Below are 288358 nucleotides of genomic sequence, written 5' to 3'. Positions count from 1 at the left end.
AGGAGAACAATATTACTGCAATGACCAGGACCCTGGGGCGCTGCACCAACATATTCCGCAGCACTTTACATTTTAGAGGGGACTTGTACAGACAATAGACATTACAGCGTAAAAATAAACAGATCAACAGATACCAAAAGGAAAGAGGATCATGCTCACAAGCTTACAATCTAAGAGGAAATAGGGGAGACGCGAGAGGTGGATGGTAGCAGTTGCTTTCATTGTTCGGACCAGCCATAATATAAGAAATCGGGTGTTCATGTAATGCTGCATAAATCAGTTATCAGCCAGAATATGTAAAAGCACAGACACAGAGGGTTATTAAATGCATAGAATGTATGAGAACATGATACAAGGAACCTGGTTATGATAAACATTTTGAATGGGCAACTCAGGGATAGTTAGATTAATGTGTTGAGGCCGTAGACCTGTCTGAAGAAAAGCGTTTTTAGTGCATGTTTAAAACTGTGGGTATTGGGGATTAATCGAATTAACCTGGTGTGAGGCAGTGACCCCTGTTACAGCTAAGGGGCGCTGTTTGTGCTCCCCAGAGTGCGCACAGAGCCATATGAAGGCCATAGGTGTGCATAGCAGTCACAGGTGTAGCTGTGATTACAATGTGAGGCAGTGACTCGTGTCACAGGTAGGGATCCCTGTGTGTTCTCCCCAGGTTGTGCATGGAGACAGATGAAGTCCATGTGTGTGCGTAGGATTCACGGATTTCTGGTCCGGGTTTTCCATGTGGCTGAAAATCACAGGTTTGTGTGTTAAAAACCCTGCAGTAAGGGGTATGGGTGTATCAGGTGTGAGGTGCAACGTCAGTGTCAGTCTAGTGTGTGCTGGTGTGCAGAGCAGAGGACTGCAGAGCGCTGGCTGAGTGCATGGAGGCACAGGCCAGCGGAGCCAGCACCCAGGGCAGCTGAATAGCCTGTCACCCGCAGCGTATACAGCGATGCAAGTTGTCCATGGCAACTGGTCTCAGATGTGGACAGTCCTGTGCCCGGAGGTGGATGGCCTGTGCCCTAAAGAGTCGGATGTGGACGCCCCACTTTTCAGTTTTTGAATTTCCACAAAAATTTAAAATAACCAATAAATTTTGTTCAACTTCACAATTGTGTTCCACTTGTTGATTGCATAGGGAGTGGATGTGCAGTACCCGGCCGCGGCCCACTATACAGTTGATGGAGCTGTGCTGTGCACCTCTGTTAGGCCGGTTTCACACGTCAGTGGCTCCGGTACGTGAAGTGACAGCTTCCTCACGTACCGGAGACACTGACTCACGTAGACACATTAAAATTAATGTGTCTCTGCACATGTCAGCGTGTTTTCACGGACCATGTGTCCGTTAGGAAAACACGGAGACATGTCAGTGTTTGTGGGAACGCACGGATCACACAGACCCATTAAAGTCAATGGGTCCGTGTAAAACACGTACCGCACACGGATGCTGTCCGTGTGCCGTGCAGGAGACAGCGCTACTATAAGCGCTGTTCCCCCAGCTTGTGGTGCTAAAGCCCCATTCATTTCTTCTCTCCAGCAGCGTTCGATTTTTCATTCCTTCTCTTCAGAGAAGGAATGAAAAATCATTTTTTTTTTTTTTTAAAGTTCCCGGTAATCTCCCCCCTCCCACCCCCTGTGCGCCAGCCCGCTGGCATTAAATTACTTACCCAGCTCCCTCGGCGTCGCAGCTCTTCCTGTATGAGCGGTCACGTGGTGCCGCACATTACAGTGATGAATATGCGGCTCCACCTCCCAGCGCTTAGTGTAGCGCTGTCTCTCCTGCACGGTCCGTGTGGTCCTCAGGCGTCACACGGGCGGCACACGGATGCCGCACGTGTGCCACACTGATGTGCCACGTGAGCACACGGACACGGATAATTCTTGTACCGATTTTTCCGGTACTGGAATTATCTGGACGTGTGGGACAGGCCTAACAGAGCGCTTCTGGTCAACAATGAGAACTGATTGGTGGGGGAGCACCGGGTGTCACTCCCCAAACTTTCAGACAGAGTATACATTTGGCTGCTGCCTGTGATCGCTTTGATCTAAAGACCTCACGAGTTTAGCTAAAAATAGAAAAAATAATAACTGCAGACATTTTTTGCATTATTTTAACGACTTCCTCTGCCACTTCATATGACTCTTGTTTTTTTACCATCTGTGTATTTTCCTGTTATTTCTAGTACTCACATGCTCAGCTCAGAGGCGCACACTAGAACCTCCTCGTGTTTCGGGGCAGTTTAGGGTATGTTCAGAAGTTGTTACTTTGGTATTTTCCACCATGAAAACAAAATCTCCCAATCAAGTGAATAAGATTTTTTTACTTCTCATTCACGGTTTATCAGATCAAATCCTGCTTATTATTTCTTCTTCATTTTGATGATTTTACTCATTTCAGGGACATGGGGAAATCCAAATATAAATCTGTATGGAAAGACTGACATTTTTCCACAGACACTTGCCACGTGATCACACCATACTGTACAAACATGATCGAAATGGATATCATCACAGATTTATGAATCTAAGGCCAATCTCAGGCATTTGAGACACTGTATTACCGAAACAAGTCCTGGCCTAATTATGGTTATAGCTTTTAGTGGAGCAGCCACACCACGATGTACATCTACTAAAAGAGAATCTGTCACTGGGATTTTGGCATCTGAGAGCAGCGTAAAGTAGGGGCAGTGACCCTGATTACAGTAATGTGTCACTTACTGGGCTGTTCTGATAAAATCAAAGTTTTATCAGCAGGAGATTATCACTAGAGGACTAGTGAACCTGCTGTCATGCAGTCCTCCATATTCATAAGCTCTATATAATCCCGCCCCCAACATTGATTGGCAGCTTTCTGCCTATACATAGTTGTTATGATGCGGTGGTTTAGGAGCAACATGGAACGAGCTCTGAAGGAAGTGGTAACTGTACTGACCGCAGTCGCTAAGCTCAACACAACACTAGAAGTAGCCGTGGGATGCTCCTAACTCTCCCTAGGCACCTCGTCACAGCCTAAGGGTACCGTCACACAGTGCCATTTCGATCGCTACGTCGGTACGATTCGTGACGTTCCAGCGATATCGTTACGATATCGCTGTGTCTGACATGCAGCAGCGATCAGGGATCCTGCTGAGAATCGTACGTCGTAGCAGATCGTTTGGAACTTTCTTTCGTCGCTGGATCTCCCGCTGTCATCGCTAGATCGGTGTGTGTTACACCGATCTAGCGATGCGTTCGCTTGTAACCAGGGTAAACATCGGGTTACTAAGCGCAGGACCGCGCTTAGTAACCCGATGTTTACCCTGGTTACCAGCGTAAATGTAAAAAAAACAAACAGTACATACTTACATTCCGGTGTCCGTCAGGTCCCTTGCCGTCTGCTTCCCGCACTCACTGACTGCCGGCCGTAAAGTGAAAGCAGAGCACAGTGGTGACGTCACCGCTGTGCTGTGCTTTCACTTTACGGCCGGCAGTCAGTGAGTGCGGGAAGCAGACGGCAAGGGACGGACACCGGAATGTAAGTATGTGCTGTTTGTTTTTTTTTACGCTGGTAACCAGGGTAAATATCGGGTTACTAAGCGCGGCCCTGCGCTTAGTAACCCGATGTTTACCCTGGTTACCCGGGGACCTCGGCATCGTTGGTCGCTGGAGAGCTGTCTGTGTGACAGCTCCCCAGCGACCACACTACGATTTACCTACGATCACGGCCAGGTCGTATCGCTGGTCGTGATCGTAGGTAAATCGTATAGTGTGACGGTACCCTAAGAGCTAACTACCCCTAAAGAAAGAAGCAGGTAAGCTATCTTGCCTCAGAGAAAATCCCCAAAGGATAGATTAGCCCCCCACAAATAATGACTGAGTGGAGAGGGAAAAGACATACACAGAATGAAACCAGGATGAGCACAGGAGGCCAGTCTAGCTAGATAGATAGGACAGGATGGAATACTGTGCGGTCAGTATAAAACACTACAAAAATCCACGCAGAGTTTACGAAAAAATCTCCACACCTGACTAAAGGTGTGGAGGGTAAATCTGCTTCCCAGAGCTTCCAGCAAGACAGAATTAATTCATACTGATAACGCTGGACAAACATAGAAGCACAGAACGGATAACTCCACAATCTGTGAACAGAAAAGAGCAAGCAAAAACTTAGCTTTGCTGAACTGGTCAGGATAACAGGGAACTCCAAAGAGATGTGAATCCAACCAGGAACCATTTACAAGTGGCACTGACTGAAGGACAGAGGCAGGCATAAATAGCCGAGCAGAAAAGACGATCAGTGGAAGCAGCTGAAGACAGCTAACTCCAAGGAGCAGCCATACCACTAGAAACCACAAGAGGGAGCCCCAAGAGCAGAACTCACAAAAGTGCCACTTACAACCACCGGAGGGAGCCCAAGAGCGGAATTCACAACACATAGTATACACAGAAAGCTGCCAATCAGTGATGTGGGCGGGGTTTTACAGCACTCAGTATTCAGAGGACTGCTCGATCTGCAGCAGAGACTGAAAACAGTGATTTTATCAAATCTGTAGCAACCAGTAGAGTAAGTGATACATCACCAGAATCAGAGACTCTGCCCCTACATCAGAAGGGGTAGGTAACAATAACCTGGTGACAGATTCCCTTTAAAGAGAATCTGCCATGTCCCCAAATGCTATTACCCTGCAGATATATATGCAGGTTAATAGGTTTACAATTATATCAGGGCCTCCTTACTGAATGCACAGCTACTGGGGAAACTGAAGTTTATCCCTCCCTGGAGGCACCGGTTTTCATGGGGGTGTGCGCAGAGGGACTGCAGTCATGGTTCAGTACACAGTGAGCAGAGGCTGGAAGCACAGCCCACCACTGACAGCTCAGTCTGGAGCACAACTTTTCCATTTCGTTTCTGCCATATTGTTTTTCATGTAACAGTTACAGCTGTTGTTACCCTGTGCTTAAAGGGGTCGTCGAGGCCTCGGGACATCAAAATCACTGTAACTGTTACAGCTTAGGGATACACCTCCTTATTTGCATAATAGAGCCCTCCCCCCGCTTCTGATTGACAGTGCTCGCTTCTCAGCCAGCATTCAGACAGCGCTCATTCTGACTGTCAATCAGAAGAGGGGGGAGGGCTCCATTACGCAAATTAGGAGGTGCAACAAATTCTTGGCCACACCAAGGGTGCACCAAAGCCTCCTCATTTGTATATTTACTAAGTCATTGTCTCAGGCCCCCCCGTACCAGTCACAGGTACTGTGCTAGTACGGTTTTTATAGGGGCCAAGTCCCCTACAGCACTGTAAAGCTTATTTAAAATGCATTTTGGGGGGATGGACTCCTTTTATGATATTATTGTTATTGGCAGCAGGCTTTTTCCTAGATTACCTTTTCTGTAATCAACTCCCAGCTTGCCCCGACAGCTCACACAAGCGAACAACTGTGTGGTTACTGTTCCACAAAAAAAAATAAGGCGCCAATTTATATATCTCAGCAACCAGCCGACATAGGAAGTGAGCACAGTCCTGGGCCGTGTGGTAAAATGGGTATTTTTAACTTAATTCTATAAATGTCCAGCAGGGAGTTTTAGTCGGGGATCTTACAGCAGGGGATCTCCAGATATCACAAATCTGCCAAATTTCTGGGTTATCTCCGGGATTCTTCACAGTGGATCAGTCGTGCTCACATTCCCATGAATCACTAGACAACAAGTAACGTAGCACATCTGAAATGACCAACGCACGCTAGATCCTGCGATGGTCATTATGGCGTCTAACTTACAAATCCTGCCACATTTTGGTTGCTTAGATCAGATTTTAGAATTTTAGGGACAATTTTAGTTCCCCTTGGTCCTTCAGTCTTGTTACTATTTTAGTTTAAACAAATTGTGCAAAAGTAGCACATATCCAAGTATTGTCATTGTAAGGGCAGACAACCATATTTTCAGTCCAAGTGCGATCCGACAAAACATCAGATCGCACTCGGACTAATGATAGTCTATGGGGCACATGTCTGACATTTTCCTTTGACAGCATTTGTCCAAAGGAAAAAATAAAAAATAAATCGCTGCCAAATTTGATCCAATATTCAGATCCTACTTTGCCATGCAAGTCAATAAATCTGTGGAAACCATTGGACTGCAGGCAGATGACATCTGAGTGCAGTCCGATTTCCATGGACTTGCAAATATATGGAAAAGGGGTGCACCCCTATACTGATGATGATACAGGGTGCAAAACCTAGTCTGTAAGGCAAACTAGGTACAGCAAAACAGAGAAAAGACTAGACCAATGATGGCATGCACACCCGAAAATAATAAAAAAATTTGAAAACTTTAATTATTACACTTCAAATAAGGCAGACACAGATAAAACCATTTAAAAGGGACTAAGATAAAGGACCGATAAGCGACACCCCTATATATCACAAATAAAGTATAGTACATCCAAAGAAACGTTGTGATTATAAGCAATTATGCATAATATAATAGGCTGTACAGATATAAATAACAAAATGTCTCTTGCTCATAGGTTGAATAACTAAAGTCTCCTCATATTGAACCAAAACAAAAAGAATGTCATGACACACAATGTGCTGCAAACATAATTGAAACCCTATAAAATAGGCATGATTATAATGAGTAACAGTGTTATCTAAGCATGCTCAGTGCCTGAAAAGCCCAAATACCAATATTCATATCACAATCTTAGGCTTGAATGTAGGCACAGACCCCACAATGATATATACGGCTATACATTAAATAACAGTATTAATAGTTAAAACATTAGTATTGTTGTTTCTAAATGATTATGAACTTGCTTTCTTTGCATTATTTGAGGTCTGAAAGCCCTGTTTGTTTTTTTTAATTTTGACCATTTTTCTTTGTCAGAAAAAAATACAAAATTTATTGCTTGGAAATTCGGATACATGTTGTCAGATGTTTATAGATTAAAAGATTAATTTTACAATTTACATTTTACTCAAAAATATATTTATAAAGAGAAAAATCAGACAAACTGAACATTTTGCAGTGGTCTCTTAATTTTTGCCAGAGCTGTATATATATATATATATATATATATATATATATATATATATATATATATATACATATATATATATATATATATACATATATATATATATATATATATATATATATATTATATATATATATATATATGTATATATATATATATATATACATACACACTGCCCATTGACAGGATTAGAGATGCTATGACTAACATTTTGCATGCAGTTAACATACAAAAGATGCATTCTGAATGAACAGCGCCCCTAGGGTGCAACCTGTCACTATTAAGGCCCCTTCACATTAAGCGACGCTGCAGCGATACCGACAACGATGCCGATCGCTGCAGCGTCGCTGTTTGGTCGCTGGAGAGCTGTCACACAGACCGCTCTCCAGCGACCAACGATGCCGGTAACCAGGGTAAACATCGGGTAACTAAGCGCAGGGCCGCGCTTAGTAACCCGATGTTTACCCTGGTTACCATCCTAAAAGTAAAAAAAAACAAACAGTACATACTTACCTACCGCTGTCTGTCCTCCAGCGCTGTGCTCTGCTCTCCTCCTGCACTGTCTGTGAGCACAGCGGCCGGAAAGCAGAGCGGTGACGTCACCGCTCTGCTTTCCGGCTGACCGACGCTCACAGCCAGTACAGGAGGAGAGCAGAGCACAGCGCTGGAGGACAGACAGCGGTAGGTAAGTATGTACTGTTTGTTTTTTTTACTTTTAGGATGGTAACCAGGGTAAACATCGGGTTACTAAGCGCGGCCCTGCGCTTAGTTACCCGATGTTTACCCTGGTTACCAGTGAAGACATCGCTGGATCGGTGTCACACACGCCGATCCAGCGATGTCAGCAGGAGTTCAGCGACGAAATAAAGTTCTGGACTTTGTTCAGCGACCAACGATCTCCCAGCAGGGGCCTGATCGTTGGTCGCTGTCACACATAACGATTTAATTAACGATATCGTTGCTACGTCACAAAAAGCAACAATATCGTTAACAATATCGTTATGTGTGAAGGTACCTTTAGTGTTGAGTAGGGTTGAGCGACCTTTACTTTTATAGGATCGGGTCGGGTTTCACGAAACCCGACTTTTTCAAAAGTCGGGTCGAGTGAAATCGGCCGATCCTATAAAAAAGTCGGGTTCGGGGTCGGCCGAAACCCGAAACCCAATGCAGTGCGATCCATATTTAAGTGTAAAATAAAGAATAAAAATAAAAAATATCGCAATACTTACCCTCTGACGCGCCCTGGTACTAACCGGGAACCTTCCTTTCTTCGAATCAGCGCTTTCAGGACCTTCGGTGACGTCGCGGTGACGTTGCGGCTTGTGATTGGTCGCGCGACCGCCCATGTGACCGCCGCGCGACTAATCACAAGCCGCGACGTCACCGCGACGTCACCGAAGGTCCTTCCTAAGAATCAGCGCTTCCAGGACCTTCGGTGACGTCACGGCTTGTGATTGGTCGCGCAACCGCCCATGTGACCGCCGCGCGACCAATCACAAGCCGCGACGTCACCGAAGGTCCTGAAAGCGCTGATTCGAAGAAAGGAAGGTTCCCGGTTAGTACCAGGGCGCGTCAGAGGGTAAGTATTGCGATATTTTTTATTTTTATTCTTTATTTTACACTTAAATCTGAATTCCGAAACCAATTCCCGATATCGTAAACATATCGGGAATCGGTATCGGAATTCCGATTCCAGATTCAGAAGATCGCCGACTTCATGGCCGACCCCACACTGGGGTCGGGTCGGGTTTCATGAAACCCGACCTTGTCAAAAGTCGGCGACTTCTGAATATTTCCAACCCGTTTCGCTCAACCCTAGTGTTGAGCATTCTGATACTGCAAGTATCGGGTATCGGCCGATATTTGCTGTATCCGATTTCCGATACCGAGATCCGATATTTTTGTGATATCGGAAATCGGTATCGGAATGTGCGGTGCGTATGGTTCCAAGGGTCTGGAGGAAAGGAAACTCTCCTTCAGACCCTGGGATCCATATTAATGTAAAAAATAAAGAATAAAAATAAAAAATATGGCTATACTCACCCCTCCGACGAACCCTGGCTGTCACCGCTGTGAGCGTCCGCCTCTGTTCCTGAGAATGTGGTAAGTGAAGGACCTTCGATGACGTCGCGGTCAGGTGAGCGGTCAGGTGACCAGTCACCTGACCGCGACGTCATCGAAGGTCCTTCACTCCCTGCAATTCTCAGTAACGGAGGCGGACGCTCGCAGCGGTGACAGCCAGGGTTCGTCGGAGGGGTGAGTATAGCCATATTTTTTATTTTTATTCTTTATTTTTTACATTAATATGGATCCCAGGGCCTGAAGGAGTGTTTCCTCTCCTTCAGACCCTGGGAACCATCGAGGATACATTCCGATATTTGTGTCCCATTGACTTGTATTGGTATTGGAACTCGGTATCGGCGAGATCCGATATTTTGCCTGTATCGGCCGATACCATCCAATACCGATACTTTAAAATATCGGAAGGTATCGCTCAACACTAGTCACTATACTAGACGCTACACCTGCATTTCAAAAATATACATTAAAATATTTCCACAATATGCAAGCCTACAGCATGGCCAACAGTTGAAACACCTTACCATACTGTTGATTTAAAATATTATTAATAGTCATATTATATAGTATCTTGATACACACAGGGAGTTGGGTGCCACTCTCTTCTCTGCTGCAGTCTAAAATGTTTTAAATTCCTAATATTATCACAAATTATGACTACTTTTCTGACACAATCAGATATACCATATTTTTCAGTCTATAAGACGCAGTTTTTTCCCCAAAATGTTTTTGAGGAAAATGGGGGTGCGTCTTATAGTCGGAATACACCTACAAATGCTGCGGCAGAGGTGCTCTGTGCGACGCTCTGTGCTGGGTGTCGGCGGCGGCTCTCTGTGCTGCATGGGGGCTCTGCCGGCATTTTGCAAAGCCCAGAGACCCCCCCGCACCTCTATTGCTGCGATGCGGTGGCCTCTGGGGAAAATGGCCTCCGGGGCAGCGCATGCTCAGGTTCAGATCTCGGCAACGAGATCATGCACCGCACCAGCCTGGACCACCCCCTGTGACCACTCCTGTAAAACCCCCCCCGGTAAGCTGAATTCGGACTGTAGGATGGACCCCCATTTGACACATTATTTTGTGCGTCTAAAGGTACCTTCACACATAACGATATTGTTAACGATATCGTTGCATTTTGTGACGTAGCAACGATATCGTTAATGAAATCGTTATGTGTGACAGCGACCAACGATCAGGCCCCTGCTGGGAGATCGTTGGTCGCTGAACAAAGTCCAGAACTTTATTTCGTCGCTGGATCTCCTGCGGACATCGCTGGATCGGCGTGTATGACACCGATCCAGCGATGTCTTCACTGGTAACCAGGGTAAACATCGGGTAACTAAGCGCAGGGCCGCGCTTAGTAACCCGATGTTTACCCTGGTTACCATCCTAAAAGTAAAAAAACAAACAGTACATACTTACCTACCGCTGTCTGTCCCCGGCGCTGTGCTCTGCACTCCTCCTGTACTGACTGTGAGCGTCGGTCAGCCGGAAAGCAGAGCGGTGACGTCACCGCTCTGCTTTCCGGCCGCTGTGCTCACACAGACAGTACAGGAGGAGTGCAGAGAAGCAGAGCGCCGGGGACAGACAGCGGTAGGTAAGTATGTACTGTTTGTTTTTTTTACTTTTAGGATGGTAACCAGGGTAAACATCGGGTTACTAAGCGTGGCCCTGCGCTTAGTTACTCGATGTTTACCCTGCTTACCGGCATCGTTGGTCGCTGGAGAGCGGTCTGTGTGACAGCTCTCCAGCGACCAAACAGCGACGCTGCAGCGATCCGGATCGTTGTCGGTATCGCTGCAGCGTCGCTTAATGTGAAGGGGCCTTAAGGCTGCCGTCACACTAGCAGTATTTGGTCAGTATTTTACCTCAGTATTTGTAAGCCAAAACCAGGAGTGGGACAATTAGAGGAAAAGGATAATAGAAACATATGCACCACTTCTGCATTTATCACCCACTCCTGGTTTTGACTTACAAATACTGATGTAAAATACTGACCAAATACTGATAGTGTGACGGCAGCCTTATAGTCCGAAAAATGCGGTAATGGAAAAAATGCCCTAGGTATTACCTAAATAAAACATTTGTCTAAACGTGATATTTTTCAATGATAGAAATTGGTGTCTGTGCACAAATAAGAGTACATACTTAGGTTAATTAGATTCCTTTGGCGTCTTATATACATTTTTATTGAAAGACTTTAGAAAAAAAAAGTGCCCTGACATGGGAAACCGATCTGGTTACACTTTTGTTTTTCTGTTTCTGGATGTGGGTTTTGTGGATGGGGAGTTGCTTATCTGTTCTGTTCACACATGCACACAGAAAAAAAAATATTCTCCATTGAACTAGTCTAAAAATTTGGCACCAAAATCCATGTGGCTTTTACAATGATTTTTAGTATGGATTTTAACTGAAAACTACAGTAAAATTCCACAGAACATTATATGACATATTGCATAATCTGTATGTGCCGAATATTCACAAAAACTTTTAAGCTCAGCCAGGGGTGTACACAGACAGAAGAAAGCCCCTGTGTAGTGCCATTACTGGATTCCGATGGGCCCTGGTGTAAAAGTTGGGCTCCCACCTGTATGTTGGTCATATGTATTAGCCCTTCTAAATCCTATAAAGAAATACGTGCTGCCCCCCCTCCCCGATAATGTAATGTACCCCATCCTCTACCAATGTCACCCATCCTAGCCCGTGCCTGGCAAAATGTCCTCCATCCTGGATCCCTTCCAGTAATAATATCCCCCATCTTGTGCCCCTTCCAGTAGTAATATTCCCCATCCTGGACCCCTTCCTGGTATAATGTCCTGTTCTGCAAGTAAAAAGAAAAAAATAAATATGATTCTTCTCCTCTTCACCGATGTGTGTCGCCATCTTCTACAGCTGACAAAGAAGATGGCAGCTGACTTCAGTGTGCCTCTTATGGGCGACGCATTATGTCACTGTTGTGCGCTGCCTATGACATGACGTCAGCTACAGGCCTTTGATTGATCAGCGTCTATAGCTGTGCAGGAACCTGGTTGGTCTCTGCCCCACAATACAGTTCAGCTGAAGGACGCATACCCAGCTGAAATAGACGCTGGCGTCTGTTGTTCCCCCACCCGCACAGGACCGGTCACGCCATCTGCAACCGCAATCGTTATGCTCCTGCCCCATGAGCAAGAATAGTATATGGACTCTTTGCAGTCTGATAGCTCATCATAATACACAATTCCAACTGTGTTGGGTGTGGTAGTGGCCCCCTTACCTCTCAGGCCCCTGTGCAGCCTGAAAGGTAAGGGTCCCACTTCAAAGCCACCTCCCCACTATCCTATACCCTGTTGCAGTCGTCGCCTTTGAGGAACGTGGCAAGTGTGACAGAAGCATTGGAGGACTTTTTAGTTTTTTTCAAATTTGCACCATTTGGTATGGACATTGCCATCATGGATTTTCCTGCAGATTTAGTCTGCACTTTTTTCTTACAGCCTCATGAAGATATGCAGCTGTCACGCTCGGGTAGGGAGAGCCGCCGGCCAGTCCGTGCGCTGCGTTCCGATCTCGCTCCGATTTATACGGCCGTCTGGCTGCGCCCTAACCTGCAGAATACGAAACGCTAAACACAAAGTGCAAAGCATTTCGTCACTTATTTTATTTTTTTGGCAAAAAAATGCAATGAATTTTTTAAATTCTTTGAATACAACCCAAAAGAAAAAAAAAAGAAAAAAGGTACAAAATGTAGCATGCACTAAAAGTACAATAAACAAAAGGTGTAAAAACAAATGAATAAAAAAAAGTGTAATCAAATCCCTTAAAAAATAAAAACAAATCTGCAGTAGATTCTTAGGGATTGTACAGGTTGTTAAAATCACCTTCATAAGAATGCGGTGTTGTGCGTTTGAGAAATAAAGAACATTCCACACAAAAGGGAATTTCTCTTCTCTGTGTAACAGGTCTGGAAGTTTTCTTGTATAACCTTTTTTTTTTTTCTAACCCCAGAACAGGATAAGTCTGGTTCAATGTGTTCTGCACTTGCAGTGTGTGTGACTACTTGGAATTTCCCAGCCCTGTGCACACAGAGCATAGACAGGAGGCAAGCTGAATCCACGCCTACCAAAAATCCCCATATGTGCAATCACTATGTTAAAAAGCTGAGCACACACAGATAGGGCTCACATCTCTCACTGCTCAACACATTGCACTTGGGCGCCAGCTGGATTATTGCTTTTTTTCCTGCAAACCCGAGACATTCCCATTGCTTTTTTTGTAGGTCGATCCATTAGATTGCTTTGGAACCTTTATTTTTAAAGGAAGGTTCCAAAAAAGCGAACTTTTTTTTTTTTTTAAGGTTGTTTTTTTTCCCAACCGTATAGGAAATATATTCAAAATGACTACGAGATACATGGATTATTCTGGAAATATGATGGCGGATGGCGATATCAGGATGCCTGGGAAAGACAAGCTGTTGCAGGCCACTGAAGATAGAACCGACAGTGGACTGGACTCTCTGAGAGAAGAGGACTATAATAATATGCTCAGAGAGACCCAAAATTTGTCCATCCATTCGGAACAAAACATCCAGGACTATGAGCCGGAGCCATGGAAAATGCAAGCAAACGAGGATGGCGATACGTAAGTGATCCTCAAATGCAATTATTATTTTATTTTTTTATGCTAAAAATAGGTTATTTCTATATAAAGAATGTACATTCTTAATATCTATTCTTAAGCCTTTATATTGGCCAGGCCAGCCAACACATCCTATAATAAGGCGCAGGAATATTTTTATTAATTGCAAAAAAAAAAATCTAAATTCAGTTACATACTTTTTTTTTAAGAAACTGCCTGTGACGCAATAAAACTAGGGTGGCACAAGAAAAGCAAAAAAAAATAATATATTATAAAAAGCGCATTGCACAACACGACTTTTTGCAGAATTAAATTAGCAGCCAGCATTTTTATGTTTTTGTTTTATTTTATTCTTTTGCATCGTGGTAAAAAAATATTTCCATCAATGTGCATATTTTGTTACGATAACGTATCAAAGAGGAAGGAAGAATTATTTTGTAACTAAAGCGCTATTTTTTTTTATGGCGTTGCTATATCTTTTTCTGGATTTTCCCTTCCTCTCTTTGTAGGCTTGAGAGGGGTGGAGGAGGGGAGGAAGGACATGGTTGGGGGAGGGTAGAGTAGGCCATCTTGTTCTGTGATCTGACTTGCTTGCTTGGGGAGGTGGAGCACTGAAGCTATTCGGAAAGTCCCTGGCTTGTGGCCAGGAAAGAAAAAAAAAAAAGCAAACTGCTCATATGAGAAAGCGGAAAACAACAGACATATCTAGAGAGGCAACACATAGCAAAAAAAACCCAGCTTACACAATACTGGACTTACTGATGGGGGAGGGGAAATAACTCGGGGTTGACGCAGAGCAATGACTACATGTTACAATCATATGATGAATAGTGACATGATGCTTACCGTATTTCCTTTTATATAACTTTGATCAGTTTTGTTTGATTCCGTGTCATTATTTTTAACAGTTTTTTTTTTTTTTCCCCAGACTTCTTCATTTGGCAATTATTTGTGAAATAAATGAAGTGGCAGTGAGTGCGATCAAAAGATCCTACAGAGATACCTTCTACCTGAACCGACAGAATAATCTTCTCCAGGTAAAGAGACCTTAAACAATCAACTTATTTAAGGAATTTGGTTTAAATCTTTGAAAAAAAATGGAATTTACAGTGTTGCGAAAACTAAGGAAACAACTAAATCTTATTGTTCTTTCTCCCCCTTCTGTTTACAGACTCCTCTTCATCTCGCCATCATAACCGATCAGTATGAAATTGCGGCAAATCTCCTAGAAGCCGGTTGTGATCCAGAAGTTAGGGACCATAATGGAAATACGGCTCTACACATCGCCTGTGAGAAGGGATCTCTGCAAGGGGTTGGCGTTATTGTCCAGAACTGCAAATCCCACCTAAAACCACTCCTACAGTACACCAATTATAATGGTAGGCATCGGTGACATTAGTTTTCATATTAAAAGCGTGAAATGCGAAGTATCCAAAATTGTAGAAATCTCATGGTGCGGTTATTTCTTTCCACAGGTCAATCATGCCTACACTTGGCATCCATTAATGGCTTCCTTGCTATAGTGGAGAACCTGATCATGTTGGGAGCAGATGTTAATGCACAGGTGAGGTTCTCTCTACTAGAACGTTGGCTACACACAGTTTTTGAGCTGTCTTGCATAATTTTCCGAGATTGTGTTTGGCTTAGTAGTTTAACATCCATTTTTAATTATTTTTTTTTTTTTAGGAACCATCCAATGGCCGCACAGCTCTGCACTTGGCCGTGGACAAACAAAATCCAGACCTCATGTTTTTGCTGCTCAAGCATGATGCAGATGTGAATAGAGTCACCTATGAAGGCCACTCGCCGTGCCAACTCACCTGGGGGAGAAATAACCTCCAAATTCAACAGCACCTGCTCAGTGTGACAGAGGAGAACCTGCAGCACCTACCACATGACGACGAAGAAGACGACGACAGCTCAGAGTCCGAGTCGGAACATTCAGACGATGAGGTAAATATTAGGACTTGGATATTTCTTTATCGTTGGACTAAAGTTCAGAAATTCTATGGAGGCAGAACTTGCGAATACTGCGGGTGAGATAGTAAGAGCAGATGGTGCCACCTCCTTCATCGGTGGGCTTTAAGAACCTCTGCAGTCCTCCCTTTTTCCAGATACTTGCAATAGATGAGTCCCAGGCCGTGTACACTTGGTGCAACCCTCCACAAGGTTATAGCAATACAGAGAAATCCTGGAACTAGGGTACCAGATGTCCTTCTTTATTAGTACAGTAAAATTGCAACGTTTCTAACGCACATGGCCTTTATCAAGCCATAAAAAAGAGAGATCTAGCTTGATAAAGGCCCTCTGCGGTCAAAACGTTGTGATTTTACTGTACTAATAAAGTTACCAATGGAGGACGTCTGGAGCCTTGGTTCCTGGATTTCTTTTTTTCTACAGAGACTACAAATAAGGGTCATGAGTCTCATTACTAATTTAGAAGGTGAGAGAGCTCCCAATTCCAGTCATGTATCACAAAAGGGCTACTTGCTGCAGTTTTGATAAAATCCCTGAGTTGCTGAAGAGCTACCAGTTATCTGAATGACCGAATCCACTGACTGACAGCTTTTTGCTTATGCACAGTGGACACTGAAGACAGCCAATCGGTGGTGGGGGCGGGGTTATACAGAGCTCTCGAATATGGAGGACTGCCTGGCAGCAGATCTAGTAGTCCTTCAGTGTTAATCTCCTGCTTATAAAACTGATTTTATCAGAACTACAGCTAGCAGCCCAGTAAGAGACACATCACCCCTACATTATGCTGCTCTCAGATTAGGTTGCAAAAACCTGATGTCAGATTCCCTTTAAAACACATGAGATACATTTGAGGGGGGTGAATGATAGTTCTAGACTTCGGTCCAGTATATAATCAAATATTTGAGATTTTTATGTACTAAATTCCATGTTTTTCTCTTTACAGTGCATGTATGATGACGTTTGCATATCTGCATGCTCAGGGACGCTGTAGACCAGTGCAGCGTTAATCCAGAAGCATAATGTATATGGACAGAATTTTCCACGTACAGGATCTGACAGCACTGGGACCAGTGATGCCTCCCACCGAATCTCAGACACGGACGTGCCTCCAGTCTAGAGGTTGTGAGCCTGAGGTGCTTGTGCTGTTCTGAAGCCTCAGATGTTCTGCGCGAATCATGAAGTGGATGTGTCTAGAAGAGCCCAGATCCAACATATGGTTTCAGAATTCAAGAATCTGACCGGAAAAATAAGGAAAAAAAAAAAAAAAAGACATGGGCCTGACACCGGAATGACTACTTCCCAGAGAGGACAAACATCTTTTTCGATTAACCAGTGGTGAAGAACAGAATATTAACATTTTACCTTGTATGGGTGTAGCTAGTAAATAACAGCTGGTAATACTGCTAAGGGGGAAAAAAAAGACTCGTACAGATAAATGTTAGACCTATAAAATGGTCCGAACAATAAACTACAGAATGTATAAATTGTAAATAATGTACATGATTTATTTTTATATGAAAGAGATATTTATTAAAAAAAACAAATGTAAAATGAACTTTTTTTTTCCTTTTAAACTCACAAAACATCCTTATTTTTCCAAACAAGGTTAGCGCAATATCACCTTGTCAAGGTTATTGAAACCTTTCCAATGTTGGGGTTTTTCCTGCATAATGAAAAATGTAATACTGGTTCCTTGTTAACCTGACATTAAAAAAAAAAAAAAGCAATACAAGTAGTAAATTAAGCCTCACACACGTGGGAAGAACATGGAAATAAGAAAATCAAGCAATTTGCTGCCTCCTATATACATTTTTACATGAGTGTTTTAGCTACAATGGAAGAAGTCATCACTAGTGATAAGCGAGTATACTCGTTACTTGAGATTTCTCGAGCACACTCGGGTGACCTCGGCGTATTTTTTAGTGCTCGGAGATTTAGTTTTCATTGCCGCAGATGAATGATTTACATCTGATAGCCAGCATAAGTACATGTGGAGGTTGCCTGGTTGCTAGGGAATCCCCACATGTACTTATGCTGGCTAACAGATGTAAATCATTCAGCTGCGGCAAGAAAAACTAAATCTCCGAGCACTAAAAAATACTCGGTCACCCGAGCGTGCTCGAGAAATCTCGAGTAACGAGTAAATTCGCTCATCACTAGTCATCACCAGTTAGTCAATTTCTGCCTTAATTCAGCTGGTGAGCATGAGACCCACTTCACGCACAATTTAGGCCACATTCACACATCCTTGTGAAGTTCGATGGGCTGTCCAAATTTTTTTTTTTCTAATCGGACAGTACACAGATCCATTGAACAAATCTTATTCTGATCCTCAAAATGGGATTATAATAGGACATGCTCTGAATCTCACACTCGGATCCGTGATGTTTACAGATGTCAATAGATTATTGAAACGCTATGGGTCTGTGCGCTGTCTGATAATATTTCACGGATGTGTCAGTGTGGCCCTGTACTTTGATATTTTTTCCTTAAACTGTTTCCCATTGAAAAATGAGAATGAACATACTGTACTTAATTTTCATGGAGGTCATAGGTTGCGATGCATAAATATGCTAGTTCATTAGGAGTTGTATAATTGGGAAATCATACATGGACACCTAACCTTTGTACAAGTTGCAGTTACTCTTCACCCCTGAACCTAAAAGTGACTGGTCACAATACGTAGTGCCTTCCATTAGACTGGCGCAGTGTCCCTCAATAAGATCACTCTTCCGTTTTTCTCCAAAATAACCACTGTAGAGGAAATGGAAGTGCTGAACCAAAATGACACTGTAGAGGAAATGGAAGCGCTGAACCAATCTCTCCCAACCCCCTTCCCCCCCCCCTTCCCGTGCCCATGCATTTGTATGTTTTTTAATGGGAAGAATAGTCATTTCCCTGGAGAACTAAAGAATTGGGCATTTCAAGTTAATCTTCCTCCACATCATCTGTTGGGGCAGAGTCAGGAGGCCTCATACACAGGAGATGGTCAGTTGTTTTTTCTAGAATTGGAAAAATTGGACAACTTTAATGCGTACAAGCGCTTTTTCATCCTGCCCTAGATGGATATCTAAATAACCTAACCAATACAGTGGTGCTTGTTGGTGAACCCTGGCACATTTCTGGGCAAACACCCCTACGCCATTTACACTGAAGCCCAGTCAGTGGAGTAATAAATAATAACAATTTTATTTACATAGCGCCAACATATTCCGCAACGCTTTACAAATTATAGAGGGGATTTGTACAGACAATAGACATTACAGCATAACAGAAATACAGTTCAAAATAGATACCAAGAGGAATGAGGGCCCTGCTCGCAAGCTTACAAACTATGAGGAAAAGGGGAGACACGAGAGGTGGATGGTAACAATTGCTAGAACAACTAGCAGTCATGCTCTGCTCCTGGACAGTGGTATTATATCAAAATGGGGGTCACTTGTAAAGTCTAGGGAGGATGACCAATAAGGATACAGCAATTGTTTTTTTTTTCCAATGCTAAAACTGCAGAGGAAAAATGTAGGCAAAAGCGATTTGATCCCTTATGGATCATCCTTATGGCTTTCAATTTTTACTGATACATTGTAAAGCCTCATTCAGACGTCCTTTTTTTTTTGCATACGAGCACTAGTCGCATAGCACTCGTACATGTTATGGTCTATAGGGCCATTCACATGTTCGTGATTTTCCATGGACTGAGTAGTTGGTGCAAAATCGCAGTGACAGGTCAGATTTTGTTCAGAATTGCAATGCAAGTATATGGGTCTATGAAAAAAATTGAACCATACTCGGATGGCATTTGAGTGAGGTCTAATTTTTCCGGACTGTCACATGGGAAAAGGTAGAGAATGTTTTTTTCCCCTCTTCATGTATAAGAAAAACTGATGGCACTCAGATCAAACTCTGATTAAAATAATTAGTCTGTTTTTCTTGTACATGAGAAAAATGGACGTCTGAATGAGGCCTCATTTTTAACATGGTGAGCGGTCTGCAAACCATGTCCTATGAGGAACGTTTACAGGATTTGGGAATGTTTAGTTTGCAAAAAAGAAGACAGAGGAGACTTAATAGCTGTCTATAAATATGTCAAGGGCTGTCACATTGTAGAAGGATCATCTTTATTCTCATTTGCACAAGCAAAGACTAGAAGCAATGGGATGAAACTGAATGGGAGGAGACACAGATTAGATATTAGAAAAAACTTTTTGACAGTGTGGGTGATCAATGAGTGGAACAGGCTGCCATGAGATGTGGCGAGTTCTCCTTCAATGGAAGTCTTCAAACAGAGGCTGGAAAAACATCTGTCTGGGATGATTTAGTGAATCCCGCTTTGAGCAGGGGGTTGGACCAGATGACCCTGGAGATCCCTTCCAACTCTACTATTCTATGATTTTATGAACACTAGATGGTGGCCCGATTCTAACGCATCGGCTATTCTAGAATATGCATGTCCACGTAGTATATTGCCCAGCCACATAGTATATTGCCCAGTCACGTAGTATATTGCCCAGTCACGTAGTATATTGCACAGCCCCATAGTATATTGCCCAGTCACGTAGTATATTGCACAGCCCCGTAGTATATTGCCCAGTCATGTAGTATATTGCCCAGTCACGTAGTATATTGTCCAGCCCACGTAGTATATTGCCCAGTCACGTAGTATATTGCACAGCCCCAAAGTATATTGCCCAGTCATGTAGTATATTGCCCAGTCACGTAGTATATTGCACAGCCCCATAGTATATTGCCCAGTCATGTGGTATATTGCCCAGTCACGTAGTATATTGCACAACCCACGTAGTATATTGCCCAGCCAGCATAGTATATTGCCCAGTCACGTAGTATATTGCACAGCCCCATAGTATATTGCCCGGTCATGTAGTATATAGCCCAGTCACGTAGTATATTGTCCAGCCCACGTAGTATATTGCCCAGTCATGTAGTATATTGCCCAGTCACGTAGTATATTGCACAGCCCCATAGTATATTGCCCAGTCACGTAGTATATTGCACAGCCCCATAGTATATTGCCCAGTCATGTGGTATATTGCCCAGTCACGTAGTATATTGTCCAACCCACGTAGTATATTGCACAGCCCCATAGTATATTGCCCAGTCATGTAGTATATTGCCCAGTCACGTAGTATATTGCCCAGTCACGTAGTATATTGCCCAGTCACGTAGTATATTGCACAGCCCCATAGTATATTGCCCAGTCATGTGGTATATTGCCCAGTCACGTAGTATATTGTCCAGCCCACGTAGTATATTGCACAACCCACGTAGTATATTGCCCAGCCAGCGTAGTATATTGCACAGCCCACGTAGTATATTGCCCAGTCACGTAGTATATTGCACAGCCCCATAGTATATTGCCCAGTCATGTAGAATATTGCCCAGTCACGTAGTATATTGTCCAGCCCACGTAGTATATTGCCCAGTCACGTAGTATATTGCTCAGTCACGTAGTATATTGCACAGCCGCATAGTATATTGCCCAGTCATGTGGTATATTGCCCAGTCACGTAGTATATTGTCCAGCCCACGTAGTATATTGCACAACCCACGTAGTATATTGCACAGCCCCATAGTATATTGCCCAGTCATGTAGTATATTGCCCAGTCACGTAGTATATTGCACAGCCCCATAGTATATTGCCCAGTCACGTAGTATATTGTCCAGTCACGTAGTATATTGCACAGCCCCATAGTATATTGCCCAGTCATGTGGTATATTGCCCAGTCACGTAGTATATTGTCCAGCCCACGTAGTATATTGCACAACCCACGTAGTATATTGCCCAGCCAGTGTAGTATATTGCACAGCCCATGTAGTATATTGCCCAGTCACGTAGTATATTGCACAGCCCCATAGTATATTGCCCAGTCACGTAGTATATTGCCCAGTCACGTAGTATATTGCACAGCCCCATAGTATATTGCCCAGTCATGTGGTATATTGCCCAGTCACGTAGTATATTGTCCAGCCCACGTAGTATATTGCACAACCCACGTAGTATATTGCCCAGCCACATAGTATATTGCCCAGTCACGTAGTATATTGCCCAGTCACGTAGTATATTGCCCAGTCATGTAGTATATTGCCCAGTCACGTAGTATATTGCACAGCCCCGTAGTATATTGCCCAGTCACGTAGTATATTGTCCAGCCCACGTAGTATATTGCACAACCCACGTAGTATATTGCCCAGCCACATAGTATATTGCCCAGTCACGTAGTATATTGCCCAGTCACGTAGTATATTGCCCAGTCATGTAGTATATTGCCCAGTCACGTAGTATATTGCACAGCCCCGTAGTATATTGCCCAGTCACGTAGTATATTGTCCAGCCCACGTAGTATATTGCACAACCCACGTAGTATATTGCCCAGCCAGCGTAGTATATTGCACAGCCCACGTAGTATATAGCAATGTGGGCATCATATCCCTGTTAAAAAAAAAAAGAACTAAAATAAAAAATAGTTATATACTGACCTTCCGTTGGCCCCTGGATCCAGGAAGCGTTTACCAACGCTCCTCGCGCGCTCCGGTCTCAAGAGTGCATTGCGGTCTCGTGAGATGATGACGTAGCTGTCTCGCGAAACCACTACATCATCATCTCGTGAGATGGCAATGCATGGACCGGTCACCGGAGCATCGCGAGGAGCGGGAAAGGCGCCGGAAGGTGAGTATATGATGATTTTTTAAATTATTTTTAACATTAGATCTTTTTACTATTGATGCTGCATAGGCAGCATCAATAGTAAAAAAGTTGGTCACACAGGGTTAATAGCAGCGTTAATGGAGTGCGTTACACCGCGGCATAACGCGGTCCATTAGCGCTGCCATTAACCCTGTGTGAGTGCTGACTGGAGGGGAGTGTTGAGCGGGCAATGACTGCGGGGAGGAAGGAGCGGCCATTTTCCGGCGGACTGTGCCCGTCGCTGTTTGGTCGTGGCAATGGTCATGGGCGTTTTGCCACGACCAATCAGCGACTTGGATTTCCATGACAGACAGAGGCCGCGACCAATGAATATCCGCGACAGAAAGAAGGACAGACGGAAGTGACCCTTAGACAATTATATAGTAGATGGTAAACTAGTTTTGGTCTTGTAAAGTTTATCAACTGTTGACGTATAAAATTGAATGGATGATAGTACAAATTAAAAATTGTCATTTTTTTCTGGGTGAAAATCAGACAAAATTTTTATACGCTCATGTGAGTTTTGCCTTAGAGTTTGTGCATGCAGTTTTTTTCAGGCGGTCAGAAATTACAAGTTTTTGAATGGAATGGCTCCTTATTTTTGGGAACCTTTGGTTTCTGAAGTGGGTTTGTAGATTTTTTTTTCTTGAATCGTTTTTTGCAGCCTTCTGAATTGACAGTACCTAGTTTGGAGCGTCTTCCATCAGGAGCTGCTTCAATGTCGTGACATGTACTTTTTTTCCACCTACCTTTGTAGTTTTTTATACGCTCTAAAATGGAGTGATACCTAGGCGTGATACCAGAAGCAGAAGAGAAATACTCAAAAAAAGCTAAATTGTTTAAAAAAAAAAAAAGCAATGAATAGTAAGAGTCAAGAGCATTTTAACCATTTTTTTTTAATAGACCTGCTCCAAAATTTTGTGTGCACAAGCCCTTAGGCTATGTGCACACGTTGCGGATTGATGTGTGGATTTTTCCACACCATTTTTGCAAAATCCGCAGGTAAACCGCACTGCGGATTACCTGCGGATTTGCCACGGATTTACCGCTGTTTTTCTGTGGATTTCACCTGCGGTTTTACACCTGTGGATACCTATTGAGGAACAGATGTAAACGACTGCGGAATCCGCACAAAGAATTGACATGCTGCGGAAAATACAACGCAGCGTTTCCGCGCATTTTTGTCTGCAGCATGGGCACTGCGGATTTTGTTTTCCATACGTTTACATGGTACTGTACAATGTATGGAAAACTGCTGCAGATCCGCAGCGCCAAATCCGCTGCGGATCTGCAGCAAAATCCACAACGTGTGCACATAGCCTCACACATGGCAGTTTTGTATTGGGCAATAGGCAATGGCTGTTTGATAATTCAGTATGCCTCTCACTTCATACAAATGTGTAAGGCTACTTTCACACTTGCGTCGTTTGGCCTCCATCGCAATGCGTCGTTTTGGGGAAAAAACGGATCTTGCAAATGTGCCTGCAGGATGTTTTTTGCCCATAGACTGGTATTGACGACGGATCGCGACATATGGCCATATGTCGCGTCCATCGTGCACTGGATGCGTCGTGTTTTGGCAGACCGTCGGCACGAAAAAAAAAAATTCAAGGGAACGTTTTTTCGTATGTCGGGTCCGCCATTTCCTACCGCGCATGCGCTGCCAAACTCCGCCCCCTCCTCCCCGGGACTTTACAATAGGCAGCGGATGCGTAGAAAAACTGCATCCGCTGCCCACGTTGAGCCAAATTTTCACAACGTGCGTCGGTACGTCGCGCCGACGCTTAGCGATGGACCCGTACCGACGCAAGTGTGAAAGAAGCCTAAGAGGTTTTGTGGCGTGCAATCTGCAGAGCCCCCTTTGATGCCTGATTTACTGTAGTATGTGGTAAGGAAACATGTTTGTGCTTGCACTTTGGGAGTGAAGTCGGGAAAATCCCTCATCTTTATTTCCTTCTATAGAGCACATAAAGCAGTCCAGAGTACAGTCACACTTCTATATACGCAGCGGGGGAGACATATATAACTAGACCAGCCGCTGGGCAGATGATGGGAAAATGTATCACCGTGGTGCAGATTGTGTGACAAACCTGTGGCATCTCTTTAGATTTGTTAGACTCTTCTTTTCCTTACTTTAAACCAAAATCTGGGCAAATCTAAAGCTACTTTCACACTAAGTTTGTGCCCCTTTAGCGATCTCCATTTTGGGATTCCATTTAAAGCCCAGAAAAATGAGAACCATGCAGAATCCTGGTGGAGCCATTGATTATAACGAAGCAAACACATTCAAAGTCTATAACTTTGGACTCTGAAATTTTTTTTGGGACTGTGTCCTTGTTTTATGCCAGACAAAATAATGCAGCCGAATACATGATGGTGTCCAACATGAAAGATGGACACGACCAAAAAAATGTGAAATAGACTCCAAAGCTGTAGACTTCGGAATCAGTTTGTCTTAGGGCTTGTCCACACTGACAGATTACACAGCCGGCCCAATGTTATACTATGGGGCAGTGTAGATCTGAGATTTTTTTCTCATTCCCATTCGGCATGGGAAAACAATCGCAGGAGTGCACCTGATGATCAGATCACGCTCCGCCATACAAACCTAAGGGTGTGTGAGAAATAAACCCCGATTTCCAGGAACTCAAAGAATGAAGACAAAGGAGAAATTAAGTTCTCCGTCTTCTCCACACCTGTGCTGCGATTCTCATGTGAGAGAATTGGATCACACCAAGATGACACACGGATCATTCTGACAGAGTGTGATCTGAGTGTCATTAGCATAATCGGCCCGGATTCTCTAGGATGAGAGATTTCATGGCCGTGTGACCCCGACTTGATCCCATCATAAGGCCGGGGTCACACTTGCGAATGTAATGCGAGAAACTCGTGTGAGTCTCTCGTATCAATATCCACGGCACTGCCGCCGGCACTCGGGACCGGAGCATGCGGCTGCATAGAAATACATGTGTCACAGCGCAATGATCATTAGCTGCAAACATGGCCAATATATTCTCCTCTAGAGATTACTAATGCAATTAAAGTTTATAAGGATAGCAGGAGCAGCCATGCCCAGCTCATGGCATACACCTTTTCCCCAAAGCATGTCAGTTGTAATTGGTTCTCTCTCCCCAACAGCAGAGACATGTTGCCCAATCTATGAGCACAAGTATCGGGCACTGGCTGTATGAGGTCAGCCCGGTATGTCAGACGCTGTAACACTATGGCATTGTAGAGGACACCCATCCTTTAAAAGTTATTGGGGACCAAGCCGCAAGTAAGACTAGTCGTACAGGAGGGTCCCGAGGTCTGTCCCTACGTGCATGTATAGACAGAGACTGGTCACTCCAGGACAGCGGGCTGGGATGAGCCGCTCGGGACACGCCTGTCCGACTAGTCTCCAGCACTGATCGGGTATTAAAGTCGGACTCTGGTGTTTCAGAGAAAAACAAAACATTTCTGGCCTAGTTCATACAGCCAGTGCCTGATACATGCTGCCCTTGGATTGGATGAATCACTGATGGCAAAAACTGACCAAACGCTGATGAAAATTAGATTAAAAATACGGATGACACTCAGTCCATTTTTTGCATACGCGAAAAATCACAGATGAAGGAATGAGGCCTTAGTCCTCGGACATCCTTATCATTATAAATATATTATTATTATGACATCCTTCTTTTGTCTAGGAGAGAAAAAAAACACACATTTCTTCCCCATCAGTGTGCTGGATCCAGTTTTCATTGATTTTTGGTCCGTGTCTGTTATTTCTAGCATTGTAACATCCTTTTTTTACTTAAAATAAAACAAAAGCCCGGACACCCAAATTTGCCCATAGAATATAATGGCTGCATGTTCTATCCATGAAAAACATGCGTATGAAATATGGATGTCTGAGTGAGGCCTTACATTTATAAAGTTTTTATTTTATTTTAGGGTACTTTTATTTACCACTATTAACGTCCTTCTTGCTCTACTAGACCAGAATTTCCCCAGAATTACCCGAAAAACAGGCCCAGTGCCTCGGCTTTCTGTGCGCCTATTGTACGTGTAGGTCTGGGAATTTCCCTTCCATTTTCTTATCCATTCTGTTTTCATGTACAAGTAAGGATAATATAGGCGCAGCATTGGGTGTTGCCTCCCTGTGTCAGGGCACATTCCCAGGCTTTCTGCATGAATCACAGAACGGGTCAGGCTCATAATCAGACACTCAGAGAAGAAATAGGTATTTTAATGCGGACACGTGAGAGGACACCATATGTGGATTTCTCTTCCATGTGCTTCAGCTGTATTTGTGGTGTTACATGTGTTATGTGTCACAGTGAGGCCGGCGTCACACTCCGCATAGGGAAATTCATATTTCATGTTTTCATGCTATAGTGTTACTTTATTTGTTAGTGTAAGCACTTTAGTCCCAAACGCAGTTCTGATAAGTTCCAGGAAACGCTCTCTGAACGGTTTCTATTGATAACATTAAAAATAGCAAAACTCTTCATCACAATCTTTGCACAAAGGTTTTAATTTGAGGCCAGTGGGACTCAATCAAAAAATTGCAAAACACATACGGCACAATGTAATAAGCAAGTGCTCGCTAACGCACAAATGACATTCATGGAACAGCAGGACAGTGGTTAGGTTGTCAGGGTGAAAAGTCTGACAGCTGCCTGAGGCCGGCCTCACACTAGCGAGTTTTACGGACGTAAGAGCGCAGAAACTACGTCCGTAAAACTCGCATAAAATACGGCACAATTATTCTCTATGCCCCTGCTCCTATCTGCCGTATTTTACTGATCAGTATTATACGGCTTTCTACGGCCGTAGAAAATCGCAGCATGCTGCGTTTGTCACCGTATTACGCAAATAAAACGTCAATGAAAGTCTATGGAAGCCCCAAAAATACGGATTACACACGGACCAGCAGTGTGACTTGCGAGGAATACGCAGCGCTGTTAGAGAGAAAAGCCGGCAATTCAGTGCTGTGTACAGTAAAATCACACTGACAGCTTACAGTAGAATAGGTAGAATAAATGTGTACACATAGAATAGGTGAATAGGTATATATATATATATATATATATATATATATATCAGTGAGACACATATGTATATATATTATTATTTCATCCAGCGCGATATAGCAGAAAGCCGGTAATTCAATTGCCGACTTTTGCTTTCTCCTTCCTAAACCCGACATGATATGAGACCTGGTTTACATACAGTAAACCATCTCATATCCCCATTTTTTTTGCATATTCCACACTACTAATGTCAGTAGTGTGTCTATGAAAAATTTGGCCGTTCTAGCTAGTAAATTAAAGGGTTAAACGGCGGAAAAAATTGGCGTGGGCTCCCGCACAATTTTCTCCGCCAGAGTAGTAAAGCCAGTGACTGAGGGCAGATATTAATAGCCTGGAGAGGGTCCACGGTTATTGCCCCCCCCCGGCTAAAAACACCTGCCCCCAGCCACCCCAGAAAAAGCACATCTGGAAGATGCGCCTATTCTGGCACTTGGCCACTCTCTTCCCATTCCCGTGTAGCGGTGGGATATGGGGTAATGAAGGGTTAATGCCACCTTGCTATTGTAAGGTGACATTAAGCCAAATTAATAATGGAGAGGCGTCAATTATGACACCTATCCATTATTAATCCAATACTAGTAAAGGGTTAAAAAAAAAACACACACATTATTAAAAATTTATTTAATGAAAAAATCACAAAGGTTGTTGTAATTTATTCTACTCTCAATCCACTCACTGAAGACCCTCGATCTGTAAATAAAAAATAAACCAACAATATACATACCTTCCGAGGATCTGTCACGTCCAACGATGTAAATCCATCTGAAGGGGTTAAAATATTTTGCAGCCACGAGCTTTGCTAATGCAACGTTGCTTATGTCTGCAAAACCCCGGGGAATGAAGGTAATGTAGGTCAATGACCTATATTTACCTGCATTTGCGGTGAGGCGCCCTCTGCTGGCTGTTCCTAGAAAGCTCCCTGGCTCAAGTTCATATGAGGACAACCAGCAGAGGGCGCCTCTTATGATCTCGAGCCTGGGAGCTTTCTAGGAAAGTTCCCACGATCTAGGAACAACCAGCAGAGGGCGCCTCACCGCAAATGAAGGTAAATATAGGTCATTGACCTACTTTACCTTCATTCCCAGGGGTTTTGCAGACATGAGCAACGTTGCATTAGCAAAGCTCGTGGCTGCAAAATATTTTAACCCCTTCAGATGGATTTACATCGTTGGACGTGACAGATCCTCGGAAGGTATGTATATTGTTGGTTTATTTTTTTTTTATTTACAGATCGAGGGTCTTCAGTGAGTGGATTGAGAGTAGAATAAATTAATACAACAACCTTTGTGATTTTTTCATTAAATTAATTTTTAATAATGTGTGGTTTTTTTTAACCCTTTACTAGTATTGGATTAATAATGGATAGGTGTCATAATTGACGCCTCTCCATTATTAATTTGGCTTAATGTCACCTTACAATAGCAAGGTGACATTAACCCTTCATTACCCCATATCCCACCGCTACACGGGAATGGGAAGAGAGTGGCCAAGTGCCAGAATAGGCGCATCTTCCAGATGTGCCTTTTCTGGGGTGGCTGGGGGCAGGTGTTTTTAGCCAAGGGGGGGGGGGGGGGGCAATAACCGTGGACCCTCTCCAGGCTATTAATATCTGCCCTCAGTCACTGGCTTTACTACTCTGGCGGAGAAAATTGTGCGGGAGCCCACGTCAATTTTTTCCGCCATTTAACCCTTTAATTTACTAGCTAGAACGGCCAAATTTTGCATAGACACACTACTGACATTAGTAGTGTGGAATATGCAAAAAAATGGTGATATGAGATGGTTTACTGTATGTAAACCATGTCTCATATCATGTCGGGTTTAGGAAGGAGAAAGCAAAAGCCGGTAATTAAATTACCGGCTTTCTGCTATATCGCGCTGGATGAATTATTAATATATATACATATATGTGTCTGCTGACATATATATATATATATATCAGTATATATGTTTGTTTGTTTTTTTAACACATGGATCCCTTGTATAGCCGTATGTCGGTTTTGCAAGCATGCGATAAAAACACGCAGTACGGATGACATACGGATTACATGCGCAAAAAACTCTGAAACACCCTGCCTACGGAGGAGCTACGGACCACTATTTTGGGGACTTTTCAGCGTATTACGGCCGTAAAAAACGGACCGTATTTTCATACGCTGAGTGTGAAGCCGGCCTAATAGTGATGAGTGAGTATACTCATTGCTTGGGTTTTCCAGAGCATGCTCGGGTGGTCTCCGAGTATTTGTTAGTGCTCGGAGATTTAGGCTATGTTCACACTTTGTGGATTTTGCTGCGGATCCGCAGCGGATCTGCAGCAGTTTCCCATGAGTTTACAGTACAATGTAATCCTATGGGAAACAAAAATCGCTGTGCACATGCTGCGGAAAAACTGCACGGAAACGCAGCGGATTACATTCCGCAGCATGTCACTTCTTTTCTGCAGATTTTCACCTGCTCCAATAGGAAACTGCAGATGAAAATCCGCAGAAGAAACCGCAGTAAAAACCGCAATAAATCTGCAGTAAAAACCGCAATGGGTTTTCACTGCAGATTTTGGAATTCTGCTGCGGAAAAATCCGCAGTGAAATCCGCAAAGTGTGATCTTAGCCTTAGTTTTCCTTTCCACAGGTGCATGATTTACGGCTGCTAGCCAGGCTGAATACATGTGAAGAATGCCTGTTTGTTAGGGAATTCCCACATGTATTCAGGCTGTCCAGCAGCCGTAAATCATGCCGCTAAGGTGACGAAAACTAAATCTCCGAGCACTAACAAATACTCAGAGATCACCCGAGCGTGCTCTGGAAAACCAAAATTTCCCTGGAATTCCCCATTTCTAAGAGCATGTCCCTCAGCCGGATTCCTCACCACCCCTGGTGCTCTAGTGTTGTCACATTGCAGCTCAGCACAACATGGCGGCTCCCATCTTAGTTCTCATGCACTTGGCCATACTACTTAGCCATGTTGTATAGATCTGTAAGGGAATATTCACAGCGCAATTCTGTTAAAATTAAACACTGCAATAATGATTAGGCCTCATTCACACCACCTGTAAAATCTCAGCCCGATCGTTTTTTGGGGAGGTTTTTGTTGGGGTGCATTTTTGATGCATGAAAAACGGCTTACAGTCCCATCTATGTGGATGTAATTTATAGAAATCTCCTAATCACAGGCCTTTTTTTACTCAGCGTAAACCAACCTTCACATCCACATGTCAACTTCTCCTGTGGGTACTGTAAGGAGGACAACCGGGCTGTGGGTACCTGTCCTATGCCGGGTCCGGAACTGTCGGGGCTGTCTCCTCTGTTGTCCGTGGGAAGTAGTAAGAGACCGGACAGACATTTGCACTCAAACGGAGTGTGGCTAAGCGGATACAGCCACAGCGTGCGTTGAAGCAGTCAGTCTTGGTGGGAACAGGCAGCGCGCAGCACAGGGAAAGAAGTGCTCCGTCCCTTGAACACCAGGACTGCGCCGGTCCGCATCCGTGTATTCCCGCCGTGACCAGCGGAGGTTGCAGAGAGAGAAGTGCTGGTAGAGAGCGAGGTGCCGTGCGTTTCGTGACAGTGAGTACAGCCACAAAGAAAGAACCGGGTACTGGACAGACGCTTGCAGCCCACCTTACCAGCAAATACCTTCCTAGAGGCTCAGCGGAAGGTGCCAGAGACGGGCCGCTGTTACCAACCGAATCTCCTTGGACAAACTCCGCACAAGCCATTGCCGGCGCCACCAACCCCCAAGTGTTACCTGCCTTCTGAAGAACTCCTGACACGATAAATGCACAACAGAGCTCCTGTTACTTTGTTTAAAGGGACTCTGTCATCTGAATTTGGAGGGAACAATCTTCAGCCATAGAGGCGGGGTTTTCAGGTGTTTGATTCACCCTTTCCTTACCCGCTGGCTGCAATATTGGATTGAAGTTCATTCTCTGTCCTCCGTAGTACATGCCTGCACAAGGCAAGATTGCCTTGCACAGGCGTGTACTATGGAGGACAGAGAATGAACTTCAATCCAATATTGCAGCCAGCATGCAGCCAGTGGGTAAGGAAAGGGTGAATCAAACACCCGAAAACCCCGCCTCCATGGCTGAAGATTGTTCCCTCCAAATTCAGGTGACAGAGTCCCTTTAATAACCCTGCATATCCTTCGCAATTGGACTGCTATTCCTTTGTTTAACACTTCATCTCCCTGCGAGGAGTTAACCCCCTGTTAAATTAAAAACTGTTAAATTTGTTTAACCCTTGCTCTGCCTTCTGTCACTGCATCCCGCAACCTGCTTTGACGAAAACAGTCCAGGATTGGCAACTACGTGCTGTACAATAATTCTGGCGTAGACTGATGATGAACAGGCCCCCATGTGTTTTTGATGCAGCTTTCACCATGCACAAAGCTATAACATGCACCAGTTGGACACGTTTGGAACTTCAAAACGCGTTGACAACCGCATTCCTGGATAACGTTCTTCCCTTCCATCTTTGACTATCGGCAGTGCAGAATTAACCCCATCATTCCTTTTCAGTTACTATGGAGCATTTTAAGATGGCCCAGTATTAAGTTTGCACTAAGGATCTCACAGTATTGATAAATCTGCCCCGATGTGTGTGAAAATACCCTTAGGAATTGTTACACAAGACATTCTTGACCAAAAAAAACACATGCAGTTTTATGATGAATTGGTGTGGCATCATATTGCTTTTGGAGTCTATTTTCTAAATATACCCACATATAATATATTAAAAAAAAAAAAAAAATTATATATATATATATATATATATATATATATATATATATATATATATGTATGTATGTATATATATATATGTATGTATATATATATATATATATATATATATATATATGTATATATATATATATATATATATATATATATATATATATATGTATGTATGTATGTATATATATATATATATATGTGTATGTATATATATATATATATATATGTATATGTATATATATATATATATATATATATATATATATATATATATATATATATATATATATATATATATATATATATATATATATATATATATATATTAGATGGCAGCCCGATTCTAAAGAATCGGGAGTCTAGAATCCATATATACTTTATTTATTCAAATGTAAGAATAATACAATTAATAAATAATAGTAAGAAAGAACAAAAAATGGCTGCACTCACCAGCTCTTGACAATTCTTGTTATTTAGGGTACAGTTACACAGGATCCATGAACATGCTTATGAGGGGAGGGATGAAAGACATCAGACGACAACTTTGCGTGTTTGAATGCAGATATTAATAAATAGGCAGTTTATATTGCAGAGAAATTGCTGGGCAATAATGGACAATGTCCTTATGTGGCAAATAATAGAGCAATATACCCAATGTGGCAAAGAAGAGGTTAATAAACGGCAGTCTCTCAGTATAACAGTCAGTGAATAATAGGCAGTATATGGAGAAAACACCAAACAAAAGTTCAAAATTGGTGTGAAAATGTCACTGAACCACTTCACAACTAAATATATATAGTTTTGGTAAATGGTATTATCATTTTTTTGACGAAATTCGGCAGGAGCTTGAAGAGCAACGTCACTGGGCCCGCCTCCACGCAGTAGAAACTTGCTGTGAGGTAAAAATTCAAAAATCACACCAAAATGGCGGGCGGAGTGTGTCACAGTACGGCACGTTTCTGATTGGTCGCTCGCAGCAGGCGGCAACCAATCAGACACTGAACACTGTTGACGTCACTTATCTCCGGACATTAGCTCCGGACATTAGCTCCGGACAAAGCCACGGAAGTTGGCACAAATTGCAGGAAGTAGTATTCTAGGCAATTATATATTAGATATAGAATTACATAATTCAAAGTAAAAACTGCATAAAAAATCCATGGCAAATCAATGTAAAATAGTTTGTGTATGTGCACACATTGCATTTTTGTCCCTTTATTTTCCCCATGCAGTTTTTTCACAAAAACTGAAAGATTTTCTTTCAGTTGAATGGGATTCCTGAACTGAACACATTGAACATGAACACATTGCTTATTTATTTTTCCTTGCAGATTTGCAGGAAACTTAAATCCCCAATGTGTCAATTCTTACAGCAGATTTCACCCATGCTAAGGCTGCCGTCACACTAGCAGTATTTGGTCAGTATTTTTTATCAGTATTTGTAAGCCAAAACCAGGAGTTGGTGATAAATGCAGAAGTGGCGCATCTGTTTCTATTATACTTTTCCTCTAAGTGTTCCACTCCTGGTTTTGGCTTACAAATACTGAAGTAAAATACTGACCAAATACTGCTAGTGTTACGGCAGCCTAATAGTGGGGAAAAATCCATATGTAAAAAAACTTCGCAAAACTGTGCATATTTTAAGCAGTGTTTTCCCTGCCAAAACATCAAGGTTACTTACAGGTAGCCGTTTTTTCCGGAGCCCATAACAGCACAACTGAGAGAGGGATCCGCCCAGTCAGGACAGGAAACCTACTGAAATAAAAGGGCGGTACCTCTCCCTCGCTTCAGTTGGTTTTCAGAGCATGAGAGGCCCCCCTGGTTAGTTCACATGGCAAACTACCACATTATATTAATAACAAAAAAACACCCAGCTAAAAGTGCGCACCAAAGGGTGAAAAAAGGGGGGAATATACAGGTGCTGTCATGGGCTCCGGAAAAACCGGCTACCGGTAAGTAACCTTGGTGATTTTTCTTCCCCCATGACAGCACACCTGAGAGATTTTTGGAGAAAGAAACACCTTAGGGAGGGACCAACGCTTGCAGCACCCTTCTACCAAAGGTAAGGTCAGTCGAGGATGATAGATTCAGTCGGTAGTGTTTAAAGAAGGTAGACTGTGAGGTCCAGTTAGCGGCCTTACAAATCTGATCAATTGATACCTCTGCTTTTTCTGCCCAGGAAGTAGCCACAGCTCTGGTGGAGTGAGCCTTGATGCCTTCAGGGATCGGGGCACCACATGCAGCATAGGATAAGGTAATAGCCTCCCTAATCCATCTAGCAATAGTACTTTTGGATACCCCATATCCCTTCCTGCTACCCTGGAAAGCTACAAATGGGGACTGATCCTTCCTCCACTGACTGGTCAAGGATATGTACTGTAACATGGACCTTCTTACATCCAGTGTATGAAACTTTTCTTCCCCTGGGTTCCTAGGATTATCACAAAAAGAGAGTAGTACAATTTCCTGACTCCTATGGAATTTAAGCACTACCTTAGGTAGATATGCCTGATCTGGTCTCAGAACCACCCTGTCCTCAAATATGTGTGTAAGGAGGGGAAATAGATAAGGCTTGTAAGTCACTCACCCTACGGGCTGATGTCAAAGCTACCAGAAGCACTGTTTTAAGAGTGAGGAGTTTTACTGATTCTTGTAAAGGCTCAAATGGACTCTTGGTTAGAGCTTCTAAAACCAGATTCAAATCCCAAAGGTTGTCCCAAAAAATCTAGAAACCTCTTCCATGTTCACCATAAATTCTTGACGTGATCGGTTTTCTACTTTTCAACAAGGTGGAGACTAGCCCTGGTGAAAACCCCTGCCGACTCAGTAATGCCCTCTCAAATTCCAGGCTGCAAGATGGAAGCCCTTCACCCGAGTGTGGCATATTGGTCCCTGGGTAAGCAGGTCCGGAATCTCTGGTAGAATCCATGGATCGGTTACTGACATCTGTCTTAGGAGGGAAAAACCAAGGTCTTTTCGGCCAAAATGCAGCAATCAGAATTACCCTCGCCTGCTCCATTCTGATCTTTCTTACTACTACTGGAATCATTGCTATCGGTGGAAATACATAAGCAAGACTGAATTTCCTTGGAATTTGAAGGGCATCTACCGCAAATGGTTTCTCTTGGGTCTAACGAGCAGAAACTTTCCACTTTTCTGTTGTGAAGAGTGGCAAATAAGTCTATTACAGGTATGCCCCAGGCCTGCACTGTCTGTTGAAACACCTGGGGATTCAATGACCATTCTCCCTGTTTTAGCATTTTGCGACTTAGGTAGTCCGCATTCGTATTTTCGACCCCGTTATGTGAAGAGCAGAGAGGGATAGTAGGTGATGCTCTGCTAGCTGTAGGACAGACGCTGACTTCATAAGGGAAAGGAATCTCGTTCCCCCTTGGTGGTTGATATAAGCTACCACTGCATAATTGTCCGACATGATTCTGGTATGGTGACCCTGAAGGATAGGGAGGAAATGTTTTACAGCTCTCTCTACAGCCCAAAATTCCCTTACATTGGACGTCTGATGTGATTCCAGTCGGGACCAGGATCCCTGTATCGAGAGGGTTCCAAAATGAGCACCCCATCCTGTACCGTTTGCGTCTGTCGTGATCACATACTCTTATCGGAGTTATCCACTGGACCCCCGACGCCAAATGATTTGTTACTGCCCACCATTTTAGGGAATCCCTTACACTCACTGAAAGGTGTAGTTTCCTCTCAACGCCCTTTTAACAACTTTTGTGTTGACAGGACCTCCCACTGTAATTTCCTTAGGTGAAATTGCGCCCATTTCACAGCGGGTATACAGGATGTCAGTGAACCTAACAGGAACATCGCCTTCCTTAGTTTCATTACAGGGTGTTGTATTGCTAACTCCACGAGACTGTTGACCAGTTTGTTTTCTGGTAGGAGACAAAGCTGACGCCTGGAGTCCAGAACCAAGCCCAGAAAGGACTGAACCACCTCTGGTGTCAACCTTGATTTGGTGAAATTTATTTTCCAACCCAACACCTCTAGTGTTGCTGTCACCTCTTCTATTTGTGCTAGACAGTGTACTGCCAAATTCCCTATTATAAGGAAGTCGTCTAGGTATGGGACTATAACTACGTCTGGAAGGGCGACCTCTACTAAATTTTCCTCTCCGAATATAAGGTCTTCTAATATCCACCGGAAAGCGAGGAAAACCCTTTTTCCTATCCCCTGCTTTTTCTAAAATGTCCTCCAGCTTCTGACCAAAGAGGAAATGGCCGTCACACGGTATGGAAAAAAGTCTATCTTTTGAAGGCAAGTCGCCCGGGCACCCCTTCAACCATAGAGCGCATCTAGCTGCATTGGATAAGCTTGCTGCCCTAGCTGCTAGCCTTACGGAGTCTGCTGAGGAATCTGCTATAAAGGCTGCCGCTCCTTTAACCATTGTCATATTAGCTAGGATCTCTTCCCTTGGCGCTTTAGATTTCAGCTGATCCTCTATCTGTTGTAGCGAGACTATAAGGGAGCGGGCAATACACGTTCCAGCTATAGCCGGTTTTAAACCCCCTGTGGTTGCCTCCCAGGTGTGTCTTAAGAACCCATCCGGCTTTTTGTCCAAGGGGTCCATTAATATGCCAGAGTCCTCTAAGGGAAGGGATGATTTTTTAGATGACCTAGCTACCGCACCATCAATTTTAGGAACCTTATCCCACATCTCCGAATCTTTCTCGTCGAAGCGGTAATGTCTTTTAGAAGGGGAGACTACCCGATTTCTCAGGCTTCTTCCACTCCTTTTCTATAAGGGCTTTTACTTAATAATAATCTTTATTTTTATATAGCGCTAACATATTCCGCAGCGCTTTACAGGTTGCACACATAGTAACATAGTTAGTAAGTAAGGCCGAAAAAAGACATTTGTCCATCCAGTTCAGCCTATATTCCGTCATAATAAATCCCCAGATCTACGTCCTTATAGTAACATAACACATTATCATCGCTGTCCCCGATGGGGCTCACAATCTAAATTCCCTATCAGTATGTCTTTGGAATGTGGGAGGAAACCGGAGTACCCGGAGAAAACCCACGCAAACACGGAGAGAACATACAAAGTCTTTGCAGATGTTGTCCAAGGTGGGATTAGAACCCAGGACTCCAGCGCTGCAAGGCTGCTGTGCTAACCACTGCGCCACCGTGCTGCCCACTTTAGCGTTAACTGGGAATGTACGCTTCCTTTTCTCCTCCAAACCTCCATACATAACATCTTCTAAGGATTTAGTCCCTTTCTCATCTTTTAGGCCCATTGAGGATCTGACGGCCTTTACTAATTTATCCGTGTTCTCAGTTAGAAAGCATGGACGGCCCGCAACATCGCTATCTGAAGAGGAGGCAGAGGATATGGAAGAGGAGGGGAAGGGAGATAAGGGTTCCTCCTGATATTCCTCGCCAGAATGAGAGACGTCGGAATCTGAAATAGGTTCTGGGTTCTTACTATCCTTTTTAAGGACTGATTTTAAAGAGCCTTCTACCTCTGCTCTAATTATGGCCCTAAGGATAGAGGCAAAGTCAGGGGTTTCTGCCTGGATAGTCTTTTGGATACAATCCACACAGAGATTTTTCTGCCACTGGACTGCTAATGGAGTTCTACAGAGGGCACATTTCTTGTTCTTTGACTTGGTACTAGCCTTCCTCGGCGCCTGCCAAGTAAACAGAAAATGTAGCCCATTACCACCAGGGTGACATTCACGTAGATCACTCACCACCCGCTGACCATGAAGGGTATCGGATTCTGAGGCTAAATAGGAGCACGGAAAACGTCCCTCCCAGAAGCTGAGGAGTCCTGTGACCTCTGGTCAGGGCAACTGCCGCTCCTTCCATTCGAGCGGCTACTCCTCTTCGTATGCTGGTGAGTGGGTACAACACCTTATAAGGGCTCTTGTAGCTGCTGCTGCTGTAATGGCTGCTGCTGCTCCATACAATCCTCCATATTGGAGAGCTCTATAGAAGTAAGCGATATCTCTGTGGATACTTCACCCTTTAAAGAGTGATCCATAATGCTCACCGCCTCTTCCGGTAACTGGTATGCACCTCCCCCCCCCTGCACCCCACCGGGAACTCCTGTATTGCAGCTGGCGTCTGAGCCATGGGCGCTGCCATCTTGGATCCAGCGCGCAGCTCTGACGTCGTGCAGGCATGCCCATTCCCAGCGTGCCTCGCACGCAACGCTAGCCGCGCAGCCTGAAGTCACTGAAGGGCGGCCGGCAGAGGGGGAGAGAGCTGTGTGGCAGCCTCAGAAGAGCCTCAGGACCCGCGGACTGTGCTGGACCGACGCCCGCATGTGCGCAAGAGCCCGCAGGATCTGCGAATGGCGCTTCCACCATCCTGAAGGCCGGCATACAGGCGCCCTGCCTGCTCTTCCAGTGCCGGGACAGGAGTGGGTGAGTGGAAATCTTCCAGCAAAAAACTGCCGTGATTCAGCACTAGGGCTCCCATCAGGACAGGAAACCCAACTGAAGCGAGGGAGAGGTACCACCCTTTTATTTCAGTAGGTTTCCTGTCCTGACTGGGCGGATTCCTCTCTCAGGTGTGCTGTCATGTGGAAAGGGAAAACATTGGGATTTACCGTAGAATTTGTGCCTGTACCATGTGGCCGAATTCAGACATATGAGAAACATGTCTGTGTTCAGACCCACAATTCATAGACTGGCCGTTCAGACCCACATTTTACCATTCTGTAAAACTGGCTGGGCATCGTATAATTCATAGGAAAATGAAATAGAATCCAGATTTCAGTTCATATACGGGCACAGCTTTTCCTGGCGGCATTGCAATAGGTGAAGTCGCCACCATACCTAGAATTTGCTACAAAAATTGTATTTGTAAAAGTCTTTAAAAATTCTGCAAACAAACACATGATGTGTGACTTTGGCCTTATGATTTCCTCTATCTCCTCTAGTGCACAGAGTACTACCTTTACTCTAGATAAAAAGTATACACCCATTTAAGACTCAGGCTTCCGTCCATATGTTTAGTGCCATGATTTGTTCCGGAGAGTCTGACCTAAAAAGATAGAATCTAATCCCAACCTCATCTGCATGAAACCTAAGACCAGGTTCACATGTTCAGTATTTGGTCAGTATTTTCCATCAGTATTTGTAAGCCAAATCCAGGAGTGAGTGATAAATACAGAAGTGGTGATGAGTTTCTATTATACTTTTCCTCCTGGTTTTTCCTTACAAATACTGATGGAAAATACTAACGGTGTGAATGTGGCCTAAAAGCTGGAAGATGCCTAACCTAATATATTAAGGGATTTCCTGTTAAATGTTCAGTTCTTACTGTCTTTTTACACAAGTAGGGTGTAATTTAGTAGGAAGGACACCGTTTTGTGAGAGTCTGTAGCTTGAAATGATAAGTACAATAGCTTGCGTACCTAAAAACAAAGGTACACTTAAAAGCCAAGCCTGCAGAATAAGTACTCTTCTGAAAGTTGCAAGACATGCAAAAGAAGAAAATTTTTTTTTCAAGTTTTGTTAAAATTGTGCTGGATAAATCAACGTCTCCACCTATTATCAGGCATTGCCGATGACCATGCATTAGCATTAAATCAATAATGTCATGTCCCCAGCAAGCCTTTGCTTGGAACAAAATAACATACAAATGATATTCAAAAATCTCTTTATTCTTACAGAGAAAATGATACACAGGAGGACAATAGGCAAAAAGTTTGTGGTCACTTGTCAGATATAGTGACATGCTAGTCGCGCTCTGCTAATGCTACCAGATGAACATCAATCTCTGTTTCTGTGAGAATCCTGAAATACAAAATATATTATACACTGAAATCAGGCAGTGCAGATGTGAACCATGCCCAAAACCTCAGGAAATAGTTGTAATTTGCAGAACTAAAAATTGTCCCAAGATCAAAGTACACTTTAATTAATAGATCATGGAATAAGTATAAGTTCTACAACTGTGCTAAAAAATGTTTTTCCTGTGCTGAGAATCTTATAAATGTGCCCCATCTCGATATAATATGTAAGACTGTGCAAAGCCACTCCAGTTCCTGACCAGGGGAGGAAGCATAAGTCACTTATTATAAAACAGTACACAAACGAAACAGCAGGGGCTGTTGCTTTCTGAGGCAACACATTTCCCTGCCTGTTTCATCACAGGAGTTGTTTTTTCTGCTGCATTCTCAGCATTCTAAACTCCTCATAAATCAAGTCAGAGTGGTAGAAGCTCCAGAAGCCTCTGAGCTTATATGCCACTGACTTGATTTAGGATGAGCTCAAAGGACTGGTGACGCAGCAGAAACATTTCCTCCTGTGATAAAACAGGCAGGGAAATGTGTTACCTCAGAAAGAAGCAGCTGTGAACCCCTGCTGTGTCTATATACTGTATCATAAGTTTCCTTCCCTGGCCAAGACCTCTGGCATGTGCAGACTATGAACTGGAGCAGCTGTGCATGGTAGGAAACAGCCATTACACAGTATATGGCGGAGGTACATTTATAAGATTATCTCAACATAGAAATATTTCCTTTTTAAACACATCCAATTGTGAAACTTATTATCATTCCAAGAACTATTAGTTAAAATGTACTTTGGTGGACAACCCCTTAAAAGAAAAAACTGCAGTCACTGCGCAAATTTACATGATTACTCCCTTCTCCATAGGAGGCATAAGATAATACAATAATATCCAATGCAAGGGAAATATAAAAATTACATATGCTCCCATGTCCCATCATTTCATTTTCATCCTACTTACTTTAGAGTGGGCAAACAGTAGATTTCTCACCATTAGAAAAATAGCATGTTGCCTAGGATGGTTGAGACCCCCACCATTCTTCAAAATAAAGGGTTCCTAACAACTTTTCCTATCGTCGTCAGCCACTTGCTTGATAAGAACACACTGGGATGTACTGAAAGCCACTGCATTTATCTAGCACACTAGACCCTTTATTCTGAGGACTGATTTGGGTCTCTAATCCTAACTACTAAAAGAAAAATTACGGTATAATAAAATATTAAGAGATAAACGTGACAACTCCGCCTGGGTCTTCTCGACCATACAAACCTGAATTTTGGATCCTGAAGGGTCACTACGCCAACCTCAAGCTCAGAGGGTTTGAAATCGATAGACAGAACGGTGGAGAGACAAGAGATGGCAGTCTAAAAAGAAAGAAAACAAAAAGGTGCAATGGTTGATAGAGAACCTTATGTAATATACAAGCAGTCCTGGTTATTCATGAACAATAATAATTCTGCTTGAATTCCTAAGAAACAGATTGTTTAGTGATTAAAACCTCCCAAGAAATGTTAATTGCAGCTGACTGATATCCTGTCCGTGCACGGAGCTAGTCTCAAGAGTGACTGCACATGAGTAAGGCTCACGCCCTATACGTGACTGCTCAGAGCAAAGTATGCTGAAGATATGCGACTGCATACATGTGGCATTACCAGGGACTTGCTAATGATCAGGGCTTTTAGACAGTTAAACAGCCAAAAGTGGTGCAGGCACAAAGAAAAAAAGAATTAACCCGATCGCTAAACGGCGTAACGAGAAAGCAAAAATTGAAAAACGCCAGAATTAAAGTTTTTTTTGGTCGCAGATACATTGCAATAAAATGCAATAACTGGGGATCAAAAGATCGTATTTACACCAAAATGATATCTATAAAAACGTCATCTCGGCGCCCAAAAAATAAGCCCTCGCCCAGCACCAGATCACGAAAAATGGAGACTCTACAGGTCTCAGAAAATGCTGTTTTTTTCTTTAAAACTAATTTTGGATATTTTTTCCACCACTTACCGTATTTTTCGGACTATAAGACGCACCGGACCATAAGACGCACCCCAAATTTGGGGTGAAAATTGCAGAAAAAAAGATTTTTTATAAGATGGGGGTCCGTCTTATTGTCCGAATTTACAGTATCTTACCTGAGGGATGGCGGTGGCAGAGCAGGGTCACAGGAGGCAAGGTGTCGGCAGAGGTGGGGTGATGCTGGGATGAGGAGGTGCTGGGATGAGGAGGTGCTGGGATGAGGAGGTGCTGGGATCAGGAGGTGCTGGGATCAGGAGGTGCAGTGAGAGGTATGGCGTGAGAGGGGTCCCTGGCTTACCATGCAGGCTTACCTAGGTGGCAGAGGTGCGGTGGCAGAGGTGCGGTGGCAGAGGTCCGGTGGCAGAGGTGTGGCGGCAGAGGAGGCGCAGTAAGCGGGGTCCCTTTCCCCGGTATGGTGATGCAGCAGGCCCGGTATGCAGCAGAGCCGGGTGAATCCTCTTGTTATCGGTGGGCGCGGCCATCTTCCTGAGGCCGCGCGTGTGCAGATGAAGCGCTCTGCTCCCGGGGCTTCAGGAAAATGGCCGCGGGAGGCCACGCGTGCGCAGATGGAGATCGCGGCGGCCATTTTCCTGAAGCCCCGGGAAGCAGAGCGCTCCATCTGCGCACGCGCGGCCTCCGGAAAATGGCCGCCACCACCGATAAGAGGATTCACCCGGCTCTGCTGCATACCGGGCCTGCTGCATCACCATACCGGGGAAAGGGACCCCGCTTACTGCGCCTCCTCTGCCGCCACACCCCCGCAACCGCACCTCTGCCACCGGACCTCTGCCACCGCACCTCTGCCACCTAGGTAAGCCTGCATTGCGACTATTAGACGCACCCCCCATTTTCCCCCCTTTTTTGGGGGGGGAAAAAGTGCGTCTTTTAGTCCGAAAAATACGGTAAATAAAAAAATAACTTTATATGTTTGGTGTCAATGAACTCGTAATGACCTGGCTAACCATAATGGCAGGTCAGTTGTAGCAATTAGTGAACATGGTTAAAAAAAAAAAAACCTGTGCAATTTCACCACACTTGGATTTTTTTTCCCATTTTCATGTACATGATATGTTAAAACCAATAGAGTTGTTCAAAAGTACAACTTGTCCCACAAAAAACAACCCATCACACGGCCATATTGATGGAAAAATAAAAAAAGTTATGGCTCTGAGAAGGAGAGCAAAAAACATTCAAATTTACATGGGACTACAGGAATCTGTGCCACACTGCTCCGCAATACAGTGGATTCCTATAAAGCTAAACAGAGCAGGCCGCTCAAATAGGATAGCCCGTGTGCAGACATATACAGTACAGACCAAAAGTTTGGACACACCTTCTCATTTAAAGATTTTTCTGTATTTTAATGACTATGAAAATTGTACATTCACACTGAAGGCATCAAAACTATGAATTAACACATGTGGAATTATATACTTAACAAAAAAGTGTGAAACAACTGAAATTATGTCTTATATTCTAGGTTCTTCAAATTAGCCACCTTTTGCTTTGATGACTGCTGTGCACACTCTTGGCATTCTCTTGATGAGCTTCAAGAGGTAGTCACCGGGAATGGTTTTCACTTCACAGGTGTGCCCTGTCAGGTTTAATAAGTGGGATTTCTTGCCTTATAAATGGTGTTGGGACCATCAGTTGTGTTGTGCAGAATTCTGGTGGATACACAGCTGATAGTCCTACTGAACAGACTGTTAGAATTTGTATTATGGCAAGAAAAAAGCAGCTAAGTAAAGAAAAACGAGTGGCCATCATTACTTTAAGAAATAAAGGTCAGTCAGTATGAAAAATTGGGAAAACTTTGAAAGTGTCCCAAAGTGCAGTGGCAAAACCATCAAGCGCTAAAAAGAAAGTGGCTCACATGAAGACCGCCCCAGGAAAGGAAGACCATGAGTCACCTCTGCTTCTGAGGATAAGTTTATCCGAGTCACCAGCCTCAGAAATCGCAGGTTAACAGCAGCTCAGATTAGAGACCAGGTCAATGCCACACAGAGTTCTAGCAGCAGACACATCTCTACAACAACTGTTAAGAGGAGACTTTGTGCACCAGGCCTCCATGGTAAAATAGCTGCTTAGGAAACCACTGCTAAGGACAGGCAACAAGCAGAAGAGACTTGTTTGGGCTAAAGAACACAAGGAATGGACATTAGACCAGTGGAAATCTGTGCTTTGGTCTGATGAGTCCAAATCTGAGATCTTTGGTTCCAACCACCGTGTCTTTGTGCGACGCAGAAAAGGTGAACGGATGGACTCAACATGCCTGGTTCCCACTGTGAAGCAAGGAGGAGGAGGTGTGATGGTGTGGGTGTGCTTTGCTGGTGACACTGTTGGAGATTTATTCAAAATTGAAGGCATTCTGAACCAGCATGGCTACCACAGCATCTTGCAGCGGCATGCTATTCCATCCGGTTTGCGTTTAGTTGGACCATTTATTTTTCAACAGGACAATGACCCCAAACACACCTCCAGGCTGTGTAAGGGCTATTTGACCAAGAAGGAGAGTGATGGGGTGCTACGCTAGATGACCTGGCCTCCACAGTCACCAGACTATAACCCAATCGAGATGGTTTGGGGTGAGCTGGACTGCAGAGTGAAGGCAAAAGGGTCCACAAGTGCTACGCATCTCTGGGAACGCCTTCAAGATTGTTGGAAGACCATTCCCGGTGACTACCTCTTGAAGCTCATCAAGACAATGCCAAGAGTGTGCAAAGCAGTCATCAAAGCAAAAGGTGGCTACTTTGAAGAACCTAGAATATAAGACAATTTCATTTGTTTCACACTTTTTTGTTAAGTATATAATTCCACATGTGTGAATTCATAGTTTGATGCCTTCAGTGTGAATTTACAATTTTCATAGTCATGAAAATACAGAAAAATCTTTAAATGAGAAGGTGTGTCCAACCCTTTGGTCTGTACTGTATATTATATATATATATATTGGGACAGGGAATAGAAGAGTCACCATATATCAATTCTTCAGATGAAGATGGAGTCCACGCAGGGAGCCGCCCCAGCTCTCGGCCTGCAGAAGCAAACAATGTGAAAAAGGTTCTCCAGCATGGTCAGGAAATAAAACTTCATGATTATTGTTATATAAACATTAAAAGGACATGTCGTGGATACAATTGGAAGCCCAGGATGGCTAATGACCGACGCGTTTCGACTTGTGGTCTTAATAATAGTTGAGACCATGATTAAGTCCTCATGGTCGAAACGCGTTGGTCGCTAGCCATCCTGGGCTTCCAAGTGTATCCACTACATGTCATTTTAATGTTTATATAACAATAAATGTGAAGTTTTATTTCCTCACCACATTGGAGAACCTTTTTCACAGCCCGTGTAGAGAGGCTCATAATTATCGTGTACGTTCCCAATGGGACAGGAGTACAGCTTGAACAAGAAGCGTACACTGAGAAAAACGTGGCACCAACCTCAACGCTCTGCTCAAATGTCCAATCAAACTTCTTCTTCACTTTCTTTTCCAGAAAACTGGTGGCTTCGGTCTGTTTGACACCAGCTGTGGTAGCCTTGAAGCCACAATAATAACCGGCAGGGTCACACTTATAGACCTGAGCTCCATTTTCTTCATCTATTCCAATAAGGATCATACCTAAATAAAAACAGAGAAAAGGTGTAAAAAAAACACATGACATACAGAACGAGCATATAACAGAATAAGTGACAGCATCCTAAATTTATAGATGCAAAGCCACAGTGGTCATATGGGGCAGCAGGGTGGCTCAGTGGTCACAACTGTTGCTTCGCAGAGCTGGGGTCCTGGGTTCAAATCCCACCAAGGACAGCATCTGCAAGGAGTTTGTATATTCTCCCCGTGTTTGTGTGGGTTTCCTCCGGGTTCTTTGGTTTCCTCCCCCATTCCAAAGACAAACTGATAGGGAATCTAGATTGTGAGCCCCAATCGTAACAGTGATGCTGATGAAAGTGGAATTAATGGTGCTATATAAGCAAGTAAAATAACAATAAATATCGTACATGAGATACTTACAGCAGCCCAGTGGCCTCATTTCTGCATTTTGTGTGTACACTTGTGAGATATCAGCAATCCGTTTACAAAGCATATCCACTGGGATGTCGTAACCGTACTTGTACTTCCAGTTGGCAGCTTCATAGCGGGCCCTCTGCACCTGAGACCTGCTGTCCGCTGGAGGCAGAGAAGTCACCACATTAAAAAATAATGTATAATACACACACAATGAGACATCTGACTTCAGCAAAGAATAGAAAAGTAGTCACTCAAATTAAAGGGATAATCTCAAGTTTGGAAGCCAGGGGATAACAAATTAAAGGAGGGGGCAAAACGCTGGGACCCCTCATCAATCCAGAGAACCCAACGTGAATGGAATGGAGGTCGATCATGCACACTGCTACTCCACTCATTCATGGTCTCATGAAGCGGCAGTACACGGGGGGGCTCTTCAGAACCCCTGGTTGTTGGGGATTGGTAGGGGTCACAGTGATCAGGAAATTATCCTTTATCCCTGGATAGCGGATAACTTCCAAACTTAAAAGTATCACTTTTAATAGTAATTCTTCCTTGAATTTGAAGGCAAATTTTTCATACTGGTGCCTGTCTAATAGGGCTGTGGCAGTGGCGCTTTACCCTAATCAATAGTCCCAGCAATCACCTGCATACTGCTTGGTATAGCCTGATATATGTCCAGTGCAGGCAAGAATCTTTCCAGGAGATGAACTCCTTTAAGACTTAAATTAACGCCACTTCAGGTGGGGATTTATGGATAACCTGGGCTTTGCAGGAACATTGGTGATGGAGGGGATTACCGTATATACTCGAGTATAAGCCGACCCGAGTATAAGCCGACCCCCCTAATTTTGCCACAAAAAACTGGGAAAACTTATTGACTCGAGTATAAGCCTAGGGTAGAAAATGCAGCATTTACCGGTGAATTTCAAAAATAAAAATAGATGCTCCATACCGTTCATTATTGCCCCATAGATGCTCCATATACAACTGTGCTATATAGAATGCTCTGCACCTTTGATTATGGCCCCATAAATGCTCCTTATAATGTTGTGCCATATATGCTCTGCACCTTTGATTATGGCCCCATAAATGCTCCTTAGAATGCTGTGCCCCATATATGCTCTGCACCTTTATGGCCCCATAGGTGCTCCTTATAATGCTGTGCCCCATATATGCTCTGCACCTTTATGGCCCCATAGGTGCTCCTTATAATGCTGTGCCCCATATATGCTCTGCACCTTTATGGCCCCATAGGTGCTCCTTATAATGCTGTGCCCCATATATGCTCTGCACCTTTATGGCCCCATAGGTGCTCCTTATAATGCTGTGCCCCTTATATGCTCTGCACCTTTATGGCCCCATAGGTGCTCCTTATAATGCTGTGCCCCTTATATGCTCTGCACCTTTATGGCCCCATAGGTGCTCCTTATAATGCTGTGCCATATATGCTCTGCACCTTTCATTATGGCCCCATAGGTGCTCCTTATAATGCTGTACCCCTTATATGCTCTGCACCTTTATGGCCCCATAGGTGCTCCTTATAATGCTGTGCCATATATGCTCTGCACCTTTATGGCCCCATAGGTGCTCCTTATAATGCTGTGCCATATATGCTCTGCACCTTTATGGCCCCATAGGTGCTCCTTATAATGCTGTACCCCTTATATGCTCTGCACCTTTATGGCCCCATAGGTGCTCCTTAGAATGCTGCTGGTGCTGCCATAAAAAAAAAACATCACATACTCACCTCTCTTCTCAGGACGCCAGCGCTTTCAATAATTACCTGCTCCTCGTGTGGCTCCGTCTCCAGCACTGACGCTCAGCAGAGGGCGCGCACTGACTACGTCACAGCGCCCTCTAACCTGAGCGTCACTGCTAGAGGACGCTGCAGACGGAGCCGGAGCGAGGAGCAGGTAATTATAGCGCTGCGCTCCCCTTACCTGCTGCGGCGCGGTCCCTGCAGTCCCTGGCTTCTCCGGCGCTGCAGATTCTTCCTGTAATTGAGCGGTCACATGGCACCGATCATTACAGAAATGAATATGCGGCTCCTCCCCTATGGGGGTGGAGCTGCCTATTCATTTCTGTAATGAGCGGTGCCATGTGACCGCTCAGTACAGGAAGAATCTGCAGCGCCGGAGAAGCCAGGGACTGCAGGGACCACGCCGCAGCAGGTAAGTATGATTACACAGCCCCCGCTCCCCCTCCCCTGCTGACACCCGGGTATATGACTCGAGTATAAGCCGAGAGGGGGACTTTCAGCCCAAAAAAATGGGCTGAAAATCTCGGCTTATACTCGAGTATATACGGTAATCCATCTAATACTTGCTAACACTGCCTGTGCTCTGGATCTGGATGTAATCCTGCAACGCGTTAGTTAGAGTAATGGAGTGCGACAGCAGAAGTGTAATGTAACCCAGTAGAGGACACATGGTAAAGATGGTCACGTCACCTGTCATGCCGGTCATCACACAGCCGATGCTCTCCGTTATCTGGAACAGATGGGTCACGGTATTGCTATCCAGCAACTTGTCCTGCATCAGTACATTACAAAAGGAAAGAAGAGTTATGTAGAAGTCTATAAATGTAACAATTGCAGAACATGTACATGAAACTGGGATCATTATTCCGCTGAAAAAAAAAAAAAAAAAAACGTAGGCTAAATTCACACGAGCACATAAATCGTTCTGTTTCACCCAGAAAAGTGGGACAATTTTTTTTCTCATTAATTCATCTACAATCCATTTTTTTCCAGCTACTATTAAAGACCGTTTATAGTTTCCTATGTTACAGCATTGCAACGTATCCGTAACAATCAGATGTTATATAGTGGCTCCTTATGGCAACAGATTTTTCTGAGTCCTTGTAGACTTGAATGGATGATTCTCATCTGATAATAGCCAGGTTCTCATAGCTTCCGGCAGTATCATATGTGATAATGGAGCAGGACCTCTACATAGAAATTGATGCCAAGCCAAATACAAATTGGGGAATTTCTTCCTCCCCAAGGCTTAAAAAATTAAGACTGGTGCATCTTCTGTTCACTGGCCGTGACATGATGTTTATTTTAGTTACCGGGACTTTCTTTTGTGTGACCACAACGGCACAATCTTTCCCCCGGACTGCCACCGACGTGAGGCCTCCTTGGTTGATGGCTTTAAACGCATATTCTGGGGGGGAAAAAAGAGGAGAGATATAAGCCATGTTAAGAAATAAATTAATAATAATAATAATAATAATAATAATAATAATAATGAATAGGTAAAAAAATAAAATAAGGTTATTTTTTGTCATTCTTCAAACAAAAATGTGTGTTAAAACCCCCCAAAAACAATTGTACTTATTAAAGTATAATAATCTTTATTAACCTTATATTGTCATCTCCCCTAAATTGTGTACTCCTGGCATGGGCATTGGATATTGCATGTATATAAGTGGAGATGAGTGTTGTTGATTGGATAAGTAAATACGATGCTTTTTTACGTTACATTTTAAACCTTTATAGTTATTTTTAAACTCCCAACACATCAAAAAGAAAACCCTTGCTTCAACACAATTTCTAATTCTTAATTCTTGTAAAAGTCATTTCCTTCACCTGTCAGTCTTTGACTGCAGGCTGTTGCACAGTTTTTTTTTAACCCCCACACACACATTTTTCATCTAGTTCCTGCTTTGAGTGCTGTAAATGAATTAAATAGGCTGCGGTAAGGCCAGGCTCACACAGTGCTCCACTCTGAGCACTACATTTGGGAACCCAGACATAGCCCCGATGGAGTCAATGCGGACCCTGTCTAGACTCTGTCCTGGCAGTTTTGTCTTTTTCAGATATACACAAAAACGTACCATGTTTTTTATACCTATCTGAAAAAGACATACTGGCAGGATGAAGGTCAGGGATGGCAGTGACTGTCAGCTTCACAGAAGTGAACGGCTCAATCGAAAATACAGTTTTTAAGGTATTCCAACAGAAACCTTGATGTAGTGCTCAGTGGAGAGAACTGTGCGTGTGTGATCCAAGATGTTCACGTAAGCAAATCTGCATACCTAGATCTCAATCGGCAAGTGTCCTCATGATTACTGGAATAGCAAGCAAATGGCTAGGATATAAATCTGTGTCTCCAAAAATATGCCCACTAACCATCTGTGTATAATCTGCGCTGCCAGATAAGGCATTGACGGGGCCCTTTCCTCCCTCCCGAATCCGGGCACTATCCTGCAGCCTCCCTCCCGAATCCGTGCACTATCCTGCCGCCTCCCTCCCGAATCCGGGCACTATCCTGCAGCCTCCCTCCCGAATCCGGGCACTATCCTGCCACTTCCCCCTAGAATTAAGTGATCACAGCAATTGTGCCTAATACATACAGTATATAAGCAAGGTGGCCTTCAACATAAGAGTTGTTCACAGATTTTGAGAAGGAAGATTTGAAAATAAACACAAAGTTCACCCATAACTAGGGGAATATGCTGTACTTCCTGAGCTACAGATAATACTTTACTACCAGTGATTGCTGGCACTTTTGCAGGAAATTTTTGTAAACTCTAATAAAGCATTTGCTTTACTACACTTGTAAAATAAAACTGCAGGCCAAAGCCAAAGTGAAAACTCCTTTATGGGTACAAGGAAATCTGTTTATCAGACACATTGCAAAACTTGACCCCTAGTTTCCAAAACAATCTCCCAAAGGTCTTCCAAAATTACTAACTGAGTGAGCGGGTAGCTGACACCTGTGGGGCACTGGTGAGAGCACGTTTTTGTAACCAATCTGACCCCTTGAGAAACATATTTTCTCTGGTGCATAACACCTTTAAGGTGACATAGTGCTCCCAATATGACCAGCGCCCCCTTCCAAAAATAAGCACTCAGTGCCACCAAAATGCCTTAAATGGAGAAACCATTCCACCCCAATAAAGCAATGGGTTTACAAGGTCAGTGTGAAAGCAACGCCTATACATGCTGCCTCTTTCTTTGTGATTTCAGTAGTAACAGCACTGGTAATTACTTTTTTTGGAGCATGCAGCAGAGCTGTGCGCGCCGGCATGCGCATGCAGCAGAGCTGTGCGCGCTGGTATGTGCATGCAGCAGAGCTGTGCGCGCCGGTATGCGCATGCAGCAGAGCTGTGCTATGTGTATAACACTGCAGAGACCCACTAAAAAAAAAGATTTATTACCTCCCTATTCTACCAAATTAGTGATAATGAACCCTTGACTTTACAGCGGCAGAGAAGATTTAATTAATAGAAAAAAATATATATTTTTTTTCCCCTGTCGAAACCTGGGGTGCGTCTAATGGTAAAGGTACCGTCACACTTAGCGACGCTGCAGCGATACCGACAACGATCCGGATCGCTGCAGCGTCGCTGTTTGGTCGCTGGAGAGCTGTCACACAGACCGCTCTCCAGCGACCAACAATGCCGGTAACCAGGGTAAACATCGGGTTACTAAGCGCAGGGCTGCGCTTAGTAACCCGATGTTTACCCTGGTTACCATCCTAAAAGTAAAAAAAACAAACAGTACATACTTACCTACAGCCGTCTGTCCTCCAGCGCTGTGCTCTGCACTCCTCCTGTACTGTCTGTGTGAGCACAGCGGCCGGAAAGCAGAGCGGTGACGTCACCGCTCTGCTTTCCGGCTGACCGACGCTCACAGCCAGTACAGGAGGAGAGCAGAGCACAGCGCTGGAGGACAGACAGCGGTAGGTAAGTATGTACTGTTTGTTCTTTTTTACTTTTAGGATGGTAACCAGGGTAAACATCGAGTTACTAAGCGCGGCCCTGCGCTTAGTTACCCGATGTTTACCCTGGTTACCGGCATCGTTGGTCGCTGGAGAGCGGTCTGTGTGACAGCTCTCCAGCGACCAAACAGCGACGCTGCAGCGATCCGGATCGTTGTCGGTATCGCTGCAGCGTCGCTTAATGTGAAGGGGCCTTTAGGGTATGTGTCCACGTTCAGGATTGCATCAGGATTTGGTCAGGATTTTTCATCAGTATTTGTAAGCCAAAACCAGGAGTGGGTGATAAATGCAAAAGTGGAGCATATGTTTCTATTATACTTTTCCTCTAATTTTTCCACTCCTGGTTTTGGCTTCCAAATACTGATGAAAAATCCTGACCAAATCCTGATGCAATCCTGAACGTGGACACATACCCTAAAAGGTAAAAGTGGCTCCAAAAATGTATAGTATGATTTACCATATAATATACAATGGACACCAGGCAAATAAAATAATGAAGACACACAAGCAGCCTTTCTGCACATCTATGTAGGGTGCAGTCTCGTAGATCTTGTTTCAGTTTCACTTCTGAGCAGTCTAATGTTTTTCTTTCCATTCTCCAATCTTGGGCATTTTTCTAACCCCTGTAGACCTTAATGAAGAGAGTTAAGCACATTCATGACCTCTCCATTCAGTCTGTGGTCACCGTAGACACCTGTCAACCTAGAGCTGGGTCCTCCATCCATCTGACATTTATAGCATATCCCACAGATATGGCCCAATTAGTTAAAATGAGAACGTCCTTTCAGAGAGGTTGTCTAATCAGAGAATCCCTCTTTCAGTGTAGGCCTAGAGGCCCCTCTACACATTAAAGGGAACCTGTCACCCCGTTTTTTCAGATTGAGATAAAAATACTGTTAAATAGGGCCTGCGCTGTGCGTTACAATAGTGTATGTAGTGTACCCCGATTCCCCACCTATGCTGCGAAATACATTACCAAAGTCGCCGTTTTCGCCTGTCAATCAGGCTGGTCTGGTCAGGTGGGCGTGGTGACATCGCTCTTTTCTTCCCCAGCTTTCCGTTGGTGGCGTAGTGGTGTGCGCATGTCCAAGTTCCGAATTCCCTGCGCGCACGTGAAGAAACAGCGCGTGATCTGCGCTGTTATCCCTGTCATCGGTGGGGCCGGCATCTTCCTGGGGCCGCGCGTGCGCAGATGGAGTGTTCTGCTGCACGGGGCTTCAGGAAAATGGCCACGGGATGCCGCGCGTGCGCAGAAGAGATCGCGGCGGCCATTTTCCCAAAGCCGAGTTTGCATCTCGAAAACGAAAACGGCGACTTTGGTAATGTATTTCGCAGCATAGGTGGGGAATCAGGGTACACTACATACACTATTGTAACGCACAGCGCAGGCCCTATTTAACAGTATTTTTATCTCTATCTGAAAAAACGGGGTGACAGGTTCCCTTTAAGGCCATGTGCACATGTTGCGGATTTTACAGCGGATCTGCAGCGTTTTTGTAAACCTATTGAAAACCCAATCGGCTGTGCACATGCTGTGGAAAAAAACGCAGAAACGCAGCATTGTTTTGTTCGCAGCATGTCAATTCTTTGTGCGGATCTGCAGCGTTTCTGCACCCATAGACTTGCATTGAGTCGGGCAGATCCGCAGCAAAACCGCAGATATAAAAAAGATCTGCGGATTAGCTTCGGGTGAACGCTGCAGATCGGGAGGAGGGAAGTGTGTGGGCATTGACTGTGTGCGTGTATGTGTGCGCGGGCGGGGCCTGCGGGGGTCTGTGCGGGGGGGGGGGGGGGGGAGTGTGTGTCTTTGGATTGATTGAATGTAAAAAACAAACAAACCCACATACAGTACATACAACATACAGTACACACAACATATAACATGCAACAGTACATACAACATACGACAGTACATACAACATACAATAGTGCATACAATATACAACAGTCTTCACATACAACATACACCAGTATATACAACATATAACATACAGCACATACAACAGTACATACAACATATGACATACAGAACATACAACAGTACATACAACAGTACATACAACAGACATACAGAACATACAACATATAACAGTACATACATGACATACAGTACATACAACACATACATATAGACATACAGTACATACAACAGAGTACATACTCACTATCACCTTCATCCCCGAAGCCATTGTCACCTGTAAAAAATATTAAAATAAACAATATACTCCCTGTGTCCGCAGATATCCAATAAAATACAAGTGTCCCACGACGATCTCACGTGGAGAGCAGCCATATCAGCTGATATGCCGACCGCTCTCCAGGGGCACCAGGAATACAATGACGGAAGGTATGCTTCCACAATGTATTCCTCCGCCGCTGTGAAAAATAGTCCCTATTCTCACTTGTGGCACTGCTGTGTGGGAAAATTCCCACGCAGCTTTGCCATAAAGTGGGACCCTGAACTCAGGTAACCTCTTCAGTGATGCACTGCAGGAGCCATTGTCTCCTGTCAGTGTGTCACTGAAGGTCTATAGAGCAGTGACATCACCCGATGTCACCGTTCTATAGGGGAGATCGTTGTGGGACACTCGTTATTAAATGGACTGCGTCGGACAGGGAGTATACGGTTGGTTTATTTTTAATTTTTTGCAGGCAATTGAATATGGTAAGTATGGTAAAATTTAGAATATCAAAATACTTTTTTCTGGCTGTGTCGTTTTTTTTTTTAACCCTTTCACTACTATAGGATTAATAATGGATAGGCGTCTTTTAGACGCCTCTCCATTATTAACAGGGCTTAACGTCACCTTACATTAGCAAGGTAACATTAACCCCTTATTACCCCATATCCACCGCTACATCACGGCTTTCTCGGTGACGGCGGCAATCTTCCTGAGGCCGCGCGTGTGCAGATTGAGTTCTCTGCTTCCCGGGGCTTCAGGAAAATAGCCGCGGGAGGCCGTGAGTGCGCAGATTGAGATCGCGGCGGCCATTTTCCTGAAGCGGAGTTCGCAGATTGAGATCTCGGGTTCAGGAAAATGGCCGCCGCGATCTCCATCTGCGCACGTGCAGCCTCCCACGGCCATTTTTCTGAAGCCCTGGGAAGCAGAGCACTCAATCTGCGCACGCTTGGCCTCAGGAAGATGGCGGCTGCCACCGAGAAACCGGTGATTAACAGCTCTGCTGCTCGCCTTGGATACCGGGCCGCGGCGTCACCTCACCTGAGGTGACCACCGCACATCTGCCGCCGCCACAGCACTGCCACAACCCCCCCATGCACCCAGGCCATGGCGTCGCCCACCTAAGCAGGAAGGGACCCTGCTCAGGTGCACGCCGTACCACCCACCGCGCCTCAGCATCACCGCACCTCTGCCGACACCATGCCTCCTGTGACCCTGCTCTGCCGCCACCAGCCCTCAGGTTAAGATACCGTACCTTAAATTCAGACAATAAGTCGGACCCCCATCTTATAAAAAAAAAATTTTTTTCCTGCAATTTCCACCCCAAATTTGGGGTGCGTCTTATGGTCCATTGCGAGTCCGAAAAATACGGTACTTATGCTGGCTAACAGATGTAAATCATTAAGCTGTGGCAAGAAAAACAATCTCCGAGCACTAAAAAATACTTGGAGGACCCCCGAGCATGCTCGAGAAATCTCGAGTAACGAGTATATTCACTCATCACTAATTATAACAATGTCTGGAACATCCCTTTAAAAATGTTTACATCCGGGGGCTGAAAAGTTGCCTGGTCACATCCACTGTATATAGAGTAAATCTGTTAGATTTGGGGTGGGGTGTTTAAGTTCCTGATGAGGGGCAACACTCAAAAAAATACGTGTCTACAAACAGAGATTCTGGTATGGCTTTTTTATTATGATTATCCTTTTTGCTTATCTAACTTTAATCCTAAAGGTACCGTCACACTTAGCGACGCTGCAGCGATACCGACAACGATCCGGATCGCTGCAGCGTCGCTGTTTGGTCGCTGGAGAGCTGTCACACAGACAGCTCTCCAGCGACCAACTATGCCGGTAACCAGGGTAAACATCGGGTAACTAAGCGCAGGGCCGCGCTTAGTAACCCGATGTTTACCCTGGTTACCATCCTAAAAGTAAAAAAAACAAACAGTACATACTTACCTACAGCGGCCGGAAAGCAGAGCGGTGACGTCACCGCTCTGCTTTCCGGCTGACCGACGCTCACAGCCAGTACAGGAGGAGTGCAGAGCACAACGCTGGAGGACAGACGGCTGTAGGTAAGTATGTACTGTTTGTTTTTTTTACTTTTAGGATGGTAACCAGGGTAAACATCGGGTTACTAAGCGTGGCCCTGCGCTTAGTTACCCGATGTTTACCCTGGTTACCAGTGAAGACATCGCTGAATCGGTGTCACACACGCCGATCCAGCGATGTCTGCGGGGAGTCCAGCGACCAAATAAAGTTCTGGACTTTCTTCCCCGACCAGCGACAGCACAGCAGGGGCCTGATCGCTGCTGCCTGTCACACTGGACGATATCGCTAGCGAGGACGCTGCAACGTCACGGATCGCTAGCGATATCGTCTAGTGTGACGGTACCTTAAATCATGTGGAAAGACTCCATAAACGGTCGATATTAACTTTGAAAATTGCACTTTCCAATAGGAGGCGCTAGAGTTCAAGTCCTCTTCCTCTCTGAAGAGGCACTTTGCATGTTTAATGTACCAGATGAGAATTGCATGACCTAGAAGTCTCCTTAAACTGGCATGTCAGGCAAGTAACTCTCCACAAGGAGACGTTACCCCTTCCAAACCCGTAGGACACTGGTCTTTCTGGAAAGCAGGTGCTTTGTTATTTCCAGTTAGCAGTAGAAAAGGGCGTAAAAACTGCCTTCATTATAGCCATTGGTACGGTTTCTGTCTGATTTAGGCTTGCATTAACATAATATATTAAAAATGTAGTGCACTTCTTTATGATTTAGAAAGTCACTAACTTGGCAAAAAAGAAGAAGTAAAAACCATAGAAGTGAACCTATACTTCCCAAATCTATTCTTTTATGGATATACAGTTGTGCTCAAATATTTACATACCACAGCAGAATTTTTGCTTTCTTGGCCTTTTTTCAGAGAATATGAATGATACCACAAACTTTTTGCCCACTCATGGTTAGTTGTTGGGTGAAGCCATTTATTGTCAAACTACTGTGTTTTCTCTTTTTAAATCATAATGACAACCCAAAGCATCCAAATGACCCTGATCATAAGTTCACATACTCTGGTGATTTTGGCCTGATAACACGCACAGAAGTTGACACAAATGGGTTTGAATGGCTACTAAAGGTGACATCCTCACCTGTGACCTGTTTGCTTGTAATCAGTGTGTGTGCATAAAAGCTGAGTTTCTTCAATCCAGACAGACTCTTGCATCTTTCATCCAGCCACTGACGTTTCTGGATTGTGAGTCATGGGGAAAGCAAAAGAATTGTCAACAGATCTATGTGAAAAGGTAGTTGAACTGTATAAAACAGGAAAGGGATACAAAAAGATATCCAAAGAATTGATAATGTCAGTCAGCAGCGTTCAAACTGTGATTAACAAATTGAAAATCAGGGGCTCTGTAAAAACAAAACCACGGTCAGGTAGACCAACAAAAATGTCGTCCACAACTGCCAGGAAAATTGTTCAGGATGCTAAGAAAAACCCACAAATAACATAAGCTGAAATACAGGACTCTCTGAAAATTAGTGGTGTGGCTGTTTCAAGATGCATAATAAGGAGGCACTTGAAGAAAAATGGGCTGCATGGTTGAGTCGCCAGAAGAAAGCCATTATAGCGCAAATGCCACAAAGTATCTTGCCTACAATAAGCAAAACAGCACAGAGACAAGACTCAACATTTCTGGAAAAAGGTAATTTGGAGTGATGAAACGCAAATTGAACTTTTGGCCACAACCATAAACGTTACATTTGGAGAGAGGTCAACAAGACCTATAATGAAAGGAACGCCATTCCTACTGTAAAGCATGGAGGTGGATCTCTGATATTTTGGTGATGGGTGAGCTACAAAGGCACAGGAAACTTAGTCAAAGTTGAAGGAAAGATGAACGCAGCACGTTATCAGCAAATACTGCTGCGCATGGGACGTACTTGAACGTTCCAACATGACAACGATACAAAACACAAGGCCAAGTAGACAGGTCATTGGCTACAGCAGAACAAAGTGAAAGTTCTGGAGGGGCCATGTCAGTCTCCTGACCTCAATATCATTGAGCCACTCTGGGGAGATCTCAAGCACGCAGTTCATGCTTATGCAGCCAAGTAATTTACAGGAACTGGAGGCTTTTTGCCAAGAAGAGTGGGCAGCTTTACAATCTGAGAAAATAAAGAACCTCATCCACAACTACCACAAAAGACTTCAAGCTGTCATTGATGTTAGAGGGGGCAATACATGGTATTAAGAAATGGGGTATGCAAACTTTTGATCAGGGTCATTTGGATGCTTTGGGTTGTCATTATGATTTAAAAAGAGAAAACACCGTAAATGGCTTCACCCAACCACTAACCATGAGTGGAGAAAAAGTTTTGGAGTTATCATTCATGTTCTCTGAAAAAAGGCCAAGAAAGTAAGAATTCTGCCAGGGTATGCAAACTTTTGAGCACAACTGTACATACAGCTGTGGCAAAAATTAAGAGACCACTGCAAAATGTTCAGTTTGTCTGATTTTACTCTTTATAGGTAAACTAGATGGTAGCCCGATTCTAACGCATCCGGTATTCTAAAATATGTATGCGTAGTGTATAGCGCAGCCCACGCAGCGCATTGCACAGCCCACGCAGCGCAGCGCACAGCCCACGCAGCGCACAGCCCACGCAGCGCAGCGCACAGCCCACGCAGCGCACAGCCCACGCAGCGCAGCGCACAGCCCACGCAGCGCAGCGCACAGCCCACGCAGCGCAGCGCACAGCCCACGCAGCGCAGCGCACAGCCCACGCAGCACAAGCACAGCCCACGCAGCACAGTGCACAGCCCACGCAGCACAGTGCACAGCCCACGCAGCACAGTGCACAGCGCACGTAGTATTTTGCCCAGCCCACATAATATATTGCACAGCCCACGCAGTCTATAGCAATGTGGGCACCATATCCCTGTTAAAAAAAAGAATTAAAATCCCATAGAAAGTAAGTCCGCAAGGGCAGGGTTCTCTCCCCTCTGTACCAGTCTGTCAATGTAAACCTGTTTACTGTAAACGATATCTATAACCCTGTATGTAACCCCTTCTCATGTACAGCACCATGGAATTAATGGTGCTATATAAATAAATAATAATAATAATAATAAAAAATCGTGCTATACTCACCCTCCGTTGGCCCCGACGCTCCTCGCGCGCTCCGGTCTGAAGAGTGCATTGCGGTCTCCCGAGATGATGACGTAGCGGTCTCGCGAGACCGCTACGTCATCATCTCGCGAGATCGCAGCATGGACCGGTTACCGGCACGTCGCGAGCAGCGGGAAAGGCCTGTTGTGGATCCGAGGGGCCGACGGACGATGAGTATATAACGATTTTTTATTTTTTTTAATTATTTTTAACAGTAGATCTTTTTACTATTCATGCTGCATAGGCAGCTTGAATAGTAAAAAGTTGGTCACACAGGGTTAATAGCAGCGTTAATGGAGTGCATTACACCACGGTCAACGCTGCCATTAACCCTGTGTGAGCGCTGACCGGAGGGGAGTATGCGGGCGCCGGGCACTGACTGCGGGGACTCGGGGAGGAAGGAGTCCCATTTTCCAAGGCGGCCATTTTCTTCCGGACTGTGCCCGTCGCTGATTGGTCATCAGCTACGTCATCATCTCGCGAGATCGCAGCATGGACCGGTTACCGGCACGTCGCGAGCAGCGGGAAAGGCCTGTTGTGGATCCGAGGGGCCGACGGACGATGAGTATATAACGATTTTTTATTTTTTTTAATTATTTTTAACAGTAGATCTTTTTACTATTCATGCTGCATAGGCAGCTTGAATAGTAAAAAGTTGGTCACACAGGGTTAATAGCAGCGTTAATGGAGTGCATTACACCACGGTCAACGCTGCCATTAACCCTGTGTGAGCGCTGACCGGAGGGGAGTATGCGGGCGCCGGGCACTGACTGCGGGGACTCGGGGAGGAAGGAGTCCCATTTTCCAAGGCGGCCATTTTCTTCCGGACTGTGCCCGTCGCTGATTGGTCGCGGCAAAACAGCCACGAACAATCAGCGACTTGGATTTCCATGGCAGACAGAGGCCGTGACCAATGAATATCTGTGACAGAGACAGACAGACGGAAGTGACCCTTAGACAATTATATAGTAGATGTTTGAGTAAAATGTAAATTGTTCTTTCAGTCTATAAACTTCTGACAACATGTCTCCAAATTTCCAAGCAATACATTTTGTATTTTTTTTTTTCTGAAAAGGAGCAATGGCCCATGACAGGGTTTTGATGTGGTGGTCTCTTAATTGCCAGAGCTTTATTACAAGTCGGCAGGCCACGTGGCTGCTATAAGGCCCATGAGCTGGGAGTGGCAGCGCCGGCACTGGGCCCGTCATTGCATGTAAAACTGTATCGGCATCCTAAAAAGAACATACTGCAATGTAAGGTAGAAAAGACACTTAAGGTACCTTCACACATAACGATTTCGTTAACGATATCGTTGCTTTTTGTGACGTAGCAACGATATCGTTAACGAAATCGTTAAGCGTGATAGCGACCAACGATCAGGCCCCTGCTGGGAGATCGTTGGTCGCTCGGAAATGATCAGGACCTTTTTTTGGTCACTGATCACCCGCTGTCATCGCTGAATTGGCATGTGTGATGCCGATCCAGCGTTGTGTTCACTGGTAACCAGGGTAAATATCGGGTTACTAAGCGCAGGGCCGCGCTTAGTAACCCGATATTTACCCTGGTTACCATTGTAAAAGTTAAAAAAACCAAACAGTACATACTCACATTCCGATGTCTGTCACGTCCCCCGGCGTCCACAGGGTTAAAACTGCTTTCGGCAGGAGCACTGCTAATGCACGCGCTGCTGCCGAGAGCTTTCCCTGCACTGTGTCAGCGCCGGCCGTAAAGCAGCGGTGACGTCACCGCTGTGCTTTGCTTTACTTCTTGCTTGCTTTACCGCTTTGCTTCTCATTGTTTGCCTCACAATGGTTTAAAGGGAACCTGTCACCCCAAAATTCGAGTATGAGCTGCGGCCACCGGCATCAGGGGCTTATCTACAGCATTCTGTAATGCTGTAGATAAGCCCCAGATGAACCCTGAAAGATAAGAAAAACAAGTTAGATTATACTCACCCAGGGGCGGTCCGGTCCGGGGCCTCCCATCTTCATGCGATGACGTCCTCTTCTTTTCTTCCTGCGGCAGCTCCGGCGCAGGTGTACTTTGTCTGTCCTGTTGAGGGCAGAGCAAAGTACTGCAGTGTGCAGGCGCCGGGAAAGGTCAGAGAGGCCCAGCGCCTGCACACTACTGTACTTTGCTCTGCCCTCAACAGGGCAGACAAAGTACGCCTGTGCAGTAGCCGCAGCAGGAGGAAAAGAGGACGCCATCGCATGAAGATGGGAGGCGCCGGACCCGGACCGCGACGCCCATCGGACCAGAACCGGACCGGGACTGCCCCGTGTGAGTATAATATAACCTGTTTTTCTTATCTTTCAGGATACATCGGGGGCTTATCTACAGCATTACAAAATGCTGTAGATAAGCCCCTGATGCCGGTGGCCGCAGCTCATTCTCGAATTTTGGGGTGACAGGTTCCCTTTAATGAGCCATTCTATTGGCTTCAAAGGGTGGAGCAGTGGCCTACATGAGGAATACCAGTTCACTACTACTCTCATCAGAGTTGTACCTGACCTGCACAACTCAACCAGGTGAACAGATTTCATTTACTGTCCCCTGTTTCTTATCACTATGACTTCACCATGGTGTGCTGCTATTTTGTTTTTTAGTTAGCACTGCTATGTAGCGAAGAGGCTGACATTCTGCACGTAACTGGGGCTAATATACCTCCCCAGTGTCAGGGAAAATCAGCAATTTTAAATGTATTATGTTAAAATGTCTCCCCGAGTCTTATGACTTTCTGGGGAGCACTAGTGTGTAATAAATAAAAAATAAACATTTTTTTTTTTAAAGCAGAGGTCATTCCAAATTTGCTGTATTTAGCCTTGCATGTGTGAAAAAATAAATTAAATAATGTTTCCAATACACAAAAGTATTTTTAAGGGCTCTTTCACACATCCGTGTCTCTAGTATGTGTGGTGATAGCTTTCACATGTACCGGAGACATTGACACATGTAGATCCAGTCAAATGAATGGGTTTGTGCACATGTCAGTGTGTTTCCACGGACCGTGGGTTGCGTGCCCAACACGTAGACATGTCCGTTTTTTACCGTCAGCACAGGCGGCAAAACGTCCCGCACACTTGCACACGGAGAACACAAATTGATGTAATCCGTGTGACACGCATCGGCACCGTGGAAGAAGCGCTACAGTAAGCGCTGTTCCCCGGCAGCAGGTGCTGAAGACGGCTGTCATCATTCTCCCCTGTTCTGCCGGCGATCAGAGGAAAATGATGGGAGTTATAATAAAGTCAGAACTATGACAGCACGTGGGGGCTTTTGGGACTATTACTCCCATCATCCGACACCTGCTGTAGCCAATAACATTGACAGCAGGAGCGGATGATCAGGGTATTCCTCAGCCGCCTCCTGCAATCTAATGAAATAAATAAATGAAAAACCTGATGTGGATTCCCCCCTATTTTCTTTAACCAACCAGGCAAAACTCACAGCCGGGGGCTGCAACCCTCAGCTGTCAGCATCATCGAGGCCGGGCTGAATTGCGGTGACCTCAGGACTGTGGGAAAATGCCAGTGATGATGTCACCGCTGGTGAATGATGCTGCGCTCGCAGCAGCTCATTGACCAGTGGTTCTCAGTCTGGACGGTGGCATCTTGGCACCATCCAGGTTGAAAACTATTTAGCCCCCAGACATGGATTACAGAGTGGCACAGAACGACAGACAGATGTGGTATATTGTTGTTTTTTTTATTTTACTTTTACTACAGGAGATCGAGGGCTTCGGTGGAATTAGGTGAGGTCGTAAGTATGGTTTAATTGAGATTATTAACCCCTTTACCCCCAAGGGTGGTTTGCACGTTAATGACCAGGCCAATTTTTACAATTCTGACCACTGTCCCTTTATGAGGTTATAACTCCGAAACGCTTCAACGGATCCTGGTGATTCTGACATTGTTTTCTCGTGACATATTGTACTTCATGATAGTGGTAAAATTTCTTTGATAGTACCTGCGTTTATTTGTGAAAAAAACGGAAATTTGGCGAAAATTTTGAAAATTTCGCAATTTTCAAACTTTGAATTTTTATGCAATTAAATCACAGAGATATGTCACACAAAATACTTAATAAGTAACATTTCCCACATGTCTCCTTTACATCAGCATAATTTTGGAACCAATTTTTTTTTTTGTTAGGGAGTTATAAGGGTTAAAAGTTGACCAGCAATTTCTCATTTTTACAACACCATTTTTTTTTAGGGACCACGTCTCATTTGAAGTCATTTTGAGGGGTCTATATGATAGAAAATGCCCAAGTGTGACACCATTCTAAAAACTGCACCCCTCAAGGTGCTCAAAACCACATTCAAGAAGTTTATTAACCCTTCAGGTGTTTAATAGGAATTTTTGGAATGTTTAAATAAAAATGAACATTTAACTTTTTTACACAAAAAATTTACTTCAGCTCCAATTTGTTTTATTTTACCAAGGGTAACAGGAGAAATTGGACCCAAAAAGTTGTTGTCCAATTTGTCCTGAGTACGCTGATACCCCATATGTGGCAGTAAACCACTGTTTGGGCGCATGGGAGAGCTCGGAAGGGAAGGAGCGCTATTTGACTTTTCAATGCAAAATTGACAGGAATTGAGATGGGACGCCATGTTGCGTTTGGAGAGCCACTGATGTGCCTAAACATTGAAACCCCCCACAAGTGACACCATTTTGGAAAGTAGACCCCCTAAGGAACTTATCTGGATGTGTGGTGAGCACTTTGACCCACCAAGTGCTTCACAGAAGTTTATAATGCAGAACCGTAAAAATAAAAAATCATATTTTTTCACAAAAATTATATTTTTGCCCCCAATTTTTTATTTTTCCAAGGGTAAGAGAAGAAATTGGACCTCAAAAGTTGTTGTCCAATTTGTCCTGAGTACGCTGATACCCCATATGTGGCAGTAAACCACTGTTTGGGCGCATGGGAGAGCTCGGAATGGAAGGAGCGCAGTTTGACTTTTCAATGCAAAATTGACAGAAATTGAGATGGGACGCCATGTTGCGTTTGGAGAGCCACTGATGTGCCTAAACATTGAAACCCCCCACAAGTGACACCATTTTGGAAAGTAGACCCCCTAAGGAACTTATCTGGATGTGTGGTGAGCACTTTGACCCACCAAGGGCTTCACAGAAGTTTATAATGCAGAGCCATAAAAATAAAACAAAATTTTTTTCCCACAAAAATTATTTTTTAGCCCCCAGTTTTGTATTTTCCCTAGGGTAACAGGAGAAATTGGACCCCAAAAGTTGTTGTCCAATTTGTCCTGAGTACGCTGATACCCCATATGTGGGGGGGAACCACCGTTTGGGCGCATGGGAGGGTTCGGAAGGGAAGGAGCGCCATTTGGAATGCAGACTTAGATGGAATGGTCTGCAGGCGTCACATTGCGTTTGCAGAGCCCCTAATGTACCTAAACAGTAGAAACCCCCCACAAGTGACACCATTTTGGAAAGTAGACCCCCTAAGGCAGGGGTCCCCAACTCCAGTCCTCAAGGCCCACCAACATGTCATGTTTTCAGGATTTCCTTAGTCTTGCCCAGGTAATAATTGCATCACCTGTGCAATGCAAAGGAAATCCTGAAAACATGACCTGTTGGTGGGCCTTGAGGACTGGAATTGGGGACCCCTGCCCTAAGGAACTCATCTTGATGTGTTGTGAGAGCTTTGAACCCCCAAGTATTTCACTACAGTTTATAACGCAGAGCCATGCAAATAAAAAATATTTTTTTTTCCACAAAAATTATATTTTAGCCCCCAGTTTTGTATTTTTCCAAGGTTAGCAGGAGAAATTGGACCCTAAATGTTGTTGTCCAATTTGTCCTGAGTACGCTGATACCCGATATGTGGGGGGGAACCACCGTTTGGGCGCATGGGAGGGCTCGGAAGGGAAGGAGCATCATTTGGAATGCAGACTTAGATGGATTGGTCTGCAGGCGTCACATTGCGTTTGCAGAGCCCCTAATGTACCTAAACAGTAGAAACCCCCCACAAGTGACCCCATATTGGAAACTAGACCCCTCAATGAACTTATCTAGATGTGTTGTGAGAACTTTGAACCCCCAAGTGTTTCACTACAGTTTATAACGCAGAGCCGTGAAAATAAAAAATCTTTTTGTTTTCCCACAAAAATTATTTTTTAGCCCCCAGTTTTGTATTTTCCCAAGGGTAACAGGAGAAATTGGTCCACAAAAGTTGTTGTCCAATTTGTCCTGAGTACGCTGATACCCCATATGTTGGGGTAAACCCCTGTTTGGGCACACAGGAGAGCTCGGAAGGGAAGGAGCACTGTTTTACTTTTTCAACGCAGAATTGGCTGGAATTGAGATCGGACGCCATGTCGTGTTTGGAGAGCCCCTGATGTGCCGAAACAGTGGAAACCCCCCAATTATAACTGAAACCCTAATCTAAACACACCCCTAACCCTAATTCCAACGGTAACCCTAACCACACCTCTAACCCTGACACACCCCTAACCCTAATCCCAACCCTATTCCCAACTGTAAATGTAATCTAAACCCTAACCCTAACTTTAGCCCCAACCCTAACTGTAGCCCCAACCCTAACCCTAGCCCTAACCCTAGCCCTAACCCTAGCCCTAACCCTAACCCTAGCCCTAACCCTAGCCCTAGCCCTAACCCTAGCCCTAACCCTAGCCCTAACCCTAGCCCTAACCCTAGCCCTAGCCCTAACCCTAGCCCTAACCCTAACCCTAGCCCTAGCCCTAACCCTAGCCCTAATGGGAAAATGGAAATAAATACATTTTTTTTAATTTTTCCCTAACTAAGGGGGTGATGAAGGGGGGTTTGATTTACTTTTATAGCGAGTTTTTTAGCGGATTTTTATGATTGGCAGCCGTCACACACTGAAAGACCCTTTTTATTGCAAAAAATATTTTTTGCAATACCACATTTTGAGAGCTATAATTTTTCCATATTTTGGTCCACAGAGTCATGTGAGGTCTTGTTTTTTGCGGGACGAGTTGACGTTTTTATTGAAAACATTTTTGGGCACGTGACATTTTTTTATCGCTTTTTATTCCGATTTTTGTGAGGAAGAATGACCAAAAGCCAGCTATTCATGAATTTCTATTGGGGGAGGCGTTTATACCGTTCCGCGTTTGGTAAAATTGATAAATCAGTTTTATTCTTCGGGTCAGTACGATTACAGCGATACCTCATTTATATCATTTTTTTATGGTTTGGTGCTTTTATACGGTAAAAACTATTTTACAGAAAAAATAATTATTTTTGCATCGCTTTATTCTCAGGACTATAACTTTTTTATTTTTTTGCTGATGATGCTGTATGGCGGCTCTTTTTTTGCGGGACAATATGACGCTTTCAGCGGTACCATGGTTATTTATATCTGTCCTTTTGATCGCGTGTTATTCCACTTTTTGTTCGGCGGTATGATAATAAAGCGTTGTTTTTTGCCTCGTTTTTTTTTTTTTTTTCTTACGGTGTTTACTGAAGGGGTTAACTAGTGGGACAGTTTTATAGGTCGGGTCGTTACGGACGCGGCGATACTAAATATGTGTACTTTTATTGGTTTTTTTTTTTTATTTAGATGAAGAAATGTATTTATGGGAATAATATTTTTTTTTTTTTTTTTTCATTATTTTGGAATATTTTTTTTTATTTTTTTTACACATTTGGAAAATTTTTTTTTTACTTTTTTACTTTGTCCCAGGGGGGGACATCACAGATCAGTGATCTGACAGTTTGCACAGCACTCTGTCAGATCACTGATCTGACATGCAGCGCTGCAGCCTTCACAGTGCCTGCTCTAAGCAGGCTCTGTGAAGCCACCTCCCTCCCTGCAGGACCCGGATCCGCGGCCATCTTGGATCCGGGGCTCGAGCAGGGAGGGAGGTGAGGAGACCCTCGCAGCAACGCGATCACATCGCGTTGCTGCGGGGGGCTCAGGGAAGCCCGCAGGGAGCCCCCTCCCTGCGCGGTGCTTCCCTGCACCGCCGGCACATCGCGATCATCTTTGATCGCGGTGTGCCAGGGGTTAATGTGCCGGGGGCGGTCCGTGACCGCTCCTTGCACATAGTGCCGGATGTCAGCTGCGATAAGCAGCTGACACCCGGCCGCGATCGGCCGCGCTCCCCCCGTGAGCGCGGCCGATCGGCTATGACGTACTATCCCGTCCAGGGTCAGATAAGCCCAGGGCACCTCGACGGGATAGTACGTCTAAGGTCACAGAGGGGTTAAAGGAATCTGTGGCATTTTTTAAATTAAAGGACTTTATTCTGGCTGTGTGTTTATTTACAATATAACTATAGGATTAGTAATGGAGAGGTGTCTTATAGACACCTCTCCATTACTAAGCTGTGGGCTTGATGTCACCCGACAGTACAAAGGTGACATCAACCCCACAAATATGAACCCCACTTGCCACCGCTACAGGGCAATTGGGAAGATCCGAGCAAAGCGCCAGAATTGGCATATCTAATAGATGCAGCATTTCAGGGCAGCTGCGGGCTGCTGTTTTTAGGCTGAGGGGGGCCTATATCAATGGCCCCTTACCAGCCTGAGAATACCAGCCCCCTGCTGTGAGCTTTAGCAAGGCTCGTTGTCAAAATTGGGGTGACCCCACGCCATTTTTAAAAATTATTTACATAATTAAAAAAACAGCGTGGGGACACCTCTATTCTTGATAACCAACCTTGAGGAAAATAGGGGGGAACCCACGCCGGGTTTTTCATTAAGTTATTTCGTTATATTGCAGGCGGCGGCTGAGGAATACTCTGATCATCCGCTCCTACTGTCACTGTTATTAGGGGCAGCAGGTGACTGATGATGGGAGTAATAGTCCCAAAACCACGACCTGCTGTCATCATTCTCCTCTGCTCGTGCCGATCGACGGTAGAGCAGGGGAGAATGAGGAGAGCCATCTTCAGCACCTGCCACCGGGGAACAGCGCTTACTGTAGCTCTTCTTCCTCGTCGGCAGTCCGTGTGGTTCTGATGTGGCACACGGTTGCCACATGTGTGCCGCAAGTATTACATACACTGACATCTCCGGTACCAGTGATGATCCCTATGCCTCCTGGCCCCTTCTGGGAGATGACCCCCTATGGCTGCTGGCCCCTCTGGGTGATGACTCCCTATGGCTGATGGCCCCCTCTGGGTGACGACTCTTTACGGCTGCTGGCCCCCTCTGGGTGATGACCCCCTCTGGCTGCTGGCCCCCTCTGGGTGATGACTCCTTACGGCTGCTGTCCCCCCTGTATGTGATATCCCCTTCTGGCTGCTGGCCCTCTCTGGGTGATGACTCCTTACATCTGCTGGCCCCCTTTTGGTGATGACTCCTTACATCTGCTGGCCCCCTTTTGGTGATGACTCCTTACATCTGCTGGCCCCCTTTGGGTGATGACTCCTTATGGATGCTGGCCCCCTTTGGGTGATTACCCCCTCTGGCTGCTGGCCTCCTGTGCGTGATGACCCCCCTACGGCTGCTGGCCCCCTCTGGGTGATGACTCCCTACGGCTGCTGGCCCACTCTAGGTGATGACCCCCATAGGTGATGATCCCTATGGCCGACGGCCCCCATGAGTGATGATCCTTATGGCTGCTGACCCTCAGTTTTCCTATGGACAATGTATTAGGAAAGAGGCTTTCCTTTCAGGGTTTAGCAAAGCTGGGTGACATTGCTGTGGGGTGTTGTCCTGGTGCAGCCATAGGTATAAGTAAGGAATGACCAGTGAGACACATCCAGTCATGGTCCACAGGCCCAGCGTGACACAGCAGCTGCAGAGCTTTCACAGCAGAAACAAAGAAGCAGCCAGCGGTTACTCACCGACTTGATAGAGTCTCCCTTCGGGGGAGAAAATCGTGATGTGCCGGTCAAACCCCGCGCTGGACCCCCGAGACATGACTAGACAAAGATGCAGCAACTTCCCGGTGCCTCAATGGATCGTGCGGCGCTGGAAATTTGGCGTCATCATTCCCCGCTGACTATCGCACCAATCACAAGCTGGAACCCCTAGCACGTGACCTAAGAAACGTCACATCGCCGCCATCTTTTAATAGGGAAAGGTGCCCAAGGGTAAAATCGAAAGTGCAAAGAGAATGTTGTGTATAAAGAGCGTTATGTGTGATAAGACGTGTGACGGGGCTGCCATCATTACCAGAATATTGGCACGTGGTTAAAATGAGATGACAGGTGATGTTTTCACCATCTTTAGCATTAATAGACGACTTTTGGGGTTTCCCATCACAGACAGTAATGGCATATCACAAATAAAATAAAATGGTCAGCTCACCCCAATGAACTGCGGCTCATGGATACAAGGATTAAAATTGAGAATGAAGGCATGCATGGAGAAGATCCCAGCTGATTCCTGGGTGGAGGAGTAACACTAGAAAGAGAGATGTGTGTTCCACCAATCCCAATGAGATTTAAAAAAAAATCTACTTTATTCCCAACGTATTAAAAACATGACAAAAAAGAGAACAAAGAAAAAATTAATATAAAATCATATGAAAAGCAAAGACACGTTTTGAACCATTGTGGTTATTAATCATAACATGCTTCTAGGTAAAGCAGCCAAGATTATACAATACACAGAGCAGAAGAGGACTGGCAATCAACAGAAATGTCCAAAAACAAAAATATATACAAATGTGACACTCGGGAAGGGAAGTGAGATGACCGGACTGAAGGCCAGCAACAGTATGCGAGACACACTTGGAGCAAGCAGTCACTTTTATGCACACCCTTGAGTGCCAGGGTTCTCTTCACTCGCTCCCACTAAAGACGGGGACTTTTGCAGAGCCATTCCCAGGTGCCAACAGACAAGCTGGGTGGGCACACTTGCCACATATGGGTCAAACACACCAATAAACTATACCGGTAAGGCAGAAACGAACATAACAAACAAACTTGGAAAGTCAGGAAGCATAAAACAGAGACTTAGGAACCAGAGGACACCAGAGCCAGAGACAAACCAAAGAACTACCAAGCGTACCACTGGAGCGCAACTGAATAACCAGTGGTGACGTAAAGGATATGGCGGGTTAAAACATCATTCACATGGATCACCTGACACCGCTGAAGTAACGGCCAATCTCCACCCTCTGCCCAGCTAGACAGAGGAAGGGGTGAGGAGGGCAGATAAGAAGGAACCTCCTACTACATACCTGAACCAGGAGACGTAGCGTCCCATGTCTTCTGGCAACAGCGGACACTGGGAAATCCAGCATCCTGGGACCTTTAAATAGCGTCAGTGCTGGGACCGACAGTGTCCTGTCTCCCATCCACACCACGCCATGAGACCGGTTCCCTGGAATGGAGTACACAGACAAGGCAGGGTCTAGTAACTGCCTCACCACCCTGTAGGAAACCACTCACCCTTCGCAACTAGAGAGTGATGAGAGGCAACCCACCGGGGAGCTGGAGTACGTCCAAAAGCACAAGGGGCACAGTTGCACACAGACACAAGAGAGCGCAGCCCCCTCTGTCCACAAGAGATCCGCCCTGACGCCCACTGATATTCTAGATGCCAAAACCCTACCGGTAAGACCACCACCAGACATATTGTCTTTTGCAGGCAGTACAATTAATAGCATGAATTACATGGTTAGTTTCACAATTTATGAAAGGTTTTAAGTGTTGTCAGTAGTATATGAGGTAAATTGTTTAATTTTGAATATGTATTTACATATATCGCACAGTGCTGTTGCACATGGGAATGATCCCTTGATTGATAGCCAGGATCTACTATATAAACACACATATTGATTTTTAGTTTTGTATATGATATCATGGATCTCAATTTGGTATTTCAAACATCTATTGCTAATGAAGAAAGACTAATTAAATCAGCCAAGCTTTTTGCTAGTCACTACTCGCAGACAAGCCGTGAGGCGGGGTAGTCAAACTTTCCAGGGTCAGATACCAAGAGAGCTCATAGTAAACTAAAGGGAAACGACAAAGGCATAGTCAGGTCACAGTTCGAGGTCAGAAAACCAGGAAGATAGTGGATCAGAGCAAAGGGACTAGGCAAACGGATGGTCAGAATGAGGTCCAAGGTCAGACAGCAAATCATCAACAAACAGAGCACAGGAATACAAGCAAATGCTACGATTGGCAGATATCTGGGGCTGACAGCTAAGCTAAGTAAACACTTAGAAGAGGGATCACCTGAAGAAAGATCAGCACCTCCCAGTTTCAGATTGGACAGCTAAGCTGTCTATCAAAATACCGACAGCTCAGAATGTGCCTGCACTAGATTGGAAACTGAGCTGCCACTCACTGCTCCCACGACACACTGGAGGAATCGTGACAACATTCCATTTCTGATTAATCTCATTCATCTTTCCTCAGTTATATGAGAGATTTAGAAAAACATTTGAGTCAACATTTAAAAATATGATGGGATGCCATTACACTACAAAATATCTTGAACAAAATGATACTATGAGGTCTGAGGATTAAATGTAATACATTTAAAAACTATTGTTGAAAAGATAAGCAAGTTGCTAATATTCTGTGGATCAATGCTTCAAAGTGTTTTACATCTCTGCCTTTTATCAGTGAATATAAACCTAAAACATATTTACATTCAAACGACACATAAAATCTCAGATGATGTGTTGGTCAACGTCTCCTACTGATTACAGTAGCGTTACTAACAACAATGTGCAATACATAGATGTTCAAAAGGTTCATTGAAACCAACCTGTCAGCAATAGGAGGCTTTTGTAATCGTGCGCAGCACAAGTGTGCCCTTATTAACCTAGGTTTTACACTAAAGACCTAAAAACAGTTTGCACGCGGACGTCAATTGTCACATACGTTGCTCATCTTGATTGCCAAGTCTCTATCAGGAGAGATACACCAATCGTATTAAGCTGGGTGTTTTTCTAATACTCATAGTTGGCAATACACATACCTCCCTACTTTGAAAGATAATAAAGGACAACACATTTTGCACTAAGCCTTTAACCTAACCTCACCCAGGCCTTTACAGTGGGGAAATAAAGTATTTAGTCAGCCACCAATTGTGCAAGTTCTCCCACTTAAAAAGATGAGAGAGGCCTGTAATTGACATCATACGTAGACCACAACTATGAGAGTCAAAATGAGAAAACAAATCCAGAAAATCTCCTCATCTGATTTGTCAAGATTTATTTTGCAAATTATGGTGGAAAATAAGTATTTGGTCATTATTATTATTATTTGGTCATCTCAATATTTTGTTATATATCCTTTGTTGGCAATGACAGAGGTCAGACGTTTTCTGTATGTCTTCACAAGGTTGGCACACACTGTTGGTATGTTGGCCCATTCCTCCATGCAGATCTCCTCTAAAGCAGTGATGTTTTGGGCCTGTCGCTGGGCAACACGGACTTTCAACTCCCTCCAAAGGTTTTCTATGGTGTTTCATCAGACCATATGACATTCTCCCAATACTCTTCTGGATAATCCAAATGCTCTCTAGCAAACTTCAGAGGGGCCCGAACGTGTAGCGGCTTAAGCAGGGGGACACGTCTGACACTGCAGGATCTGAGTCCCTGATGTGTGTTACTGATGGTAGCCTTTGTTACTGTGGTCCCAGCTCTCTGCAGTTCATTCACTAGGTCCCCCCGCGTGGTTCTATGATTTTTGCTCACCGTTCTTATGATCATTTTGACCCCACGATGTGAGATCTTGCGTGGAGCCCCAGATTGAGGGTGATTATCAGTGGTCTTGTATGTCTTCCATTTTCTTATTATCGCTCCCACAGTTGATTTAATCACACCAAGCTGTTTGCCTGTTGCAGATTTAGTCTTCCCAGCCCAGTGCAGGGCTACAATTTTGCTTCTGGCGTCCTTCGACAGCTCTTTGATCTTCACCATAGTGGAGTTGGAGTGTGACTGTTTGAGGGTGTGCACAGGTGTCTTTTATACTGATAACAAGTTCAAACAGGTGCCATTACTACAGGTAATGAGTGGAGGACAGAGGAGCCTCTTAAGTTACAGGTCTATGAGAGTCAGAAATCTTGCATGTTTTAGGTGCCAAATATTTATTTTCCACCATAATTTGCAAAATAAATCTTACCAAATCAGACAAGGTGATTTTTCTGGATTTGTTTTCTTATTTTGACTCTCATAGCTGTGGTCTACCGATGATGTCAATTACACGCCTCTCTTATCTTTTTAAGTGGGAGAACTTGCACAATTGGTGCTGACTAAATATTTTTCCCCACTGTATATGTATTCACACAAAAATAGTGGTCCTAGTGAAGCCCATTAGTGTTACCAAAAAGTAAGGTGTTCGTTTTATTTCCCCCCACAGTGCCCACTACACTCAGTGGGATGCCCTTTCACAGTGAGCCCCATACATCATGATGACCCAAACCACCTCCAATACATTGTATGATGGCCCCACAACTCCCTACACAGTAATATTCCCCCACATTGTATGATGGCCCACAACTCCTCACACATAGTATGATGTCCCCAGTGTACACATACCTTGCCTGTATGCATTGCTTGTCATTCCGCTGCCTAGTCACATAACTTAAGAATGTCATGTGACCTAAGGGTCCTGGCAAGACGTCATGTCTCTACATAGGTTCCTTTCTCCACGTTGTTCTGAGGACAGAGATTTATTTTATCCACATATTCAGCGCCATTAATTCCACAACACTTTACAGACATTATCATCACTGTCCTCATTCGGGCACACAATCTACATTCACTGTCAGTAAATCTTTGGAGTGTGGGAGGAAACCGTTACTCCTGGAGGAAACTTACACAAACACAGGGAAAACTTCTGTTATTGGCATCACTCTGATCGTCTACAACAGGGGTTGTGAGCTGCCGGATCGCTCCAGTGTTTGTTGGGAAACTCAAAAGTCACAACTCAATGTAAGTCTATAAGAGACAGAATGAGGGCAGAACGAGGATCTCATAGATTTAGACAAAGAGCTTGTTAACATTACCTCTTACTTCTGGTGAATCAGAAGTGCAGTCACAAGATGGTGGCGTGAGACTTGTAGAGTATCTGGGACTCAGTGATGGACAGCTCTGTCATCCTATCCTGGGGCGTGCTGAGCTGTCGGTGCTTTGATTGAGAGCTCAGTTGACCTATCTGAGACTGGTTGGTGCAGAGATTTCTACAGGTGCTCCCTGTTCTTGGTAATTGCCCTGCTATTTAGGTTAGCTGTCTTGCCCAGATCACTGCCAATCAAAAGCTTGAGCTCTCTGGTGTGTGTTTGACTGATCTCTGTGCTGTAAGTTCTGATCTTCTGCTGCTGACATTTGGACCATGTTCAAACTACGCATTTATTATTGCCCCTTTGCATCTGATATTCTGCTGCTGACCTTTGGACTGTGTTCAGACTACCCGTTTGTTATTGCCCCTTTGCATCTGATATTCTGCTGATGAGCTTTGGACCGTGTTCTGACTGTTTGTTATTGTCCCTTTGTTTATCCGCTATTTCTCTGGTATTCTGACGCTGGCATGTGACCTAACTTACAACGTAATATTTTTCCTTGGTTTACTACGTGCTCTTTTGGTATTGACCCTGGAACGTCTGACTTCACTAACTCACGGCCTGTCTGTGGGTTGTGGTGACTAGTGTGATATATACAATACAATATGTGTTACCTGCGCTATCTGCTAGAATACATAAATCAAACAATCACGATGGGGGGTATGTTTACTACTCGGACCAAAACAAATGATATTAGAAGCTATGATTAAAAGAAAGAGAAAGAAATAGTCTTAATTAATGCTTTCCTTAAAAATAGCCAGGATACTGTACTGACACTTGGTTATACTACAAGGAGTGCCTAAGTGCTCCTAGTTAAAAAAGACTCTAAAATGTGTAAAAAAGTGTATAATACCACACTCCTGTGGTTAATCTCGGCTAATGAAACACCCGTGATGTACCCAAAACAAGGTCCAGTATTATAGCCACAGGTAAGTATATATACGTAGGTGCGAAAGGTGTTGCAGATATCTTCCCGGCTGCTTATGTGAGCGCTGCTTCGGCCGGTGACAAGCGCTCGCGCGGCCTTTGCTTGAATTCCTTAATGCGGTGCTGTGCAGGAACTGCGGTGACGTTCGGGTCACGTGATCATGAGTCACGTGGTGCCCCTGAAGATACTACGGATCGCAGTGGGAGCCAAAAAACCAATGCGTTTCGGAATGACGTGGATTCCTTCATCAGGGTTGGCTCCCCCTGCGCTGGATGGCTCTTATATACCTGCGGTTTGTCTCCCATAGGGTGAATCGAATGCAAACAATTCCACCTCATTATTCAGGCCCTTTGGTCTCAAAGTGTCCATTTCAAAGATGTATTTGGTTTCCTCACGGGACATCTGTCTTATGAAATCCCCGTTACGCCAATCATGGTGCACTATCTTCATGCCCACCACTTTTGTTCCTTGCGGATGTCCTTCGTGGTGAATTAAAAAAATGTTTAGATAGTGGGTGTTCAGTGTATTTATTTCGTATGTTTCGGAGATGCTCATTAATTCTTTTACATAAAGAGCGTTTAGTGCGTCCCACGTATTGTTTCCCACATGGACATTGGATAGCGTATATCACCCCTTTCGTCGTGCAAGTAATAAAGTCAGTAATGGGGATTTCTATACCATTCCATGATGTCACTTGTTTCTGTTTAGTCAATTTTAATGATTTACACATTTTACATTTTTGGCACGGAAAGAAACCCTGAATTGTTAGTTTAAAAGGGCCCTTTGTTTTGCTTGGGGGGTTTGGATTACGCACAGTAGGGGCAATAAGTAAGCCCAAATTGCGTGCTTTTCTAAAAACGAACCGTGGGCGTTCAGATAGTATATCCCCTATTATTTTGTCCTCTTTCAAAAGGTCCCAGTGTTTATTTACAATTTTTCTCAATATTTGTGTGTTTGAATTATATTGAGTGATAATGGGTATCAATATCTGAGATTGCTGATTAAAGGGATCCTGTTCCTCCTTATTGCTATCCGCAAGGAGTTTTGTTCGAGGAATTTCCTTTACCATGTTTTTTGTTAATGTCAAAGATTTTTTATCGTAACCTTTATTAATAAATTTATTAATGAGCATATCTGCCTCCCTATCAAAGTCGGATGTATTTGTACAGTTACAATTAGATCTAATAAATTGGCTGCGGGGAACATTCAACAACCACCGTGGTAAATGGCAGCTGTTTATAGAAATAAAACTATTTGAGTCAGTTGGTTTGGTATATGTGCAGGTTTGTAGCCTTCCCTCGCTAACTGAAATGCTAAGGTCCAAAAAATGTACACTCTACTTGCTAATACTCGCCTAAAATTCATTTTTATTTATGTCTATTAAAAATTGTTCCAGAGCTTGTTCACCCCCATCCCAAATAAAAAAGATATCATCTATAAAACGAAGCCAGAGGACCAGACCCGCGCGCAGCACGCCCCCGTGGCTGATGTGGAGACCTTCCCACGTAGAGGTTTGCGTAGCTGGGCGCGAATCTGGTCCCCATAGCTGTACCCCATTGCTGGGTGTAGTAGTTCTTCCCATATCTGAAAAAGTTATGGGTCAAAATAAAATGTGACTAGGGTCCCATTTTTGACTAGCCTCACAAGAAGAAGATGTGGCTGATAATTATAAATACTAAGTTCAGGGAACATAGATTAGTGTCATCACTCCAGGACTGAAATGAAAAAAAAAATGGAGTGGTGCTTTAATTTTTTTTTTACTTTATATATTTTTATAACAGCATTTTTTTTCTTTTATTTTGTACCCGATTAGTACTAAAGTACCTAAATACATCTCTTTGTGATTAGGTAATCCTGCTTGTTCTTTATTAGGAAATCTGACAAAATTGCATTAGATCAGAATGTTCTTCAGAAAGTTCCTAATAGTTACAGGATGTAATTACTTAGTAGAATGTCCGGCTAAGCACAATTTACAGGAAAGAACAATGTACTAGCAATGACTGTGGTGTGGCATGATAAGTGAAGATAAGTCATTTCTCTACCTCTTTGGGTGAAAATGTCCTGTATGTATTTTCATGAACAATAACAAAAGCAAAAATCTTACTATAAAGGATAAAGATAACAAAAAAAGGCACAAAGAATAAACAAAAATGAAGTTTTCTCATTTATACAAGATATAAGAAACCAGAGTGATTGTTCTGAGTAATGAATGAGGAAACCACACTCCCCTAAAAGAAAACCCCAAACTTCTCTCCTTGGACAATAAGTTTTTTTTTAATGAATAAGTAAAGGAAAATATGTATAAAGTAAAATAACCAGCACTTCTCATGGTGTAACTATTTAGGAGCACCGTAAAGATTTAATTTAAGAGGCCTCACTCATAAAAACATATAAGGTTTTGTTTATACACTGCCTCGCGCAAGTATTCGGCTCCCTGGAACTTTTCAACCTTTTCCCATATATAATGCTTCAAACAAAGATACCAAATGTAAATTTTTGGTATAGAATCAACAACAAGTGGAACACAATTGTGAAGTTGAATGAAATTTATTGGTTATTTTAAATTTTTGTGGAAATTCAAAAACTGAAAAGTGGCGCGTGCAATATTATTCGGCCCCTTTACTTTCAGTGCAGCAAACTCACTCCAGAATTTCATTGTGGATCTCTGAATGATCCAATGTTGTCCTATATACCTAATGATGATAAATATAATCCACCTGTGTGTAATCAAGTCTCCGTATAAATGCACCTGCTCTGTGATAGTCTCAGGGTTCTGTTTGAAGCACAGAAAGCATCATGAAGACCAAGGAACACAACAAGAAGGTCCGTGATACTGTTGTGGAGAAGTTTAAAGCTGGATTTGGATACAAAATGATTTTCCAAAACTTTAAACATCCCAAGGAGCACTGTGCAAGTGATCATATTGAAATGGAAGGAGTATCATACCATTGCAAATCTACCAAGACCCGGCCGTCGCTCTAAACTTTCATCTCAAACAAGGAGAAGACAAATCAGAGACGCAGCCAAGAGGCCCATGATCACTCTGGATGAACTGCAGAGATCTACAGCTGAGGTGGGACAGTCTGTATATAGGACAACAATCATTTGTACACTGCACAAATCTGGCCTTTATGGAAGAGTGGCAAGAATAAAGCCATTTCTCAAAGATATCCATAGAAAATTTGCAACAAGCCACCTGGGAGACACACCAACCATGTGGAAGAAGGTGCTTTGGTCAGATGAAACCAAAAATCGAACTTTTTGGCAACAATGCCAAACGATATGTTTTGCGTAAAAGCAACACAGCTTATCACCATGAACATACCATCCCCACTGTCAAACATGGTGGTGGCAGCATCATGGTTTGAGTTTGCTTTTCTTCATCAGGGACAGGGAAGATGGATGAAGCCAAATACAGGACCATTCTTGAAAAAAAGGTGTTGGAGTCTGCAAAAGACCTGAGACTAGGACTGAGATTTGTCTTCCAACAAGACAATGATCCCTGTTATGACCTGGTGGTTAGGAGCACCAGGAATAACCTGATGGTTAAACTCACAGGACAAGCTCTGGGAAGTGGGAACTTTGCTGACCGCAATCCCTAATCCTATCACACACACTAGAAATAGCCGTGGAGCGTACCTAACAGGCCTAGACGCCTCGGACACAGCCTAAGAACTAGCTAGCCCTAGAGATAGAAAATAAAGCCTACCTTGCCTCAGAGAAATTTCCCCAAAGGAAAAGGCAGCCCCCCACAAATATTAACTGTGAGTTAAGATGAAAGTCACAAACACAGAAATTAAACAGGTTTAGCAAAGGGAGGCCAGACTAACTAAATAGACAGAGGATAGGAAAGGTATCTTTGCGGTCAGCACAAAACTACAAAAGACCACGCAGAGTGTGCAAAAAGACCCCCGCACCGACTCACGGTGCCGAGGCGCCACCCTGCATCCCAGAGCTTCCAGCTAGCAAGACAAAATCATGAAAGCAAGCTGGACTAGAAAACCATGAACAGAAAATAAACGGGGACTTAGCTTCTTGCAGGAAGAGACAGGTCTCCAGAAGATCCAAGAGCGAACTGAACCAGCACAGGAACATTGACAGCTGGCCTGGAGTAACGATCTGAGTGGAGTTAGAGCAGCGAACCAAAGGATAAATCACGTCACCTGTGTAAGGAACCTCAGAAGCAGCAGCTTCACTCACAGCCACCAGAGGGAGTCCATGGACAGAACTCGCCGAAGTACCATTCACGACCACAGGAGGGAGTTCAACAACAGAATTCACAACAGATCCCAAACATAAAGCAAAATCTACAATGGAATGGTTCACAAATAAAGGTATCCAGATGTTAGAATGGCCAAGGCCAGACCTCCATCCAATCGAGAATCTGTGGAAAGAGCTAAAAACTGCTGTTCACAAACGATCTCCATCAAACCTCACTGAGATCGAGCTGTTTGCCAAGGAAGAATGGGCAAGAATTTCAGTCTCTCGATGTACAAAACTGATAGAAATACCCCAAGCGACTTGAAGCTGTAATCGTAGCAAAAAGTGGCTCAACAAAGTATTAAGCTATAGAGGCCGAATAATATTGCAAGCCCCACTTTTCAGTTTTTGAATTTCCACAAAAATTTAAAATAACCAATAAATTTTGTTCAACTTCACAATTGTGTTCCACTTGTTGTTGATTCTTCACCAAAAATGTACATGTGGTATCTTTATGTTTGAAGCATGATATGTGGGAAAAGGTTGAAAAGTTCCAGGGGGCCGAATACTTACGCAAGGCACTGTACATAAAGTACAGACCCAAAGTTTGGACACACCTTCTCATTTAAATATTTTTCTGTATTTTCTGGACTATGAAAATTGTACATTCACACTGAAGGCATCAAAACTATGAATTGACACATGTGGAATTATATGGTTAACAAAAAAGTGTGAAACAACTGAAATTATGTCTTATATTCTAGGTTCTTCAAAGTAGCCACCTTTTGCTTTGATGACTGCTTTGCACACTCTTGGCATTCTCTTGTTGAGCTTCAAGAGGTAGTCACCGGAAATGGTTTTCAATTCACAGGTGTGCCCTGTCAGGTTTAACCCCTTTACCCCCAAGGGTGGTTTGCACGTTAATGATCGGGCCAATTTTTACAATACTGACCACTATCCCTTTAGGAGGTTATAACTCTGGAACGCTTCAACGGATTCCATTGATTTTGACATTGTTTTCTTGAGATATATTGTACTTCATGTTAGTGGTAAAATTTATTTGATATTACCTGCGTTTATTTGTGATAAAAATGGAAATTTGGCGAAAATTGTGAAAATTTTGCAATTTTTCAACTTTGAATTTTTATTCCCTTAAATCACAGACATATGTCATACAAAATACTTAATAAGTAACATTTCCCACATGTCTACTTTACATCAGCACAATTTTGGAACCAACATTTTTTTGGTACGGAGTTATAAGGGTTAAAAGTTGACCAGCAATTTCTCATTATTACAACACCATTTTTTTAGGGACTACATCACATTTGAAGTCACTTTGAGGGATCTATATGATAGAAAATACCCAAGTGTGACACCATTCTAAAAACTGCACCCCTCAAGGTGCTAAAAACCACATTCAAGAAGTTTATTAACTCTTCAGGTGTTTCACAGGAATTTTTGGAATGTTTAAAAAAAAAAAAAAAATGAACATTTAACTTTTTTTCACAAAATATTTACTTCAGCTCCAATTTGTTTTATTTTACCAAGAGTAGCAGGAGAAATTGGACCCCAAAAGTTGTTGTACAATTTGTTCTTAGTATGCTGATACCCCGTATGTGGGGGTAAACCACTGTTTGGGCGCATGGCAGAGCTCTGAAGGGAAGGAGCGCCATTTGACTTTTCAATGCAAAATTGACTGGAATCGAGATAAGACGCCATGTCAGGTTTGGAGAGCCCCTGATGTGCCTAAACATTGAAACCCCCCACAAGTGACACTGTTTTGGAAAGTAGACCCCCTAAGGAACTTATCTAGATGTGTGGTGAGCACTTTGACCAACCAAGTGCTTCACAGAAGTTTATAATGTAGAGCCGTAAAAATTAAAAAAATCATATTTTTTCACAAAAATGATATTTTCTCCCCCAATTTTGTATTTTCCCAAGGGTAACAGAAGAAATTGGACCCCAACAGATGTTGTGCAATTTGTCCTGAGTACGCTGATACCCCATATGTGGGTGTAAACCCCTGTTTTGGTGCACGGGAGAGCTCGGAAGGGAAGGAGCACTGTTTTACTTTTTCAACGAGGAATTGGCTGTAATTGAGATCGGACGCTATGTCACGTTTGGAGAGCCCCTGATGTGCCTAGACAGTGGAAACCCTCCAATTCTAAGTGAAACCCTAACCCAAACACACCCCTAATCCCAACCCTAACCACACCCTTAACCCAAACATGGCCCTAACCCTAACCCCAACACACCCCTAACCCTAACTCTAACCACACCCCTAACTCCAACACACCCCTAACCCTAATCTTAACCATAACCCTAGCCACACCCCTAACTCCAACTGTAAATGTAATCCAAACCCTAACTTTAGCCCCAACCCTGTTTAGCCCAACCCCAACCCTAATTGTAGCCCCAACCCTAATTGTAGCCCTAACCCTAACTTTAGCTCCAACCCTAACCCTAACTTTAGCCCCAACCCTTATTTTAGCCCCAACCCTAACTGTAGCCCCAACCCTAACTGTAGCCCTAACCCTAACTGTAGCCCTAACCCTAACTTTAGCCCAACCCTAGCCCCACCCTAACTGTAGCCCCAACCATAATTGTAGCCTTAACCCTAACTTTAGCCCCAACCCTAACCTTATCCCTAGCCCTAACCCTAATGGGAAAATGGAAATAAATACATTTTTTAAATTTTATTATTTTTCCCTAACTAAGGGGGTGATGAAGGGGGGTTTGATTTACTTTTATAGTGGGTTTTTTAGCGGATTTTTATGATTGGCAGCTGTCATACACTAAAAGATGCTTTTTATTGCAAAAAATAGTTTTTGCATCTCCACATTTTGAGAGCTATAATTTCTCCATATTTTGGTCCACAAAGTCATGTGAGGTCTTGTTTTTTGCGGGATGAGTTGACGTTTTTATTGGTACCATTTTCGGGAACGTGACATATATATATTTTTCTTTATTTAGGATTTTTTTTTTTTACACACTTGTAAATATTTTTTTTTTACTTTGCAACATTGCCCCAGGGGGGGACATCATGTTACAGTGACAGATCGCTGATCTGACACTTTGCAGTGCACTTTCTCAGATCAGCGATCTGACAGGCACTGAAGGAGGCTTGCCTGCGCCTGCTCTGAGCAGATGTTTGCAAGCCACCTCCCTGCAGGACCCGGAAGGCACCCCGTGGCCATTTTGGATCCGGGGCCTGCAGGGAGGAGGAGGTAGGACACCCTCGGAGCAAAGCGATCACATTGCTCCGAGGGTCTCAGGGAAGCACGCAGAGACCCCTTCCTGCACGATGCTTCCCTATGCCGCCGGGGATCCTTTGATCGCAGTGTGCCGGGGGTTAAAGGGACTCTGTCACCTGAATTTGGAGGGAACAATTTTCAGCCATAGGGGCGGGCTTTTCGGGTGTTTCCTTACCCGCTGGCTGCATGCTGGCTGCAATATTGGATTGAAGTTCATTCTCTGTCCTCCGTAGTACAGGCCTGCACAAGGAATTTGTATTATGGCAAGAAAAAAGCAGCTAAGTAAAGAAAAGAGTGGCCATCATTACTTCAAGAAATGAAGGTCAGTCTGAAAAATTGGGCAAACTTTGAAAATGTCCCCAAGTGCAGTGGCAAAAACCATCAAGTGCTACAAAGAAACTGGCTCACATGAGGACCACCCCAGGAAAGGAAGACCAAGACTCACCTCTGCTTCTGAGGATAAGTTTATGTGAGTTACCAGCCTCAGAAATCACAGGTTAACAGCAGCTCAGATTAGAGACCAGGCCAATGCCACACAGAGTTCTAGCAGCAGACACATCTCTACAGCAACTGTTAAGGGGAGACTTTGTGCAGCAGGCCTTCATGGTAAAAATAGCTGCTAGGAAACCACTGCTAAGGACAGGCAACAAGCAGAAGAGACTTGTTTGGGCTAAAGAACACAAGGTATGGGCATTAGACCAGTGGAAATCTGTGCTTTGGTCTGACGAGTCCAAATTTGAGATCTTTGGTTCCATCCACCGTGTCTTCGTGTGACGCAGAAAAGGTGAATGGATGGACTCTACTTGCCTGGTTGCCACTGTGAAGCATGGAGGAGAAGGAGTGATGGTGTGGGGGTGCTTTGCTGGTGACACTGTTGGGGATTTATTCAAAACTGGAGGCATACTGAACCAGCATGGCTACCACCGCATCTTGCAGCGGCATGCTATTCCATCCGGTTTGCATTTAGTTGGACTATCATTTATTTTTCAACAGGACAATGACCCCAAACACACCTCCAGGCTGTGTAAGGGCTATTTGACCAAGAAGGAGAGTGATGGGGTGCTACGACAGATGACCTGGCCTCCACAGAACCCAATCGAGATGGTTTGGGGTGAGCTGGACCGCAGAGTGAAGGCAAAAGGGCCAACAAGTGCTAAGCATCCCTGGGAACTCCTTCAAGATTGTTGGAAGACCATTCCGGGTGACTACCTCTTGAAGCTCATCAAGAGAATGCCAAGAGTGTGCAAAGCAGTCATCAAAGCAAAAGGTGGCTACTTTGAAGAACCTAGAATATAAGACATAATTTCAGTTGTTTCACACTTTTTTGTTAAGTATATAATTCCACATCTGTTAATTCATAGTTTTGATGCCTTCAGTGTGAATGTAAAATTTTCATAGTCAATCTTTATTTTTATATAGCGCTAACATATTGCGCAGCGCTTTACATTTTGCACACATTATATTGTCATTGCTGTCCCCGATGGGGCTCACAATCTAAATTCCCTATCAGTATGTCTTTGGAATGTGGGAGGAAACCGGAGTACCCGGAGGAAACCCACACAAACACGGAGAGAACATACAAACTCTTTGCAGATGTTGTCCTGAGTCATGAAAATACAGAAAAATCTTTAAATGAGAAGGTGTGTCCAAACTTTTGGTCTGTACTGTATGTGCCTAATATAAATCCAAAGTGTACGCAGCCATATACACCATGTAGTTCCTTACGTCATCATAGCCTTTCTTGGTAAAAAACAAAACAAAACAAAACTGGATAATGCATGGTATCTGCTTCTTTTCAGAAGGCCTCCACATTGATATGTATTCCTTAGTCCTTAATGTCCCCCATACACATTAGACTAATGGCAACTGAACCCACCTTACAAAGGGTTGGTCAACAGTTTAATGTGTAGGGAAGCTCCGGACAATTATTGGGGGAGTTTAAGGATCCAGAATGTCAAATTTCACACTTTCGATCGTATTGTCTCCCAGAGATAAGCAGTCAGCGACTCTAGAAAACAGAGGAGAGCTCATTTGAGCGAGCACTTCTGTGTATGGGAGAGACAACCTTGATGGCTGCGGGCTGAACGATCACCGGAACCATTGTTCAGTTGACAGCCATGTAATGTATATGGTGGGCTTCACCGATGCATGCTCCCTATAAGGAATCTAAAGTGTCATTATCAATCATATCATAGTGACATGTTGAAAGTTCTGATCAGTTGAGGTTCAGGTGCTGAGACTCCTACGAATTGCTGGAACCAAGGAGTAGAGGTGCTGAGAGTTGTGCTCTTTTGACTATGATTAGATCTGATGTCTGAGGGAAGCCACAAAAACAGTTCATAGCCAAGGACTTTATGTTTATGTCGCCTGTTCCGTTCCTTTGACCCAGCTAAGTTCTTGACAGTTACACCCCCACAAATCAATATTTTTGACATGTCACTGACATCACTCTTCTACTCAGTATGACAGCATACAAGTCTGGTTCAAATTCAGATTTTAAATCTTTTTAAATAACTTTTCATGTTTTATACATAAAAATTATTTTTTTATTAAAATATTAATACTTTACATTTCTTCAATTATTTTAAACCTTTTTTTTATAACACAATCCCTTAAAAAAAAACCTATATAACCACTTGGAGGAAGCTGTACGCGAAACACGCGTCAGGGTGCTCCTTTGGCTGCCACACAGGTTCTATTTGCCTCTTTTCCTCTTATAGCAATTTTGGTTTAATCTATTTTCAGTTAGAGCAATCATCTATTTCAATACAGAGTTGTGTTCATATTGCTTCTTTATTATCACAATATATTTGGTATTATTTTATCATTTTTTGAGCATTGGGTGTATTCTAGACATGATCTAGACATAGCTGGTTTCTTTCACCCTCTGCACTAATATTTATTTAATTATCTGCATTGTATTTTTTCATCTTAATGAATCAGTGACTATATCCCTGTGAATGTTGCACACTTTTTCTTAACCAATTAGTACCGGTAATTGCTCTATTTGATACTTAATTTATCCATGCACTAAAAAAAAGTCTAGCAATATTTTACGAGGTTTTGTCAGTGACTACTATTTTGTGTAGGATTTAATTCCACATATTTGTAATAATTTGATTATCCATACTTCTTGATATGAATTATTGAACACATTTGTGTTTCCCAGAACATAGGCAATCAATGTTGACTCTTACTGATTTCTTAGGCTGTTATGAATAAAAAACCTTCAGACCATACAGTCTGTTTATTAAGACAATCCCTAGATGAGTTGCAGCATTTGAACAGTCATGAGACATGCAGCCATAGGGATTAGACACTGTTAGCACAGGAGCATGCTCATATAACACATTATCCGCGCACGTTCGCTCAACACTACAAAGAACGTATTATCTTCACCATGGTATGTCTCTTATGGGTCACCAGTGGATTACAGACGGTTGTCCACACCCTAGTGCAAGGGAAGTATTTTGCATCCCCACCAACCTCTGGACCGCTAACACTCCCTGAGACCCTTCCACAAGGACAGCATTGAACCCCATACCCAAAAAGTACTGTATTGTATTATAAGAAAATACTGATGTAATTAAAGACAAACTAAGTTCATATTTCCGTAAATTCAATTTGTCTGTTCAGTTTAGAGAAACAAATGGAAATAATGTTAAAAAAGGAACCACTGTGTTTTGGAAACGGAAGCGGAGCGGTCTCACTGATTATTATAGGGACCATTTGGGTTCTGTTTTCAGCAAGTTTTTACAACAGATGAAGTTGTTCTGCATTAAGGATTAGTTTTCCAGTCTAAAAACAGACACAAAACGGGCCCCTCTGCTGCCGGTTCCATCACTAATTCAACGGGTCGTTTTTGCATAAGAAATCCATTTTTTTTTTTTTTTACACAAAATGAAATAGACATTCGGAATGCCTTATGCAACCGACCCCATTATTATTATTATTTATTTATATAGCAGCATTGTTCCCATGGTCTGTACATGAAGGGGTTACATACAAAATAGAAACACCTAGGTTACTTATCGGTAGACGGTTTTTCCAGAACCCATGACAACACACCTGCGAGAGGGATCCGCCCAGCCAGGACAGGAACCTACTGAAATAAAAGAGCGGCACCTCTCCCTCACTTCAGTTGGTTACAGAGCATGAGAGGACCTCCCTGTTGTTGGGGGGGAGAATATACGAGTGCTGTCATGGGTTCTGGAAAAAATGGCTACCGGTAAGTAACCTTGGTGTTTTCCCTTCACCCATGACAGCACACCCGAGAGACTTCTGGAGAATTTGATGAAACCCTTTAGCGAGAGAACACCGCTTGCAGCACACTTCTACAAAAGGTTAAGTCAGCATAGTTAGGATACATCCAATCTATAGTGCAAAAAGAAGTTGGATGGTGAGGACCAGGTAGCGGCTTTACAAATTTTATCAATTGATACCTCCACTTTCTCTTCCCAGGAGGTCGCCTCGGCTCTGGTGGAATGAGCCTCGATTCCGTCAGAGATCGGAGCACCACTAGCATAGTAAGCTAAACTAATGGCCTCCTTAATCCATCTGGCAATGATACCTTTTGACACCCTGTAACCCTTCCTACTACCCTGGAAGGATACAGATAGGGACTGGGCTTTCCTCCACTGGCTAGTCACAGATATATACTGTAATAGTGCCCTTCTAACATCAAGATTATGAAACTTCCTCTCTCCCAGATTCTTAGGGTTATTACAGAAGGAGGGTAAGACAATCTCTTGACTTCGATGAAACTTTAATGCCACCTTGGGAAGATAAGCCGGATCAGGTCTTAACGCAACTCTACCCTTATATATTTGTGTATAAGGAGGATTTAGAGAAAGGGCCTGTAGATCACTTACCCTATGAGCTGATGTCAGAGCTACTAATATGATCGTTTTGAGGGTTAGATATTTTGCCGATAACTCCTGTACAGGTTCAAACGGCTCTTTGGTCAAAGCACCTAGTACCAAGTTCAGATCCCATGGGGGGACTTTCGGGACTGGTCTGGATCTATCACAGGATTTTATGAACTTTGCAACCTAAGTATTAGTCACAAGGTTACAATTATATAAATTGTCCGTCATTTCTGCTACCAATTTGGTGAACACACTCGGGGCTATTGACAACCCAAAGGGAAGAACTCGGAACTGAAAATGTCTGTCTTCGCCTTGAATGTATAGGTCCACCCTCAGATATTTCTGATGGTCTGGAATGTGGTATAAAGTATCCTTTAAGTCGACTACCACCATAAAACAATTGTGATGAAGAAGCTTTATGGCTGTATTCACTGACTCCATCTTTAAGGTGTAATTTTTTTTTATCCAGTGATTGAGACCTGAGATTTATGATGGTTCTGAATGAGCCGTCTAGCTTCTTTGTCTAAAAGATGGGCGAATAAAATCCCCTTTTTTGTTCACCCAAAACCTCGCGTAGGACCTGTTTGTCCACTAGGACCAGAATCTTTGTCTCTAGAGCAAGTTGTTCTCCTGCCGATCTTCTGATGGGGGTTACTACAAATGTTTGACGCTGGAGATGGTAAAACGCTATCTTGAGGCCATCCCTCACTATATCCTGGACCCAGGTGCTGGAGAAGATGTTCTCCCAGGCCTGAACAAAGAGGGAAAGCCTCCCCTGTACTGCTGTTCTGGCGTCATTGTGAGGACTTCTTGAAAGTGGAGGAAGGACCGCCGAACATGAATCCCGGACTCCCTTTTAAAGGCAACCTTGTCACCCCCAAAATCGAAGGTGAGCTAAACCCACCAGCATCAGGGGCTTATCTACAGCATTCTGTAATGCTGTAGATAAGCACCCGACGTATCCTGAAAGATGAGAAAAAGAGGTTAGATTATACTCACCCAGGGGCGGTCCGGTCAGGTCCGGGGCCTCCCATCTTCTTACGTTGACGTCCTCATTTTGTAGTCACGCTGCAGCTCCGGCGCAGGCGTACTTTGTCTGCCCTGTTGAGGGCAGAGCAAAGTACTGCAGTGCACAGGCACAGGGAAAGGTCAGAGATCCTTTTCTCTTCACCCATTACAGGCTACCACCAATTTCAGCATGGGAATCCATCAAGGACACGAACACAACTGAAGCCCTATTATTTCAGTAGGTTCCTGTCCTGGCTGGGCGGATCCCTTTCTCAGGTGTGCTTTCATGGGTGAAAGGAAAATATAAATTACAGTTAAACTAATAATAACAAACTGGCACAAAGGGGACAGAATCCTGCCCTTGAGGTCTTACAGTCTACCGGATAATGGGGAAAGATACAGTAGGGTAGGGGGTTGTAGCAGCTTAGAGGATGGTGAGGTGGCACCAGGGTTGTTGCAGGCTCTTGAAGAGATGTGTTTTCAAGTTCCATCTGAAGGCTCCGAAACAAGCAGATAATCGGACGTGTTAGGGCACAGAGTTCCAGAGTATGAGGGACACTCAGGAAGTCTTGGAGGCGACTGGGTGATGTGAGGGACGTATAAGTGTGAAGGAGAGAAGGTCTTGGGAGGATCGGAGACTACATGTTGGAAGAAAACGGCCCATATCCCTCCATGCTTTGTCACTCTTTGTACAGGTTTACATTAATGCCATTGGCTGGCTAAATGATTGACAGGCCGCCCACACTTCCAATGCGTGCAGAACAATGCTCAGTGTGCATAGGCTGCCATTGTTCTTGGCAGCACATATCCTGCTTACCCAGGACAATGTGCTACCGAGAACGATGATTTTTAACCGAGTTTAAAAATTATTTCACTTGACGAAAGACTGTATTTCTTGTATGTCATGTGATTGGCTTCTGTGCATGATTATCCAGAAATAAGCGTTTCTGATAAAGTTAATTTACGCAGAGTGACAAAATCATCTCAACTTCTGGGCTGCTGTGCAGGCAGCAATAGAGATCCTGTAAATTACAAGATCTTTATTGCTGTCTATGTAGCAGAGCTCAGCAATCAAAATGATTTTTAATCAGTGCCCCTTTGTATAGGCAGAAACTTAGATGACTGTCTAGTCATCTCAGCTACTGCCTATGCAGAGTGCAGTAACCAAAGATAATGTCCTCCTAATTGCTAATAGACTCCACTTAACGTTTGGCTAAGATGATGCTTCTGAAAAAAAGACCTTTTCTAATTCTGGACAACACTTCTACATAGTGTGCTGGAAGGAAAATTATCATTAGATGTTGAGTTCCCTCACTGATTACTACGCATTAGTGGTGTCCTAACAATGGGACTCCCAGTAATGAGCTTACTTTTGGGTACCATCCTCACAAATAGAATTTTTTTTTTTAAAGTGGACAATCTCTTTCAGCAGAAAAGTAATGTAAGATTCAATAAGATTTATTTCAACACAACACAACGTTGCAGAATAAGTCCCCAGAAAATTCTCGGATCACACGATCATGGATCGGCCAGGACTGCTAGGATAACTTCTTTACACACAGCCAAGTCTTGGGCACCTCGTAGGAGGCTCTCTTTACCTCCGCTTCATCATATGGAATGTGCCAAGAAGTTTGTGTATTCTGCAGGATAGTATCATAAGTCAGGATTGGCTGCGGAAACAAGAAAAAGGGTTTAATGAAACATTTATTTTTTTTGCAGAGACAAACTAATTTTCACATTTACTCTGATATTAAAGGATTTCCTGTTGTAAGAACTAGAGTTGAGTGAATATGTTTGGAATCTGTCACTGAATCGGAATTTTCCACACTGTGCCATATTGGTACTCTATTTGTGCCGAATTTGTGTGATGATCGTTTCTCAAAATATTCGGTCATTTCTACTCCCATTGACTCCAATGACGTTTGGCTGTGTTCGGAGAATATCGCAAAAACAATATTCGCCTCCGATCATAATAGTCACCGAATTTTGAAAAATTTGCTCAACTCTAGTAAGAACCCCCCCTTAAATACATGTCACTGGATCCTGGCTATATCAATAAGGTCTGCCGACACTTCAATATTTAAAGTTGGGATCTGCTGAGAAAGTTCTGCCGTCTATGGACGTCTTCAAAGTTGCCAAAAAAAAGAGAGCCTTGGGTTAACAAATATTGGAAATGTTGTTGAAATGCAAAAACACAACAAAGGCAAGAAAAAAAAGGATCATTTGGAAATGTTGCAATTGTCGGTAAATTGTGCAAAAGTGGATAACCCCATATAAAAAAACAGAACAATTGTAAGTTCTTTTTACCCGTAAATGAACATTCCCTGAGGAGTAGAAGGGAAGCACCAACTGGTGTCCCCGCTGCCACTTGAAGAAGAGACGTTGCGTTTCCGTGTCCGGCAGACATGCTTTGTGGTCTCTTAGAAGATCGCCGGTAATAAAGCAACAGTGACTACCAGAGCTGAGACAGGCGTAAAGTAGGAAAGGGTCATCTAGTGATCTGCATGGAGGCAACAAATATGACAGTTACGCAGCATGCAAAGACAAGCAATGTTAGGTCAAACTAGGGGATGTTCGCACGTGGCCTTATGTACTTGGTGGGTAAAATCTGCGGCATTTTACAGTACAGACATAATCAATGAGACTTCTGAAATCTCATGCTGCGTTTTTTTTTATTGCACTTATTTTGAGCTATGTTGCATTTTTGCCAAGACGCAGAATGTGAATTATTTCAGCTTTTTTTGCAGTGCTTTTTACCCAAAGGAATAGGTGAAAAACGCACGTAATAACGCTGAAAAAACAAGTAAAAGTGACAAAACCATGCTTATTGTATGCAGCGTAATCAGTATATGTCATAATACGCAAATTACAAATGGCCGATTGTAGCACACTGATGCCGGTCCTTGAACCTGTGTAATATTAGAACATCCTTGGTTCAGAGGGTAGTAAGTCAAATAAATGGTGACCGCAAACTGTACAAATAGAAAATGTCTGCCGAATTGTGACAGTGGGCATATTCCCCATGCGGGTGGGTGCCGTAATGGGGCGAATAGCTGACGAAGTAATAATCAGCATAAGGCAAATAAAACCGTACTCACATGTTGTCAAGGAAAAAACAGTCCGCACATTTCTGTAAACGCCGAATGTCCTCTTTTAACCATTTCTTGGAGTTGATTAACATGTGCTTCCGTCCAAGTACCAGGATCCTTTTACCCCTCGCTGCCAGGCAAGACACTACAGACAGGAGCTGGAGAACATAACAAAACAAGGACAAGAGTAAAAAGGTATAATAAGAGAGGACTCGCCAACGCTCCCGACATGTCCACTCCAGGAAATACTTGGGTACAATAATTATTCTGGAACACCTGACCTTAGGACTCGGTTGTGCCCCATTCCGACAGAATTTGATGCTGGCACTGACTAGAGAAAGTCAGACACAAAGTATTGACAAGATGATGATGGTCATTTATGGAGCAAAAAAAAAAAGAAACCCACATATATACCCTCCTAAAAAGGTCTGTCAGCCAGATCTATGCCTGCTAGAGTCTCAAAACAGTCATATTGCATGAAAATATTCATGATGCATTTACACTGCAAGATTATCATAAACGTGTGATCCTAATCGCACAGTGAAAACTGGCTGCCGATCACCTGTTAAACAGAACACTCAGTTGTTAGGTGAAATTATATTTTGTGCTGCACAATAGATCCTCGTGCTCCGCAGCACATCATTATGTGTAAACAGGCTCGAGCTGCAGAGAACAATCTATTAGAGATCATTTTGTGCACATCTGAAGAACGGTTGGCCAGTGTAAACAGCTGGTTGGCAGTCATGGTTGGCCAGTGTAAACAGTAGATCGGTGGTCATGGTTAGACAGTGTAAACGGCTGATTGGCGGTCATGGTTGGACAATGTAAACGGCTGCTCGGCGGTCATGGTTGGCCAGTGTAAACAGCTGATTGGCGGTCATAGTTGGTTATTGTGAACAGCTGATCGGCGGTCATGTTTGGCCAGTGTAAACAGCTGGTCGGCGGCCATGGTTGGACAGTGTAAACAGCTGATCAGCGGTCATGATTGGACAGCGTAAACAGACTTTTAAGCCCACCATAAACACGATGGATGACAGATGATCAATGCTCAGGAGAGCTCTATATGAGAGCCAAAAGAGCAAAAAGATTGACAATCTGAAATAGGACATGCTGGATTATTATCTCCTCCGGCAATGAATTGTCCGGGGCTCCCATACTTATTAGACTGGTGGTCAAATTCGTCAATATCAGCGAGTTTGGCAATAAACGTGTGTGGAAGGCTTTACTCTCTCCAGTCCATATATTGGCCACTCGTGGAGGAGCATGTGACCACACCTGTCAGTATTCTCCAACTGAAAGCCTCACATGTAAAAGCTGCTTTTCTATTACAGGAGGCTGAAGGACGACAGATCCGTTCACATGCTCTTCCACCAGCGGCCATTGTACGGACAGGAGAGGTGTGCTGTCTGTGAGGAGAGCGGCAGGTACAAGAGCAGGAGGAGAACCTGTCATCCCTATGTAATGGTATCATGTCCTCACCACAACTGCAATAGAGAGTGTAATACAGCGGCTGTAAGAGGCACATAGTGCAAAATTGTTTATGAAACCCAACTGCAAAAATGACTTTTGCCCCAATTGCCTTGCATTTAGGCAAGAAAAAAAAGTTGTTTGCCCACAACCCCTTTAAGTCAGAATCTGCTGAAAATCACAATCGGACCATCAACATGCCACGGTGGACTGACAGACACAAATTAAACGGAGTTTGTTACCCTCAAGGTAAGATGTGCTTAGCCAAGGGCTCTAAGCACCAACACCAAATCCCTCTCTCCTGTCTGTAGACGGCTACAGACAGGAGAGAGCGCGCCCACGTTGACAATGACAGTGGGCACTCACTCAGTTCCTGCAGTGTCAGAGTCGGGGACTAAGTTTAGGCAACGCTCGCTCAGGAGTCGCTCCTTAAAAACACCACAAAAACAAAAAGGGTAACAATTGTCCGTAATTGGCTGCCAATAAATGTTGTATGTTGGTTTAATTATAGCAGGTCATCGATAGTTTCTTTCCCCAGGGTAAGCAGCAAGGTGTCTGGGAGCCATTTACTTATCCTAATTCATAGAACATGCCATGGAAGACTGGACTGCACATATAATTCCTCCATCTCCAGTATTGACCAGCGTGTATAGCTAGTTCTCTACAAAGGATATGACCATTGATTAGGATCGATTGCTGATCATGTAGATACACATTTCTGGACAGCTTGTAGGGTGCACATATATAAGCTATAGTGTTAAGGGGTTTATAAATAAACTAGATGGCAGCCCGATTCTAAAGAATCGGGAGTCTAGAATCCATATATACTTGAAATTCGGCAGGAGCTTGAAGAGCAACGTCACTGGGCCCGCCTCCACGCAGTAGAAACTTGCTGTGAGGTAAAAATTCAAAAATCACACCAAAATGGCGGGCGGAGTGTGTCACAGTACGGCACGTTTCTGATTGGTCGCTCGCAGCAGGCGGCAACCAATCAGACACTGGACACTGTTGACGTCACTTATCTCCGGACATTAGCTCCGGACATTAGCTCCGGACATTATCTCCGCACATTAGCTCCGGACATTAGCTCCGGACATTATCTCCGCACATTAGCTCCGGACATTAGCTCCGGACATTATCTCCGCACATTAGCTCCGGACATTAGCTCCGGACAAAGCCACGGAAGTTGGCACAAATTGCAGGAAGTAGTATTCTAGGCAATTATATATAAGATATGCAAACACAACTACCAAAGTCATGCACAAATGGAATTTCATAGTAAATGCTGCCAAAGGCTTGGGAAACGCTTCCATACGCCAAAAACACTTAAGCCTTCTTTCCATATTGATTCAAACACAGATTTCTCAGTGACAGAGGAAAGGACTGGCTAGAGAAAGGTCTCTGCAAGAGCTATATGGGCATATTAGTAGTTTGGAGGGTGGAATCCGGAGGATTAATAAGCCGGGCTGTAGGACTAGCCAGTGCACTCGCTCAGCCAACCTACTTCTCTGTCACATCTGATCCACTGCCCGAGAACATCCAGTCCCCTTCATACACCTCAATAACCAAAAGCTGACGCGAGGTCGGGAAGACAGTTTTACAGTAAAAATACGTTGGGCAATTGGTAGAAAAAAAAGTAAACCAAGACAGGATTTCCTCTGCAAAGACCTAGAATGTCAGAGTGGTCTCGTCCTACAGCACTCTGTGCACACAGACACAATGATGGCCTGCCACAACTTTTCTTACATAACACCTTACAGATTTCATAATTAGGTAGAGGAAATTCATAAAAATGTGAACATTTCTTATTTTAAAAGGATGTCCACTCCAAATCAATCAGAAAGTAAAACTAGAAGTGAGCACAACCTCAAAGTTTGGTAATAGTGTTCTGGCAGGGGCAGCGCCGGTTTTAGATAAAGTGGGACCCTGGGCAAAAGTTTAAAGTGGGGCCCCAAATGCTCATATATTGCACCATCACACAGAAGCATTTCGGTTGTATTTAGATGCGCTGAGTTCAGGCCGTTAAATGACCGTGATCGACAATATTGAAGTCGTTCAACGCTTGTTCCCGAGTTTCTTTACACCGGCTGAGGAAGAATGATGGGGACAGAAAGACCTTGATACAGTATAATGCAGGTCCCATATAGTACATATAGTATAATGCACTCCCCATGGTCCTTGATAAAGTATACTGCAGCCCCCCCACACAGTATATAGTAGCCCCCTCATAGAGTATAATGTAGCCACCTCAGATTATAATGTAGCCCCCTCATAGAGCATAATGCAGACCCCCTCAGAGTATAATGTAGCCCCCTGAGAGTATACTGCAGCCCCTCATACAGTATTTTGCAGCCCCCCTCATAGAGTATACTGAAACCCCACACATACAACATAATGTAGTCCCCCCTCAGAGTATAATGCAATCCACTCAAAGTATAATGCAGCCCGCCTCAGAGTATACTGCAGACCCCCTCATAGAGTATACTGTAGACCCCCTCAGAGTATAATGCAGCCCCCCTCATAGAGAATAATGCAGCCCCACACACACAGTATAATGTAGCTCCCTCATAGAGTATAATGCAGCCCCCTCAGAGTATAATGCAGCTCCCCCACACAAAGTATAGTGCAGCCTACCGCTCACAGTATAATGTAGTCCCCCACCCACAGTATAGTGCAGAGACACACACACACAGTATAGCGCAGTCCCCCCACACACAGCATAGTGCAGAGACATACACAGTATACTGCTGCCCCCCTCCATACACAGTATACTGCAGAGACACACACACACAATACTTACCTCTACCCATTGCCCCGATGCTCTGGCTTCTGCCGTGTGTCTTATTGGCTCCTCTGCTGAGTCACAAGCAGAGGGGGAGTGATGGGAGATAGAGCCTCTTACTCACGGACCCCATAGCGGCTGCATGATGTGCCGCTATTAGCGGCACGCCACTGGCTGTGGGCCCCTGGAGGAGCGGAGGACCAAGGCAGCGGCCTAGTCTACCTGCCCCCAACGCCGGTCCTATGCAGGGGAACAAGTATCACTGCCATAACAACTTATATGCAGAGCTTATTATTATTTCACTGCAGATACCTTGCTTGCCTTCTGGATCAGCTACAACCAGGTTTTTCCTCATCCCCCTGCAGTGATCTGACCATGATGGACTCATCTCGGAATTCCAAAACCATTCCAGTCATTGTGTCAGACCATTTCTTGATGTAAGCAACTACAAATCTGTTCGATGCTGCAATCTGACATATCATCAACAACACCAATTTTTCCACAATCCTTCCAAAATAGATAAACATGTGTTATGTTGATGGGGAGTGAACTAATTTACCCAAACTCAATGACTGTCAATCTAAACTATTTGTATCACCATTTATGGTACTTCATCTCCTCTATTTCAGAAATAGTCAAGATTTTAATTTTTTTTTTAAATTTCTCCAGTCCCACATTATCAACGTAACATGTACCAAGCCTATGGCATTTCAAAGATAATTCACACGTCCCATTTCATCGGCCTCGACATTGGTCTGTGGCCGATGGAATCGGAGAAGGAAAACTGCCGAAAGGAAACCGGAGAACCCGAAGGAAACCCACACAAACACGGGAAGAACATAAAACTCCTTGCAGATGTTGTCCTTGGTGGTCTATGAACCAAGGCTATATATTTTTCTGATAAAAGTGAGGGAAACATACCCACTGTAAGAACATATATAGAGGATCTGTCCTCGGAAAAAAATGGTATACAGTACATCTACAGATTATCACTATGGCTACAGGTAAACACCATATGAACCATGGCAAGTTCTTAGGCTTTTATGTATTTCTCCCTTATCAAATTTCAATTTTTCACCCCAATACAGCTATTACTGGTTCCATAGGCCCATAGGAGCACATGCGATCAAGGTTACTACTACACTGTATTGTTTATTGAGGTGCAATAATGTAGGGGACGGCACGCGGTCACAATCGTGATGCTAGTGCGCAAGAAGTCCACCTAAGATAAATATAAATGTACGCATATCGCTACGGCCGTAGGGTGCAGGTAACGCATATCAGCAAAAAAAAAGAAATTGACAAGCCCCCTAGTCTATGATATAGCCAGTACTAATAATATGGAAGGGTAAGGAACCTCTCACAACTCCTGTCCACGGCCAAAGAGAACTGACCTGGACCGTGGACCAAGGTTGCACAAAGCGATCTGCTCATCTCTAGTTATTATGCTTGATACTTTTACGGTCGGTCTTCCAAATGAGAGCGGCTTTATTTCACATCTGTATTGTAGAAATCTGTCATTCTTCTTTTCAATAAATACTTTCGATACAGAAATCTGTTTGATGTTGAGACGTTTCATCCGAAATATTCAAATAAAAGTCTAAAGCCTGGGAATGTTGGAGGATTTCACCTAACCAGACCTTGAGTCATATGACTACTTCGTTCTGAAGCTGGCAGATATGTCTCAGAAAGAAGCGAAGAGGAAGTGATCGCCAAGATACCACAAACTACGTCAATGCCTTAAGCTAGCTGAGAACGTTAGCTGGTGGACACAGAGGAGAGCATGTTCTTAGTCCCAAATGGCCTGCATAACCTTCTGCACATATGTCCACAAGTCTTAGCAGTTTAGTACAGAGGAGTCATCTGCTTTGGACAATTCTTTCCATTTTATCAAAAGGGACCTCTGGAAAGAGACAAACAAAAAACAACTAATTACAAGCCAGCACTTCCTAGAAAAGGAAAGAATATGGCCATAGAGAAATAATGTTGATAAAACGTCATAGTCTGGACTGTTATGAGCTCATCTGATGATGTGGATATTCTTAGCTGTAGATCTGAGTTGCAGACCGGCCTAGAGGTGATGGTGCAGTGGATTTGGACTTGCAGTAAGGGATGTCAAACAGTGAGGACCAGTGCAGCTCGATATGTAGGATGACAGATGGATTAGGGAAGCAGGAAGCACTCAATGCAGCAGAGACAAATGTGAAGACTGCACTGGAACCGCAGAGCAGAATATAAGGCAGCACCTGTATAGCTGAGATGAGTTGGTTACTAAAAAGTTGAAAATGCAACAGCACCATGAAAGTAGAGAGGAGTTCATTATCAAGTACTTTGTTACTTCAGAGTTGAAAGTATGAACTGTATGAGTAGCAATGACAAGTGTGTTATCAGGTACCTTCTTGTAGCAGAGTTGAAGGTGTGAACTTCCACTTTACAAAGCGTTAGGGCAACCTCGTTTGGAATATTCAGTTCAGTTCTAAGCACCAGCTCACAGAATGGATGCCCTGGAGTTAGAAAAGGTATACAGAAGATCCACAAAGCTTATAACGTTCATGGAGAATCTTGGTTATAAGGAAAGATTAAAAGAATAAAATACATTTAGTCTTGAGAAGAAGTCGTCTGAAGGGGTCATGATTAACCAAAAAAAAGGTTAAAAGCTGTTCTATGTGCCCTAAAAAACCCCAAAAATGGAATTCCCTCCATCTGGAGAAAAAAATAGATCAATCTCCAGAGGAGATTTTTACCATAAAAACAATTATTCTGTGGAACAGCCAACATCAGGAGCTGGTTGCAACATGAACCATTGATGGTTTAAAGAAAGGCTTAGATGATGTTTTTTTTTGTTTTTAGAAGAAGAAAATATAAATTACTAGATGGCAGCCCGATTCTAAAGAATCGGGAGTCTAGAATCCATATATACTTGAAATTCGGCAGGAGCTTGAAGAGCAACGTCACTGGGCCCGCCTCCACGCAGTAGAAACTTGCTGTGAGGTAAAAATTCAAAAATCACACCAAAATGGCGGGCGGAGTGTGTCACAGTACGGCACGTTTCTGATTGGTCGCTCGCAGCAGGCGGCAACCAATCAGACACTGGACACTGTTGACGTCACTTATCTCCGGACATTAGCTCCGGACATTAGCTCCGGACATTAGCTCCGGACAAAGCCACGGAAGTTGGCACAAATTGCAGGAAGTAGTATTCTAGGCAATTATATATTAGATTATGTTCATGTGTAAAATTTTTATTCAGATTGTTGATGATTTATAGTTGGAATCAGGAAGGAAAAATTAGCCTTATTAGTGCAGACTGGAGCATTCATTACGGTTGTACCTCTACCCCATTCAATTTACCAACTTTTATCTCTCAGTTGAACTTGATAAGCATGTGTCTTTTTTCCAACCATACTATGTAACTACAACCCAGAAGGACTGGCACAGAGGGAGCAGGCCTGTAAGGGAGCAAAGCAGGGTGCTGGAGATGTGATAGGTGAGTAACAGTGCACATTCCTCTTTTTAGGGCCTGGTCAAGAATGGACTGTCAATGAAGAAACAGGATGCTTGGCATGAAATTTCTTAAAGGGAATCTGTTAGCAGGCATTTGCTACCTCTTCTGAGAGCAGCATAATCTAGACAAAAAGACCCTGAATCCAACAATGTATCACTTAGTTTATTGGGTGCTGAGATTCTGACACAGAGTCTTTAGGTGTAAAATGCAGCAGAGCTGAGAAAGCCAAGCCCGCCCACACCAGGCTCTGTATGTACATTGTCTATTGTGAGTGAGCTGCTTATCAGAGGAGGGGGGGGGGGGGGTGAAGTAAGACGAGTGTCACACAGGCCAGTTAGTCACAGCAATGATAATGTCCTAGTGATAAAACCTTCATTATAAGTAAACCATAGCACACAGCTTGATAAGTGACAAATTGTTGAATTCAGTGTTTTAACCCCTACTTCATGCTGTCCTCAGATTACATAGCAAAAACCTCCTGACAGTTTCCCGCTTTGTAACGTTAAAGCATTAATATCCTGTTTGGAAACACAGCATCTTTCTTCGGGACCATATGCCTTCATGTTAATCAAGCAGTATAAATTCCAACGGATCTTCTTATAACCCAGAGGGTATGTGCACACGTCAGGATTTCTTGCAGAAATTTTCCTGACAAAAACCGGACATTTCTGCCAGAAACCCGCATGCGTTTTTACCGCGATTTTGAGACGTTATTGACGCGTTTTTGGTGCGTTTTTTCTGCGTTTTTTCCCAAATGCATAGAATTGCGGGAAAATCTGCAAAAATAATGAACATGCTCATTTTTTTACTGCAATGCGTTTTTTTCACGGAAAAAAACGCATCCATGTGCACAAAACATGCAGAATGCATTCTAAATGATAGAATGCATAATGTATGCGTTTTTAATGAGTTTTTATAGCGTTTTTAGCGCGAAAAAACGCGGAAAAAACCTGTACGTGTGCACATAGCCCAGAATTTGGTTAATCTCACACTCAACAACAGCAGGAACTGGCTTGACAGAAGAGCATAATTAATTAAGAACCAAGAACAAAGCAAGGAGACATGAAAGCATTGGGCATTTTCAAAGCAGAAGGCAGTTTTAAACTGATAGTGACCGGAATGATTTGTTCACTAATTTGGACTGGATTGAAAAACTTAGCAACCAGTTGCGAACAAAACCAGAAAAAGCACAGATGAGTTTGTTGTCAGGTATATTGTTGGAGCAGAGTTGAAAGTGTGAACAATACCAGAAGCAGTAAAGGTAAATTTGATATCAGGTACCTTCTTGCAGCACAACTGAAGGTCTGAACAGAACAATACCAGAAGTAGAAGGACTGAGCTTGGTGACAATAGCCAGTTACAGGATAGCAGACTGGAGTACCTGATAATCAGACACCGGATCAGAGCTGAAACAAGATGGAAGTGTGGCATATCTTCAGACAAACACATGGAAGCAGAGGGCTATACCACCTCAATACTTAGGCTACATGTACCTGCCTTAGCCAGTCCCCAAAGGCATTGGGTGATGACATCTAAGGTGCTTGTCAGACCTTAGCAATTTGCAAATTGAATCACAGGACCTTTGTCTCATGGTCATATCAGTAATCTGCAGTCGTCGGATAGGAGCCCTTTGAAATGTCTCCTACCAGCACCTGCGCCAATTTGTAGATCCGGACAGTGGTGCAACTAGAGTCTGATAGGCCACGATGCTAGGTTTGGACTGGGCCTCCATCATTCTGATTATATATATATATATATACATATATATATATATATATATATATATATACATACATACATACACATATATATATATATATATATAGATATATATATATATATATCTATATATATATATAAATAACATATACTAGATGGTGGCCCGATTCTAACGCATCGGGTATTCTAGAATATGTACGTAGTATATAGCACAGCCCATGAAGTATATATAACACAGCCACGTAGTATATTGCACAGCCATGTAGTATATAGCACAGCCCACGTAGTCTATAGCGCAGTATATAACACAGCCCACGTAGTGTATAACACAGCCCACGTAGTATATAGCAATGTGGGCACCATATCCCTTTAAAAAAAAAATAGTTAAAATAAAAAATAGTTATATACTCACCTTCCAGCGGCCATTACACTCATCACGGGGCCCCATAGCAGAAGTGTAATACACCCCCATAGTCCTCCCTATAATATAATGCACTCCCCAAAGTTCTCCCTATAGTTTAATGCACCCCCATAGTTGTTTCTATAGTATAATGTATCCCTATAGTCCTCCCTATAGTATAATGCACCCCCATAGTTGTTTCTATAGTATAATGTATCCCTATAGTCCTCCCTATAGTATAATGCACCCCCATAATCCTCCCTATAATATAATGCACTCCTCATAGTCCTCCTTATAGTATAATGCACAGCCCATAGTCATATATGAAATATAATGCACAGCCCATAGTCATGCATGTAGTTATAATGTACAGCCCAGAAACATCCATCTAGTAGTATGGCCACTGTGTACTCACTAATTACAAAAAAATTAATCAAAAATACCCACTTTCCCTGCGCTCCCAAGCCACACAGCCTCCTCTCTGGAAGCTAGTAGCTGACTTCAGTGTGAAAGCAACAGGAGAGCATGATGTCACTTCCATGCACCCCCGGTCACATGCATGCCGACGACAACTGCTGGCATCTGATTGGCTGGCAGCATGTATTGCAGCACACGTATCTGATGGGTCTGTGCGCAGCAATACACTTCAGCTGGATGTGCATCTGAGAACGGACATCCAGCTGAAGTATTTGCTGATGTCTGGAACTATGTCTTTGTTGCAGTGTGATGCAAGCAAGATGATGCGCCAGGCCTACTAATCAGAAGAGGCGCTCAAGATGCTGACAGTTAGGAGGCGGCTTGCAGTTCTCCCATCTGGCAGCCGTGGACTTTTGATGTACAGTGCCGTCACTACAGAGTTAAGTGAATTGATTGGCTCATCTCTACTAAAAACTAGCACAGAAGGAACGACCAGAGGAGAAGGCAGCAGAGTAAGGACAAGCCATTAACACAAGCAAAAAAGATTAAAACTTATAATGTAAATAGTTTTAGGATGAGCTGTTCCCAGTACAAAAAAACCACTCCAGGTTTTTTTTGTTTTTTTTATTGCACCGCTGGAGTGAAGATTTAAATATAATTCCCCTTCTGCCCGCTTTACATTTTTAATATTTTATTCCTTATTAGTCCTTGTGTAAAGATGATTAAGGACATCATCAATTACTTAAAGCCAGAAAATGTAGTTCGGACTGCTGTTTTGCACTGGACTTACTTAGATTATGTTCACAAAAGGACAGATACATTTGCAGATTTTTCAGAGTACCAGCAAACTGGATGAGACCGTAACAAATCTAATTTCCGTGTTGTATAATAAAAACATACACTTAAACTGACATGCAATGCAAATTTTACATCCACGTCATGTCAACTAATGCTGTGTATTTTCACTGCCAAGTTCTCTGCAATTCTGCAGCAAAATCAGACTATAACGTATGTAGATTTCCTTACTGATTATTTGCAGAGGTTTTCCTCCAAATTTACACAAGTTTTTTTTTTTTGCCAAAAATGAAAAGGAAATGGGAATGCATCATGTGAACATGGCCTTGTGCCATATGTAGTCCTCCTTTTGCAAGGTCGACAGAGTAGGACACCCCATAGCGACATGCAATGTCTATGCAATTGTGAATGGAGACTGTGCAGTGCTCATTGGACGCACTGTGTGCGTTTAATGGCAGGGTTCTCATGGCTCGCCTTACATTTTATTGGCATGTTGAATAATGATAATGATAAAAAAGCTGACATCAGAAACTACTAAAGGACCCCGAGAGCATGAGATTGAACAAATCACCCAAAAAGAAAAACATGCAGGGAGAAAAAAAAATCCATTTGTAACCTGGTGACAGGTTCTCTTTAAAGACATTGGCATTTTTTTAATGGATGATACTTTTGTTGCTAGCATTAATGTGCATGGTGTTGGCCAAATGGATGACACTATCTATAATGCCAATATTAGCCATGTTGTAGTGTCAGACACAAAAGGTGGGCCCAGTGGCTATCTAAAAGGGACTAGCCGGAATTCCTCCATTCTGCTCACCAACCTCCCGCACGATTCGAGACACTTGGGATAATAGAGGGAGGCAAAGCGAGTGCTGAGCTGCCCTACGAGGCATAATTTCACTTGATAACCCTATGTGTTCGGCATGTACACTAAATTCTCTACGTCTAGCTTTTCTGTTTAGGATCTCACGCTTCATTGCCAACTTAAAAAGGCCTTTTACACCCCCTTACACAAGACTCTTCCATTGACCATACGAAGACCATGGACACCTCTTAAACCCCTTCATGACACTACACGGTCTTCACTCTTTACCTGCCTCCCTTGGATTTGGTTTGGAGGCTTGGCAGACTTTTAAACTTAGTTGGCGGCTGGAAGAACATTCTGATGTCACCACACAAATACACAATCCTTGCCACCCCCTTGTCATTGTTCCCCTTTCTTCTCCTTCTATTGTTCATTCTACTTTCTTTTGATGCCTTCTTGTTACTAATTACATTTACTCCAGAAGCAAGTCATAGTTGATTTGTTTTGTAGAACATAAATTGTGTCTTCCAGTATAAATATTGTTTGATTATTAGGACGACTGATGCAGAGCTTCTTTTTTTTTTTGCAGTATTTGAATATTTAGCTTCAGAGATACCTACAAAGGGGACAACCGCTGTATGGGACGGTTACACTGTACTCCTGTCTGGACCGAGAAGCACAACGTTAACCTTAAGTGGAGTGTGGGAAACCACCTAACAATCTTTTAGGGTGAAAGTATGTAAGGTGGCAGGGGAGGAAAATATAAAAAAAGGTCATGTCTGCTGGTTGGCAGGAAGCAGACAGTCTGTGTCAGATGACGGTCTAACGGTGTTACTCATCGTGTAATATACGAGTGTCTGAGTCCATGATTAAGAGGTCGTCCAGACTTATTATACTGATGATCGATGCTCAAGCCCCCCTTACACAATAGAGTGATGTCCACCGCACCTGATGATATTGACGGGTTTGGCCTTCACTGTATATGGGGGTGCCAGTTACTGATTGTCGGGCAAGATATCGATAGGGCATGTCCAATTTTGGACTGAGAATCACACTGTTCTCTTGGATATAAGCTGCTGGCAGACAAGTTTGTCGGCGTCTTTCTCATAGAGAACACAGACGTCATCGGCTGAATGAGTGCGACTGTTTATAGAGGAGAGGGCCATGATGGCGTCAGCCATCTAATGTGAATAGGGGATTTTAGGAGGTCATCAATATCAGATTGGTGGCGGCCTGAAACAATGAACAGAGCAGGGCAGCACAGTTCTGTAGACCATACAACTGCAGCTCAGTAATTGATAAAATGATTAGGAGCCGATCAGTAGCACTCAGGAGGCACCCTGGCATACTGTGCTGTTCATCTCTATGCACAGTTCATATTCGGCCACTGCTGGAGATTAAAACGAGTGGCAGTGCCAGGTGTCAGACTCCCACAGATATCACATTAATCCTATAAACTCGGCAAGAAAAAAAATCAGTGTCAAGACAACTTAAAGGCAAATTCAGACGTCCATGAATCACGATCTGACTGAGGAGCACAATGCACGGACCGGCTACAGGTCATCTCACCCGAATTTGACAGCCTCATATGCATAAATAAGGCTGACAATTTGGAGTCAGGAGACCTGCGGCCGGTCCATGCATCGTGGTCTGTAGTTGGACCGTAAATACATTGACATCTGAATTCAGCCTAAGTCACCTTGTGGACCTTCGGAGCCTGGGGATCCATGTTTAATCCAATAATTTGTTAAAAGCTTGACATTGTTTAGTAATGCTTAGTTGTGCTAGTAATGTGTAGGTCTACACTGAGTACTGAACAGTTTTTTGGGGGGATTGGGGGAAGGAGCCAGAGGGCTAATTTACACTGTGTTATTTTTCGGACCATATTACAGTCATACTTTCTGTCCAGATTGGGGTATTCATCACCCAGACTACCAGCATCGTAAGCATATATAGTATGACGTTATTAGTTGGGGTCACAGGACCCAAGGTTGAGCCCAGAAATGTGACTGCAATAAGAGAATATGGTGGTGTTACCTTACTTAAAATAGATCTGTCAGCAGATTTCATATTATAAAATGCATACATAATTAAATAGATCTTACACCTGACGAACCTGGGGTACTTGCTTTGAAAATATGTTAAAAAAATGGCTTTACAAGATTAGCATCTAGTCCAGTTAAAGAACTCATGAGTCCAAGTGTAATCAATCTCAGCCAACTGCGCCTGTCCAACAGCTAGAGCTTGTGCTGAGCAGTGTGAAATGGCAGCAGCAGGGTGGAGGGATACTGAGGTGGTGTCCATTTGGCTAGATGTGAGGAGGCAGCGTTAAAGAGGTTGTCCAGGCCTGGGATAAACGTCTGCTGTCACTATCACACTGCATACTGCCGCACTGTGATAGCATGTGGTACGCACTGCCACGATTCCTTAGTATACACGATGTGAGCAGGCTACAGTCAATGATTTAAACGTCCATTTTTATGGAACAATAATTAGCAAACATTTGTTCATAAAAACGGTCATTCTTCGTTATCACTTGACTACATGTATGCAAATTGCACTGTAACAAAGTCTCTGGTAAAATACTGGATGAGAGATATGTGTCACTGCGCTTAATGGCTAAGTAAATAAGGCAGCACACTGCAGCGCTAGAACATGCAAACTTGAAATACGAAATTTGAACTGCATTACTGCACTAGAAATATGAAAAATGAGAGCGTTTAGCGCATAAAAATGGCCAATTTTATGTGTACCTGGTAACCACATTAGGGCATCTCTCTTATACCAGGTCCTACACCTGCCTTACCTCGCTGAGAATAAACGTCTCCATCTGAATGGGTACATGTGAAACCTCTTCCTAGACTAAAATTCTCTCTCTCTGTAGGACCTGGTATAAGAGAGATGCCCTAATGTGGCTACCAGGTACACATAAAATTGGCCATTTTTATGCGCTAAACTCTCTCATTTTTCATATTTCTAGTGCAGTAATGCAGTTCAAATTTCGTATTTCAAGTTTGCATGTTCTAGCGCTGCAGTGTGCTGCCTTATTTACTTAACTATATACGAGTTAGCGACTCTAGGTTCAGCACCTGTTCACACTTAGTCTATGTTTGGATGTGCCGGTCAGGTTTTTGAAATGTATTCTTTAGCCTTCTGATCGTGCACTCCGCCTCCTAGCCACAGGTGTTTTAATTACAGCAGGTCCAATACCCCTCCACAGAGAGAATTTTAGTCTAAGAAGAGGTTTCACATGTACCCATTCAGATGGAGACGTTTATTCTCAGCGAGGTAAGGCAGGTGTAGGACCTGGTATAAGAGAGATGCCCTAATGTGGCTACCAGGTACACATAAAATTGGCCATTTTTATGCGCTAAACGCTCTCATTTTTCATATTTCTAGTGCAGTAATGCAGTTCAAATTTCGTATTTCAAGTTTGCATGTTCTAGCGCTGCAGTGTGCTGCCTTATTTACTTAACTATATACGAGTTGGCGACTCTAGGTTCAGCACCTGTTCACACTTAGTCTATGTTTGGATGTGCCGGTCAGGTTTTTGAACTGCGCTTAATGGCGTCAGTGATGTGAAGTCAGAGTATTTTCTAGTGATGAGCGAGTGTACTCGTTGCTCGGGTTATCCCCAGCACGCTTGGGTGATCTCTGAGTATTTATGACTGATCGGAGATTTCGTTTTCATCGCTGCAGCTGAATGATTTACAGCTACCAGACAGATTGATTACATGTGGGGATTCCCTAGCAACCAGGCAACCCCCACATGTACTTATGCTGGCTAACAGATGTAAATCATTCAGCTGCGGCAAGAAAAACTAAATCTCCGAGCACTTACAAATACTCGGAGGTCACCCGAGCAACGAGTATATTCATCACTAGTGGACATCCATAGAGTGGGTGGGAGGTTGTCCACCTTATCTCCACTTGCAGAGCCGGCAACACCGTGTGCTGACAGGACCTGGGTGGTGTCACAGTCATTGTTCAGACACATGGTGGAGGAGTCACATGGTCTGGGGCTTAAATAGCTGGACTCCAGAGGCAGTCTTTGTTCAGCAAGGCTGGTGAGCGGATTCTCCAGTGGTTTGTGTCCTGAATAGAGTTGAGCAAATTTTTCAACATTCGATTCTCATGACGATCGCCGGCGAATATTGTTTTTGCAATAGTCAATGGGAGTAGAAATTAATGAATATGTTCGGAACTGATCAAATATAAATTCGGCACGAATAGGGTAGCAATATCGCACGAATATGACAAATTCAGATTGATTCAGCAACAGATTCTGAACAATTTTGCTCAACTCTAGTCCTGAAGAGGAAAGCCTGAAAATGTGTTGTGCCAGAGCGGGCAGCTCCCCGCAACTGTATGGACTGTGTTGCAGCGTTTTGTTTTCTTTGTTTTGCTGTTATTCCCCAAAGAGCTGTATTTATTTTTCCCTTCATGTTGGTTTATGTCGTCTATCTAATAAATGTCGTCTACCTCCATGTACCGCTGAGGGAGCTGATTTACCACAAGTGGTGTTTTGAATGCAGGCAATGTTCTGGGAACATGAGTAGCAGCGGTGGACAAACTGCATGCCCTGGGTAAAGGCAGTCATAAGCCAGGGGACGACAAACAAAATGGAGGACCCAATTAAGCATTTGGTTAACACGGAGAGTCAAACAATAATGTACCTTGACAGGAAATTAGTGACGGACTGCAACTAGGATCTAAGCTCAGGCAAGGTGTGGAGGGAGGAACTCTCTAATATATCCACGCTGGCAGAGGATAGGCGAGGGAAGCAAAACTCCGCATCACACGGTGGTTTTAAAATTCCTGCAGAGTCTGGCCGTGCCTCCCTATAGCTGCGTGGAGACTTTCCAGCCACAAGAGGATGTAGCAGTGCTGGAAGTTTTGCTTGAGGCAACTCAGTGAGATGATCTGACACAGGGAGGAGCAGAGCGGTGCACGCAGTGAGTAGTATGGCGCTTACCAACCGTGCGAGTCACCGACATGACAGTAGCAGAGGACGATCATACACTCTGCTGCTCCATTCATTCTAATTGGAGTGCCAAAGATCAGCCAAGTGCAGCTCTTGCCAATCTCTGTCGCTCCCAATAAGAATCAATGGAGCGGCAAAGCACATGATCAACCTCTGCTCTATTTAGCCAAGGTTCTCAGAATCATTTGGACCCTCATCGATTGGAAAGTTATCTCCTATCTTGTGGATAGCGGATCACTTTTAAACTTGAGAACACCCCTTTCAATATTTAAAAAAAAGTATTTTGGGGATGATGGTTTTTTTTCATTCTGAAACACTTGTAGGATTCTTTTTTTTTTCTAAAGCATGCAAAAAAAAGTAGAATAAAATGCTGTGTTTTTTTAAAATGTTTGAACTTACAGTAAATACTTTTAAATACTGTTTTTGCAATTAGAAGCAAGGTTTGAAAATAAGCCAACTACAACATGAAATACGATTTCAGTGATTTCAATCTAAATGTTATTTGTTATTCAGGCAAATCTGCAATTTTTAGGAGAGTTAAAAACTTTTACAAGGCACCAGCAGGTTTTGCTGAAGGTGCCTAACAGCTAAATAACTGACACTGCATGTGCTGCAAAATCGGGAAAATAGCAAATGAAAAGCAGCAACACGTGACACAGCTAGAATATCTAGAATATACTCGATGACTGTTCAGAGTCTGGACAATGCGGAGAAGAGGTTTCTGTGGGCACATGTTTTGCTGATCAGATTCTGTGTCACTAGGGGAATTTCACTGTGGCAAACCTAAAACAATCTGATCCGGCTGCTGTAATTTAAGGTGCTTTTTGACCTCAACAGTATAAATTTAATATAACTATTATACGAATCTCTGGTTTCAAACAAAGGTCAGTTTGGTGTCACACAATTTCCCTATCGCACCAGCTTCTACGGTTTTGCCCTTATTTAGCCAAAATATACAAGTTCTTGATTGTCGCTGATAAACGTAAAAGTATTATTTTTTTGTCTTTTTAGTTTGCTTTTATTTTATGATTAGCTTTTTTTCTCAGAATAGGTGATAACTTGCTGATCGGTGCAGCTACCATTGCTGAACACTGGATGGCGGGGACATACCAATCACAGTCTCATTCCCCACAGCATCTGACTGTAAAGAGACCATCGCCCAAAATCGGATATTGTACTTCTCTGATACACAACAACAGTTTTTCAGTTGGAAATCAGGTCCTCTGATGAGATATTGCCGATGCATCCTCATTATGACGCTTCCTGGTGTCAGGTCATTGTTAGTGTTTCCCTCCCACAACATCCACGCAATATGATCACGGCCACAATTCTCTTATTCTTATTGGCTGGTGTGTAGAATAGTAAGAATCACTTCACCGCCAAAATACAAGATTCCGATGCATGTTCCAAAAGGAGTCAATTGGGGTTAGTGCGAACGGATCAAAGGACCCGAGTCCATAAACCACATCCATAATTTGTGGTCGCTGAACAGAATTTCGCTTTAAATCACCAACATTTAAATTATACAAATACCGATGCGTTCAGCACCCACCGACTCCAATCAGCTCCCCGCAATGCGATAGCGGAGTAACAATGGGTTACCATAAGAGCTGGAAACCTGATGAAGACCTCCATGCTGCCATCTCAGTCCTCCTGTGAAGTCTAGTCTGTGCCTGGGATTCATAGTAAAAGAACATTTTCTCCAATATTTTCACCAGTACATAAAACTGGGGATCGCAGGTTCAAGTCCTCGAGGGGACAAAAAAGAAATTTTAAAAATAATTTGAATCACTCACTTTTTCTTGCTAACCCCTTCATCCCAAAGTCTGTTTTCATCTTCCTGACCAGGCCAATTTTTACAATTCTGACCACTATTACTTTTTGAGGTCATTACTCTGAAATGCATCAATGGATCCCACTGATTCTGAGACTATTTTCTCGTTACATATTGTACGTCATAATGGTGATAAACTTTCTTTGACAGGATTTACTTTTATTTGTGAAAAAAAAAATGAAATTTGGCAAAAATGTTCGCAATTTTCTAACGTTTTATTTTTATGCCCTTAAATAAGAATCATAGTGAACAAAATAGTTAATAAATAACGTTTCCCACATGTCTACTTTACATCAGCACAATTTTTAAAACATTTTTTTTGTTAGGAAGTTATAAGGGTTAAAAGTTGACCAGCAATTTCTCATTTTTACAACAAAATGTGCAAAACCATTTTTTTTAGAGACCACCTCACATTTGAAGTGACTTTGAGAGGCCCATATGACAGAAAATACCCCCAAATGACACCATTCCAAAAACTGCACCCCTCAAGGTACTCAAAACTAAATTCAAGAAGTTTATTAACCCTACAGGTACTTACAGGAATTTTTGGAATGTGGAAGGAAAAAATAAACATTTACTTTTCTTTCACAAAATTTTTTCTTTAGACCTAAATTTTTTACTTTCACAGGGATAAAAGGAGAAAATGGACAACATAATTTGTTGTGCAATTTCTCCTGAGCATGCCAATACCCCATATGGGGGGGAAAATCTAATATTTAGGCACACGGCATGGCTTGAATGTAAAATTTGCTGGCATAATTAGCGGATGTCATGTCACGTTTGGAGAGCACCTGATGCGCCTAAACAATGGAAACCCCTAATAAGTGACCCCATTTTAGAAACTAGACCCCTTAGGGAACCTATCTAGATGTGTATTGAGCTCCTTGAACTCACAGGTGCTTCACAGAAGTTTATAATGGAAAGACGTGAAAATAAAACAAAATCAAATTTTTCCCAGATAAATCTTTTTTTAGCTTCAAATTTTGCATTTTCATAAGGGTAACAAGAGAACTTGCTCCATTTGTTTCGCAATTTTTCCTGAGTGCGCTGATACCCATATGTGGAGGAAAACATCTGTTTAGGAGCATGGCAGGGCTTGGATGGGAAGGAGCTCAATTTGACTTTTTTGAAGGTAAAATTTACTGGAATAATTAGCGGATGCCATGTCGTGTTTGCAGAGCCCCTGACGTGCCTAAACTAGACTCCTTAGGGAACTTATCTAGATGTGTATTGAGCAACTTGAACCCACAGGTGCTTCACAGAAGTTTATAACATTAAGCCATGAAAATAAAAATAATTAAAAAAAAAAAAAAATTCCCGCAAAAATTATTTTTAGCTACAAATTCTGTATTTTCACAAGGGTAACAGGAGAAAAAGGACCACAAAAATTGTTTTGCAATTTCTCCTGAATTGACCGATACCCAATATGTGATTAAAAACTGCTTTTGAGGCACAGTGCAAAGCTCAAAAGGGAAGTAGCGCCATATTACAGTTCCTTATTTTGCTGCACTGGTTTGAGGGGGCCATGTTACATTGGCAGAGCCCCTGAGGTACCAGGACAGCAGAATCCCCGATAAGTGATCCAATTTTACAAACTAAACCTCTCAATGAATTCATCTAGGGGTGCAGTGATCATATTGACACCACAGGTGTTTCACAGAATTTTATACCACTGGGCAGTGAAGAAAAAATAATTTAGTGTATATTTTTACCACCAAAATTGTGTTAGCCCCAAATTTTACATTTTCACACTGGGAAAACAGTAAAAATGGAACCCAATTTGTCCCACAATTTCTGGTAAATGTAGAAATACCCCATATGTGGCTGTACAGTGCTAGAAAAGCAGAATCCCCCCTCAAGTGATCCCATTTTGGAAATGTTACCCCTTTGGGAATTATTTACAGGTGTAATGACGATTTTGACTCCATGGGTGTTTTCCAGAAACAGGCAGCAGTGGATGTGAAAATTGCAAACTGCCGTTGTAGTGACCAGTACGCTGTAATGACCACTGCAGTCACCTGTACATTATGCCCAGCTCGTGCTTCTGGAGACATGCACCTGTAAATTAGGCGTGAGGACTTGCTTTTTTGTGGATTGAGTTGAAGCTTTGATTGGGAACATTTAAAATAACATTTATGATCACATTTATCCGGCGCTCTACACTGAGCACTTTGGGTTTTCCATCTAAATCTCATGAGTGACGTGACAGATGAAACCCTCGATGGATGCATTCACTATAATGAGGCAGTAGAGTTACTCTCGGCTCTGCCTGGCTTCTGTTCAGCTGTGTCCTTCTTTTCAGAAGTGCACAAAACTATGGCTGACGGCACTTTTAGGCAATCCTAAAAAGATGGACACTGCCGGAACCTACGGCATCCACAGTGCCACCATATGCCTCATTATAGGGAATCTTCCGTCAGAGGTTCCGTCTGAATCACGTATTTCAGAGATTTACATGGAAACGCCGATGTAAGCGCTCAGCGCAGAGCGCAGGATAAATGTGTGCTAAGCCTTACTGCGATCTTTGGGAGGCAGAATGAAAAAATCAACAGAAGGTGAAGAATTGGTTTTATTTATTTTTTACACCGTTCCTCGTGTGGTATAAGTGATTAGGCAACTTTATTCTTTGGGTCGGTGCGATTTATAGCAATACCAGATTTATATTGTGCTTTTATGTTTGGCTGCTCGTACACACTAAAAGACACTTTTTATTGCGAAAACTAGTTTTTGCATCACCACATTTTGATATCTATAATTTTTCCATATTTCGTCTGACAGTCATGGAAGGGCTTGTTTTCTTGCGGGACAAGCTGTCTTTTTTACTGGTATCATTTTCGAGCTCATGACATTTTTTGATCGCTTTGTATTCCGAGTTTTAGGACACAGTATTAACAAAACCCAGCAATTCAGGAATTGCTTTTTTTTTTTTTTTTTTAATACCATTATGCATGTGGTAAAATTGATAAGGTAGCTTTATTCTTCGAGTCAGTGTGATTACAGCGATACCCAATTTATACTATATGGTTTTTTTTATATGTTTGGCACTTTTACACAATAAAATCTTTTATAGAAAAAATAATTTTTGCATTGCTTTATTCTGAGAGCTAAATCTATTATTTTTCTGCTGCTGGAGCTGTATGGTAGCTTGTTTTTCGCAGGACAAGATGATGTTTTCAGCGGTACCATTTTTATTTATATTCATCTTTTTGATCGCATTTTATTGCACTTTTTGTTTGGTGGTATGGTGATAAAGCATTGTTTTTTTTCCTCGTTTATTACTTTTTTTATGGTGTTCACTGAAGGGGTTATTTAGTGGGACAGTTTTATAGAGCGGATCGTTACGGATGTGGCGATACCAAATATGTGTACTTTTATTGTTTATTTTTTTATTTACATAAATAAATGTATTTATAGGAAAAATGTGTTTCTTTTTTTCTTTTCCTTTATTTGGAGATTTAAAAAAAATATATATTTTTAGATTTTTTTATTTTTTATTTATTTTTTTTATTTGTAACACTTTTATATTGACATCACTTTTATGGTGTTAGATGGTTGATCTGATACTGCAGAGTATCACATCAGCATCTGACAGGCAGGGAGGGAGGCATGTCAGCGCCTGCTCTCAGCATGTGCTCACAAGCCACCTTCCCTGAAGGACCCAGAAAAACCTCATGGCCATCTTGCAGCTGGGGGTCTGGGGATGGAGACCATCAGGACAATGCGATCGCATCACGTTGTCCTGATGGAAGCTGACAGGGAACTCATTCCATGCATGATCCTCATCTATGCCGATATCACTACTGACAGCTGCATCAGATGGGTTAAATGCCCGCGATCGGTGCCAGCACCAATTTCGTGCATTGCTGTGGGATGTCAGCTCTAACACACAGCTGACACCCACACGCAATCACCGTGGCGTTCATCGTGAGGCCGCGTGATCGTGCCGTCATACATACATTGCTGTTTGCAGGAACACAGCTCCCACAGAGCAGTATATGTACGCCTCATGTCGGGAAGGGGTTAAACATAAAAAAAAAAAGAAAATTAACATAATTGTTCCCACCATGTCTATAAAAGTTTGATCTATCAAATTAAAAATATTTAACCCATATGAAAAACAATATGAAGAATAAATTGCAAACACCAGAATTGCATTTTTTCGATTATCACACCACTTAAAAAAACAAACAATGCAATAAAACGCAATCAAAACAATTTTTTTTGTACCATAAATTGATATCCATAAACTATGGTATGGCTCTTGGATAAAAGGGAGTAAAAAAAAAAAAAGTGCAAAAAGAAATCAGTACAGCACAGTCTCGTATGGTACAAATGTCATTATTTCTTTTTATAGAATTGCGAGTCATCTGTATTTAGAAGTTTATAAAACTATCTCCATAGATAAGGCACAGGGGATTATGGGTATGCTTTGAAAAGTTTGTCCTCCTTTAGTTTATAAATATAACACTCCTGCATTAAAATACTTGATTGTTTTTTTCTACATTCTTGGCAGATTACGAACACTAATATTTAACTACCAGAACTATGAAAAAAACTAAATTAAATTCTGCCCCATTTTTAGCTTATTAATAGAACAATTCCTTAACAAATGATACAAAGGGTGAGCCAACGGTTTCACTGTATAGATGCATCATGCCGAAACGCGTGAGTAATAATGTGCAGGGATTCCCTGTCCCAGCTTTTACGTCAATAGTGCAGTTACATGGGAAGGTCTCCATTGGATGGACTCTTCCCACCTATGACGGGCGTCACATAAAAGAGAGAGGATTACACGCAACCCTGGAATGTCGCTCCGCCGCTGTCTGTTGCTACAGAGACATAACCTTTCATAACACTAGATCAGAAAAATGCACACAAAGGATGGAGCAGAGAGACCAAGGTGATAAGTATGCACGCTCTGCAAAAGTGGAACTATTTCCTGACTTACAAAAATAACCACATCTGACTGTTGAAACGGAATTTTTCACCAGGTTTTTGCTACCTCATCTGGAAGCAGCATAATGTAGGGACAGAGACCCTGATTTCAGTGATATGTTAGGCTGCTTGCTGCAGTTTTAATACAATCCCTCTTTTCTCTGCTGCAGATCTAGCAGTTCTCTGAATGCTGACCTCTGTATAACCGCGCCCACACCACTGATTGGCAGCTTTCTGTATACACTGTGCATAGGCAGAAAGATGCCAATCAATGGTGGGGACGGGGTTATACAGAGCTCATGAATATGGAGGACTACATGGCAGCAGGTTTATTAGTCCTATAGTGATAATCTCATGCTGATAAAACTGTGATTTCATCAAAACTAAAGCAAGCAGCCGAGTAAGTGACACATCTACATGATGCTCTCAGGTTAGGTGGTAAAATTCAGGTGACAGATTCCCTTTAAAGGGGTTTTGGGACTCCACATACATTTCTGCAGTAACTCTGTGTGACTCCAGGTTGCAGAATAATGACAGTGTGCAATATGTACACTGTCCTGATTACCCTTTATTTCCATCACAAGTGATCATCACCTGACTGCTAGCATGCGATTTGCCACATGTTGGTTTGCAACTTTACCCGCCGCTCTCTATGTTCTATTGAGAAAAGCGGATGATAAATGTGGCACCCCTAGGGGTATTTGCCACAAAAATAGTTACTGACAGTAAGTACAAATACTAAAATAGCAAGACTGCACTACCACCTCCGGCCAGAAGGGGGAGCTCCAGAGACTCCCCTTGATCCATTCTGGTCTGAGAGAAGAAATGGCAGTTGGGCCAAGGAGCTGATAGTGAGAGGTCATACAGTTGAATCTCTAACAGCCCTGTGACTGTTACCAGGCCTAAATCACCGGCCTGAGGAGAAGAGGGATAGAGAAAAAGGACATTGTGAGAACCGGGTAGCATTAATCACTACCCAGAACAGGCGCAAAGACGGATACCGGATCCGTGGCTGTATTCATTACATATAATACAGCAACCGGAAAAACGTGAGGTGATATCAGCTTCACTAGGGTCGGATGCAGCAACAGACACAGCGGTACTCCCAGAGGGGGTAAACCGATAAAAGGACTCGGGTTGCCCGTCGAACCAGGACCCGGAGGGGACAGATTGGGCCGGCAGCCAGTTCACATACAGCAGCGGGGCCACACAGAAATTGCGCACAATAAGAGGCGAAGACCCCGGCAGGGTCAAAGTAACTCAGAGTTCCCATACAGACTCCGGTGACAGGACTGGTTGTAAATCCTTTTATGTTAAAGTAAACTGGTTAAACGTTTCAGTGCCTCAGTCTTTCATTTGGACAATAGCCATCTATCCAGGATCGAGATCGTCACCGCTGGGAGAACCTGCTGCTGATCAAGTAAGTGCCTGTCCCCTCATGATACCCCTTACACTGTGCATTGCCTGAGGCCACAGCACCGGGTCAAGCCACCCGTGACATCCCCCTCAAGAGACAGACTCCATTGGTCCGGTGCTGGGTATCCCGGTCTCCTGGGCGTCACAATTGGCGTCACGAACAGGATCTAGCCAGCCCGTATACCGGGTATTGTGTGCCGTGATTGGAGCCCAAAACTGTGAAAACTGGGATGAAAAATCTTGAAAATTGACTTTATTAAAGAAAAATCCATTCCCCATTGAAAACTATTGAAAGTGACTTTTCCCCATTGGTTATAATGGAGTAAAGATGGCCGCCATCCCCTGAGGTAATCACTTCATAACCGTTAGGCACGAGACTGTTAATTGAGCTACGCCATCACCTGAGCCCCAGTCTAACTGAAAAACTTCAGAATCCGCCATTACAGAGCGCGGTGGGTGGGAGCAGCAGGGGGCGTGTCATTGTGGGCGGCACCAAGCTGAGCGCTCTGACATCAGAGCAAGGGGAAAATCGATCCTGCTGCACAGCGGAACGAATCTACACTATCCCGACGGAAGCGGAGGACCGGAAGGGTCCGGATTAACTAAGGGGGCACAGTATGTCGCAGCACGGAGACGCCGCAGCACCCGGCGACGCTAATGCAGCTGAAAGACAGAGTGTCGATAGAGAGTCCGGTAGCGCAGCGGTGCAAGGAGTGGCGCCCATCATGCCGGTGCTGATGCCATATACCCCGGGTGGCCCATGGCTTCCAATGTATGAAGGTGAGCCTAATACCCTTGACGATTTCAGAGAAAAGATGCTGGCCCATTTTGACATGTTCCCTGTGGGTGAAGTTCAGCGTGTTAGTCTCCTGATGATGCAGTTAAGTGGCCATGCTAAGCGAGAAGTCACAGCATGGGCAGCTGATCTAAAAGGCACTGTTGAACGCATATTTGCTGGATTAAAAGCTACATTTGAAACCACGGCCAGCAGCAAAGCTAAAATACGATTCTTTAATTGCAAACAAAAAGCTAATGAGGTCGTGAGAGACTTTGCCTTAAACCTGCAGGAAGCCCTTAAATCACTTACACTGGCTGAACCCATTTTTAACACCGGAGCGGATAAACTGCTAAGAGATCAATTTATTGAGGGACTCTACACCCCTTCTCACCGGGGGCATGTGAGCATGCTTGTTTTTAAGAACCCTGAATTGACATTTGCCCAATTAAAGGAGAGCGCTATACGTCTCCAGCTGGCAGAGGCACCTCGGGATCAGGATCCTGCGCAACCCATGGCAGAGGCACCTCAACAACAGGGAGTGCCAGCGACATCAGCTATGTCTGGGGCCATTGCTAAGCCCCTGGGGCCCAGTACTAATGAGGCTCTTCAACAAAAGCTTGACTCTTTAGCTGATGTTGTTGCTTCAATGGCTAAAACCATGCAGGAGATGAGAGGACACAAGATGGAGTTGGCAAACTGTAGAGAAGATGTTCCATGGATGAGACCCCGGAGATACCCGACATGGAGAGGACGACCCCGCGACCGCTACCAACCGGATGGACAGCCCATTTGCCGCCGTTGCCAGCAGCCAGGCCACTTTGCACGAGATTGTGATTTAAACGGGAATCCCCTGGGAATGCGGGCCGCTTCGCAGGAATGAACTTTCAAGGCCCAACACCCTGGCACGACAGGTACATCGGAGGACGACCCATTATCCCGATCGTGCTGGACGGAATTCCCCTCAACGCTTTGCTGGACACAGGTTCCCAGATTTCATCTATACCGTATATCCTTTATAAGAGGTACTGGGCTGATGCAGATATTGATAAAGGGCCCTCTGATGTTGAACTAGATATATGGGCCAGTAATGGTAAGTTGGTACCGAAACTAGGATTCAGGGAGATGACCATAAAGATTGGTAAAGTAGAACTGAAGAAACAGGGTATAATTGTTGTTGATGTTGACCGGCGGAACTGTGAACCAACTGTATTGATAGGAATGAATGTGTTAGAGAACTGCTTTTCCGAAGTCATTTCTGTCTTACAGCAAATTGCTGAAACTGCCCAATCCTGCCAGCAGAGAGTTCTCCGGAGGGAAATAAAAGTATTGATGTTAAGGCAACAGGTAGAAGTTGCAGGTGGAGAAATCGGCAGTGTGAGGGTAAGTGATCCAACGTCTATTGTAATCCCACCAAAAACAGAAATGCTGGTATGGTGTAGAGCAGCCATTGGTACTAAGGGACGAGATTATCAAGCCTTAATAGAACCAGTGTACACCGACAGCAGGCCCACTATACTCACAGCACGAGGGATAGTCGAGGTACACCGGGGACGAGTGCCGGTACGACTTTTGAACTGTGGAGAGGAAGAGGTCACTTTGCCAAGGTATGCTACAATGGCAAAGCTATATACTGTTGACAACAATGCCATCACAACCATTGAGCCCTTAGAACCAACCTGTCAGGTGGAAGGCAATGGCTCAGATGGAGAAATGGAGGATTGGTGCCAACAGCTACACGTGGGCATAAATTCAACACCTACCCATCAAAAACAAGGGGTGTATAGGCTAGTGACGGAATATGAACAAGTCTTCAGTAAACACCCATTGGACTTCGGACGGATAGAAGGGGTAGAACACACAATCCCCACAGGTGACCATCCCCCAATAAAAGAAAGATATAGACCCATACCGCCCGCTCACTATCAATGTGCAAAAGATATGCTGAGGGAAATGAAACAGGCCGGGGTAATAAGAGACAGCTGTAGCCCCTGGGCGGCCCCTCTAGTGATTGTCAAAAAAAAGGACGGAACCATGAGAATGTGCGTAGACTACCGGAAGATTAATAACATCACCCATAAAGACGCCTACCCCTTGCCTGGGATAGAAGAGTCCTTAACTGCTTTGAAATCTGCTAATTATTTTTCCACCTTAGACTTAACAAGCGGGTATTGGCAAGTCCCTGTGGCTGAGAGAGATAAGGAAAAGACGGCATTCACCACACCAATGGGTCTATGTGAATTTAATCGCATGCCGTTCGGACTCTGCAACGCATCCGGTACCTTCCAGCGGCTGATGGAATGCTGCCTCGGACACAAGAACTTCGAGACCGTCCTCCTGTACCTAGATGATGTGATCGTCTACTCAAAGACTTACGAACAACACTTAATAGACCTGGCAGAAGTGTTCGAAGCCTTATCCAGGTATGGCATGAAAGTCAAGCCATCCAAATGTCACCTTCTCAAGCCAAAGGTACAGTACCTGGGACACATCGTGAGTTCGGAGGGAGTAGCACCAGATCCCGAGAAAATAAGCGCCATAAGGGATTGGCCAAGACCTACCAGCGCAAAAGAAGTGAGACAATTCCTGGGATTGGTGGGTTACTATCGCAGATTTATAAAAGGATTTACCAAGTTGGCAGCACCCTTGCAAGACGCCTTGGTAGGGCAGACGAAGAAACCTTCAAACCGAAACCCTCCTTTTCAGTGGAACGACGAAAGGGAAGACTCCTTTGAACAACTAAAGAAGGCACTAACCGGAGAAGAGGTTCTGGCATACCCAGATTACCATAAACCTTTCATCCTCTACACCGATGCCAGTAATGTGGGACTAGGAGCGGTGCTGTCACAAAAGCAAGAAGGTCGGGAGAAAGTCATCGCCTTTGCAAGTAGAAAGCTCCGGCCTACTGAAAGAAATTCAGAAAATTACAGCTCCTTCAAATTGGAACTACTGGCAGTAGTTTGGGCTGTGACGGAGCGTTTCAAACACTATCTGGCCGCTGCAGAATTTATTGTCTATACTGACAACAATCCGTTGACCCACCTGGACACAGCCAAATTAGGTGCGTTAGAACAGCGATGGATAGCCCGGTTATCTAATTACAACTTCATAATCAAGTATCGAGCAGGTCGCAAGAATGGAAATGCCAATGCCCTATCCCGGATGCCACACTTGAGAGATGTAGAAGAGGAAACGGGGGAGCTTGAAGAAATTGAACTACCAGCCTTCCATCGTCCCAAGGCAAAACATCATCAGTCAAGTACCTATCAGAAACAACAAGAGGTGAATTTTAATCCGTTAGCACACCATAGATGGGCTGACACCCAAGACAGCAATCCGGCTGTGAAGTTGGTGAAAGAACTGTTGACTGAGCAAAGTGCATATCCCGATGAGGATGCCCCAGAAGAGACGCATCAACTCTGGAAAGAGAGAGGCAAAATGTTCCTGTATCAAGGGAAGCTCTGTAGAAGATACACCAATCCGAAAACACATGAATTGGTTTGGCAGATTATTGTGCCTAAACAAGATGTGAAGATGGTCCTCGAAGCTTACCATAATGGTGCTGGTCACTTCGGTTGGAAAAAGTTAGAAGTACTTCTAAGAGAAAGATTTTATTGGGTCGGGATGAGAAAATCAATCAAACAGTGGTGCAGAAATTGTGGCCCGTGCAACCTCAGAAGAAACGATCAAAAGAACCAAAGAGCACCACTGCAGCCCATAATCACCAAACAACCACTTGAACTTGTAGCCATGGACCATGTGAAGTTGACACCAAGCCGGTCCGGCTATGTCTATGCCTTGACCATCGTGGACCATTATTCACGCTTCTTGGTAGTAGTACCCGTAAAAGATCTGACAGCAAAAACAGCAGCCAAAGCGTTCCAAACGTACTTTTGTAGACCCCATGGATATCCGGAACAGGTTCTCACCGACCAAGGTACAGCCTTTGAATCAGAGATCTTCAGAGAATTCTGTAATATGTATGGTTGCAAAAAGATCCGGACGACGGCCTATCATCCACAAACAAACGGCTTATGCGAGAAGATGAACCATATTGTAATAGACCTACTAAAGACTTTACCTGAGACAGAAAGGAATCAATGGCCAGAGAAATTGCCTGACTTGGTGGATGTGTATAATCATGTCCCGGTGAGCTCCACCAACTGCACCCCAGCTTACCTTATGCGTGCAAGACCCGGCCAATTACCAATCGATCTAGAAATGGGAATTCTGAAACCAGACGCAGAAGTTCAAGACTCCAATTGGGATATCATACGGCAAAAGCAGTATCGCCAAGTGCAAGAGAGTGTGGAAAGAAGCCTTCAGCAAACTAGAGAAAGACAAGAGCGAACTTTCAACCAGAATGCTCTAGCGACCCCATTAAGACCGGGTGACCAAGTGCTCAAGAGAAATCGTCGAACCAATAAACTGGACAATCAGTGGGAAGCCGTACCCTACACAGTTTTACCAACAAGAGTGGATAATCCTAAAATGTGTCTCATTAGCAAAAACGGAGGCTTAACATCTGTACTAGTGTCAAGAGACAATCTTAAATTATGTCCGGAAGCACTGAAAGAGCCAGACGTTGTCCAGCCAGAACCAGAAGTTATTCAACCCATACAGGTTCAACCAGTAAAGGAAAAAGAAGAGGAAGTGTATCACACCTGTATAGGAGACTTTCCCAAAACCCTACTAACATACCATGGTGCAGTAGTGGTTCCCATGGTGGCCTTTTACCCAACACCGAACCCAATACCAGAAGTCCCAAGACAGGAAGAGGCTGACCCCGTACTACAGGAGGTTCCAGGCCAGGAAGAACAGATTCCTGGTCAGAGTAATCCCATTCACGGTGGACTTGCCAACTCCATAGTCGTGGAATTATCTTTAGCAGAGCGGGCAGATACTACATCCGCAGTAGACAGTAGTACACCACATGAAGAGACACCGCTATTACGTAGATCACAGCGTAGTACCCAGGGTCAATTACCGGCCAGGTATGTAGATTACCAACTATAAAGCTCATAATGTGAATTGTATATATGTTATGCCGTATATAGTTAAACAGAAAATGTAGTATAGTCATTGCTATCAGTCTGCAACGTTTAAGCCCAGTGCCTACAGAGACTTGTCTGTATGAACTTATTGCATATTCTTGAACTTTTTATCAGCCCGGAGGCACTAAATCAAAGCTCCGGAAAGACTGCTTTTTGAACTTTGCTTTTTGCTCTTTTTGAACTTTCTTTAGACTTTATATTGATAACTCCGTTGGAAAAATGGAACTAAATTCCTGGACACTAAGTACAGTGCCGTTCCTAATACCTTCAAGGATAGAACTATATTAATGGACGCTATTTGAAGTGACTTTTTACAGAACTCTATTTTTGTTTCCTTGAGTGGTTTTTGTAACTTTTCATTTTTAAGACTCTGTACATATTAATTGTTATTTCAAAATGTTATTGTCCCACAGTCCCGGAGTACTGTTCTTAACTAAGGGGGAATGTGGCACCCCTAGGGGTATTTGCCACAAAAATAGTTACTGACAGTAAGTACAAATACTAAAATAGCAAGACTGCACTACCACCTCTGGCCAGAAGGGGGAGCTCCAGAGACTCCCCTTGATCCATTCTGGTCTGAGAGAAGAAATGGCAGTTGGGCCAAGGAGCTGATAGTGAGAGGTCATACAGTTGAATCTCTAACAGCCCTGTGACTGTTACCAGGCCTAAATCACCGGCCTGAGGAGAAGAGGGATAGAGAAAAAGGACATTGTGAGAACCGGGTAGCATTAATCACTACCCAGAACAGGCGCAAAGACGGATACCGGATCCGTGGCTGTATTCATTATATATAATACAGCAACCGGAAAAACGTGAGGTGATATCAGCTTCACTAGGGTCGGATGCAGCAACAGACACAGAGTTCAGCGGTACTCCCAGAGGGGGTAAACCGATAAAAGGACTCGGGTTGCCCGTCGAACCAGGACCCGGAGGGGACAGATTGGGCCGGCAGCCAGTTCACATACAGCAGCGGGGCCACACAGAAATTGCGCACAATAAGAGGCGAAGACCCCGGCAGGGTCAAAGTAACTCAGAGTTCCCATACAGACTCCGGTGACAGGACTGGTTGTAAATCCTTTTATGTTAAAGTAAACTGGTTAAACGTTTCAGTGCCTCAGTCTTTCATTTGGACAATAGCCATCTATCCAGGATCGAGATCGTCACCGCTGGGAGAACCTGCTGCTGATCAAGTAAGTGCCTGTCCCCTCATGATACCCCTTACACTGTGCATTGCCTGAGGCCACAGCACCGGGTCAAGCCACCCGTGACATCCCCCTCAAGAGACAGACTCCATTGGTCCGGTGCTGGGTATCCCGGTCTCCTGGGCGTCACAATAAGCAAGTTGGCAAATCACATACTTGCAATGTCGACCACTCAAGCAGGAAATAGAGGGGAATCGTGTGTGCACTGTCACAATTCAGCAACCTGCAGTCAACATAAAATGAATGATAAACCGAGAAAACCCAAAAGGTGTCTCCAAGAAAAGGCCAGCACATGAGCTAAGAAGCATAGAATGGTAGAGTTGGAAGGGACCTCCTGGGTCATCTGGTCCAACCCCCTGCTCAATGCAGGATTCACTAAACCATCCCAGACAGATGTCGTTCCAGCCTCTGTTTGAAGACTTCCATTGAAGGAGAACTCGCCACCTCTCGTGGCAGCCTGTTCCACTCATTGATCACCCTCACTGTCAAAAAGTTTTTTTTTCTAATATCTAATTTGTATCTTCTCCCTTTCAGTTTCATTCCAATCACTTCTCATGTTTCCATGTGCAAATGAGAATGATGATCCCTCTACACTGTGACAGCCCTTCAGATATTTGTAGACAGCTATTAAGTCTCCTCTTAGCCTTCGTTTTTGCAACCTAAACATTCCCAGATGCTTTAACTGTTCCTCTTAGGACATACTTTGCAGACCACTCACCGTCCTGGTAGCTCTTCTCTGAACTTGCTCCAGTTTTTCAATGTCTTGAGGAGAGGAGAGTACATCTCTTTTAAAGGGAACCTGTCACCCCCAAAATCGATGGTGAGCTAAGCCCACCAGCATCAGGGGCTTATCTACAGCATGGTAATGCTGTAGATAAGCCCCCGATGTATCCTGAAAGATGAGAAAAAGAGGTTAGATTATACTTACCTGGGTGGGCGTTCCGGTCCGATGGGCGTAGCGGTCCGGGGCCTCTCATCTTCTTACGATGACGTCCTCTTCTTGTCTTCAACGCTGCGGCTCCGGCGCAGGCGTACTTTGTCTGCCCTGTTGAGGGCAGCGTAAAGTACTGCAGTGCGCAGACGCTGGGCCTCTCTGAACTTTCCTGCTACCTGCGCACTGCAGTACTTTGCTCTGCTCTCAACAGGGCAGACGAAGTACGCCTGCGCCGGTGCCGCATCGTGAAGACAGGCATTACAGAATGCTATAGATAAGCCCCTGATGCTGGTGGGCTTAGCTCAACTTCCATTTTGGGAGTGACAGGTTCCCTTTAAGGCCTCTCCCAGGACAATTGGTCAGAGAAGAAAATCAAGAAATATTCAATTAAAAAACCTTTCTTAGGAGATTATTATAGTCAATACATCAACATCTACATCAATGTTTCACAATCGTTTCTAACGAAGTGTTGATTATTTTCACAAGACAATGGCGATAAATCACCACGATTCTGGGACCGAGAAGTGGAGAGCCGAGCTCATGCTGTAAAACCATTACATTTTGCAGCCGTATACTGGAATAAATCTGTAAATTATTTAGTACTCACAGGAGTTGAAAGTGCATTCTTTCTGGAGAGATAGGCAATGTTCAGTCCGTCCACCACGATATCATAGGGCGGTTGAGAATCCACAAATTTCAGAAACGCCTGCAACTCCTACAAAGAAAAAACACAACATAATAGTGACATGGGACTATAACATCCATCACCTTTCCTGCAGTCAGGCAATATGAGCAGGAAAGTGGTAATATTGACATAAAGAATATTCTGGAATGTTATTGAGCTCAATTAAAAATCATAAAAGGTTGGGAAATGTCCATTTAATAGTTTTCATTCTCTAGCACTTATAGAGAACCTCTCATATTGACAATGGTCTTTGATCTGCAAGCAACATGTTCTAGAGCAGGAGAAGTTGATTAATTGACAGTTCCCTTAATGACTGACAATTATCTCTGCATGCTGAATCACTGAGTAGGACCGCCCACTGGACTCCTAGGCATACAAACACTAGGGATTTCAATGAATACAATGCAAGTTATAAGTAATATTTTCTTTTCTCACAACCCTATACAGCAGCTTGCAAAAGTATTTACCCCCTTGGCATTTTTCATGTTCTGCTACCTCACAACCTGGAATTTCACTGTTTGTTTGAGGATTTGCATCAGTTCATGTAAAGAACATGCCTACAACTGTGAACATTTGTTTTTTGGGTTTTCTTTTTATTGTGAAACAAATAACAAATAGGACAAAATAACTGAAACACACTTCATTATCCATAACTATTCACCCCCCTAAAGTCAGTACTTTTTAGAGCCTCCTTTTGTGGCAATTACAGCTGCAAGTTGCTTTGCCCATTCCTCAAGGCAAAACTCCTCCAGCTCCTTCAAATTAGATGGTTTCCCCTGGTGACCAGCAATTTTCAAGTCTAACCACAGATTCTCAATTGGATTAACATCTGTGCTTTGACTAGGCCACTCCAAAACATTTACATGTTTCCTCTTAAACCAATCGAATGTTGCTTTACCTGTATGCTTTGGGTCATTGTCTTGTTGGAAGGTGAACCTGCATCCCAGTCTCACATCACTGACAGACTGAAACAGGTTTTGCTCAAGAATAGCCCTGGATTTCGCATCATCCAACTTTCCCTCGACTTGGACCATTTTCCCTGTCCCAGCTTCCGAAAAACATCTCCACAATATGATGCTGCCACCACCGTTTTTCACTGTGGGGGTGGTCTTCTTGCAGTGATGATCTGTGTTGGTTTAATGCCAGACATAGCAAAACTGGTGAACAAAAAGTTCAGTTTTGCTCTCATCTGATCATAGAACCTTCCTCCATACATTTGGGGAGTCTCCCACGTCTTTTGGCCAACTCAAAACAAACCTTACGATTTTTGTGTGTAAGCAAAGGCTTTTTTTATGCCCACTCTCCCATAAAGGCCACCTCTGTGGAGTGTACGACTTATTTTCAAAAAGGAGAAACATTGGAGTTTTTGGCAAAATTTCTATAACAACCTTTATTGAAACACACCATCAAACATATTAACAAACAAAATTTAAAAGATGTGATTAAAAAAAGACACCAACACTGGCCGCACTCAGTACTCAATGTAATACTAAAGGGCTTCAATCAACATGATATTTCAAGGACCTCATCACCTACAATGTCCATCCACCTTCTCCCAAAGGTTAATGGAGGGAGGACAATAATCAAGGCCAGCGGCTGTTGTAGAATCTTCTCTGGGGATTCCTCTCCCTCACTGCCCCCTTAATACATATTTACAAAAATCAACGTATGTTAAGTTGATAATGGGGCCTCCCTGACGAAGCGGTAGCGAAACGTGCGTTGGAGTGGTGTGTGCGGGGCAGTGGCATGTCATATCGGTTGGTATTTGTGGCTGATTTTATTAGTTATAATTCCCACATTCAAATCTTTTTTGTGGATTAGGTTTTGCACTTCTGGCACTTTAATTCAAAATTATTTTGCACAAGCACAATCTTTGAATGAATTCTGTGTGGATATATTACATTTATAGTGGGACTTTAATATAAATATATTTATTTTTAAGCACTTTCAGTTCCACATATATTACTTATGGTCTTTATTGCACTTTATATATCACTGATGTGTTATCATTTATATAGGTACTTAATTTCTTTCCGCCAGCCATGAATTATAATTGATTAGGAAAAAATATTTTTTTAATAATATTATTTAATATATATTGCATTTTTTATTATATATATATATATATATATATATATATATATATATATATTTTACCAACTGATTACAGGATTAAATATTTGTGTTTCTCTAACATCTGGTTTTTATACATTTTTTTATCTTAACAAAAATTCCTGTTTTTATTATGTATATTGTGTCACTTGCTTTTTATATATTAACCCCTTCACCCCCGGAGCTTTTTCCGCTTTTTCATTTTCGTTTTTTGCTCCCCTCCTTTCCAGAGCCATAACTTTTTTATTTTTCCGTCAATATGGTCATGTGAGGGCTTATTTTTTGCGGGACGAGATGTACTTTTGAACGATATCATTGGTTTTACCATGCCGTGTAACAGAAAACGGGAAAAAAATTCCAAGTGTGATGAAATTGCAAAAAAAAAGTGCAATCTCACACTTGTTTTTTGTTTGGCTTTTTTGCTAGGTTCACCAAATGCTAAAACTGACCTGCCATTATGATTCTCCAGGTCATTACGAGTTCAGTTTCTAGTGCAGTAATGCAGTTCAAATTTCGTGTTTTCAAGTTTGCATGTTTTAGCGCTGCAGTGTGCTGCCTTATTTACTTAACTATATACGAGTTGGCGACTCTGGGTTCAGCACCTGTTCACACTGAGTCTATGTTTGGATGTGCCGGTCAGGTTTTTGAAATGTATTACGAGTTCATAGACACCTAACATGTTTAGGTTATTTTTTATCTAAGTGGTGAAAAAAAATTCCAAAGTTTGCTTAAAAATAAAAATAAAAAATTGTGCGATTTTCCGATACCTGTAGCGTCTCCAATTTTCGTGATCTGGGGTCAGGTGAGGGCTTATTTTTTGCGTGCCGAGCTGGCATTTTTAATGATACCATTTTGGTGTAGATACGTTCTTTTGATCGCCCGTTATTGCATTTTAATGCAATGTCGCGGCGACAAAAAAAACGTAATTTTGGCGTTTTGATTTTTTTTCTCGCTACGCCATTTAGCGGTCAGGTTAATCCTTTGTTTTTATTAATAGATCGGGCGATTCTGAACGCGGCGATACCAAATATGTGTATGTTTGATTTTTTTTTAAATTGTTTTATTTTGATTGGGGCGAAAGGGGGGTGATTTGAACTTTTATATATTTTTTATTTTTTTTATATTTTTAATCACTTTTTTTTTACATTTTGGCATGGTTCAATAGCCTCCATGGGAGGCTAGAAGCATGCATAACTCGATCGGCTCTGCTACATAGAGGTGAAGTACAGATCACCTCTATGTAGCAGAAATGCAGGGTTGCTTTGAACGCCGACCACAGGGTGGCGCTCAAAGCAATCGGCTATCAACAACCATAGAGGTCTCAAGGAGACCTCTGGTTGTTATGGCAATGCACTGCTGACCCCCGATCATGTGACGGGGGTCAGCAGTGCGAGCACTTCCGGCTGCGCGGCCGGGAGCGCTAGTTAAATGCCGCTGTCAGCGCTTGACGGCGGCATTTAACTAGTTAATGGGCGCGGGCGGATCGCGATTCCGCTCGCGCTCATTGCACGCACATGTCAGCTGTACAAAACAGCTGACATGTCGCGGCTTTGAGGTGGGCTCACCGCCGGAGCCCACCTCAAAGCAGGGGATCTGCCAGCTGACGTACTATTCCGTCAGCTGGCAGAAAGGGGTTAATAAAATAATATCGATCTATTATCTTTTTGATGAATATTTTTTTGGGTTTATATTTATAACTAATATTCATTAATTGTATATTTGATCAGATATTTTTAGTATTTCTTTTCTATATAGGATTTTGATCATATTATATAGCACTGTGTACTTACAATTGGCCACTTTGCCTTTCTACCCAGCTAATTGTTCTCTTTTACATTAGATCTATGACATCACCTGATTTAAAACTGATTAGTTGCATCCTTCTAAACGCTATGTATTAACAGGAGGTCAATTTTACCTGTATAACCCTCTGCAAAAGTTCCTGGCAGGAGGGAATGAGGCAGCAGCTGGGTCAAGAGTTGAAGAGGGGCTTCAACTTTTGACCGCGCTGTTCTCTCGGCGGAGACATTCCAGGACCTGGGGAAGGATTTTTTTAAAAAAGCAATTCCAGCCAAGTGACATGAGTTACTGAATCAGTAAACCCCTTTAATATCGTTGTGCTGGATAATCGATTTAATTAACTCAGATAATGAAAAATGTGCAAAGTATCCATTATAATCCAGTTTAAGACCTGGATGCACATATCAATAAAAAATGTAAATGAAAGAAAAAAGTACATCCGCACCACTGCTATCAGTTAGACCCTTGTGACACTCCTCTAATGCACCATATTGCCGTACATAGCCTATATGGCAAAAAAAATCACTTGCCGGGGTGCTGCTTATGCGACAGTTCATGTACAATACCAAAAATAAGAAAAAAGACAAGAGCACTCACCGGTGATGATTCATCAGATTTATTCGGACATAAATACTATACTGCAGGGAGGGTAGTGAACACACGCGGACGACGGCCGTTTCGTGCGCAATGCGCAGGACCAGTTGAAGTGCATTGCGCACGAAACGGCCGTCGTCCGCGTGTGTTTACTACCCTCCCTGCAGTATAGTATTTATGTCCGAATAAATCTGATGAATCATCACCGGTGAGTGCGCTTCTCTTTTTTCTTATTTTTGGTATTCTATCAATAAAAAAGTAGACATCTGCAAGAGCAGAGTAAAAAAAGAGGACTGTAAATCAGCTAGAGGAAGGAAAACTGTTTTAGTGCCACCTAGTGGTGGAAGTTACACTATCAGTCAATGCCAGCTCGTGCACAAGCGCTGCAACGTGACTAATGGCCAATGCAGAGGCTAATTATTGGCCGACTAAACCGGCCAGCAAATATCAGATGAAAGCGCAAAAATCATTGTTATGGTGTGAACAATCACTCTATGCGCATAGAAGTCTGGCTTAAATGGAATTGAAAGGCTTGTATATAACTGATCAGTGGTCATTTAAAGGGGTTGACCTATGTTAAAAAAAACTTTATGTGGCAATATCTATTTTAAAAAAACTGAGTACTGCTTACTCTCCCCCTGGTCCGGCACCGACTCTCTGCTGCTGCCCCGGTTTCTACTGTTTGGCTGCAAATGTGAAGTCAACAGCGCTGCAGCCAATCAGTGAGCTCTGCGATGGCTGATCTGTGTACACGGACAGTGCTGCTGAGCTCACTGATTGGCTACTGGGCTGTTGATGTGATGTCAGCTCTGCAGCCAAAATCAGATACCTGGAGCAGCAGCAGAGACTCAGCACTGGACCTGGGGAGGGTGAGTAAAGAATTTTTTTTATATATATAACAAAGTGCACCTGGGGACTGAGATTTTTCGAAAGGGGACAACCCCTTGAAACAAGAGTCTCCCCCAGAAGAAGAGATGTGCATGTGCAGACAGCTGATCTGTGTTTTCTTTTTTTTTTAGGAGCATTGCCTGGAATGGAAGACTTCTTATACCTGCTGATGGTTTCCACATGGAGAAACAGTATTCCCTCAAATACAATACTAGTTAAAAACAGAAACAAAATGTATAGTCATGCAGTGCAATGGTGAAAATCTCTCAGCAGCTAAACAGGACAGGCACAAAGAAAATAGCCAGACAAGTTCCCCGTGCGCTCAGAAAAGCACGCGGGGATTCCCCAGTATCAGCGCAGGTCTGAAGTAGGGTGTGGCGAAATAAGGAACATGTCCTGTTCTACCATTCCTGGTAATCCCCTAGATGCTCAGCAACCTGTATTACAAACAACTTGCAAAGAACATTATAAAATTAATCATTAAACAAAGATAAATCAGCAAGGACATATGCAACGTACGCGGCATTACTAGGAGGCAGTCCGCATCAGTGTGCGCCACGTCACAGCTAAGGCTGGCCAGCCCTTGAGCCACTTCACAACTGAGAAGGATGGGGCAGATGGATTGCAACATGTCTGATTCTTATGTTCCAAAAAGATAAGCTGGCGCCTGAGAAGTCTGGCAGCTGCTTATTCCCTTTTTCTATTGGGAACACAGGCAGAGCTGAGCAGAGATAAGTGTGCATGTTTATGGAGGGGAAATCAGGAGAGATGGCTATTGGCAGTCAGTGATGTAATATGTATGGCTATCTGAGGATTATCTCGGGGGTATGAACAAGAGCAATGCATCCCCAGAGACACAACTCTGTACATACAGAGGGTGAAATAAGTATTGAACACGTCACCAATAAGTATTGAACACGTCACCAATTTTCTAAGTAAATATATTTGTAAAGGTGATATTGATATGAAATTATCACCAGATGTCGGTAACAACCCATCCAATCTACACAGGCAAAGAAATCAAACCGTAGATGTCCATAAAATAAGTTGTGTATTAATTAGAAATGACGTAGGGAAAAAAAATATTGAACACACTTACTGAAATGTAATACATCATACAAAGCTTTTGTTGGTGATGACAGCTTCAAAACACCTCCTGTATGGAGAAACTAGTCGCGTGCATTGCTCAGGTGTGATTTTTGCCCATTCTTCCACTCAAATTTTTCCAATCCTGAAGGACCCGTGGGCTCCTTCTATGAACTGAGCTTTATTTCCTTCCAAACACTTTATAGGTCCAGTGATTAGCTTTGCCATTCTCGCAGCTTTATTTTCTTTCTCTTAAACCAATTGAGAGTTTCCTTGGCTGTGGGTTTGGGGTCATGGTCTTGCTGAAATGTCTACCCATGTTTCACCTTCATCATCCTGGTAGATGGCAGCACCTGATTTATATTAAGAAAGTCTCGGTACATCTGTCCATTCATCCTTACTTCAATTATATGACGTTTGCCAGAGACAACCCCACACCATGATGTTCCCACCTCCAAACTTCACTGTTGGTATGGTGTTTTTAGGGTGGTATGCAGCACCTTTTGGGCTCCAAACAGTGTTTGTATTATGGCATCCAAAGAGTTCAATATTGGTCTCATCTGACCAGACTATATTCGCACAGTATTTCACAGACTTGTCTAAATGTTGTTGGGCAATCTTTAAACACACTTGAACATGCTTTTTGTTCAGCAACTAGGTCTGCGTAGTGAGCGTGCATACAGGGCATGGAGATTGAGTGCATTAGTTATAGTTTTCTTTGAACAATTATACCTGTTGATTTCAGGTCTTTCTGTAGCTCTTCACAGGTGATCCTTGGCTCTAGGACAACTCTTCCGATTCTTTTCACTCCGCTGTCTGAAGTCTTGTGAAGAGAACCTAGTCGTGGCCAATTTATGGTGAAAGAATGTTCTTTCCAATTCCAGATTATGGCCCCAACAGTGCTCACCGGAACCTTCAGTAGTTTAAAAATTCTTCTGTAACCAATGCCAACCGTATCACCAAAGGTAAGGAGGATTCACTAAAGAGGATATAAATGCATTGATATAAAACTTAGCTTTTAGTAGCCATGCAAAAAATGTTTCTGGAGCATCTTTTACATAGCTAATAAAAGATATGTTTTATATCAATACATTTATATCCACTTTGCTGAATCCTATATACCTTTGGTGTTCCTGCTGTAGCTGCTCTGGTTTCATTTATTTGAGGTACTTCACGTTTCACGCCTTAGAAGGTGAGCGGACGTTTTGTTTTTCCTCAATGCCATCAGTATGTTTTGCAACAATAAGGTTGCAAAGGACTTGAGACCGTTCATTGATTTACCCATTATTAGATGGGACCTCAGTAAAGAGACCTTTTTATCGGCCATCCGTTGAACCAGCTGATTGTTCACTAAGTGGCAGGATTGCTTTCTAATTAGATTTCAGCTGGTGTAATGACTTTCCGTGGCTTTTTGCACCTCACTTTCTTCAGGCGTTCAATACTTTTTCATTTCTCATTATTACCCATAACTTACCGTATATACTCGAGTATAAGCCAAGTTTTTGCGCACTTTTTTTGTGCTGAAAATGGCCCCCTCGGCTTGTACTCGAGTCATTGTCCCAGATAATGGAGGTGGAGCGGCAGCGGTGGAGCAGCGGGTCACAGGAGGGAGAACCGGCTGCTCCGGCTAAAGAGAAATGAATATTCACTGCGCTGGTAGTGAATATTATTATTATTGAATATTTAATGAATGTGAATATTCAATCTTCTGAAACAGCGCAGACAGTGTCAGCCGCAGCTGCTGACTTCCAGCAACGGCCAGGTGGTCTTATGTGCCCGCTACTTAAGAGAAATTAATATTCACCTTTCTCCATGCCCATAAGCGTGGAGAGAGGTGAATATTCATTCCCTTAAGTGGCGGAGACACGTGGCCGCATGGTGGCTGCGACTGACACTCTGCTCGCTACTTAATAGCAACGGATACTCAGTGCCCTCCACACACATAGTCCTGGTGTAGGGAGCAGTGAGTATTCCGGCAGCTGTCCTCAGCTTGTAAGCAGCACATGATGTCCCTACCATGCGCTGCTTACAAGCATAAAGCAGCTGCTGGCACCGGAACAAGACGCAGGAAGGCTAAGTAGGATGTTTTTATGTTTTTTGATGGGAGCCATGCATACCAGGATAGGGATGAGGGTGCCATGCATACAAGAATAGGGATGAGGAACCATGCATACCAGGATAGGGATGAGGAGGACATGCATACAAGGATGGGGATGAGGAGCCATGCATACCAGGATAGGGATGAGGAGACATGCAAACCAGGATGGGGATGAGGAACTATACAAACCAGGATGGGGATGAGGAGGCCATACATACAAAGATAGGGATGAGGAGGCCGTATATACCAGGAAAGGGATGAGGAGGCCATACATACAAAGATAGGCATGAGGAGGCCATGCATACAAGGATAATGATGAGGAGCCATGCATACCAGGATAGGGATGAGGAGTAATGCATACCAGGGTGGGGATGAGGGGACAATGCATACCAGAATAGGGATGAAGAGTAATGCATACCAGGATGGGGATGAGGGGACAATGCATACCCGGTTTATACTCGAGTCGATAAGTTTTCACAGTTTTCGTGGCAAAATTAGGTTCCTCGGCTTATACTAGAGTATATACGGTAATTTATGGACGTCTATGGTGATTTTTTTGCTTGTGTGGATTGGATGGGTTCTTACTGACATCTGGTGAGAATTTCATGTCAATAGCACCTGTAGAAATATATTTACTTAGAAAATTGATGACGTGTTCAATGTTTATTTCACCCGCTGTATGTGTGTTTATACCTGTTACTGCTGCCCCATTCAATACCACATCTAAGCTCATAAGGAACAAGCTGCTGTATCTGTGTTATCAGTGAATGGGGATGCCAAACTCTCTAAAGTGCTTTGGTCCCTTTTATTAATCCAGATCACTGGGGTCCTGGGAGTCCAATGCCCACTGATCAAACATAGAAGGATAGGCAGTCAGTGTTAAAGTCCTTGAAAACTCCTTTAAGATTAAAATGAAACAATACAAAGTACTAATATATTACACATCAGCTTGTTGTGTGAAAGATGTGGGAAATTATTTAAAAATAAAAGATTTTTTTATAGCTAAAATTAAAGATTTTTTTCTCATAAGCAGAACTTATCACCTATTGAAGAGATATCTCTTAATTCTATAGACTGAGTGGAGCACCAGAGACTGATGCTCAATTTGAATGAGTTATTTGGGACTCCTGTTCTGATGATTGGAGGGGGGAGTAGCAGTTAATCCTGTCAATGGGGGATTCCCATAATCATAATTTTCATGTATTAAGTATTTATGTATCTGAAATCCAGGCTCAAGCTTCAACTGGTGTTATTATTGTAAGAAATTAATCAAACATTGATCCTACCAGATACAAGATAAATGGAATCTGTCTGCATGATCTGTCAGTCAAGCAGAGGAAGGTGGGACTGAGTGGGGAATAGTTTCAGGGACTTTTGGGAAGTGCTCTGACGACACCCAGAGCACATCAGCCTCATTTGCATAAGAATTAAAATCTGTTTTTTTTAATTAGTTAGGGAGCAACAGATTGTATCATAAAAGGTATGGATGACATTATATTTCAGAGAGCAACATGACCATATAAATAGTTTGGGGATGGTGAAGATTCCCATTATCTGCACAATAAATAGGAATAGAATAGACTGACAGTTTAATGCTCCTTTAAAAGAGTTGTTTGGCCTTAGAGAGGCTGCAGTCTTGTACCCTATGTGGCTGCAAAATAGTGAATCCTCCCAGCTCGTGCACTGCGAGCTGATAGAATTTTATGCAGCCGGTGGCCAGGAGCAGTAGGCACGTGACCACAAGTATGCAATTTCCATAAAGCAGTCAGGTGCCGACTAGACGTTCGCGGACTTGCTTAGTGCAAGTGTATTGAGCGATGTCAGACACGTCTAGTCGGAATGTGGCCTAAGTATGCAGATCGCTTACACGCAGTCACATGACTGCCTGTACTCAGTGCTGGAGAATCCTAACACAGTGCATTATGTGAGCATTCACAAGTCTGCAGTCACAGTGAGTGACTGCAGACTTGTACCGTACTGGACAACCCATTTAATGCTTACATAAAATAAAGGCCAAGAAATGGGGATATCAAAAGCACTCTGAACATAGAAGAATGCCAATAAGATGTTCAGCTAGTAGACTTGTGCAGAACAATTTGGTACTCCACGGCAGCTTTCCGGCATCCTGGGCACCTCCGTTGATTAGTAGGCCCTGTTGCGTAATCATATTGCGGTGCAGTGCACGTCATGACCTTCTCATGACTTTTTTCCAAATTGTCAAAATAAGTGCCCAGGATCCCAATAGACATCAGGAAGTTTGCATTGGTCTGATCCGGCTGCCACGTAGTACCAAACTCAGCACTTTACCGGCTACTGAAACCACCAGTGACGTCATAGCTGATGCAATGCATAAAGGTCTATCGTAAACTAAATGAGTATCCTCTAATAGAGTATGATTTTTAAGGCCCCCCACATACACAGATTAAAACTGAAGTCTGAGCCAAGCGATTTAGGCTTGACCAGTTGACCATCGAACGGTATGGGCTCAGATGATGTTTGGGAAGAGAATCGGGTTGTTTGAGTTTAAATGCCTGATCCTTTTGTTTCCACGGTAGAGAAGTTGGAACGCACCACCATAGATGTAACTTTATTATTCCTACTGTATTTAGATCTACTAAATAACAATTAAATCAGGTGTACTTAATGTAAGTGGTGCTCTTCAACAATGAGTCATAGTTTGGTGCAAGAGGAAACGTAACCATGGATATAAGGAAGTGAATGTACAAAGTCTAATCAACGCCAAGAGGCAGGACGTAAGTAAAGTAAATAAGAACATACTTTTCAGGTCAAGCAGTATTCAGTTAAAGGGGTTTTCCAGTACTGTTGTGCTTTTTGGAAATGATATAACAACATTACCAGTCACCTTTTTTTTTTTTTTAAAGATGTCGGATACCCTGGCACACCCCTTTGTTTTTCATCCTGTTCTTCTATTCTGCAACTGTTTACTGTGGTCTTCTAATTGGACACTAGTGTTGGTGCAGTCACAAAACACTGTACAAATGTAAGGCTGGGTTACATTTTTTTTTTTTTTTATCAAACAGCACTCAGACCCTGAGTAGAATGGATGTATTAAAAATCAAGGATCCGAGAGTGAAATCGGCGAGTATCAGGACATGTTCTATTCTGATAGGGATCAGACTCGGCCACTGAATTATATGGGACACGGGAAGGTGTCTGATTTACTTCCATTCTGACTGGGGTGGTACATCTGTCAGACTGTAACGCAGATGTCCTCAGGCGAGGTCAGAGAGGCCAGAAACCTCCCGTGGAGTTTAATGGATATCTGATAGGGACAGAAGAGTTGATAATATGATTGCCCTGTCTCATACAGCTTCATGTTGTCGGCAGCATATTCCCTGTTTACACGGGATGCTATGCTGTCAATTACACAGGTAGTCCTAAAATGTGTCATAAGTGCTTCTACAGGATACTTTGGAGCTACACCAGGCAACAGAGGATGGGGAAACCTTGTTTAGTCACCTGTTGGCTGCAGGACTCTTACCAGGCAACTGCCCAAACTTACCCTGGCCCTACAAGCAAACAGCAGAAGACACATATCAGGATTCTGTCAATAATACATATTTATTTTACTCACTTATACAGTGCCATTAATTCCACAGAACTTCACAGACATCATCACTGTCCCCATTAGGGCTCTACATTCCCTATCAGTATGTCTTTGGATTATGGGAGGAAACCCACGCAAACAGGAGGAGAACAAACTCCTTTCAGATGTCGTCCTTGGTGGGATTTGAACCCCGGGCCCCAGTGCTGCAAGCCACAACCATCTTCATGCACACTGGTAGAAAGAGCACAGAGGGACTGTGAGGGGCAGGGCCCACAGTGTTTTTGCACAGGGGCCCTGCTCTGTCTGTGTCCATCACTGGCAGTTGTCATATGAAATGCGTAACTTCCCTTTCTTCCAGTGCAATGTGATGAAAATATAGGTGGGGAGGCCTAGCGCGGACCACTGGGTGGGAGGAGGGAGCTTCATGGAGAGTGCTGCCATATCTACTATATAAAGTGGGGGGGACAGCTGTAACTTTTGTGAAAACTTAAGGAAAAGGGGCACACTGACTACGGTCCAGGGGCACTGTTGTGATCATAGGGGATTCAGACAGTAATGGCACCTGTTGTGATAACTAATTAGTGACTTATAGTGAAAGAGGGGCGAGAAATTTGAGTAGAAAACTTGAAGGTGTTGTACCCACCTTTTGTATTTTAACAACCAAAATGGTCTGAAAATAAATTAATTAAAAAAAACCCCATATACTCACCCACCATTCCACTGCTTCCCACCTGGTCTGGGTCCAGATTCCTACTGCGACCCCTTAGTACTCCTGGCTTATATAACTTTTCTGCGATAGATGTAGATTATGTAGCCCTGCGCCAAATTGTTATTCCTTAATTTACAGTTGACGTAAGAAGCGAAACTTATTCGTCAGACTGCCGGTTGCTGTAAGGTATAGTATGCCATCTCAGGCTGGCATCGGACCATGCATGGAGAGCTGGGGCTTGTGCACGGCTGCACAGCGATTTGCATAGATGAAGTCACATTTCAACTAGACGTGCTCGGCTTCCCTCAATTCACTTCTACTGAAAAAAGTTGGATGAGACTAGTCGTCACGTGATCAGATACATGCAGTCACGAAATCGCTCCCTTGCATTGGCAATATTGGAGAACTGAGATGGCGAGCGCATCGCATGTTGTCACGATTCAGAAGTCTGCAGTCACGTAGAGTGACTGCAGACTTTGCTCTCAAACCTGGACAACCCCTTTAATTGCATGTATTTGAGGCTTAAAAATTTTTTTTTGATATTTTTGCAACTGGGTTGCATTACACATTTGGCCTCGACAGTCTCCTTGTTTTCCTACATATTTAAATTTGACAAGGCTATAAATCTGCTAGAAGGAGCTCAGAAAAAGACAAATAAGCTTCTCTATTCAGACCATCAGAATCACTGACGGATTCTCAGTGATCTCATTCTGCAGCCAGCCATAAACAGTGCAACACAGAGGCTATAGAAGGCAAACGCTGCACAATTTTTAAGAAATCCCTATTGCAAAAATGATATTTATCCCTGAATACATGCAAGTAAAAAAAAAAAAAAAGTCATAAAAAGGTGGACAACCCATTACCTGACCAAGGACTTGGTCAAAATTGGTGACCCATTGCAGTTACACTCGATCCAGGGTAGCCACAGGGCACAATGCTCTTCCTGCAAAGCAAATAAGAAGGGTCCTAATGTCAAGTACCCAGATTTAAGTCATTGTACGTACAAGTCAACCCTTGTGGTTTGATGCATGCCCCTATTCATTTCCTAATTCTGCTTTTCTTCTTTCACCAAGTCAGGTTTTCAAAGCTGGGAATTACCCAGTTCTTTTCTATGCCTCTCTAACATACCAGTGAAACGAGACAAGAATGTGAGAGTGACGGAGTGCACATAGTATAATGGTGACTAGTAGGAAAATACAGAGATTAGTTTCCTGAATGTGCAAACCAGAAACAGAACAAAAGGTAAAGAGGGTTCAAAGTCCCAACTTCAATATTCTTCAGTAATAAAAAAAATATACATATTGTTGCAAAGTAGTAAAACACATTAGATTTTTGCTACAGTTTGGATTAAATGCATCGGAAAGTTGGTCATTTAGTAATAGAAGTTATAACACCTCTAATAATAAGCCTGCAGGGCTGCGGACAGTGGAAATGTCCTCCCTCTACGATCCACATGCCTTCAAGAGAATACAGCCTGCATTCCGCAGGTTACGCAAGTAGAGAAAAGGCCTCTGCAAATGCCAAGTCATTTGCAAGGTGAAATTTTCGTTTCCACTTATGAAAGAAGATCTTTGATAACAAGAATGGTGACAAAATTCCTTGGTGTGTTCGAAAAATATGCTGTCTGACAGCCTCAACGCCTACGGGGCTAACAAACAGGTAACCTCTGCATGTGTTGTGGCTGTCGAACAGCCGCGGGGACTCAGGCATACACGCTCAATTAGGACACGAGCATGCTCAGATAACACTTGATTCAAGCACTCTCGCTCATCACTATGTTTCAACCCTCCTGGGGGGGGGCTTTATCTGCTAGTTACAATTGTATAGATGGAGGAAGAGCAGGAGAGGAGTATTGTGCATTTAGGGCGGTGGTATGTGGCACCACTTGGCATCTCCCACCACTGATCCCAAAACTCAAAGTTCCAAAACTGGCACGTTTAGTTCATATGTAAGTTTTAATATTGCACATTATTATTTTGTAACTTCTCTGATTTTTCCAGAGTTTCTTTAGTTACTTTGCTTGGGGGTTCAGGAAACAAAAACAGAAAAAAACAAATCATGAGTCAGAGACAACTGCTAGCAAACTTAGTGACCTTCTGCAGTAAAAGTTTAGTAGCGTTTCCTTCTCCATTACTCAGATTATTTGTTATTTTTAGCATTGAAGTCATTTACGTCGAAATAGTCTACGATCCTCGTACTTGTGATGCAGCTGGTTAAATCAAATGATGCAAGTGGCTTCTGTCTTACAGCAGATATCAATGCACACTGCTTAGACCTCTTTGACCTGATGAGGCTGGTGTACTGAGCACTCTATAAATCCAGCTCTCTTAACCCCTTAGTGACCAGGCAATTCTGGCACATTTTATGTGGCAATAAATTTGGAATATTTCAACATATTCCCAGTGATTTTCAATTTTCAGTTTTTTTGCGACACATCATACTTTAGGTTAATAGTAAATGAATAAGTTTTGAGTTTATTTATAAAAGTATCAGAAATGTTACAAAATGTCAGAAAAAAAATTGAAATGTTCAAACTTTGAATGTTGATCAATAATATTTGATAAAGCACCATCTGTAAAATGGTTTTTTTTGTTATTTTGTTAGGATGTTAGAAGGTTTAAAAAGGTAGCAGCTTTTTCACAAAGCGTATTTTTTTAGGGACCTACTCAGTTTTGAAGGGACTTTGGGGGGCCTATATAATGGAAAATCCCCCAAAGTGATACTATTTTAAACACAGCACCCCTTCATATATCATATATTCAAAACTGATGTCAGGTCCTTTATTAACCCTTCAGGTGCTTTTCAATTAATCAAAGTGGCATTACAGGAAAGAAAAATTGAATTTTTACCACTTACCGTATTTACCAGGGTAAACATCGGGTTACTAAGCGCGGTCCTGCGCTTAGTAACCCGATGTTTACCCTGGTTACCCGGGGACCTCGGGATCGTTGGTCGCTGGAGAGCTGTCTGTGTGACAGCTCTCCAGCGACCAAACAGCGACGCTGCAGCGATCGACATCGTTGTCGGTATCGCTGCAGCGTCGCTTAATGTGAAGGGGCCTTTAGTGTTTTGGCTGCAGCGCGGACATCATGAATACAGTAGCCATCAACGCTGCAATCAATCAGTGAGCTCTGCCAATGTAGATGGCGCAGAAGTGAATGCGTTTTTGCATCATGCATAATTATTACTAGGGGTATGAAAAGAAATCACTGGGAATCATATAATCACAAAAACTCATCCATACCCCAGGAACTATTTATGCCTTGGCTACAAATTCCCCACCTCCCATAAAGATAGGAGGGAGCTGACCGCAAATCTATGTAGGAGACGTAAAAGTCGCTATGCAGTGAGCACCCCCTAGTGGAGGCTAAAAACACTGACTGTATCCCACTGTGTGTCCATAGCAATTATACAGTATATTCTCATTCTGTGGAACAGAAACACTGCTGTAGAACATACTAGACTGTTTATTATAGGATCTTAACGTTTTATACAGTACATAAAAACCATCAGTAAGCGGTGTAACCGGTCATATCACTTTATTATGTATGAAAATGGTGGAGGAAATGAAACCCTAACTATCCATAGTACAGGTGTTTGGTAAACTAGCCATTTTTTCTAGAAGCATTCTAGTTCTTAATTTATTACTATATATAAGTAAAATTACTTGTGTTAAAAGGTGGCTTCAAATCTAAGAGAGACAGAAGAGTATGGGAATATAAACTGATGACGACCTTTGACAGTCTGAATGCAGGAATGAATGTGTCGCACGGATTTATGTCTTTTTACATCAACTAAGGAACTTGCCCCTCAGACTATGAGGGGTCATCACAACAGAACCAGACCCCAATCAGAGGACAATAAAACATTCCTTATCTAAGAACTGGTCCATTATTTATGGACATAACTGTTTATCACTCATGGTAATTCTGCTTCATGTCACCTGTCTTATCCATGTTTTTTTTTTTTCTGTGCTATGTTGTGAATAAATATGTGATTCTTCAGAATTTCTTTTAGTCTTTGCCTGATGAAGAGACCTGTGTAGTCTCGAAAGCTTGCAATTTGTTACCATCTTTTCAGTTGGCCATTAAAAGGTATCAACCACTGAGGACTCTCAATTCTAAATATTTTTTTATTGCAGAATTAGAAGTTCTGTAATCTCTTTTGTCCCACGTCAAAACCTAGTCCGACCATATGACTAAAGGTATAAGACTGTGCTGCACTCAATATCCTTTGATCCTTTCCCCTAATCAAGGTCAGACTTTTCCAAAGCAAACCTATAATTTAGCAACATTCATGGGAGATCAGGACATATCTACTCATTCCCACAACAGGTGGTCGATGTCCCCAATCTGCAAAACTGAAGGGGTGCAATATGAAGTGCATGCAGATCTAAGTTGAGAGAGAGAAGAAACTGCAGAACTTCTGATCTGAAATAGGGGGCAGAATGTGAAGAAATCCATGCAAATTTATAATAAAGGTGAATTCTCCCCCCCCCCCCCCCCCACATTTTTTTTCATTAAAAAAAATAAATATTGTTATCTGGAAAGCCCCTTTAATCCCTGCTCAGCCAACCCTACGAATCTATGCAAATTTCCTTGGGCACTATTCTACACACAGATACAATTTTCTCTTGTTAGAACGTATAAATTAGTGTTTTAATATTGTGTGATTTAGTTCCCCGTTTACAGAAACAAAAATGTAAAAGGCTTTTTTCTTGTGTTTTGGAAATTCCCGATTCTATAGAGATAAAGGCAAACAACAGTTGCTCTCCCACTCCTATGATGTGTTCTGAAAAACCATCTATTCTAAGCTCCCCCACTATAATCAGAAGGAAAAAGTGAAGTATTAACTTTGACTCTAAAAAGTACCTATCTCCACAGATAAAAATATCATGGAGGGCTTTCCTGTAGGGAATTTTGAGGTTAACAAACTGTCTATTTTAACGCTCGCTTCCACATGGAAAGAATATGGTTCAATCCATTAAGACTGCCAAAAACTACACTTCTTCCAAGGACTATAAAAGAAATCAAAGTACGGTATTATCCTATACCACAAGTACTATTACTATGTTCAGAAATAGCAATAAAAATATCTGGCTGCAACTCTAAAGTCAAATACACAGGTTTATATGTGCAATTTTCAACTAAACTCCCAAATGCAAAAGGGTGCATTCAAACATAGCACACTAAAAAAAAGAAAAAAAACACTTGAAATTTAGTTGTATTATTTAAAAAGAATTTATATTGGATTTGCTTTCCAACCAATAAGTTTGATGCCACGATGCCATGCTTTTTAGCATATTCTTTACCTTGTGACAACCATATATGTCTAGAGACCCAAGGGAGAAGCAGTTAAATAGTTACTGCACTTGGGGTCAATCAATTTAAAATGATGATGGTGTCATACCCCTTCTATCAAACTTGCTGCTCATTGCCTGCTCTAAAGTGTATTGTAGCAGCAGATACTACTAGACTGATTTAGGAAGTAATATTTCAGAATTTGTACCAACAATATATAAAAGAAATTAATCAGACCATACTCACCTGTTTGATCCCTGTAGTAGTGCATCCCTGGAACACCGTTCAGGACTTGTGTCACATCAGGGACATCAAATATACCTGTTGGGACCACCGGCCTCAGCGCTGCGGGCCATCAAACACAGGACCAACAAGAAAGACTGGAATGTGGCACTAAGGAGTAGCTGTAACTTTTTTTTTTTATTGGGGGTGGGAATAAAAGCAATAACAAGATGCCCTGCAGTAAGCACATATGTACATAGTAATAGTACATGTAAATAACATACGGTACTTAGTACTATTATGATCAAAAAAGTGTAAAAGCCATCCCACTGCAACAAGGTGTGCCCCAATCAGGATGGACCAAAACTCCTGTAGTTCACCTCGCTATGTCAACAGGCTTCAAAATACTTTGGAATGGCTGTTACCCTCTTTTGATCAAAAAAGTGTCAACTAAGTGCCCCATGTTATTTACATGTACTATTACTATATACCATATATACTCAAGTATATGCCGAGTTTTTCATCACATTTTTTGTGTGCTGAAAACACCCCCCCTCAGCTTGTACTCGAGTGAGGGTCCAGAATATGGAGGGGGAGCAGCAGCGGTGGAGCAGGGGGTCACATGAGGCAGGAGCCGGCTGCTGCGGCTAATTCCTGTGCCCACTGCTAATGAGAAATTAATATTCACTGCACTGCCACATAAGAGAAATTAATACTCACCTCTCTCCACTCTCATAGGAGTGGAGAGAAGTGAATATTCATTTCTCTTAAATAGCTGGCACACATGACCACCCAGTAGCTGACACTGTGCGTGTTACTTAATAGCAATGAATACTCACTGCCCTCCACGCACATAGTCCCAGCGTGAAGAGCAGTGAGTATTCCTGCAGCTGTGCTCTGTTTGTAAGCAGTGCATGAAGTCCTTGCCACACGCTGCTTACAAGCATAAAGCAGCTGCTGGCATTGGAACAAGACGCTGTGAAGGAGCGCAGGTTGGCTTATTTTTTTCTATGTTTTTTGATGTGCACCATGTGTACAAGGATAGAGATGAGGAACCATGCATACAAGGACAGGGATGAAGAGCCAAGCATACAAGGATGAGGATGAAGAGCAATGCAGAACAGGATAAATGAGGAGCTATGCAGATTAGGATAAGGATGAAGAGCCATGCATACAAGGATAGGGAAGAAGAGCCATGCATACCAGGATAGGGATGAAGAGCCATGCAGATTAGGATAGGGATGAAGAGCCATTCATACAAGGATAGGGATGAAGAGCCATGCTTACCAGGATAGGGATGAAGAGCCATGCATAGCAGGATAGGGATGAAGAGGGCAATATACTACGTGACTGGGCAATATACTACGTCGCTGGGCAATATACTACGTGGACATGCATATTCTAGAACAGAGGTCCCCAACCGCCGGTCCGCGGACCAGGACCGGGCCGTTGGGGTTTTTCAGCCGGTCCGCGGCGCCGCTGACAGCTAGCTTCGTGGCCCTGCGCCTGGTCAGAGCACGCTCTGTGACAGCTCGCAGCTCCCGGCAGAGAACATTATGCAGGACGGGGCGGGGCGTCAGGCGGGTCTTAGTGACACAGCCCTCCTGCGCAGCATGGTGTGTTCCTGACGGGGTGGGGCGGCAGGCTCTCCTCACTGACACGCCCAGTGGCGTATCTAGGGGGGCGCAGCCGGCAGGGGGGCGCAGTCGGGCCGCCTCATTCGGCGGTCCGCAGTGTCTCCCCCGGCGGCTGCATTCTGCCGCCCCCGGTCAGGGAGTCAGCTGTTCTCTGTGCCGACTGTCAAGCTGACAGCCGGCACAGAGAAGCTGCAGAGCGCCGGCTCCCAACAAGTGCAGAGGTGGAGGGGAGCCCCTGCAGGGTGGCTGTGACGGGCAGGGAGAAATCCCTGCAGCTCCACTGCCCAGCGATCTGTCTTCCTGCTTCCTCTCACACAGACGCGCCGCTGGATGACGTCATCATTCAGCGGCCGGCTGTGTCAGAGGAAGGCAATGAGCTGCTGTGGGAGAGTGCGAGGAGAGGTGAGAGGGGTGTGTGAATGTGTGTGTGAGAATGTGTGTGTGAGAATGTGTGTGTGAATGTGTGTGTGTGATTGTGTGTGTGAGAATGTGTGTGTGTGTGAGAATCACATTCTCATTATAAATGTCATAATTATATGATAAGTATGCACTAAGCTCCACCCCTCCATAACTCCACCCCCATATGACCAGAGCCCCGCCCCTGCCCCACCCCCACCCCACCGGGCCATGGAAAACTGGTCTTGCTTAAAGCCGGTCCCTGGTGCAAAAAAGGTTGGGGACCTCTGTTCTAGAATACCCGATGCGTTAGAATCGGGCCACCATATAGTACAAGGATAGGGATGAAGAGCCATGCATACCAGGATAGGGATGAGGAGCCATGCATACAAGGATGGGGATGAGAAGCCATGTATACAAGGATGGGGATAAAGAGCCATGCATACAAGAATAGGGATGAGAAGCCATGCAGACCAGGATAGGGATGAGGAGCCAAGCAGACCAGGATAGGGATGTGGAGGCCATGTATACCAGGATGGGTATGAAGAGCCATGCAGACAAGGATGGGAATAAGGAGCATGCAGACAAGCATGGGAATGAGGAGCCATACAGACAACGATGGGGATGTGGAACAATGCATACCAGGATAGGGATGAGGAGCCATGCATACAAGGATAGGGATGAGGAGCCATGCATACAAGGATGGGGATGAGGAGCCATGCATACAAGGATGGGGATGAGGAGCCATGTATACAAGGATGGGGATGAGGAGCCAGGCATACAAGAATAGGGATGAGAAGCCATGCAGACCAGGATAGGGATGAGGAGCCATGCAGACCAGGATAGGGATGTGGAGGCCATGCATACCAGGATAGGGATGAAGAGTCATGCATACAAGGATAGGGATGAAGAGCCATGCATACCAGGATAGGGATGAAGAGCCATGCATACCAGGATAGGGATGAGGAGCCATGCATACAAGGATGGGGATGAGGAGCCATGTATACAAGGATGGGGATAAAGAGCCATGCATACAAGAATAGGGATGAGAAGCCATGCAGACCAGGATAGGGATGAGGAGCCAAGCAGACCAGGATAGGGATGTGGAGGCCATGTATACCAGGATGGGTATGAAGAGCCATGCAGACAAGGATGGGAATAAGGAGCATGCAGACAAGCATGGGAATGAGGAGCCATACAGACAACGATGGGGATGTGGAACAATGCATACCAGGATAGGGATGAGGAGCCATGCATACAAGGATAGGGATGAGGAGCCATGCATACAAGGATGGGGATGAGGAGCCATGCATACAAGGATGGGGATGAGGAGCCATGTATACAAGGATGGGGATGAGGAGCCATGCATACAAGAATAGGGATGAGAAGCCATGCAGACCAGGATAGGGATGAGGAGCCATGCAGACCAGGATAGGGATGTGGAGGCCATGCATACCAGGATAGGGATGAAGAGTCATGCATACAAGGATAGGGATGAAGAGCCATGCATACCAGGATAGGGATGAAGAGCCATGCATACCAGGATAGGGATGAGGAGCCATGCATACAAGGATGGGGATGAGGAGCCATGTATACAAGGATGGGGATAAAGAGCCATGCATACAAGAATAGGGATGAGAAGCCATGCAGACCAGGATAGGGATACGGAGCCATGCAGACCAGGATAGGGATGTGTGAGCCATGCAGACCAGGATAGGGATGAAGAGCCATGCAGACAAGGATGGGAATAAGGAGCATGCAGACAAGCATGGGAATGAGGAGCCATAAAGACAAGGATGGGGATGTGGAACAATGCATACAAGGATAGGTATGGGGAGCCATGCAGAACAGGATAGGGATGAGGGGACAATGCATACCCGGATTATACTTGAGTCAATAAGTTTTATCCTTTTTTTGTGGTAAATTTAGGTTTATACTCGGGTCGGCTTATACTCGAGTATATACAGTACTTAGTGCAGGGTTTCTCTTTATTGTTTTCATTCTGTGTTTTGTCTGTTAATGGCTGCAGTGTGAATGTGAAACTACACAATGCACTTTTCCTAACAAGTATGCTGGCCTAATTTTTCATTTTAATGCTAAAATGATTTTAGCAGTATAATGTGATAAGTGTAAACTCGCATAGGGAACTTGTCAGTTGTTTTTACGTCCCTAAATGGCCACCACTTGCTTTTACTGTAGGTGTTTAGTTTTGTAAAGAAGCCCTATATGTACAGTATTATTAGAAGCTGCACTATGTAAAATCCCTTCTTACAGGCTGGCAGCTTCCGGTACAAGTAAAGTCAGCTTTAATGAAAGAAGAGGGTTTGGGATGATGAATCATGGGCTCTTTTTTGGTTTTAATAGGAAAGTAAAAATCTGTAAAATTAGAAAGAATTATTGTGAACTTTGCTGCGGATTTAATGAAAAGAAAAAAAACAGTCCAGATAAAAAAAATTATTTTAAGTTTCAAATAATAATAAAAAAAACACTACACGTTTCTCCGTGGTAATAGAGTACTTCTTGGGTACCCACAATCTTTGTTTGCTGACCACTAGTGATAATGTGGCTCTAATCACAGGCTGCAGGGGTCACATCTAACAACACGCCATTGCTGGAGGCCTGGTATAGGGACCAAGGGAGGCAGTACAGTGTTTATCTTATTTTATACGCTCTTTTGTTTTCCGAAATGTAACCAACAACTTAAGGCATGATTTATTGTGGATTGGTTGCTGTGGATTTCCCTACCGTTTTCTCCAGATCTGCAGTAAAACTTTTTAACGCTCACATTATCACTCAGTTTAACACCAGCTTTAGAAAGGCAAGGGTTATAATAATAAATAATAATACTCTTTATTTTTATATAGTGCCATTATAGTCCGCAGCACTTTACAAACATTACCATCTCTGTCCCCATTGGGGCTCACAATCTAGATTCCCTATCAGTATGTCTTTGGAGTGTGGGAGGAAACTGGAGACCCCGGAGGAAACCCACGCAAACACGGAGAGAACATACAAACTCCTTGCAGATGTTGCCCTTGGTGAGATTTGAACCCATGACCTCAGCGATGCTAACCACTGAGCCACTGCGCTACATTATTTTTCACCCTCAACTGTGGGTAATATTAAAAAGTGGAAACATTCAGGATCCGTATCAACTCAACCACTAAGTGCAGATCATGTAATGTTACAGAGCGGAATCACTGAGTGCTGAGGAGCACTGCTGACTCCATAACAGCAGAGTCCAAACCTCCTCTGGTATTAACATCAGCATAAAAAGTGTGTACGGGGGGCTTTATGGCTGAGCATCTGCATGCAGTCTTACATTACCAAGCACAATGCCAAGTGTTGGGTGTAGTGGTGTAAAGTCGACACCACGGACCTTGGAGCGGTGGAAACGTGATTAGTGAAGGCGGATCACACTTCTCTAGCTGGCATCTGATGGACAAGTCTGAGTTTGGTGAATGCCTGGAGAACCTTAAATGACTGTCTGCATTGTGCCCGCTGTAAGGTTTGCTCAAGGCAGAATAATGCTATGAGCTTGTTTTTCGGGGGTCAGCATGGGCACCTTAGTTGGGCGAAGGGAAATCTTAATACGTTAGCACAAGACATTTTGGACAATTGTAGCTTCTGGGGAAGGCCCTTTTCTGTTCCTTATGACTGTACCCAATGCACAAAACTCTGTTGATGAAGATATGGTTGGGGGAGTTTGGTGGTAGAACATAACCAACTTTACAGAGCTCTGACCTCAACCCCATCCAACACCTTTGGGATGAACGAGAATGGAGACTGTACGCCCAATCCTCGTCCAGCATCAGGGTCTAACCTCACAAATGCTCTTCTGGATGAAGGGGCAAAAATGCCCACAGACTCCTTCAAAATAGTTGTAATGGGACAACCTCCATAAAAAGCTCTTTTAGGTGTAATGTGTAGGACTTTTGTCAGGATAGTATAGTATCAGCGAAAATTCGGCTTAAACACAAGAGTATTTTATTTTGTGTGGTTTCAGGTTGTACTTTTCTCCTATCCGGATTATTTTTTATCATTATCCTTGATGTTATACTGGGCAGTTGTATAGCAATATTCCCCAATAAATGCACACTACATATATTAGTAGATTGGGGAAGGCATTGCAAAGCTGTGGGTTTGTTCACTATGCAATGATTAGTCATATATTGAAAGAAAACCTGACAGATAACAAAATTAGTGTCCTGCTTTCTACCTACGTATGTACTAAACGACTGAGGGAAATTACAGGCAAAACCAGCAAAATGTATTCTGTTCATTCCCCAAATGAAAATAACCTATTTAAATTATTCCCCAAATGTATACAAAATCACCAAATTAAGCAAGAAAATACAATTATTTTTTTTAAAGAGTATTTTCCGCTACCAAAAATGCAAATTATTAGCATCCGATGACTGGGGCCATTTTTTCTTTTTTTGAGATTTTGTTTTTTTAACTCTTCTTTCAAGGGCCATAATGATCTTTATTCTTGAGTCTACATGGGTAAACGAGGGCTTATTTTAAGCAGGAAGAGTTGTAGTTTTACTCATACCATTCACTTTACCAAATAAAGTACTGAAAAACATGAAAACAAAACTCCACGATTCTGCAATTGTTCTTGAGTTTCATTTTTACAGAGTTCATTGTGCAATAAAAACGACCTGGGTACATGTTTCTCCAGGTCAGTACAATTTTGGTAATATTAAACTTAATAGTTTTTTTTTAATATTGTATTGTTAACCAGCAGAGATTGGAGCAAGCTCAGATCCCTGCTGTTAGAGGCAGGTGCCAGCTATAAAACGCAGCTGGCATCTGCATTGTTTCTTCATTGACAAGGGGTAATTTGCTAGAATAAAATTCTGTCCTTGTCCATGTGTGGAGTTCAATCTTCTTCCCAGTTGTTACATATTCTATTAGAACTAATTCAGCATTTTCTAATAAAACCCGGTAATTAGTAGAGCGCCGGAAGAGAGCTTGGCGCAGTGTGGCACAAGGCACAACACAGGATTTCACATAGACCGGTGAATTTTTCAGCCATATTACTTTCGTTGTACCTGGTCAGAGATCCATTGGGATATGGTATGCAGTAATTGTCTTTGGGAATTTATCAAATAAAATATTTTTGTCTTTGCATTGTGATAACGCGAGGGAGGGCAATTTAGCTCATAGAATATCCATTTTCTGGGTCGGATGATGGGCACACAAACAACTTTCACTCCAGCACAATGTTTACAACTTGTTTCATACAGCTATATTTCCTCAGGCATGGTTGAGCAATTACATCAGAGAAAATTAAAGCTATCTGGACGCTAAGTAAACATCACAGCTCAGAAGATTTCCAGAGGTGTAAGGTCTAAAGCTTACAGACTGTCCATAACATAACTCTAAAGGCCCACATACACACCAAAATAATATTGCCCAACACTCCAATGTATTACGCCCAGTGGCGTATCCCCGGAGTGCCATTGGGCTGCCTGATGTGGAGGTGTCTCCCGGTCAGCTTCATTTTACCACCTTTCCCCCAGATTTCAATTCAGACCTTCGCTGAGCTGTATGTCAAGAGAATGTGTAAAACACTGGCTCATAGCATTCAATTGTACTTGCATAGTTCAGATTCTAGTGCTGTATTACCGATGGTGGTTATGGCACTACAGTGTGTCCGTAAAGTCATGGTGCACTTTTGACCAGGCAATGGAAAGCAACAAAAAACGATGGAAATGTGAAATCTGCTCCAAATAAAAGAAAACTCTCCCAGTTTGATACCTATTCAGTGCAGCTCGATGTGGGCTCAAATTGTTGTCCTACACACATCCAAACGATAGTGAAGTTCTTGCCACACACAGGGGTAAGGATGTCTGGTGTAACAGAGTGAATAACGTCTCTGATTCTCTGCTTTAAGTGATTAATGTCGTTGATACTTTCAATGTACATATGTTGCTTCACATAACCGCAAAAGTAAAAGTCTAAGGGCGTCAGATCCGGGGATCGTAGTGGCCATGGCTTGACAGAACCCCTGCCTATCCACCACCGGGGAAATGTTCTATCCAGAAAATCACAAACAATGGTGGCGTAGTATGGAGGAGCGCCGTCCTGTTGAAAGATGACACCTTCTGGAAATTGTGGCACTGCATACAATACCAACATGTCAAGATACATGTTTGCCATCATAGACCTCTCCATGCAAAAAAGGGCCTACCACCTTATCATGCATCAGGCCACACCCCATGTCCACTTTGAGGTGTTACGTTCGTACTCAACGTAGGCAAGAGGATGTTTAGCAGCCCATATTCGGACGTTATGGTGAACCACACAGCTAGCATAAGCTTGTGGTTGCATGATGTCACAGGCCTGGCAGTGTATTAATCAGAGTTCAGTTTATCAGGGGTTAATCTGACTTAGCAACAGCTTAAATGAGTTTGTGTTGTTTGATTGGTTCTTGTTATCTCTCCTCATGAACAGGTCTGATATGATTGGGCCAGAGAAAGGGCGCCAAAATGTAAACTATAAATAGATCCTGTGACTGGTCAAAAGTGCACCATGACTTTATGTACACACTGTATATTCACGTACTGATGGTGGTTCTCGTGCTATTTTCATGTACTAATCGTGATTTTGGTGCTCTACTCATGTACTGATGGTGGTTCTGGTGCTACATTCATGTACTATTGGTGGCTCTGGTGATGCATTCATGTACTTCTTATGATTCTGATTATGTATTTATGTACTAACAGTGGTTCTGGTACTGTAATCCTGTATGGTTCTTGGTTCTGATTCTGTACACATGTAAAAATCCGTATCTTGTCAGGCAACATGAAACATGGCTATGTTAATAAAGTTATGTTAGGAGCATTAATAATAAAATCACAGTAGCATGCCCAATCCTAATAGTGTGCAATACACTTACTGTCACTGTTGGGAATTGTGGCTATCAGCATTGTGAGGCATCAGTACAGACAAAATGTCTGAGCCCACAAGGTCACGAGCCACCACTGCTCCAGCAGTGAATATTGGAGCCACGTTTGCTTTACCAGAACCTTTTGCAATTTTCAAGAAAGGGAGATCTGGAGAAGCTGAAATGAAGGTGAATTAATTGCTTTCAAGCGTTTCTGCTAACTCTACAGAGAAGATTGGCGGCCTCAGCTCCCAGTATCGATTCTTCGCCCAGCAGAATTACCATATATACTCGAGTATAAGCCGACCCGAGCATAAGCCGACCCCCCTAATTTTGCCACAAAAAACTGGGAAAACTTATTGACTCGAGTATAAGCCTAGGGTGGAAAATGCAGCAGCTACCGGTGAATTTCAAAAATAAAAATAGATGCTCCACACCGTTCATTATTGCCCCATAGATGCTCCATATAAAGCTGTGCCATATATAATGCTCCATACCATTGATTATTGCCCCATAGATATATATAGCTGTGCCATATAGAATGCTCTGCACCGTTCATTATGGCCCCATAGATGCTCCATATAAAGCTGTGCCCCATATACAATGCTCTGCACCGTTCATTATTGCCCCATAGATGCTCCTTATAAAGCTGTGCCATATATGCTCTGCACCGTTCAGTTTGGCCCCATAGATGCTCCACATAAATCTGTGCCCTACAGTCATGGCCAAAAGTATTCACACCCCTGCAATTCTGTCAGATAATACTCAGTTTCTTCCTGAAAATGATTGCAAACACAAATTATTTGGTATTATTATCTTCATTTAATTTGTCTTAAATGAAAAAACACAAAAGAGAATGAAGCAAAAAGCAAAACACTGATCATTTCACACAAAACTCCCAAAATGGGCCAGACAAAAGTATTCGCACCCTCAGCCTAATACTTGGTTGCACAACCTTTAGCCAAAATAACTGTGACCAACAGCTTCCGGTAACCATCAATGAGTTTCTTACAATGCTCTGCTGGAATTTTAGACCATTCTTCTTTGGCAAACTGCTCCAGGTCCCTGATATTTGAAGGGTGCCTTCTCCAAACTGCCATTTTTAGATCTCTCCACAGGTGTTCTATGGGATTCAGGTCTGGACTCATTGCTGGCCACCTTAGAAGTCTCCAGTGCTTTCTCTCAAACCATTTTCTAGTGCTTTTTGAAGTGTGTTTTGGGTCATTGTCCTGCTGGAAGACCCATGAACTTTGAGGGAGACCCAGCTTTCTCACACTTGGCCCTACATTATGCTGCAAAATTTGTTGGTAGTCTTCAGACTTCATAATGCCATGCATATGGTCAAGCAGTCCAGTGCCAGAGGCAGCAAAGCAAACCCAAAACATCAGGGAACCTCCACCATGTTTGACTGTAGGGACCGTGTTCTTTTCTTTGAATGCCTCTTTTTTTCTCCTGTAAACTCTATGTTGATGTCTTTGCCCAAAAAGCTCTACTTTTGTCTCATCTGACCAGAGAAAATTCTTCCAAAACGTTTTAGGCTTTTTCAGGTAAGTTTTGGCAAACTCCAGCCTGGATTTTTTATGTCTCGGGGAAAGAAGTGGGGTCTTCCTGGGTCTCCTACCATACAGTCCCTTTTCATTCAGACGCCGACGGATAGTACGGGTTGACACTGTTGTACCCTCGGACTGCAGGGCAGCTTGAACTTGTTTGGATGTTAGTCGAGGTTCTTTATCCAACATCCGCACAATCTTGCGTTGAAATCTCTTGTCAATTTTTCTTTTCCGTCCACATCTAGGGAGGTTAGCCACAGTGCCATGGGCTTTAGACTTCTTGATGACACTGCGCATGGTAGACACAGGAACATTCAGGTCTTTGGAGATGGACTTGCAGCCTTGAGATTGCTCATGCTTCCTTACAATTTGGTCTGTCAAGTCCTCAGACAGTTCTTTGGTCTTCTTTCTTTTCTCCATGCTCAATGTGGTACACACAAGGACACAGGACAGAGGTTGAGTCAACTTTAATCCATGTTAACTGGCTGCAAGTTTGATTTAGTTATTGCCAACACCTGTTAGGTGCCACAGGTAAGTTACAGGTGCTGTTAATTACACAAATTAGAGAAGCATCACATGATTTTTCGAACAGTGCCAATACTTTTGTCCACCCCCCTTTTTTATGTTTGGGGTGGAATTATATCCAATTTGGCTTTAGGACAATTCTTTTTGTGTTTTTTCATTTAAGACAAATTAAATGAAGATAATAATACCAAATAATTTGTGTTTGCAATCATTTTCAGGAAGAAACTGAGTATTATCTGACAGAATTGCAGGGGTGTGAATACTTTTGGCCATGACTGTATATGCTCTGCACCGTTCAGTTTGGCCCCATAGATGCTCCACATAAATCTGTGCCCTATATGCTCTGCACCGTTCAGTTTGGCCCTATAGATGCTCCTTATAAAGCTGTGCCTTATATGCTCTGCACCGTTCAGTTTGGCCCCATAGATGCTCATTATAAATCTGTGCCATATATAACGCTGCTGCTGCAATAAAAAAAAAAACACATAGTCACCTTTCTTGCTTGCAGCTCCTCAGCGTCCCGTCTCGGCGTCTCTCCGCACTGACTGATCAGGCAGATGGCGCCGCGCACACTATATGCGTCATCGCGCCCTCTGACCTACACAGTCAGAGAGGAGAGACGCCGGGAAGATGGAGCGGCGCCCGGCGTGTGGATCGTGGACAGGTAAATATGACATACTTACCTGCTCCCGGCGTCCCTGGCCCCTTCTCCCGGACAGCTGGTCTCCGGGTGCCGCAGCTTCTTCCTCTATCAGCGGTCACCGTTACCGCTCATTAGAGAAATGAATATGCGGCTCCACCCCTATGGGAGTGGAGTCCATATTCATAAGTTTAATGAGCGGTACCACGTGACCGCTGTACAGGGGAAGAGCTGCGGCACCCGAAGACAGTGTGACGGGCAGGGGGAGCGTCATGATCGCCGGGACTAGGTAAGTATGCCTCAGACCTCTCCCCCCCTGACCCGCCGACCCTGCCACAGACCGTGACTCGAGTATAAGCCGAGAGGGGCACTTTCAGCCCAAAAATTTGGTCTGAAAATCTCGGCTTATACTCGAATATACGGTAAGCTTAGACCACACTTTTCCGAAGAGTTAAAATAAATACGCTGTAAAACTGAGGGAAATTACCGGGCTGAAGCGGCGGGCGTCCGGAGAGGAGCGCGGCGTACACTTAAGTTCATTGACTGGTTTGTTAGTTAACATGCCTCAGCATATGCAGTATTGACGGACTGGAGACGGTGCATGGCAGTGAGTGCTACCACACCGGCCAGACTGAAGTGCATTATGGGAGCTACTTGTATCTTATTACGCTTGTCATCTCTTCAGAGGGTAATATATGAGAGTCTCAGAGACTGCGAGTGTATCAGGCTGTCACTTAGAGTATAAGGGTATGTGCACACGATGCGGATTTTGCTGCGGATCCGCAGCAGTTTCCCATGAGTTTACAGTACAATGTAAACCTATGGGAAACCAAAAACGCTGTGCACATGCTGCGGAAAAAAACGCGCGGAAACGCAGCGTTTTATTTTCCACAGCATGTCAATTCTTTGTGCGGAATCCGCAGCGTTTTTACATCTGCTCCAATAGAAAACTGCAGATGTAAAACCGCAGCGGAATCCGCAGTAAAAAACGCGATAAATCCGCAGTAAAAACTGCAGCGGTTTTGCACTGCGGATGTATCAAATCCACTGCGGAAAAATCCGCAGAGGACCATTCTATGTGTGCACATACCCTAATACATGAGTGTCTTATATTTGAACCTTATAAGACAGGCGACTCATCCCGTAGCGATGGGACATGATTAGCTGAGACACCAGAGTGAGGAACGTGAGCCATAGTTCAAGTGGATGAAGGGTGTAAGGAGACATAGCTCACGAGGGGATAAGTAGAATTTAACAGCTCATATAATGGATTCTGCAGCAACAATAAAAATTAAACCCAGCAGCTGCCTGACACGAATGTCGTCAGGCCGTTCTCATTCCCCCCACAACGGTTCTACTGCAGCAGTTGGGAGTAAGGAGAAAATATCTTCAGGTTGGTGGGGATCCCATTTATATCAGAAACTGTGGACTTGTCATAAATGTCAAGAATGGAAAAATGTATTTAACCTACAAAAATTGGGGGCATTTTTTACCGTGTGTTAACGTTTATCAATTTCTTCAACATGGCATAAACTGAGTCCAAAGGCAAGCATTGTACAAATCCAAAAAAGAATACTGAGATTTCACTTCTAAAGTCTGTAGAATTGTGATTGCAGCTCTGCAGTAAGATACAGGAGGTAACTCAGGATCAGTACAGGATCAGTAATGCAATGTATGTAACACATTGACTGCACCAGCAGAATAGAGAATGCAGCTCTGGGGTATAATACAGGAGCTAACTCGGGATCAGTACAGGATCATTAATGTAACGTATGTAACACATTCACTGCACCAGCAGAATAGAGAGTGCGGCTCTGGGGTATCCACCTGGCTACTTCATTTCCTTTCTGCGGACATCCCCACTATCATCATGGGCGACTTCAACATACCCATTGACACTTCCCTCTCAGCTGCCACTAAACTTCTATCTCTCACTTCCTCCTTCGGCCTCACTCAATGGTCTTCTGCAGCCACTCACAAAGATGGTCACACACTGGACCTCATCTTCACCCGCCTCTGCTCTCTATCTAACCTCTCTAACTCACCTCTTCCACTCTCTGACCACAACTTTCTCACATTCTCATCTCTCTCCACTCCATGTCTACAATCCCCACCCCAGAAACTTTCACACCCTCGCAGAAATATTAAACATCTTGACCTACATTCATTCTCTGAATCCCTCCTCCCCCTCACAGGCATAAGTTCCATACACAATGCGGATGACGCTGCTGCTCTATATAACACCACAATAGCTGTAGCTTTGGAATCTGCTGCCCCACTTACACATACCAAAGCTCGCAAAATCAACAGACAGCCCTGGCACACCAGCCTGACCAAAGAACTGAGGCGAGCTTCCAGGGCTGCTGAGCGCAGATGGAAAAGATCCCACTCTAACGAGCATTTCATCGCATTCAAACAGTCCCTCACTACTTTCAAGACCACACTCGCCACAGCTAAACAAACCTACTTCTCATCTCTCATATCCTCTCTCTCTCACAACCCTAAACAGTTATTCAACACCTTCAATTCTCTCCTCTGTCCCCCAGCACCTCCTCCCTCCCCACTTATCTCTGCTGAAGACTTTGCCTCATTTTTCAAGCAGAAGATTGATAGCATTAGAGACAGTTTTGGTCAACAACCCCCAGAGCTCTTCCTCCCGATTTCCCAGCCCTCCACCTCCAAAACCAACTTCTCCACCATTACAGAAGATCAACTCTCCACTCTACTCTCAAGATCACATCTCACCACCTGTGCACTTGACCCACTCCCATCCCACCTCATCCCAAACCTCACCACAATCTTCATCCCAACCCTAACCCATCTCTTCAACCTATCACTAACAACTGGTGTTTTCCCCTCAAGCTTTAAACATGCCTCCATCACACCTATCCTCAAAAAGCCCTCTCTTGACCCATCCTCTGTATCTAGCTATCGCCCTATATCACTTCTCCCCTATGCCTCCAAACTACTGGAACAACACGTCTACCTTGAACTGTCCTCCCATCTCTCTTCTTGCTCCCTCTTTGACCGCCTACAATCTGGCTTCCGGTCACACCATTCCACCGAAACTGCCCTAACTAAAGTCACCAATGACCTCTTAACCGCCAAGAGCAAGCGACACTACTCTGTCCTCCTCCTCCTCGACCTGTCGGCTGCCTTTGAGACAGTGGACCATTCCCTATTATTACAAACCCTCTCATCCCTTGGCATCGCAGACTTGGCCCTATCCTGGATCTCATCATACCTAACAGACCGGACATTCAGCGTCTCCCACTCACACACCACCTCCTCACCTCGCCCCCTATCTGTCGGAGTCCCACAAGGTTCAGTCCTTGGGCCCTTGCTCTTCTCCATTTACACCTTTGGCCTGGGACAGCTCATAGAATCTCATGGCTTTCAGTATCACCTCTATGCTGACGACACACAGATCTACATCTCTGGACCAGATATCGCCTCCCTTCTAACCAGAATCCCTCAATGTCTGTCCACTATTTCATCCTTCTTCTCCGCTAGATTTCTGAAACGTAACATGGACAAAACAGAATTCATCATCTTTCCCCCATCTCACGCGACCCCCCCAACGAACCTATCCATTACAGTAAATGGCTGCCCACTCTCCCCAGTCCCACAAGCTCGCTGCCTCGGGGTAATCCTTGACGCTGATCTCTCCTTCAAACCACATATCCAAGCCCTTTCCACTTCCTGCCGACTTCAACTCAAAAATATTTCACAAATCCGTTCATTCCTCAACCATGAATCTGCAAAAACCCTAGTCCATGCCCTCATCATCTCTCGCCTTGACTACTGCAACCTCCTGCTCTCTGGCCTCCCCTCTAACACTCTCGCACCCCTCCAATCTATTCTAAACTCTGCTGCCCGACTAATCCACCTGTCCCCCCGCTATTCCCCGGCCTCTCCCCTCTGTCAATCCCTTCACTGGCTCCCCATTGCCCAGAGACTTCTCTACAAAACCCTAACCGTGACGTACAAAGCCATCCACAACCTGTCTCCTCCATACATCTGTGACCTCGTCTCCCGGTACTTACCTACCCGCAACCTCCGATCCTCACAAGATCTCCTACTCTACTCCCCTCTTATCTCCTCTTCCCACAATCGTATACAAGATTTCTCTCGCGTATCACCCCTACTCTGGAACCCTCTACCACAACACATCAGACTCTCGCCTACCATCGAAACCTTCAAAAAGAATCTGAAGACCCACCTCTTCAGACAAGCCTACAACCTGCAGTTACCACCGATCGACCAAACCGCTGCATGACCATCTCTACCCTCACCTACTGTATTCTCACCCATCCCTTGTAGATTGTGAGCCTTCGCGGGCAAAGTCCTCATTCCTCCTGTACCAGTTATGACTTGTATTGTTTAAGATTATTGTACTTGTTTTCATTATGTATACCCTTCCTCACATGTAAAGCGCCATGGAACAAATGGCGCTATAACAATAAATAATAATAATAATAATAATAATACAGGAGCTAACTCAGGATCAGTACAGGATCATTAATGTAATATATGTACACAGTGACTGCACCAGCAGAATAGAGAGTGTGGCTCTGGGGTATAATACAGGAGCGAACTCATGATCAGTACAGGATCATTAATGTAATGTACAGTTAGGGCCAGAAATATTTGGACAGTGACACAATTTTCGCGAGTTGGGCTCTGCATGCCACCACATTGGATTTGAAATGAAACCTCTACAACAGAATTCAAGTGCAGATTGTAACTTTTAATTTGAAGGGTTGAACAAAAATATCTGATAGAAAATGTAGGAATTGTACACATTTCTTTACAAACACTCCACATTTTAGGAGGTCAAAAGTAATTGGACAAATAAACATAACCCAAACAAAATATTTTTGTTTTCAATATTTTGTTGCAAATCCTTTGGAGGCAATCACTGCCTTAAGTCTGGAACCCATGGACATCACCAAACGCTGGGTTTCCTCCTTCTTAATGCTTTGCCAGGCCTTTACAGCCGCAGCCTTCAGGTCTTGCTTGTTTGTGGGTCTTTCCGTCTTAAGTCTGGATTTGAGCAAGTGAAATGCATGCTCAATTGGGTTTAGATCTGGAGATTGACTTGGCCATTGCAGAATGTTCCACTTTTTGGCACTCATGAACTCCTGGGTAGCTTTGGCTGTATGCTTGGGGTCATTGTCCATCTGTACTATGAAGCGCCGTCCAATCAACTTTGCAGCATTTGGCTGAATCTGGGCTGAAAGTATATCCCGGTACACTTCAGAATTCATCCGGCTACTCTTGTCTGCTCTTATGTCATCAATAAACACAAGTGACCCAGTGCCATTGAAAGCCATGCATGCCCATGCCATCACGTTGCCTCCACCATGTTTTACAGAGGATGTGGTGTGCCGTGGATCATGTGCCGTTCCCTTTCTTCTCCAAACTTTTTTCTTCCCATCATTCTGGTACAGGTTGATCTTTGTCTCATCTGTCCATAGAATACTTTTCCAGAACTGAGCTGGCTTCTTGAGGTGTTTTTCTGCAAATTTAACTCTGGCCTGTCTATTTTTGGTATTAATGAATGGTTTGCATCTAGATGTGAACCTTTTGTATTTACTGTCATGGAGTCTTTTCTTTACTGTTGACTTAGAGACAGATACACCTACTTCACTGAGAGTGTTCTGGACTTCAGTTGATGTTGTGAACGGGTTCTTCTTCACCAAATTAAGTATGCGGCGATCATCCACCACTGTTGTCATCCGTGGACGCCCAGGCCTTTTTGAGTTCCCAAGCTCACCAGTCAATTCCTTTTTTCTCAGAATGTACCCAACTGTTGATTTTGCTACTCCAAGCATGTCTGCTATCTCTCTGATGGATTTTTTCTTTTTTTTCAGCCTCAGGATGTTCTGCTTCACCTCAATTGAGAGTTCCTTTGACCGCATGTTGTCTGCTCACAGCAACAGCTTCCAAATCCAAACCACACACCTGGAATCCACCCCTGACCTTTTAACTACTTCATTGATTACAGGTTAACGAGGGAGACGCCTTCAGAGTTTATTGCAGCCCTTAGAGTCCATTGTCCAATTACTTTTGGTCCCTTGAAAAAGAGGACGCTATGCATTACAGAGCTATGATTCCTAAACCCTTTCTCCGATTTGGATGTGGAAACTATCATATTGCAGCTGGGAGTGTGCACTTTCAGCCCATATTATATATATAATTGTATTTCTGAACATGTTTTTGTAAACAGCTAAAATAACAAAACTTGTGTCACTGTCCAAATATTTCTGGCCCTAACTGTATGTAACACATTGACTGCACCAGCAGAATAGAGAATGCAGCTCTGGGGTATAATACAGGAGCTAACTCGGGATCAGTACAGGATCATTAATATAAATGTATGTAACACATTGACTGCACCAGCAGGATAGAGAGTGTGGCTCTGGAGTATAGGACAGGATGTAACTCAGGATCAGTACAGAATAGGTAATGCATATACGGTGGTAGGTTGACTCACTGCTTTGAGAGGTAGACACAGGAACGCTTCTTGGGTCAAACACCTGCTGGTTTATTAAAGCATGACATAAACCTTGTCAGGATTTAACAAAATAAACATGGCCTTTCAGGCAGAATGAAAACCAAAGATAATGTGTAGCTGAGTCTAAATGCCGGTAACAAAATCACATGACCACTCATATGTGATTTTCATATTTAAGGTCCTGATCTCACATAGCAGGCACGGTCTGCCAACCGCATTACTATATTAGTGGAAAGCCATATAAAGCAAAATAACTCCAAACTTTTTAGCTTATAGTGAACCATTTGACATAGAAAGTTAATACCTGTGATAAGCAGATGAGACTCACTCACCTCCGGGGTGGTCTTACGAAATGTATCTTCCCCCTTTATGACGCTGTTAATGACAGCCTTTCTCAGGGTGCTATATTCCTCCGGCGTCAGGTGAATGGACTCCAGCTGTTCCTTACAGGCCTGACAGTGACCACTTTAGGAAGGATTGAAACATTATGCTTTATTTAAAGGAGGCAAAACATACCAGAAGAAGCAGAGGTTTATATACAGTGGGGCAAAAAAGTATTTAGTCAGTCAGCAATAGTGCAAGTTCCACCACTTAAAAAGATGAGAGGCGTCTGTAATTTACATCATAGGTAGACCTCAAGTATGGGAGACAAACTGAGGAAAAAAAATCCAGAAAATCACATTGTCTGTTTTTTTATCATTTTATTTGCATATTATGGTGGAAAATAAGTATTTGGTCAGAAACAAAATTTCATCTCAATACTTTGTAATATATCCTTTGTTGGCAATGACAGAGGTCAAACGTTTTCTGTAAGGCTGGGTTCCCATTGCGTTAATGGGAAAGCGCTAACGGACAGCGTTGCACGGCGAAATTAACGCCGTGCAACGCGTCCGTTAGCGCGCCCATTCACGGCAATGGGAACGCGCAGCACTAGCGCGTGCCATCTTCGGCACGCACTAGCGACGCGCCGGTGTTTCCTAGCGCGCCGCGCACGCTGCTTGCAGCGTCCGAGGCGCGCCCGCGGTCCATTCCCCGCTCTCGCAGATCGGGGATCTGCGAGAGCGGGGACGTTACCGCGACCCCGGGACGCGGCCCCATTAAAAACATTGCGTTAGCGCAACCCGCTAGCGCTAAACGGGTTGCACTAACGCAATATGAACCTAGCCTAAGTCTTCACAAGGTTGCCACACACTGTTGTTGGTATGTTGGCCCATTCCTCCATGCAGATCTCCTCTAGAGCAGTGATGTTTTTGGCTTTTCGCTTGGCAACACGGACTTTCAACTCCCTCCAAAGGTTTTCTATAGGGTTGAGATCTGGAGACTGGCTAGGCCACTCCAGAACCTTGAAATGCTTCTTACGAAGCCACTCCTTCGTTGCCCTGGCGGTGTGCTTTGGATCATTGTCATGTTGAAAGACCCAGCCACGTTTCATCTTCAATGCCCTTGCTGATGGAAGGAGGTTTGCCCTCAAAATCTCACGATACATGGCCCCATTCATTCTTTCATGTACCCGGATCAGTCGTCCTGGCCCCTTTGCAGAGAAACAGCCCCAAAGCATGTTTCCACCACCATGCTTTACAGTAGGTATGGTGTTTGATGGATGCAACTCAGTATTCTTTTTCCTCCAAACACGACAAGTTGTGTTTCTACCAAACAGTTCCAGTTTGGTTTCATCAGACCATAGGACATTCTCCCAAAACTCCTCTGGATCATCCAAATGCTCTCTAGCAAACTTCAGACGGGCCCGGACATGTACTGGCTGAAGCAGTGGGACACGTTTGGCACTGCAGGATCTGAGTCCATGGTGGCGTAGTGTGTTACTTATGGTAGGCCTTGTTACATTGGTCCCAGCTCTCTGCAGTTCATTCACTAGGTCCCCCTGCGTGGTTCTGGGATTTTTGCTCACCGTTCTTGTGATCATTCTGACCCCACGGGGTGGGATTTTGCGTGGAGCCCCAGATCGAGGGAGATTATCAGTGGTCTTGTATGTCTTCCATTTTCTAATTATTGCTCCCACTGTTGATTTCTTCACTCCAAGCTGGTTGGCTATTGCAGATTCAGTCTTCCCAGCCTGGTGCAGGGCTACAATTTTGTTTCTGGTGTCCTTTGACAGATCTTTGGTCTTCACCATAGTGGAGTTTGGAGTCAGACTGTTTGAGGGTGTGCACAGGTGTCTTTTTATACTGATAACAAGTTTAAACAGGTGCCATTACTACAGATAATGAGTGGAGGAAAGAGGAGACTCTTAAAGAAGAAGTTACAGGTCTGTGAGAGCCAGAAATCTTGATTGTTTGTTTCTGACCAAATACTTATTTTTCACCATAATATGCAAATAAAATGATAAAAAAACAGACAATGTGATTCTCTGGAATTTTTTTTCTCAGTTTGTCTCCCACAGTTGAGGTCTACCTATGATGTAAATTACAGACGCCTCTCATCTTTTTAAGTGGTGGAACTTGCACTATTGCTGACTGACTAAATACTTTTTTGCCCCACTGTAGAAGCACAAGTTATTACTACTGGGGCAACCTTTAAAGATCATGCAGATCACATGGAAAAAGGGGTCTTATAACTTACACTGAAGGGCTGCACAAGAGATCATGGATGTGATTGCCACCCCCACACCTAAACCTGAAGACTGTTATCAGTATAGAGGCGATAAGCAAGTCCCAGACACTTTTGGCATGGGGTTATTTTCTGGTATAACCAACGATTCCTTTCTTGGGAGAATCGCAGAAATCACTGGTGTTCAGGGTCACCAAGATATCGGTTTCCCTAACCATTGGCATTAGAGCATTGGGGCTTGGCGAAAGTAGGCAGTAGAAACCAGTAAGGACACGTCCACATTGGTTGGATTCGCTGCAGACTTTCTGTACAGATTTTCCAAGCGGAAATGCTATCTATTACAGTGCCGGCATTGTGAAAGAGCTGATATACAACATTCTATAATGCTGTATATCTGCCCTCAACCCGACCTGTAAGAGAAGAAAAATAAATTTTATCATACTTACTTGCGAGGCGGCCCGGTCCAAGGGGTGTCACTGGTCTTGGTCCGGCGCCTCCCTACGTCTTGTGATGTCGCCCTCCTGTTTACTTAGTGTGGATGACGTGTCTCCCCAGCACCGCGGCTCTTGTGCAGGCGTACTTCTCTGTCCTGTTGAGGGCAGAGCAAAGTGCTGGAGTGCGCAGGTGCCGGGAAATGTCAAAAAGCCCCAGCGCATGTGCACTGCAGTACTTTGCTCTGCCCTTGAAAAGGCAGATAATTACGCCTGCGCAGGAGCACGATTCTGGGGAGCCTGTGTGGATGACGAAAGGGCGCGTCATCCACACGAAGCAAGCAGGAGGGCGGCGATCATAAGAAGATGGGAGGCGCCGGACCAAGACCAGCGACGCCCATCAGACCGGACCGCCCATTATAGAATGCTATATCAGCCCTGAAAGGTGATGGCCGTAACTCATATCGGCCAAACCTGCTGACAGGTTCACTTTAAATGTCATACTGTGGATTTGATACCTGCAGTTTCAATTTCTGCTGCAGATTTCACTATTTGGAAGTTCTGCATTTTTATTGTATCAAACAACTTGATAATGCACAGCCAGAAGAAATGCCTGATAAGCCTCATTCAGGCGGCTGTTATTTTCTGTCCGTGTGCACAACAGTGCAGTGTGTGGATGTGACTGTCCCGAACATCACAACAACCGTCTCAACTGGGTCTTTAACCAAACTTAGGATTTATCTGCCCACCACCCGGTAATTTACTAAGGGGCTTACAACATGAAAAACACGTTGGGCACTGCCAACAGAAAAGCACAAAAGAATGCGATTTATCCTGGATATAATCTGACCTATGGGTATGCTTTTCTATTACCCAATGTTAACATATAGTTGGAGCACTCACGCGTCTGTGGCTTTGGTCAGCTGTCCTTTCCAGGTTTCATTAGGAATCCTGAAAGATGAAACATTGTTTTATACATTTCATTACATCATTTTGTTTTAAGCAGTTAATCAGTTAATGTTTTAGGTATACATGAAATTACCTGTATAATAACACAGATCTTGAAAATGGCTTGATGGGATACTAAACATTTGACAAGATGGTAAAATCTTAAAATATTGACCACCAGGTGGACATTTTGCAGGTACAAGAACTGTAATTTGTATCATTTAGGGACTCGAGGTCTTAAGACAGGCAATTACAGTGGAGGAAATAAGTATTTGATCCCTTGCTGATTTTGTAAGTTTGCCCACTGACAAAGACATGTTGTAGAGGTTAGAGTCTGACTGATTGAGTCTGTGGACAGGAGTCTTTTATAAAGGTGACTATGTAAGACAGTTGTCTTTAATGCAGGTAACGAGTTGATTAGAACCGTCTAACTGGTCTGTAGGAGCCAGAACTCTTAATGGTTGGTAGGGGATCAAATACTTATTTCTCACTGCAAAATGCTAATGAATTTATATAATTTATGCAATGATTTTCTGGATTTTATTTTTGATATTTTATCAATCAATGTTAAAATTAATCTACCCTTAAAATTATAGACTGTTCATGTCTTTGTCAGTGGGTAAACTTACAAAATCAGCAAGGGATCAAATAATTATTTCCCCCACTGTATAGTGCGGTATGGTGTAAATTATCTACTCCTTGCCTATAGTTTAGAGTTTTTAATTTGCAACCATGCTTTCAAGTAACTTTTCAGAATACGTTGTCCTTTGTGCGTACATAAGGAATAACACTGTGACTTGTATCATAGCTTGCATTTATTTTCTACATTGCAGCCTCTATCTCTAAATTGCAATCCAATCTGAGCTTATAAATTGAGCGTGTAGCTGCAGCAATCTCTGCTATACACAGCACAGCACACAGGGAGGGATTCCTGTTTTTCCTTCTTTTTTTGACCCCTCTCTGACCTTAGACGTACTATCCCATCGAGGTGACCTGGGACTATCTGACCCTCAACGGGTTAGTACGTCATATGCGATCAGCCGCGCTCACGGGGAAGCGTGGCCGATCGCCGCTGGGTGTCAGCTGATTATCACAGCTGACATCCGGCATATGTGCCAGGAGCGGTCATGGACCGCTCCTGGCACATTAACCCCCGAGGGGGCTCCCTGCGTGCTTCCCTGAGACCCTCGGAGCAACGCGATGTGATCGCGTTGCTCCGAGGGTCTCCTACCTCCTCTTCCCTGCAGGCCCGGATCCAAAAGGGCAGCGGGGGGTCTTCCGGGTCCTGCAGGGAGGTGGCTTCCAAGCGCCTGCTCAGAGCAGGCGCCAGGAAGCCTACCTGCACTGCCTGTGTGATCGCTGATCTGACACAGTGCACAGCAAAGTGTCAGATCAGCGATCTGTCACTATATAGTAACTAGATGGTGGCCCGATTCTAACGCATCGGGTATTCTAGAATATGTATATATGTATTTATGTATGTATATAGCAGCCACGCAGTATATAACACAGGCGACGGAGTATATAACACAGGCCACGCAATATATAACACTGGCCATGTAATATATAGCACAGCCCACGCAGTATATAGCAGCCACGCAGTATATAACACAGGCGACATAGTATATAACACAGGCCACGCAGTATATAACACTGGCCACGTAATATATAGCACAGCCCACGCAGTATATAGCAGCCACGTAGTATATAACACTGCCCACGCAGTATATAACAGTGGCCACGTAATATATAGCACAGCCCACGCAGTACATAACACAGCCCACATAGTATATAACACTGCCTATGTAGTATATAGCAGCCACACGGTATCTAACACAGCCCACGTAGTATATAGCAGTGTGGGCACCATATCCCTGTTAAAAAAATAATTAAAATAAAAAATAGTTATATACTCACCCCATGGGATCCAGCGAAGCTCCGGTGATACGCGCGCGGCTGCCACCATCTTCCGTTCCCAGGATGCATTGCGAAACCACCGAGACCGCTAAGTCTTCTGGGTAATTTCGCAATGCATCGCCGGGAACGGTAGATGGCGGCAGGCGCGAGCACATCGTCGGACGACGGAGGGTGAGAATAGCAGGTTTTTTGTTTTTTTATTATTTTTAACATTAGATCTTTTTACTATTGATGCCGCATAGGCAGCATCAATAGTAAAAAGTTGGGGACACAAAGGGTTAATAGCAGCGGTTACGGAGTGCTTTACCCGCGGCATAACATGGTCCGTTACCGCCGGCATTAACCCTGTGTGAGCGGTGACTGGGAGTATGCGGGCGCCGGGCACTGACTGCGGGGAGTAAGGAGCGGCCATTTTCTTCCGGACTGTGCCCGTCGCTGATTGGTCATGGCTATTTTGCCGCGACCAATCAGCTACTTGGATTTCCATGACAGAGACCAATGAATATCTGTGACAGAAAGACAGACAGAAAGACAGACAGACAGAAAGACGGAAGTGACCCTTAGACAATTATATAGTAGATGTCCTCCCCTGGGGCAATGTAAAGAAATTAAAAAAAAATACTAAATAAAGAAAAAAATATATATATATTGTTCCAATGAATACATTTGTCTATATTATAAAAAAACAATAAAAGTACACATATTTAGTATCGCCACGTCCGTAACGACACAACCTATAAAATTGTCCCACTACTTAACCCCTTCAGTGATCACCATTAAAAAAAAAACACGAGGCAAAAAGCTTTATTATCATACCACCGAACAAAAAGTGGAATAACACGCGATCAAAATGACAAATATAAATTACCTTGGTACCGCTGAAAACGTCATCATGTCCCTCAAAAAACGAGCTGTCGTACAGCATCATCAGCAAAAAAACAAAAAAGTTATAGTCCTCAGAACAAAGCGATGCAAAAATAATTATTTTTTAAATAAAATCTATTTTATCGTATAAAAGCGCCAAAACATAAAAGCATGATATAAATGAGGTATCGCTGTAATCGTACTGACCCGAAGAATAAAACTGCTTTATCAATTTTTTCAAACGTGGAACGGTATAAACGCACCCCCCCCAAAAGAAATTCACGAATTGCTGGTTTTTGTTCATTCTGCCTCACAAAAATAGGAATAAAAAATAAAAAGCGATCAAAAAATGTCACGTGCCCGAAAATGGTAGCAATAAAAACGTCAACTTGTCCTGCAAAAATCAATACCTCACATGACTCTGTGGACCAAAATATGGAAAAATTATAGCTCTCAAAATGTGGAGACGCAAAAACTATTTTTTGCAATAAAAAAGTGTCTTTTAGTGTGTGACGGCTGCCAATCATACAAATCCGCTAAAAAAAAACACTATAAAAGTAAATCAAACCCCCCTTCATCACCCCCTTAGTTAGGGAAAAATAATAAAATTTTAATAATGTATTTATTTCCATTTTCCCATTAGGGTTAGGGCTAGAGTTAGGGCTAGGGTTGGGGCTAAAGTTAGGGTTAGGGTTGGGGCTAAAGTTAGGGTTGGGGCTAAAGTTAGGGCTAAAGTTAGGGTTGGGATTAGGGTTAGTGTTGGGATTAGGGTTGGGGCTACAGTTAGGGTTAGGGTTTGGGCTAAAGTAAGGGTTAGGGTTGGGGCTAAAGTTAGGGTTAGGGCTACAGTTAGGGTTGGGGCTAAAGTTAGGGTTGGGGCTAAAGTTAGGGTTGGGGCTAAAGTTAGGGTTAGGATTACATTTACGATTGGGATTAGGGTTGGGATTAGGGTTAGGGGTGTGTCAGGATTAGGGATGTGGTTAGGGTTATGGTTGGAATTAGGGTTAGGGGTATGTTGGAGTTAGGGGTGTGGTTAAGTTTGGGATTAGGGGTGTGTTGGGGTTAGGGATGTGGTTGGGATTAGGGTTAGGGGCATGTTCGGGTTAGGGGTGTGTTTAGGGTTATGGTTAAGGTTGGGATTAGGGTTAGGGGTGTGTTTGGGTTAGGGTTTCAGTTAGAATTGGGGGGTTTCCACTGTTTAAGCACATCAGGGGCTCTCCAAACGCAACATGGCATCCAATCTCAATTCCAGCCAATTCTGCGTTGAAAAAGTAAAACAGTGCTCCTTCCTTTCCAAGCTCTCCCGTGTGCCAAAACAGGGGTTTACCCCAACATATGGAGTATCAGCGTACTCAGGACAAATTGGACAACAACTTTTGGGGTCCAATTTCTCTGGTTACCCTTGGGAAAATAAAAAATTTGAGGGGCTAAAAAATAATTTTTGTAGGAAAAAATGTTTTTTATTTTCACGGCTCTGCGTTATAAACTGTAGTGAAACACTCGGGGGTTCAAAGTTCTTACAACACATCTAGATAAGTTCCTTGGGGGGTCTAGTTTCCAATATGGGGTCACTTGTGGGGGTTTTTACTGATTAGGTACATCAGGGGCTCTGCAAACGCAATGTGATGAATGCAAACCATTCCATCAAAAGGTACCTTCACACTCAGCGACGCTGCAGCGATACCGACAACGATGTCATAGTAACATAGTAACATAGTAACATAGTTAGTAAGGCCGAAAAAAGACATTTGTCCATCCAGTTCAGCCTATATTCCATCATAATAAATACCCAGATCTACGTCCTTCTACAGAACCTAATAATTGTATGATACAATATTGTTCTGCTCCAGGAAGACATCCAGGCCTCTCTTGAACCCCTCGACTGAGTTCGCCATCACCACCTCCTCAGGCAAGCAATTCCAGATTCTCACTGCCCTAACAGTAAAGAATCCTCTTCTATGTTGGTGGAAAAACCTTCTCTCCTCCAGACGCAAAGAATGCCCCCTTGTGCCCGTCACCTTCCTTGGTATAAACAGATCCTCAGCGAGATATTTGTATTGTCCCCTTATATACTTATACATGGTTATTAGATCGCCCCTCATTCGTCTTTTTTCTAGACTAAATAATCCTAATTTCGCTAATCTATCTGGGTATTGTAGTTCTCCCATCCCCTTTATTAATTTTGTTGCCCTCCTTTGTACTCTCTCTAGTTCCATTATATCCTTCCTGAGCACCGGTGCCCAAAACTGGACACAGTACTCCATGTGCGGTCTAACTAGGGATTTGTACAGAGGCAGTATAATGCTCTCATCATGTGTATCCAGACCTCTTTTAATGCACCCCATGATCCTGTTTGCCTTGGCAGCTGCTGCCTGGCACTGGCTGCTCCAGGTAAGTTTATCATTAACTAGGATCCCCAAGTCCTTCTCCCTGTCAGATTTACCCAGTGGTTTCCCGTTCAGTGTGTAATGGTGATATTGATTCCCTCTTCCCATGTGTATAACCTTACATTTATCATTGTTAAACCTCATCTGCCACCTTTCAGCCCAAGTTTCCAACTTATCCAGATCCATCTGTAGCAGAATACTATCTTCTCTTGTATTAACTGCTTTACATAGTTTTGTATCATCTGCAAATATCGATATTTTACTGTGTAAACCTTCTACCAGATCATTAATGAATATGTTGAAGAGAACAGGTCCCAATACTGACCCCTGCGGTACCCCACTGGTCACAGCGACCCAGTTAGAGACTATACCATTTATAACCACCCTCTGCTTTCTATCACTAAGCCAGTTACTAACCCATTTACACACATTTTCCCCCAGACCAAACATTCTCATTTTGTGTACCAACCTCTTGTGCGGCACGGTATCAAACGCTTTGGAAAAATCGAGATATACCACGTCCAATGACTCACCGTGGTCCAGCCTATAGCTTACCTCTTCATAAAAACTGATTAGATTGGTTTGACAGGAGCGATTTCTCATAAACCCATGCTGATATGGAGTTAAACAGTTATTCTCATTGAGATAATCCAGAATAACATCCCTCAGAAACCCTTCAAATATTTTACCAACAATAGAGGTTAGACTTACTGGCCTATAATTTCCAGGTTCACTTTTAGAGCCCTTTTTGAATATTGGCACCACATTTGCTATGCGCCAGTCCTGCGGAACAGACCCTGTCGCTATAGAGTCACTAAAAATAAGAAATAATGGTTTATCTATTACATTACTTAGTTCTCTTAGTACTCGTGGGTGTATGCCATCCGGACCCGGAGATTTATCTATTTTAATCTTATTTAGCCGGTTTCGCACCTCTTCTTGGGTTAGATTGGTGACCCTTAATATAGGGTTTTCATTGTTTCTTGGGATTTCACCTAGCATTTCATTTTCCACCGTGAATACCGTGGAGAAGAAGGTGTTTAATATGTTAGCTTTTTCCTCGTCATCTACAACCATTCTTTCCTCACTATTTTTTAAGGGGCCTACATTTTCAGTTTTTATTCTTTTACTATTGATATAGTTGAAGAACAGTTTGGGATTAGTTTTACTCTCCTTAGCAATGTGCTTCTCTGTTTCCTTTTTGGCAGCTTTAATTAGTTTTTTAGATAAAGTATTTTTCTCCCTATAGTTTTTTAGAGCTTCAATGGTGCCATCCTGCTTTAGTAGTGCAAATGCTTTCTTTTTACTGTTAATTGCCTGTCTTACTTCTTTGTTTAGCCACATTGGGTTTTTCCTATTTCTAGTCCTTTTATTCCCACAAGGTATAAACCGCTTACACTGCCTATTTAGGATGTTCTTAAACATTTCCCATTTATTATCTGTATTCTTATTTCTGAGGATATTGTCCCAGTCTACCAGATTAAGGGCATCTCTAAGCTGGTCAAACTTTGCCTTCCTAAAGTTCAATGTTTTTGTGACTCCCTGACAAGTCCCCCTAGTGAAAGACAGGTGAAACTGTACAATATTGTGGTCGCTATTTCCTAGATGCCCGACCACCTGCAGATTTGTTATTCTGTCAGGTCTATTAGATAGTATTAGGTCTAAAAGTGCTGCTCCTCTGGTTGGATTCTGCACCAATTGTGAAAGATAATTTTTCTTGGTTATTAGCAGAAACCTGTTGCCTTTATGGGTTTCACAGGTTTCTGTTTCCCAGTTAATATCCGGGTAGTTAAAGTCCCCCATAACCAGGACCTCATTATGGGTTGCAGCTTCATCTATCTGCTTTAGAAGTAGACTTTCCATGGTTTCTGTTATATTTGGGGGTTTGTAACAGACCCCAATGAGAATTTTGTTACCATTTTTCCCTCCATGAATTTCAACCCATATGGACTCGACATCCTCATTCCCTTCGCTAATATCCTCCCTTAAAGTGGACTTTAGACAAGACTTTACATAGAGACAAACCCCTCCTCCTCTCCGATTTTTACGATCCTTTCTAAACAGACTGTAACCCTGTAAGTTAACTGCCCAGTCATAGCTTTCATCTAACCATGTCTCGGTTATTCCCACTATGTCAAAGTTACCTGTAGATATTTCTGCTTCTAGTTCTTCCATCTTGTTTGTCAGGCTTCTGGCGTTTGCGAGCATGCAGTTTAGAGGATTTTGTTTTGTTCCAATCTCCTCACTGTGGATTGTTTTAGAAATGTTCTTACCTCCCTTCAGAGTATGTTTTCCTGGGTCGTCTTTGTTCGAGTCTAATGTTTTTCTTCCCGTCCCCTCTTCTTCTAGTTTAACGCCCTCCTGATGTCGATCGCTGCAGCGTCGCTGTTTGGTCGCTCGAGAGCTGTCACACAGACCGCTCTCCAGCGACCAACGATCCCGAGGTCCCCGGTAACCAGGGTAAACATCGGGTTACTAAGCGCAGGGCCGCGCTTAGTAACCCGATGTTTACCCTGGTTACCAGCGTAAAAGTAAAAAAAACAAACACTACATACTTACCTTCAGCTGTCTGTCCTCCGGCGCTCTGCTTTCCTCTGCACTGTCAGCATCGGTTAGCCGGAAAGCAGAGCGGTGACATCACCGCTGTGCTTTCCGGCGGGCTGGCGCTGACACAGGATGCAAGAGGAGTGCAGAGAAGCAGAGCGCTAGGGACAGACACGGAAGGTAAGTATGTAGTGTTTTTTTTTTTTACTTTTACGCTGGTAACTAGGGTAAACATCGGGTTACTAAGCGCGGCCCTGCGCTTAGTAACCCGATGTTTACCCTGGTTACCAGTGAAGACATCGCTGGATCGGCGTCACATGCCGATTCAGCAATGTCAGCGGGAGATCCAGCGATGAAATAAAGTTCTGGACTTTCCTCAGCGACCAACGATCTCCCAGCAGGGGCCTGATCGTTGGTCGCTATCACACATAACGATTTCCTTAACGATATCGTTGCTACGTCACAAAAAGCAACGAGATCGTTAATGATATCGTTATGTGTGAAGGTACCTTAAGTCTGCATTCTAAACAGCGCTCCTTCCCTTTCGAGCTCTGCCATGCGCCCAAACGGTGGTGTCCCCCCACATATGGGGTATCAGCGTACTCAGGACAAATTGGACAACAACTTTTGGGGTCCAATTTCTCCTATTACTCTTGGGAAAATACAATACTGGGGGCTAAAAAAATAATTTTTGTGGAAAAAAAGAAGAATTTTTATTTTCACAGCTCTGCGTTATAAACTGTAGTGAAACACTTGGGGGTTCAAAGTGCTCACCACCCATCTAGATAAGTTCCTTAGGAGGTCTACTTTCCAAAATGGTGTCACTTGTGGGGGGTTTCAATGTTTAGGCACATCAGGGGCTCTCCAAACGCGACATGGTGTCCTATCTCAATTCCAATCAATTTTGCATTGAAAAGTCAAACGGCGCTCCTTCCTTTCCGAGCTCTGCCATGCAACCAAACAGTGGTTTACCCCCACATATGGGGTATCAGCGTACTCAGGACAAATTGTACAACATCTTTTGGGGTCCAATTTCTTCTGTTACCCTTGGGAAAACAAAAAATTGGGGGCGAAAAGATCATTTTTGTGAAAAAATATGATTTTTTTTATTTTTACGGCTCTACATTATAAACTTCTGTGAAGCACTTGGTGGGTCAAAGTGCTCACCACACATTTAGATAAGTTCCAGTCTCAATTCCAGTCAATTTTGCATTGGAAAGTCAAACGGCGCTCCTTCCCTTCCGAGCTCTGCCATGCGCCCAAACAGTGGTTTACCCCCTTATATGGGGTATCGGCATTCTCAGGACAAATTGTACAACTTTTGGGGTCCAATTTCTCCTGTTACCCTTGGTAAAATAAAACAAATTGGAGCTAAAGTAAATAATTTGTAAAAAAAAAGTTAGATGTTCATTTTTTTTTAACATTTTTTTATAACCTCATAAAGGGACAGTGGTCAGAATTGTAAAAATTGGCCTGGTCATTAACGTGTAAACCACCCTTGGGGGTAAAGGGATTAAACACAAAGAAAAGCAGCAGCTGAGTGAGGAACATTATAAAGGAGAGCCGAGTTGTCTGAAAGTGAGTCCAGCTCTCGGGTGATACTGAGGTAAAAGACTTGTCTGAAAGCTCACCACGATCAATTTCTCCCTCTGCCTGTTTCCTCTCCCTGCTACTCATCTGTCCATAGAGTGTAATGAGCTGGGGGAGGTAGGGAGGGAAGGAAGAAGTAGCTGTTAAGTGGGGAAGGAAGCTGATATCTCTAATAAGATACTACAAAAGTTTCTTATAATTGCCTGCACTATTGATTTAAGCCAAGTTTGCTGAAAGTACAGTTCCATTTTAATTGCCACTACAGTATACATGATATTAAAATTCATCTTTGGGTGATGTCTGCAGTAATCATCTACCACCATATTATATTTACCCAAGGTCACTGGCGGTTTTAATGTTTATGGCCGTCTCCCCATGAAGACGGTCATTATTGCTTATCTTCAATTAAAGTAACCATTTCTTTTTACACCATGGCACCACATTGATTACAAGCTTGGATAAAGAGGAAGCTGTTGCTTCAAAACAATGAATGTTTTATCACCAGGAGTTTATCTCTGCCTGGACTTCAGCTCATGTGAGCCCTGGTCAGACAATGCTGCCTCCACTGAAGAACTCTGATTGTGTCACAATTGCTGCACCCAGGAAACTAAGTGATAGGTAGCAAAAGTCTGTTGACAGATTCCTTTTAAATGGGGATACAATAATTTATTACACCAGATATGCCAGCGCTCAGCAGATTGTTACGCTGAGTCACTTCTTGCGAACAACCTGAGAGTCAGGGTAGTCAAGGAGTCCGAGGTCAAAAGCCAGGAGGGTACGTCAAACAGAGGGAAGAGACAAAGGTGTAGTCAGGTAACAGTCCGGGGTCAAAATATCAGGAGGATAGCAGATGAGAACAAAAGGGAGCAGGCAAAACGGATGGTCAGAACAAGGTCCAAGGTCAGGCAGCGAAACGAGCCAAGAGCAGAACACAAGGCAGAAAGACAAAGCTGCATGTATGTCTGGCAGAGATCTGGAACTGCTAGCCCAGATAGGTAGCAATCACTTAGCACAGGGAACACTTGAAAGCAGCCCAGAACCTCCCTGTCTTAGACTGGCCAGAAGATCTGTCAATCAAAATAATGACAACTCGGCAAGTCCCTGCACCAGACTGGACGACTGAGCTGTCAATCAAAGTACTGACAGCTTCAGCCAACCCTGTACCTTATTGGATGGCTGAGCCATCAGTAACTGAGTCCCAGACACATTGAAGGTTGGAATTGTGAGATATAATTGGGCATTTAAAAAAAAATATTTCTCATCCACACAGCAATGTAAGTTATTCCAAAGTTACCTTTCAAACCAGGACTTGATGGTTTTCATCAGAGGTTGCCCAGGGTAGATTTGATCTTTTCTAAAATACTTGAGGATATCATAAAGCCTGTTCCTGAACGCCTCATCCTGTAAGTCCTGATCAGCATTAAACAGACTCTGGATGGCATCTTCAGGGGGCAGCAAGTCTCTCCGCAGCATTTCGTCATACAGCGTCCAGGCCAGCTCGCTCTCCCGGTGCTCGATCGCTCCCTTTATACATTCTCCGTAATTCCTAGCAGACGGCGTGCTGGCTTTTTTGATGGTCTCTAAAGAAGCTATTGCTTCCTGCCAGCGATCAGTGTCACTCAGACCTTTAATGAGGAGGCTGTGCGCCCCGGTGTCCAACGTGTCGTACTTCATCTTCATGATGTCGCACACGTCGTAGATCTCGTGGGTCTTCTTCTGTTGTACACACAACACCAGATATCTCAGGAGTAACTTGTACGTAACATCGCCTTCCTTCACCGCCACGTAGGATAAAAACGACTTGGCGATGTCTAGGTCAGTGTTCTGTTTAATCATCTGGTACATTACTAGGCCTTCATAATTTTGAAGATTTTCATAATCCAATCTTAAGTTGCTCCAACTGTCGACACTCAGCGGCTCGGCGGGTATCACTACCCTGATGCCGGGTCTGCGCGAGGTGGAGGGCTTATCGCTTATTAACTCTTTATTCCTATCAGACCTCGTCTTGGCGGCTCCGGCAGAGAACACAGACGAGCCTCTCATGTACTCTTTTCGATCAGGTCGCCGCGGGTATTTAATGGGGGTTCCATCTCTGTCTGCGCGAGCATTGGCACCGCACGTTGTACTGATGGCCTGTGAAGGGTTATACCCTGCAGCGGTAACTTGGCACGCTGGCACTTTGCTGGCACATATCGGTCTATACCATGCCCTGCACCACAGCTGTAGGGAGAACATGCTGCTGGGTCAATCTCCTTCCACAAATGAATTAAGTAATAATTACAGGAATAAACTATGAATTCTCATCAGACAGGACGTTAATACTCCCCCATCACTGCTGCCATCAGCACTCAGCGCACTCACTGCTCCTCTCCTACTCCACGTGTGTCAAATCGCAGTTACTTCCGGGTTCAACAGGAACCAATCAGATCGTCGCTGGCGTTCACCCATCGCTAGAGCGTGCAAGGTTCTAACAAGTGGCTCTGGAAGCGGGCGCCATTTTGACGAAGACTTTGCGGTGCTGTAAATAGGAGAGAGCTACAAAAACATGGCTTCCCTGACTTAAAACTAGAGACATTTTTACAAAACACAATAACAATAGGGGGAAACGATAGTAAAGCAGGGAAGTGACGCTGAATGTCCCTAGAGTGTGTTGTGCTATGGTAACGATTACCTACCAGCAGAGGATGGGAGGCCTAGCTGTATGGTTGCACTGACAGTACTGGAATCTACGTGGTGTGGAGCAGACAGATGAGAAGGACATCACCAGGCTACGTATAAAGGTGTCTTTCTCAGGAAATAACTCGGTTTGTATTTATACGTGTGTCTGTGGCTCACTATCTGCTTGTAACTGTATGGATCATTCATGTCTAGCTGCTGGAGAACTACAACTCCCAGCATGTGGTCAGAAGTAGCTAGCCTCCTGATGTGGATACCCGATAGGTCTATTATTATTTTATACCCTCCTCCCTCTCTCTCTCAGAAAACCCCTTTAAGACTGACATTTCTAGACGTGTGTGCTTTAAGGAGGATCTGTCACTAGGTCAAAATGGGGCCATTTTTTTCTCATTCTATTCCCGCGCCTCCCCTGAGTATTCCGTTTTTTTTTTTTTCATATTCGCCATACAGATAGGGAGATACGGGCCTTTTCTCCATCGCCACATTGGGGGACACAGACCGTGGGTGTATGCTGCTGTCACTGGGAGGCTGGCACTAAGTAAATACAAAAAGGGTTAGCTCCTCCTCTGCAGTATACACTGCCCACTGGCTCCGGATAATACCAGTTCTTGCTTAGTGTCCGTAGGAGGCGCACTGCGTCTGTTTCTTTCCAGTCGTTTTTTTTTCTTTTCTCAATTTGCGCAAGAGGATGAAGGGGCGACGGACCCTTTTAAGGGGTCCGATCTCCCCCGAAACACCAACAGGCGAGCACGGCGAGTTTACTCCCCGTACCCTTTCCTGTGACGTGGGATGCTCGGCCGTGGACATGCCCTGTGAAATCCTAGGAGAGCGAACCCTTAGGATACACAGAGGCCATCTTCCCAGAGTACTGTCTGGCCACCCTCCCTCTGCTCCACCACTAAAAGAATAGCGGTGCTGCAAGGAGCTTCCCAGTCCCTCTCCAGCCCCTCATCAAGAGGGCGCTGGATTGAGGTGGACTGCATCGCCCCTCATACCTCGCCTGAAGAGGATCTCAAGCTGTGAGTTTTCTGGGGCAAGGGGGGCTCCCGAGCGCACCGTGGGCTCGGCCGCATCTTGCGGCTGGGCGCCGCTAATTTAGTCCCTGGCTTCTGACTCTGCTAGGCCGCGGTCCACCCACAGCGCGCGCGTCACCCCGCCCAACGCTTCAGCACACTGCGACAAGCGCCCTCCAAGCTCTCGGCGGCCATCTTCCCACAACAGGGGGACCTCAACGCCACTTCTCCTCACCGGTGCAGCATCTGGACACAGGACCTGGGTACGTGTGCTGCACGCTGACAGCTCCCATCCTTCTGCAGGCTCTGCTCTACAAAGTGCTCCGTTTTTACTGGCTGCACAGCCTGCACGGAGATTAGCAGACAACATGTCTCTGCCTAAACACAAAAAGTCTGCAAAAACGCATACAGTGTTCTTCTTGCACCTCCTGTCAGGCTGCGCTACCAAGCGGGCATACTGCCCCGCTCTGTAATGCTTGTGACCCTAAAAGCGCTCAGGAGCCCCCCTGCCGCAAACGAGCCCGCGGTGACCAGTCCCCCTGAGTGGGCTTTGTCACTTTCGCAGTCTATGGCTTCTTTGACTAAGGCTATTGAGTCCCTCCAGGATCCATCCAGGAGCAGGACCACTGATCCGCCTATTCAGGAGCATCCCCCTACGGCTGCGAAATCTTCAGCCTGCAGGGGCCGCTCTCATTCTAAGCACAAGCGGCCATCTACGAAGCGCGTCCGTAGCTCGTCCCCCAGGCCCTCTGGTGCCTCGGCGTCTGGTAGCTCCGCTTCCCGCTCTCGCTCCCCAGGCACCTCTTCTGACCAGGACTCTGATCCTGAGTTCGATGGGCCTCTAGATCTGGAGTCACCAGGTTATCAGAGTACTATAGATAGTCTCATTGAGGCCGTCAACCAGTCCCTTCAGGTCGACGAGGAACCGGTGACTTCCAGTACGGATAATTCGGTGTTCTTCAAAAGGACTAAACGTACTCACAGGGTGTTTGCCAATCACCCGGAGTTCCAGGCCATAGTCCAGCGACATAGGGAGCGTCTAGACAAACGTTTTCAGGGCCAGAGATCTCTTGAGTCCAAATATCCCTTTTCTCCTAATCTCCAAAAACAATGGACAGAATCCCCTCCTGTGGATCCTCCTGTCTCACGTTTGTCCTCTAAAACTATCCTATCTGTGCCGGACGGATATTCTATCAAAGATCCCACGGACCGCCTAGTTGACAGCCTCGCCCGTTCAGTCTTTGAGGCTTCAGATTCGGTACTCTTCCCCTCCTTCGCTGCTACCTGGGTAGCCAAAGCGTGGCCTTTTGGGCAGACTCTCTGCATAAGACCTTACAGAACTGCGACTTTTCTCCTGACATAGCGGAGCTTGCAAATCAAATCTCCTTGGCTGGCGATTACTTAGTAAATGCTTCCCTGGACGCGGCTAACTGCTCTGCACTTACGGCTGCTAACGCTGTGGTGATTAGGAGAGCGCTATGCCTGAGGAACTGGCGAGCGGACTCCGTATCTAAAAAGTCGCTCACATCTTTGCCATATCTCAGTGGCCGTCTTTTTGGTGAAAAACTGGACTAACTGATTTCCGACGCTACGGGAGGTAAAAGTACTTCCATTCCCCAGCAGAGATTCAGACAAACGTTCCGACGACAGCCACAGGCCCGTTTTCCGCCCTTACATGGAACCTACTCATGGCATTCATCGGCCAGTTCCCCTGGTTCGGGGCGCCGTGCTGCCAGAGACAAGAGCCCTCAGGCTTCATACAGGCCCAACCATTCCTGGAGGGGCCGCTCCACACAATCTAGGTCCAGGGGATCCAGACCCCAATCATCTTCCAAATGACTCGCAACCCCGTCTGGACGACACCAGCAAAGTTGGCGGACGCCTTCTCTTATTCCGTCATGCCTGGCTCGCCGTCGTTCACGACGAGTGGGTCTGGGATCTGGTGTCCTCCGGTTACAAAATCGATTTTTCCTTCCCCCTCCAACCCAGATTTTCGCTTCCCGCCCTCCCGAAGCGGGAAGGCGCGACCGAGCTTTTTCCCAGGCCATCCAGTCGCTCCGACAAGACGGAGTCATTGTCCCTGTCCCAGTGGACGAAAGATTCTGCGGTTTTTATTCAAACCTGTTTAAGGTTCCCAAAAAGAATGAAACAGTAAGGCCCATCCTGGACCTAAAGCCCTTGAACGGATTTCTCAAAGTCCGTCATTTTAGGATGGAATCCCTCCATTCCGTCATTGCCTCGATGGAACACGTCGAATTCTTAGCATCCATTGACATCCGGGATGCATGCCTCCACATCCCAATCTTCTCGCCTCATCAAAGGTTTCTCCGCTTCGCTGTCGGAGAGGAACACTTTCAGTTCAGAACCTTGCCTTTTGGCCTCGCCACCGCCCCCAGAGTTTTCACAAAGGTCATGGCGGCTGTCATGGCCATTCTGCATTCTCGGGGCTTAGTCGTTCTCCCCTATCTAGATGACTCACTGGTCAAAGACCTTCCGAGCCTGCGAGGAGTGCGTCCGCATTTCCTTGGATACTCTTTCTCGGCTGGGCTGGTTGATCAATTTTAAGAAGTCATTCCTTCTTCCAGCTCAACGGATTTCCTTCCTGTGCATGACCCTGGACATGTCCCTAGGGTTGGTGCTTCTTCCTCGGGACAAGGTCCTGGCTCTTCAACAGGGGGTCTGGAAGCTTCTTCGGCCGTCCCCCTGCTCCATCCGTTTCGGCATATGGATTCTCGGAAAAATGGTGGCCGCAATGGAAGCGATTCCTTTTGCGCAACTACACCTCCTTCCCCTCCAGCACGCTCTTCTGGATGCATGGGACCGGAGTCCGTTTTCCCTCGACCAACTGTGTCCCCTCGGGTCAGGCAGACACTCCAATGGTGGATGCTCCAATCCTCTCTTCTCCAAGGGAGGTCCTTCCTCCCGGTCCATTAGCTGGTAGTCACCACCGACGCCAGCCTACTAGGCTGGGGAGCGGTTTTTCGCCATCACACTGCGCAGGGAACCTGGACTCGTCACGAGTCTCGTCTTCCAATCAACATCCTAGAGATACGGGCGATCAGGCTGTCCCTAAAGCGGTTCCATCATCTCCTTGCAGGTCGCTCCATCCGTATCCAGTCGGACAATGCCACGGCAGTGGCTTATATAAATCATCAGGGGGGCACCAGCAGCAGAGCTGCAATGCGTGAGGTAGAGCACATCCTTCGCTGGGCCGAACACAACCACTCGGTCATATCGGCCGTTCACATTCCAGGAGTGGAGAATTGGGCTGCGGACTTCCTCAGCCGGCAAGGTTGAGACATTCCTTGGTGCCTACCAGATCGCCAGAACTACTTTCTCAGGGCCCGATCTACCACCAGAACTCAGGGGCCCTGTGTTTGACGGCTTGGCCGTTGAATCCTGGGTTCTGACTCAAGCGGGTTTTTCCCCGCGAGGTAGTTTCCACCTTGATCAGTGCCCGAAAGCCGGTGTCATCGCGCATCTACCATCGGACCTGGAAGATCTTTTTTGATTGGTGCAGAAGCAGAGGTCGTCCTCTGATGGTTTTCAACATCCCTACCATCCTAGATTTCCTCCAATCCGGTCTGGACTTTGCCGAGTTCCCTTAAAGGGCAAGTCTTGGCCTCGTCAGTCCTTTTTCAACAAAAAATTGCTTCCAAACCTCAGGTCAGAGCGTTCTTTCAGGGAGTCTCTCACGTGGTGCCTCCCTACAAGGTTCCGCTAGAGGCTTGGGACCTTAATCTGGTCCTAGGTGTCCTACAGGAATCTCCCTTCGAGCCGTTGCAGGACATCTCTCCTTTCATGGAAAGTGGCTTTTCTCGTCGCTATTACCTCGATCAGACGAGTCTCGGAGTTGGCGGCTCTTTCCTCTAGCACGCCGTTCTTTACGTTACACCGGGACAAGGTACTTCTCCGACCGTCCCCTACTTTCCTCCAGAAGGTGGTGTCTTCCTTCCACCTCAATGAGGACATCGTCTTTCCGTCTCTTTGCCCTGCTCCAACGCACCGCGTGGAGAAGGCTCTTCACTCCTTGGATCTTGTCAGAGCCCTCAGGAAGTATGTGTCCAGGACGGCATCTTTTCGTCAGACGGATGCTCTGTTCGTGCTTCCGGCGGGACACCTGAAGGGACTGGCCGCCTCTAAGTCGACAATCGCCAGATGGATTCGGTCGACTATTCAGGAGGTTTACCGCGTCAGAGGCAAGCCTATCCCTGCGGGCCTCAGGGCACACTCCACTCGGTCGGTGGGTGCTTCCTGGGCCATTCGGAATCAAGCATCTGTAGAGCAGGTTTGCAAAGCTGCGACCTGGTCTAGCCTGCACACTTTCTCAAAGCTTTATAATGTCCATACTCAGGCTTCTGCAGATGCAAGCCTGGGTAGGCGTATTCTGCAGGCAGTGGTAGCGCACCTGTAGTCAGCAGGTGCCATAAGTTTATACTGTTGGGTTGTTATTCCCCACCCAGGGACTGCTTTTGGACGTCCCACGGTCCTGTGTCCCCCAATGTGGCGATGGAGAAATAGGGATTTTTGTGTACTCGCCGTAAAATCCTTTTCTCCAAGCCACTCATTGGGGGACACAGCACCCACTCTTGTTTGGCTTGTTGCCTATAATAAGTGTTCTAGTCTCTGACATGTTGTTTCTATGGTTAAGAGTTTTTTTGTTAATCTCCTACTGCTTTCTACGAACTGGTATTATCCGGAGCCCGTGGGCGGTGTATTCTGCAGAGGAAGAGCTAACCCTTTTTTGTATTTACTTAGTGTCAGCCTCCTAGTGACAGCAGCATACACCCACGGTCCTGTGTCCCCCAATGAGTGGCTCGGAGAAAAGGATTTTACGGTGAGTGCACAAAAATCCTTATTTTATTTAGTGCTGGGTTTTATAGTCTTTACTAGATAGGCTTGGCTCTCATGGACACGCCCCTAGATAATTCAGTGAGCCACACCTTCTTTTTAAAGCCAAGAAAAATGAGCATTAAGTAATAATAATTATTTTATTTATATAGCGCTAACATATTCCGCAGCGCTTTACAAATTATAGAGGGGACTTGTACAGACAATAGACATTACAGCATAACAGAAATCAAATCACAGTTCAAAATAGATACCAAGAGGAATGGGGGCCCTGCTCGCAAGCTTACAAACTATGAGGAAAAAGGGAGACACGAGAGGTGGATGGTAACAATTGCTTTCATTGTTCAGACCAGCCATAGTGTAAGGCTCGGGTGTTCATGTAAAGCTGCATGAACCAGTTAACTACCTAAGTATGTAACAGTACAGACACAGAGGGCTATTAACTGTATAAAGTGTATGAGAACATGATGCGAAGAACCTGATTATGGTTTAAGTTTTTTTTTTTTTGAATGCTCCACACAGGGATAGTTAGGTTAATGCGTTGCGGCAGTAGGCCAATCTGAACAAATGAGTTTTTAGGGCACGTTTAACACTAGGACTACTGGACTTGTGAACCCTGACTAGAACTACTGCAAGTAAGTAGTCAAAATGACTATACCAGTAGTCCTAGTGTTAAAACTGTGGGGATTGGGGATTAATCGTATTAACCTAGGTAGTGCATTCCAAAGAATCGGCGCAGCACGTGTAAAGTCTTGGAGACAGGAGTGGAAGGTTCTGATTATTGAGGATGCTAACCTCAGGGCACAGGTAGGGTGGTAGACTGAGACCAGGGAGGAGATGTAGGGTGGTTCTGAGTCATGGAGTGCTTTGTGGATGAGGGTAGTAGTTTTGTACTGGATTCTGGAGTGGATGGGTAGCCTGTGTAATGACTGGCACAAGATAGAGGCATCGGTGTAACGGTTGGTGAGGAAAATGATCCTGGCAGCAGCATTCAGGACAGATTGGAGCGGGGAGAGTTTGGTAAGAGGGAGGCCGATTAGTAGAGAGTTACAATAGTCCAAACAAGAATGAATAAGTGAAACAGAGTTTTTGCAGAGTCGAAAGTAAGAAAAGGGTGAATTCTAGAAATGTTTTTGAGGTACAGATAATAAGAGCGAGCCAGTGATTGGATGAAATCAAGGATGACCCCAAGGCAGCGGGCATGTTGCTTTGGACTAATGGTTGAACCGCACACGGAGATGGCAATGTCAGGCAAAGGTAGGTTAGTAGAGGGAGAAAACACGAGGAATTCAGTTTTTGACAGGTTCAGTTTCAGATAGAGGGAGGACATGATGTTAGAGACAGCGGTAAGACAATCACTGGTGTTTTCTAAAAGGGTCGGCGTGATATCAGGAGAAGAAGTGTATAATTGGGTGTCGTCAGCATAGAGATGGCACTGGAAACTAAATCTGATTGTTTGTCCAATAGGGGCGGTATACAAAGAGAAGAGGAGGGGGCCTAGGACTGTTCCTTGAGGAATCCCTACAGAAAGGGGAAGGTGAGAGGAGGAGGAACCAGCAAAAGATACAGTGAAGGAGCGGTCAGAGATAGGAGGAGAACCAGGAGAGAACGGTATCCTTGAGGCTGATGGAGCGGAGCATAGTGACGAGGAGCTGATGATCCACAGTATTGAATGCTGCGGAGAGATCCAAGAGAATTAGCATGGAGTAGTGACCATTAGATTTAGCTGTTAGTAGGTCATTAGAGACTTTGGTGAGGGCAGTTTCAGTAGAGTGTAACGATCGGAATCCAGATTGAAGAGGGTCGAGAAGAGAGTTATCTGAGAGATAGCGGGTAAGACGGGAGTGGAACAGGCGTTCGAGGAGTTTAGAGATGAAGGGAAGATTAGAGACAGGTCTATAATTAGCGGCACAGTTTTGATCGAGGGATGGTTTTTTAAGTAATGGATGTATAATGGCATGCTTAAATGAAGAGGGGAAAAATACCGGAAGTGAGAGAAAGGTTGAATATTTTTATAAGGTGAGAGGTGACAGCCGGGGAAAGGGACTGGAGGAGATGTGACGGAATGGGGTCACTGGTGCAAGTGGTCAGGTGAGAAGATGCAAGGAGCCTGATTACTTCTTCTGTAACTGGTTCAAAGTCAGAGAGTGAACTAGATGCAGTGGGGGAGGGAGGACAGTGCATGGTATGAAGGGATTGGGAGATAATTTCCTGTCAAGTGTGGTCAATTTTTTTGTTGAAGTAATTGGCCAGATCGTCAGCGCGGAGATCCGTGGTTGAGGCCTGCACTCTTGGGTTGAGTAGGGACTGGAACGTGTCAGAGACATTTAGGGTTATTGGACAGCGAGGTGATGAGGGTGTTGAAATAGGTTTGTTTGGAGAGGTGAAGGGCAGAGTTGTATGTTTTTATCATGAACTTATAATTGATGAAATCTTCGGGTTGATTAGATTTTCTCCACAGACGTTTGGCGCACTTGGAGCACCGCTGCAGGAAACGTGTTTGCAGCGTGTGCCACAGTTGTCGCCGTCTGTGCCAAGTTGTTCTATGTATAGGAGGTGCAGCTTCATCCAAGGCACTTTGCAGGGTTTCATTGTAATGCTTCACAGCAGAATCAGGACATGAGATGGAGGAGATTGGGGCCAATGAGGACTGCAAGTTCTTCATAAGTTTCTGGGTGTTAATGGCCTGTATGTTTCTATAAGTGTGGAAAGTGGGGGTGACCTGAGCGGCATGGTAGTTCTTGATAGAGAATGAAAGCAAATTGTGGTCAGAGAGCGGGAGAGGGGAGTTTGTGAAATCATCCTCTGAGCAAAGCCGGGAGAAGACCAAGTCGAGGGAGTTTCCATCTTCATGCGTTGGAGAGTTAGTATGCTGCGAGAGGCCGAAAGAGGAGGTTAAAGATAAAAGGTGAGAAGCAGATGGGGAGAGGGGAGAAGCAATGGAGATGTTGAAATCACCCATGATGAGGGTGGGGGTGTCACAGGAGAAAAAGTGTGGAAGCCAGGTGGCAAAGTGATCCAGGAACTGATGAGAGGGGCCGGGAGGACGATACACCACCGCCACTCGCATGGAGAAGGGGATGTAGAGTCTGACAGCATGGACCTCAAAGGAAGAGAATACAAGTGAGGGTACTTGGGGGATAACTTGGAAGGTACATTTGGGTGAAAGGAGCAGACCAACGCCTCCACCTGCTCTGTTGTCCGATCTTGGGGTATGAGAAAAGTGTAGTCCACCATATGAAAGAGCAGCAGCAGCGGTGTTGTCTGACTGCTGGATCCAGGTTTCAGTAAGAGCCAGGAGATTAAGAGAATTAGAAAGGAAGAAGTCATGGATGAAGGAGAGTTTATTACACACTGAGTGAGAATTCCAAAGGGCACAATTGAAAGAGACAGAAGGCATGCAGGGAATATTAATAAGGTTAGAGGGGTTTCTGAGTGTAGCAGTTGGGAGGTTTGACTGGCTATAACATGGGGGCTCGGGGTTGGAAGAGATGTCTCCAGCGACTAGGAGAAGGAGGATAGAAAGAGTGAGCAGATGGTTAAGTGATTTGTGAGAGTGTCTCTTGTGTTGGATGGTGGGACTGAATGGATCTGCACTGTTTAGCAATGTGAACAGAGCATGAGTGCTATACATAGGAGAGGCAAGGACAGAGGGGCCGATATGGATGGAGTGTAAAGAGTTTATGCAAGGGCAGTGAATGTGAGCGTGCAGTAGCCAGGATATAGATTATACAAATACATATGGTGAGTATTTGTTCTATTCCAAATGAACAGGGATTAGATTTAGATTCTTACCTGTCTCCTTCCCTGTCTAACTGCCATGTTATAACTGCCAGTACTTAGAAAATGTACTTTGAATAATTGTACACGAATAATAGTGCACGAATGCACCCCTGCACAAATGTGTCCCCAAAGTATGTCTACATTTATAGAAGGCTAGCTCTTAGATCTCACTTTTTATTCCCCCTCTCGTTTGCAATCAATCCAACTCAGTTGAGACACAATAAATGTAGTGAACAGATAAACAAATGTCCAGGTCTACATGGATCATAAACCGCTTTGAAACAGTTATGTGATCTCTCTGCATGAGGACAAGCAGAAGTGAGTTAAATATCTATAAACAATATAAACAAAAACAATTGCTTACTAAGATGGCTAACAAATCTAGAAACATGCAGAATTCATTGCCGAAGATGGAATGACTCATATACCATTCGGGCTGCTTGCTGTCAGGGACTGGAGCAATAGACATGCAGGGTGTTTCAGTTCAGAGAATGAATGATAAGCTTACCTGTATGAAGAGAAAAGATATGCTTGTTGTATTCATCCATGTTATAGCTGCTAGTACTTAGAAAAAGTACTTTGAATAAATGTGCACGAATGCACCCCTGCACCTAGTAAAAAAAAAAAGTCTCGTATCTTTGGAACCATATGGCGGATTTATGGGAACCCAAAAAATGGATTACTCAGGAGAGTAGCAGGAATAATATAACAGCAAAAACTGGTCACTTTTTGACCTGGTGACATTCTCCCTTTAGGTCGCACAACAATTGGGGGACTGCCTCAGCCATCATTCACTTGCTTCAGTTTACCATATTTTGTTGGAATATGGTAGACGTTGTAGCCTAGGCCTTACAGTAATGAAGCCTTAGAGTATATTGTTGTTTTTAAATATCTGTATATTTTTTTTTTTTTTTAGCTTCAAGAAAGAAATCACATCCCAGTAGAATGGACTGGAAGAAAAGTCTCAAAGAAAAGTTGGAAAAATCTAATAAAGGTACAGTGTTATTATATAAGAAGAATAACAATTTTGCTAAAATAATTCTGTAGAAATGTCAGCTGACATGGGAGCTTCTTGGTGGCACTCAGCACCTCATGACATGTCTTTATGCCTCAAGCTGCATCTGGACTCGGGTTGTTATCATGAGATGCCTGCTTTAAAGGGTTATTTCCCAAAAAGTTCTGCCCTCTCCACTAAATAGTGTGATCTGGGGGTCCGCCCTCTGGGGTCACCCAGCGACCCCAGAAATGGGGATCAGGAAGATCTGCAGAGGTCGGTTTTGCATGGAGCAGAGGTGCACGTGCGAGATCTCCGGGATAGCCAGAAAAGAGTAAAGTGCTACACTCAGCTGTATATTTAATTAAAATCTTTTGTATCTGTTTATCAGCCAGAAAAAGCGAAGAAGAAATGAAGGCTGAAGAAATGGCCATGTTCACCAAGTTTTATACGGAGAGGAAGGGTGGGCAGAAGGACTCAAATTCCCCAAACATCCCCCGATTCTACTACAGGGTGAGCACGTGTCGCAGTGTCTGACGGTGTGGACCGTGGTAGGACTGCAAGGACACTCCAAAGAGCAATGGTATCTAATGGATCTCCAGAAGGGACTTCTCTCCCAAATCTAGGACCCACCACTGAAGAAGAGTCTCACCAAATGCGAAGATCGCTTTGTTCCCTTATTTTCTGCTGCTGTTTGTCCAACCCTTCTGCCATATTACATGACGACCAGCATCGATAATGCATTTGTTAAAGGGTTTTTCCAGTTTCCAAAAATCCCTGTTCCTAGGTGCAGTTTAACCTTCGTCAGGCTGCATAATTTTACAACATTAACAGGCTGCAGAGGTACAATTGTACCTTCATATATACCTCCACTGTGATATTTGGCCAATATATTTTGGACCAAAACTGCAGGGATGTCACGAAATTTCAGCCCTCTACGGCTTTTCGAAAAAAAGTTATTGCAATTTTAAAACAGAATAGTTACAATTGTACTTAGTCAGCCGGACAAGGGTTAAAGAAATAAATAAATTGCGCTACTCACCCTCCCCTGGTCCGCACCGAATTTGTGCCGCTGCTCCTGATGTCTCTTATTGTCTGCAGCACTGATGTGACTTCGAGAGCGCTGCAGCCAATAGGTGAGCTCACTGATTGGTTGCAGCGCTGTTGAATGATGTCAGCGCTGCACACAATGGGAGGAGACACATCGCTGTGCCTGGTAAGGGTGGTTTTGTGTTTTGCACCCATGGACGGGGGCTTTCTGAAACTAGAAAACTCATTTAATTGCATTCCACGATACAGTATTTACATATAGGACCTTCTATTTGGATTTGCGCAGCCTTAGAAAATCCATGTCCTCCCCGCTTGGACAGAGTATCTCTATTCTAATTAACTAATTAAAGCCCAATTTGTCCCCCCCCCCCCCCCCCCCCGCAGTTACCAGCAGAGGACGAGGTGTTACAGCAGAAGCTGAGAGAAGAGTCACGAGCTGTCTTTCTCCAGAGGAAGAGCCGAGAGTTACTGGACAACGAGGAGCTGCAGGTGAGAAGAGACTATTACCTGATAATTACTCTATATACACCATGTCTGCTGTCCATCAGATAACCTGCTTGAATTGCCTGTTCTCAGTGGGGGATGCAGGCAGTGATCTGACGCCACCAGCCATTCCTCTGTCTCACTCCTAACTGCACTTATGGCAGTGATGTGATACTCACACTATTTTCTAAGCCATTTATCTCTCCTATTTTTCTTTTTCCTTTCTATGTTTCTAGAACTTGTGGTTCCTGCTGGACAAGCACCAGTCACCTCCGATGATCGGTGAGGAAGCCATGATCAACTATTCGAACTTCCAAATTGTTGGTGAAAAGGCAGGGCCAAAATGCAAGTAAGTCCACGTCCTCGACAGCTACAGGGCCTTTCCTCTTACTAATCACTCGCTAATTGTTATTTCTCCCACGCCTCATTGGGGGACACAGGACCATGGGGTGTTATGCTGCTGCCACTAGGAGGACACTAAGTAGATAAAAACATTAGCTCCTCCTCTGCAGTATACACCCCTTCACTGGCTACAATTTCAACCAGTTCTTGCTTAGTGTCTGTAGGAGGCACTTGTTTTTTAATTTTTATTTTAATTTTTAATTTTATGTACATTTTTATTTTTTTAAAAAAATTAGTGAAGGGGGCGACAGGTCCCTTTTTATAGGGTCCGCTCTTCCCCGAACCAGCAACAGGCGAGCACGGCGAGTATACCTCCCCGTCCCTCTCCTGCGACGTCTGGGGCACGAAAAGTTTTTACCGGGGCAACGGTTCCTCCTTGGTCCCGATTTCCCCCCCCCCCCCCCACCCTCCCTCCCTGCAAGAGAGTCCGATGATTCATAGAGCACTGCTCTCATGTACCTCTCCAGGGCGGTTGATTCAGATGTGCCACAGCCCCAAGACAAACCCCTTTGGGGGACAGAAGAAGATGCATCAGGGGCCTCTCCATCCCCCATCCAGGGTGCATGGATTGAGCGCGCACCTTCACAGTGACAGACTGCGACACTGTGAGTACATACCCTCCCTGCACCCCCATCTGCGGCAGCGATGCGGTCCGGGTCCCTGGAGAGAGGCGCCGTCGGCCGGGGGTCAGCGGTGTTCAGCAGCGCTCCGTCGCGGCCGCCGCCGCGCATCGCCGGCAGGGCCCAGAAATTTAGTCCCCGACTTTTCAGCCGGAGTAGGCTGCAGTGGGCAGATCCCTCCCACGGCCGTAACCCCGCCCCCTATATCGGCGCTTCTCGTCTGTGACGAGAAGCGCCCTGCAGATCTCGGGGGCCATATTGTTTCCTCTCTCTGCAAGGAGCCCACGCGTCCACAGCATTCCAGAGAACTGCCACGGCTAATTCCTCCCTGGGGACACAGGCACAGGACCGTGGGTAAGCTGCTTCAAGAAAGCTTAACCCCTTCCCTGCGTATACTGCCCGCTCTGTCTCCAAAGACACTATGTCTCAATCCAAGGAGACTAAAAAGGGAAGCACACAGTATTTTTCACTGTATGTGCCACTTGCAATGCGGCCCTGCCCCGAGCTCACACTAGTCCTTTGTGTGCGGATTGTGTCCCGGCCTCTGTGCAGCCGCCTCCCGCCGGTAACGCCGCCGATGCCGCCGACCCTGTGGAGCCTAGTCTCCCTGAGAGGGCAGCTTCTCTGTCACGATCTATGGATTTTCTAGTCAGAGCAGTTGATTCCCTCCGGGGACCCCCTCCAAGTCAGACCACGGAGGATTCGGGCGACGGTACGGATCCGTCCACCAGCAGGGGGCGTACTCTATCTCCTCCTTCTCGGGGTTCCAGAAAACTGGTCCATGTTCCGTCCCCTGACCACGGGCCAGTTGGTTTTTCAGCGTCGGCGACCTCCGCTTCCCGGTCCCCTTCTCCAGACAACCCGAGCGATTCTGAATATGAGTCCGACAATTCCTACGTTCAGGATTTTCTCCCCCTCCCAAGAGACACTCGACTCTCTCATAGAGGCTGTTAACCAGACCCTGAAGGTGACCGAGGAATCCGTATCTACGCCCGAACACATGTCCAAAAGGTTTTTGTCACTCATCCTGAGTTCAAGGAAATTGTACAAAAACATAGGGATCGTCCCGATAAACGCTTCATGGGTCAAAAGCCCATAGAGGCCAAATATCCTTTTTCTCAGGACCTAATCAAGGACTGGCTGCAGTCCCCCTCAGTTGACCCTGCTGTGTCACATCTCGCTTCCAAAACCATCCTGTCTCTGTCAGACGGCTCCTCTGTTAAGAACCCCTAGGACCGCCAGATTGATTATCTGGCTCGCTCCGGCTTCGAGGCCACAGGAGCCTCCCTCTTCCCATCCTTCGCTGCCTCCTGGGTGGCTAAGGCTATGGTCGCTTGGGCCGAGACGCTTTCCACGACCATGCAAGTTAGAGACTTACCTCCAGAAGCGGTCAACCTGGCTAACCAGATAGCCCAGGCTGGGGACTTCGTAGTCAATGCCTCAATAGACGCAGCCAATTGCGCGGCACAGGCAGCCGCGAATGTAATCTCCATTAGAAAAGCCCAGTGGCTCAGGGATTGGCAAGCAGATTCGGCCTCCAAGCGCTCTTTGACATCTTTGCCCTACCAGGCTGGTCGTTTGTTTGGAGAAAAACTAGACCAAATGATCTCGGATGCCACCGGGGGAAAAAGTAAATTTCTTCCCCAACAAAAACCTACCCGGCCGTTTCGGTATCAACAACAATCCCGATTTCGGCCTTTTCGTAACAATACCAACTGGTCTTCCACTCCCTCTACCTCCGCATCAGGTCAAGGCCTGCGCGGTGGCCGAGGCTCCCAGGTCTCTTACAGACCTAACCGTAATTGGAAACCCAGACCGAGACCACCCAGGTCTAAAGGATCCACATCCCATAGATCCTCCACGCAATGACTCCTTGCGGCTTCCGGGGGGCACCAACAGGGTAGGAGGGCGTTTACTTTTGTTCCGCCAGGCCTGGCTCTCAGTCGTCTCTGACGAGTGGGTCAGGGAACTGGTGTCCACCGGATACAAAATAGAATTTTCTCCCCCCCCCCCCCCCCCCCCCCAACGCGCTTGCCCTCCAAAATCAAAGGCAACAGCTCTTCTTCAGGCCATACGGGCACTTCAAGGGGACGGAGTCATCATTCCGGTTCCCCTAGACCAAAGGTTCAAAGGGTTCTACTCGAACCTATTTGTGGTCCCAAAGAAGGACGGATCGCTCCGTCCGATCCTGGACCAAAAACTGCTAAACAAATTTGTAAACATCCGTCACTTCAGGATGAAATCCCTCCGATCTGTGGTCGCGTCCATGGAAAAAGGAGAATTCCTGGCGTCCATAGACATCGAGGATGCTTACCTCCACATCCCAATCTTTCCTCCGCATCAACAGTTCCTCCGCTTCGCATGTCGCGGAGAGCACTTCCAATTTGTGGCCTTGCCCTTCGGTCTCGCCACCGCCCCCAGAGTCTTCACGAAGGTTATGGCGGCTGCCATGGCCATTCTTCATTCCATGGGAGTGGTGGTACTTCCGTACCTGGACGACCTACTGATAAAAGGTCCTTCTTACCCAGCCTGCGAAGAGTCCGTCGCTCTCACGGTGGATACGCTTTCTCGCCTGGGTTGGAAGATAAACTTCGAGAAATACTCTCCGATTCCGGACCAGCGGATCTCCTTTCTTGGGATGACTCTGGACACTTCTCGCGGTCTGGTCATCCTCCCTTAAGACAAGGCCTTGGCCTTGCAGCAGGGAGCTCAGAGTCTCTCCAGTCCAGTCTCCCACTCCATCCGATTCAGCATGCGCGTTCTCGGGCAGATGGTAGCTGCCATGGAAGCGGTTCCATTCGCGCAATTTCACCTCCGTCCCCTTCAGCATGTGCTACTGTCGGCGTGGGACGGCAACCCGTCCTCCCTCGACCGCCGCTTCTTCCTGTCCCAACGGGTCAGAAAGACCCTCAGGTGGTGGACGTTGAAGTCCTCCCTAACCCAGGGAAGATCTTTTCTCCCTGTGCGGTGGCTGGTGGTGACCACCGATGCCAGCCTCATAGGCTGGGAGGCAGTTTTCAACCATCACACAGCTCAGGGGCGGTGGTCCACTCGAGAGTCTCGTCTTCCCATCAATCTCCTGGAGATACGAGCTATCAGACTAGCATTGTTCCAGTTTCACCACCTTCTGGCGGGTCACCCAGTCAGAATCCAGTCCGACAACACCACGGCCGTGGCGTACATCAACCGTCAAGGGGGAACCCGCAGCAAGACGGCTATGCTCGAGGTGTCCCACATCCTGCACTGGGCGGAATCCAATCATTCGCCCATCTCGGCGATCCACATTCCAAGTGTGGAGAATTGGGCGGCGGACTTCCTCAGCCGCCAGGGCCTCACCTCGGGCGAGTGGTCTCTTCACCCGGAGGTTTTCCAGCAGATCTGTCATCGCTGGGGGACCCCGGATGTGGATCTCATGGCATCCAGGTTGAACAACAAGGTTCCACAGTTCTTTGCTCGGTCACTCGACCCATGGGCCATCGGAGCAGACACCCTGGTCTTGCCTTGGCACCAGTTCCGCCTCCCGTACATTTTTCCCACTCTTCCCCTGCTGCCGAGGGTCATCAAGAAGATCAGGGCAGAGGGGGTACCAGTGATTCTCGTCGCACCGGACTGGCCGCGCCGGGCATGGTACGCGGAACTGGTTCAGCTGGTCGCCGACGCCCCCTGGCGTCTTCCAGATCGCGTGGATCTTCTCTCACAGGGCCCGATTTGCCACCAGAACTCAGGGGCCCTGTCTTTGATGGCCTGGCCGTTGAATCCTGGATTCTAGGCCAAGCGGGTTTCACTCCCAAGGTGTCTTCCACCATGATCAGGGCTAGGAAACCTGTTTCCATGCGCAGTTACCACCGTACCTAGCGAATTTTCTTCTCATGGTGCGACGCACAGGGGCGATCTCCTCTGGTATTTTCTATCCCTGCCATATTGGATTTTCTTCAGTCTGGACTAGAGTCGGGACTTGCCCTTAGCTCTCTAAAGGGTCAGGTTTCGGCATTGTCAGTCCTTTTCCAGCGAAAGATTGCCGGTGAAGACTTTTTTCCAGGGAGTCTCCCCTGTGGCGCCTCCCTACAAAATGCCCTTGGATCCGTGGGATCTTAATTTAGTTCTCGGAGCTCTCCAGGAGACTCCCTTCAAACTGCTACAGGACATTTCCCTGACCTTCCTCTCCTGGAAGGTGGTTTTCCTAGTAGCCATTACGTCCATCAGACGGGTTTCGGAGTTGGCTGCACTCTCCTGTCGCCCTCCGTTTCTAATTTTTCATCCGGACAAGGCAGTATTGAGGACCTCTCCCGCTTTTCTGCCCAAGGTCGTTTCTTCTTTCCACCTCAATGAGGAGATTGTTCTGCCTTCGTTCTGTCCGGCACCAGTCCATCGCATTGAAAAGGCTCTACACACTCTTGATGTGGTAAGGGCTCTTCGTCGGTACGTCTCGCGGACGGCTCCCTTCCGCACGTCGGATGTTTTGTTTGTACTTCCAGAGGGGCCAAGGAAGGGTTCTCCCGCTTCTAAAGCTACTCTAGCTAAATGGATTCGGTCGACCATTGAAGAATCCTATCGTGCCAAAGGTGTTCCTATTCCAGCAGGGATCAAGGCCCATTCTACCCGGTCGGTGGGTGGCTCGTGGGCCATTCGGCACCAGGTGTCGGCACAGCAGGTCTGCAAGGCTGCGACATGATCCAGTTTGCACACTTTTACCAAGCATTACCACATTCATTCTCTCTCTTCTGCAGACGCCGCCCTTGGCAGGCGCATTCTGCAAGCGGCAGTTCCTTAGCCGCAAGCCAGTGGTACATGGGGTATTAGCATATTGCTCCCCACCCAGGGACTGCTTTTGTACGTCCCATGGTCCTGTGTCCCCCAATGAGGCGTAGGAGAAAAGGAGATTTTTGTGTACTTACCGTAAAATCTTTTTCTCCGAGCCAATCATTGGGGGACACAGCACCCACCCTGTTAGCCTGTTTGGCTTGTTGTTACTTCTTGGTTTTTGACATAGTTTGTCTTTTGTTCATGCTCCTACTGCTTTACTACCGAACTGGTTGAAATTGTAGCCAGTGAAGGGGTGTATACTGCAGAGGAGGAGCTAATCTTTTTATCTACTTAGTGTCCTCCTAGTGGCAGCAGCATAACACCCCATGGTCCTGTGTCCCCCAATGATTGGCTCGGAGAAAAAGATTTTACGGTGAGTACACAAAAATCTCCTTTTCTCCTACGCCTCATTGGGGGACACAGGACCATGGGTGTTATGCTGCTGCCACTAGGAGGACACTAAGTAAACACAGAAAGAATAGCTCCTCCCCTGCAGTATGCACCCTCCTGCTGGCTCTAAGTGAACCAGTTCTTGCTTAGTGTCTGTAGGAGGCACTTGGGTCTGCTTTCAGCCCGACCGTTTTTATTTTAGCTTTTTACTTTATTCTATTTTTCTTTAACGGAGCGAATGGGGGCGACGGATCCATTCTAGGTTCCGATCTCCCCCGAACCATCAACAGGCAAGTACGTGGAGCATTCCTCCCGTATCCTTTCCTGCAACATTGGATGCAAGCCCTGAGCTCACCTTACGGGCGACGGTTCCTTCGCGTTCCGAACTCCCCCCTCCATAGCAGGCGACCACATGGAGAGGCCCTCCATCTACCGCTCCTGGAGCCAGGTGCATAGCCGGACATGATATATATGGCGTCTGTGCAGCCCCCCTCTGCATCACCACTGATATAGCGGATGACGCATGGCAGCAGAAGCTCTTCACCCCCTCCCTGACTATGGTGACGGTGGATTGAGCACTGGCCCACCGCATCTACCGTGAGTACACTGCGGATGCCGAGGCGCTGGGGGGTCCTGGTCCCCGGGGTATGGGAGGTCCGCACCTTAAGCCTGTGTCCGTGGGTGGTCCGTAATGCGGCAACCCCACGAAGGAGTGCCGCTAATGTTGACGCCAATAGCGGTCGCGGGCCGCTGCAGTTAGCTCCGCCCACTTTTCCTGGCGCTTCTCGTTCCCTGTGATGAGCTCCCACTTCCTGGTCTCTGCGACCATCTTGAGACACCCACAGCCCTGATGCTGCAGCACTGCTCCAGCGTTTCCTGTCACAGCCCTCAGGACTAGCGTTTTTTCTCTGCCTACACTGCGGACCTGCCCTGGGGACTCAAGACACAGGACCTGGGTAAGCTCCAGAAGCATAGCTTAACCCTTCCCCTGCTAGTAAGCGCTTTCCTCCAGGCTTTACTTTGTCTCAACCAAAGCCTCACAAAAAGTCTGGGAAAACCCACACTGTATTTTTCGCTGCATGTACCTCCTGTAAGGTATCATTACCCCGAGGTCACAATACTGCATTGTGCGCAGCTTGTGAACCGGTGACGGCTCAGGAACCACCTGTTGCTGATACTGAACCCAGTGAGCCTAGTCCTCCTGAGTGAGCTACCTCCCTTTCCCGATCTATGGCATCCCTGGCAAAAGCGTTAGACTCGTTCCTCTAACCAGGGCACTAATACGGACGACGCTCCCGATGGTCAGAACCCCTTGTACTCCAGGGGTCGTACCTTGCCAAGGAGTTCTCACTCTTCCAGGAAAAGGACTCGTGCCATATCCCCAGACCATCACCGGGATTCGGGTTCTGAGAGCTCCATTTCTCGCTCCCCTTCCATTGGGGCTAGTAGAGAACCTGTTTCAGAGGACGATTCTGACACGTCCCTAGATCAGGAATATCATCACGATCAGGAGACTCTCTAATTGAGTCAGTGAATAAGGCTTTGAGACTTGAGGAGGAACCTTTATCGAAAACGGGTCATGCCGTGTCCTTTAAGAGGACTAAGCGAGCTCACAGAGTGTTCGCCACTCATCCTGAGTTTAAGCAAATTGTTGAATCTCACAGGATCCGTCCAGATAAATGATTTCCAGGGCAGAAGCCCATGGAGTCCAAATATCCCTTTTTCCAGGATCTAAGAAAAGATTGGTCACAATCTCCCCCAGTAGATCCTCCGGTATCGCGCCTGGCTACGAAATCTGTTTTATCCTCTTCGGAGGGAGCCTCTATTAAAAATCCAACCGATCGTCAGATCGACAATATGGCGCGTTCAGCTTTTGAAGCCTCAGCGGCTGCACTCTTTCCATCTTTTGCCGCTACGTGGGTGGCTAAGGCTATGACCCACTGGGCTGAGGTCTTGTCTTCAGCAGTACTGGATACCAATCTTCCTCCCGAGATAGCAGACCTCGCTACTCAGATAGCAAGAGCAGGAGATTTTGTAGTGACCGCGTCCCTGGATGCCGCTGACTGCACTTCTCAAGCAGCAGCCAATGCCATCACCATCCGGAGGTCCTTGTGGCTCAGGGACTGGTGCGGATTCTACTTTTAAAAAGTTATTGACTTCTCTCCCATATCACAGCGGTCGCCTTTTTGGCGAAAAGCTCGACCAGTTTATTTCTGACGCCACTGGAGGGAAGAGTAAATTTCTTCCTCAACAGAGACCCTCTCGGCCTTTTCGGAACCCGCAACCACAGGCTCGGTCCCGATTTTTTTTCATTACAACTCAAACTGGTCCTCTACTTCCACATCTCCCGGTTCCGGCCGGGCACAACGTGGAGACAGAGGTTCACAGACCTCTTTTAAGCCTTCCCCTTCATGGAGAGGCAGGCCAAGACAGCCGGGATCCAGAGGCGCCAGAACGGGCAGACCTTCCACACACTGACTCACTGCGGTATCCGGGGGACACCCTCAAGGTAGGCGGCCGCCTGCTTTCCTTCAGTGCCGTTCACGACGAGTGGGTCCGCGATCTAGTGTCCTCCGGATACAAGATAGATCTCTTATCTCGTCCTCCAAACCGTTTTTTCCTGTCTTCTCCTCCCAGGGCAAAAGCATCAGAGTTCTTCAAAGCTATAAGCTCTCTGAGAAAAGACGGAGTTATTGTCCCGGTCCCTCAAAACGAAAGGTTTCAAGGTTTTTATTCAAACCTCTTCATTGTTCCAAAGAAGGACGGTACAGTACGGCCCATACTGGACCTAAAACTGCTGAACAAGTTCATCAGGGTGCGACGGTTCCGGATGGAATCGCATCGTTCTGTCATCGCCTCCATGGAAAAAGGCGAGTTCCTGGCATCTATAGACATCCAGGACGCATACCTCCACATTCCTATTTTACCTTCTCACCAAAGGTTTCTTCGCTTCGCAGTTCAGGAAGATCACTTCCAATTCGTTGCTCTGCCCTTCGGCCTTGCCACCGCCCCCAGGGTATTCACCAAGGTCATGGCGGCTGCCGTGGCCATACTCCACACCTGAGGTGTGGTGGCGCTTCTGTACTTAGACGATATCCTCATCAAAGGCCCCTCTTTCCGCTCCTGCAAGGAAGCCGTGGCCATCACAATAGATACCTTTTCTCGCGTGGGTTGGAAGATAAACTTCAAAAAATCTTCACCAGTACCGGCTCAGCGAATTTCCTTTCTAGGAATGATACTCGACTCGTCCCGGGGGTTGGTCTTTGTTCCCCCGGAAAAGATGTCAGAAACTCTCTCAGCCTTGCTCTCGCTCTCTGTGCTTCAGTATGAGAGTCCTCGGCAGGATGGTAGCAGCTATGGAGGCAGTTCCATTTGCCCAACTACACCTCCGTCCCCTACAGCATGCCCTTCTGGCTGTTTGGGACAGGAACCCCTTCTCCCTAGACCGTCAGTTCCTTCTTCCCTAGCAAGTCAGACAGTCCCTCAGGTGGTGAACATTGAAATCCTCCCTGAATCAAGGGAAGTCTTTTCTTCCACTACATTGGCTGGTTGTGACGACAGACGCCAGTCTTCTAGGCTGGGGAGCCGTGTTCCTTCATCACACTGCTCAGGGTCACTGGTCCCCCCAGGAATCACGCCTTCCAATCAACATCTTGGAAATCCGGGCGATTAGGCTGGCACTTCTCCAGTTCCATCCCTTCCTAGCAGGTCGCCCAATCAGGATTCAGTCCGACAACGCCACCGCAGTGGCATACATCAACCGCCAAGGAGGAATCCGCAGCAGGACGGCTATGACAGAGGTGGGCCATATTCTCCGATGGGCCGAGGAAAACTGTTCAATGATCTCTGCGGTTCACATCCGGGGAGTGGACAGTTGGGAGGCAGACTTCCTCAGTCGGCAATGCCTTGACTCCGGGGAGTGGTCTCTCCAACCAGAGATCTTCCACCAGATCTGCTGTCGCTGGGGAACCCTGGACGTGGATCTGATGGCCTCACGGCTGAACTCCCAAGGTTCCCAACTTCATGGCTCGGTCCCACGATCCAGCAGCCATCGGGGCAGACGCTCTTGTACTCCCGTGGCATCATTTTCGGCTTCCGTACATATTTCCCCCGCTTCCTCTCCTGCCGAGAGTCATCAAGAAAATCAGAGCAGAGAGTGTACCGGTAATCCTGATTGCGCCAGATTGGCCACGCGGGGCGTGGTACGCGGAACTAGTTCAACTAGTTTCCGACGTTCCCTGGCGATTACTGATTCGCACAGATCTGCTATCTCAGGCCCTTTTTACCACCAGAACTCAGAGGCCCTGTGTTTGATGGCATGGCCGTTGAGTCCTGGGTCTCTCCAAAAGTCATAGCTACCATGATCAGTGCTAGAAAGCATACGTCTATGCGTATCTATCATCGCACTTGAAAGACTTTCTTTTCTTGGTGTAGCGACCGAGGACGTTCTCTTCTACATTTTTCCATTCCTTCCATTCTCGAGTTCTTACAAACGGGTTTGGACTTGGGTCTCGCCCTTAGTTCTCTCAAGGGGCAGATCTCAGCCCTGTCTGTTCTCTTCCAACGCAGGATTGCCAACAGATTACAGGTCAAGACGTTTATTCAGGGAGTCTCCCATCGGGTGCCCCCTATAGGATGCCGTTGGAACCATGGGATCTTAATCTGGTCCTCGGAGTTTTGCAACAGGCTCCTTTCGAACCTCTACAGGAGGTTTCCCTGTGTCTTCTTTCATGGAAAGTGGCTTTTCTGGTTGCGGTCACCTCTATTAGATGAATCTCCGAGCTGGCGGCTCTGTCCTCTCAAGTTCCGTTCCTGAATTTTCATCAGGATAAGGTGGTTTTGCGGACATCCCCCTTTTTTCTACCGAAAGTTGTATCCTCTTTTCATCTCAATGAGTAGATTGTCTTACCGTCACTCTGTCCGGCACCAGTCCATCGCATCGAGAAGGCCCTTCACACACAGGATTTAGTGAGAGCTCTTAGGAGATACATCTCGCGGACAGCGTCTTTCCGCAGGTCAGATGCCCTATTCGTGCTCCCGGAAGGACCGAGGAAAGGGTTTCCCGCTTCCAAGGCGACAATAGCCAAATGGATTCGTTCGGCTATTCAAGAGTCCTACCGAGTCAGAGGTCTTCCTGTCCCAGCAGGGATTAAGGCTCATTCCACTCGGTCAGTGGGTGCGTCCTGGGCCATCCGGCACCAAGCTTGGGCAGCACAAGTTTGTAAGGCTGCGACTTGGTCCAGCCTGCATACCTTTACAAAACATTACCATATTCACTCTCAGGCCTCGGCAGATGCGACCGTCGGCAGACGAATTTTGCTGGCGGCTGTGCCGCATCTGTAACTTGTGGGTACAAGCAGCAATTGCAGTTAATTGTTTCCCACCCAGGGACTGCTTTAGGATGTCCCATGGTCCTGTGTCCCCCAATGAGGCGTAGGAGAAAAAGAGATTTTTGTGTACTCACCGTAAAATCCTTTTCTCCGAGCCAATCATTGGGGGACACAGCACCCACCCTGTTAGCCTATTGGCTTTGGTTTTTTTTAGTTATCTTGGTTTTGGCATAGTTCATCCTTGTTAAATATTAAGCTCCTACTGCTTTGTTACCGAACTGGTTCACTGAGAGCCAGCAGGAGTGTGTATACTTCAGGGGAGGAGCTATTCTTTCTGTATTACTTAGTGTCCTCCTAGTGGCAGCAGCATAACACCCATGGTCCTGTGTCCCCCAATGATTGGCTCGGAGAAAAGGATTTTACGGTGAGTACACAAAAATCTATTTTTTACTGATATGTGTATTTTTTCCACTTTAGGTCATTTTTTACAGCCAAAGTCTTCAGCAAACTTATTCACAATGATCTGTATGGCAGAATATCAATTATGCAGTTTTTCAACTACGTTATGAGAAAAGGTAAGACACATGTTCCCCTGGGTTCTCTACCAGGGTACTAACTATGACTTGTTTTATGATCCTAAAGGGGTTTTCCAGTTTTGGGAAACCCCTGTGGCCCGGCTGCAGTTTACTTCCCCCCCACCTTCCCACTGAATAACTGCGCTTTGTTCACCCTCCCCAGGTTCAGCACTGAGTCTCTGTTGCTCTCGGTGTCTGATATTGTCTTCAGTGATGATGCCAATCATTGAGCTCTCCGGCTCTGTCTGAGTCAACGTCACATGCTCACTGTTTGGCTGCAGTTCTGTCAACAAAAATAGTGACTCTGAGCAGCTCATGACGTCAACTTGGGCAGAGCCATAGACATATTGTCTGCAGTGCTAACACCAGTGAGCTCTAAGAGACATCGTCGCAGCGCTGGAGTATCAGATGTGGACTTGGGGAGGGTGAGAAAAGCACAGTTTGTTTGTATTTATAAAATAAACTAAAGCAGGGTTAACGGGGTTCTCCAAAATCAGAAAACTCCCTTAAAGAGAACCTGTCAGTAGGATTGAACCCTTTAAACTAAAGGCATGGCCATAATGGCACTGTGATGCTGATTTATCTGATACCTGATATGAAGGGATCCGCTCCGTGGCTGATGAATACTCACCTTGTGAAGTTTTCATAAAATGACGTCTTCTATGCTTCGGGGAGGGAAATGGGGCAGGGTCTTTTTCTGGTTCTCCACCCCCACCCAGCCTCCTGTGCTTCTTGTACAGGTCACTGATTATTCAGAGAGTTGCCTCCTTATTAAAATTTTGCACCGCCGCCATCATTGTTTAGGCGGCATGTGCATTGTGGAAGCTGGTGTCCTGTGTGCAGGACTTCAATAAAATGGCGCCGGAAGTGGCGCATGCAGAGATCAAGATTTCGGCTCTGAAAAATTTACTGAGCTGAAATATTGATCTGCGCATGCGCCGCTTCCGGCGCCATTTTATTGAGCGTTTACGCATTAAAAGTTAATTTTTATAGTTAAAAAGGGTAATATAATGTAATAAATCACAAGACTAGACAAATAATGTGCACATGTGCCAACAATTCACGTGACACCAACAAAGTTAGGTAGCGTGTTCACAGTGCTATTCAATCTATTGCTCTATGTCACAGACTGCTTATAGGCTGGCCATCATAAATAGAGTGCTGACCTTGCAACCAGTCCAAGCATGTGTTCTGGACATGGGTCAGAATCCACTGGACATTCATCTAGTAGACTAAATGACCCGACTCAATGAATACAGATCGGAAAGAAACCACCTCCAACCATAGATGTGGACTCAGTTAGACAGGGCCAGTTACACCCTGATTTAAAAGGCCCAATTTCAGAGAGTGGAAGCACTAAATCATCCTAGCAGGTAATGTCATTCCAGATGCACAGGTATGGGCTTATAGCCGAAAGTCAAATGAGTCCCATATAACAAATAGATGGACCCAAAGATCCTAATAATACAGGGACTCTTTTCACTGTATTAGGCCCAAAAACAAATGTATATATCTCTATAAGAGGTGAATGCACTGCAACATATAGAAAGCTACCTAAACAAAGATGATAGCAGCAAACAATCCTGGGGAACTAATATATTCAAAATATTATACGGTATTCTGCACCCTGTGGGCAAAATAATGTATATGCCATAAATCCAAAAGGGGGGAATAGACAATGCACACTGTCAGATAATGTTTGACCCACAGAGTGCATGATTACCTATGTCCCAAAATGGTGCGCTCATACATGGATATCATTTACAGCAATTATTGTAAAGGAGCGATCTCACCGCATATAGCAAGCTGAGTCTTCAAACATGACCGGCATGTGGGGTATCAACAGCATTCTGTCCCACAAAAGGTCTCCCTCAGAGTGGTTTCTCCCTTTTCTGAGAGAAACTACTTTTACTAAATTTTGCTTGGCCATTTCTTATTGTCCCTATCCCATTGTGCTTTTTTCAGGTTAGTCCTTTCTTTCAGGTTCGTCCATTTTTTTGAGGTTAGTCCTTTCTTTCAGGTTAGTCCTTTTTTTCAGATTAATCCTTTCTTTCAGGTTCGTCCATTTTTTTTTCAACTTCGTCCATTTTTTTCAGGTTAGTCCTTCTTTTCAGGTTAGCCCTTTTTTTCAGGTTAGTCCTTTTTTTTCAGGTTAGTCCTTTTTTTCAGGTTTGACCTTTTTTTTTTTCAAGTACGTCCATTTTTTTTTCAGGTTCGACCTTTTTTTTCAGGTCACACAAGTGTTCTTTTTCATGCCGGTGACTAACGTAGACCACAATAAATCTATTTATGATACGGAAAAGGAAGTTTGAAGTACTCCGTCTGCACTTTTCTCGTCATATTGAAGATCAAACATTTACTCTTAGTTATAATGCAATAAATGCCACATATTATAAAACTGCTGCATTAACACTTTAGTTGTCACTTTTTTTGCAGTGTAGCAGAAGTAACGTATATCGAAGAGGAGAACTGGATAGAGAGAACCACGTCCATTAAAATTAGTGCCGATGATGCCTGTAGAAATCCGAGACATTTCATGTTCATTTAAGTCTTCATTGTAAAAATGATTTGTTTTTGTAGTCTACATTTTTTTTTAGCAGGTCCGTGCCTGTGGATCACGGCTATAAGTGCTGCATGGGGGGCATTACTAGCCAAGTATATGGGAGAAAATAGTATGATCCTGTAACCACATGACTGCAAAATGCTTTTAAGGACTGTATATTATTTTTCCTTTTTTACATCAATGATCTGATAGACAGACACTAAAATCTATATGTAATGAATGTGGTCCTAATGGCTGCATCCTTTCCCTACAGTATGGCTCCACCAAACGAGGATCGGTTTGAGCTTATATGATGTGGCCGGACAAGGTTACCTGAGAGAGTCGGTATGTAGCAGACGCCATACTTACTGTCGTATTGCTGAAACCTATGAGACATATGATTGATACCTGTTCATAGACCTTGTAATGTATCTTATCGGAGAAATTAGCTTTTTTATCCTCCTAGACTTACCGTTCATTCTCAATTTTTTTGCTAAAATCTGTATTCAGTGAAGACAGACTATTTACATTACTGAGCTAGGAGATGACAGTTGGTGCTTTTAACATTCCGTGGAAGGGGGAGGAACAGAGGAAAAGACAGACATTCTGCTGCAAGTTCTCCAGAAATGGCAGTTAGGGTATGTGCACACGTTAAGGATTTTTTTCACTTTTTTTTTTTTTCGCGAAAAAAACGCATACATATGCATCCTATCATTTAGAATGCATTCCGCAATTTTTGTGCACACGATGAGTTTTTTTTCTGCAAAAAAAAAACGCATTGCGGTAAAAAAAGCAGCATGTTCATTAATTTTGCGGATTTTTCACGTTTTTCCCGCTATTTAATGCATTGGGAAAGCTCCGGAAAAGAACGCATGCGGATTTCTGGCAGAAATGTCTGGTTTTTGTCAGAGAAATCCTGAACGTGTGCACATACCCTTACAGTTCTCCATAGAACAGTATAAGCACCAACTATCATCTCCTATCTCAGTAATGGGGAATTCTGTACTGACTAAAGACAGATTTTACCCCAGAATTGAGACTTTTGAGAATGTAAAATCAGTTCAGCAGGAGAACGAAGCAGATTGCCCTGATAACATATGTTACAAAGTTTCTTATTTTCACAGGTCCCATTGATTTATGGAAAAAATAAATTGAAACAATGTTTACTCTTTAATAATACTATTGTCTTTCTATGTGGCATTGGGGTCTTTGCCTGCTCCCCTCCATTCTCAAGGGCCTCGGTGTAACTGCTACCTCTCCAGCCCAATAAAGCTCAGCCCTTGCAGCTCATGTGAATTTCTGATAATGTGCTAACCTAAGCTCTATAATAGTTGTATGCACTGGTATGAGCGTCTTTGTTTCCCATGTCTTTTAGAATATTAACCCCTTATTGCAAATTATTATAAATGTACACCCGTATTAGTGCAGAAGGCCGCACATTTCCGTCCATGGGATGGCACTACACATGAGCTGTGCCTTTGCCGTCTACTACGGGTTGCAGCTCTAATAAACAGCTGATGTCCCACTGTAATAACTGCGACTGGATTTACCCCTAACCCTGTAGATGCTGCGGTCATTAGCGATTGCAGCATCTAGGTGGTAGGACAGAGGGAGACGGCTCCTTCTGTCCATGTGCGATCATGCAGTCATGGGGCACTGTTTGTTTGCCATGGATGCTGTGGGCACTCGCGCCTGCCATGACTGCATGGGTTAATCGATTCCTTGTCAGTGTAAGGCTGCCGTCACACTATCAGTATTTGGTCAGTATTTTACCTCAGTATTTGTAAGCCGAAACCAGGAGTGGGTGATAAATGCAGAAGTGGTGCATATGTTTCTATTCTACTTTTCCTCTAATTGTTCCACTCCTGGTTTTGGCTTACAAATACTGAGGTAAAATACTGACCAAATACTGCTAGTGTGACGGCAGCCATACTCTGACAAGCAAAAATTCTTTGGCATATTGAGAAAACAAAAGCTTTATTTTCAGCAATTAGACAAAAATTATTTCATAAAATCTAACAAATATTTACGAGAAAAAACAAGGATTTGTCTGATGATTTCATTAAGTTCTTTTTTATGTATATGCAGATGTAAAGCAGAAAAAAAAACATAATGAGAATGTCAGTGATTGATATAGGAAATGTATCTGACGACTTCTTTACTCTTGTACAGGACTTGGAGAATTATATCCTCGAGCTCATTCCAACCCTGCCTCAACTAGATGGCCTGGAGAAGTCCTTCTATTCTTTCTACGTCTGCACAGCGGTCCGGAAGTTCTTTTTTTTCCTTGATCCTTTAAGGACAGGTAATGCATATATATATATATATATATATATATGATTTTTCTGTATTTTCATGACTATGAAAATTGTACATTCACACTGAAGGCATCAAAACTATGAATTAACACATGTGGAATTATATACTTAAAAAAAGTGTGAAACAACTGAAATTATGTCTTATATTCTAGGTTCTTCAAAATGGCCACCTTTTTACTTTGATGACTGCTTTGCACACTCTTGGCATTCTCTTGATGAGCTTCAAGAGGTAGTCACCGGAAATGGTCTTCCAACAATCTTGAAGGAGTTCCCAGAGATGCTTAGCACTTGTTGGCCCTTGTGCCTTCACTCTGCAGTCCAGCTCACCCCAAACCATCTCGATTGGGTTCAGGTCTGGTGAATGTAGAGGCCAGATCATCTGGCGTAGCACCCCATCACTTTCCTTCATGGTCAAATAGCCCTTACACAGCCTGGAGGTGTGTTTGGGGTCATTGTCCTGTTGAAAAATAAATGATGGTCCAACTAAACGCAAACCAGATAAAATAGCGCTGCTGTAAGATGCTGTGCTAGCCATGCTGGTTCAGTATGCCTTCAATTTTGAATAAATCCCCAACAGTGTCACCAGCAAAGCATCCCCACACCATCACACCTCCTCCATGCTTCACGGTGGGAACGAGGCATGTAGAGTCCATCCGTTCACCTTTTCTGCGTCGCACAAAGACACGGTGGTTGGAACCAAAGATCTCAAATTTGGACTCATCAGACCAAAGCACAGATTTCCACTGGTCTAATGTCCATTCCTTGTGTTCTTTAGCCCAAACAAGTCTCTTCTGCTTGTTGCCTGTCCTTAGCAGTGGTTTCCTAGCAGCTATTTTACCACGAAGGCCTTCTGCACAAAGTCTCCTCTTAACAGTTGTAGTTGCTGTTAACCTGCGATTTCTGAAGCTGGTGACTCAGATAAGTTTATCCTCAGAAGCAGAGGTGACTCTTGGTCTTCCTTTCCTGGGGCGGTCCTCATGTCAGCCAGTTTCTTTGTAGCGCTGGATGGTTTTTGCCACTGCACTTGGGGACACTTTCAAAGTTTTCCCAATTTTTCGGACTGACTGACCTTCATTTCTTAACCCCTTCCCGACCTTTGACGCCACGTAGGCGTCATGAAAGTCGGTGCCAATCCGACCCATGACGCCTATGTGGCGTCATGGAAAGATCGCGTCCCTGCAGATCGGGTGAAAGGGTTAACTCCCATTTCACCCGATCTGCAGGGACAGGGGGAGTGGTAGTACAGCCCAGGGGGGGTGGCTTCACCCCCCCGTGGCTACGATCGCTCTGATTGGCTGTTGAAAGTGAAACTGCCAATCAGAGCGATTTGTAATATTTCACCTATTATAACTGGTGAAATATTACAATCCAGCCATGGCCGATGCTGCAATATCATCGGCCATGGCTGGAAATACTAATGTGCCCCCACCCCACCCCACCGATCGCCCCCCCAGCCTCCCGATCTGTCCGGTACACTGCTCCGGCTCCCTCCGTCCTGTGCTCCGCTCCCCCCGTGCTCATGTCCGCTCCCCCTGTGCTCCAATCACCCCCCCTGCACTCCGATCCACCCCCCCATTCTCCGTTCCACCCCCCCCGTGCTCCGTTCCACCCCCCTGTGCTCCGTTCCATCCCCCCCCGTGCTCCGTTCCACCCCTCCCGTGCTCCGATCCACCCCCCCATGCTCCGATACCCCCCCCACCCGTGCTCCCCCCCCACCCTATCATACTTACCGATCCTGCCGGGGTCCGTCCGTCTTCTCCCTGGGCGCCGCCATCTTCCAAAATGGCGGGCGCATGCGCAGTGCGCCCGCCGAATCTGCCGGCCGGCAGATTCGTTCCAAAGTGCATTTTGATCACTGAGATAGATTATATCTCAGTGATCAAAATAAAAAAAAATGATAAATGACCCCCCCCCCCCCCCTTTGTCACCCCCATAGGTAGGGACAATAAAAAAATAAAGTTTTGTTTTTTTTTCCCACTAATGTTAGAATAGGGTTAGGGCTAGGGTTAGGGTTTCGGTATGTGCACATGTATTCTGGTCCTCTGCGGATTTTTCCGCTGCGGATTTGATAAATCCGCAGTGCTAAACCGCTGCGGATTTATGGCGGATTTACCGCGTTTTTTCTGCGCATTTCACTGCGGTTTTACAACTGCGATTTTCTGTTTGAGCAGTTGTAAAACCGCTGCGGAATCCGCAGAAAGAAGTGACATGCTGCGGAATGTAAAGCCCTGCGTTTCCGTGCAGTTTTTCCGCAGCATGTGTACAGCGATTTTTGTTTCCCATAGGTTTACATTGAACTGTAAACTCATGGGAAACTGCTGCGGATCCGCAGCGTTTTCCGCAGCGTGTGCACATACCTTTAGGTCACACGGTGCGGATTTGGCTGCGGATTCGTAGCAGTTTTCCATCAGGTTTACAGTACCATGTAAACCTATGGAAAACCAAATCCGCTGTGCCCATGGTACGGAAAATACCGCGCTGAAACGCTGCGTTGTATTTTCCGCAGCATGTCAATTCTTTGTGCGGATTCCGCAGCGTTTTACACCTGTTCCTCAATAGGAATCCGCAGGTGAAATCCGCACAAAAAACACTGGAAATCCGCGGTAAATCCGCAGGTAAAACGCAGTGCCTTTTACCCGCGGATTTTTCAAAAATGATGCTGAAAAATCTCACACGAATCCGCAACGTGGGCACATAGCCTTAGGGTTAGGGTTGGAATTAGGGTTGTGGTTAGGGTTAGGGGTGTGTTGGGGTTAGGGTTGTGGTTAGGGGTGTGTTGGGGTTAGGGTTGTGGTTAGGGGTGTGTTGGGGTTAGGGTTGTGATTAGGGTTACGGCTACAGTTGGGATAAGGGTTAGGGGTGTGTTGGAGTTAGAATTGAGGGGTTTCCACTGTTTAGGCACATCAGGGGTCTCCAAACGCAACATGGCACCACCATTGATTCCAGCCAATCTCGTATTCAAAAAGTCAAATGGTGCTCCCTCAATTCCGAGCCCCGACGTGTACCCAAACAGTGGTTTACCCCCACATATGGGGTTCCAGCATACTCAGGATAAACTGCGCAACAATTACTGGGGTCCAATTTCTCCTGTTACCCTTGTGAAAATAAAAAAATGCTTGCTAAAACATCATTTTTGAGGAAAGAAAAATGATTTTTTATTTTCACGACTCTGCGTTGTAAACGTCTGTGAAGCACTTGGGGGTTCAAAGTGCTCACCACATATCTAGATAAGTTCCTTGGGGGTCTAGTTTCTAAAATGGGGTCACTTGTGGGGGGTTTCTACTGTTTAGGCACACCAGGGGCTCTGCAAACGCAACGTGACGCCCTCAGACCATTCCATCAAAGTCTGCATTTCAAAAGTCACTACTTCCCTTCTGAGCCCCGACGTGTGCCCAGTGGTTGACCCCCACATATGGGGTATCAGCATACTCAGGAGAAACTGGACAACAACTTTTGGGGTTTAATTTCTCCTGTAACCCTTGGGAAAATAAAAAATTCTGGGCTAAATAATTATTTTTGAGGAAAGAAAACGTATTTATTATTTTCACGGCTCTGCATTATAAACTTCTATGAAGCACTTGGGGGTTCAAAGTGCTCACTACACATCTAGATAAGTTCCTTTCGGGGTCTAGTTTCCAAAATGGGGTCACTTGTGGGGGGTTTCTACTGTTTAGGCACACCAGGGGCTCTGCAAACGCAACGTGACGCCCACAGAGCATTCCATCAAAGTCTGCATTTCAAAACGTCACTACTTCACTTCCGAGCCCCGGCATGTGCCCAAACAGTGGTTTACCCCCACATATGGGGTATCGACGTACTCAGGAGAAACTGGACAACAACTTTTGGGGTCAAATTTCTCCTGTTACCCATGGGAAAATAAAAAATTGCAGGCTAAAAGATCATTTTTGAGAAAATAATTTTTTTTTTTATTTTCATGGCTCTGCGTTATAAACTTCTGTGAAGCACTTGGGGGTTCAAAGTCCTCACCACACATCTAGATTAGTTCCTTTGGGGGTCTAGTTTCCAAAATGGGGTCATTTGTGGGGGATCTCCAATGTTTAGGCACACAGGGGCTCTCCAAACGTGACATGGTGTCCGCTAATGATTGGAGCTAATTTTCCATTTAAAAAGCCAAATGGCGTGCCTTCCCTTCCGAGCCCTGCCGTGCGCCCAAACAGTGGTTTACCCCCACATATGGGGTATCAGCGTACTCAGGACAAACTGGACAACACAATTTGGGGTCCAATTTCTCCTATTACCCTTGGCAAAATAGGAAATTCCAGGCTAAAAAATCATTTTTGAGGAAAGAAAAATTATTTTTTATTTTCATGGCTCTGCGTTATAAACTTCTGTGAAGCACCTGGGGGTTTAAAGTGCTCAATATGCATCTAGATAAGTTCCTTGGGGGGTCTAGTTTCCAAAATGGGGTCACTTGTGGGGGAGCTCCAATGTTTAGGCACACAGGGGCTCTCCAAACGCGACATGGTGTCCACTAACAATTGGAGCTAATTTTCCATTCAAAAAGTCAAATGGTGCGCCTTCCCTTCCGAGCCCTGCCGTGTGCCCAAACAGTGGTTTACCCCCACATATGAGGTATCGGCGTACTCGGGAGAAATTGCCCAACAAATTTTATGATCCATTTTATCCTATTGCCCATGTGAAAATGAAAAATTGAGGCGAAAAGAATTTTTTTGTGAAAAAAAAGTACTTTTTCATTTTTACGGATCAATTTGTGAAGCACCTGGGGGTTCAAAGTGCTCACTATGCATCTAGATAAGTTCCTTGGGGCGTCTATTTTCCAAAATGGGGTCACTTGTGGGGGAGCTCCAATTTTTAGGGACACCGGGGCTCTCCAAACGTGACATGGTGTCCGCTAAAGAGTGGAGCCAATTTTTGATTCAAAAAGTCAAATGGCGCTCCTTCCCTTCCAAGCCCTGCCGTGCGCCCAAACAGTGGTTTACCCCCACATATGAGGTATCAGCGTACTCAGGACAAATTGTACAACAACTTTCGTGGTTCAGTTTCTCCTTTTACCATTGGGAAAATAAAAAAATTGTTGCTAAAAGATAATTTTTGTGACTAAAAAGTTAAATGTTCATTTTTTCCTTCCATGTTGCTTCTGCTGCTGTGAAGCACCTGAAGGGTTAATAAACTTCTTGAATGTGGTTTTGAGTACCTTGAGGGGTGCAGTTTTTAGAATGGTGTCACTTTTGGGTATTTTCAGTTATATAGACCCCTCAAACTGACTTCAAATGTGAGGTGGTCCCTAAAAAAAATGGTTTTGTAAATTTCGTTGTAAAAATGAGAAATCGCTGGTCAAATTTTAACCCTTATAACTTCCTAGCAAAAAAAAAATTTGTTTCCAAAATTGTGCTGATGTAAAGTATACATGTGGGAAATGTTATTTATTAACTATTTTGTGTCACATAACTCTCTGGTTTAACAGAATAAAAATTCAAAATGTGAAAATTGCAAAATTTTCAAAATTTTCGCCAAATTTCCGTTTTTATCACAAATAAACGCATAATTTATTGACCTAAATTTACCACTAACATGAAGCCCAATATGTCACAAAAAACAATCTCAGAACCGCTAGGATCCGTTGAAGCGTTCCTGAGTTATTACCTCATAAAGGGACACTGGTCAGAATTGCAAAAAACGGCAAGGTCTTTAAGGTCAAAATAGGCTGGGTCATGAAGGGGTTAAAGTAATGATGGCCATTCGTTTTTCTTTACTTAGCTGCTTTTTTCTTGCCATAATACAAATTCTAACTGTCTATTCAGTAGGACTATCAGCTGTGTATCCACCAGACTTATGCACAACACAACTGATGGTCCCAACACCATTTATAAGGCAAGAAATCCCACTTATTAAAACTGACAGGGCACACCTGTGAAGTGAAAACCATTCCCGGTGACTACCTCTTGAAGCTGATCAAGAGAATGCCAAGAGTGTGCAAAGCAGCCATGAAAGCAAAAGGTGGCTACTTTGAAGAACCTAGAATATAAGACATAATTTCAGTTGTTTCACACTTTTTTGTTAAGTATATAATTCCACATGTGTTAATTCATAGTTTTGATGCCTTTAGTGCGAATGTACAATTTTCATAGTCATGAAAACACAGAAAAATCTTTAGATGAGAAGGTGTGTCCAAACTTTTTGGTCTGTAACATATATATATATAGTAGCATGGCTAAAGGGTGTGTAGTCGACAGGAGGTATGTGTCACACAGGTGGCTTGTCGCTGTGATGTAGCCCAGAGTGCTTTCTTTATTTCACATAACCATGTATATATATATATGTGTTTCAGGACCTGTGGTGATGTCAGACCACATGTCTAATCATGTGATGGTTCCTGGGTGTGGTTAGCTCTATATAAGACAGGCTAATGCTTTACACATCAGATATGTGTGGAGGTGAAACCCTCCTGAGTGTGTTAAGGCTCCAGGATTGAGCCTGAAGGACTGGACACTTGCTTTTCTTTCCCTGAGCCAAAGGCTATTTGCTTTCTGTTATTTTGCCATGTGGTTTATGAAGCAATAAACCCTGTGAACTTTTAAAGGAATGTACCTCCTGAGTGTCAGCCGTCGCACCTGAGTGAGTGAAATCCCTACAATTGGTGGTAGACGTGCGGGCAGCGTTCCCAGCAGAGACGTAAGTCTATTATTTAATGTCCTGGGTCAAGGCTGTTGCAAGCCAGCAAGCATTGCCGGGGAAAAAGGAGGTCCTACTGAAACACTTGGTCCAGTTGCAGTCACAGCAGCAGATGCAGCTTCTGGTAACCGCCATCCAAGGCAAGATGAGCACCCCAACCCCAGGTCTGGCTGATGACACCCACGTCCGGAAGACGGTAAGACGCGCATTGCAGAAAATGACCCCCGAGGATGATGTTGAGGCCTTCCTGACGGTATTTGAGAGGGTCGCTGAGAGGGAAAACTTCCGCCAGAGCAGTGGGCAGAGGTACTGGCGCCATACCTGACGGGAGAACCCCAGAAGGCGTACTATGACTTGACCTTGCAGGATGCCAAGGAGTATCACAAATTGAAAGCCGAGATTCTCGCACGGTTGGGGGTGACACTGACTGTCAGGGCACAGCGAATTCACTGCTGGGCCTATCACCGGGACAAACCACCTCGCTCCCAAATGTTTGATCCGTTGCACCTGGTCCAGAAATGGCTGCAGCCAGAGTCATCTACACCTGCACAGATGGTAGAACGGGTGATGATGGATCAGTTTGTCCATTCCCTCCCGAGGCCTATACAGTCTTGGGTTGCCCAGGGTGATCCCCAGAATGCCGACGAGCTGATCGGACTGGTTGAGAGATACCAAGGGTTGGAAGGCTCCTTCAGGAGGCAGCCCATGCCGTACTGGGGGTCCCAGAAAAGAGTTGAGTCCCAAAAAGGGGTGGGGCGTCCAAGGTCACAAAGGGTGGGGGAGGTGGTGCCCAAGGTCCCTACGGGTGGTATTATTTGCTGGAGGTGCCACAAGCCAGGACATATAGCTGCCCTTTGTTCCCAGACCACTCAGCAGATGGACTGCAGCATGGGACGCCGTAGTTCATACTATGCGTATCCAGCCTGCAATGTGAACTCTCCGCCCAACGAGGGACCTCAAGCGTGTCCCGAAAAGGTGAACGGTCGAGCGATAACGACGCTGTTAGACTCGGGGAGCTTAGTGACCTAGGTGAGGGCCACCTTTCCTCTCCTCCTGCTCCCGGGAAAGAAGGTCGGAGTGCGGTGCATACATGGTGATGCAAAGGACTACCCTATGGCCAGGGTGGACATTGAAACGGCATGTGGCACTGAGTCCCATATAGTCGGCGTCGTTCGGGACTTGTTGCACCCTATAATTATTGGCCGGGATTTCTGTTTGTTTTGGGATTTGTGGGGAAAAGGTTCTGAGCTCCCTAGCAAGAGTAGGGAACCAATGAACCCTGGAAGGGTGTCGCCACACCCAGAGGCAGACAGGTTTCCTTTTTGTGTTCTGGTTGGGGATGAGGAGGAAGTGTCCCCTGCATCTGACATTCTGGAGTTAGAGGTAACCGGGGAAATTTTGGGACTGCCCAACATAGGGACCCCACTCTGAGGGAAGCCTTTAATAATGTCACAGTTCTTAACGGGGTGGTACAGGAGCCGGGGGCAGACACAAGATTTCCCCATTTTCTGATGAGTGGGGAGTTGTTGTACCGGGTCACGAAAATAAGGGAGGAGTTGGTAGAGCAGTTGGTAGTGCTGGGTCCATATAGACGGAAGGTGTTGGACATAGCCCATTCACACATCTTGGGTGGACACCTAGGGGTGGAAAAAACGCAGGAACGGGTTGTGCAGAGGTTCTATTGGCCTGGGTGTCACCGGGAAATAGTGAACTATTGCAGGTCCTGCCCTACATGTCAGCTAACTGCTCCCACTCCTCATTTACGGAGCCCCCTTGTGCCATTGCCCATTATTGAGGTGCCGTTCGAGAGAATTGCCATGGACTTGGTCGGTCCCTTAGTTAAATCAGCCCGGGGCCATCAGTATATATTAGTCATCCTGGACTATGCCACACGCTATCCTGAGGCAATTCCCTTAAGAAATTCTTCCTCGAAGAGTATAGCCCGCGAGTTGGTCCATGTGTTTTCCCGGACAGGTCTGCCGAAGGAGATTCTGACTGACCAGGGGACACCTTTCATGAGCAAGGTGATGAGGGAGTTATGCAAAGTCCTGAAAATTTCCCAGTTGAGGACCTCGGTGTACCATCCCCAGTCAGATGGCCTTGTTGAGAGATTTAACAAGACACTGAAGAGCATGCTGAGAAAAGCACGGTAGAGATTGGGATTGTCTCTTACCATATCTGATGTTTTCCATTCGTGAAGTTCCACAGGCCTCCACAGGCTTCTCACCGTTTGAGCTTCTATATGGCCGACATCCGCGAGGACTCCTGGATATAGCCAAGGAAACCTGGGAAGCTGAAGTCACGCCCCACAGAAGCGTCATTGTGGCCCTGATGCAGCAGAGGATTGCAAAGGTGATGCCTATCGTGAAAGAACACCTCCAGGCACAAGAAGCTCAGGCCAGGGTCTACAACCGGTCTGCAAGAGTTAGGCAGTTCAATCCGGGAAACCGAGTTCTTGTGTTAGTTCCGACGCTGGAAAGCAAGTTCTTGGCCAAATGGCAAGGGCCATATGAGGTCGTCGAGAAACGTGGTGAGGTAAATTATAAAATTCACCAACCAGGAAGACGGAAACCATTCCAAGTTTACCATGTCAACCTCATCAAGCCATGGCAAGATGGAGAGCCGGCAGTAACTCCATCTTTGTTAAGCAACCCAGAAGGTGAGGTTGGAGCGGTTACTATAGCGAAGACTCAGAAACAGCAGGGCCGGGAGTTTCTCCAGAAAAACAGGGACCTGTTTTCAGAGTTGCCAGGATACACGAAGGTCATAGAGCACGAGGTCCTAACAGAGCCACATGTGTGGGTGAACGTGAAGCCCTATTGTATTCCTGAGGCTCGTCGAGAAGTAATCTCCAAGAAGGTGGAGCGTATGTTAAAGCTTGGAGTCATTGAGGAATCTAAGAGCGGTTGGTCGAGTCCAATTGTCCTGGTCCCAAAACCTGATGGAGAGTGGAGGTTTTGCAACAACTATCAGAAGTTGAATGAGGTCTCCAAGTTCGACGCTTATCCCATGCCCCGCGTTGATGAGCTCATCGAAAGGCTTGGGCACGCCAGATATATAACCACCTTGGATTTGACGAAGGGGTATTGGCAGATCCCCATGGCACAGGAAGCCAAGGAGAAGACGGCGTTTTCTACACCAGATGTATGCTTCCAGTATGTCCGGATGCCGTTTGGCCTACAGGGAGCTCCGGCGACCTTCCAGAGGGCTATGGATAGAGTCCTTGCACCCCATAAGCCATACGCTGCTGCGTACCTGGATGATAGCGTCATCTTTAGCCTGGACTGGGAGAGTCATCTGGAAAAAGTCCAAGCGGTGTTTGATGCTCTAAGAGAGGCGGGGTTTACAATAAACCCGAAGAAATGTGCCTTGGGTAAGGAAGAAGCCAAGTACCTAGGCTATATAGTGGGTCGTGGAGAAATAAAGCCTCAAATCAGGAAAGTAGAGGCAATCCAAACATAGCCAAAACCACTCTCCAAAAAGCAAGTTAAAGTCTTTCTGGGGATCGTGGGATATTACAGGAGGTTCATCCCGAACTTCGCCACAGTGGCTGCGCCTCTGACCGATCTGCTAAAGAGGACAAAATCAGTGATGGTTAAATGGTCTGAAGAGACAGTCAGCCTTCCAAGAATTGAAAGGAGCTCTATGTAAGCAACCCGTTCTGATGGCCCCAGATTTCAAGAAAAGAATTTATTCTTCAGACAGATGCCTCAGATGTTGGGGTAGGAGCAGTCCTTTCCCTGGAGCTACATGGGGAGGAGCATCCTATTCTCTATCTGAGTAGAAAGCTGTCTTCATCTGAGAAGAACTACTCAGTCGTAGAAAAAGAGTCTTTGGCCATAAAGTGTGCAGTGGACACGTTACGGTACTATCTGCTGGGACATAAATTCAGACTAATATCCGACCATGCCCCACTTAAGTGGATGAGGGAAACAAAAGGTAGAAATGCTAGGGTCACCCGTTGGTTCTTAGCCCTGCAGGAATTCAGTTTCCATGTGGAACATAGGGCCGGAAAGCTGCACGGTAATGCTGATGCCCTATCAAGAATCCCTTGTTTAGTGGGGGAAAGTGCCAAGCCCCACGGCTTTAGGCAGAGGAGGGAGGTATGTAGCATGGCTAAAGTGTGTGTAGTCGACGGGAGGTATGTGTCACATAGGTGGCTTGTCGCTGTGATGTAGCCCAGAGTGTTTTCTTTATTTCACATAACCATGTATATATATGTGTTTCAGGACCTGTGGTGATGTCAGACCACATGTCTAATCATGTGATGGGTTCCTGGGTGTGGTTAGCTCTATATAAGACAGGCTAATGCTTTACACAGCAGATATGTGTGGAGGTGAAACCCTCCTGAGTGTGTTAAGGCTCCAGGACTGAGCCTGAAGGACTGGACACTTGCTTTTCTTTCCCTGAGCCAAAGGCTATTTGCTTTCTGTTATTTTGCCATGTGGTTTATGAAGCAATAAACCCTGTTAACTTTTAAAGGAACGTGCCTCCTGAGTGTCAGCCGTCGCACCTGAGTGAGTGAAATCCCTACAATATATATAATTGTCTAAGGGTCACTTCCGTCTGTCTGTCTTTCTGTCACGGATATTCATTGGTCGCGGCCTCTGTCTGTCATGGAAATCCAAGTCGCTGATTGGTTGCAGCAAAACAGCCACGACCAATCAGCGACCGGCACAGTCTGGCGGAAAAATGGCCGCTCCTTCCTCCCCACAGTCAGTGCCTGCTCCGTACTCCCCTCCAGTCAGCCCTCACACAGGATTAATGCCAGTGTAAATGGACCGCGGTGTAACGCACACCATTAACGCAGCTATTAACCCTGTGTGACCAACTTTTTACTATTGATGATGCGTATGCGGCATCAATAGTAAAAAGATCTAATGTTACAAATAATAATAATTAAAAAAAAAAAAGGTTATTCTCACCCTCCGCCGTCGCGTCCTCTCCTCGGCAGTACAAGCGGCAGGTTTCGGGGCCAAGGATGGTATGCGAGAAGGACCTTCCATGACGTCACCGTCGTGTGACCACGACGTCATCGCAGGTCCTGCGCTCATCCAACCCTGGGACCGGAAGCTGCCGCCTGCACCGCACACATGCGACAGGACTACAAGGGCTCCCTCGGAAGGTGAGTATATGTTTATTTTTTATTTTATCTCTTTTTTTTAACCTGTTACATACGTGTCTGGGCAATATACTACGTGACTGGCCAATATACTACGTGACTGGGCAGTATACTATGTGGCTGTGCTGTATACTACGTGGCTGGGCAATATACTTCGTGGCTGGGCAATATACTACGTAGTTGGGCAATATACTACGTGACTGGGCAATATACTACGTGGCTGGGCAATATACTACGTGGCTGGGCAATATACTACGTGGGCTGTGCAATATACTACGTGGACATGCATATTCTAGAATACCCGATGCATTAGAATCGGGCCACCATCTAGGATAGATGGATAGATAGATAGATAGACAGACAGACAGACAGACAGACAGACTGACTTCAAAAGTTTAGGGTCACCCAGACAATTTTCCATGATAACTCATACTTTAATTAATGAGTTGCCAAATTATTTGAAAATCTAGTCCAGACATTGACAAGGTTTGAAAAAAAGATTTTTATTTGAAATAATAATTTTCTCCTTCAAACTCTGCTTTTGTCAAAGAATGCTCCCTTTGCAGCAATTACAGCATTGCAGACCTTTAGCAGTCTAGCAGTTACCGTATATACTCGAGTATAAGCCGACCCCTAATTTTGCCACAAAAAACTGGGAAAACTTAATAACTCGAGTATAAGTCTAGGGTGGAAAATGCAGCAGCTACTGGTAAATTTCAAAAATAAAAATAGATACCAATAAAAGTAAAGTTAATTGAGACATCAGTAGGTTAAGTGTTTTTGAATAACCATATTGAATCAGGAACCCCATATAATGCTCCATGCAGTTCAAGATGGGCCCCATAAGATGCTCCATACAAAATACGCCCCATATAATGCTCCATACAGTTTATGATGGGCTCCATAAGATGCTCCATATTAAAATATGCCCCATATAATGCTGCACAAATGTTGATCATGACCCCATAAGATGCTCCATACAGACATTTGCCTCATACAATGCTGCACAAATGCTGATTATGGACCCATAGTAACATAGTCAGTAAGGCCGAAAAAAGACATTTGTCCATCCAGTTCAGCCTATATTCCATCATAATAAATCCCCAGATCTACGTCCTTCTACAGAACCTAATAATTGTATGATACAATATTGTTCTGCTCCAGGAAGACATCCAGGCCTCTCTTGGATGACCCATGAGATGCTCCATAGATATTTGCCCCATATAATGCTGCACATGGCCCCATAAGATGCTCCATACAGACAATTGCCCCATATAATGCTGCACATGGCCCCATACAGATATTTGCCCCATATAATGCTGCACATGGCCCCATAAGATGCTCCATACAGATATTTGCCCCATATAATGCTGCACATGGCCCCATAAGATGCTCCATACAGACAATTGCCCCATATAATGCTGCACATGGCCCCATACAGATATTTGCCCCATATAATGCTGCACATGGCCCCATAAGATGCTCCATACAGATATTTGCCCCATATAATGCTGCACATGGCCCCATAAGATGTTCCATACAGATATTTGCCTCATATAACGCTGCACATGGCCCCATACAGACATTTGCCCCATATGCTGTTGCTGCGATTAAAAAAATCACATGCTCACCTCTCGTCGCTCAGGCCCCTGGCACTTGCTATACTCACCTTTCCCGTTCCACCACCGACCGCTGCTGTGTCTTCCCTGTCCTCTGCACTGACTGTTCAGGCAGAGGGCAGCGCTCACTAATCGCGTCATCGCTCCCTCTGACCTGAGCGTCAGTGAAGAGGACGTGGAAGACGCAGCAGCGCCGACGGTGGAACAGGGAGCAGGTGAATATCGCGCACTGCCCCCGTTACTCCCCTGCTCCTGGCGCGGTTCCTGCACGTCTGTTTTCCGGCGCCGGCAGCTTCTTCCTGTAGTGAGCGGTCACATGGTACCGTTCATTACAGTAATGAATATGCGGCTCAACCCCTATAGGAGTGGGGTGGGGTCCATATTCATTACTGTAATGAGCGGTACCATGTGACCGCTCGCTACAGGACGAAGCTGCCAGCGTCGGGGAATAGACGTGCAGGGACCGCGCCAGGAGCAGGGGAGTATTATTACACAGCTCTGCTCCCCCTCCCCTGCCGACCCTGGGTATGACTCGAATATAAGCTGAGAGGGTTACTTTCAGCCCAAAAAAGTGGGCAGAAAATCTCAGCTTATACTCGAGTATATACGGTAATTTGCTGAGGTAATCTATGCTGACCACTCCATTACAGATATAATACCAGCTGCCTGCTTCTTCCCTAAATAGTTCTTGCATAATTTGGAGGTGTGCTTTGGGTCATTGTCCTGTTGAATGAAATTGGCTCCAATCCAGCGCTGTCCACAGGGTATGGCATGGCGTTGTAGAATGGAGTGATAGCCTTCCTTATTCAATATCCCTTTTACCTTGTACAAATCTCCCACTTTACCAGCACCAAAGCAACCCTACACCATCACATTACCTCCACCATGCTTGACAGATGGCGTCAGGCACTCTTCCAGCATCTTTTCAGTTGTTCTGCGTCTCACAAAGGTTCTTCTATGTGATCCAAACACCTCAGACTTGGATTTGTCTGTCCATAACACTTTTTTCCAATCTTACTCTGTCTAATGTCTGTGTTCTTTTGGCCATAATAATCTTTTCCTTTTATTAGCCAGTCTCAGATATGGCTTTTTCTTTGCCAACCTGCCCTAAAGGCCAGCGTCCCGGAGTCTCCTCTTCACTGTAGACATTGACACTGGCGTTTGGCGTGTACTATTTAATGAAACTGCCAGTTGAGGACCTGTGAGGCGTCAATTTCTCAAACTACAGACTCTAATGTACTTGTCTTGCTGCTCAGTTGTGCAGCGGGGCCTCCCACTTCTCTTTCTACTCTGGTTAGAGCCTGTTTGTGCACTCTTCTGAAGGGAGTAGTACACACCGTCGACTGTCGACTTTCACATGAAAGTTCTTTTTTCTGGCCATTTTGAGAGTGCAATGGAAGCAACAAATGTAATGCTCCAGATTCTCAACTAGCTCAAAGGAAGGTCAGGTTTGTAGGTTCTCTAATCAGCCAAACTGTTTTCAGCTGTGCTAACATACTTGCACAAGAGTTTTCAATGGTATTCTAACCATTCATTAGCCTTCTTACACGGTTAGCAAACACAAAGTACCATAAGAACACTGGAGTGATGGTTGTTGGAAATGGGCCTCTATACACCTATTAAGATATTGCATTACAAACCAGACGTTTGCAGCTAGAATAATCACAATGTATAGAGTGTATTTCTGAATCATTTAATGTTAGCTTCAAGGGAAAAAAAAACTGTTCTTTTCTTTCAAAAATAAGGACATTTCTAAGTAACCCTAAACTTTTGAACGGTATATATATATATATATATATATATATATATATATATATATATATATATATATATATATATATATATATATATATATATATATATATATATATATATTAGATATTAGATGGTGGCCCAATTCTAACGCATTGGGTATTCTAGAATATGTATGCGTAGTGTATAGCACAGCCCATGCAGTACATTGCGCAGCTCACGCAGTACATTGCGCAGCCCACGCAGTACATTGCGCAGCCCACGCAGTACATTGCGCTGCCCACGCAGTACACGTAGTATATTGCGCAGCCCATGTAGTATATTGTGCAGCCCACGTAGTATATTGCGCAGCCCACGTAGTATATTGCGCAGCCCACGTAGTATATTGCGCAGCCCACGTAGTATATTGCGCAGCCCACGTTGTATATTGCGCAGCCCATGCAGTACACGTTGTATATTGCGCAGCACACGTTGTATATTGCGCAGCCCACGTTGTATATTGCGCAGCCCATGTAGTATATTGCGCAGCCCACGTAGTATATTGCGCAGCCCACGTAGTATATTGCGCAGCCCACGTAGTATATTGCGCAGCCCACGTTGTATATTGCGCAGCCCACGCAGTACACGTTGTATATTGCGCAGCACACGTTGTATATTGCGCAGCCCACGTTGTATATTGCGAGGCCCACGTAGTATATTGCGCAGCCCACGTAGTATGTTGCGCAGCCCACGTAGTATATTGCGCAGCCCACGTAGTATATTGCGCAGCCCACGTAGTATATTGCGCAGCCCACGTAGTATATTGCGCAGCCCACGTAGTATATTGCGCAGCCCACGTAGTATATTGCGCAGCCCACGTAGTATATTGCGCAGCCCACGTAGTATATTGCGCAGCCCACGTAGTATATTGCGTAGCCCACGTAGTATATTGCGCAGCCCACGTAGTATATTGCGCAGCCCATGCAGTACATTGCGCAGCCCACGCAGCCCACGTAGTATATTGCGCAGCCCACGTAGTATATTGCGCAGCCCACGTAGTATATTGCGCAGCCCACGTAGTATATTGCGTAGCCCACGTAGTATATTGCGCAGCCCACGTAGTATATTGCGCAGCCCACGTAGTATATTGCGCAGCCCACGTAGTATATTGCGCAGCCCACGTAGTATATTGCGTAGCCCACGTAGTATATTGCGCAGCCCACGTAGTATATTGCGCAGCCCATGCAGTACATTGCGCAGCCCACGCAGTACACGTTGTATATTGCGCAGCACACATTGTATATTGCGCAGCCCACATAGTATATTGCTCTGAGCGCAGTTATCTAGGTGTATGGTGCTATACCTATAAGATTTATGTAATTCTTTGGGATCAATAGCAATTGTGTATGTACCTTAGATACAGCCCATGTAACTGCGACGGGGCTTCCATGGAGACAATCCCTTTAATTATGTGCTTTTACACAGCAGCTATAATAGTTGATTTGATAATCACTTCTCATTTTCTTTCCTTTTTTTTTTCTTCTAGGAAAGATAAAAATCCAAGATATTTTAGCTTGTAGCTTTTTGGATGATTTACTTGAAGTAAGTGTTATGAGTATTTTCTTTTACATTACATTTTCTATTTCTGCACTGACAAGGTCAAAAACTAAACGTGGAAAAATGCTTAAAAAAATTTAAAATGCTATATTTTAATCACTCATTGGGACCAAGTAGAGGATTTAATGCTGTGTGTGGTTCATCCCCTCTAATTAAAAAAAAAAAAAAAAAGTTAAAGCGCCACTCCAGCATTTTTTCTCTATTTCAGTGCTGGAGTGATGCCATAAATATAAGCTGCCTGACCCTACTAAAACACCAGCTGCTGTTTTCAGGTGCTCCCTGAGCCACTCTGGTCCCGATCTGCGTTAGGGGTCAGTCGGAGGTAACGGTCACAAGTTCTCAGTGTAGGTCTATAAGATCCTCGTTTTGGCCTTGTTCCATTTCTCATAGACTTACATTGAGTTGTGACTTTTGAATTACCCAGCAAACACTAAAGCGATCCAGCAGGCTGAAGTGGCGCCAAGAGCAGGAGAAGACGGCAGCTGGTAAGTATGAGACTGGGACATGGAACTTAGATTGGTGGCACCACTCCAGCTGTAAAAAAAAAAAAAACACGCTGGAGTGGCGCTTTGTTTGTTGTACCTCTTGCCATTTTCAGTCGTATTGCCAAAAACCCCCACATCTTTTTGTGCCAGCGTGGATGTGCACTTTCAGCTTTGTGACACCTACCTCTTCACTCTTTTGCTTTGTTTTTTTTCAGGCCCCACAGTTAATATGTGACTTATTCTGCTTTTACAGCTACGAGATGAAGAACTTTCTAAAGATAGTCAAGAATCAAACTGGTTTTCAGCCCCTTCTGCTCTGAGGGTTTATGGTAAGTTCAATGTATTTAAATGGTGATTTATAAAATCCAAAGAGAAAATGAAGATGTGACCAAAGTGCAGATCTGTAGTAGCTGGCAACCAAACTGCCGTCATCACAGCTTCCACAGCATTGGAGAAGTCTGCTTAGTGTATGCCCTGATAAGATCCGAGATCACCTTTCCGTCTGGGATAGCTGCGTGGAAAATATAATCGAAAAATGGCCTTTTAAGATTCTGAGAAAAGAAAACTGTCCAATTTATTAACATTCCACTGCCATTGTCTAGGTCAGTACCTGAATCTTGATAAGGACCATAATGGGATGCTAAGCAAAGAAGAGCTGTCCCGGTATGGAACTGGTACCTTAACCAGCGTCTTCTTAGATCGGGTGTTCCAAGAATGCTTGACCTATGATGGTGAGATGGTAAGTGCCTTACGTTAGCAGTCTACGGTGAGGCTCATGCCAGGTTCCCATATATAGTTTAATTGCTTTCCAAAGTGTACATCACATGGTGGGTGGAATCATAAGAAGTGGGCATAGAAGCTGACCACCCACCATCTTTGGAAAACACAGGCTGCATTATACAGCTGCCATTTGCACATAACAAAACTCTTTAAATGGTGCTGACAGTAGCATTTAAAGGGGTACAAGCCTTCCGTCATTCTATGTGAGGATTCTCCGGCGCCATGAGAGGGCAGTAATGTGATACGATTTGCATACTTCTGGCCACATACTGACTAGACTTGTCTGGCTTCTCTCAATACACTTGCATTTAGCGTGGCCACACACGTCTAGTTGGCATGTGACCGCATATATGCAAAAAGTGAGAATTCAGAAGTCTGCAGACCCATAACATAAGTCCGGACGACCCCTTTAAGGCACACAATCTAGGGGGCATGCCTTCCCAGGTGCTCATCTACCCCCAAGCGACATGGCTGCCATGAAGCCCAGATGATCACAGATTTAAGTACTGCTTAAAAAAAGTTTTACAAAACATTAAGAAAATTAAAATAAAACAAATTCTAATCATCACTCCCTTCTTTTTTTTTTTTCTATAAAAAATAGACATTCACTTTTTTTTTTAATAAAGTCACATATGCTTTGCCTATAAAAGTCCCATCTATAAAGATATAGACTATTTAACCCACACAGTAAATTGCATAATGCCCACCACAACGATTGGTACTTCTCTCCCCCCCCCCCCCCCAAAAAAACAAAACAAAACAAAAACAATAAAAACAGTAAGGAGGGAAGGAAAATATGAAAGCAGGAAAAATTAAAAAAAAATCCTGGTTGGGAGGTTGTTAATATTAACTGCTCAAAGAAAGAGTAATGGGATTATTGTTGATTTTGGATTCGATGCTGCAAATTTACTTCCAGTAAATTGACTGGTGTCGCGTAATGATTGAGAATTGGGATTACTTATAAATATTTCTGTTTTCACCCCCTTCTAGGATTATAAAACCTATTTAGATTTTGTCTTGGCACTGGAGAACAGGAAAGAGCCGGCTGCCCTGCAGTATATATTCAAGCTTCTGGACATTGAAAACAAAGGCAGCCTGAATGTGTTTTCTCTGAACTACTTCTTCAGGGTATGAGCTTTCTTGTAGTTGGGCTTTGGTCTGGCTTCTAATTGCCTTTGATCTCGCTTCTAGTTGGGCTTTGATGTTGGTTCTAGCTGGGCTTTGATGTCCAATTGGGCTTTGATCTCAGTTCTAGTTGGGCTTTGTCCTAGTTAGGCTTTAATCTCTGTTCTAATTGGGCTTTGATGTTGGTTCTAGCTGGGCTTTGATGTCCAATTGGGCTTTGATCTCAGTTCTAGTTGGGCTTTGTCCTAGTTAGGCTTTAATCTATGTTCTAATTGGGCTTTGATGTTGGTTCTAGCTGGGCTTTGATGTCCAATTGGGCTTTGATCTCAGTTCTAGTTGGGCTTTGTCCTAGTTAGGCTTTAATCTCTGTTCTAATTGGGCTTTGATGTTGGTTCTAGCTGGGCTTTGATGTCCAATTGGGCTTTGATCTCAGTTCTAGTTGGGCTTTGTCCTAGTTAGGCTTTAATCTCTGTTCTAATTGGGCTTTGATGTTGGTTCTAGCTGGGCTTTGATGTTGGTTCTAGCTGGGCTTTGATGTCCTAGTTAAGCTTTAATCTCTGTTCTAATTGGGCTTTGATGTCGGTTCTAGTTGGGTTTGGATGTCTTAGTTTGGCTTTAGTCTCTGTTCTAACTGGGCTTTCATGTCGGTTCTAGCTGGGCTTTGATCTTGGTTCTAGCTGGGCTTTCATGTCTGTTCTAGCTGGGCTTTGATCTTAGTTCTTGCTGGGCTTTGTCGGTTCTAGCTGGGCTTTGATCTCTTTTCTAGCTTGGATTTGATCTCCGTTCTAGTTGGGCTTTGATGTTGGTTCTAGCTGGGTTAATTGGGCTTTAATATTAGTTTAATTGGGCTTTGACTTGAGTCTGCAAACTGATGACTGTAACATCTATATAGGTGTATTTCCTAATTCCCTATCTTTACTCAATAGGCCATTCAGGAACAAATGAAGATTCATGGACAAGATCCTGTGGCTTTCCACGATGTGAAGGTAAATCCTCTATGCTGCTGATGGGTCTACATTAGGCAGGATGATCTAGCACATGTCCAGAATGAACACACTGTGATGATAAATACACTGCATTCCAAATTATTACACAAATGCTATTCTTCTGATTTTTCCTAAAGTTTTTGATGCAAATGAGTCGGCATGATGTTCAAATCATCTACCGTTAAATTATAAATCAAACTCCCAGCGATAATATTTGTTTCATAACTAAAAAAATTAAAAATGCACCAAATGATAATGCACAACAGAGCTTCCAAACATTATATAGGTTGTAAAGAACTGAAAATGGTCATTTATTGAATTTGCAGCATTAAGAGGTCACAAAAATCTCTTATCAAGTTACATAGGACCCTTCTTTGATGTCACCTTCACAATTCTTTCATCCATTGATCTTGTGAGTTTTTGGATAGTTTCTACTTGTAAAAACATGGTCTCCAGAGCTGCTGTTTTAATGTGAACTATCTCCCACCTTCAGATCTTTTACTTGAAGAGGTCTTAATTGGGTTGAGCTCAGGGGAAGATGGTGGCCACACCATGAGTTCCACTCATTCATGCCCACAGCAGCCAATGACTCAGGGATTTTCTTTGCAGCAAGGGATCGTGCATTGTTATGCATGACGATGATTTTGCTATGGATGGCATTGTTCTTCAGAAAATCTATAGTCTGTGCCACTATCACACCTTTAGGGACCCAAAAGGGGTCTACTAGCTCTCTCCTCATAGTCTGGTCCAAAACATGACTCTGCCACCTCCTAGCTGACGTCGCAGCCTTGGTGGGACATGGTGGCCATCCTCCAGCTATCCACTACTCCAGCCGTCTGGACCATCCAAGGTTGCACGGCGTCATCCATAAACAAGACTGGGTTAAAATGAGTTCATGTATTTCTGGGTTCACTGCAACCGTTTGGCACAATGAGGCCGCAAAAGCATAGAATATAAAGCATCTACTAGCAGATGTTATAGCACATACAGATAATAACACTACTTAATTTTTCATGTTTTCTTACAATCTCTAGGATGAAATCTTTGACATGGTAAAACCAAGAGATCCCTATCGCATTACACTCCAAGATCTTATCCAAAGCAGTCAGGGGGACACGGTGTGCACTATACTGATAGATCTTAATGGCTTCTGGACCTATGAAAATCGAGAAGTGCTGGTAGCCCCAGATGGAGAAAGCCCTGCGGACATTGAAGATACATAACCATTCACTTGGCTTTCATTTTATAGGATTTTGTCTAAATTTTTCAAAGACTCCATGTGGATGAGCTCATACTATTAGGGTGCCCTTACATGTAGCATTTGTGCACCCTGCGGCCAGCAATGGCTTTATCCAGAAATTGCTGCGGTTTTGTAATTCGGTTTTTGGCTGGTACAGGTAGACCCCATAAAAAGAACTTGTATTCCGAGAGGACAATGTCAGAGTAAATTTGTCTTTACTTGGGGAACTGAGCAGCAGAAGATAATGTTATGTTCCTATTTATTTTGTCTTTTTAAATATAGAAGTAGAATTATTTTATATATTTTTTTCCTAATTGTTTTTCTCAGTTGTGGAGTATTTGTTGTATAATCCTCTAAAATGGCGCAAAATAGTTATATCCAAAAGTAGCACAAATATATGATAAGGCTTGTGTACACCAGCTGATGGGTTTTGCTCTCAAATTAATTTTGCTATGCAAACTGAGAGCTGCATGATGTAGTGGGAGAAACCCGGATTCCAGTGATGTGTCGCTTACTAGACTGTGTAACTGTTTTAATACAATCAGTGTTTTATCACTGCAGGACTAGGTGTCTCGTGCCTCTTAGTCAACTGCTCTGTATAACCCCACCCTCATCATTTGGCAGCTGCCAATCAGGTGTGGGCAGGGTTATACAGGGCACAGCATTTTGACCTCTGCTAGATCTGCAGCAGAGAAAACTCTGATTTTATCAAAGTGACAAAAAGCAGCTCAGTGAGTGATACATCACTGGAATCAGGGTCTCTGCCACTACATCGTGCTGCTCTCAGATTACATAGCTGACAGATTCCCTTTTAAGGGTTGTCTCCTTTTCCAGTCTTCGTGAGCACCCCTGCTTCCTGGATTCCTGCTCTCCTGGTGGTGGAGGTGGTGTAAAAAATAAGTTTGACACAGTTGAGCTATTGGCTTTGCTGCTTGCATAGGCGGCATGGGAGAAGTACAGGGATACTCGGGCCGGTCCCATCTAGCAGCTGTCAGTCACAGGGCAGTGCTGGAATGAGCAGCACACTACAGAATCCCTCTGTTTAGGGGTTAACAATCTTGTGTCCACACATATAGGGAATGATAGTGCCATGTAAATAGGTGGGAAGGACTGATAATGGCAGGAAAATTATCTGCCCATTGAAATGGACCTTTTATCCCTAGTGCTGAAGCAATTGTTAGCATACCGTCGGCCGGTTTAGCACTTATTTCAGAATTTTCTCCATTTTCCTATTTTATACGTCTTCTAGGCCACATTGGTGCCATTTCCATCTTTCACTTTTATAGGCCTTTAAAATGAGTTTTGTTGTTGGTTCTTGTGCCGTTATTAATATGTATCTTCCATCATTAACCATAGTAAAATCATACCCAGAATGTATTCCTTTAAGAACAGTAACGAGCATACATAGAATTCATGGGGACCCATCGCAGATGTCGTAATGCCCCCTCACTAAAGCCCCCCCAATGTTGCAGCCCCTACAAAGTAATTTTGCTCCTGTTCAGGCCCCTTAGTGTTGCAAAATACTGAAATACCCCCTTTTATAGCCTCCATAAAGTATGATGCCAACAAAAGTACCCCCCAAACACAGTATACTGTCTCCATACTGACGTCCTCAGTGCTCTCCAACACACAGAAAGATGACCCCCAGTGACTCAACACAGTATGATGGCCCTGGCAGTCCCCCCACATAGCTCTTAACAGTATAATGGCCCCCCTCACAGCCCTCCAAATAGTATAATGGCCCCCAAAATGTACTCATTCATTTGGAAAAAAAAAACCCTACTCGCCTCTCCTCATTCCCCCGCTGCTCCGGTCTCTGCAGGGTGTTCTGAAGTTCTGCACAGCGGGAGCGAGGTAGTGACGTCACCACCCCCTGCTAATCTGAGATGTCAGACACATCGGGAGAATGATGGAGGAGGGAGCGCTTGTGACAGTTCAGAAAGGGACCCGACATTGGTTTTTAGAAGGTGGCATGAATTGGAGGAATCACAAGTTTTTCACAGTTACAGTTGAAATGTAACTTCATTTTCACAAAATGTTTCGCATAGAGACATACCAGAAGCTTGAGTTGTGCTGCGATACCCATGATAATTGCTAAAATGGTGGGGGGAGAAGTTGAGAGATGGGATCAGATGAACTGTGTAATAGGAAGTCTGTGAGTGTATCCTGTGGAGATCAGACTGAACTAAAGGAATCCATCTTGTCTTCTTCCTGAGAAATCTCGCTTACAACAAGATACATTTCTGCTGACTTGACATTTCCTTTTATGGAAGTAATCATGTGTGCATTCCTTCTTTCAATAGCAGCCTTTCATTCACCTTCCAGATGATGTAACTTTCTACTGATAAAGACTGGTATAGATTGTTTATGTAAGAGATAGTGAAATATGAGCGCTTGTGCGCATGTCTGTAAAAGAATAATTCTTTTCTATATAAAGGGAGGGCAAAGCCCAGAGAGAGAGATGTGCTCCTGGGCTTCCCTTGTATATGATCACACAATACCTTGTTTGCGTGTCATTTACTCAGGATCCCTACCTCTAGTAAGCCAGGGACTGAGAAGGACTTAACATTTCTTTGGCGCACCGAACAGGGACCCGAGATGAGAGTATTTGCTCGAGATTCACCTGCAGATACGGACAATGGAGATCTGGGATAATGGACGGCAAATGAACTGAAAAACCTGGCCAGGTAAGAGACATTATTAGTTCTCTTTTATCTGCCTTGTATTATCCGAAAGATCTCTATGAGCCGTGTCACGCTGGGTTAGTCTAGTAGTGAGTAGATACCTATAAAACTCGGGTTACTATTTTGTATAGATTTATGAGTCCTGTCCCTGGCAGTGTGTGAACAGTGTGAAGGTTGTGGTATGTTGTGAAAGAAGAGCAAAAGTGCGTAGAAAAATAAGCCGAAATAGTTGGGGTATAAGCCTTATACACGGAAGTCAGCCTAACTGGGTCATGTGGTTGCGTCCTTTCGGGGAGACCTCCGCCCATGCTTGACTCTCATTTAAGTGCTTAACCTCCTTCATTTCTGGATAAGGTTTGATAGAATGAGCCCAGGACGCGGGTCCATGAGCCTGGGACAAGTATGCTAACTGACACAGAAAGTTTTGTGATCTGTATGGTGTTGCTGGGTCTGTTTGCGTGCATAATAGCACTTAAGTACATTCTGCACATTAGAAAGAATGGAGCAGATCAGCCCTTCAATATTTTAGCTCCCTAGGAGAGAAGGCAACGAGACATCACCTAGGATAAGTGATTGTCCAAACGTCACCTGGGGTAGAAATAGCTAATATTGAAAAAAAAAATAAAAAAGAAAAATGGGAAATAAACAGACAAAAACCGTCTTAGGACAAGTGGAAGCAGCAGATATCATACAGGAAAGATGTGGGAAGACAGTCAGAAGTCAGATTAGAAGGGTAAGAGAAAAATTGGGAATTTCAGAAGCACTTATGTTCAGTACAGAATGGGAAAAACTGAGTAAAGAACGAGGTGGAATTATCAAAGACAATGGGTGGGAAGAAATCATACACTGTATGATAGAGGTCTCAAAAACAGCTAAAGAGGAGAATTGGAAGTATGATCCAGACACTTCCAAATGGATTATGGGGAAGGGAAAAAGTTGTGACATAATCCCACCACCTTACCTAGATCCAAAAGCCCAATCATTTGTACCATCTGGAGGAGCAGAAGGAGGAAAACAATTTCCAGCCTTGTATCCCAATCTTGGTGGGGTAGGAGGATGGGTATGTTCACACTGTGGACAACAAAATCCAGATTGGAGAAATGATTGCCTAGTCTGTGGTACACCTAGACATGGCGCTGTACTTGCCCCTGTTAGGGTAGTACCAAGACCCTTTAGGGAACCTGGTGCTGACGGGGTAATGGGAACTAGATATCACCAGACCCGACAGTATTTTCCTTGGTCCCCTGCTGAAGGTATGTCCCTCCTGCATAATGCGCCTGATCCCACTCAATATCCCATCCGATTTGCACAATACATACAACAAATCATGCAGACTCATGCTGGGGTCTGGGCGGACGGGGAAGAATTATGTAGAATGAAAATGTCCCCCGGACTTTTTCAGGAATTATTGACACACCTACAGCCCAATAGACCAGTGGCAGAAGGGGGTGCCTTACAGACAGAAGCATCAGGTACCCAGTTCACAGAGGCATTAATAATTTTCATGAGAGAAAAACAGAGGGAAAGGGGATCTACGGGTGTGATTATGCAGAAATTTGGGCAAAGTATTGAAGAATATAGTCAAGAATTAGAAAATAGCTTTAGGGATGAAGGATTGGATTTGACTGATGCTTCAGTAAGGAGACTTTTTACAAAACAATTAATAGAGGGGCTAGATCCGAAAATCAGAGAAAAATTTAAATCCTCTACTCCAGATTGGAGAACAATTGAACAACCAAATATTGTGAAACAACGATGTTTAGGAATAGTCATGGATATGAGAGAGAATCGTAAGCCTGTTAGAATAGCACAAGCTAATACAGGAGGAAGAGTGAGACACAACTTTCCTTGCCACTACTGTAAAAAGCCAGGTCATTTCCAAAGAGAGTGCAGGAAGAAGTTGGCAGATATAAAGTCAGGCAAATTTGTTCCCAGAAATAACCCTCCCCAAACGGACAACCAGCAGAAATCTACCATCATAGATGGTCCCATACCAGATTCAGATTGACTCGATGTGTTACAAACTTCCCTACCAGCTAGAAGACCTATGATACAGGTGAATGTGGGGGGGAGAGAGATTCCATTTTTGATAGATACAGGTGCAACTTCCTCAATTTTGAATCAAGATTTTCTTCCGAATCCGGAAGATATTTCAGAACAAACAACTTTTGCTGAGGGTTATGATGGGGTAATTCGAACACTGCCATATACTGTGCCCCTAGAGGTCTCATTAGGACCTAAATGTTTTGCATCCAGATTTTTGTATGCCAGAGGTGCCCCAACATGTTTGTTAGGAACTGATGTCCTAAAGAAATTAGAAGCTAACATCAATTTTAGGGAAGATGGCACAGTTATACTGACTATCCCTGATGATGCAGAAACATTAGAACAATATGTTAGAATTCAGGCTTTTGAGGATTATGCTGAAGAAAAAGAGTACACCACAGATCTAGACCTCTCGATGGTCCCAGAAACACTGTGGGCACAGGGTGACACCGATGTGGGACTATTGCATATCTCTCCTGTAAAACTATCTGTGCAACCAGGAACTGTTCTCCCACAGCTCAGACAATACCCTGTGAGTGCCCAGCAGGAACTAGCGATTACAAAACAGATAGAGGGATATAAAGAGAAAGGAGTTTTGGTAGAGATACAATCACCTGCTAACACTCCTCTGTATCCAGTCAAAAAGAGAACTCTTGATAAGAGTTCTATGCCCAAATATCGTATGGTACATGATTTAAGAGAAATAAACAAAGTTCTAGATCCAATCACCCCAGTTGTACCCAATCCTCATACGTTACTATCACAGATACCAGCCAGTTCTCAAGTATTTACTGTAATAGATCTTTCAAATGCATTTTTCTCGGTTCCTTTACACCAAGATAGTTGGCATTTGTTTGCATTTACATTTAAGGGCAAACAGTTGGCGTGGACACGCCTTCCACAGGGAATGATACACTCCCCTACTCTTTATTCAAATGCCCTACAAACAGTCCTTCAGAGGTTTGAACCCGAACCACAGGTAGTAATTTTGCAGTATGTGGATGACCTACTACTTTGCTGCCCAGATCTAGAAACTGCAGAAAGGTCCACTGTGAGTTTACTATGTTTTTTAGAAAAAGAAGGGTGTAAAGTGAATAGACAAAAGCTACAAGTTTGTCAGACCAAAGTGGTCTTTCTAGGTCATTGCATTTCTCAAGGTAAAAAGCATCTTACACCACAAAGAACTGAAGCAATAAGACAGATGAATGAGCCTAGAAATCATAAACAGCTACGAGCATTTTTAGGAATAGTGTCTCATTGTAGACAATGGATTATACATGCCAGTCAACTAATGCAACCACTGTATGACTGTGTAAAAAGTGAACCTTATTTGTTGACAAAAGAAGGTCAGATTTCGTTCCAACAATTAAAAGATGCCCTTGGGCGTGGCCTGAATGTCCATGTGAGCGGACGTGTGACAGAGCGCTCCCGCTGCTAACGCTCAATTTATCCTTATAAGCCGCAGCTGAGCGGCGATTCAAGGCGCTTACCGGCTGCAGGAAAGTCCCGGGAGTGCGGCGGTGAATAGAGGCGGCCTCGAGGTCAACAAATATGACCAGGAGGAGGCAAAGAGATGCAGGAGCCGGCGAGGCTGGGACCGGCCAAGATGGCGCCGACGCCAGAGAGAAGGCGGAGAAGGACAACGCGGCATGCCAGAAGAGAATGGCGGCGGCGGCAAAGCTCCAGCAGTTTGCTAGAGTGGAGGCCGCAGGGAACACAGGAAAAGCAGAGGAGGATGCCGGAGCAGACACAGACACAGAAGGAGAGGAGGAAAGCCCAGCAGAGGAGCAGGAGGTACAACAGGGGAGCAGGGATGGTGACATGGCAGTGGTAGTAGGGGGATCTGAAGATAAGGAGTCAGGAGCAGAGCCCACTCTTAGAGATGTTTTTGCACTGGTATCAGCATGCAAACAATCCCTCACCCAGCAGCTACAGGAGGTCAAGGGGGATACAGCCCAGATAAATGCAGCCCTGCAGAAGATTGACAAACGTGTGGGGGCTGTGGAGGAAAGAGTGAGCACGGCAGAAGACCATATAGTGCAGCTGCAGAAAGCGGAGAGGAAGTTTACTCAGGCAATATCGGAGCTGGCTGCAAAAAATGAGGATCTGGAGAACAGGTCCAGAAGAAATAACATTCGTATAGTGGGTGTCCCTGAAAAAATTGAGGGGAGGAATCCCACGGAGTATATTGAAAGCTGGCTCCTTGAGACCTTTGGTGATGCAGCACTGACAAAAGTATTTGCGGTAGAAAGAGCCCACAGGGTCCCACCGAAACCACCTGTCCCTGGAGCAAATCCCCGTACCATGCTTGCCAAAATCCTAAACTACAGAGACAGAGACATTATCCTGAGGAAAGCTAGAGACATGACGGATCTGACAATTGGAGGTCAAAGAGTTGCTATTTACCCTGACTATTCCGCCCTGGTACAGAAACAACGGATGATGTTCACGGGTATCAAGAGACGGCTGAGAGAACTGGGAGTGCAATACTCCATGATGTTTCCGGCACGACTGAGAGTGGTAGCGCTGGATAAGATTCATTTTTTCCAGACGCCGGAGGACGCTACCCAGTGGATAGATCTTAACGCTAAAAAGCTTAAAGGGAAAGGAGATTGAAAATGTGGGGTGGGTTAGTCGGGAGGTATTTTAATTCTTTCAAAAAGGGGGAAAAGAGATGGACTGACAGTACATTGGTAATTGAAATGTGAAGGTTGGAGGGTGGAGCTGGGTATTATTCAGGGAATGTACTGGGTGTGCTGATGCGGCGGAGAAGTACGAGGGAGGAAGGGTGTGCAGCGTACTAAAAGTTTATTTAGTTTCTTGCAGTTGTAATTTAATACAGGTTGAATTATATTGTTCTTCTAAGAATTGCGCCGAATTCTGTTATAAACGGTAGCGGGAGGCGGAAGGAGAAGGTTACGTTAACAAGAGTGTTCGCAATGGGTGATGGTGCCCCACTCTTGATAAGAGGCAGAATGTATAGTATTGGGGGGTGTGGGGGAGGGGGGGTAGGGGTAAGGGTGGGGAGGGAAGTTAGACAGCTCAGAACGGGGAGTAAAGACATAACTAAAGATGATGAGTCACATAATAGGGGACCGCTTTAAGATTTTGAGTTGGAATGTGAGAGGTCTGGCGGATAAATCTAGGAGAGCTGCGAGCTTGCAGTATGCGAAGGATCAGCGGGCTTCTATGATATGCTTGCTAGAGACGCACTTGATACAGGAGAAAGTGGACGTACTGAATAGACGTTGGATACAGAAAGGGTATCATTCTACCTTTTCGACGTACTCAAGAGGTGTGTCAGTGTTGGTGCCGGTGGGAGTGCAGTATGAAGAGGTGAAAGTATGCGTGGATGCTGAGGGTCAGTATGTGGTGATACAATGTATATTGTATGGAGTGAGATTGTGTGTGGCGGCAATGTATATTCCACCTCCATATTCAAGTAAGAAGATCAGGGAGGTGTTGGAGAGGGTGCAACGATGGGAACCACTACCACTCTTAATTATTGGGGATTTGAACAATATCTGTGATGACTTTTGGGATAAAAATAAGAACACCCAGAACAGGTCGGAGGGGCACACTACAACATTTGGTACCTATGTGCGTGAAATAGGCATGATTGATCTATGGAGAGTTAGACATGTTGGGGAGAGAGGATACTCGTGCTACTCGCCGGCTCATGCTACGCTATCCAGAATTGATATGGCGCTGGGTAACCGCCTGTTGGACACAATGGTGGGAGAGGTGCGTTATCTGCCGAGGGCCCTTTCGGATCACAGTCCAATTGAGGTGGAGGTTAGGTTGTTGGGGACACGGACCGCAAGTGGGAGAGAATGGAAGATCCATCCTAACTGGTTACAGAGTATTGATTTGGACGGTATAGGGAAGGAGGTGACGGAATTCTTTGCTTTAAATGATGGGAGTACAGATGCTCTAACTGTTTGGGATGCAATGAAAGCGTACCTGAGAGGGTTACTATTTAGAGACATTAGTAGGTGTAAGAGGAGGACAAGGGAGGCGGAGAGAGTGGCGATGGAGGAGCTGAAAGCCGCAGAGGATGAGATGGTAGTGCTGGGGACTTCTGAGGCAGAGAAAAGGTTGAGAACAGCGCAAAATTGTATGGAAAAGATTCTGCTGGGAAAAGCTGAAAGGAAGCGGGAGTTTCAGAGGGTGGCTTATTTTCAGGAGGGAGAAACAGTGGGACACATGCTATCGGTGGTAGCCGCGGCTCAGCGTGGTACCTCGTATGTACATTCGTTGGTTTCAGATGGGGGGAGCAGGGTATCTGAAACACCTGAAATTATAAAGGTCTTTGCGGACTTTTACGCGGACTTATATTCCTCCAGGGTCAATGAGTCAGCCGGAGATACGGAGACTTTCCTTGAGAGTCTGGGTCTTCCGAAATTGAGTGAGGAGGATGGGGTGAGCCTCGATGCCCCTATCACCGAGGAGGAACTGAGTCGGGCGCTGAAGTCTATGGCTAATGGGAAGGCACCTGGGGTTGATGGGTTACCAGCCGAAATCTATAAAAGTTTGGAGGAAGTGCTGATTCCCAGATTAAAGTTAGTACTGGAGGAGGCTGGATGCCAAGGGTATCTCCCAGCATCTATGAGGGAGGCTATTATAGTGGTTATTCCGAAGGAGGATAAGGATCTGGGGAAGCCTGAGTCATATCGACCAATCTCTCTGTTAACCATCGATGTCAAACTCTTGGCCAAGGTGTTAGCTACCCGTTTGTCCAGCGTCATTGCTAGCCTTGTACATCCGGATCAGTCTGGTTTTATGCCTGACAGGTCTACAGCGGTTAATCTGCGGAGGCTGCATATGAACCTACAGCTGAAGTCTGACAACTGTGGCCGAAGGGTTATTGCATCCTTGGATGCCCATAAGGCGTTTGACAGTGTGGAGTGGGGATATCTCTGGCGGGTGTTGAAGTGTATGGGTATTGGTCCGCAATTTGTGGCATGGACTCAACTGTTATATTCACTACCAACAGCTAGAATTAGAGTGAATGGGGAACTTTCTCAGCCTATAAAGTTGGCCAGAGGTACGAGGCAGGGTTGCCCACTGTCGCCCCTTCTGTTTGCCTTAGCTGTGGAGCCACTGGCCGCTACGATCCGACAATCGGATGAGGTTCCTGGGTTCAGATATGGGAGTGTTGAGGAGAAGATCGCGTTATATGCAGATGACATCTTACTGTTCCTGGCGGACCCGGATGAAGCCTTGAATGGGGCTATCGAGATCATTGGGAAATTTGGAGCCTTGTCGGGATTGAGGATAAATTGGGATAAATCGGTCCTCTTCGAGGTGGATGGGGTGGAGGAGAGCAGAAGTGAGCCATTGGGAGAGGGGCGGCTTAAGGTGGCATCCCTTTTCAAATACCTGGGAATATGGATCTCGATGCCAGTTACAGAGTTTTTGTATAGGAATTTGACTCCTCTCATGGGCGCCCTTAAAGCAAAAGTGGATGCGTGGAATAAATTACACCTATCGGTGGTGGGTAGGGTTAATCTCATTAAAATGGTTCTGATGCCCAAATTACTTTACGTCCTACATAATGCGCCAGTTTGGATTCCACGTGGGAAATTCCGGCAGATTAATGCTCTTTTTAGAAGCCTGATATGGGGGAGGCGGTACCCACGTATTCGACTGGAGACGCTTCAGCGACCCAAGGAAGATGGAGGATTGGCTTTACCCAATCCTGAGTTATATTTTCTTGCAGCCCAGAGCCAGCATTTGAAGGGCTGGGCGCGGGGAGCGTCTACCAGTGCGGTACAACACTTGATGGAGAGGGTGACAAACCGAAGACCGGTGGCGCAGTGTCTGGAGGATGGCTCCTTGGGAGTATTGGGGAAATTATACCCAACTATGTTTTTGATACATAAATTATGGACCAGACTGCGACATATTCGGGGGGTTACGGGGCTGACTAAATTTACACCGATATGGCTTAATAATAATTTGGTTGAGTTTGCGGCTCTTGGAGTGCTGGCGGAGTGGCAGGCCAAAGGAATCCACTTGGTGGCTCAGATAATTCAACAACAAGGATTAAAGTCCTTTTCGCAGCTGCAGGGGGAGTTTGGATTGAGACCGACTGGGGAGTATCAATATGCTCAGATGAAACATGCCTTTAAAGCGCAAAGCAAGGGCGGTGGTATTGAGATCCAGGAGGACATAGTTCTGGAATACGTATGTGGGGAAGGGTCCACAAGGGGAGTCATTACCACCCTTTATAAGGACCTTCTACATGCATATTTACTAGACTTCCCTCTAAAAGCGAGAGCGAAATGGGAAAGAGATTTAGGCCCAATGGAGGATGAAACCTGGGAGTCGGTGTTGGAGTGGGTTCCACGAGTGTCACTGAGCGAGCCGTATAGACTATCGCAGCTGTACATCTTGCACAGAGTCTATAAATCACCGGAAGTGTTGTACAGAGCGGGGTTGCGTGCGGACTCTGAATGCCCGAGATGTAAGACTGAGAATGCAGGAATATACCACATGATGTGGATATGTCCAAGACTGGTTGCTTTCTGGTTGGTGGTAATGAGCCGTGTGGAAGGGGCGTATAAATGCAGAGTGCCGAGAGATCCGATAGTGTGTATACTGGGACATGTAGAGGAAATTAGAGTGGATAACACCTGGAAGATAGCAATAGCTAGGCTATTATATATGGCAAGGAAGGTAATAGCAAGGAACTGGATCAAGGATGAGCCGCCTACAAGGGGTGAATTCCTGAAATATGTTAAACATGGTCTCAATTTGGAAAAGGGGGTATACAAAAGACGTGGGAAAATAGAAACGTTTGATAAAATGTGGTCTCCGTGGCTCGAGCTGGGATAGTAGGTATGGGAAATGGGAGGATGAGGGCCTCTGAAAGGAAGAGAGTGCTAAAGAACAAGCGGACATAAGTGATTCAAATGGCTCAAAGAGCCATCAATACTGGTAACAAAGTATAACTGGGTATGAGCTGTCAGGGGAGGGGGAGGTTTGGGTTTTGTTGGGATTGTTGGGGGTTTGGAAAATGTAAAAATTTTGTAATATACTGGAAAATGCATAAATTGTATTGTTCATATTCGCTTTCAATAAAAATCTATTTAAAATAAAAAAAAAAAAGATGCCCTTGTTTCAGCTCCAGCGTTAGGGCTACCAGACTACACCAAACCGTTTCAGCTTATGGCTGCAGAAGTTGATTCCCATGCTACAGGAGTTCTTACCCAGAAGCATGCAGGGAAACAAAGACCAATTGCATATCTTTCAGCAAGGTTAGATCCCGTAGCTAGAGCAGCGCCAACCTGTGTACGTGTAGTTGTTGCTGTCTCACTATTGTTGGACAAAGCATCAGAAATTGTTCTAGAGTATCCACTCACAGTTCAAACTACACATGATGTTTATGGGATATTAAACCAGGTCCAACCAAAACACATTTCCATGGCCAGACATTTGCGGCTACAGTGTTCTTTGTTGCTCCCCTCTACTATCACATTTGCTAGGCTTCAGACTCTCAATATAGCTACACTGCTACCTCTCGAGTCTGAAGGGGGGAATAAGGACACTGATCCACACGCAAATTTTTTCCCTACAGACACACATGATTGTACAGAGCTCATTTTACAAGAAACGGTAGGCTTACCCAATGTATCCGAAACACCACTTCAAAATCCAGATTTAGAGCTGTTTATAGATGGTAGTAGGTTTGCAGATGACACAGGTAACTTCCATACAGGGTATGCAGTTGTGTCAGAATCTGAAACTCTCAAAGCAGAACCACTTCCACCGAAACAGTCTGCACAAGAAGCAGAACTAACAGCATTGATTGAAGCTCTTAAAATAGCTGAGAACCAGACAGCTAATATATACACTGATTCTAGGTATGCACATGGTATTGTGTTTGATTTTGGAGTAATCTGGAGAGCTAGAGGTGACATGACAGCGTCAGGACAACCTGTAAAACATGCTTCTCTGATCAAACAGATCTTAGAGGCTGCACAAGAAACAAAAGAAGTAGCAGTAATCAAGGTAGCTGCACATGTGAGACTCGACACTAGGGAATCTAGGGGAAATGATAGGGCTGATAAAGCAGCCAAAGCAGCAGCTGTCAAACCCTTACAACAGGTTCATACTGTAAACCCCACAGAAAATACTGAAGATAGACTGAGACAAGCACAGGAAGATGCAGGAGAAGAGGAGAGGGACAGGTGGAAAAAGGAAGGGGCAGAAGAACAAGCGGGAATTTGGAAGAAAGATGGACTAATATGTCTACCTAGAGCCTGGTATCCGATTGTAGTTGGTGGACTGCACCACCCTACTCATGTGTCTGCAAATGCAATGACACTACTGGCAAAGCAAGTCTGGTTGGCTCCAGGTTTTGGCAACTATGCAAGAGACTATTGTGCTGCATGCGCTATATGCCTGGCACATAATCCCGGACAGACAACAAAGACCCCTATGAAGCACCACGTCCGACCTCTCTACCCGTTTCAGCGATTACAAATAGACTTTATCCAGCTGCCAAAAAGTAATGGGTATGAGTATGTGTTGGTATGTGTGGACATGTTCTCGGGGTGGCCAGAGGCCTATCCAGTTCGGAAGGCTTCAGCTAAAAACACTGCTGTAAAGCTAGTTGCCGAACTGATACCCCGTTACGGTCTCCCTGAAGTGATCGAGTCAGATAGGGGTACTCATTTTACTGGAGAAATATTTCAAAATGTACTGAAAATGTTGGGTGTTGAAAGTCAGTTACACACTCCGTACCATCCTCAAAGTTCTGGTAAGGTGGAACGCATGAATGGAACTTTAAAATTAAAAATACAGAAAGCCATGGCTGAAACAGGAAAGCCTTGGACAGAATGCCTTCCACTGGCCCTTTACTCAATACGCAATACCCCAAGGGGTAAGACTAAACTGTCTCCATATGAAATTTTGTTTGGCAGGACTGCCAATTTAGGATGTTATTTTCCACAGCAACTTGTGTTAAATATTGAGTCATTGACTTCTTATGTGCAAAATCTTCAGAAACAATTAACTAAGGTGCATGCACAAGTTTTTGCTTCCCTTCCAGATCCTGACAACACAGAAGGAAGTCACAAGTTGGAACCAGGTGATCAAGTCTATGTAAAAAGACACACCAGAAAGGCTCTAGAACCAAGGTTTGACGGACCCTTCCAAGTCCTGTTGACAACACCTACATCAGTCAAGCTTGAAGGAAAGGCATCATGGATACATGCAAGCCATTGCAAGAAAAGCAGTATAAACTCATGATATTGATGTTAATAATGATAACCTCAACGGAGGCGTGGGATAGACTGAATTCTCTAGCCCCTTTGAACAATAGATTCGTACAACATCATAGAAAATTAGTGCATGACTTGTTAAACAATACACAAACCCTGACAGATTGTTGGATCTGTACCCATTCGCCGGTATCAGCCACAAGTATACCTTTTCTAGCAGTTCCCGTATTAGCAGAAGAAATATTCGCTTGGCCTAATTGTTCAGACAACCTGGCCAACAACCAAATTGGTAATGCTAGGCTGTGGAATACTACAATCGCCATACCAATTGTGGGATGGGTAGAATTTCCTTGGTGGCAGGGTAATCTCTCAGGGAGTAACACACATCTACAATATTTAGCATTTAGGGGAGGAAAATGGGTACCTAGAAATAAGACTGAATTAACTAATTTAGGACAGGTCCCCACAGAAAATCTACAGCTTAGTTTCAGTACAACCGTCCCCCCCTCTGATGCTTTCAAACCTGTAGTATTGGAAAGATACATACATAATAGAAAATGGAAACATTCTAAATTGTTCCCCCAAGGTGATGCAAACAGTTGTACAAGTAAGCTGGGGAACCTGGTTTGTAATGAATCCAATGAGTATATCAAAGGAATGCCTGTATGTGGGAATCCCGCAGCCGGGTACTGTAGCCCCTTGGGACAAAAACCCTCTTGGTGTATGCTTCAGAATGTATCTAGATTTGTGGACTTGGCTCACAGATTGGTATTGCAGCACTCAGCTCTATGGGATCTGCCTGAAGGTACATTTTGGATATGCGGAGAAGGAGCATATAAATGGCTTCCCGTAGGTATAAAGGGTACTTGTACATTAGGACGCCTAACCCCGGCTACATTCATAATTTCAAATAAACAAGTGAATATGCAAGCCGTGCCCAAGCACACACTGTATAAAAGAGCTGCAGATAACTCACCACGTCCCTCGGGGAGGCCACATATAGTACAAATGGGAATTCCTAACAAAATTGCTAGTACCATTTTTATTTATCCTATGTTAACACAGATGTGGGATAAATTAGTTAGAGCCACGGATTATCTAGATGATCAGATCTGGGATATATTGGATATACTAAACACTAGTATAGCTGTACAGAATCAGCTTATAATAGTCACTAACCAACATACCCTGGTATTGGATTACCTAACTGCCTCACAAGGGGGTATGTGTCAAATCATCGGACCCACCTGTCATTATATAGACCCGAATAGTACTATGAGTATGACATTTAAATTAAAGGACGTACAACGACTCAGAGATCAGTATGACAAAGACAATGACCAGAATAAGGATAGCTGGTGGTCAGATACCTTTTCTTTTCTTAACCCAGCCAACTGGTTCAGAGGAATCGGTGGGTGGGTTGCTGGGATTATGCAGAGCATAATACATATAGTTATGATTATTGTAGTCATATACGTACTATTCCAGATTGTGCTCAAGAGTATCTCAGTATGCACAGATAAACTTTGTGTAATAGATGCAAGAGTATAAAGTTTTTTTTCCTTCTTCTCTTATGTTATCCTTTGCTAATACTGATTATTGCGCTTATTTTGCTATCCCTTTGTAATATCTGTACTTATTGCAAAACAAAGAAAAGGTTGCGAGAGTTAAACGGAAGAATTAATACTAGATTTGATTCTCTTATTGAATACAAGCATGTACATGTGTAATACCAAATAAAGGCTTTGTCTTTGGCCCTGTGGTAATAAAATAAATAAAAGAAAATGTCAAAGGGGGGAATTGTGGAGATCAGACTGAACTAAAGGAATCCATCTTGTCTTCTTCCTGAGAAATCTCGCTTACAACAAGATACATTTCTGCTGACTTGACATTTCCTTTTATGGAAGTAATCATGTGTGCATTCCTTCTTTCAATAGCAGCCTTTCATTCACCTTCCAGATGATGTAACTTTCTACTGATAAAGACTGGTATAGATTGTTTATGTAAGAGATAGTGAAATATGAGCGCTTGTGCGCATGTCTGTAAAAGAATAATTCTTTTCTATATAAAGGGAGGGCAAAGCCCAGAGAGAGAGATGTGCTCCTGGGCTTCCCTTGTATATGATCACACAATACCTTGTTTGCGTGTCATTTACTCAGGATCCCTACCTCTAGTAAGCCAGGGACTGAGAAGGACTTAACAATCCTTACCTAACCATCTATTGGCCAAGTTCACGTGAGCGTAAAAAAAAAAAAAAGTGATCCTGGTTTCACCCAGAAAAAAAAAAAAATACGGGCGATTTCCCTATGAATTGTTATATTACATGCCTTTATAGATCAGCTGTTATTGAAGTTTACAGCAAATATATTTTTTCCCGCACCCATAGATGTGAATAGAAAAGTCTCATTTGACATATGGATGAACCTGGCGCGCTCTGTGGCTTATTTTATGTGCAGATTCACTCTGTAAAAAAGCACTTGGTAATTTGAACAGCCCAATTGAATAACATTGCTCTCTATACTGTCTGGATTTCACAAACACTCAGTCCCACAATCCAGTCATGTGAACGTGGCCAATGAAGCAAAGCAGTGGACGGCGGACCCAAACCCAAGAACCACAGAAGTCAGCAGGCTTCACACTTTATTAATGAATGCAATAAATAAATACATAAAAAAAGTAGAAGACAAATTCTAATGTCACACTGCATTCTTGTGCATACTCAACCTCATTCATTGTCAATGGGTCAATAGCCGGGTACAGCGTAGTTTTCGGCGGTCCCATAGACAATGAATGGAGTTGAGGCTGAACATGCATAACTCTGCTCCCTGCAAGATGGTGCTGCAGAGCCACGTTCTCGGGTTTCCCGGATTTCTGACCGCAGGCTGAGACGTTCATGGATCTCAAGATCAGCAACTTCTACCTATGCTATAGGCAGAGGTGTCAAACTGCATTCCTCGAGGGCCTCAGACCATGCGTGTTTTCAAGATTTCCTTTGCATTGCACAAGGTGCTGGAATCATTCTGTGCAGGTGATTAAATTATCACCTGTGCAATGCAAGGAAATCCTGAAAACATGACCTGTTTGCGGCCCTCGAGGAATGCAGTTTGACACCTCTGCTATAGGGGATAACCTATGGATAAGAGAATTTGGTTTTGTTTTTTTGGGTGGGGAGCTAGATGTGCCCGGCCGCCTATCGGACACACATTTGAGCAAGCGGTGTTATGAATGTGGCCTATAACTTGCTGAAGTAACAGTAAGGATTCCTTCCCATGTATCTACGGTGGGATTTCTGCAGCGTGATGCAGATCATTAAATCCAATTCATCCTTTGCATTGCTGAAACCCCCCAATGTCCACTGCATCATTTACTAGCCCGATTACACAAAAAAAAAAAACAACCTCAATGTAATTAATAAACAAAAATACGGTAGTTGTTTTTTTGCTGCCGAACTAGGTCTGTTGATCTAATATACACTGTAGATTTAAATTATTATTAATAAAAAGCCTTAATAAACTTGACCTTAGTAGATCGTACTGATGTATAGAAAGTCTTAATGGCACAAGATAGGGAGCTGTTATGAGGCAGCTTCTACAAAGATTAACATTAAAAAGGGTTATACAGGACTTTACTTCTTTTTTGCTATGGACCAAGAACGTATGGGCAGGTAGTTGCCAACTATCTCCTTGTTCTGCCCAGTGCCGATCTCTGCCAGCTCAGAGGTCACGGACCGCTCCCGTCTTCATTACCTCTTCCAGGCTGCTCTGTTGACATGGCTTCACTGCGGACGTCATGCTGATCGATAGCCGCCTCCCAGCAGTGAGGCCGCAGGGAGCCAGCTGTCAATCAGTATGACATAGACAAGACTGTCAAAACCGGTTTGTGACCTCTCTGAGCCGGCAGAGATCGGTGCTGGGCAGGACAGACAGGTAATTAGCAACTACCTGCCTGTAAGTTCTTAGCTCAATAGCAAAAAATAAGATAACTCCTGGATCACCCCGTTAATTGCCATTTTAACACCATTCTGTCATAAAGTCTAAAATTCTGTTCTGATAAGTTTCCTAATATAATGTGATTGTGGTTTGAGCACCACTTTTTGCTTTGTGTCTACAAATTTGTTGTGCAAAACACAGATTAAAATGATAAATTGCTGGCATCCAGCAGGCACCACTAGAGGGAGCTACTGAGTTGAATGAGTAACTATTATGCTCCCTCTAGTGGTGGCTGCAGGAAGCCAGAATGTTACCTTTTACACAGAAGTCTGCATGGGATTTGGTGCTCTGTATCAGAAAACTGAGGCTCCAACTTCTAGAAATAAAAGTAATCTGCACATGAATGTTGAACTTATTTAAAAAAAAAACACAAAGATGTTTAATGGAGGATCCTTACTTTTGGACATAAGAAAGTCACAAAGACATATACAAATGTTTAGTTGAATGTTAAATATATTAACAAGGTAATAATGTGTACACTAGAACTTTACAAATGGCTGATGAGCCCTGACAGCTTATGTGGTCCCATCAAATATTTCAATTACTGCAAGCAAGAAACAACAATCCTGTGAATCTGACGGCTCAAAAATGCTGAGGGTTATGAATTAGCAGATGCTTGGGACTCGAGTAACATAGAAAGGCACAGTTTTGATTTCGGCAGGTGTTGCTCTTCCCCTGCTGCTAAGTCGGGACAGCGGATAGTTCCTGCTTCTGTGCCAAGTTTACAGAGTCATCTCCTTCCATTACAAAACTGATATTGACAAAGGAGCTGGCGGCTTCAGGCTGCTCCAACTGAGGCGTGGTCTCGTGTTGCTGCCAGTTCTGCTCTTGGAACTGTTTCTCTGCCTGCTCTGACAGTTCATTCTCTTCTTCCTCCTCTTCAACCTACAAACCAGAGAGATGCACTTTTATTGTCCAACAGAAAAAGATACTGCCTACTGCGAGGCAGTGAGAGGGTTCATATACGAGGGTCAATGTGTCCCCCAGGATGCAGACAGTCCTATTAAACCCGCTGGAGTGCCTTAGGTTCACAGCAGGATGCCTGGGACTCACAAGGCAAAATAAAAGTAAGTGTAGATTGGGTCCAAGTAGTGACCAAGTCAAATACTTAGGAAAACCCTTTAGGGGCTAGTGGGGCAGTTCACTCTCCCCAGTCGGGTTTTGTAAGTGGCTCTATGGCCACGATTTCATTTAAACCTGTCAGTTTTGGCCTCGGGTGTGTCAGAATTGGAGTTTGCAAGCTGCAGGGCAGGTGGCTCTGTGCAATCCAGGTCTGTATGAAGCTAGCACAGAGCCAGGGATTCCAGGCGGCTGACACAAACAAAAGACACAGCGGTGCCTTTGTCCAGGGCAACTGGTTTTGAGTTCTGGACTGTGTTTACAGAAACTCGGCTGCGGTCTGGAGGACATCACTCCTATGTGTGAGTTTGTGGACATTAAAAGACATTTGCTTTGAACCTTTCTGTGGTCCCTGCCCATCTGTCGCACTGCACAACCCCGCTGCACTACACTACCTATAGGCTAATTTTTTTTGTTTTTTTACATAAAGTTGATTTTACTATTTAGTGCATGTCCACGAATCAATCCTTAGACCACATTTTGTAGGTCCCAATTACCACATACCCCCAGCTCACCCCATTTGATCTGATATTTTGGAGATGCTGACCTAGTTGTGTTCTGGCTGTTTGCTTTCCTCCTAATACAGTATGTTTTAGAGCGGGGTTTCAGAGGCGGTGGCCCAAGATACTATTTTGTGCAAACCACTCCTCTTCCACCAGTCAGATTTATCTAAATTTGAGGTCTCCAGAGCAGAACAGATGAGACGGAGGGTTTATTACTGAATTTTCTAGGTTCCCCAATACTAAAGTGGATGTCTCAGTGTCAATAAACTCTCTGTACATTTCCCTCATTACCCGCAAACTACTGAACCAAAATGTGTGTAACCTAGAGCAGGTCAGATAAAACTTACATTTTAAGCTTTTACAACCCCTTCGAAATCACCATGTTTGCCCCCATAAAATAACAACCTTTATACTCCCCTCCAGTGCCAATGACGTTCGAGCAGTGTTGGTGCTCGCTCTAACGGGGCTTGTGTGACATTGTCACATGAGCCCTGCACCCAATCAGCGCTGACTTCACTTGCCCCACCTCAAATGTATCAGACATCAAGAGGAAGTGAGCGGCCCGCCACAGCTCCAAATCCCCCTTGATGTCGGATTTGTTTACCAGTAACAAAGTACAATGTGTCACGAAGAAATCTCAGAATCACTGTGATCTGTTAAAACTTTTCAGAGTTATTGCCATATAAAGTGAAAGATGTGGAAAATTTGGTCCGGTCACGAAGAGGTTAAAATGCGAAAAGCCAAAGGAATAAATACATTATTGCTATCAATGGCAGCAATTGTATTTTTTGCTACGATAGTTTTGTCATTGCTACACTCACATTAATAACGCCATTACAAGGTTCTTCTTTTCCACTTGACTGGTTGACAATACTTTTTTTTTTTTTTAGAAATCTGTGGCAAACTTTAAAGTCACGACCTGAGGGTTACATGTTTTATTCCCACTACCTGATCAGTTCCCATCTAGGTTGGGGTTATAGGTTTTGCATATCCCGGCAGTAACACGATATGTTTACAGGCAGTAATGGACGTCAGAAGACAGGCGACGGCACACACTCGGATTCTATTACCATCCCCACACATATGCCCAGGAGAACACGGGTCTGAGCAGTGGGAACGGCCAGCATATACCTCCTTCTGCATTCTGTAATATTCATCAATCGCATACTGGTACTTCGGTGTACTGACCCCCAGAACCGATGCTATTTTTTCTCCTAAAAAGTCGCAAACTGAAAAAAATACAATAGATTACAATTAACAATAAGAGCAAAATAAATCCCAATGTCTGAATTACAGCAGCAGGTCCCCCCAGCCTAGGTTCTAGCTATTCCAACCTGGATCACTACAGAACCAAATACAAGACAAGGGGGCTGGCGGGCCGTCCCACCGGTGGGCCGTCCCACCGGTGGGCCGTCCCACCGGAGGGCCGTCCCACCGGAGGGCCGTCCCACCGGAGGGCCGTCCCACCGGAGGGCTGTCCCTGTGATTGTATGTTTTGCGACAGACAACTGCAGCACATGTGTGGATTGCCTATTTGTTTGGCAATCCACAGATGTGTTGCGGCTGTCTACCGTCACAAATCATGCAGTCACAGGGACCCGAATATAGTATCCGAGCACACCCAAGACAGATTAGACTAAATTGTCATTGTGATAGGTTCCCTTTAAGGCCCCATTCACACATCACAGTTTCACATTCATGTTCTATCGGTATTCTTTTTCCAAATAGAGCACATATTCATAATCTGTAGAACTTTTCACATTACTTTTTTTTTTTTGGGGGGGGGGGAGGGAATGGGGGTTAGGGGAGAGACTATCAGAAGACATGTACAATTTTGATCAGACTGGTGAATCAACTTCACCTATTCACTTCTGTAATGGAGGAAAGACTTTATTTTAGGGTTTTTTCTTTCACAAACAAACTAGTAGTTAGTACCTTAATGGTGATACTGTCACCTATAATATAGGAGCAAAAATGACTACAACAGGTGACCATGACATAGTGGGATACCCCATCTGTTGATTTTGGTTGTCCCAGTGTATGTCTAAAGCGAGTCAATGGTCCCAGCCAGGATACTGCACAATCTGAAAATGGCAGTAGTTCACATTGCACACTATATGGTGCTGTGCAATGTTCTGCCGGTCGCCCTGCACACTAATCGAGTGTAAACTACAGGAAACAATTAAGGATTAAACAATGGACTCCAGCAGCAGTTCTCTGTAAGGTGTGTCTGTAGTACAGAAGGAAACTCTGCAAATCTACCTGTAACATGAGAAGTAGCAGGAGTAGTACCCAATGACCTACGCATAAAATATGGGAAAAAACAGGATTTTTGGTTGCTTACCGTAAAATCTGTTTCTTGGAGCCTCCATTGGGGGACACAGGAACCATGAGGTGTATGCTGCTGACACTATGCAAATAAAAAAGTTAGCTCCTCCTCTGCGGTGTACACCCCACCGACTGGCATTATACTCTTCAGTTAGTGAGAAAGCAGTAGGAGATAATGAACAAGGTTGAAAACCATAAACACAAACTTGAGAACTGTAAACGTGAGAACAGTTATAGAACATAAAACAACAGGAAACATTGGGAGGGAACTGTGTCCCCCAATGGAGGCTCCAAGAAACAGATTTTACGGTAAGCAACCAAAAATCCTGTTTTCTTTATCGCCTCTCATTGGGGGACACAGGAACCATGGGACGTCCCAAAGCAGTCCCACGGGCGGGAAAAACAGACTTCCATCAGGTCAGAGGACTCACCACTGCCGCCTGCAAGATCCTTCTGCCTAGGCTGGCGTCCGCCGAAGCGTAAAAATTGTAAAATTTGGCGAACGTGTGGATGGAAGACCAAGTTGCCGCTTTGCAAAGCTGTAGGGCGGAAGCCCAGTGGTGCACCGCCCAGGAGGCGCCGACTGCCCGGGTAGAGTGAGCCTTAATTCCAGGAGGGGGCACTCTGTTCTTGACCCGGTAAGCCTCCAAAATTGCCATTCTGATCCAGCGAGCAATAGTCGCTTTAGAACCTTGTTGAGGTGGAAGGTGGAAACCACATTAGGAAGAAAAGAAGGTGGGGGCCGGAAGACCACCTTGTCCTGGTGAATGACCAAAAACGGAGGACGGCAAGACAGGGCCGCCAACTCGGAAACGCGGCGAATAGACGTGATGGCCACAAGAAAGGTCAACTTCCTAGATAGAACTGATAGAGGAATCTCCCTAAGAGGCTCAAAGGATGAAACCCTCAGAACGTCCAGTACCAGGTTTAAATCCCATGAATCCACAGGGGGCCCTGTACGGAGGGACAGCGTGGGCTACTCCTTGAAGGAAGGTCTTAACCTGTGGACGAGAAGCCAAAGTCTTCTGAAAGAGGATGGAAAGCACAGAGACCTGACCCTTCAGGTAGCTAAGAGCCAGGCCCGAATCCAGTCCTGCCTGAAGGAAGGCCAAAAGAGAAGGCAGGGAAAAAGCCATAGATGGAACGCGGTTGGACTCGCACCAACGGAAGTAAGCCTTCCAGGTACGGTAGTAGATCCTGGAAGACGAAGGCTTCCGAGCCTGAATCATGGTGTGAATCACCCGGTCCGAAAGGCCGGACGCTCTTAGAACCGCGGTCTCAACAGCCACGCCGTTAAACTGAGCGACCGAGAATTCGGGTGGCAGATCGGACCCTAAGACAGCAGATCGGGCCTGTCTGGAAGGCGCCAGGGAGCATCCGCGAGAAGGTTGACGAGCTCCGCGAACCAAGCTCTCCTGGGCCAATCCGGGGCGACCAGGATGACCGTCACCCCTTCCGCTTTGATCTTCTTCAACAGTTTGGGAAGTAATGGAAGGGGTGGGAACAGGTAGGGCAGCCCGAACTGTGACCAAAGGAATGGCCAGAGCATCGACGCCCACTGCGAGAGGATCGAGAGACCTGGAGATGAACTGCGGAACCTTCCTGTTCATTCGAGACGCCGTGAGATCCACGTCCGGAGTCCCCCATCGAAGACAAATCTGATGGAAGACCTCCGGATGCAAGGACCATTCCCCTGCCGCGAGGCCCTCGCGGCTGAGGAAGTCGGCGGCCCAGTTGTCCACGCCGGGAATATGCACCGCGGATATCACCGGAACCGTTGCCTCTGCCCAAAGGAGGATCTTGGATACCTCGGCAAGGGCCAAGGAGCTCCGGGTCCCCCCCTGATGGTTGACATATGCCACAGCCGTGGCGTTGTCCGTCTGGATCCGGACTGGCAGGCCCCTGAGAATCCCTTCCCAGTGGCGGAGGGACAGAAAGATGGCCCAAATTTCGAGGACATTGATTGGCAGAGATGACTCCTGCGACGACCAACGGCCCTGAACCGTCAGGTGGCGAAGAACCGCACCCCAGCCGAGCAGGTTGGCGTCCGTTGTCACCACCTGCCAGTGAACTGGCCTGCCCTGGGAGATGAGAGGTGACGTCAGCCACCAGTTGAGAGACCGCTTGACCCGAGAAGAGAGTCTGATCGGCCGATCCAGGGAGAAGACAGACCTGTCCCACTGAGACAGAATGGCTTGCTGAAGGGGTTGCGAATGAAATTGGGCAAAGGGAATTGCTTCCAATGTAGCTACCATCCTCCCCAGAACCTTCATGGCCGATCGGAGGGAGGGAGGCCGAGGACCCTGGAGCAAGCGTATGTCCCGACAAAGAGTGGATCTCTTGTCTTTGGGAAGGAAGACTCTGGTCTGACGAGTGTCGAAGAGCATGCCCAGAAAGATGATGCGCTGAGAAGGAATAAGGCAGGACTTGAGCCAAACGGTCCGTCGGATGGCAACGGCATTGCTGGAAGCCTGAGCCGCACAAGACGCGACATCCAGGAAGGCGGAGACCAGGTATTCACCAGCGTGGGAAATCTTGTTGGCAAGCTCCGCTAGTTGCACGGGAGGCGCCCCGTCCAGGATACATCGACGTAGATCTTTGGCCCATTTGGAAATGGATTTAGAAACCCAAGTAGAAGCAAAAGCTGGGCATAGAGCCGCTGCAGCCGCTTCAAAGGCTGACTTCGCAAAGGATTCTATAACTATTGTTAAAGTACTTCAGAGATGCTCCACCGGACAGTGGAAGCACCGTGTTGGTGGACAGCCTGGAAACAGGGGGATCCACCGAGGGAGAGACCATCCAATTGGCGGTAAGTTCTGGAGAAAAGGGATATAACACACCCAGGCGTTTTCCCCTCTGCAAACGCCGAGTCGGGTTCTCTCTCTCTCTCTGGACAAGATTTCCTCGAATTCAGGATGAGGAGCAAAAAACTTGGAAGGTGGTTTGGCCCGTCTAAACGAAACCGCTTGATCTGCGGATTCCGTAGAGGGATCCTTTATGCCACAGGTTTGGTTTATTGCCCCAATGAGATTCTGGACCATATCCCTCATGGTGGCGATTTGCTTCCAGCTCCGAGATATCCTCCGAGGGCGCGTCAGAGAATGCCTCGCCTGACTCAGGGGAGGAGGATCGAGGGGACACCGACCGCAGGGGAGGGCCGTGTGGCGAGATGGAGCGAGAAGAGGACTCAGACCGACGTTCCTGTCTGGACCTTTTGCGGCTTATCAAGGAGGGCTCGGGCGGCGGTTCCTGTGACCCGCTGGCCACTGCAGGGGTCTGCAGGGGTAACCGATCCAGCACGGACACCAGGGTTTGAGACACCTGTGTTAAATCGGCCACCGATTGTGACAGAGAGGAGGCCCAGCCTGGGATGGGGGTATCACTCTCGGGCGGAGCAGCCGGGGGATCCTGGGCGGTGGGAACAATCGGGTTGCTGCAGGACTGACATAGCGGAGAGGACTGACCTGAGGGAAGTTCGCTGTTACAGGACGAACATGCAAAGTACTTGACTAAGGCAGAAGATGAAGAAGTAGGGGGACGAGAGCGGCCCCCTTTAGAGGTAGACATTTTGAGAGGTCCCTGAAGAAAATGCCAGTGGGTTAGGGGACAGTGGGGCAGAGGGGGGTGTCATTCTGCAGTGCAGCTACTCACGGACCAGGTCCTGGAAGATGTCCCACTTGTCTGTGGAGAAGTCCTGCCCTGAGGTGCTGTATCCTGCGCAGATCGTGCTGTGCCCACAGAAGATGCGCGAAGATGCGGGGCGCGCTGCGTGTGCTGCAAAGCGGTGCGCACACCAGAAGAGTGTCCCTGGAGGAAGGGGGTGGAGCCAGACACAGGCGCCGGTGGGCAGGGCACAGTATGTCGGGCGGGAAAAAGCCTGCCCGCAGAAGCGGAAGTGGGGGAGCGCGCAAACCGGAAGTAGGCCCCGGCCGAAGCCGGGGCCTAAATTAGGAGCCGGCGGCCGAGGAGGGGAGCCGCGTCGCCGGAAAGGTGCGTCGCAGAGAAAAACCCCTGCGGCGCCAGAGCAGCGCGCCGCAGGAAGAAGCGGTGCGCCGGCCTGTCAGGGCTGCAGCGCTGGTGTGCCCCATGAAAAACCGCGGCGCAGAGGGGAGAAGAACCTGAAGGTCTGGCTGGACGGAAGGAAACGCGGCGCCGGTAGGAAAACGTAGGGGCCCCACGTCCGATAGAAGGCAGGTCATGGGAGAAGATCTGCAGCAATAAATCTGCAAACCCGGGTCATGCTGCGGGAATCCGTGCAAGCGACGACAAGGTATATGGGAGCCCCTAGTAAGACCCCCTGAAATATCTGGGATGGTATGGGAAATACTTACCTCAAACATCCCACGCCGGTACTAACCTTAAAAGGGGATGAGACGTCCATGGAGCTGATGGACGTCCTCGTCTCCACAACCGACAGGCTCTGGTGGGCGAGTGGGTGGGGGACGGAGCCAGGACCGGACTTCTAAGCACGCTTGTGTGCTAGGCTCTTGGTCCTGGAGAAGGATCTATGAGGATACGGTGTGGCAGTACACATCGTACTCATAGTCCATGATGTGGGGACTACAGGTGTGACTGTTCACCCTGTATCCCTTCCAAAAACCTGAAAGAAAAACGACGCACATTGAGGTAGATAAGGGTCTAATGAAAGACCCGTGTCCACCTCCTACTGACACTAAGCTAAACTGAAGAGTATAATGCCAGTCAGTGGGGTGTAGACTGCAGAGGAGGAGCTAACTTTTTTATTTGCATAGGGTCAGCCTCCTAGTGGCAGCAGCATACACCCCATGGTTCCTGTGTCCCCCAATGAGAGGCGATAAAGAAATAACACCGCACTTTTTTTTTTCCCCAAATAGCAAGGCATAGTTGTGCCGTTCATCAATAGGCAATTCAGAACTGGGACATCTTGTTTTTGGATTGCACAGCAATAAACAGAACAACTATACCCTGTAATTTGAAGAAAAACAAAAGAGAGCGTTGAGTTCTTTTTACCATGGTATATAGGGTAGGACTCTACTTGAGCTCTTTGACCTGGCACAGGGGTACCATGTTCACTTTTCGGCCTTCAGTGTTTGATTAGTAAGGGTCTTTAGGGATGGACCCATACAGTCAAACACCAATAGTCTGTTAGGGGTGAACAAGTGGCACTGAGCCGTAGTAGAACAGTCAGACAAATGAACACATCTCAATGGCTAAAATAGGAATAAGATGGTCTACAGCAAAGGTCTCAAACTGCATTCCTCAAGGGCTGCAAACAGGTCATATTTTCAGGATGTCCTGGTTCTGCACAGGTGATAATTTAATCACCTACACACAATGATTACAGCACCTTGGGCAATGCTAAGGAAATCTTGAAAACACACACGGTTTGCAGCCCTCGAGGAATGCAGTTTGACACCCCTGGTCTAAAGGAACGACATATTGCTGTAATTGTGCTACTCAGTAATCGGTTGGGGGGACATTACCCATTAGCTGTCACTGCCGCTCAGGAGGACGGAAGAGGAATGGGTTGAGTAATCCAGTGTAAACTGATGAGTGTATGACATACCTGAAAGTGTGGAGGTTGCGACTCTCAGCATGTAGAACCAGAGATATGGCCCCCATGTTAACTTTGCCTGCAAGAACCATAGACAGAAAATAGAAGGTTGTTGTTTCAACATTGATTTATACAATTCACTAACAGGGAAATGAAAGTAACCAACGACTCAATCCCGTCTCGTTTTCTAGTTTTTACATCATGTGGCAGAGAAGATGCTGCGTATGTACGATCACTCTCCGTTAAGGTCTATGAAAGATCTTGGGATAGATTCATTAAAAGGAAACCTGTCACCCGATTCATGATGCCAAAACCACGGGCACCATGAACCAGAGCCTGGCAGCACAATTGCAGCTAGGTAGATTTGTCTCTAAAACGCTCTAGCATTTCAAAGTTCCTTAAGAGGATCATAGATGGAGAAAAAAAAAAAAAAAAGACCAGTCCAGCACCGCCCTGACTGGCTTCTCCCAGCACTGCTAGAGCAGATTCCCACAGCGAGAGACCTGGTCGAGAAAAGCTTTTGACTAGTCTAGTCTATGTCTGGATCTTTAAAGTATTTCTTCTTGGAAACGCTGCTGCCAGGATCTGATTCATGATGCCCATACATGAATTAGGTAACATGTTCCCTTTTAGAGTGGCATTCTGTGTGTCAGTCCTAAAGGTACCGTCACACATAACGATATCGTTAACGATATCGTTGCTTTTTGTGACGTAGCAACGATATCGTTAAGGAAATCATTATGTGTGACAGCGACCAACGATCAGGCCCCTGCTGGGAGATCGTTGGTCGCTGAGGAAAGTCCAGAACTTTATTTCGTCGCTGGATCTCCCGCTGACATCGCTGAATCGGCGTGTGTGACGCCGATCCAGCGATGTCTTCACTGGTAACCAGGGTAAACATCGGGTTACTAAGCGCAGGGCCGCGCTTAGTAACCCGATGTTTACCCTGGTTACCAGCGTAAACGTTAAAAAAACAAACACTACATACTTACCTTCAGCTGTCTGTCCCCAGCGCTGTGCTTCTCTGCACTCCTCCTGCATCCTGTGTCAGCGCCGGCCAGCCGGAAAGCACAGCGGTGATGTCACCGCTCTGCTTTCCGGCTGACCGGCGCTGACAGTGCAGAGGAAAGCAGAGCGCCGGAGGACAGACAGCTGAAGGTAAGTATGTAGTGTTTGTTTTTTTAACGTTTACGCTGGTAACCATGGTAAACATCGGGTTACTAAGCGCGGCCCTGCGCTTAGTAACCCGATGTTTACCCTGGTTACCGGGGACCTCGGGATCGTTGGTCGCTGGAGAGCTGTATGTGTGACAGCTCTCCAGCGACCAAACAGCGACGCTGCAGCGATCGACATCGTTGTCGGTATCGCTGCAGCGTCGCTTATTGTGACGGTACCTTAAAGGTACCGTCACACTCAGCAACTTTGCAAAGAGAACGACAACAATCCGTGACGTTGCAGCATCTTGGATAGCGATCTCGTTGTGTTTGACACGCAGCAGCGATCTGAATCCTGCTGTGACATCGCTGGTCGGAGCTAGAAGTCCAGAACTTTATTTCGTCGCCAGGTCGGCGTGTATCCTCATGTTTGACATCAAAAGCAACGACGCCAGCAACGAGCATAGGGCCCCTAGATGTGTGTCGGATCGGTACACTCCGGCTGTTTGACATGGAACGAACAACCAGCGAGAATGAGAAGTGAGTCGCCGTTACGTCACTGGATCGCTCCTGCATCGTTCTGGAGTTGCTGTGTTTGACGTCTCTACAGCGACGTTCCAGCGATCTAGTTTAGGTCGGCTCGTTGTCTATATCGCTGCAGCGTCGCTGAGTGTGACGGTACCTTTAGACTCAACTTCCAACTGCAGTACGCCACAGCCAGAAATGTTACTCCGGTCAGGGACTGGAGTATATGTCTGGCAAAAACACCACCACTTAAAGTGCACAAATTTTCATGAATTAGACCCAGAGGTGTAACCATGGCTCATTCATGCTCTACCCATTTTAGCAGAGACAGGCATAAATACAGCAAAAGTCGCAAAATTTTGGTCCTTTAGACTACAGTGTAATGGGAACACACACGTGACCAACACTTTGCCCCTTTCTTATAAATGGTGGCCATCCTAGTAGTAAGGCACTGAACATATCTTGCATTTATATTGGTAAAAGTCTGATAACTCAGTAAACTTTTGTGCTGGATAGTCAGCTCTCCTAATCTTTGGTTGATGTATTTGCATTTCCTATACAGAAGAGCGTACGCAGCATCTGCCTAGATTTGACAGTTTTTCTACCTACAGGTGACCGGTAATGCTCTCCTAATTCCAACTTATATATTGCTAGTAAATGAATCCATGGATCCAACGTCACTGTCACTTACTGGGTCCACAGTCGGAAGAAGGTCTCTTTTCTCTTGCAAATCTTCTTCCTCGTCTGTACTATATTCCTCCATGGTTTCACCACTAGCAAAGTGAATTATTCTTCGAGGAATTTTTTTCTTCTTCCGTACATCTCCGAGCTCCACACTTTCAAACTCCCGGTCACCACTTACCACAACCTGCGTCAACATAAAAAAAAATATTACAAAACCATGAGATGTGCATATTACACTGTAGTTTAACCCCAGCAGGCACCGTTACACATTGCATGGAGCCATGCATTGCAGCTCTGTTCAATGTATTTACTCACCAGGGCAAATAGCAGCCTCCCCCCCCCCCCAAAAAAAAAAAACAAAACAAAAACAAATGCAAGAGCACGTAAATTCTTTTAATTTTTTTTTGCTTTTTATAATAAAAACTCTAGAGTACGGATCATGACGTGTGGCCTCCCATGAGTCGGATCCGGTATTTAGCACTGGCGGACATTGGTGACACCTGTACTGACAACAGATCCCTACAAAGCGGAGCAACAATAGATTCAGACGCAATAAGTAAACCAATGTTCAATGGATCAGATTAAAAACGGCGACTTTGGTTTCAGTTTTTTTTTTTTTTTACTACCCCTGTCTGTTGCAAGTGGATCCAAAGGAACATGTGAACACAGTCCAAGAGGATTATACTGCAGACAGCAGGATTCCTTATTGAAGCCAATGTGGAAAAAGCAGCAACAAACGTATCCAGTGCGGACAGATCTGTCCATTGTCTGATTACAGACGACATTTCCGTCTATACGGAGAGCAACGACTACATGGGGGTCAGGGCGGACGTGCACAATCCTGGGGGTCTACAGGCCATGGTACATAGCATAGAGCACTGCTGAGCACAGGACGTGGATGCAGCAGGCTGAAGCTGTCATCACCCGCCTGTTGTCAGAGGTGACAGTGAGACAAGTTGTGTGCACTGTTCATATATGGACCACCACACACACGTACAGGTCACACATGGACCATCACACACACGTGAAGATCACATATGGTCCACCACATACACGTACAGGTCATACATGGACCATCACATACACGTACAGATCACATATGGTCTACCACATACACGTACAGGTCACACATGGACCACCACACGCGTACAGGTCACACATGGACCACCACACACGCGTGCAGGTCACACATGGACCACCACACACGCGTACAGGTCACACATGGACCACCACACACGCGTACAGGTCACACATGGACCACCACACACATACAGGTCACACATGGACCACCACACACATACAGGTCACACATGGACCACCACACACATACAGATCACACATGGACCACCACATACATGTACAGATCACACATGGACCACCACATACATGTACAGATCACACATGGACCACCACACACATGTACAGATCACACATGGACCACCACACACGTACAGATCACACATGGACCACCACATACATGTACAGATCACACATGGACCACCACATACATGTACACATCCCCCCAGCACTGCATGTAGCAGGAGTACAACTCAGCCAGGACAGGGCCAGAGTGACGCCAAAACACATACAAAAATCACTCTAAAACCACAAACCTCCCCAGTCGCCATAGCACCAGACTTCAGTTTCTAATGACCGCTCCCAGCCGCCGGCAACCGGGCACCAACCCCAGGAGGAAAGCCAGCGGTGTGAGCGCTCCACGACTCGGTCTGTCAGGAGGAAAACACTTCCTTGCGTTCCACGCCTCAGTCCCTCAGGGAAACACTTCCGTGCGTTTCACACTTCGGTCTCTCAGGGAAACATTTCTTTGCATTTCACGTCTCGGTCTCTCAGCAAAACCACTTCAGTGAGTTCCACGGCTAAGTAATTCAGCTCAAATACTTCCTTTCGGGCCACGTCTCGATTTCTCAGCGCAACCAACTCTATGCCTTGCGTTCCAAGGTACAGCGGAAACACTTCCATGCGGTTCACACCTCGGTCTCACACTCCCAGCGCAAACACTTTCATGCGTTTAATATTGCAACTCTTCAATCTGCGCTCCACTCCTCTGTCTCTGTAACCCGTATGTGCATTCAAAACCCTTATTTTTTTAAACCTAAAATACTTCCGTGAGTTAAAAAACGAAGGCACTTGGTTTCGTGTAAGTCTAACCCAACATAAAGCGCTAGGCTATAGTGACGTGAAACCAAGTCACTAAGTCATACAACCAAGTCATACAACCAAGAGTGGTTTCACCCAACAGACACTAGATGGCGCTGTGTGCACACAGAGGTGACGCCAGAGCTGAAGGAGCAGTCAGCAATAAAAAGCTATTTCATCCTGCAGACAGTAGATGGCGCTGTGCTTCCCGATGACGTCACGGCTCCTGCAGCCTCTAGTCAGTAATAGCAGCAACAGCTAGTGCCAAGTGCAGTGGCGTGCACCTGTAATCCCAGCTACCAGGGAGGCTGAGGCCTGTGGACTGCGTGAGTCCACGAGTTCGAGGCTGGCTGCACTGATCTATGTCGCTGTCAGTGTAGAGCAGCTTAAGAAATCAAAGGCCTTTTTTTTTATATTCATTTTAGATCAAGGAGATCATTATTAACCCCTTCAAGACCCAGCCTATTTTGACCTTAAAGACCTTGCCGTTTTTTGCAATTCTGACCAGTGTCCCTTTATGAGGTAATAACTCAGGAACGCTTCAACGGATCCTAGCGGTTCTGAGATTGTTTTTTCGTGACATATTGGGCTTCATGTTAGTGGTAAATTTAGGTCAATAAATTCTGCATTTATTTGTGATAAACACGGAAATTTGGCGAAAATTTTGAAAATTTCGCAATTTTCACATTTTGAATTTTTATTCTGTTAAACCAGAGAGATATGTGACACAAAATAGTTAATAAATAACATTTCCCACATGTTTACTTTACATCAGCACAATTTTGGAAACAAAATTTTTTTTTGTTAGGAAGTTATAAGGGTTAAAATTCGACCAGCGATTTGTCATTTTTACAACGAAATTTACAAAACCATTTTTTTAGGGACCACCTCACATTTGAAGTCAGTTTGAGGGGTCTATATGGCTGAAAATACCCAAAAGTGACACCATTCTAAAAACTGCACCCCTCAAGGTACTCAAAACCACATTCAAGAAGTTTATTAACCCTTCAGGTGCTTCACAGCAGCAGAAGCAACATGGAAGGAAAAAATGAACATTTAACTTTTTAGTCACAAAAATTATCTTTTAGCAACAATTTTTTTATTTTCCCAATGGTAAAAGGAGAAACTGAACCACGAAAGTTGTTGTCCAATTTGTCCTGAGTATGCTGATACCTCATATGTGGGGGTAAACCACTGTTTTGGCGCACGGCAGGGCTTGGAAGGGAAGGAGCGCCATTTGACTTTTTGAATCAAAAATTGGCTCCACTCTTTAGCGGACACCATGTCACGTTTGGAGAGCCCCCGTGTGCCTAAAAATTGGAGCTCCCCCACAAGTGACCCCATTTTGGAAACTAGACGCCCCAAGGAACTTATCTAGATGCATAGTGAGCACTTTGAACCCCCAGGTGCTTCACAAATTGATCCGTAAAAATGAAAAAGTACTTTTTTTTCACAAAAAAATTCTTTTAGCCTCAACTTTTTCATTTTCACATGGGCAACAGGATAAAATGGATCGTAAAATGTGTTGGGCAATTTCTCCTGAGTACACCAATACCTCACATGTGGAGGTAAACCACTGTTTGGGCACATGGTAAGGCTCGGAAGGGAAGGAGCGCCATTTGACTTTTTGAATGAAAAATTATTTCCATCGTTAGCGGACACCATGTCGCGTTTGGATAGCTCCTGTGTGCCTAAACATTGGCGCTCCCCCACAAGTGACCCCATTTTGGAAACTAGACCCCCCAAGGAACTAATTTAGATGCCTAGTGAGCACTTTAAACCCTCAGGTGCTTCACAAATTGATCTGTAAAAATGAAAAAGTAATTTTTTTTCACAAAAAAATTCTTTTCGCCTCAATTTTTTCATTTTCACATGGGCAGTAGGATAAAATGGATCATAAAATTTGTTGGGCAATTTCTCCCGAGTACGCCGATACCTCATATGTGGGGGTAAACCACTGTTTGGGCACTCGGCAGGGCTCGGAAGAGAAGGCGCGCCATTTGACTTTTTGAATGGAAAATTAGCTCCAATTGTTAGCGGACACCATGTCGCGTTTGGAGAGCCCCTGTGTGCCTAAACATTGGAGCTCCCGCACAAGTGACCCCATTTTGGAAACTAGACCCCCCAAGGAACTTATCTAGATGCATATTGAGCACTTTAAACCCCCAGGTGCTTCACAGAAGTTTATAACGCAGAGCCATGAAAATAAAAAATAATTTTTCTTTCCTCAAAAATGATTTTTTAGCCTGGAATTTCCTATTTTGCCAAGGATAATAGGAGAAATTGGACCCCAAATATTGTTGTCCAGTTTGTCCTGAGTACGCTGATACCCCATATGTGGGGGTAAACCACTGTTTGGGCGCACGGCAGGGCTCGGAAGGGATGGCACGCCATTTGGCTTTTTAAATGGAAAATTAGTTCCAATCATTAGCGGACACCATGTCACGTTTGGAGAGCCCCTGTGTGCCTAAACATTGGAGATCCCCCAGAAATGACACCATTTTAGAAACTAGACCCCCAAAGGAACTAATCTAGATGTGTGGTGAGGACTTTGAACCCCCAAGTGCTTCACAGAAGTTTATAACGCAGAGCCATGAAAATAAAAAAAAAAATATTTTCTCAAAAATGATCTTTTAGCCTGCAATTTTTTATTTTCCCAAGGGTAACAGGAGAAATTTGACCCCAAAAGTTGTTGTCCAGTTTCTCCTGAGTACGCTGATACCCCATATGTGGGGGTAAATCACTGTTTGGGCACATGCCGGGGCTCGGAAGTGAAGTAGTGACGTTTTGAAATGCAGACTTTGATGGAATGCTCTGTGGGCGTCACGTTGCGTTTGCAGAGCCCCTGATGTGGCTTAACAGCAGAAACCCCCCACAAGTGACCCCATTTTGGAAACTAGACCCCCAAAGGAACTTATCTAGATGTGTGGTGAGCACTTTGAACCCCCAAGTGCTTCATAGAAGTTTATAATGCAGAGCCGTGAAAATAATAAATACGTTTTCTTTCCTCAAAAATAATTATTTAGCCCATAATTTTTTAATTTTCCCAAGGGTAACAGGAGAAATTTGACCCCAATATTTGTTGTCCAGTTTCTCCTGAGTACGGTGATACCCCATGTGTGGGGGTAAACCACTGTTTGGGCACATGCCGGGGCTCGGAATTGATGTAGTGACGTTTTGAAATGCAGACTTTGATGGAATGCTCTGCGGGCGTCACGTTGCGTTTGCAGAGCCCCTGATGTGCCTAAACAGTAGAAACCCCCCACAAGTGACCCCATTTTGGAAACTAGACCCTGAAAGGAACTTATCTAGATGTGTGGTGAGCACTTTGAACCCCCAAGTGCTTCATAGAAGTTTATAATGCAGAGCCGTGAAAATAATAAATACGTTTTCTTTCCTCAAAAATAATTATTTAGCCCAGAATTTTTTAATTTTCCCAAGGGTAACAGGAGAAATTTGACCCCAATATTTGTTGTCCAGTTTCTCCTGAGTACGGTGATACCCCATGTGTGGGGGTAAACCACTGTTTGGGCACATGCCGGGGCTCGGAATTGAAGTAGTGACGTTTTGAAATGCAGACTTTGATGGAATGCTCTGCGGGCGTCACGTTGCGTTTGCAGAGCCCCTGATGTGCCTAAACAGTAGAAACCCCCCACAAGTGACCCCATTTTGGAAACTAGACCCTGAAAGGAACTTATCTAGATGTGTGGTGAGCACTTTGAACCCCCAAGTGCTTCATAGAAGTTTATAATGCAGAGCCGTGAAAATAATAAATACGTTTTCTTTCCTCAAAAATAATTATTTAGCCCAGAATTTTTTATTTTCCCAAGGGTTACAGGAGAAATGGGACCCCAAAAGTTGTTGTCCAGTTTCTCCTGAGTACGCTGATACCCCATATGTGGGGGTAAACCACTGTTTGGGCACACGTCGGGGCTCAGAAGGGAAGTAGTGACTTTTGAAATGCAGACTTTGATGGAATGGTCTGCGGGTGTCACGTTGCGTTTGCAGAGCCCCTGGTGTGCCTAAACAGTAGAAACCCCCCACAAGTGACCCCATTTTAGAAACTAGACCCCCCAAGGAACTTATCTAGATATGTGGTGAGCACTTTGAACCCCCAAGTGCTTCACAGACGTTTACAACGCAGAGCCGTGAAAATAAAAAATCATTTTTCTTTCCTCAAAAATTATGTTTTAGCAAGCATTTTTTTAGATTCACAAGGGTAACAGGAGAAATTGGACCCCAGTAATTGTTGCGCAGTTTGTCCTGAGTATGCTGGTACCCCATATGTGGGGGTAAAATACTGTTTGGGCACACGTCAGGGCTCGGAAGTGAGGGAGCACCATTTGACTTTTTGAATACGAGATTGGCTGGAATCAATGGTGGCGCCATGTTGCGTTTGGAGACCCCTGATGTGCCTAAACAGTGGTAACCCCTCAATTCTAACTCCAACACTAACCCCAACACACCCCTAACCCTAATCCCAACTGTAGCCATAATCCTAATCACAACCCTAACCCCAACACACCCCTAACCACAACACTAACCCCAACACACCCCTAACCCTAACCACAACCCTAATTCCAACCCTAACCCTAAGGCTATGTGCCCACGTTGCGGATTCGTGTGAGATATTTCCGCACCATTTTTGAAAAATCTGCGGATAAAAGGCACTGTGTTTTACCTGCGGATTTTCCGCGGATTTCCAGTGTTTTTTGTGCGGATTTCACCTGCGGATTCCTATTGAGGAACAGGTGTAAAACGCTGCGGAATCCGCACAAAGAATTGACATGCTGCGGAAAATACAACGCAGCGTTCCCGCGCGGTATTTTCCGCACCATGGGCACAGCGGATTTGGTTTTTCATATGTTTACATGGTACTGTAAACCTGATGGAACACTGCTGCGAATCCGCAGCCAAATCCGCACCGTGTGCACATAGCCTAATTCTAAAGGTATGTGCACACGCTGCGGAAAACGCTGCGGATCCGCAGCAGTTTCCCATGAGTGTACAGTTCAATGTAAACCTATGGGAAACAAAAATCGCTGTACACATGCTGCGGAAAAACTGCACGGAAACGCAGCGGTTTACATTCCGCAGCATGTCACTTCTTTGTGCGGATTCCGCAGCGGTTTTACAACTGCTCCAATAGAAAATCGCAATTGTAAAACCGCAGTGAAATGCGCAGAAAAAAACGCGGTAAATCCGCCATAAATCCGCAGCGGTTTAGCACTGCGGATTTATCAAATCCGCAGCGGAAAAATCCGCAGAGGACCAGAATACGTGTGCACATTCCTAACCCTAACCCTAGCCCTAACCCTAGCCCTAACCCTACCCCTAACCCTAACCCTACCCCTAACCCTACCCCTAACCCTAACCCTACCCCTAGCCCTACCCCTAACCCTACCCCTAACCCTAACCCTAACCCTACCCCTAACCCTAACCCTATTCTAACATTAGTGGAAAAAAAAAATTTCTTTATTTTTTTATTGTCCCTACCTATGGGGGTGACAAAGGGGGGGGGGGGTCATTTATTATTTTTTTTATTTTGATCACTGAGATAGATTGTATCTCAGTGATCAAAATGCACTTTGGAACGAATCTGCCGGCCGGCAGATTCGGCGGGCGCACTGCGCATGCGCCCGCCATTTTGGAAGATGGCGGCGCCCGGGAGAAGACGGACGGGACCACGGCTGGATCGGTAAGTATGATAGGGTGGGGGGGGACCACGGGAAGGGGGATCGGAGCACGGGGGGGAATCGGAGCGCGGGAGGGGTGGAACGGAGCGCGGGGGCGTGGAACGGAGCACGGGGGGGCTGGAATGGAGCACGGGGGGGGTGGAACGGAGCACGGGGGGGGGTGGATCGGAGTGCAGGGGGGGTGATTGGAGCACGGGGGGGTGATTGGAGCACGGGGGGAGCGGACACGAGCACGGGGGGGAGCGGAGCACAGGGCGGAGGGGAGCCGGAGCAGTGTACCGGCCAGATCGGGGGGGTGGGGGAGGGCGATCGGAGGGGTGGGGTGGGGGCACACTAGTATTTCCAGCCATGGCCGATGATATTTCAGCATCGGCCATGGCTGGATTGTAATATTTCACCCGTTATAATGGGTGAAATATTACAAATCGCTCTGATTGGCAGTTTCACTTTCAACAGCCAATCAGAGCGATCGTAGCCACGAGGGGGTGAAGCCACCCCCCCTGGGCTAAACTACCACTCCCCCTGTTCCTGCAGATCGGGTGAAATGGGAGTTAACCCTTTCACCCGATCTGCAGGGACGCGATCTTTCCATGACGCCGCATAGGCGTCATGGGTCGGAATGGCACCGACTTTCATGACGCCTACGTGGCGTCATGGGTCGGGAAGGGGTTAATGTAGAATCCAATTTCTTAAAATTGTGATGTTTATTAGAAAATTCAATGCAAACATTCAAGACTGTCTATGTAAATACTATGCATTGAACTTTCATACTTATTTTTCTAATAAACATTGCAATTTTAAGACACTGAATTTTTTCTACATTTGATCCCTTGGTTTCCGTGCTACAATGCACCTAGAGTCGCCGAGCTGTTTTTTTCTTTTTTCACCAGATCATTAGTCACATCTGCAATAATTATTATTCGATTGCTGCTTTGAAGGTAAAAATATTGAACTATGCAAAATATGAAAATGTAAATATATTATTATTATTTATTTATATAGCACCATTAATTCCATGGTGCTGTACAAGAGAAAGGGGTTACATACAGGGTTATAGATATCGTTTACAGTAAACAAATTTACAGTGACAGACTGGTACAGAGGGGAGAGGACCCTGTCCTTGCGGACTTACAGTCTATGGGATAGTGGGGAAGAGACAGAAGGTAGGGGGCGAGGCGGCGGCTCTGGCGATGGCGAGGCGGCGGCTCTGGCGATGGCGAGGCGGCAGAATGGTTATTGCACACTGTAGGCTTTCTTGAAGAGATGGGTTTTCAGGTTCCGTCTGAAGGAGCCGAGAGTGGTGGATAATCGGACGTGTTGAGGCATGGAATTCCAGAGGATGGGGGATATTTGGGAGGCGGTTGGGTGAGTAATAAGTGTGGAGGAAAGTAGGAGGTCTTGGGAGGATCGGAGATTACGTGAGGGAAGATAGTGGGTGATTAGTTCAGAGATATATGGAGGGGACAGGTTGCGGATGGCTTTGTAGATCAGTGTTAGTAGTTTGAACTGGATTCATTGGGGAATTGGGAGCCAGTGGAGGGATTTGCAGAGGGGAGAAGCAGGGGAGTAGCGAGGAGAGAGGTGGATTAGCCGGGCATGACCCTGGTATTGTCGAAGCCTCCTGGGAAAGAGGGAGATACCTCCGCTGACACTCTTACAGCCCCTTACCTTTCTCTCCCAGCGCGATCACCCGAACCCATTCTCCCAATTAAGACAGAGACAAGAGTTTCTTTGGAATTATGTAGGCCACAGCAGCCTGTTTATTAAACAAAACAACAGTTAACAATTAATGTAAAAGCATACATTTCAAAACTAGGGGAAGTCCTTGGAGCCCAAAAGAATCTGGTGATTTTAACCATACCGCGAACATAACTCAAACCATATTTTACTCCCAGCCGTTGTAAGCCTGGCTCGGGAGCACCAAAAACCCCACAAGAGGGTTCACTGTTCGCGGTAAAAACGTGAGATCCGACCACCCCTGCCGGAACTCCCCACCACCAATCACCAGATCCGAAACATAATAAACTTCAAAACAGAGGAGCCATATACCTATGGACCCCCCAAACCAATTTCCACCAACTCCAAGGACTCCCCCCAACCGCCACAATGAGAGGCCTTTGAACACCTTAAAGGCCCGAGACCCCACCCGACCGAAAAGCTATGGCCTTCTCAATGCCCTCCTGTAACCCGAGAGCCCAAAAATCCATTCCGACAGCATTCAAATGAACGCCGTCCGCCAACCAATACTCCCCATGTCCTGATTCCAGTTCAAAATGTCTGACCGCCGCGCCCCCATTCCTAACCACAAAGGCAGACACCGCCCTGTTCACCTTTATGCGGGCCTTATCAATTTTTTGCAAAGACCGCATGTGCTTCCACCATTTCCGCGGCACAATTTCGGACCAGACAATAGTCAATCCCGGGTACAAAACCCACAAACGCAAACAGTCCTGTTTTATGTCTCTAACCAACTCCCGAAAAGGTCGGACCCCGAGATCGTTACCCCCCACGTGCAAAACCAAAACGTCGGGGGCTCTGTCCAGTCTCACGCTGTTCTGGATCTCCCGCAACACGCGATTCCAGGCCATACCCCGAAAACCAAGCCACCGGATAACTGCGACGCTTCGATCAAAGCCCAGTTGCCTGCCCTCCGTCCGAACGTCGGCTCGCAGAGCTCCCCAGTGCACGTACGAGTGTCCAAGAATCCACACCAATAAACCTTGGTGACCTGGAAAACAAAACACAAACTTAACAACTGTCCCCTACTGCAGCAAAACGCTCCATCAAGCCTATAAGACCCCATCGACCACCCCTTGTGGCCGCACATAACTCCTAAAGCGGTTGGAGCGCCACCTACCGATCCTACGAATGGCGGAATCCCCCAATCCCCCAATTGCCGCTTCAGTTGCGGCTCCTATCCGGAAGGAGTGAGGGGCGAAGCAAGCCCCATCCAAACCCACCGAGGAAATCGCCTTTTTGAAAACCGCCGTAAACTGGTATCGAGACAAGCAGGAACCGTCCTGGTGACATAACAAAGCCCCATCCCGCCTAGGCTGCAGGCCCCAAAAGATGCTAAGGCAAGAGACTGGACACATAACGGACCCCGCAACTGAGCCCACCACAATTCTGCTGCCCCGCCCCTCCTGATCCGATTTTGACCGTCGCAACCATAACTCCACCTGGCCCTCAGCCAACAATACGTCCCTGGCCAATAAACCCCCCGGCCCTTTTTTGTTTGGTGCCACCAACTCTCCTACTCTAAAGGCCCCAAAAAAGGCCAATGAAAACGCCAGCCGAAATAAACAAAGCTCAAAAAACGAAGAACACAATGAAGACAACGCTTCGCCCAATTTTACCAAAACGTTAAAAGACACAGGCCGCCTAGAATCTGTTCCTCTGGGCCACCGCCTAAAACCTTTTATGGCCCTCTGCACCAGAAAGGACTTGGTGATATCGTCCTGACCCCGCAATTTGCAACCAAAGGCAAGAGCCGCCATGACTCTTGACACTTTTGCAGGAGACCAACCCGCTGATGCCCCCCGGCTTAACCATGACAACAGGATCCCAATCTGATCCTGGTGGCTCCACCCTCCAGATGCCGCCACTAGCAAAACCTCCCACTCCCGCCAGATTGCCTGATAGGCCTCCCAGGTTCTGGGAGCCAACAACGCCTTAATCAATGCCTGAGCGTCCCGGACACCGCTAGCCAAAGTTCTAGAGGGCACTCCAAACCGACCATCTCCGCCTCCGGGGCCAATAACCGAAAACGATCGAACTGTAAACGAGAAAGAGAGTCAGCGATAGAGTTATGAACTCCAGGCACATGCGACGCTGTAACATGCGCGTTCAAAGTCAAACACAATAGCACCAAACGCCGTAACACGCAAACCACCGGCGGCGATGATGCAGACAAGCTATTAATCGCGCACACCACCCCCATGTTATCGCAGCGAAAACGAACACGCCTGTTCCGAAAATTATCTTGCCACAAGTGCACAGATACCAAAATCGGGAAAATCTCCAGGAGAGCAATGTTACGAACTAAACCGGTAGAAATCCAACTCGCAGGCCACTTTGCCGCGCACCATTGCCCTTGAAAATACGCTCCAAAACCCGAACCTCCGGCCGCGTCAGTGAATAATTCCAACGACTCGTTGTCAATCACGCCCGCCATAAACAACGACCTACCGTTATTTGACTTCAGGAACTCACTCCACACTGCCAAATCCTCCTTGTGCTCAGCTGATAACCGCACGAAATGGTGCGGAGCCTTAACTCCCGCCGTAGCGCTAGCCAACCTCCTAGAAAAAACTCGCCCCATTGGCATGACTCGACAAGCGAAATTAAGGTTACCGAGCAGTGATTGCAGGTCTCGCAACGGCAACTTACGCAGGCAACCAGTCCGCACAACGTCTTCCCGTAGGCCCGTCAATTTGTCCTCAGGCAAACGAAACTCCCACCGCACGGTATCAATGACTATGCCTAAGAAACACAAGCATGTACTCGGGCCTTCCGTCTTGCCCGGGGCCAGCGGGACCCCAAACCGCAAAGCCATTCATTTAATCGCACTCAAAATCCTTGCACAGCAATCGGACCCCGCCGGGCCGATGCACAAAAAATCGTCTAGGTAGTGTAGAACCGCGTCACAACCAGACACGTCCCGTACCACCCATTCCAAAAAGGAACTAAACGCCTCGAACAGAGCACAAGACAGCGAACAACCCATGGGCAAACATCTGTCAACAAAATATTTATCCTCCCAAAAGCATCCAAGAAGTCTAACGCTAGACGGATGAACCGGCAACAATCGAAAAGCGGTTTCTATGTCCGTCTTTGCAAGCAGGGCGCCTTTTCCGCATCTCTGCACCCAAACTACCACTTCATCAAATGATGCGTAAACCACCGAGCACAACTCAGGATCGATGCCGTCGTTCACCGACCTACCCTTAGGATACGACAGGTGCTGAATAAGGCGAAATTTACCCGCTTCCTTCTTAGGGACCACCCCCAGAGGGGAAACAACTAGGTCCTCAAACGGAGCGTGGTCAAAAGGGCCAGCCATGCGGCCCAGAGCCACCTCCTTACGTAACTTCTCTGAAACCACCTCAGAGTGTAACAAGGCTGAATGCAAATTTTTTCTAACATCGGGAACCACAAAAGGAGGTGCCGGAATAACAAAACCTTCTGTAAAACCGGACAATAACAGTACCGCCTTTTCCTTATCCGGGTACCTACTTAGATAAGGGACCATCCTTTCCACCATCACCGGAGTCTCCCCCATGGGAATTACCTGAACCTGATTTTGCCTTGCCCTTCTTAAAGCACTTCGCGGCTCCGTGGGAGGAGCCACTGCAGTGGGAGCACAAATGTTTAAATCTACAATTGCTTCCAAATTTGCACTGTCCCTCATTAAATTGCCAACAGACGCCCAACTTCTGTCCGCCTGCCTGACCGGCGCTGCCTGAGGAGCTCCCTGCACCGGACTGAGATCCATGGCCGGACCCACCGGCCCCCCCTTGAAAGGGATGGCCGAACTTGTACTGCGCCATCACGCGCAACCAGAGACCAATATCTTTCTGGTCCCACCTAATGGCCGGCCGCACAGCTTTTCTCTGCCTAAACTGCTCATCGTACCTCAGCCACGCCTGACCGCCATACACCCTATGAGCCTCGCTGATGGAGTCCATGTAGCAAAATAGCCCCGAGCAATTCTCCGGAGCCTTCTCGCCAATAACACTGGCCAAAATGGCAAAAGCCTGAAGCCAATTTGCAAAAGTCTGGGGAATCAAACGCCAACGCCGTTTCTCTCAGTGGCGTAGGAAGGGGGGCGCGGGGGGGGGGCGGTCCGCCCCGGGCGGCACAATGCTGGGGGCGGCCGGCGCTGCAGGAGAAGAAGATAAAAAAAAAAAATAAAAAAAAGACGCACCTTTAAATCTTCGGGCGGCGCCGTCCGCCGCCACGACCAGGGCCAGCTCCCCCCACCCCCGGGTCCCGCCCCCGCCCCCGCCCCCCCGCTCTAATACTCACCTCTCCTGGTTCCTGCGGCTTCAGCGTCCTCTGACTCTGCGACGTCTCAGAGCAGAGGGCGCGATGACGTCACTACTGTGCGCGCCGCTCTGCCTCTCTGTCCTGAGCGTCGCAGAGCCGGAGAGACGCTGACTGCACCGGACCTGCGCTGGGAACGGGAGAGGTGAGGATTTTACTTTTTTTTTTTTTTCTTTATTTCTGACTGTCTGGGGCTGGGGCAATGCTGGAGACCATGGGGCAGAATGCTGGACACACTGGGGCAATACAGGAGACCATGGGGCAGATTGCTGGACACACTGGGGCAATACAGGAGACCATGGGGCAGATTGCTGGACACACTGGGGCAATACAGGAGACCATGGGGCAGATTGCTGGACACACTGGGGCAATACAGGAGAGTATGGGGCAGATTGCTGGACACACTGGGGCAATACAGGAGACCATGGGGCAGATTGCTGGACACACTGGGGCAATACAGGAGACCATGGGGCAGATTGCTGGACACACTGGGGCAATACAGGAGACTATGGGGCAGATTGCTGGACACACTGGGGCAATACTGGAGACCATGGGGCAGAATGCTGGACACACTGGGGCAATACTGGAGACCATGGGGCAGAATGCTGGACACACTGGGGCAATACTGGAGACCATGGGGCAGAATGCTGGACACACTGGGGCAATACTGGAGACCATGGGGCAGAATGCTGGACACACTGGGGCAGTACAGGAGACTATGGGGCAGAATGCTGGACACACTGAATACTGGAGACCATGGGGCAGATCTCAGGACACATTGAGGCAATGCTGGAGACCCTGGGGCAGACTTCTGGACATACTGGGGCAATACTGGAGACCATGGGGCAGATTGCTGGACACACCGGGGCAATACTGGAGACCATGGGGCAGAATGCTGGACACACTGGGGCAATACAGGAGACCATGGGGCAGATTGCTGGACACACTGGGGCAATACTGGAGACCATGGGGCAGAATGCTGGACACACTGGGGCAGTACAGGAGACTATGGGGCAGAATGCTGGACACACTGGGGCAATACTGGAGACCCTGGGGCAGATTGCTGGACACACTGGGGCAATACTGGAGACCCTGGGGCAGATTTCTGGACACATTGAGGCAATGCTGGAGACCCTGGGGCAGACTTCTGGACACACTGGGGCAATGCTGGACACTGGGGCAGACTTCTGGACACACTGGGGCAATGCTGGACACTGGGGCAGATTGCTGGACACACTGGGGGTAATATACTGGACACACTGGGGCAATGCTGGACACTGGGGGTAATATGCTGGACACACTGGGGGCAGTGCTGGACATACTGGGGCAGATTGCTGGACACACTGGGGGTAATATGCTGGACACACTGGGGCAGATTGCTGGACAACATGGGGGTAATATGCTGGACACACTGGGGCAGATTGCTGGACAACATGGGGGTAATATGCTGGACACACTGGGGGCAGGACTTGAGGCATGGGCAGAATGTAGATACGGGGCATGATTGGAGACACGGGGCAGGATTGGATCATGGGGCAGGACGGATACGATGGAGGCTGGTGGGGCAGGATGGGGAGATCATATGGGGTAGAATGGATACTCATGAGGGCAGGATACGACAACATATGGCTGGAGCCAGGAATGAGATAAACGGGGCCAGGGTGGGGAATATTATTACCATAGGGGATAATTAAGGGATATTGTTACTGCAGTGATGTATTTATTTTATTTTTTGAGTATACTGTTTTAAATGGGGGGGCGGTCCTGTTACTGTGCAGAGTGACACTATATCACCTTTTTTTCTTCATGTGGTGTAATGTAGAAGTTGTGAAAAATTAAGTAATGTGTACTGCAAGCGGAGCTCGAGATAACTGTGTTATTTCCTGCAGAAACGAGTCCTGGCTGGAAGGAATGATGGCGGTCTGTGCTGGATGAAAGATGAAGGACTTCACCTAGAGACGTCACTGGTGAGTCAGTGTTACCTATACACTGACACTATACACTGTATACTATATACAGAGGTCCTGTGTATAATGTCACCAGTGATCTCTGTATTACCTCTACACAGACACTGCATACTAAGTACAGATCTCCTGTGAATACTGGCACTTATGGTGATAGTATTGTGGTTTTTTTTTTATTACTGATCAGTATTGTAGTATTCAGTCACTATGTGGTGGTAATATGTGGTCTGGAAATGGTGCGGTGGTATTTGTCCCTTGTATGTAGTATTATTCGGTCACTATGTGGCCTGGTCATGGTGTGGTGGTATTAAGTCACAGGTGTGGCATGTGGGGGTGACACCATTAGGCCCAGTTTAAGTTCTACAAAACAGGAAAACCATTTTTGGTAACCTTTGTGTGTATTGAGCTGGGGGGGGGATGAGGGGCGGGGGCGCCAAACTCGGGAACAGCCCCGGGCGGCAAAAGCTCTAGCTACGCCTCTGGTTTCTCTTCCTCCTCCATTTTTAAATCCTCCTTCTTCCCCTTGTCAATGTTAAATTTCTCTAGGGGGAGCAGTGAAAAAATTTCAACGTACTCGTCCTTGCTAATCTTCTCCCTGACCTCTTTCTTAAGATGCGCCCCCAACGGGCCCTCAAAACACACGTATACTTCGCCGTGCGCCCTATCATCTAAATGGACCCTACACTCCTTCTCCTTTTCGGTCTGCACAGAAACCGAAACTGGCTCAGCAACCTCAGCCTGCACTGCTGCTGCACTAACCGGACTCCGTGATACACCAGACCAAGCACCCAGAAAACCCTGCGGAGCCACATCACGATCCAATCTAGCTATTAGGTTCTGCACATTAACCAAAAGCTCCCGTACCCCTGCCGCTTCACCGCCGCCTGCCACCCCCGCCGCAGCTACGCCGCTAAGCGCTCCCTGACCCCCACTAAGCGCAGGCGCACTAGCATCAAAAGAACACACACGAGACACAGACGCATACTCACCGGGCTGCAAGGGATCTGTGGTCCCTCCAGCGGGAGTGCTGGTATCCGGACGTCCACGGACGGCCCAATCAGCCACCGACCCGTCCACCGATGTGCCTTGGAGGTGTCCGTCAGACCCGCTGCTACGGGACGCCGCTGGCCCTTGGGACCCCGCATTCGGACTCCACGCGATAGGGGGAGACGCCGCCTGGACCGGCGAGGGCACATCCTGCTGACCGGCGCCAGCCGCACTCCAGGCCGCCGCAGGAGGCTGTCCGCTCCAAAGCCCTGGAGCAGGGGGACCCCCTGCCGCTGTTGTAGGGGCCGACCCAGTGCCGTCCTGCCTCGGGCCGCCCGCCCCGCTTCCATCCACCGCTCCTCTGGGCCCCGCTCGCACCGCCGAGGCAGGCCGCGCGGCGGAACCGGCACCGCCGCGGCCTCCCGCTGCTCTAGGCCCCAAGCGCTGCCCGGCGCGTCTTGGCTCCGCCCCCACCGCACCACGAGGTGAGGGCCTTGCAACCGCCGCTGCGCCCCGCCTGGCAGTCGGATTCCTCCCAGGCCGGGGCCTATTCGCCGCTGCTCTTACCGGCGCCCGGCCTGGAGGGTCCCGGGAGGGGCTCCTACGCCTGCGGGGGGCGCTAGGCCCAGGATCCGGCGATAGGCGCTCGGGGGGCCGTGTCCGCCGAGCCCGCCGATCGAGGTGGGGGACCGCCAGCGAGGATCCACTGCCGCCGGCGCCGCCATCCAGCAGGTGGGCAACCTGTGCCTCCAGCCATCCAGCAGCACAGCGTCCACACCTGACATGATGCTTCTGCTTCCAGTGCTGGTGAGCGGGAACTGACCGGCCCCCGCCCTCTGACACTTCCCTAACCCTCTCTTCCACTAGCCCCCCCGCCCCCTAGTACTGTTAACCCCTTCAGCCCCACCCCCTCCTCTCCAACCCATTGTCATGCTGGCCTCCGCTTAGCCTTGGGGGGGAGGGGGCGGCTCACTCCGGCCTGTCCTGCAGAGTTGAGGACAGACTGGAGTGGTGCAAGAGAGTTAGCGGGGAGGCCACAGAGGAGGGTGTTGCAGTAATCGAGGCGGGAGATGATGAGGGCATGCACAAGAGTTTTGGTAGATTGTGGGCTGAGGAAGGAACGGATTCTGGCGATATTTTTGAGTTGGAGGCGACAGGAGGTGGCAAGAGTTTGGATGTGCGGTTTGAAGGACAGGGCAGAGTCGAGAGTTACCCCGAGGCAGCGGATTTCAGGTGCAGGAGAGAGCGTGATGCCGTTTACCATAATAGATAGGTCAGGTAAAGGGGATATGTGAGATGGGGAAAGATGATGAGTTCAGTTTTGCCTACATTGAGTTTTAGGAAGCGAGAGGTGAAGAAGGAGGATATGGCTGACAGACACTTTGGGATTCTGGACAGCAGAGAGGTGACATCTGGGCCAGAGAGGTAGATCTGAGTGTCGTCCGCATACATGTGGTACTGGAAGCCGTGGGATTTTATGAGTTGTCCTAGGCCAAGAGTATAGATGGAAAAAAGTAGGGGCCCTAGGACAGAGCCTTGAGGGACTCCAACAGAGAGAGGGCGGGATGAGGAGGTGGTGTGGGAGTGGGAAACGCTAAATGTGCAGTCGGAAAGGTATGAGGCAATTCAGGACAGGGTAAGGTCTTTGATGCCAAGGGAAGAAAGAATCTGTAGCAGTAGGCAGTGATCGAATGTGTCGAAAGCAGAGGACAGGTCAAGAAGGAGGATGGAGAACTGTCTGTTAGCTTTGGCTGTAAGTCATTATGAATTTTTGTCAGCGCAGTTTCGGTGGAGTGGTGGGGGCGGAAGCCAGATTGGAGGTTGTCAAGGAGAGAGTTAGATGAGAGGTGGGAGGAAATTTGACCATGGACATGCTGCTAAAGGAGTTTTGAAGCAAACGGGAGCAGTGATATGGGGCGATAGCTGGGCATAGCAGTTGTGTCAAGGTTAGCTTTTTTGAGGATGGGTGTGATGGTGGCATGCAGGGCTGCCATCAGGGCATTACTGCCCTTACAGCTGTATGGGGCCCAATGAGCAACAGTGCAGAAGGGGGCCCGCAGGTCTGAGGCCCCGCTCCTGTGCTTCTACTCATCGGGCCCCAAGTGCTGTGCGCTGCGGGCCTACAGTGCACAAATCAGCACAGCCACCACAGCAGCAGACACCAGAGAGCGACAGGAACTGTTTGCTGGGCCTGAACTGTTAGAAAGGAACTTGAGATGAAGGACCTGTGGTGACATCATCATTATCACAGGTCCTTCACCATTTATCACCTCCGCCCCCTGATCACATGACGATGACGTTACCACAGGTCCTTCAGCTCTCAGAGCAGCAGCTCCGTCCTGGTTGTGTGCAGCTCGTGTTCTCTGGTATCAGCCAGCAGCAGATTTTTGGTTCCCAACATTGCGGTGAGATGACAGGAGGGTTTGGTGGAGTTTTGGTGCTTGTGGTAAATCTGTGAGTAGAGAGTGTGGGGTGAGATCAGAGTTGTTCCTGTGGAGGCTCCTGCTCCAAATGACTGCGGCTCCTCAGTGTTGGGGACGTGCAGCATTGTATGGGGGATGAGAGGTGTCTCCTCCTCCTCTCACGGCCCCCCACTGAGGATGTATTTACCATGGTGACCGACCTCTGATGGAGGTGTAGTTACCATGGTGACCGACCTCTGCTGGAGCTGTAGTCAGGGCCACCATCAGGGCATTACTGCCCTGATTCCTGTATGTGCCCCAGTGAGCAGCAGTACAGAAGGGGGCCCGCAGATCCTGGACCCTGCTCCTGTGCTTCTACTCATCGGGCCCCAATAGCTGGGCATCATTGGGTCCTGTAAGACTCATGCTGGTGTGGTAGTTGGAGGCAGGTATATCTCGCCCAGGTGTTTGTCCTATGTGAATTAGGCCACTCAGTATCTTCAGGGTGCTAATGGGTTAATGATTGCAGGAATAAAAGATGACCAGCTGGGGGTTTCCAGTGTCTGCCTGGGGCACACAGATTGCCTGCCTGTGTGAGACAAACGTGAGTGAAGAGCTCTGCTGAAGATCTGTGTGATGTTAGCTGGGTGGGAGAAGCCCCCCCAGTTGTTGAGATAGCAACGTATTTGTTTAGTTAGTGCCGGACAGGCTAGGATTTATTTTTATGTTTTGTTTTGTTCATGTTGCTTTCACGTTAATAAATCTGACCTGAGGTCAGCCTGCTCAGAAACCTGCTGTACGCCTCAGATTCAATGCACAAACCACGTGACCTTTGACCCCAGCAAAGGCGATCCCAGAGTGTTTTGTCACATTGTGGTGGAGAACGCGGGCATACCGTGGCACAGGCGACAGCATGGAAGACGTGGTGAAAGCCTTAGTACAGTCCACTGCCGTACAGCAGCAGGCCACTGCCGCACAGCACGAAGCTAATCGCTTGATGGCCGCACAGCTGAAGGAGTTAGTGGACATGACGGTTGCAGACCGCCAACTTCTCCAACAGGTGGCGCAGCGCCTGGTGAGCATGCCTGACGCTGACCCGGACGCAGAGTCCAGAAGGATCCATGTGAGTCGATACTGGCAAAAGCTGACTGCAGAAGATGACGTCGAGGCATACCTGACAACGTTTGAGCGGACGGCATTGAGAGAGAAGTGGCTGAAGGCACGATGGGCCGATTTGATCGCCCCGTTTCTCTCCGGCGAGGCCCAAAAAGCTTACCATGATTTGGACCCGGAGGTCGCTCAGGACTTTGAGAAACTGAAAGCTGAGATTCTGGCCCGGCTGGGTGTGACGACGGCTGTCCGGGCACAGAGCGTACATCAGTGGACATACCAGCAAGATAAACCGGCGCGGTCTCAGATGTTCGACCTGATCTACTTAACAAAGAAATGGCTGCAACCCGAGGTACTGACAATACCCGAAATAATCCAGCGGGTTGTCTGGACAAGTACCTGAGAGTACTACCCCCAGCGCTGAAAAGGTGGGTAAGCCAAGGAAATCCCACGACAGCGGATCAACTTGTGGAGTTGGTCGAGCGTTATTCCGTGGCAGAAGGACTTCCCGATGACACCGCCAATCCCCGGTCTGTGCCTCCTCCTCGTGGAACCGGTAAGACTGTTCCAGGGACCACGGGTGAAGGAAAATCGCTTAAAACTGTGGGGGAGGAGTCCGGGACTGCTCGCACTCCGAGACCAAGAGTATTGGACGGTGGTCTCAGTAGGGAACCTGTTAGGTGTTTCCGCTGCCATGAGAAGGGTCATGTTTCTGCGAACTGTCCTGTTACCGCTGAACCCATGCAGTGCGACGTTATAGACTCTAGAAAACGCATGTCTTTGGTTACACAGCTAGTGAGTGTGAATGCGGGTCAAAATGATACAGTGAAACACCTGTGTGAATTATCTGTTGATGGGAAAAATGTTGTGGCATTACTAGACTCTGGAAGTGTGGTGACTCTGGTGAAAGCTAGTCTGGTGGCACTTCCGTCTGGTCCGTCTGACAAGTTTTCTGTGACGTGTGTGCATGGTGACACCTGCTCGTACTTAACAGCGGTCATATGGATTTCTACTCCCTATGGGTCAGTGCAGCACAAAGTGGGACTCGTTCCCGCATTGTTACAGGATGTAATCCTGGGCAGGGATTTTCCCTATTTCTGGCAGTTGTGGGAGAATCAGTTGCTCCTTCACGGTAGCTGTACCCGTGAATCTTCTCCCATGCCATCTGGAGGTCCCGAGTCCCTAGAGGAGACCCCACAGGAAGATGTTGCTGGGGAGGTTAGTGAATCTAACCTTCAGTACCCCTTCTCCGTCATGGCGGGGGAAACGGAGGAAACTGAGGAACCTCAGCGAGAGGCGGAGGCAGACAGCCATCCGGCACCCTGCCTGCCAGATTTGGGAGTCCAGGTGGATGACTTCCACAGCGAGCAAATGAAAGATCCTACCCTGACTCCGGCTAGGAAAAATGTAAAAATGATAGATGGGGTACCCGTAGAACCTGACACTAGGCTAGCGTGCCCGTATATGGTTCTTGAAAATGATTTGCTCTACCAGGTAGAAAAAAAAGGGGAAGACACAGTGCAACGGTTAGTGGTACCCAAACCTTATCGGCGGAAGGTACTGGATTTGGCCCACGGACATATAATGGGGGGACATCTGGGGGTACAGAAAACCACAGAAAGGATATTGCATTGTTTTGTGTGGCCTGGAATACATTATGATGTGCGTAACTATTGTGAGTCCTGTCCAGAGTGCCAAATCGCGGCCCCTAAATCTCAGTTCCGTAGCCCTTTGGTACCCCTTCCTATCATCGGGGTCCCTTTTGAGAGAATTGGGATGGATTTGGTTGGGCCCCTTCCCCGATCCGCACGTGGGCACCAACATATCCTCGTCATCGTGGACTATGCCACTCGTTACCCGGAAGCCGTCCCTTTGCGTAACACAGCTACCAAGACGATCGCCAAGGAATTGGTACAAGTGTTTAGTCGGGTGGGAATTCCAAAACAGATACTCACCGACCAGGGGACTCCCTTTATGTCGAGGGTAATGAAGGAGCTCTGCAGGCTCTTACAAATAGACCCGTTGCGTACGTCTGTCTATCACCCTCAAACAGATGGCCTGGTTGAGCGCTTCAACAAAACCTTAAAACAGATGCTCCGGAAGGCGATAGACAAAGATGGGAAGAACTGGGATTACTTGTTACCCTATTTGCTGTTTGCCATTAGGGAAGTTCCCCAGTCTTCCACAGGGTTTTCGCCTTTCGAACTGTTGTACGCCCGTCGTCCCCGGGGACTGCTGGACGTCGCAAAAGAAACCTGGGAAGGTCAAGTCACTCCCTTTAAAACGGTGATCGACCATGTAACACAAATGCAGGATCGTATTGCCGCTGTCATGCCCATTGTTAGGGACCATATGTTACAGGCCCAGGGAGCCCAGAGGCAAAGTTATGATAGAGGCGCTAAGGTCCGTACATTTGCACCCGGCGATAGGGTGTTGGTCCTAATCCCTACGGTGGATAGTAAATTCCTGGCGAAATGGCAGGGCCCATTTGAGGTCCGAGAAAGAGTTGGTGAAGTGAACTATAAAGTGTACCAGCCGGGTAAGAGAAAACCGGAACAGATTTATCATGTGAATCTGATAAAATCCTGGAAAGAACACTCTGCCCTAACGGCGGATCTGCCCCGTCCGGTTTGTTCACCTACTGTACCGGAGGTGCAGGTTGCCGAGACTCTCTCAGAACGACAAAAATCTGAGGTTAAGCAATTTTTGTTACGGAACCGACAGTTTTTCTCCGAAAAACCTGGCCGGACTAAGTTGGTGAAACATGAGATTGTCACAGAGCCTGGCGTCACTGTTCATGTGAAGCCCTACCGGATTCTGGAAGCCCGCCGTGAAGCCGTCTCCCGGGAAGTGATGGCAATGTTGGACTTAGGAGTCATTGAGGAGTCGCACAGCGCCTGGTCCAGTCCAATTGTGTTGATACCTAAACCGGATGGCTCCATCCGGTTTTGTAATGACTTTAGGAAACTGAATGCAGTTTCTAAATTTGATGCGTACCCTATGCCCCGGGTCGATGAGTTGATCGACCGGCTTGGTAAAGCCCGATACATTACGACCCTGGATTTAACAAAGGGGTACTGGCAGATTCCTCTGGCCGAGGCGGCCAGAGAGAAGACGGCATTTGCTACACCGGAAGGTCTGTTCCAGTATGTCTACATGCCGTTTGGACTTCACGGAGCTCCCGCAACGTTCCAGAGATTGATGGATTGAGTCTTGAGGCCTCACAGACAGTACGCTTCTGCCTACCTGGATGACATCGTAATTTACAGCATGGACTGGGAAACTCATCTCCAGAAGGTACAAGCGGTGATTGATGACCTGCGAGATGCAGGTTTAACGGCAAACCCCAAGAAATGCCACATCGGGCTTGAAGAAGCCCGATACTTGGGCTACGTGATTGGCCGAGGAGTGGTTAAACCCCAGATCGACAAAATACAGGCAATTCAGGGCTGGCCACAACCAGTGAACAAAAAACAAGTACAGGCTTTCCTGGGGATTGCCGGCTATTATCGCCAGTTCATACCCAATTTTGCAGCCATGGCTACTCCCTTGACGGATCTTACCAAGGGGAAGGGTTCCGTCATGGTAAAATGGACCTCAGCTGCTGAAGAGGCCTTCCACAGCCTGAAACGGCTTTGTGCTCTGAGCCCGTACTAGTGACTCCTGATTTCAGCAGCGAGTTTGTGGTACAAACTGATGCCTCTGATACTGGTGTCGGAGCTGTACTTTCCCAGGTGAGGGACGGAGTCGAACACCCGGTCCTCTATCTCAGTCGGAAACTGAATGTACATGAGCAGAGGTATGCGGTGGTTGAAAAAGAGTGCCTAGCCATTAAATGGGCTCTCGACTCCCTCAAGTATTACCTGGCCGGTAGGAAGTTTAGGCTGGTCACAGACCATGCCCCTCTCAAGTGGATGCACCTCCACAAAGACCGTAATAGTCGGGTAACCCGGTGGTTCCTGGCCCTGCAGGCTTACTCTTTTACGGTGGAGCACCGACCTGGGGTGCAGATGGGGAACGCCGATGCCCTATCCCGAGTGCACTGTTTCAAAAGTGTTCTTGCTCGACCGGAGTGGTCTGAGCAAGGGGGGGGGGGGGATATGTAAGACTTATGCTGGTGTGGTAGTTGGAGGCAGGTATATCTCGCCCAGGTGTTTGTCCTATGTGAATTAGGCCACTCAGTATCTTCAGGGTGCTAATGGGTTAATGATTGCAGGAATAAAAGATGACCAGCTGGGGGTTTCCAGTGTCTGCCTGGGACACACAGATTGCCTGCCTGTGTGAGACAAACGTGAGTGAAGAGCTCTGCTCAAGATCTGTGTGATGTTAGCTGGGTGGGAGAAGCCCCCCCAGTTGTTGAGATAGCAACGTATTTGTTTAGTTAGTGCTGGACAGGCTAGGATTTATTTTTATGTTTTGTTTTGTTCATGTTGCTTTCACGTTAATAAATCTGACCTGAGGTCAGCCTGCTCAGAAACCTGCTGTACGCCTCAGATTCAATGCACAAACCACGTGACCTTTGACCCCAGCAAAGGCGATCCCAGAGTGTTTTGTCACAGTCCCAAGTGCTGTGTACTGCGGGCCTGCAGCGCACACATCAGCGTCCAAGTCTGCGCCGGGGCTGGGAGCTGTTCACAGCCGTCTAACCTTGACGGCTCCGCAGCTCCCGATCCCTCTGTGTTCTCTGTACTTCCGAGTCAGGTGTCGGCGCGTGCGCGATGATGTCATCATGCACGCGCTGACATGTTCCGGACGCTGGAAGCAGAGCTGTGCTGCTGGGGAGCAACTGTGAGGTAAGTATGAAAAACTTTTTTTTGTTTGATTTATAAAATGAATTCAATGGGTCAGGGGGGTGAAGGTAACTACAAGTGATGAAGTGGGGAGTGTAATGGGGACTACACATGATGATGGAGTTTGGGGGTTAAAAGAGACTGCACATGATGATATGGGGGGAGTGGGGCTACACATGATGAAGTGGGGGTAAGGGGGACTGCACATGAAGTGGGGGACGGGGACTGCACATGATAAAGTGGGGGGGAAGGGGACTGCACATGATGAAGTTGGGGGTAAGAGGGACTGCACATGATAAAGTTGGTGGAAAGGGACTGCACATGAAGTTATGGAATGGGACTGCACATGATGAAGTGGGGAAGGGAACTGCACATGAAGTTGGGGAAGGGGACTGCACATGATGAAGTTGGGGGTAAGGGGAAATGCATATGAAGTTGGGGGAAGGGGACTGCACATGATGAAGTGGAACACAATAGAAAGATAATGGTATATAGCAGCATTATATCAATCACATTTTATTAAATCTATATTTTTAAAATAGATTTGCTATCAATGCTGGACTTTGTACAGATCAGTCGCCAAACTAGACAACAGGGGGGGAGGGTTGTGGAAACCACAATAACGACTACAGCGATCCAATATATATGTAAAAGATTTATTTATTGCATATATAGAACAGAACCAGGGAGGAGTCCATAGGAAGCATGTGCAAAAACAAGCAGAAAGTGCAATCGTGCAAAAAAATGACGTTTTTAGACCAGGACCAGCCACAATTAATACTTAAGTACATATACCACATGTCATGGATTCAAAATCAAATAGTCAGGAAATTATTCCAAAATGAGGTACACTATTTAATCTATAGCGGCCACAATGTATCATAATAATACTGGTATGCACCTCATAAAACCAGTGTCTAAACATTTTGGTATCCCATGTCTGCAATCTAGTTATCTGGGAAGGGCTTTGCCCAATATTGAGAGCGCTTACATCGATGGTCTTAATCATATGATCATTGTATTCATATCGCCCATACACAAAACATCCATATGATCACGCTGCTAGATATGTCATAAGTTTTGTATATCGCACCTCACATAGTCTGTGTAAAAAAAGATTTCCAATAGAGGTAAAGGGTTTGTATTACCTTTCTGCTGACAGAATGTGGGAGTCCAGGGTCTACACGTCTGCCCGACGCACGTTTCAGAGACTTGCTTTTTTGCACAATTGCACTTTCTGCTTGTTTTGCACATGCTTCCTATGGACCCCTCCCTGGTTCTGTTCTATATATGCAATAAATAAACCTTTTACATATATATTGGATCGCTGTAGTCCTTATTGTGGTTTCCACAACCCTCCCCCCCCCCTACATGATGAAGTGGGTGGTAAGGGGAAATGCACATGATGAAGTTGAGGGAAGGGGACTGCACATGATGAAGTGGGGGGAAGGGGACTGCACATGAAGTGCAGGGAGTTGGGCTGTACATGATGAAATGGGAGTAAGGGGGATTGCACATGATGAAGTTGGGGAGAAGGGGACTGCACATGATGAAGTGGGGGGAAGGGGACTGCACATAATGAAGTGGGGGGGGGTTAAGGGAGACTGCACATGAAGTGCAGGGAGTTGGGCTGTACATGATGAAATGGGAGTAAGGGGGATTGCACATGATGAAGTTGGGGGGAAGGGGACTGCACATAATGAAGTGGGGGGAACGGGACTGCACATGATGAAGTGTGTCTGAGGGGAAACTGCACATGATGAAATGAAAAGGGGGAAAGGGAGCTGCAAATGATGAAGGCGCACTGCAGATGAAGTGAGGGGGTGATAGGGGACTGACCAAATAATGTGTGAACGAGGTCTAATACAGGAAGAGATGACACACAGGTATCTATATATGTATATAATTGTCTAAGGGGTAGTTCCGTCTGTCCTTCTGTCTGTCTGTCACGGATATTCATTGGTCATGGCCTCTGTCTATCATGGAAATCCAAGTCGCTGATTGGTCGTGGCTGTTTTGCGGCGACCAATCAGCGACGGGCACAGTCCGGAAGAAAATTGCCACTCCTTACCCCCCGCAGTCAGTGGCCGGCGTCCGCTCCATACTCCCCGCAGTGTCCCCGCCGCCCGCTCCATACTCCCCGCTCCCTGCAGTGTCCCCGGCACCCGCTCCATACTCCTCGCAGTGTCCCCGGCGCCCGCTCCATACTCCCCGCAGTGTCCCCGGCGCCCACTCCATACTCCCCGCAGTCAGTGTCCCCGGCGCTCCGCTCCATGCTCCCCGCAGTCACTCTCCCCGGCGCCCGCTCCATACTCCCCTCCGGTCACCGCTAACACAGGGTTAATGCCGGCGGTAACGGACCATGTTATGCCGCGGGTAAAGCACTCCGTTACCGCCGCTATTGACCCTGTGTGTCCCCAACCTTTTACTATTGATGCTGCCTATAATGTTAACCCCTTTACCCCCAAGGGTGGTTTGCACATTAATGACTGGGCCAATTTTTACAATTCTGACCACTGTCCTTTATGAGGTTATAACTCTGGAACGCTTCAACGGATCCCAGTGATTCTGACACTGTTTTCTCGTGACATATTGTACTTCATGATAGTGGTAAAAATTCTTTGATAGTACCTGCATTTATTTGTGAAAAAAACAGAAATTTGGCGAAAATTATGAAAATTTCGCAATTTTCCAACTTTGAATTTTTATGCAATTAAATCACAGAGATATGTCACACAAAATACTTAATAAGTAATATTTCCCACATGTCTACTTTACATCAGCACAATTTTGGAACCAAAATTTTTTTTTCTTAGGGAGTTATAAGGGTTAAAAGTTGACCAGCAATTTCTCATTTTTACAACACCATTTTTTTTTAGGGACCACATCTCATTTGAAGTCATTTTGAGGGGTCTATATGATAGAAAATACCCAAGTGTGACACCATTCTAAAAACTGCACCCCTCATGGTGCTCAAAACCATATTCAAGAAGTTTATTAACCCTTCTGGTGCTTCACAGGAATTTTTGGAATGTTTAAATAAAAATGAACATTTAACTTTTTTTCAAAATAAATTTACTTCAGCTCCAATTTGTTTTATTTTACCAAGGGTAACAGGAGAAAATGGACCCCAAAAGTTGTTGTACAATTTGTCCTGAGTACACCGATACCCCATATGTGGGGGTAAACCACTGTTTGGGCGCATGACAGAGCTCGGAAGCGAAGGAGCGCCATTTGACTTTTCAATGCAAAATAAACTGGAATCGAGATGGGACACCATGTTGCGTTTGGAGAGCCCCTGATGTGCCTAAACATTGAAACCCCCCACAAGTGACACCATTTTGGAAAGTAGACCCCCTAAGGAACTTATCTAGAGGTGTGGTGAGGACTTTGACCCACCAAGTGCTTCACAGAAGTTTATAATGCAGAACAGTAAAAATAAAAAATCATATTTTTTCACAAAAAAATATATTTTCGCCCCCAATTTTTTATTTTCCCAAGGGTAAGAGAAGAAATTGGACCCCAAAAGTTGTTGTACAATTTGTCCTGAGTACGCTGATACCCCATATGTGGGGGTAAACCACTGTTTGGGCGCATGGGAGAGCTCGGAAGGGAAGGAGCGCCGTTTGACTTTTCAATGCAAAATTGACAGGAATTGAGATGGGACGCCATGTTGCGTTTGGAGAGCCACTGATGTGCCTAAACATTGAAACCCCCCACAAGTGACACCATTTTGGAAAGTAGACCCCTAAGGAACTTATCTAGAGGTGTGGTGAGCACTTTGACCCACCAAGTGCTTCACAGAAGTTTATAATGCAGTACCGTAAAAATAAAAAATCATATTTTTTCACAAAAATTATCTTTTTGCCCCCAATGTTTTATTTTCCCAAGGGTAAGAGAAAAAATTGGACCCCAAAAGTTGTTGTACAATTTGTCCTGAGTACGCTGACACCCCATATGTGGGGGGAACCACCGTTTGGGCGCATGGGAGGGCTCGGAAGGGAAGGAGTGCCATTTGGAATGCAGACTTAGATGGAATAGTCTGCAGGCGTCACATTGCGTTTGCAGAGCCCCTAATGTACCTAAACAGTAGAAACCCCCTACAAGTGACCCCATATTGGAAACTAGACCCCCCAGGGAACTCATCAAGATGTGTTGTGAGAACTTTGAACCCCCAAGTGTTTCACTACAGTTTATAACGCAGAGCCGTGAAAACAAAAAATCTTTTTTTTTCCCACAAAAATTATTTTTTAGCCCCCAGTTTTGTATTTTCCCAAAGGTAACAGGAGAAATTGGACCCCAAAAGTTGTTGTCCTATTTGTCCTGAGTACGCTGATACCCGATATGTTGGGGTAAACCCCTGTTTGGGCACACGGGAGACCTCGGAAGGGAAGGAGCACTGTTTTACTTTTTCAACGCAGAATTGGCTGGAATTGAGATTGGACGCCATGTCGTGTTTGGAGAGCCCCTGATGTGCCTAAACAGTGGAAACCCCCAATTATAACTGAAACCCTAATCCAAACACACCCCTAACCCTAATGCCAACAGTAACCCTAACCACACCTCTAACCCTGACACACCCCTAACCCTAATCCCAACCCTATTCCCAACTGTAAATGTAATCTAAACCCTTACCCTAACTTTAGCCCCAACCCTAACTGTAGCCCCAACCCTAACCCTAGCCCTAACCCTAGCCCTAACCCCAGGGGCGTAATTACCGCGGTCGCAGCGGTCGCCATTGCGACCGGGCCCGTCTGGTCAGGGGCCCGGGAGGTCCAAGGCACCCGACCCGGGCGGCACAATGAGATGGGCGGCACAATGAGACGCGGGCCCTTTAAATCTTTGGGCGGCGCCGATCGGGGGTCCATGGTCATGGCACCGATTGCCGCCACGACCAGGCCCCCCCCCCCCCCGGTGCCAGCGCTGGCATTGGGCCCCCCTTCTTCTAATACTCACCTCTCCTGGTTCCTGCGGCTGCGCGGTAGCTGCAGCGTCTTCAGAGCTCTCTGACTCTGCGACGTCTCAGGGCAGAGGGTGCGATGACGTCATCACTGCGCGCTCAGCTTCTCTGTCCTGAGCGTTGCAGAGCCGGAGAGACACTGAGTGCACCGGACCTGCGCTGGGAACGGGAGAGGTGAGGATTTTACTTTTTTTTTTTCTTTATGTCTGACTCTGTCTGGGGGCAATGCTGGACACTGGGGCAGATTTCTGGACACACTGGGGCAGATTTCTGGACACACTGGGGCAATGCTGGAGACCCTGGGGCAGATTTCTGGACACACTGGGGCAGATTTC

At 45.3% G+C, this 288358-nt stretch overlaps 5 protein-coding genes across 9 annotated transcripts; 2 read left to right on the top strand and 3 right to left on the bottom strand.

Moving 5' to 3' along the window:
• The first annotated feature begins 13148 nt into the window (after positions 1–13148).
• Positions 13149–17240, top strand: NFKBIA (NFKB inhibitor alpha). The gene is made up of 6 exons (XM_069732263.1): positions 13149–13711; positions 14637–14745; positions 14880–15087; positions 15184–15272; positions 15395–15661; positions 16629–17240. The coding sequence occupies exons 1-6, from the start codon at positions 13467–13469 to the stop codon at positions 16674–16676; spliced, it is 966 nt and encodes a 321-aa protein (XP_069588364.1). The 5' UTR covers positions 13149–13466; the 3' UTR covers positions 16677–17240.
• A 22583-nt stretch (positions 17241–39823) lies between these two features.
• On the bottom strand, positions 39824–69053 carry PSMA6 (proteasome 20S subunit alpha 6). Its single transcript, XM_069732259.1, has 7 exons — positions 68899–69053; positions 49079–49173; positions 48456–48537; positions 46010–46165; positions 45435–45613; positions 41245–41339; positions 39824–39977 (listed from the first exon to the last, which is right to left on the bottom strand). The coding sequence occupies exons 1-7, from the start codon at positions 68972–68974 to the stop codon at positions 39920–39922; spliced, it is 741 nt and encodes a 246-aa protein (XP_069588360.1). The 5' UTR covers positions 68975–69053; the 3' UTR covers positions 39824–39919.
• A 20733-nt stretch (positions 69054–89786) lies between these two features.
• Positions 89787–177315, bottom strand: PRORP (protein only RNase P catalytic subunit). Its single transcript, XM_069732232.1, has 7 exons — positions 176223–177315; positions 165582–165629; positions 162015–162147; positions 125065–125172; positions 91443–91591; positions 90652–90844; positions 89787–90014 (listed from the first exon to the last, which is right to left on the bottom strand). The coding sequence occupies exons 1-7, from the start codon at positions 177161–177163 to the stop codon at positions 89883–89885; spliced, it is 1704 nt and encodes a 567-aa protein (XP_069588333.1). The 5' UTR covers positions 177164–177315; the 3' UTR covers positions 89787–89882.
• Positions 177316–177529: 214 nt separating this feature from the next.
• Positions 177530–229427, top strand: PPP2R3C (protein phosphatase 2 regulatory subunit B''gamma). 4 transcript variants are annotated; one of them, XM_069732247.1, is made up of 15 exons: positions 177571–177732; positions 184936–185005; positions 188168–188245; positions 188637–188758; positions 189680–189784; positions 190015–190127; positions 201801–201898; positions 204715–204785; positions 206613–206745; positions 223431–223486; positions 224240–224315; positions 224589–224725; positions 225757–225894; positions 226818–226877; positions 227912–229427. In XM_069732247.1, the coding sequence occupies exons 3-15, from the start codon at positions 188197–188199 to the stop codon at positions 228098–228100; spliced, it is 1347 nt and encodes a 448-aa protein (XP_069588348.1). In that variant the 5' UTR covers positions 177571–177732; positions 184936–185005; positions 188168–188196; the 3' UTR covers positions 228101–229427. The 4 variants fall into 4 exon arrangements, with proteins under 4 accessions (XP_069588342.1, XP_069588338.1, XP_069588348.1 ...); XM_069732254.1 differs by lacking the exon at positions 177571–177732 and adding an exon at positions 183395–183454; XM_069732241.1 differs by lacking the exon at positions 184936–185005 and having other exon boundaries at positions 177530–177708.
• Positions 229428–244703: 15276 nt separating this feature from the next.
• FAM177A1 (family with sequence similarity 177 member A1) lies at positions 244704–259655 on the bottom strand. Of its 2 annotated transcripts, none has more exons than XM_069732221.1 (5): positions 259526–259655; positions 257920–258096; positions 255562–255628; positions 248820–248917; positions 244704–246951 (listed from the first exon to the last, which is right to left on the bottom strand). In XM_069732221.1, exons 1-5 carry the CDS (start codon positions 259538–259540, stop codon positions 246748–246750), a joined length of 561 nt encoding a protein of 186 aa, XP_069588322.1. In that variant the 5' UTR covers positions 259541–259655; the 3' UTR covers positions 244704–246747. The 2 variants fall into 2 exon arrangements, with proteins under 2 accessions (XP_069588322.1, XP_069588314.1); XM_069732213.1 differs by having other exon boundaries at positions 246422–246951; positions 255562–255637; positions 259526–259627.
• Positions 259656–288358: the final 28703 nt, after the last annotated feature.

This window comes from Ranitomeya imitator, chromosome 1, assembly GCF_032444005.1.
Source record: "Ranitomeya imitator isolate aRanImi1 chromosome 1, aRanImi1.pri, whole genome shotgun sequence".
Taxonomy (NCBI): domain Eukaryota; kingdom Metazoa; phylum Chordata; class Amphibia; order Anura; family Dendrobatidae; genus Ranitomeya; species Ranitomeya imitator.
Note: the sequence above shows the minus strand (reverse complement) of the source record. Positions and strands in the feature narration are given on the sequence as shown.

Coding starts and splice junctions, on each gene's coding strand:
- NFKBIA (XM_069732263.1), top strand. CDS start 13,467: ATGACTACGAGATACATGGATTATTCTGGAAATATGATGGCGGATGGC. Junction 14,746..14,879: donor GACAGAATAATCTTCTCCAG/GTAAAGAGACCT, acceptor TTCTGTTTACAG/ACTCCTCTTCATCTCGCCAT. Junction 15,662..16,628: donor CGGAACATTCAGACGATGAG/GTAAATATTAGG, acceptor TTCTCTTTACAG/TGCATGTATGATGACGTTTG.
- PSMA6 (XM_069732259.1), bottom strand. CDS start 68,974: ATGTCTCGGGGGTCCAGCGCGGGGTTTGACCGGCACATCACGATTTTC. Junction 48,538..49,078: donor TCACACAAAAGAAAGTCCCG/GTAACTAAAATA, acceptor GTACTGATGCAG/GACAAGTTGCTGGATAGCAA. Junction 39,978..41,244: donor CTTCAGGATCCAAAATTCAG/GTTTGTATGGTC, acceptor TTTGTATTTCAG/GATTCTCACAGAAACAGAGA.
- PRORP (XM_069732232.1), bottom strand. CDS start 177,163: ATGTTCTCCCTACAGCTGTGGTGCAGGGCATGGTATAGACCGATATGT. Junction 91,592..125,064: donor AGAATGCACTTTCAACTCCT/GTGAGTACTAAA, acceptor TATGTTCTCCAG/CTCCTGTCTGTAGTGTCTTG. Junction 90,015..90,651: donor CAGGGAATGTTCATTTACGG/GTAAAAAGAACT, acceptor TTGTTTCCGCAG/CCAATCCTGACTTATGATAC.
- PPP2R3C (XM_069732241.1), top strand. CDS start 188,197: ATGGACTGGAAGAAAAGTCTCAAAGAAAAGTTGGAAAAATCTAATAAA. Junction 224,726..225,756: donor TGACCTATGATGGTGAGATG/GTAAGTGCCTTA, acceptor ACCCCCTTCTAG/GATTATAAAACCTATTTAGA. Junction 225,895..226,817: donor CTCTGAACTACTTCTTCAGG/GTATGAGCTTTC, acceptor TTTACTCAATAG/GCCATTCAGGAACAAATGAA.
- FAM177A1 (XM_069732213.1), bottom strand. Junction 255,638..257,919: donor TTCTTCCGACTGTGGACCCA/GTAAGTGACAGT, acceptor TTCTGTCTATGG/TTCTTGCAGGCAAAGTTAAC. Junction 248,918..255,561: donor CGCAACCTCCACACTTTCAG/GTATGTCATACA, acceptor TATTTTTTTCAG/TTTGCGACTTTTTAGGAGAA.